Source organism: Rhyacophila brunnea, unplaced genomic scaffold (genome assembly GCF_057557595.1).
Source record: "Rhyacophila brunnea isolate RB1 unplaced genomic scaffold, BYU_Rbru_1.0 scaffold_15, whole genome shotgun sequence".
Taxonomy (NCBI): domain Eukaryota; kingdom Metazoa; phylum Arthropoda; class Insecta; order Trichoptera; family Rhyacophilidae; genus Rhyacophila; species Rhyacophila brunnea.
The window spans coordinates 11,812,916-12,063,448 of record NW_028232806.1 but is presented as its reverse complement, the minus strand read 5'-3'; the positions used below and the strand labels follow the sequence as shown (position 1 = coordinate 12,063,448).

At 33.6% G+C, this 250,533-nt stretch overlaps 3 protein-coding genes and 1 non-coding gene across 12 annotated transcripts; 2 read left to right on the top strand and 2 right to left on the bottom strand.

Moving 5' to 3' along the window:
• Nucleotides 1-62,622: 62,622 nt before the first annotated feature.
• chb (CLIP-associating protein) lies at nucleotides 62,623-144,197 on the bottom strand. Of its 8 annotated transcripts, none has more exons than XM_085942767.1 (35): nucleotides 144,030-144,197; nucleotides 138,344-138,747; nucleotides 129,878-130,091; nucleotides 104,052-104,152; nucleotides 101,182-101,358; nucleotides 99,190-99,314; nucleotides 98,075-98,200; nucleotides 97,654-97,782; nucleotides 95,300-95,407; nucleotides 92,472-92,635; nucleotides 89,456-89,578; nucleotides 88,971-89,090; nucleotides 88,533-88,660; nucleotides 87,318-87,446; nucleotides 86,939-87,117; nucleotides 86,048-86,095; nucleotides 83,908-84,045; nucleotides 81,495-81,611; nucleotides 81,257-81,383; nucleotides 80,178-80,319; nucleotides 79,220-79,357; nucleotides 78,383-78,517; nucleotides 77,067-77,251; nucleotides 76,243-76,359; nucleotides 75,584-75,836; nucleotides 73,387-73,474; nucleotides 72,383-72,511; nucleotides 70,516-70,621; nucleotides 68,900-69,013; nucleotides 68,694-68,782; nucleotides 68,010-68,151; nucleotides 66,829-67,006; nucleotides 66,078-66,284; nucleotides 65,202-65,336; nucleotides 62,623-64,381 (listed from the first exon to the last, which is right to left on the bottom strand). In XM_085942767.1, the coding sequence occupies exons 3-35, from the start codon at nucleotides 130,067-130,069 to the stop codon at nucleotides 64,304-64,306; spliced, it is 4,467 nt and encodes a 1,488-aa protein (XP_085798893.1). In that variant the 5' UTR covers nucleotides 130,070-130,091; nucleotides 138,344-138,747; nucleotides 144,030-144,197; the 3' UTR covers nucleotides 62,623-64,303. The 8 variants fall into 8 exon arrangements, with proteins under 8 accessions (XP_085798893.1, XP_085798892.1, XP_085798894.1 ...); XM_085942766.1 differs by having other exon boundaries at nucleotides 144,018-144,173; XM_085942768.1 differs by having other exon boundaries at nucleotides 95,300-95,398; nucleotides 144,018-144,173.
• Nucleotides 144,198-151,809: 7,612 nt separating this feature from the next.
• Jasper (JIL-1 anchoring and stabilizing protein) lies at nucleotides 151,810-195,528 on the top strand. Of its 2 annotated transcripts, none has more exons than XM_085942942.1 (17): nucleotides 151,810-152,104; nucleotides 153,556-153,611; nucleotides 159,751-160,003; nucleotides 160,424-160,480; nucleotides 161,639-161,747; nucleotides 162,683-162,807; nucleotides 166,644-166,762; nucleotides 167,924-168,134; nucleotides 168,733-168,778; nucleotides 183,002-183,087; nucleotides 183,522-183,612; nucleotides 187,763-187,864; nucleotides 188,578-188,712; nucleotides 190,321-190,496; nucleotides 191,061-191,187; nucleotides 192,493-192,626; nucleotides 193,473-195,528. In XM_085942942.1, exons 1-17 carry the CDS (start codon nucleotides 152,024-152,026, stop codon nucleotides 193,530-193,532), a joined length of 1,968 nt encoding a protein of 655 aa, XP_085799068.1. In that variant the 5' UTR covers nucleotides 151,810-152,023; the 3' UTR covers nucleotides 193,533-195,528. The 2 variants fall into 2 exon arrangements, with proteins under 2 accessions (XP_085799068.1, XP_085799067.1); XM_085942941.1 differs by having other exon boundaries at nucleotides 162,680-162,807.
• LOC147074921 (small Cajal body-specific RNA 14) lies at nucleotides 158,650-158,784 on the top strand. Its single transcript, XR_015070136.1, has one exon.
• Nucleotides 195,529-202,691: 7,163 nt separating the features above from the next.
• Nucleotides 202,692-206,484, bottom strand: LOC147074919 (translation machinery-associated protein 7 homolog). The gene is made up of 3 exons (XM_085942947.1): nucleotides 206,403-206,484; nucleotides 205,801-205,923; nucleotides 202,692-203,324 (listed from the first exon to the last, which is right to left on the bottom strand). The coding sequence occupies exons 2-3, from the start codon at nucleotides 205,921-205,923 to the stop codon at nucleotides 203,253-203,255; spliced, it is 195 nt and encodes a 64-aa protein (XP_085799073.1). The 5' UTR covers nucleotides 206,403-206,484; the 3' UTR covers nucleotides 202,692-203,252.
• Between the last annotated feature and the right edge of the window lie 44,049 nt (nucleotides 206,485-250,533).

Sequence of the window (250,533 nt, the reverse complement as noted above, 5' to 3'; positions counted from 1 at the left end):
ATATTTCCTAATAAAATGCACATGCTTCCAACAACGATTTTTATTTTCCCATATAATTTTAATATTAAGTTGTCCATTCAAATTTATTTAAATTAAATAAACTTATACTTAAACAATATTACCTCGTTTTAATTATATTGTCAGTACATAATCGATGATGTATTTCAATAAAATTTAGATTAACTATGCCATCATAAATAATATGGTTGTACAAAATATTATTTAATTCTACTGTGTTTATAATTTATGATTTTAACAATTAACATTAAAACTCAAATATTCTAAAAAAACCATTGTTAATTTATATTGTAACTGGCCATTAATTTATTTATCCAAATCAAACGTTATAATAAAAAAATAATGCACTTCAATTCAAATTTGGAACCTGAACATTTTTCCGTGACAACGCCGATTGTCTATGATAATTTTTGACCGATATTTCGTTGTGCGAGCGACGCGCGGTGTTGCACTGCGCTTTAGTTGTCGACGCTCGAAGACCTACAGGCCGACTGACCCATACTGGAGGAATGTTTGCCGTGGTTCAATGTCTGCCGACTACTTACACCTCTTCTTACCTCTTTCTCTTGTAATCACGGCGATTCTTTCTTTCTAGTGGTTAGTTTACCCACAGCAGCGACATCGCAGTTGTTAGTACTGCACGCATGGCGGGAATGGTACTCTCGCGCCGTCCGTCAAACCGTGTTGCGCAACATCTTATTAACACCAACACAACATTATTATTAATCAATTACAATATCAAATATGAACTCTAAAAAAATGATGGATAAGAATTAAAATACTATTCATAAAATTGATATCTGTATGTATCCGGTACGCTAAAGGCTAAGTATTTATTGTTTATTGTTAATAGAAAAGATGCGACCATAGTTCTATGTGGGGTATTAGTATCAGTGACATCCCTCGAAATAGCACCACCTTACGCATACTTGCAATGCCAGTAATACCACCCCTTTCTTTTTTAGTACCAAAATACTAATATTAATCCATACCTACACAATATAATATCAAACTATTTCTAATCGGCTAACTTAGGGATCGTTCATATATTAAATCAACCACCAAAAGAGGATCTGACTGAATGTGATGATTTTTAATGATTGGTATAAGGGGGTGAAAATGTGTTAGAAAAAACAACAAAAATATAAACTCATTTACGTATCTATGGGAAGTTAAAATACGTGACGCAATTTAGAGGAGTTTAAAAAAATGACGTGGGGAAGAAGTTGGTAAGGGGGAGGGTAAAAACTATCGAAAATTCTGTGACGCCATATATGAAATAGAAAAATATAAGAAATATATTTAAAATTCTTATATACATATCTACATAGATTTAGAATACCTACTTATCCAAATTGTCTCAGCACCGCATGCGAAATATATTATTGTTTCTATGAAATCTACATTCAAACGATGTACTTGGTATTCTATAGTATTTTCGATTCATATTTTGTCAATCTTTATTTTTAACGATTTTTAAATAGATTTTAGGACTACTTATATATAAAACTCTCCTGCCCTCAGTGTTAAAATTGGATGAGAATGCTGGGCACTTAGTAAATATTATGAGAGAAATATGGTTATATTTGAGACAAGAGTTTGGAAAATAATCTTCGGGGCTATTCAATAAGATGCTATTTAGAGGTCATGGCATAATGAGAAGCTGTACATTCTTTGTAGGGGTGAAAATATCACGTGGCATATGAAAATGTGAGAGACTGCCCTGAATCGGTCAGGTGCATTACCAGAGGAGTTAAAAGGTAAGACAAGGCGGAACATGTAGGCAACCCTTAAGGGTAGGAGAATACCTAAACGGCCGAAACTGAGACGGTTGGATAGCGTCACAAGATATTTAAGCTCGTCCAAAGCAACTGAAGAGTATCTGCTCTGAAGCGACAAGGGTAGAGGAAGTTTTCGAAAAATATAATATGATAATGATGTGTATTTGTATACTTATATTTATTTCTAGCTAATCATTATCAGCTGTAGTAACCTTTCTTTCGTATTTCACTTTTTAAGAACCTACTCCAAGCCTTGATGATTTTATAAAAACCGAAATAACTTTCAACACAAAAATACAAATGTGTAACACTAAAAAACTATTGTAAAATACAATTCTTTCACGTAAATATGCGCCCTGTGACGAGCGGTAGTGTGTCCATTTATGAAGTTTTGAATTTCGAGCTCAAACCCTGGATCTTAGAAATTTACATGTTATATTTCGACGCATGTTTGCATCCAGAGATAAGATTTAACGAGCGGCTAACATCCATCCCGCATCGGATTGTAGAGTTTATAAAAATACCAACATAATATACCATTAATATTAATTAGTATTGCCTGTATCTCGTGACACAAATCTCTCACAGTGGATCAGCACCTTAACAGTTTGCGAATCGCTAAAATGAAGCGACTGCAAACGAAACCGGCTCGCGAGTCAGAATAAGAAATACCCCTCACTACGAGTACCGCAATACTAACTAATAATTTTATGATATGTGGGTCGTGTACACTTTACTCGACGCTTATCACTAGCCAACTAAGATTGAACACATACTCGAGGCGATGCGGCGGTGTTTTTTGAATCGCATATCGTTGCCATGGATACGCTTATCAAGAAAATATAGGACAGGGAGAAATGGATAACTATAATATATCGTGGGGCTACTGCCAAAAGTTGGTAAGTCTCGAAATCATTTTATGGAGTAATTGCAATTTGAAATTTGACGTACCCTTTAAAATCATATGCTAATTTTCTTTGTGGTTTATATACCTACATGTTCTATAATATATCGGATGAACTTGAATTTTCTTCTAGTATATATTGACACATAATCCGTTGTTAACTATAAATACCTAAATTATCGACTTACCAACTTTTCACCAGTTTCGCCATTTTCTCCTCCAGGCGGAAAATTCTCAGTTTATTTGTAATATGTATGTTGTAAATGAACCTCCATATTTTTCTTATTAAGTGTACGTTTAAATCGTTGATAATTTGTAGTGTTACTATTTTGTTTAATTCGCTCTACCATATATTTAGAATCCTGGCCTCCTTACGACGAGGTTGCTTAATAACAGTTTTGTTTTTACCAGAAGTTAAGCTAGTTTTTAATAATTTCTCAACATAGGCCAAAAAACTGGATAAACAAATGTCCATAGAAGTTATTCGACCCTGCGACCCACAGTTTCACAATCAGACATTTCGCCTATCACCCATCAAATTTACGCGTTAAATCAATTTTCATTATTTGTGACAGTTGCATTATATTATTATGTTCAGCAAATTTATGTATTTATATTATTTTTTAGAATTCAATATAAGCGATATTTTTAACCGTTCAATAACTATTTTCGGGTATTATAATATTATTAGGTTTATATAATTATACAATATAATAACACTGTCAAGGGCAAGTGATTTGATCTCATATGTAGGACTTATAGAGCCTACCCACATTACAGCAGCATTGCTGTAATATGCGTGACCCAGATGTACAGTAGACCTGGTGTGCACAATTATTGCTACGAGTATGATCTGCTTTTGCCGAGGCTTTGTTTTGCCAATACAATACAGCAGAAGGTATAAAGCATAATCCAGAGTGAAACTAAAGCCTCTCCGAATAAAATCATTATTAAATCCATGTTAATCAATGTAAATCAAGCTGGAGAGGGCGAGATCGGCAACACGTCGTTGCACCAGAAGCGAAGATTTGATTTATTTTTCAGCTTTTAAATTAGACAAAGTTTTAGTAAATTGTCAATGTGTAAGTACCTATAGATAATATAACTTACATAATGACAAGCCTTTTTTATAAGGTTATTTAACTATAACTAATTATATGAAAACTGCAAGTGCCATCCGATGGTACAATAAAATTATGTAAGTACATCCACAATTAATAATCTCTAGAATATTACATGTTGGTACATCGTACGTTTGCAATTGCGCTAAAAGATTCCGATCAAAGGCTATCAGAAAATAATTATATAAGCTTACCTTAATATTTTAAATGTTATATAATATGATAAACTATATATGCTGACAGACAAAACTATGTGAAGAGATCTCTATGTCCGCAGTAAGAGCCCCATTTTTTAAAGCAATAAAGGTGGCCTTTGTGGCGACCAAGTTGGTCAGCCCGATGAGCACAACAACTGGTTGAACCGACTTGATCATCTCTTCCCTTTCAGTACATATTTTCAGACATTACAAGAAGATGTGGTTTCTATCCCATCGCTCTTTGCCACATGGGCATGTTGGTTGGGTGACAAATCTATTCTCATAGAGTTTGACAGCTAATCCACCGTGTACAATCAAAGGTAATTTATAATTATAGGTTAGTCAGAATAGCTACATAATGTAGACTGGAGGAAATTCTTTGAGGACTTCCTGAAAGATGCGACACAAATGGTCCTAAAAATTAGGGCCGTTCGACCACACGCGCATGATTACCACTTATGGATGCGACAGTTCGACGCAATTCATAGGTGAGCATATTCTGGTTATAGCTAAAGGCTCAGTATTGAATCAAGTCGTGGATTATCTGACAGGGAATCGTAAAATCAATAATACATAATTATATTACAAATCGATTGTAAAAGATAACGAGTGTCTTTATAGTGTATTATTGAAATGATAGTATTTGTAAATGTAAATAGAAATGCAAATAGGTTGACAAACGTGACTTACTCTGCTCAGGAATAATATCAGTTTTACGTACTATCCTACTTATAGTAACCTCATTTTAGTGTGCAACGGATCGTGACGTAACATGAATGAGTCCCATTGAAGCCACCTTCAGCGTGTAACTCTTACGCTTTGCGGAAAATGACGATTTCAACTTCCGCAGTCGTCCGGCTAATCGTGAGGACTTGTGAATTCGAATGCATAACCTTGGACGTCATCGAATCATCATTCTATTAAGCGGAACATATAACGGATTTTACAATATAAACATTTATATCATGCACACAAACAGACACACGCCGGACAAATGTAACACTTATGGTGCGTAGGTATACGTTATGTGTGCGGTGACCATTATTTGTGTTTCTATATTCTACTCTTTTAACATTCAAAAAAGTGCATCATCATTCCACAGCTCATCAAAAATAACAACGATATTCGTCGTAGAGAAAATTCCTCAATTCATGACTGACAGAACAGGAAACTCAGAAATAATGGGAACTAAAATACATAACGGGTAAGGAGAAGTAGGCAACCGATCTCGAGTGAAGAAGAATACGGGATAAAATTAAACACGTGTCAAGAATACGTCAAACGTCGAATACTGACAACTGCTCTCGGTTTATAAATTGACGCTCATGTAATATTGGTGTATTACACACACTATTGCACGTCTATAATGCGTGGTTCATTTTCGTAGGACACTCACACATTTAAAACCATGTGTCAAAATTTACTGTATTGGTATAATAGCCTATCGGAATTCTATTTTATTATCTGTTCTGTGCTTAAGAACCACCACGATTGATCACTAAGTTAAACTCTATCAAACTGTCCCGTGTATCTGACGCCATTACCATTTTAGTGGCTGAACTTATGCATCTAACACTATTGTAACATTCTTGCTTTCATTCATCCACTCAGTACGGCGGCAGGATGTAGATGACAACGTAAAAATATTCAGTCAACATCGCGCAGTAGAGCCATTATCCATGCCCTGGTAGATTACAGAAAGTTATCAGAAAAGGGTGGTTTTGAGTTATCTGCACTCACAGGTAGAATGTGGATTTAATTCTTACAATATGATGTACGCATATCCGGTCCACAGCGTAAAAAGTTTAAGCTTACAACTAATTTATTTGCGGTGGTGTTGAAGGCCTGGAAGCTCGACTATTGGATATATCACCAGAGGTGTGTTCCAAGCGCCAGATGCATGTCATGCAGAGCGACAAAGTTCTGTAGACTCGTCGTTCCTTTGAAACAGCTTCTCTCCTGCCAAACAGGAAGTTAATTTTAACAGGCGCATGAGCGGAAAGATCATATCAATGTGAATTTGGAAATTACTTAAATTTTAATTTTTAACATTCAGATAAATATTATTTAGATGTGTAGTCTATTTTTTTTAAATATAGTATTTTATAAATATTTAATTTACAAAGTTTTTTATTTGTATGGTAAGCGTCATGGTCACAGCACTATCACACATTCAACATATCATTACAAAGATGATATCGTTAATACACAAACGTTATTAATTCACCAACACCTGTATGGGTTATCTTTATAGATACAAACTAATACTAATAAATCTGTCTACCAGACAAATATTTGGATGTATGCGTGACTTGTTTTAGGGTCACTGTTATAAAAGAAATGTTGTAAAGCAACGTTCACATGAATCGATAAACTGTAATTAAAACATCCTTAGCCTTATATACGATACATTAAATAAATGGGGAATGGGACGACTGGCCTCCGGACAATTGGACGCCGCACTGTCGTAGACACGTGTAGACGAGGTATTTTAATCAGTTTCTATCTACTACTTAGTTGTTTGAATTCATTTTACTCTTAACATAATGTATTCTTTATCGCGGATTGAGAATTACCATGCCTAAGGCTTTATATTAAATAAAAAACTCTTTTTTTGTTGGAACTTAAACATATGCACGATTAAATCATTGTTTACGTCTGCATATTTACATTCTCACCAACTATTACATCATTATTATAATCATTGAAATATAAATAATAATATTGAATTTTTTTTTTCAAAGTACCTATAAGTACCTAACGTCTATTTATTTTCGAATTCCGTGGCGTCCAGTTGTCCGATATAAAATTGTCCTAGACCCAATAAATGTATGTATAATAAATAAAACAAAACCGGTTTGGTAAAAATAACACTTTTATTGAGACCAAAATAATAGAAAGTAAAAGTTTCGTAGTAGATTTTTGGATTTCCACCGTATGTCCATCTTCCTTCTTTCCTCGACGTTTCGGGTTCGTTGCAGAGGCCATTATCAAGAGTGATATAATGGCCTCTGCAACGAGCCCGAAACGTCGAGGAAAGGAGGACACACGGTGTAAACCCAAAAATCTACTACGATAAAAAAAAACAACCGTGAAAGCCTCAAACATTATATTATAGTAAAAGTTTCTATCGTAAGATTTTAAGAGATATACCTACAAATTTGTTCACTATAAAAAGAAATGCAATTTCTATATCAGATCCTGTCATATATTTTGAAATAAAATTTAAATGTTGAACTCATAGTAAATAACACCTTCGTCATAGTTTCATATATCATATTTTATAATGAAATTGTGAATTAATTTGTATATTTATCTGGCAACCAACCGGTAAATTGTAGGTATACAATTTAATATCCAATTTAGAGACGGACTTTAGGATACTTATTATAATTGTAGACCTATATAGCCTTGGTTTACTCCAGCCGGCCCAGTCCCCTACGCTCATTTACCGTACATGGAAAATAAGGATTCTACAAAAGAGTTAGAAAGTATGAAGAAAATAAACGCAAACTAAAAAAGGCGAAGAGTCACACAGCAAACCAAAACCTGCCAAAAAGAAGAAGCAAACGGTGTTAAGTACGACTCATTTCAATTTAAGTAGATAATAATATAATATATTCTCCTTAAATTACGTAATTTGTGTGTAGTATAATATAGGCAATTTGATTAAATAATGAAAATGCTACGAGATTAATAAAGTTAAATATTACAACGTTTTTCTTAGCTCGAATTCTTATTTGTCCGGTGGTTCTTTGTACGGTACAAATCTTGCAATCGATTTTTAACTAACTTCCCGACTAGTTAGACTTAGAATATATCAGAACACGATGCCAATGCATTTTTTTAATACTTTTAGCCATCTTTAAGTAGAATTGAATTCATTTTCAGTTAATTCTGATTTGTATGAAAAGTTATTTCGACACCATTATTGGTTGGTAGGGGTCTGGGGTCCAAGCAACTAAATTATTAATGTATACGTGTGTTACTATGGAAATCAATATAACATCTCAAGTACAATTTTTTTTTTGATCGTTTAAGGTAGTCTAGTCAAGTTTATAAGATTCAACAGATTTTAAAAACGTTGTATATAAAAAGTTCTTTTTATCTTGTCATTATTTTTATAAATAATTCTGAATTCAAAGTTCGTGTGGATGGCGCTTTGTTCGTAACATTTTGCGGTTATTCAAAGCGTCGCACTTTCTCCCAAATGATTCAAGCATTGCTCGACAACAATTGGTTTCTCCAATTATTAATAGTATTCGTTATTATTTCCATATCTAATTTTGAGAATAAAGAAAACCGTATAATTATTCACGGTGTCAATTCATACGAGATCAATCAATCACAATTATTGAATTATCCCTATATTAATCGCTCAGCATGGGTCTCTACTTAGTGCAGTTAAGTATTCTACTATCATGCGGAAACCCCTGGGCTCTATTAACATCTAGGTCAAAAACTCAACAATAACTGACTTTTTTATCGTAATTTGAAAGCTATAGTGGTACTGTTTACCAATTGAGGTTTTTAGATACAAATTCTTTATATGCAAAGTAAATAGGCGGGTCTAATAATATTGTGTATGATCGCTATTGTCTACAGTGTTTATTTCGATTAGATCATGCCTATTGTATAGCCATGACTCACTTGGTATATCTGCCACTCTTTCTTGTTTCTTGACCTAACTATTGCAACTTACTTAAAATATCGATGGATATCTGGAAACCTAAAAATTAGTTTCTTTGCTACTGTTCGGTTATACGGATTACAGCGGAAAACACATTTTGAAAATAGCCGATAAACTGGATTATTTGTTAGGTTAACCTAACCAAACCTAACCTAACCTTACCTAACCTAACCTAACCTAACCTAACCTAAACTAACCCAAACTATAAAATAATCCAGTATATCGGGTATTTTCAAAATGCGTTTTCCGCTGTATTCCGTATAACCGAACAGTACCGTGAAAGACCTGGTGTTGATAAACAAAACAGGATAGTATCAGCAGGGGCCCTATGTTAGAACTTGCGAGTGCCAGCTGCCCGGTCAACATGACGTCATATGACATCATTGTAACGTACTACCGGAGTGATAATAGCGCTCGAGAATATAACGCTACTCCGACAGCGGCGCTATTCATTGTCACCATACACATTTAGGTGTTTCATCGTAATAATATCTACGGTGGGCACTGCGCGCGGGCGGCATGCCTGGAGCGTGTATTGGCTGACGTCACAATTACGTCATGTCGTCTGGTGCCATACGAGTCGATAGTTAGGAAATCGGGGCCCAGGGGACCAAATATCGTGGAGGCGTAAAATTGACGGGATTAAGGCTCGGTTTGGACTGTAGAGTGAAGACGACAAAGAATATATATAGAAGAGATATGATAATAAGTAAATGAAGAAATGTAATCAAACTTCCCAAACAATGTTTGCTCCAGATTATGCAAGTTGTTAATACATGAGATTTAAATTATTATAAGTATTTTCAATTAACTATTTTTTTTTTATTCAACGAATAATTCACAAGATTTAGGAATGTAACATTCTAATTATTGAACATAAGTATATAATTTTGAAAACACTTCTGAGAAAATATATTATAACAAAACCAATAGAAAAAAATATTTTTGAAAAAAGTAAGACAGGAATCGAACCTGCGTCTCTCGGGTATCGCGACCATGCACATATACCACAATGCTAAAGGCCTCATACTTAATTGCGGCAAATTTTAACTAATGGCTTTTAATACTCTCTGAAGCGCTTCCAAATTGAGCTACTATTGGTGATCGGTTTTTTTCTATTTTAAATCAAAGTAGGTATTACTTTAATTACTAACCGACGTCACGGATTACACATATTCAATTAATTAATATCTCCCAAAATAGTGGTCGTTCAATTTTTTTTTCAAATTCATGACTGCTATAATACTGTGGCTGCTGAATAACTGTGACAGAAACTAGACTAATCGTTATATGTATGAGATGTATGAGAAGAAGATTCTACTGAAGATACGGACCTGTGAAGCTACCCACCTTCATAAAACTGATCTGAGTGAACTGGGGAGGGCATATCCAACGAATGCTAGAGACATGAGTGCAGAGGCTTACTCAACCCTACAACTGACGCATTATTATCTATGCTCATTTATATAGCAAAGACAATAATACGAACAGGAAATGACAGTCGCTAAAACAGTTTCATTTTGGCCTTTCTATATATATATATATTCCTATGTCCTTTATTGGTGCCGTGTTTATCCAAACTTTATATCTACAATATAAAACCAAGAAAATACCATCACTGTGTATTATTCATCACTGCCCGATTTAGCATATCACGCACACTTCTACCTTCTAAATAAGATAATCTTAACATCGGGGCTACATCTGCATCTTCAATAACCCCCGATAAGTGGTGACGAAAGTATGTTTGTTATGAATACAATAGGATGAAGGGCACATGTTAAAAGTGTTGCAAGGATGTTGTTCATCGTCAATGACTGGAGACGAGGAGGTCAAGGCTCTAGTTAAACTGTAACGCCTTCGAGAGAAGAATCCTCATAAAAGTATTACATGATTTGGCACCCATATGCCTCATCTGAGAGCAGGTATCGATAGAAAAGTAGACCACCTTAATGGTTAATCATCTCAATAAAACTGTTCAAGCTAAATTACATTACTTCCATTTCCAATCGTTTCGAACTCCCGTAAATAATCGAAGTAGGTTGCAACACTATACACCTGTGTCCGCTCTTCCACCTCTCTCGCACGCATGCAATACTCTTTATATTCCATCTCTTTCCGTCCCACATATATCTTCTGCTTCCAATTAACAACTTCAGTATCGAGTATAATAATAGATACAGATTTACGATGTTCTGTGACAGTTTGCCGCCAATTTTTGACACATCGAATAAAACATAGCGGCCATATTGGAAGAAAATTATTTTGTATTTCGACCATTGATTCAAAACTGCTGAATTGCTGATGTTTTATTCCCTTATCAATAGAGGCTAATCTTAACTATCACAATATCAATTGTATAATTCTTTCAATGGTACATGCAGACCTCCCCAAGGCCTCGTCGACATCTCCATCAATAATAATTTATTGTAATGGCGATTCGGACCGACATTCATCAAATCGTATTGCACTAACATAACTAATGTAACAATTATTTACAATCCTCCTTGTCGTTTGTAATCTTATAATTCTATCAAAAGAATTCAATTAAAATTTAAACGGTTACGTTGCATACAATACTCAACCTCATTTATTAACGCTTTCGCTGCTGAATAGATAATGAGATTTTAATTGCCCCCTTTAAAATGCACGTTAATTACATCGATCGGCCGCCTGGTCATTACGCACCGTGTGCGTCTTCCGCGTCCAAAGTATTAATTGATTATTTTTTGCGCGAGATGCTGTTTATTGCGCGGTTGTCTTTTTTAAATATCATCTACATTGATGCTTATTTCATCATCATTATCAGCCTGAATCTATCCACTACTAGATGGAGGCCTCTCCAAGCTGATTCCACTTCTCTCGGTCCTATGCGTTGCGCTGCCACATACTTCCGCAGAACTTAACCATTTCATCGATCCAGCGACCTCTAGGTCTTTGCGGACGTTTTTTACCTCTTAGGTACCACTGAATGACTACATTTGTCCAGCGATTGACCCTTCTTCGACCTGAGTCCAGCCCATTCCCATTTGAAGTTTTTAGCGAACTCTAATAAATCGCACACCCTTGTCTATTTTATTATCCAATCATTCCGCTTTTGTCCTTTCGAGTTTTGCCCAGCATGCACCTCTCCATATCACGCTGTGCTACTCTGAGTTTCTGGATCTCACTGTTACTTAGGGTCCATGTCTCTCACGCATATGTGATTACGGGAAGATATTTAAATAATATAAATTACAATATTAGACAACAATTTTAATTGTATGCACTGAGGACGCCATACGATATAAAATTATAACACTGAGGTGGGCTGGGGGGCACGTTTCCAGATTAATTCAAAGACTTTGGCTGTGAGAATAGTTGTTGTTGCCATACAGGTAGAGTTCATTTTTAATCACATATATTATTATGTATTTTTACAATAAACGTCTAACGATATCTGTAAAATACAAACATATTGATAGAATGAAACAATACTAAAAATGCAGATAGATTCATTTTCTAATTACTTTCATTAAATTTATATTTTTATGAAATAATAAAATTGCAATGAGATGACTCCGCCAGGTATGAGGCACAGTGCCTTTTTATTATTCACAATGTTCGTATATTTAATACGTCAATTAATATTGTTTATTGCGTAGACTTTGTATCGTCTCTAATTGTATGCCAAATATTCACCTAACGCTAACCAATAATTAGGACAAATCGGTTTTTTTTTTAATTTTCAATCAAAGATAATCAATTTTATCTTAATCGTCCACATTTTAACTTGCATTTTTTTAAACCCTACCTATAGCTCCTGTCAGTACATGTCCATAGATTTACTGACAACAATATTGTGTAAATTAAACTGTCGCGATAATAACTGTTTAAATGTAAAAGCGCTTCCAGTCTCGCCAATATCATCATGCATAAGCGAGACGTTAAGTCGTTATCATTGTTAGGTATTATTTGTCAGGTTGCGAAAATTGTTTAACGTAAAATTCTCTGCACGGTGTAGTTCGTATTTTTTCCGGCAGATTCACCACTATCGTTATACTGCGCAGATAGCTGTCACGTGAAATTTCAGAAGCTGCACATGCAACAATTCTTACAACTTGTACGATAATACGTGTTGACACATGCATTTTCTTGTCATGCGCAATAATAATATGTACTGTCAGCAGTAAATAAATCCATGTACATGTAAACGAGGTATCCTATACTTAGATACTTGTTAATAAATTAGTAACCGCGCAAGTAATAAATTTATTTGTGTAATTAATTGATAGATGAACATACATTTTTATGATTTTACATCGTTGTAATTCTTATTAACTAAATACCAATATTAACATTCAAACAATTTTATTATTATATACATATTTCAATTGATTTATGATGTTTTAAAACACGTTTTCGGCAGGCAGTTATAATTTACAACACATAGACAGTGTCATGTAATACATAATTATTTATTGTTATCATTATCATATTATTTACTATTACTAGTTTATTCTACATTACTACATTTGATCATTGCATTTATTATGCTTTAGCACCCTATAACAGAAATTAAATTAAGATTTTTTTTAATGTACTGTTTATTCACGTGATCAAAAAACTCTAAATAACAATATAAACAATTTATTACTAGAATTCCGCTAAAATAACGTATATTTTAATATTCTTATAACTCATGAAATAAGAATGTCACATTATTTATGATATGATACTAAAATAATACACTCGTTCATAATTCGTCGGCTATTAACGTATGCCTGACAAGTATGTTCTTTTTCTCAGATCTCCACAGCCTACCTCTTTCCAAAAGTCACCCTTCGCCACTGCCTTACTATACTATTATAGTATTGGATTATACCTACTTTTCGTCTCGCTTGCATTTGTATGCTCGTAAAAATACTGCGTGTAAATGTACCTATATCGTGTATGGATGGCTATAATTTGTATAATATGGTCCAAACGAAATAATTGACGCTTATTATAGCATTTCTACGAAACTATTATTCTCTTGTATACTGTTCAAACAGATTCAAAGTAGTATGGTTATAACCACAGAACAGATAATAACTAGAAAACCGATTTGCTATATTCAATACGCCGCATGTTGATGCAGTGTTTTGAATGTGTGAGTGTCCTACGAAAAATGAAGCACGCATTATGCACGTGCAATAGTGTGTGTAATACACCAACATTAAATGAGCGTAAATACATAAACCGAGAGCAGTTTTCAGTATTCGACGTAAAACGTATTCTTGACACGTGTGTAAGTTTAACCCGGGTTCTTCCTTACTCGAGTCGGTTACCTGCTATCACCTTACCCGTTATTTATTTCAGTTCCCATTATTTCTGAGTTCCCTGGTTATAACTTATAACGCAGGCGATCGAGCCAGATGATCGACAGAGATTGAGTCGCTTTGTGTAATTTTTCCATTATGATAGTTACCATTACTCTGAATCCTCCCCTTGATACGGCCCTGTGTAATATTCAGACTTCATTTATAATAAGTATACATAACACCATTAGTAAATATTTCATTATAGTATTGTTATTATATTATAATAAGTAATATAATACATTGCGACTGACGGCTACTTTTTTGCTTAAATTTTTTCGCTAAGTGTGTCATCTCACCGTACCAGAATGTTGCTAGGCAACTTTTTGACTGCTACATAATCAGATCTCTTATAAAACCTCTCATAATTCAATCGAGCAACGCAAATATGTATGTTTTAATATCAATAAGTGTACATCGATTAACATTGCGTTATGTTATGATGCTTGCATGATGAATATTTTAATAAACAAATCTCTAAACGAGTAGCTGATATGATAGTATACCCAGTCAGTAATTTAATAAGAAAAACACAAACACAATGCCAATAGAACCCCGCGATCAAAGTTGGATAAAAACATTAGCAATAAAAAAATACGTTTGTATCATTGTGTTGTTTCAGTGTTCGAAATGACCGAAGCGCACCGTAACGCAGTTCCGATTCGTAAAATCCGCGAAATTATCGCTCCGTCTCGTGGAAAAATTAATTATTGCATTCCGGTTCATGAGTTATTAAAAAGCGATTAATCCATTTACTTTATAATATATTATACATATTTAATGTTCAATACGAAACTTGTCGGGCTCATGGTAAAAAATAATATTTATTACGTGTCATAAACCCTGTTTTTCGCCAGCAGCGCTGACAACTTTTGCATGCCACAAGTTTAAAGACTGTTACTCCTTTTGACCATCTGAGCTAGGTAAGTATATAACAAAGAGATCTAAACCATTTATTTGTAAATAATATACACAATATTACATATATATATTAATATTATCCGAAAATTATCGAGCGCTCCGGTTCGTAAAATTTTCCATGAATTGTATACATTTTACAAGAATAAAAGCATCACAGGGCAAATCTCGATTGGACGACTTCTGTAGTCAGGACACGTATACCATATTGATAACGATGAATTGTGAAAGTGGGTGGTTTTCGAAATTCGTGAATAGGAGTTGAACGTCCGATGTTGATTGACCGATCGATATCCAGAATTGATTTTTTTTTAATTGAGGACCATAGAGCTTGGAATTGTCTCTGGGCTATTGGGCCAAAGATAATAATGATAGTTTTTTTTTAATATTATATTCTTACAAAGGCTTTCCACGATGAATTGGCAGTTAACATCGTTAAAGTAAATAAATTATTGCACTTAAGCTTATGGCTTGTTATAACGGTCGATGGCCATACATACCAACTATATATTTGTATTTATAAAACGTTTCGCAGTAGTTCCGCATTATTTTTCAGTTCAAGTGTTAAAATCAAATCACTATAAAAACGCACCAGCCTAATTCTAGACTACAAGAGTGAGATCATTCGTTGAGTGCTGCCTACTTACCTATCATATAAAATCTTTATTAAAACATCGTCGGCAATGCAGGAAACTGCCGCCAACATAGTCATTATAGATCGTAACATTAATGATGGCCGATGACATAGATGTCATTTTTTTAAACCTTTTTATTCGCCACTACATTAAAGACGTGGTGCCCCGGTTGTGGTCGGCTCCCATTCGCGATTTAAACTTTCAACGAATGATTGGAAGGTATTAATTTATAATATTTGCCATTTTCTATGTCTTGAAAAAATTCTAAGGTATTATTAAGCTAATGGATTATCTAATTGGATTGTGTTCCAATTCTCACAGTACATTTTCATACATTTATCGAGTTCGTTGTTTAAAATTTGCATTATTACCTAGTTAGATAAGTATCTAGTAAAAAAAATGTAATTTAATTTGCAAACTATTTTTCTTTCTCAGGTTAATATCACATACCTACATAAAGCAATCTGGAACAACCCGTGATACTTGGATAACGAATATCCGGATAATCAAAGGTAACTATCAATAAGCTGTATTTAATTGTCTGGGTTGTAGACGTAGGTACTATTTAACTGCACCACGGTTTGTTTATGATTATCATCTGTACCTACCTAGTAGGTACTCACCTCAATCATGATTAATGTAGGTACCTACTCAATTGATGATGTGTGGTGTTAAAAGCGATTGTTGAGGTTGTCATTCTAACTTGCTGTAAAGGTAAAATATATTTTTTTAAACTATGATTAGTTATCACTAGGGATTCCAATCCCGGGATCCCGAGCTATTTTCGATACCTATGAATCCCGGGATTGATAAACATAAACCCGAAACTTTGGAAAATAAAATATAACAGAAAAAATACTTTTAATAACAAATAACTACATTAGAAATAAACCGAGTTTGATTTATACCCATGTGTAAGTTGCCGATTCATTTTATTTTTTCACCTAAATTAATAAAAATGAGAAAGATTGGAAAAAAACAATGCTTCGCACTATTAACAAATTAATTCCACCATGATCTCATATGTTTTACGACAGTTTCATATTTGGCTGACTAATTAGATTTATGAAGCGGAAAGGCCATAAGTACCTACACCGTGATTTGCTTTACTATTTTAAATCTCTCTAACCCATTCATTAAGTCTTTACTATCATAAACTGCAATCTCATATTAAATTCACATTATTATTTATATTACAATACTATTTACTCCATTAAACTTATGTATTTCCAAGATTGAACGTATACAATTTTAACAATAAATATCTAAATAGTATAAATTATATACTAGATTTATTTTTGACTTATTTTATCAATGTTATTTGTAAATATAAAAATGTTATATTAACAATGGAAAAAAAATGCCAATCCCGGGATCAGAATTTTGACTCGGGATTGGATTCCCTAGTTATCACAAATATCTTTCTTCAGCATACTTTGTCATATTTATCAATCGACTTAAGTCTTTGTCTGGGATTCTAATCTGCTATGATAACATATTTTGATTGAAACATCAAAGTCTACCTACCTTACCTTAAAACTAATAAATCGCCCTTACAACTATAACTTATATAACATAATGTCTCCAGTCCATACTGCATGAAATAAAAAAGAAAGATTAGTTCTCCATAATATAGACATAACATATTATGTTGTCATAAGTAAGATCTACGGCTATGAGGTGCAATACCCATATTATGACAGTTTAGACAGGCTTTTTATGTATGGAAACATCGAGTGTTATCGTGGAAGAGAAAAATCCTTAACGTAATACTTAATCTTAAACGTTAACACAGCTAAGATAGGTGCTTTTAAAACATAGCACTTATTGTAAAAAGTACAACCAACTTATTATCATAATTATAATACCTCAATACATACATATGATAAACTACCCTCGATAGCCGCCGATAGCAGTCTTGTGTATAGAATAGATGCACAGGAAACATAAAATGAATGAGAAATCGATTGTGTTATGGGTGGAGCTGTAACAAGGTAGAAGGAATGTGGGATAAACGTAAACACGTGTTATGTTATTTTCAATAGTTACGTCTGTATGGACACTCGTTTTCTACATTGGTAATATTTGAGAACATCCAGGCGGGCTTTGTGTTTCTTGGTATGTGAGGTTATATTACATTTATATCTGTAGGGGTCTCAATACCTACATATGCCATGCAGCAACATGCAAGTCACAAATGCAGTCACAATTTTTAACAATTGGAAGGCGACATGGCATTCAGTTCATAGAATTTTGTAATAAGTCACAAATTAATATGTACAACGAAATGGAAATGATAAAATAATCGTGTTTTAAAGAAGAACCAACATATTAATATCTTATAGTTGGTATACCTGAAATACCCTGTCATAAGTTTTTCAGTGTTTTTATTCTAATCTCGGATAGTTTAGCCACAATTAGATTAGTTTAACAATCCATCGCTTGAGTTAAGTAGGACTAAGTTATTGAATATCAACTGATAGAAAGCAGTGGCTCTGATTTCATCTGGTCGCCACAACACTGAACACAACAAACTGGTAAGTAAGTAAATTATAAAAATACGCGACTTTAGCTAAAAATGCGATTTCTAATCTCACCGCGTCTCATTTCCATGTCTCGAGTGGTCACCTTGTTTTACCGTTATGACATCAGTGGGGCGCAAACGTGGACAGTGGATCTTTTCTTCGCTAGCGCCTACACCACAGAGAGTGTTTATAGAAACGGTGAAAACAGTCACCACCATAGACTATAGATACATCACATACGGTCACCACCTTTTGCACACAGTACTAATAACATGAATGGTATTATAAAATGTGCTTATAAAAGTTGAGTACAATAATTGTTATAATGCTGGGCATTATTGAATAATCTCGAAAAATTCTCAAGTCATGTAACTGTAGACTGCAGAGGGTTTGGTGCTTGTATAATATTAATTAAAGCACCTGCTAAATAGAGATTACAAGGTTGATTTCAGCCTATTATAATATATTTTAGGGTTGCCACCGTCTTACTTATTTCCTCGGTGCAGTGACTTTTCTCAAAAGAAATATGGGACAAACTTAAACACGTATTAAAGAAAATATTAGTTGTTATATTTGAGGACACTCGGCGCCCTTTGCGTTTCTTGCAATTTATGACATGACTGTTAGGAACTGTAGATATTACTAATACCGGGTGTGGTATAACAGGCTTATATAAACTTAAACGCGTGTAAAAAATATGTTAATTGCAATAGATACGTCTGTATCATAATATGCATTAAGGTTTGTCACGTAAACGAAACGCGCATTGAATATTTGAAGACAGTCGGCGCGCTTTATATTCTTTGGGTTGGGTCATAAAATAACAATAGAGATAGTCCGGCTTAAGAACCTTGGTCCATGGTGACTGGCTTTAACATTTATATCTTATTAATCTGTTCTGATATTGAGTGGGTTATGCTAATGCTAGACATTATGGGTAAATTATCTTAGACTAAAAACGAACAAAATTCCCGCCAACAATATCAAATAATATGCATTGAGCATTGACTGTGAAATTGTAAGACACTTAAAAGACTTCCGTCCGTCAGATGATGCCGTTTCTAAAAAAGGATGATATTCCAGCTATATTTTTTGTAATAATAGTATTTACAATAATAATTGGTACTTTTACTTATTTCTAAAGAGAATTGGAAAGAAAATTATTTCTTTTTAGTTTATTTATCCCGACAGTATTTCATGCTTTACGCGCCACTGCCCATTTCAGTACCGTGCGCCCACTTATTTGAAGTTCTTCCTTCATTAAACACCCGTCGAAATGAGAGAAAGTGTTTAAAGGCGAGGTGACATTGTTGAGATTAGCTATTTACCAAAAAAAAAACACAAAATAACAAAGTGTGACATTATTTTTATTGATTTCCACCAAATTTACCGATAATTTGGCTCGCGCCTCAATGCATCGATGACTTTACGTGTTTTACCACGAAACAAGTAATCGTTCAATAATTGCTTTCGATAATATAACCTTCAACAATTTGTATCGCAGTAGAGTTTTCAATATCTATATAATCCAGTGGCAAGGGGTGGAGGTAGGCTGTCAAGATTCGACATAAATAGTGCACACTAAACATTGTCATTATTTTTATCGACCATATCCGATCCTATTAAGATCATATTATAGGCCTCCACGGGGTGAAGGTTTGTATTAACATATTTTTTTTTACAAGAAATAGATGGCAGCCACTTGCTTGACCTATTACGTCCATACTCTAACTCATACACAAATTATTGGGACCCACGATGTTATAGGCCGACGCTTAAGCCGCGCGGCCATCGTGGGCGTTCACTTGTGTATCATTCCTTGATTGGAAAAACATTGTCAGTCATCCTTATTTGTTTTCATTAAACTAAGAATACAATTTAGAGATGGTGCTAGTTATTTTTTTGAATTCAATAAAACCCTGCCTAAACCAAACCATAATAGTTTAGGTATGCTATGAGCGATCCGACAAAAAGAGTGCACACTATTTCAGTCATGCTTTTCGTAAAATAAGAATACATATTATATTACAGGTAATGGTAGTTAGTTTTTTTAAATTCATTAAGCCCTGCCAAACCAAACCATAATCGATAAAAAATATTCTTCTATTCATAAAATATATAAAATGGTGTATAGTTTAATGGCACAGCTTTGTATATTTTATAGATTAACCAATATTTTTTTACTATGATCTACTATGGCTTGGATTAGGCAGGGTTTTTAATTTATTTTAATTAATTTTAAAAACTAACAAACACTATCTTCAGCTATATACTGTAGTCTTAGTTCAATGAAAAAAATACGTTGGACTGACAAAGTTTAGTGTGCATTATTTATGGCGGATCTTAACAGCCTACCTCCACCCTTCGCCACTTATATAATCAATAATTATTATCAATCAATGACATTTTAAATCAACCGTCATAGCTTAACAAACATTCGGTGAGAGTGCAGCTGCTCTTGGTACAGAAGTGAAGCATAGTTGAATAGTGAATTTAGATAGAATTTAGAAATGTTTTTTTCAGAATAAAATTCTAAAATACATGGTTCGATATCTACGTTTGTGACTATTTTAGATGTATTTTAATTTTATTATTTAATCGATATTTACAAAATACAATATCATTTTACTCTCCCTATGATCTTAGAAATTAAGTTAAATTTATAAAATGTTTATATTACTGGTACTGGATTTAGGTTGCATCAAAAAAAGAGTAAAACTTTAAAGCGTCACTAAGAAAAGGCTAAATTAATTATCTGTTGTAAAAAGGACATAATATTGTCAGCTCTTTCAGTTGCAGTAGTTTCGTATAATTAAAATTACTTAAGAACTTCTGTAGACCCGCTTATCGGGTTTTATATATAATGTATATTACGAGTATCAATAAATAACATAATGGCCAAATACTATAAAAAAATACTTGCGATTTTAAAAGCTCATAAAATACGAGTATATTTATGATTCATGTAAGTTTAACAGCATTATTGGTAAGTACATAATATTATATATTTTGTAATAAATTTTAACTGGTCTGTATATCGAAATATGTTAATAGTAACCAAACGTTAAATTTGATAATATACAATAATTATTGTTGTATTAGGTAACAGGAACACATTGTATTTTTATTGTTTCGTGCGCTAAAATATGGTTTCGCTCCTGAGAGTGCGTGTGTGTAAACAAAAATAATATATGAATAATTTTCTCCAGTCTCTCCAAACTGAGCATACATATATGCAGGAATTGCATGTTTACATGTTTGCATATTTTTACTAAGGCATACTTGTCTGTTGGATATTTGAATTCCTTTTTTTATAATACTACTTCGGTAAAAGGGAGACTTCTACAGAACCTGGTGTTTTTCATCTTTCCACAGAGTGTCCACATCATGATCGCAATGGATTTATCGAATCGCTGACAATCTTCTGACGATCTATAATAATAATATGTGATCGAAGTGAAAATGACGATAATTATACTTATACCCCGTTTACGCGTGCATGGATTTACTGCTGACAGTACGTATTATCACGGCCATAACAAGAAAATGCACAATATGAAAATATGTATTTTCATGCAAGTTGCAAGATTGCATGCATGAATCAAAAAAGTTCGGAAGCTTCTGCATTTTCACGCGACAGTTGAGACTGTTCGATATCTGCGCCTGCGCAGTAGGACGATAGTGGCAAACCTGTCGGTAAAAAAACAAACTACACCGCGCACTCATTTTGAGATTAACCATTTTTCGCAATCTGTAAAATAGTACTATAAAATGACAACATCGCGTCACGCTTACTCTTGAATAATGAGATTGGCGAGACAGTCAGCACTTTTACGTGTAAACAGTTATTATCGCGATATTTTAAAATACACACTATTGCTGCAAGTAAATCCATGGACGTGTATAGGCGCTATTACATTTAATTAAAGTAGTCGCAAAGAAAATTCTATAGATATTTACTGCAGGACAGGTGGGTAGCATTTGCACTAATTTGCAACACAAATGAATAATTATATTTAATTTAGACTTTTTTATAATATTTTCGCTTTTCCACGGAGTGGAGTTTATGATAATAATAATTATATTAATAGACTTTTGAAGAGAAATGATTCTTAGCAATTCACCTGCCACTGGGTCCTTGGACCACCAGTGGATAAACACACATTAAAAGAGAAAACCTGTATTTTTTGCCTACCCGCGCACTTGAACCCACAACCTATTCCTTCAGAGATCTGTCAACTCTATTACCATAAGATTTAACATCACTTTTAAACAAATTTTTAGTTTATGTAAGGTTTTCATGAGAAAATTCATGTTTCTAGTTTCTGTTAAAATGCAATATATTGTATTTATTTTACTAGAATAATATGATTTATAGTTGATTTAGTTTAACAGGATATCGTGAAATATGTCGTTAAAATTAAATAGTGTTATTTATTTGAGTTGTCTGTTAATCCTTTGGTCTCGTGAGGGAAATGCAGACTCGGATGCATTGCGGTACATGCAAGCAAATAATAAATCATGACACTGCAGAACCAAAACGACCAAATCGACACCATTGATAAACAATAATTTCACTTCTCATGCATAGTCACTTTCCTCGACCCAGTCACCCACGGCTGCGAATCTTAAACTTTTGGAAATATGCCTCCATTTTGGTTCGCAAATGTTAATCCAACATTTGTTTTTAATTATTTCTCAATTTCAATAACATCTTCTTTCTTCTATCATGTACATTCTTCTTCGTTGAGATCTCATCATTCAGTATTTCAACCCAAGCTATACCTACATCGTCTAACCTTCAATATTATTATGACGTAGATACTTGTAAGTAGGGAACACAAAATTAATGGGAACTGGCTTGCTAATGCTAATGCATAATTATTATACAGACGTATCAATTGACAATAATTAGGGCTTGCATTACCGGTATTTCATAACTGGTATTCCAGTATTTATCAATACCGAAATACCGGTTTTAATAATCCAAAATACCGGAATTTTCGTTATTAAGAAAGCACGCTCGTTTACGTTTTTGAAAATGAATTATAAGTTATGTGCTGCTAAAATGCAAATATATTGAGTGAATCCAACAAAGGTGAAAAAACAATAAAACAAATTTCATCAAATATATTTATATAAGTGATTGTCGCGATGCATTATCATAATATTATTTCGTAATAGAAAAGATCCGTGACAAAAATGTTCAATTATTCTATAATTATTGATGACTTGTACATGCGTTAAATTTAAGAAGTTTTTTCTGCAGCCGGGACTTATTTGCACTTGATGAACTTTTGAGGGCTTTGGTTAAAATTATCAATATATTCAAATTATTTGTAAATATCACTAGTTCTACAATTATGATCAATACATATTTTTAAATGTCTACATAAAATGTAGGTGTGTAGGTTTTTGCTATAAAATATATATTTTTTTAATTTACTATATTTATTGATAAGTACCTACTTCGGTTTTTTTTAATGTTTAAGAAATACCGGTATTCAATAAGAAATACCGAAAAACCGGTATTGACATTTTCATTCGGTATTGCAATCCCTAACAATAACATATTTATTAACACGTGTTCCAGTTTATCCCATATTTTTCCACACTCGAGAACTGTACCCTGTTATTCCACACCCGATAGGGTAAGCCAGTTCCCATTTATTTTGTGTTCCCTACACGATACAAACTTTATCCTGAATTACACCAGGTTAAAGTTTTGAGTAAAGTAATTGAATGCAAAATCTGGACCACACCCCTACTCCCGCCTCCCGCCTAGTTTACTCACTGGTGCCGTATTTCTACTGATACGGGTCCCAAACAGGGCTCGAAATGAACCGGAGCGCAACTGCGGTACGTGAAATTCTCCGGAATATCGCTCCGTCTCGTGAAAAAATGAGATTGAAATATATTAAATATTTAGAAATAATCTGAAACTAACTGGCTAGTACTAGCGCGTACATCAACGCACGCTAATTTTTGATAGTAAGTACGTTTAGAAAAAAATATATAAGTATTCTAATCATCAGTAAATATTTATGTCTGTAATTGTATTTATACGTCCTAAGATATTTTAACTAAAAAATCGAACACACTTTAATATTTTCTGAAAAATATCGAGCGTTCCGGTTCGTAAAATTATCTATTTCGAACGCTGATCCCAAACAATCCATCCACCATAAAGCCTGGTTCAAAAGCTAATAGACGTAGACGTAGTGAATCACTAAACTCTCGCTTTAAAAACAATATAACGGGTGACAATCCACGCACCCGTGTCCGGAAACTTGTACGTATGCAGTTTGCCGTTTTACACTTCACCGTGAAATGTTGTATCGGAAATATATGGCCGTGTATTAAAGACCGTCCAATTTCTTTGGGTCGTATAGTACTGACATAAAATTCATGTCTAAATAAAATACGGTTTTTGTCGGTTAACACTTTACAGGAAGCCGGCGGCAAACAAATTTTGAATAATTACAAAATAAAAAGAACTTTTTATATACCACGTTTTTTAATTTTCTGTTGAATCATATAAACTTGACAATTCTATGTATTAATAAATACTTTTTTTGTACTTGATAGAAATACTGAATAAATATTATAGAATACTGAAAGGTTATTTTGACATTTCATATTGATTTCCATAGTAACGCACGTATATATTAATAATTTAGTTGCTAGAACCCCCTTAGCAACCGATAATAGTGAGTAGTAAATATTACTATTAACGAATTTTTTCCGAAACATACAAAACAGAATTAACTGAAAATTAATTCAATTCTGCTTATAGATGGCCAAAAGTATTAAAAGAATACATTGTCGTCGTGTTCTGATATATTATAAAAGTTTTAAATGTCTAGCTAGTCGGGAAGTTAGTTTAAAATCTTGGACAAACAAGAAAAAATTTGTACTGCACAAGAAAAATCTGTACCGGACAAACAAGAACACGAGCTAATAAAAACGTGGTAAAATAGCCGATGTACCTACTAAATCATTTGTTAGGTTAGGTTAGTTTAAGTTAGGTTTTCATTCTTAAATTCATTAATTTTCTATTCTATGGAAATTGAATTAATGTTCATATTGAATCTAATAAAATTGTATATAGTATACGGTTATCTCTTTCCGATTAGAAAGCTCACGGCGAACTGTGCCACGGTGAAATGTTTTACGTACAATTTACATGAAACCCCCAAACAATCGATCCACCATCAAGCTAATAGACGTAGTGAATCACTGAACTCTCGCCTTAAAGACAATATAACGGGTGACAATCCACGGACCATCCTTTGAGAGACATTGACCTACAGTAAGGCTACTTGGAGTAGTAACAACCAACAGCCGACAGCCACAGAGCCGGCGTAACGCTAGCCTCAAAAGCCACTTCGAGTTGGTGATGGGGACCCTCCACATACACTTGCGCAAATGCTACGGTAGGTTGCTTCACTACCATATGGCATGGCAGACTTCCTCTGGAGATGCATTCTACGCACATACTGTCACCATGTGGTCATTAATTGAGCACCTACAATTTACATCAGAGTCAAAAAATATTTCAACAAATGCTGTCACTCCGGTGGATCATACCGTAATCAGCGAGCCGGTTGTTAAAATATTATCGTGTAGTCCAAACCTGTTGTTGGTGTCGAAAAATAATGATATCTTGTCTTGACCATGGCTCCCACAAGGGGGGGGGGGCTGACAGGACTCTAACCTGAGGGCCCGGGTTTAAGGGGGCGTGGCGTGGCGGATCTACCAGTTAAGGGGGAGAGGCATAGAAATTCATTATCAAATTAAAGCTTTAAACATATTTTAATCGATAGATACCTATCTAAATACAATGGGAAAAATAAAATATATTTTTTTATTTCAAAGAGAAAGCGACAAATTTGAAAAAACGGCTAAAAATAAGGGCTTTACTAAAATAAATATTTATTGTTCCAAGTAATTTCTTGAAACAAAATTATCGATTTAATGTTGTTTAATAAGTTTTCTTGGAACTAGTGAATCTCTTTTGTCAATTAATTATAGTTTTAATGTTTTTTTTTCAATCTAAAATCAATCGATTTTTACGAAAAATAAAAATGTTCAATTTTCAATAATTGCATCAAGCGAAAACGTGGGCCTGTTCAATATATTTTTCTTACTTTTTAGATATATTTAACGTAATATTTTAATTTATATTTATTATGTTATTTACTAATTTCAAATTAAATACAGTCGTCAAGGACGTGCTGCCTCTAGCGGCAACAACGTGCGATACCGAAATAACTGTCATCTGTATTAGATTCTAGTTCGCATGAATAATAGGTACGAGTACCTACCTCGTATGTAGATACGTGCCGTTAGTAGGCATGCACATGGTAATATATTTTATTACGAATGGTCTGAAACCATTTGAGAAATTTATGTTAGCATTTACATTAAGCCGTCTTCTCATTTGTTTACTTGTATATTGATAAAATAAAGCAAACATTCATCAGTCAATTTTAATACACTGCTAGCAATGTTACCACCTCTAATTTTTCTATTGTGTGTGTGCGTATCATCAACGCATTTGAGCAGTGGCGTAAATAGTGTTGGTGTCACCCGTCAGCCGGTGTGGTAAATTTACACCCCCCCCCCCCCCCCCCACAAACAAACACATAAAATTTTTCATTAAAACTTATATTGTTAAGGTAGGTACCTATTTATTAATTTCAGCGATTTTATATAATAATAAACTAACAACGATAATTTTTGAAGTACCTACTTAATTTAAAAAAATAGGAAATAAAGAGAAAAAAAGTAAAACGCCCGATCTGGTCACACAAAAGCCAATTTGTTGCATTTAGAAAATTTGCGGCGTCATAAACTGTCAACGTGAAGATGTTTTTACTTCGTTAGATAATTCATAATTATCAGCTTTGTATGAGCTACCAAAATTTTTAATTTTGCTTATGTGTTCCTTTCTTTCATGGCCACTCTTGACTAGTCATATAAATTCGGTTAAAGCACACTTGAATGCATGGCAACCTCAGTTTGGGTAACTGCTCCTGAGACATTCTCAGTTATAATGTTCGACCTTACGTAGTAGGTAGGTACAAGTTAGTTTTCCTGAATCATCTTATATGAATAGACATACATATCATGAAAAACTTTGATATATATGCATTGAATTCTATTACCATTTCTTCAAGTGAACGTGAACGCGAATTTTCGCAAATGAATCTAATTATTACACCAATAAGCAGTGGCGCACCCAGGATTTAATATTGGGGGGGGGGGGGGCAAGGAGGAGAATGTAAATTAGTCCCATAGGCTCTTTTTCTTCTTCACAGCCTAATTTATCGTTTATCGGTCTTTTGCACTCGGTGTACCTACACCATGGTCCCCACATCCTGAAACGGGCCCCCAGGCTAGGATATTTGGCGGGCCCCCTACCTACCGCTAAGATTAAAGGCAGTGTGAAACACTACATTAACATTTTTCAAATTGTGTTTTAGTTCAAATTAAGGGTACATATACAGTGAATTATTGGCGATTTTTAATACATCTACTTTAATAACGGAGCTGTCGAGTATCGGCACGTAATAATCAAAAAATATATTGCACAATTATATAAGTAATTGAAAATGTTCATGGCCATGAAGTGTAATATCGACTTTTTTTACTATTAAAGCTACTTTATGATGTGTGTTTATCTCACTTATCTGGTCAACCCGACACGCCGGGCCCCCCACAACCCGGGCCCCCAGACTAGAGCCCTGTCAGCCCTCTCCAGCCATGACCAACACCACTCCTGAATTCAGTTGGACACCGAGAATTTTTTGACAGTTCATTAGGGATTGGGTTTCTAAAATTTTGTTTGTTTTTTTTTCGAAATTTTTGTGTTAGAAATTAAAATCTAAGAAATTTTTCTAAAAAGGGTGCTGAAGAATTATTACAAATCATATTTTTGCAGTGTTTTTATTTTTATAAGCCCAAAGGTATAGTTTATTGGGTTTCAATTGCAATGTTTAAAATCATTGTGAAAATTTTTATGTTTGGGAGGTGCCAGGGCCCCTCGATCCAGGGCATATCGACTTGGACACTAAAGACGTACCTAGTGCGTAACGATTAGGTGGCCAATCGATATAATTAGCGTACTATTTAAATGTGGTAATTAAAAAGCAATTATCTAGTCAGCAGTCAATGTGTTAAGTAATTAACATATCTACTTAATATATATTCATCGAAAATAAAATTGACACAATGTTTGTAAGTAGCTACATAAAAAAAATATTACTAATAAAATATCTGCAAACTAAATAATGTCAAAATTAATTAGTAAAATTAATTTGGGATATACCTATTCAGATTTAAATAATTAGATCAGTCCTTATTTGGTTTTACTTAACCAGTTTTCAATATTTGTATAAGTAATCAGAAGTATTTACCTACCAAAAATAATCTCGACTGGCATATTTATACCTAGTCACAAATTAAAACTGGCGCAACATTGCTTGTTTGGAATGGTCCGGACCACAGAAAAGAAAAAAAAATATTTCTTAGTTCCCTGTCCGCGCCAATTCAGCCAGCATTGATATATTACTAGGTAGGTACCTGCTCGACTGACAGATGCTTTCCAAATAAACCCTGCAGTGTGCCTAGTACATATTATTATTATTACGTTTTGTGAATGCCAAACAAAATAAAAAGTCCCTATGGGTCAATTCTATTCAGATGTTTGGTATATTTTCTTATGATGAGAATAAAATATTATTGTCAATGTTTTGGGTATATTTAATTATTTTCAAATCACCAAACCGGCTGTCATCTTCGGATTGTTCTAATAATGTATTGATAATATTTATATTTTTACTTAGGTAACCTAATCATTATTTTCTAAAAATGTGTTGTAAAATGGCCTAGGACGCCATTTTTATGGAGATCATGTGTATGGTCTAATGATTCCATACCTAATTAATTACCTATCTTCATTACTATGAGAATGTCAATAATTCACAGATTGTTATCACATATAAATATCATTACACAATATTATTATATGTATATATTTTTTTAATATTACTATAAAATCCAAATTCTAATACAATCCAATCCATTCCAATTAAACTCACATATTAAGTAATTATTATAAGGTCGATGGTCCACGTATATTTTTATAATAATCTGACGAAATATAAAAAAAGTCCGATTGAAATAAAATGCAAAAAATATATATACCATTGTTTAAATAATAATTGTAATTATATCATCTGTTTTTAGATTTTTTATTAATATATAATTACAGTGACATCTAGATAAGATGCCTCGAAGATTCATTCAAATTGGATTGTAATTGGAATTAGAATCTGATATAATTTTGACCTATATGCTTTGTAATTCGGGGAATAGATGGCTCTATGAAATCGAAACTTTTGATGACATCCCCCTTAAGTAGAAAAACACCCACCATAAATTTGCTATAATAGTAAAAAAGCTATTTTCCTTAATGTTTATTAACATTTGAAAATATGTGAAATGATGATTGATATAATAAATGATAATTCGCGTGGAATTTTATTTTATAATTACTTATCTTTAATGTGTTTACTTACTTATACAATGGCTATTTATCCAATATGACTTAATTATATTAGTGCTTCATAATAATGATGCTTGTGTCAACAACTCAATAAATAAACCAACTGGATTTATTAATTGAGTTAGCATTTACTTGGTAGAATTCCATTTTACAAGAAATGAAAATATAATTAATATTAAATTCTACAGGTTTTTTTAAAAAGGTTTGTCGATAGCTATTTCGGTTGTAACACCATTATCAAGACTTGATAATGGTGTTACAACCGAAATAGCTATCGACAAACCTTTTTAAAAAAAACCTGTAGAATTTAATATTAATTATATTTTCATTTCTTGCAACTGGATTTATTTAAAAATCACTAAAATTACACGGAATATCCTTAACAATGGGTTTAGGGGAAACCATTTGAGGAACATTGCTGTAAAAAAGCACACCGCCCTTAACCTTAGCGATAGGTAGGGGGGGGCGTCATATATCCTGGCCTGGGGACCCGCTTCAGGATGTGGGGGTCATGGTCTTGACGCAATAATAATTATTAGTGTTTTGCACACCTAGTCAAAATCAGAAGTGTCTACAATATGAATGTCAAACTTAATAACAAAACTCTTTTTTCCATATTATTTATGCACCTCAGTAAAATTTGAATGTGCAATTCAGACATAATAATCATATTTTAATTAATAGAGGCGAATTTCTCGTTTTAGTATCATGCCTAAAACAGTAAATGGTTTAGAGACTAAGAGATCTTGACTTTGAGGTTTCCCATGATAAAAGATAAAATATTTTAAACCATAAATTCTACTACAAACGTATAATGTACCTAGTAAAAATATATAATATAAAGAGGTAGTCTTCGTTAGGATCACACCTGTAAGTGACAATGGTTATAGACCCCTTTGATTTTCGTTTCAGGAATTTTATTATGCTTGTGATATTAATTGCATTCTTATAAGATTTTGGAAATCAATAATTTTATGACTGGTTTGAACTGTTTCGAGAGCCTTTTTATTTTTAATAAACGTTTACGTCATCTACGTCAAATAAAATCACCGCCGCCTAAAAAACCTATCTTTATTTTTGGTCTGCTTTATTCATATCCGCTCTTTAGGTCGAGCAAATGGACTAAAATATATTTAAAATTAATAATACTTAGGTACCAATATGATTTAAAAATATATATTTAACTTTTGACGTGAAATAAATTTTAACAGTAAATCGTGGTCACAATATTAACATCTTTCTCGCTGTCGTGAAATCGTATTTACGTTCAATTTCAAAGTAGGTACGAAAACATTGTTTGCCTATCCTAGACTCGAACCTGATGACCTCGGGTTCAGAAACAGCTGAGCTTTCTAACAAGTAGAAATACATAAATCATTGTTTGTCAAGTTAGAACAAGCTATGGGTGAAACTTTGTCCTAATTATTGCAAACGGCATAACGTACATAAGTATGTATTGTAACGTTTCTTATAAAGTATACTGTAGACCAGCAATATTTTAGTAACGTACTACTGGCAAACTCCTGCAACCAAAGTTTTAATATATAATATTATATAACTTTTAGTTGACAGAAGACTTGTTTATTGACAGCGTGCATGAAAAAGACGATAGAAAACGCTGCCCTCTTAAAATAAATAAAATTTAACGCTATATTGCATATTGGGCGAACTAACCTACCATTGATAATGCCAATTTATTGAGTTCTATTCAAGAGAACAAATATTTTCAACCAAATGATTTCGAATATGCACATCTGTGGGTCTATTCTATACACAAGACGGCTATCGGCAGCTATCGACGGTAGTTTATATTAAATTTATGTATTGAGGTATTACCTACAATTATTGTTACAATAAGTTAGCCGTCTAAACTGTCAAAACTGTCTATCTCGCTTTAAAAGTTAACACGACCAAGAGAGGGGCTGTTAGAACATAGCACTTTTTGATAATTTAGTCGGTTGACTTATTGTAACAATTAACTCTTCAATACGTAAATACGAAAAACTACCATCGATAGCTGCCGATAGCCGCTTTGTGTGTATAATAGACCCACTGGTATGATTTTTGTATCCATATTTAGGGAATATGAATAGGTACTGGTCATTTTCAGTGGATACAATTTTTTCAAGATTATGTAAACTGGCACCCCTATTGATGGCTTAAAAATTGCATTCATTGAACATGTTATTTTACAAAATAGAGATATATTTTATTGGGATATCGTTTAGCTCAATAGTTATCTTCATATAGAAATAAATGAAAAATACGAAATTAATAGGTACAGACCTACAAACGTATCTGTAGTAAGGCCAAAATGGAATTACGAATACCATAGGACGCCATTTTGAAAATATCATTCGAAAGTCAGATTTTGTCCAGTTACGAGTCTTGATTGGGTAGTTTTCGACAGTGACTCCCCCATCCCATTCTTCAGAGTTTGTAGGTCTGTACAATATTCTTGACGAACATTCTCCTCAATTTATTTAAATTTTGACAAGAGTGAAATTCCCGAATATTTTTTTATATTTTGTTTTTATGATACCATGCATTAACTTGACGTGTGTGTTTTATATTATGTAAGTACATGACTGCTGCTTTATTAGTGTAGGTATCTAATTTGAAGTAATCATATTAGATTAGGCCCTAATCTAAGAGAAATTATATAAATATACACTTGAAAGAGAGAATTTATTATCTAAAGAACCCCATTTTTTTCGAAGTTGTAAAATTAAGTTATATTATACTAAACAATTCGATGCATTTTATTAGAAAGTCATCCTAGACATTTCACATAAATAATGAGTAGAAAAAACCATTCGAAGATAAGATAAATTAATTTAAAATATTGTTTTATTTGAAATCTTGATTCAGGTCATAAATTTAAAAGAGAAACTGTTTTTCAAGAAGATAAAAATATAAATAAACTTTGAAGACGGATTATCTACGCCAAATAAAAAGAATCGTCTAAGTTTTACAGAGAAAAACACTTAATCGTCAGCCGGTGTCTGAATTCGACTCGCATAAGTACACTACTCAAGTTTCAGCAGAATAATATTTGACTCTGAATATCACTCATATTGCTACCCCAAAAAAGCTTAATGGCAATAAGAGCATACACAATTCACACGTAAACATCACTTTCACTTCGATATATCCATATTTGCGAGAGCTTTCGATTGGTTAGCACACGTTATTGAAGAAACTAACATATTCAAATGAATTGCCTGTAAACAATCATTTTTTATAATATACAACCGCTTTTATGAATTTGTCAAAAACAATCATTTCAAAGTTAAGTATACATTTCAATACTTTCTGTTTACATATTATTCCACAGAAATATTAGACTAATTTACACTACTTTATTAGGTTTTAATAATAAAAAATAAAAAAAATGTTATTCGTCATAGAATAGACATAATATATCATTTATTTTCGTCATAATATTAATTATGCCGATTCTTTACATTTATGTATGTCATTTATCAATGTATACGTTCTTGATAATAAGGGTTACGTGAGATGAAATCGTCGTTGAAATGATCTAATTTACGGTCGAAATTTATTATCATATTATTAGGTTAGGTTAGATTAGGTATAAATAATCCATTGTTGTTACTTTTAAATACACTTGCCAATAAAACGATGCGTATTTCTCACAACTTGTGTATAACATTATAAATTAACCAAAGCATCACAAAATCTCTGCAACTAACATCAAAAAAGCCTATATTCTATAACATAACCACACAAACTCAATATTGTAAACTAAACTAAGCCACTAATATAATTATATTCCATCACTGTTATGTTAATTAATAATACGATAAAAAAGATAATATAGATTATTATTTTTACTATGTAGGTACGGTGGTAGTTAGAATTTATTTATTTTTATCGTGGAGGTCCTCAAAATCAATCGATTCCTCGAACCTCTAAGACCATAAACAAGTGACTCATAGAATGAATAAATTTCTGTTTAAATACATGGAAATGCAGGCACGGGAATAAGCTTGTAGAGCCCTTCATCCAGCAGTGAATTCACATATTGAAATAAATTTTAATCATCGTCTTATTAGAACTACCGGAATAATAATTAATATTATACTTTTTAATAAATTCTTCAGTTTCTAAGTGAAAATTATGTTTATATGGATAACAGTGGTTTAGACGTGACAAGAGACGTGACCCTTCAGGGTGCGGGCTTCGTGCAGATTTTGCTGATTTGCGGAAAATATTGAAGAGAGAGAGACGTGTTGTTGTTATTAAAAAATAGCTCAAAGCAAACATGTATGGAAAATTTTCACCAGTGTAGTAGTTTCCCTTTTAATCAAATATTTAATATACTCTTGTTCAGACAATGGGTGTGGTTTGGCTAAATGGCTAATTAAATTAGTTAAAAATTGAGCTCGACATAGTATTTCTGGGGTTAATATTATGATGAATAATATTATGGTTACATGAAATTTGTACGTATGCAGTTCTTCGTGGAACACTTATTCGTGTGCAGCAGTACGTGAAACATGAGTTCGTGCAACATTTAATCAAATGACGAGTTCTTCGTTGAACATTTCACCGTGGAATACATTTCACCGTGGAATACGTATTCTACAACATGTGGCGCTAGTTTGCTCTTCCAATTAGATTCAATACGAATTTTATGAGATGTCTTTATTGGTTTTAAATAATTTAATGTTGAAACTACATAAATAATATACCTATACGATGTGATTGTATTTATAATCTACTTACCTACCTATTTTCTAATGTGTGTTTCTTGTATTACGATGGTTTTATTACGTATTTTTAAGTGTTTTATTTAGACATTAATATTGCAACTTACAGAAATAGCAATATTTTGTTGTTTTGGTGTGGACAATGGACTAGTTGATTTGAAACCTTTTGTAAGTATGCATTATTGAAAATAAAAAGATGGCAATACCTACCTTTTTTAATTTAAAAAATAAATGTATATAGGTACATAGGTATATGTAAATGCTGTTGTTTAATTCATTTAGGATATTATTGATTTTTATAGATAAGTACGTAGTACCTACTTTAATTTTAAATATATGTGCCCGAGTTGGGGGAGCGGTCGTTTATGAAGAGTGGGTTAGTTCGATCCCGCGGATGTACAAAAATACACGTTGTTTTTTTAAATGTGTCTATTGTGTAACTTTTTTGTAAATGGATATTATAGAAAATACGAACGTGTTAATAGCTGCATACTTTAATTTAAAAATAAATGTACCTACTTATATAGATGACTGCATTTATTGAATTCATTTTGGATATGATTGATCTTTGCAACTTTAAAGATAGGTACTACTACGTAGGTACTTTAACTTTTGCATATCCTGATAATACAGCCATGGCATCCGACTTGGCAGAGCGGTTCCATATAGAAAGTGGGTTCAATCCTGTGACTGAATAAAAAATACATGTTGTTGTTTAAATGTGTGTTAATCCAACGTGAGACCAAGATTGGCTAACAAGTAACAACCGTTATTCGTAAAAAGGTTTTTAATATAATCTCCATTCTATGGAGCCAATTTATGTTCCGGATTGCAGAAAAAATATTAATTACCTATTCTACACTCGTATAATACACTCCGTTTCATTATAGGTTATTTTTGTTATAGTAAGGTAGGTACGTAATAATGTTGGCTTTTTATTAATACTTATTAATTTTAAGATTTGATCAGAACTCCGGATATTAGGTATCTATGTTACAGTGGCCAAATGTTTTTTGTGCACTAGAAGCACGTGAAAGTTAAAGGACCTACCTACACAATAAACTGCAAAATACAACGGATTTGTAATTGATTTATTTCAAGATTTTTTAATTATATTTAGGATATGTTGGTAGGTACTGCGTACTTTATACATATATGTATAAATATAAAAACCTTTTTATTTCTTACAAACAAAAAAAGTAAATGACAGTGAATTGACTATATCTAATGTATAGCCTATGATTATATTATCTATGATTGTATTATCTACTTATTATCTACTTTATATAATATTAATTAAGTATTATTATTTTTATATTTTTTGTATAATACATAAATATATATTAAGATACTTAAGTACTTACTTTATATATTATAAAGATCAATAATATCATAAATGAATTAAATCTATATACCTAGGTAAAAACATTTATTTTTTAAATAAATTAGGTATTGCCATCTTTGTATTTTCAATAATACCTACTTACAATAAGTTTTAATTCAATTAGTCCACTCAGATTATAATAATCTTATTAAAACATTTGAAAGCATTGTGTGTTAATACAGCGTAAAGACCCAATGGGTTGGGCGAATGGCTAACAAGTGACAACATTCTTCGTAAAAAGTTTATTTGGTACTGTTCGGTTATTCGGAATACAGCGGAAAACGCATTTTGAAAATAGCCGATAAACTGGATTATTTGTTAGTTTGGGTTAGTTTAGGTTAGGTTAGGTTGGGTTAGGTTAGGTTAGGTTAGGTTAGGTTTGGTTAGGTTAACCTAACAAATAATCCAGTTTATCGGCTATTTTCAAAATGCGTTTTCCGCTGTACTCCGTATAACCGAATAGTACCAGCCAGGTACATACTGTATTCTGTTTACTAAGTATTCACACATACATGATTTATAAATAATATGTAATGTTTAATACGCTTACGTTATAGGTTACTTTTGTTACAGTTGCATAATAGTGCATTTTAAATATCTATAGGTCATACCACAGAACTGATTACTAAGATAGAAATGCTAAAGCCAGTCACCATCGACCCAGAATTTGAAGCCAGCAACGCAAGAAATACTAAGCCCGTTTAGTGTCTTCGAATATTGCCAATATTGAATGCGCGTTTCATTTATGTTAGAAACTTTAATGCATATTATGATATTGTTGTTTTAATTTAATAAAACGCATTTTTTGTAGTAGTTATTCCACTTTTAATTAGGACCTGTTTCGTCCGCCTCAGAGGGACATTTTCAACTGAGTACATTTTTTTAAAACAATATTTATCAAACAAATTCCAAAGCGACAGAAATAATATAATAACAATGCAGTTCCACCATGAATTGACAGTTAACAAATTAAAACATATTATGATACTTACGTAATGTAAATAACATATTCTTTATCACGTGGTAAATAGCTATAAGAACATTGTAGTCAATTTCAAAAATGTATGTTTTGAAACACACGTTGGTTCCGTAGCCATGACAATCTTTATCTATCTACACTTCTGATGCCTTCTTAATTTCCTGCATTATTATGGAGTACGCAAGTTAAGTTATTATAAAAATAATATAAAATGTACGTTCATAGATAAAACGGAAATAGATTTAAATTAGCATTAGGTATATTTGTAATTTCAGTTAACTTATCTGTACATATATATATATACCTGTCTAAATTGTGAAATAAATATTAGGTACTTACCTAAATAGTATTGTTGTGTTATAGGTATTTAAATTAATGATATACTTACTTAATATTTTCTTATCAATACTAAACTTGATAGTTAATACCATTAATGTGCATTACGTAGGTATTACCATAGACAAATATACTATGTATATGGTTATTACTTATAAATAGCTCCCATTATCAATACAAAATACCAATAAACATAGTAACATAATATAATATTATTTATTTACAATATATAATGAAATTTTAAATATTCATGTAAAAATATAATACTTACTTAAAAGTACGTAATAAAACCATTATAATACAAGGGACACAGCAGAAAATAGGTAGATAAGTATATTATAATTACAACCATATCGTACGTAATAATGTTTTTTTTTTAATAATATTAATTTCTAAAACGGTCTTTTTTGTGCACACAATAATGAACAAGGGAACTCTCGAGAAAGGGCCAAGTTATAGTCTAAGGGCCAACCCAATAAATTGACCATAATACAAAAAAAATTTACCATCTGGACACATTTGTCTTGAATGAATGTATTGTTTAGTTTAGACTTTAGTCAGTGTCACTTACTAGATTCCACCAAAATAAAACGGATTTGTAATTAGGTAATGCATCATTTCAAAACACTTACTACATTTCGTTATTGGTTTTTTAATTATATTTAGGACATGTTTCCCACAGTAAACTGAATGTATTATTAAATAAATACATAGGTATTATAAAAATTATAATAAACCATTTTTTTTTCAACCAATAAGACCCTAGATTTGAGAATGTAACATTCTATATATTGATTGACACACTAGAAATAATCACTTGACACGACACCAGTGGCGCACCCAGGATTTAATATTGGGGGGGGGGGCAAGGCGGAAAATGTAAATTAGTCCCATAGGATCTATTTCTTCTTCACAGCCTAATTTCTCGTTTATCGGTCTTTTGTCTATTGCGCTCGGTGTACCTACACCATGGTCCCCACATCCTGAAACGGGCCCTCAGGCTACGATATTAGATTAAAGGCAGTGTGAAATACTACATTAACGTTCTTCAAATTGTGTTTCAGTTCAAATTAAGGGTACTTATACAGTGAATTATTGGCGATTTTTAATACACCTACTTTAATGGAGCTGTCTCGACAGTATCGAGTATCAACACATTATAATCAAAAACTATATTGCACAATTATATAAATAATTGAAAATGTTCATGACCATGAAGTATATAAGCGCCGCAGGCGACTTTTTTTACTATTAACGCTAATTTATGATGTGTGTTTATCTCACTTATCTGGTCAACCCGACACGCCGGGCCCCCCACAGCCCGGGCCCTCAGGCTAGAGCTCTGTCAGCCCTCCCCAGCCATGACCGACACTACTCCGGAATTCGGGTGGACATCGAGAATTTTTGACATTTCCATTAGGGATTGTGTTTCTAAAAAAACTTGACATTAGTGTTTCAAAATTTTTGTGTTAAAAATTAAAATCTAAGAAATTTTTCTAAAAAGGGTGCTGGAGAATTATTACAAATCATTTTTTTGCCGTGTCTTTATTTGTCTAAGCCCAAAGGTATAGTTTATTGGCTTTCAATTTCAATGTTTAAAATCATTCTGATAATTTTCATTTTTGGGGGGTGCCAGGGCCCCTTGCCCCCCCCCCCTGGTTGCGCCACTGCACGACACATTGGGTCTTTACGCTGGATTGATCGATCCCACTTCTTGATAGACGACCACTTTACCAACTCAGCCACCATGGGTGTATTAATAGTTTTACTTATTACTTATAAGTACAATACATAATAAACGGTACTGAAATGATACCAATATCTCAGGATTATAGGTTAACCTATAATATCCATGTGTGAATTGTGGAATAAACACTAACTACTTATTTTTGTGTTTTATTTTAATTAACTACCTAATAAAATGTTTTCCTAATTCCAACCAATAAATAGCTGTTTTTATAGTTACCATTAAGTGCACTTCATAATATTAAGTACTTAATACTTACACGATAATATCTATATTACACAAGGAATTATAAATCTGGATCTTGGTAAAATAAGTGTCAATATCAAAATTTGCCAATACTAAGTTAAGTGTTGAAAAGTTCTTAAAAATGTTCAAAAATTGCTTTATTTTTTAGTCTTTTCCAAATTATTTACTTGTATTAAAAACAACATAAAAATCTATCGTGCATATTATTATTTAAATTATCAATTAATGACTTTGAAAGGCATTAAAGAATCGTTTGTACTGGAAAAAATGACATATCGACATAACCACTTCTTTTACGAAGGTAAAGAAATATAATATTATTTACTTACAATTTTGAAGTAAATAATGCTATTTTGGTAACATATAATAATCATGTAAAATTATAACACTTAAACCATCGGAGTATATGGGAAAGACGGAAGAAAATAAGTAGGTAACTAAATTAGAAATAGTTTCATATTGTAATTATATGTATGTAGTTTCAACATTAAATTATTTAAAACCAATAAAGACATCTCATAAAATTCGTATTGAATCTAATTGGAACTGCAAACCAGCGCCACATGTTGTAGAATACGCATTCCACGGTGAAATGTATTCCACGGTGAAATGTTCAACGAAGAACTCGTCATTTGATTAAATGTTGCACGAACTCATGTTTCACGTACTGCGGCACACGAATAAGTGTTCTACGTTGAACTGTTTACGTACAAATTTCCGGATACGTAATATTATAACACTCGCACTAAAATCGCAAAAAAACGAATTGTACTTATGCGATTCTAATTTTCAATCGATTGTCTCTAGAAGGGTTCTATCATGTTGTAAAATTCTAAATTAGGCTGTGAAATAGACGATATCCAGGCCTGGTCTTCGGACGATTGAACCAGGCCCTATGTGACTTCGGCCAACGCAAATAAAACATGAAACTATAAGAGAACCCCAGAACCTCAATGTAATCAAATAATATGTAGTAGAATCACGTACACCCTGAAAAATTCGAAGGTGGGTATTATTCAAGAATATTTTTCATGTCTTTCCAATAAATTTGTTTGAGAAAATATATATAAAAATGGCACATTAGCATCATGTAAGATACAGTACAAAACAATATTGTTGGGCGAATAAAAGCGGCCTAATATTTTGCTGTATGCTATTCTATATTGCAATGGTTTCCAAACTTTATGTTACTACGCCTCCCTTTAAAAAAATCTAATCTTGGCGCCTCCCCCCCTTTATTTCATTAAATAATACCTTTTTAAATAGCCAAAATTGTACTAATACAAAAATGAAAGAAAACCTAATTATAAAAATAAACAAGATTTCACTACTATTATATTCATTTTTAAATTAATTTGTTTTTCATGCGATGGATGTGCTTGTTTATTAGCACAAAGTGCTCTTTTTCTACTAAACGGGATTGATATTTGGATTTCATTGCAGCTAATGCAGAAAATCCCGTTTCGCAATAGTGGCAGTAGGTACTTTACTTACAACTTACATCGCTTTTCTTGACAAAGTATTATATTATTCTTCACTTCAATTCAACCAAAATTAAACTAGGGTTATGGTTTCAATGAATTATCACATGATAATTCTATCAATTTTTTTCCTTTTCAATAGTAGTTAATCCAAATTCATCATCGTTCATTGACAAAAATTGTAGTGTTTCCTAAATTATACAAGGGAGTTATCATTTAAATATAGCAATCATCAGAAAGGTATCACATCAAATTGCAACGCACAACCACATATTTAAAATGTTTAATAGGCCTAAAAGAAAATAGCGTCTTTCTTTTTTTAGTTACACTTTTTTTTTAACTATTAGAGTAAATTTGTGATGTGTGTTGTGCCCGAACCCCAGGCTCTTAATAAACTATGCATTTGCAAACTGCAAACTGTAAACCTGTGGCTACATTAATTTGTGTTAAATTTTTCGCGCTCCCTATACAAAGCTCCGCGCCTCTAGTTTAGAAAACCGCTGCCATATTGTGTTAATTGTTACTCAAGTAACTAGGAATCTTTTATTTTATGAATTATGAAATCTCTTAACGATAAAAAGGCAGGAAAAATGATCTCGTAAGTAATTTTGTAATAATTATCAAAATTGTAAATTAATTATTTTACCTACTATAAAAATATCGTTTCGCTCTGATAACTCTCCCCCTGTATCCCTGTTAATCATTTTTTAGGGAAATATAATTTACGCCCCCGTACACAGGGGCCTCGCGTACATTTATTATTCAAATCGAGGCTTGCACTTACTAGTACTGACTCTATAGATACCAGTCATGATTGATATTAGATTATTATATTATTTTATCATTACTATAATAAAGCGTATATATTATTTAGCCTAATTGAATATCACTTGAAAACGTTTAGCATAATGAAAAAAAGACATAATGCTGCCATTGTATTTAAACTACATTTAATGTAGACTTCTTCTTCTTTCTGTGCCATACCTGTGATGGGACGTCGGCAATGAGTTTAGCAATTTCTTCCATGGTTAGTTTAATGTATTCTGATGTATCTATAGTCTAAGTGTATTCTAAACGGGAATGGAGTGCAAAGCACCAATCAATTCTCTGAAATTTTTAAGCCATGACATTGTATCTCAGATTTTAACTGAACCATGCAAATTAAAACAATACACATTATTACAATGTCTAGCTCTCAATTTTAACAACCTATTCATAAACCGTCTCATATTTCGTTTAGAAGAGATTCGAATCAAATAAATGATGCCATAATAATTTTTTAGGTATCGAATCAAACAACCGGCTCTTAAACATGATCTTGTGTTATCAACCTGTTCGCACCGATCAGGTGATTGACACCACTGATGAGTAAGTACATACAGCTATTTGTATGCAAGTCGGGTGTTGCCGAAATATCGTCTCTGAGTTCACACGTGACGAAATTTCTAAGGCATTAGTGTCTCTTTATTTGCAACCGGAATCTAGGTTTAATTTGGTGTTAGCTCTTGCGTTTCTAAAAACTATGTAAATTACCAACCACGGGCATTTATGTAGGCAAGTACATAGAATACGTGACTGCGATTTTTTAATTTTTTTGCAGCCTCTCATCACAAGATAGTGAGATATTGTGATAGTGATGATTACTATAATCTGCTATATTAGCTGGACGAAGGTATGAATATCACTCAATTTGATTCAATCACCTCAATTTAATAAATAATATTTATGTATTTAAATAATAAACAATGTGTAACAAACCATAATTTTTCATGACGTTCACAACATGATATTTAAATAATTAAAAAAAGAACTGCTTATAATCAAGCAAGTTAAATAAAAGTATAAAACGAACATTGCCCTCATAAGAAAGAAAGAAATATTAATAATGATAAACAATAAAATAAATAGATGCCTATGCTTCTAGGGAGCTCACTTATTATTCTCGCATCCCTCGTAAAACCATACAAAAATGCATCTAGAACACAAGTGATCTACGAACTTCAAGAGGGAGAAAAGCGAACACTCCTAAAAGAAATGTAGTCGGAAAATAACATTTACCGGCAGACATCATTAACATCGGCACATTGGCATTTCGGCCCAGTCCATTCATCTACCGCATTTTTTTCTTCCGGAACATCGATGAGGAGCTTCTTGCGAAGTTGGTTATCTTCATTCCTTGATACTTGTGACTAAGTCTGCTCAATGGAGACGTTCCACTCTACAGTTCTTGATTGCACCTACCTTCTTCACCATGTGTCATCTTCGAAAACTCATGTCAGTAATGTCACTTTCGAAAATATCACTATCTACACAAATACGTACTTTACATACCCACAACAAGAAGTATCTTAGTTTATGATATACCAACATATTAGATAGTATGTTTATGAGGTAAAAGAATACACTTTCCCATTTCTCAGCGTTATGATGTAAAATTAAGAACAAAATATTAACTAATTAAAAAAAAAACTACGTTGTAATGTGCAAGGCCTCATTTTCATTTTCATTGTAATGGATATCTAGTAAATATATTTCGAAACCAAATACAATGCTTTAGCTAACTTTTAATGATATTTCATTTCAATTTGCTTTAATGTTGTTATTTATTATTTTATAAGTTTATTTTTTTAAATACCAATTGTTTTTTTGACCATGTCCGATCCTAATAAGATTATATACGAGAAATGGATGTCCACCACTTGCTCAATCTATTAGGTCCATACTCTGACTCATACGCAAATTGAAAAACAATATGTGCACTCGCCAGACCCAGGATTCGAACCTGGGACCCATGACGCTATAGGCCGACGCATAACGGCCTACATGCGCGACGTAGGTCAAAATGGAGATTTTATGGTATTTTCAGAGCCTGGACATTCCTTAAACGTTGTAGATAATCTATTTATATAATTTTGAAGCCGTATCATCCTTTAGGTATATTTATTTTAAACATTTGATGACTGCATAAAGTATTTTTATTACATAAAATAGTATTATTTTAAACCTCTCGATCTAATGTTTAGAATATAGTCATATTTCAGTACATCCACGTGCAGTGGTGTTAAGATTTTTTAGATTTATTAATTTTTAAACGCATTTATAAAACCATTAGTATAATTGATTACTATTTAAATAATATAAATATTTACGATACAAAATTATATTTTATAATCTCTGTGATCCCAAATTCGACAAGAATTAGGCATTTTATTATTCAAAAAATGGGCACGATTACCTCATTTGAAGATAATTCTAAAGATTCTAAGCTATGTCTTTGACCATTCAAACGTGATAAAACATCCTACGAATAATGATTGTTTTATAATAACTATTGACCTTACTGAAAAACGATTTTTTTCCGGTTCGGCACATGTTCAAACAGGCGCGTTAACATTATCTTACTCCCTACTTCAATTATCGTTTGTCTATTTATGGCTACGGCCGTATGTTGTAGCTTAACCACTGGGAAATGTTAATAGAAATGGCGTATTTAAAAAAATACTACCATATTCTTAGTTGTATCACGGAAAGACAAAGCTGGACCACGATATTGTTTCAATATGTATAATGCCTAGTCGAGTAACGAGGGGTCGGCGAATACTTCATATGAATAATTACTTGTTGAAGACATTTAATAAATAAGTGATACTACTAATCAATTGCAAACAAGGATTTCCTAACTGAGTTACAATTACCGTACGGTTCGGTTGCAAACCAACAAACTACGATTGTTGAGAATAGATGCATCAATAGACAAAGTGGCTGCTGTTCAACTATCTAGCTAGAGGAACCGGAAGAATGAGATGATTAAATAGATACATAGTAAACAATTATATGCATAATTTTGACAGGCTTCATGGTGATTACAGATTCCGATAAGCTAAGGTCATCGGTTCAATCCAATCTAGCGCAGCAGCTTTTCATTTCTCCGGTGCACATACTGTATCGCGAATTAAATTACCATTAGTTGTTTAAAATACGAGAAAGTTTTAACGTATTTATTTGCGATATAATTAATAATGCTATATTTGCTATTGACATTGTAATGCAAATAGTGAGGAACGGAGGAAAGTTGTTCACCCAATTATGCGTTTGCCACTTTACAGTTCACACTCGACCAATTGGTGATTTGAATGCAAAAATTGTATTGACCTTGTAGACGTGTTTGGCATTTTTTAAATCTCTGAAATTTTTGTGAAACGTGACTGTATGACAGAGGTTTTAAAGCGTTTTGGGTATATAGTACACATCGTATCTCCCAGCCCCGTATACAACTCGTATTGTAACTAATCTTATGATTTCTGATCATGGAGTGAGCGTATATATTTAATCATTTAAGGTATATAAACCGATACATTCAGACACTTCAATACGTAGGTACTTAGTAAAAATATATTTGCATGAACAGAAATTATAAGTTTAGATGGCACACGGCTCAAAATCACATGTGGTTTAGTCTATGAGCACGATGCAGAACCATACTTAGGCGCGTACGCCCCTAAGATACGCATCTATCTAATTTACTCCTTTTCAACTGAAATTTTCTTTTACGCAGATGACACAATCGATTCGTCAGTGATTAAAATGGGGCCTCGAAACAGTTCAAACAAGTCATACGATTGTAAAATTATACCAAATTCATAAAAAGATGCGAAATTCTCATTAAATGGGTTGGTACATACAATTGTACCCGAAGCATAACAAAATATCCTGCAGCTAACATCAAAAGAGCCCATAACATAACCACTCAAACAGATACGTATTTGGCACACACAAAATAAACCTTTAATATTATTATGTGTCATCACAGCCATCTTCAATAATAATTGGATAGGGAAATATACATTGTTATTTTGAGTTGGTAGATGGAATTTATGGTTAATATTCTACTTTTTTATCGTCGGAGGCCCCGAAATCAATTAGTGCCTCAGACTTATAAATCCCTTAAATCGCCACTGTTTATTCTCTGAAATACTTACTGGACAGTAGTTAATCTTGACTCTTGAAAAAAACTCAGTAGAATGTGTAGATATTTTACGTTTCAATGGTATGTTTTTTGTGCCTGATCATTTCATTCATTTCCAGACTGAGGTGGAATAGTAATCCAAATTATATCATTAAAATGAAACATTAATAATTCCGACACGTTCAAGAGCATTATTAATAACGTAAATAACATAATAACATAATTTGATAGATTTTTTGCGGTCGAGCAGAAAGGGGGCCAAGAAAACTGTACCACGGATAAGGCATGCTTTCAAATCTCGTAATTTTTTTCACTCTGCACTTTCTTTCTGTTTCGATCTTATTATTATTTTAATGAAAAAGTTATTATTTTTAACTCTTGTGATATAAATGCGGATTTGTAACCAATTGGATTGGATTCCGCAGACATCTAACCAGTGACGTCCCGTGGGGGTAGGCAGATTGAGCGTCGCTTGGGGGCGGCAGTTACTCGAAGGGCGGCAAATTGAGGAGAATCGCTAGGTATATACGATACTCATATTATAGAAATAGCTTCCTAAACTCAGTAGTTACGGAAATATCTTTCCATTACAAAATTCATCTCACTGGTTGGAAACAAAATGTATTAATTAACATGTAGAGCTTAACGGGACTAATTTTCTAAATGAATCTGAAATCATGTACTCGCAATATTGTCTATTAAAGCAAAGATGACATTTAAATTAGATTTGGCTGACATAGTTACTGACTGCAAGAAAAGGGACCTGGAAAGTTTTTTCATTTTAATGGTCGAGTGTTGAAACTATTAATTAATAGTGTATTTATGATTAAAAGTAGGTGTACATTAAATAAATACTAAGAAAAATTATCTTGTTCACTTGTACAATAATAGCATAGTAAAATGGTGTGAAAATAATAAATCTGTGTATTGCTAAATTGTACAAACCAAAATGTATCAGACATATCAACCAAATTAAGACCTCAAATTCTGGTGATTTGGGTAAGTATCTAAGTTAAATTATATTTATTCACTTTTTATATCTAAATTTAATTTTGTATGTTTTAGTGGTACCTATACATTTTGTTAGTAATGTATCTATACAACACATTTTTTATATTATACTAGCTGAAGTACCCGGCTTCGCACAGGGTCGCTTCGTGGTTATATTTATCTTAGATATTTGAAAAATAATAAGAGGTAATTATTTTTTTAATATTAAAATATCTGTGTAATACAATATGGCAATATGAAAATAATTCTAATAGGAGTAAAGGTCAAACATAAGAACACTAAATTAAAATCGAATCCAAAATATGAAAACGTTATTAATGTTATTAATATATTGTAGTAAAAAAAAAATCAAAATTAAATGGAACAAACAAACCTTGTATTTTATATAATAATAATTTAGAAACCTTCGCAGGTGTGCGCACAACAACTGACAAAAGTTTCATCGCAATCGGATGAATGATATAGGAACGCATACGGATGGTAGAAGAAGATGATTTTCTAATTCAAAAATCTTCGTGGGCATGCGCATGACAACTCTCCAAAGTTTCATTGCAATCGGATGAATGGTGTAGGTACGCATTCGAATATAAGGAGAAGATGATGGTTTTACTAATTCAGAAACCTTCGCAGGCGTGCGCACGACAACTCACCAAAGTTTCATTTCAATCGGATTAATGGTATAGGAACGCATACGAATAGAAGAAGAAGAAGATGGTTGTACTAATTCAAAAACCTTCGCGGGCGTGCGCACAACAACTGGTCAAAATTTCATCACAATCGGATGAATGGCATAAGAACGCATACAAATAAAAGAAGAAAAAGATGGTTGCAGTAATTCAGAAACCTTTGCGGGCGTGCGCACAACAACTGGTCAAAATTTCATCACAATCGGATGAATTGCATAAGAACGCATACAAATAGAAGAAGAAAAAGATGATTGTACTAATTCAGAAACCTTTGCGGGCAAGGGCACGACACTTGATCAAAATGTCATTGCAATCAGATGAATGGTATAAGAACGCATACAAATAGAAGTAAAAGATGATTCAGAAATCTTCGTGAGCATGCGCACGACAACTCACCAAAGTTTCATTGCAATCGGATGAATGGTGTAGGTACGCATTCGAATATAAGGAGAAGATGATGGTTTTACTAATTCAGAAACCTTCGCAGGCGTGCGCACGACAACTCACCAAAGTTTCATTGCAATCGGATGGATGGTATAGGTACGCATACGAATAGAAGAAGAAGAAGATGGTTGTACTAATTCAGAAACCTCTGCGGGCTTGCGCACAACAACTGGTCAAAATTTCATCACAATTATTGGATGAATGGTATAAGAACGCATACAAATAGAAGAACATAGAATAGAAGAATAAGAAGAAGAGAATGGTTGTATCGATTCAGAAACCTTTGCGGGCGTGAATACAACACTTGATCAAATTTTAATTGCAATCGGATGAATGGTATAGGAACGCATACGAATAGAAGAAGAAGATGGTTGTACTACTTCAGAAACCTTCGCGGGTGTTGGCACAATTACTGACGAAAATTTTATTGCAATTGAATGAATGGAATAGAAACGTATACGAATAGAAGAAGAAGATAGTTGTACTAATTCAAAAACCATTGCGGGTGTTACCACAATAACTGACGAAGGTTTCATTGCAATCGGATGAATGGTATAGGGACCATACGAATAAAAGAAGATAGAATGAAGAAGGAGATGGTTGTACTATTTCAGAAACCTTTGCGGGTGTTAACACAACAACTGATGAAGGTTTCATCGCAATCGGATGAATGGTATAGGAACGCATACGAATAGAAGAAGAAGAAGATGGTTGTACTTATTCAGAACCCTTTGCGGGCTTGCGCACAACAACTGGTCAAAATTTCATCGCAATCGGATGAATGGTATAAGAACGCATACAAATAGAATAACATAGAATAGAAGAAAAAGAAAATAGTTGTATCAATTCAGAAACCTTTGCAGCGTGAGCACAACACTTGATCAAAATTTTATTGCAATCGGATGAATGGTATAGGAACGCATACGAATAGAAGAAGAAGATGGTTGTACTAATTCAGAAACCTTCGCGGGTGTTGGCACAATTACTGACAAAAATTTTATTGCAATTGAATGAATGGAATAGAAACGTATACGAATAGAAGAAGAAGAAGATAGTTGTACTAATTCAAAAACCATTGCGGGTGTTACCACTACAACTGACGAAGGTTTCATTGCAATCGGATGAATGGTATAGGGACCATACGAATAAAAGAAGATAGAATGAAGAAGAAGAAATAGAAGATGGTTGTAAAAATTCAGAAACCTTCGCGGGTGTTGGCACAATTACTGACAAAAATTTTATTGCAATCGGATGAATGGAATAGGAACGCATACGAATAGAAGAATATAGAATAAAAAAAGAAGATGTTGTACTAATTCAAAAACCATTGCGGGTGTTACCACAACAACTGACGAAGGTTTCATTGCAATCGGATGAATGGTATAGGGACCATACGAATAAAAGAAGATAGAATGAAGAAGAAGAAGATGGTTGTACTATTTCAGAAACCTTTGCGGGTGTTAACACAATAACTGACGAAGGTTTCATCGCAATCGGATGAATGGTATAGGAACCATACGAATAAAAGAAGATAGAATGAAGAAGAAAAAAATATAGATTTTTCTAATTCAGAAACCTTCATGGGTGTGCATATAACCGCTTACCAAAATTTCATTGCAATCGAATAAATGGTATAGGAACCATACGAATAAAAGAAAATAGAATGAAGAAGAAGAAGAATATGATGATTTTTTTAAATTCAGAAACCTTCATGGGTGTGCATACAACCACTTACCAAAATTTCATCGCAATCAGATGAATGGTATAGGAACACATACGGGACAGACACACAGATAGACAGACAGACAGACATTCATTTTTATATATTAGTATAGCCTATACTCTTCGCGCAAGTGCAAGCAATAAGTTTACAAAGTTTTATCGCAATCGGATGAACGGTATGGCTGCGCATTTAATACGAACAAACAAACACACAAATATTAATTTTTATATATTAGATTAGTCATGAAAGGATAATAAAAAATACTGTATAGAAATGGAGCGGCATTTTGTTTAGGGACGTCACTGCATCTAACTGAAGAGATCTTTTCGATTCTCTAGAATCATAATAGGTTCCTACTTATATAAGTCGTCGTAGTCCAATGCGCAAAGCACCGTCCAGAGTTCGATTCCCGACAAGGCCACAATAATTAAAGGTTGTAATCGAGAAATGTCGTCTCGATAATTCTCGAGAAATAATCAGAAAAGGCCAATATTGAATCTCAAGGAATTCATTATTCAATTTTTGAGAAATTATCAATGAGATTCTCGAGAAATTGTCACGAGGCTAAGCTGCCGACTTCTTGATTGTACGGAAAGAATTATTGTACTTTGCTATTGCATTAATTAACTTTCTAACCGGAAAAAACCTAACAAAAATCATAATATAACGATTTGTCGAGAAATCAAAAAACCAATCTTGATTTCTCGAGAAACAAACATTATTGATTTAGAGAATTATTGATTCTAAAGCAATAAAAAAAATTACAAGCCGTAGTCACAGTACATTAGTAACGTATGACTACTAAATGCTGTAAATGCAGAGCCAGGGACGTAGCAAGATGTTAAAACGTCCGGAAAAAATGCGCCACTTCACATTATACAACACTTTTAATTCGTACTACATAATTGTGTAGGTATACTAGGCACCGAATCTATAAAGTTCACCTGTTTTCGGTTACCACTAACAGATTTACATAATATGAATGAACATATTGTACGGCCCCCAAAAACTGAACAACTTCTATCAATAAAAAACTTCAAGGATCTCGATTCTTCTTTGTTAATTTTTGTTGTTAAAGAAGACGATATCCGAAGTGGTTTTCTCGGGAGATTATTAGAGACATTAGAGTCAAACACTACTATCATACAGCCTGGAAGGCTAAGCATGGTCTCAGCATGACTATGAAATGTTTGGCCTTTATCGTATGAGAGTGAGACAAGCTGTTCGGCTGGCCTATCGAACATATTATAATATGGAATCGGTAAAGGATTGCATTCGCGAAAATCCTAAATCGTTTTGGGATCAGCGCTCGAAATGGAAAAGTTTACGAACCGGTGCGCTCGATTTACATAGTCATCAAATCGTACGAGTATTCTAGCTCAGACGGTCAACATATTTTTTCCACGAGACGGAGCGATGATTTTACAAATTTCACGAGCCGGAACGGCGCTCCGGTGCGTTCCGTTCCATTTCGAGCCCTGTTTGGGATTATATAAAATCATTAAATCATTAAGAAAGGATGGTGGATTTGCCAATTCGATGACTTGGAAGGGCGAAGAGGTGACTGGACATAGAATGGCAGAAGCATTTGCTGGTCATTGCAGGTCCGTCTACGCAAGTAGTATTCCGAATCTGGATGTCGCCTCAACGTCAAGAAAACGATCGTGCGGTGCCCAATCCGTTGACATCTTCCCAATTGATAAAGGTGACGTGTTTAGATTAAGGCCATCCTCCCACGGCGCAACTTATGTCAGTCGGAACTGAAACTAAAATTCCAGCCAGTATCTAGCTAATGTATTTCAATGGCGGCTCGCTGACGGCGAGACTGGAATCTCTCAGCTTCAAAACGGTCGCGAAGAGATGCGACATGCTAGTCGCGCGGTCTCTGAAGTTTCCAGTCACCGTAAAACAGTGGTACCAACATCATTAGATTTCGGTGAAAAATCATATTTTCTTACCAAAATTGGTTAAATGTTAATTGGAAAATCAAAATAACCTTATGTAAACGCTGCAGCGCGCGTGTTGTCAGTTTTTGTACAACACGGTTGATAGTTGAGTTTGACAGTTTGAGGTTATGTGATTATTATTTCAACTGGGTTTCAGAAGCGCCGTGTGCGAAGCATCACATTGGTCAGTTTATGAGTTCCTTCATAAACCAGTTCCATCAGATTTCAGTTGCGCCGTGGGAGGATGGCCTTATTAAACAACTTAAGAATACGCGCTCTTTGGGACCGGATAACGTCCCTACATTTTTTTTAAAGGGGTGTGTTGATTTTGTCAAAGGCCCACTTGCATATATATATAGGTACCTAATCTTACAGTGGAGACAGGTATCTTTCCGGAAATATGGAAGATGACGAAGGTGACTCCAATTCATAAGAGTGGTACAGAGTCGTCAGTAGAAAACTACAGGCCGGTAGCTGTTCTCTCTGCACCAGCAAAAGTTCTGGAAATGATCATGCACAGCATGATTTCTCCAAAAATTGAGTCATTTATAATGAATTAACAGCATGGATTTAGAGCAGGCCGATCAACGGAAACCAACCTGATGGTATTTACTGATTATGTGTCGTCAGTACTAGATAGAGGCGCCAGGTTGACTGTTCTTACAATGATTTCTCGAAGGCATTTGACAGAGTCGATCACGATATTCTAATGGAAAAACTCCAACTTATTGGATTGTCGGATCGATTTTTGAAGCTATTCGGGAGTCATTTTAGGAACCGTCAACAATACGTTTCGTACGGCCTTTATCAGTCACAGACCTTTTACACATTTTCTGGTGTCCCCCAGGGCTCAAACTTAGGGCCATTGCTGTTCACGATTTTTATAAATGACATAGCATTGGTAATTAAAAATCCTATGTTTTTGTTTGCTGACGACTTGAAACTCTTCATGGAAGTTGTCACCTTGGACGATTGTCGTCAACTCTAACTTGATATAGATATATTAGATTGGGGCAGGCGTAACAAACTTGACTTCAATATTGATAAATGCAATGTTTTGTCGTTTACTAAAGCCTCACGAGTATTGTTTTTCCAGTACTCGATGCATGGAAGAGTTCTCTCGCGAATATCATCTGTAAGAGATCTTGGAATTACGTTTGACGGTAAACTGACGTTTAGTGGTCATATAGATACCATTTATAAAAAGGCGCTAAAGATGTTGGGCTTTGTCTTGCGTACTTCCCGGGTCTTCTCGGATGTTACGGTACTAAAAATTCTCTATAACTCCTTAGTTAGAAGCAGACTTGAGAGTGGGTCTATCGTTTGGGCTCCGCATCAGTTTAATTACGGCCTTATGGTGGAGAGTCCAAAAGAAATTTTTAAACTCCTTTACTTTCGGCTGTATGGATATTATCTGTGGCTATATCAGACTGATTTTCTCTTAGGGATGCTTACATACTGTAGCTTAAAATTTAGAAGGGATCTTTATTTAGCTACATATTTTTTCAGACTTATACGCGGCGTAAGTGTGAACTCTGCCATTCTTGGTGGTGTTGGCTTGTGTGTCTCTGATAATTACCTTAGGAATCGAGGGCATCCGTTGTTTGTTCTCCCACGGTGCAGAACTAACCTGCCATTGGTAACGCCAATTGGGAGGGCAGTAACCATGTTTAATGAAATCGCTTCAGATATTGATATATATTCCACTTACGTGAGGGTGAATTTAGGTGGACGTTGTTTTATAAGTTTTTAAGATAGGGTCTATCAAAGTTCACTCTGTGTGCGTCCATCTACTTTTATTTTGTTACTTATTTTATTACTTATTCTCTGTATTTTTATTTTTAAAAATTATTAACACTTATTTTATGTCATGTCGTGAACGGTTTGAATTTATAATTTGTTATGTTCATTATATCTGTACATGGGAGGTAAACTACACCATGTCGATTTTTGGCAAAATTGAGATTTTTACATATTTTTACATAGCTCGCGATGCTCTTTCCAGTGATATACTCAACTATGTCGTAACCCTGCCAGAAACGAATATAATGAAAGGCATATTACACTATGTTATGTATTATATCCGAGGGATAGAACACCAAGAAGATATGGTGTTCATTACCCCATTGTGCTAAGTGATAAGTGGTTAGAGGGAAACAACACCGAAACGACTTGGTGCAGTTGACCACTGGCCATCAAAGTTTTTTCGTGAAGTTTTTGTTAGAATACTACCGGTTTTCTCATACTATTTGTTATGATCTTTGGTTTAATGATACTTGAGGTGTTTTTCTACAATATTCAAGGAAAATTTAAAAGAAAATGCATTTGATTCTTAAAATAAATGATGTTTAATGTACATAGTGCTGTTTACCTCTAAAAAGTTTTACACATTCAAATTACATGGTGCGGAATTCTCTAAAAAACTTTTACTGCAAACAAAATACCTACCTTTAAGAAAGTGAAAGAACCATTAGATTTGCGTGATATTAATAATTTTCAGTATTAAAAGATAACAAGATATTAATTTTCAAATTTTATTAGGATTATAGTGATAGTAAGTATCTAAGTATGAAAAATGAGACAGCAAATTATAATACACAAAAAATATGATAGGTACATAAAAATATTGATAATAAATTCAATCATCCTCGGGGAAATCTGGAGTCTGGTCTTCTTTTTGCAGCGTCTTATAAAATTCGTGACACTCACTGGGTATAAATGGTAGAAGTGCCATCAAATCGTTGTATTTTGCCGAGGAAATAGGCTTTAAAGTATTTCTACGTGGCCCCAAAGAAGCTGAAAATCTCCCAGACCTTCTTTTTAACGAAATTGTTTAAAATAATTCTTCTTCATTAAAAGACGTTTTATAATGGAGATCTCCTATATTTTCCTGACGAATTTGGAGATGAGTGCACTGAGATAGTAAAAATGCTTTCTTATCATTATTCACTTTCCTGTTAACAAAAGGTGAGTGTGTACCATCAAAGAGAACTTTAAATATTTTAAAATCACTAAATTCTAAATTATGTCCACGGAATTTATTAGAACAGCTCCTCATAAATTGCTGCCAATCACATGGTGTCATTATGGAGAGATTGTTAATTTTCTTTCTTTTTCATTTAATTCTACTGTAATAACAGTAATGAAAAAGCGCCAAGTTGGCGGTTTGGTAGAGGAGGATAAAAGGAGAAAGAAGATAGTACCTTCTAATAAAACTCCCCAAGATGTTATGGAAAACGTACAAACCCACATTTCCAGCTTTCCGGCATACGAGAGCCATTACTGCAGGGAGAGATCTGCAAGGAAATTTTTGTCTTCTGAACTGTTTATTGAAAAGATGCACCAACTTTATTTGGCCTATTGTGAAACAGAAAACATTGATGTATAACACAGAGTAAAGAAGTGGGTTTATGGCGATATTTTCAACAGATATTTCAAGCTTTCGTTTAAGCCTCCACAAAATGATACATGCGATACATGCGACATGTATTTGGCTCAAAAGAAGGACTCTCAATTAGGAGATAATGAAAAAGAAAACATTGAGCACATTCACTCTGCTCATCTCAATGATGCGCAATTAAGATATGAATTAAAAAACACAGACTCTATAATAGCAAAAGGTGACAATAAAAGTATTGTTATAATGATGGATCTGCAAAAATGTCTGCCCACACCTCTTCTCACATGTGGAACAAGTTTCTACAAGAGGAAGCAGTGGACATTCAATTTCACTATATACGATACAACAGGCCCGGCCCACTGTATGATGTGGGATGAAACAAAGGCAGGTCGAGGTGGTGAAGAGATGGCTTCGGCGTTATTGAGATGGGCAGAACATGTAGTACCAACATCTGCCATTGATAATATCACAATATGGTCAGATAATTGTTATGCGCAAAACAAAAACATTATTTTAATATCATGTTTCTTCTGGATCATGCATAAATGGCCGCAGATAAAGAGAATCAACCATAAGTTTTTATTAAAAGGTCACACTCATATGGAGGCTGATACAGTTCATGCCGTAATCGAACGAAAAAGAAAAAAAATAACAATCTCTCCATAATGACACCATGGGATTGGCAGCAATTCATAAGGAGCTGTTCTAATAAATTCCGTGTACATAATTTAGAATTTAGTGATTTTAAAAATTTTAAAGTTCTCTTTGATGGTACACACTCACCTTTTGTTAACAGGAAAGTGAATAATGATAAGAAAGCATTTTTACTATCTCAGTGTACTCATCTCCAAATTCGTCAGGAAAATATAGGAGATCTCCATTATAAAACTTCTTTTAATGAAGAAGAATTATTTTAAACAATTTCGTTAAAAAGAAGGTCTGGGAGATTTCCAGCTTCTTTGGGGCCACGTAGAAATACTTTAAAGCCTATTTCCTCGGCAAAATACAACGATTTGATGGCACTTCTACCATTTATACCCAGTGAGTGTCACGAATTTTATAAGACGCTGCAAAAAGAAGACCAGACTCCAGATTTCCCCGAGGATGATTGAATTTATTATCAATATTTTTATGTACCTATCATATTTTTTGTGTATTATAATTTGCTGTCTAATTTTTCATACTTAGATACTTACTATCACTATAATCCTAATAAAATTTGAAAATTAATATCTTGTTATCTTTTAATACTGAAAATTATTAATATCACGCAAATCGAATGGTTCTTTCACTTTCTTAAAGATAGGTATTTTGATTGCAGTAAAAGTTTTTTAGAGAATTCTGCACCATGTAATTTGAATGTGTAAAACTTTTTAGAGGTAAACAGCACTATGTACATTAAACATCATTTATTTTAAGAATCAAATGCATTTTCTTTTAAATTTTCCTTGAATATTATAGAGAAACACCTCAAGTATCATTAAACCAAAGATCATAACAAATAGTATGAGAAAACCGGTAGTATTCTAACAAAAACTTCACGAAAAAACTTTGAACAGCCATTGTGAAAAAGTGTCTTTTTTGACATAGTGTAGTTTACCTCCCATGTACAGATATGTAAAATAAAAAATAAAACTTCATTTATTTTTTGTTGATAAATGAAAAAAGGTGAATTTTTAACAGAGTATAATAGAAACAGAAAAGCTGCTAAACAATATAGGTAATTGAAAACTATTTTAAATTGATAATAAGCACTAAGAATGTTAACACCGCAGGCAATTCTCTTACAATAAAAATATATATTTTTATCGTAATCATAAGAATATTCATTCTCGCCATAATTGATCATTTCAGGATGAAATTTCCCTTTAAAAGGTGAGGAATGGGAGTCACGACGACTTCCTGGCATGTCACCATGGTTTTTCGTGTATAATATGCTCTCAGTTAAACGAATCACAAAAGAAGCTGCATCCGTCATATTATGTAGATGAATCCGAGGCACACGACCGGTGCCCATCAAGTACCAAGTTACAGAAGTGAGAAATAGGAGCCACGACCACTTCTCGGCCTGGCACGTTGACTTTTCGTGTAAAGTGAACTATGGTCTCAACTAGACGAATCACAAAAGTGCATTTCCGTTTATGATGTATACGGATTTAATAACGGCACCTGGACTAGCATGGTATCTATCATTATATTATGTCAATACAATGTAACATTTTACAGGCGTTGGTGGGATTTTAAGATTAACAGTTTACAAGTTTGATTTGCAGCGAGCTTGAGCTTTGTTCTGATAATGGTAAAGCGTCAATTACATTGAGCTTCTTTACAAGCTGTTTATTGGCGAATTTACAATCTGCCTGTAAAGTCGCCCAGTGTAATCATCGAACAAGCTAATAAGCAGGTTGTAAACACTCTACCGAGAAAAGTTGAAAGCCGGTCAACTTTACACGTTACACGCCGGCGTGTGGACCTACTGCGTCTGCGCAGTAGAGCGCAGTAGCAACCTCCCGGTAAAAAAACGAACTACGTTCTGTCAAAATAGTAGCTGGCTTGTGGCTTCTCAGCGAATGGAAAGTTTTGTGTGTAATCATCAAATGGCAGTAGCTGAATCGCCCGCTTTTAAATTCGCCAAGAAACAGCTCGTAAAGAAGCTCAATGTAATTGACGCTTAATCAATTAAGAAAATACAAGTTATTGAATGAGTGTTGTGAATTCATAATTTAAACTACGTAATTTATGGATGTTACATACGCTAACGATACAATTTTACATAGGTATGTCAAAAGATAGGGACAGCATGATTTAACTATCTGACTTCACATACTGGATAGCACTCCATTTCGGGAAGGGTTATCAATAAAATAAAACGAAATGCTTGGTTTAATAATATTTTTTAATGTTTTAAGCAAAAAATTCACATTTGGCTCACGGGCCGGCGTCACAAACGTGACCTTGCCACGCCACGTTTTGACAAAATTTCTCGTAAAATATTTTAGATTAGATGGCAAAGCTATAATAATAAATTGTAATATATTACATGTAACAATAAAATATCCTCCTTGAAAATCTTATGTCCACCGGTCATAGTGCAGCTCTGATTGGACTAAAAATATTAAAACTTTTCATTGTCTTGAATCGTCATGCTCCCATACACATACGACCATTTATCAATACATACAGTCAGGTTGAAGGCAGAGTGTACCATTTTTCGACCAAGGCCCACTTCATTGGGAGGATATAATATCTTAAGTGCCATTCAGGGATGTTAGGATTTTGTAAACTTGTATCAAATAGTTAAATATTGAAAAAAAAAAATTTTAATTCTTGCCATTGAAAAATAGCTCAAGGGAATCACAGTAAGTATTTAAGAATACATTGTAACTGAAATTCTATAAAAATAATACTTGCATATTTTATCATCATTTTTGCATGATTGCATTTTAATGTAGGTACATATTATTAGTATATCATTGAATTTTGGTTGCAAGTATCCCCCACGCAACAATTAGTGTTAATTAGTCTATGGTAATATAGACCATAAAATATTTACTGTAATGCTTTTAACTGTGCATAAATGTCCAATTCGAGAATATAATGAATTTGCTATTTATACCAAGACTTATCTACCGGTATTTGGATTATTTCAAATTTTTGTTTTAAAACTGAATTGAAGATAGCTTCCCGATTCCTGGATGATTGTTTTTTTTACAACTATTAAAATTTATATTTCATGTATTTATCTATAAGCCCTACATTAGGAATATAATTATGATTTCAATGAAATTTTCAATCCAATCAGAGCAGTCAATACACAAAAAAAAAACTTTTTAAATATATATAATATATATAGTATATACAACAGTAGGCAGAGGATGAGAGAAATACAAATACGAAAGAAATATATTTTTAAGATATAAGACTACGGAGAATTATTAAATAAAACCAATAACAAAATAATTTGTTCATGGGGTATAGAAAACACATCAATTTTGTTACTTTGATATTGAAAAAGAAGTTTTTATTCTGTGGATAAATAATATAAGCCAATACCTTTACCATAAGAATCTTAAAAATATATACCAAACCACAATATGTAATTAGTCAATATTGGTTAAAACTGTTATGGAAATAATTACATATATTCTGACGACAGTGATAATCAAACTGGTCCTGATCAAAATAATTAAGATTATCATTTGAGACATTCATCCAGCAGTGGATTCTAATTGACCAATGCAAATTTTATTATGTAAATTTTACTAATTTAATTATGAAAGCTTCAGCCGCTATTATGCAAGACAAAAAAGTAATTTTTCAACGTTGCCCAATACAATTCAAATGATCATCGGTCAGAAAAATATATTTTTGGATTCTTTTTACAAAATATTTATATTTTTTTATTCAAATAATTTTAAGTCGAATTTTTTTCATTTTTATTGAAATATCTGTAGAATAATTATTTTAAAAATACAATATCTTAAAAACAATAAATACAGCATTCATTTACAAAAAAATACTTATTAACATTAATTGTAAAGATTCTATCATTCGTCGAGTTTATTTCTTACCTGACTTGTAGTAACATGCAAGTATGATTATCTAAATCCGATCTAATAAAAAGTGGAAGATCTTCAGTAAGAATTTTGTTATATTAAATAAAACTTCAATACTCCTCTCTTTAGATTTTTTGAGTATTGAATAATTTGGGAAATATAATATGTCGAAAGAGATCTTTAGTGATTTCCTTTACCGTCTTCCTCATATCATGTGTATGAACAGAATAGTTTAGTTTAAATATGGGATAAGAGACCCCACCCCATACGTTTTGAATTGTCATAATTGAAATCAAAAAGCCACTCATTTTTCATGGGATTTTTATTGGATGAGAATTAGGTATGACAGTTAATTTTATAACAATACAATAATGTAACATAACCTTAAAATATATATGCATAATATATATTAAATTCAAATATTGGGAGAAGCCAAAGTTTAACTATCATAAGTTCACAATACAGATGAGTCTTTGAAAACGAAATATTTTTTGCGGGAGACATCTGTCAATGAATTTACAAAGCAATCGATTGTATATTTTGAGCCATAACATTTAGTATTAAAAACCGAGCACCTCGAGTCGATGGTAAAAAATAAAAAATAGCAAAATGATAAAAATAATTTTGTTAATAAGTTAAATAATACATGATAATATTCACATTCCAATATTAGAACATAAAAATGACAATTTCATTTAATTATTAGTAAAAATGAGATAAACGACGCAAGGTTTTCAAAACTAAAACGATTTAAAGTGCATCAAAAAAACGTTACTTACATCGTTTAACTTTTAAGATCCAGAGTCATTTGATCCATTTTGTACATAAGCAGCGATTTATAAAATTTAATAACATCACATTTACATAATTCCTTCAACGAAACAATCTTCAATTAAATTCACTACAAAATTAATTGGTGAAATCATTAGTCACAACTATTATTGAGAATCAAATCAATCAATTCAGAATATATATGAATAAGATAATATTGATATAAGATAATATAAAGATCAGTTTCGATTATTCAAAATCCGTTTGTTTTAAAAATAAATTATAAAATTTATTTTTAAAACAATGTGTGAATATCGCCTTAAATTAACACAAACGTAGATTGAGCATTTTAACAATATTGAAGCCACGAAAATTCACACATCCCATCAAATATCTTATTCTAATAGATGCAATAACCTTTACGCGATTTAAAAAACCGTGTTATATTCTGCGATTCAGTTAATACAGCTTTGAGAACATACCCGTTTGATAAAGAGACGTCAATTTCAGTAGATAAAATATGAAAACAAGAAAATTACAATATCTTTTTAAAGAAATATTGACACAATACAAAAAGATTATATTCACTGGTAACATTATTTCAAAAAAAAAATGTCTTCCTATATCAGGAATGTTTCTTGTGATGGCCAACGCAGGCAGAAAAAAACCGTGTTATAAAAGATATTACGGTTGATATAAAATTAAATTAATGTACTACACATATAAATGCTTCAATATTACAAGGTTTTACAATGTTTGTTGCTTATTTCGCAGTCAATTTCAAAACTTCACCACAATTTATTGAATAATACTACAATTTAAAAACATAGACATAGGCTTCTATATTTGCAAGAGTGTCAGATAATTTAAAGTATTACATTTATGTATGCTTCGATATACAATATCTTACATATATTTAACACCTTATAACATTAAAATATTACTTGCAACCTTGTAGTATTGAAATAGCGATTTTTAAACTGCTGACAATGTATATATTAACAGAAAAAAGGTATATTTAACAGATTCAAGGAAGCTCGAGTACTTGGCAAACGGGTTTTTAAGGCATCTAATCAATATTAAACACATTTGGAGAGCATTACGCATTTACAGATTAAGTTACGTTTTGATGAAACTAAAATAACTTGTCAGTTGCATAGTTTAAAAAAATATATATGTATGTATATTTCTTAGATAAGTTGAAGGTTTATGCAGGCAAATGGCATTGCATTCATAACTCAAATCAGTTAATCCATAAATGCATAACCAATTATGACTGCAGTGTGACTTTTACATAGTGGATTGATATGTCATTATGGCTAACGAGAAAACTAAAAAAATTCTGTGCTTTCACGCTGCATACAGCGAGCACTCTGACTCGACAGAAGTCCAATTGCTTGATAAAAAATATATAAAATGTCTACTATGCTGTGTCTATTGATTGAGTTTGACAATGCATATTAGGTATTTTTCATTTCACATTGAATTAATAAGAAATCGATGTAATGTCATTATTGGAACAATCTCCATATTAAAAATGACAACGGTGCGTAGACGTGTAAGGAAAATATTAAGTGTAAAAGATATTATTTCTAAAATTTTATTCATGCTCACAAAATTTCCTTTTTTTGGCGGTGGAATAGATTTTCACTTTCGAGTTTTTACGATAACATAGATAACAAGTCGTTTTATATTGATCATTTCAAAGTCACATTTTGTTTGGTATACAATATTATTACATAATTAAATAAATGCAAAAAACAGTGGTCATGTGGTAAACAATATACAAGGATAATAAATTTCACATAATCAAAAAAAAAAACAACCATCAATTTTTTCAATATTAAATTGTCTGAAGATCATACTACAATATTAAATATAAATCAATGAATATAATTATTTTTCAGCTGAAAAAAACATTCAAAGCCAAAATTATTAGTATTAAAAAACAATATTATGTTACCTATTTTTAAAAAAATGTTAGTTTATTTTTTTATACAGATTAACAGTATCTGAGATATTTTTTTAAATTATAAAGATCAATTACATTCAAGGAATAGGATGATTAAAGTAATTAAATAAGTGAAAGGCATTATGAAGGGTAACATATTATTCATATTATTATTTTATTTATGAAACAAATGTATTAAAAAAAACAACCAACACTGCCAATGTGACAAAATTTTCCAAGTATTTCATAATAATAATTATTAATTTTCTACATTACACTGCAATTTTTCTTCCCAATGACAACACTAAAAAACTAGGTTTGAAACCCGACCGTTCGACCTTGGAGGTCATCAATATTGCCGCAGTGCCAAAAAGCCATTACATTCATACTTATCAAGTGACACTATAGATATCCCTGGCAACACAGTCACTTTTTCAGTGTCCAATATTTTTCGCAGCTAACATCGTGAACACGCGTCAAGTTAGTAAATTAGTCCACACACATCCACTCACAGTAACTCGTTGAATGATTATAATTTGATACACAATTCTTTCATAATCGTCAATGCATTTTTTTAATTTCGTATTCAGATCACTTCAGTTCAGTTTAAAAGTTAACTGATGAGATAACATCATCAATTCGGAGGCAATATTGTTCAGTTAATGAGGCATTTTATTGTTATCCTTGTGAATGATGTACGTAACCAGAAATCAATGTGACGACATACAGCCTACAGGTGATTTTGGTGGATACTTTAAAAATTACTAGGTACATCAAAGCAAATAAATTTTCGCATGCACAATATTCAAATGCTGTATCCTGTCATTTTTTCCTCTCAATTCCATATTTGAGTCCTTCCATTATTTATATATTCATCACTGTAATACGTAGTTACTTTTTATGAATTTAATAATCATTGTACATTCAATACAATACAAAATCAAGTGATGGATTAAAAAGAGCAAAATCGTGAAATGCTTCCAAAAATATTGCTATTTTTCATTCTAAGCTCTTCTCAATTCATTTGACAATGCTGATATGTATAAAAAATAATGTGACCCCTATTCAAATAATGAATTTAAAATTTTTACATTATTTACTTCACTGGGGAAATGTCAAAATGACACAATTCAAAAACAATAAAGAAAATTAGCCAAATTGAAAAATGGATGTAAAAATTTACTAGCGAATAAATAATATAAAAATCATAAATAAACACTTCACATAAAAGTTGATTTTCAGAAAAGAGAATATGCACTACAAAAATACATCTTCTTTGGTAAAATTTAAACGATTTTCAAGCGAATTTTATTTAATATTAAAATATTTAATTACGTAAATACGAATAGAAAACATTTGCAGCAAAAATGGAATATTTAAAATAAAAAATGTCTACGAAATGTGCGTCACGAGTGAAAGAAAACACCAAAGGATTTACACCGATTGATTTCCAATATTCAAGCCGCGGTTGCTATGAGAAAGCCACAAACACCAAATAAACCGATCCAAGACTCGAATCAACTAAAAGCAGACAATATTTAATCACGAGGAATGCAAAACCTTTACTCTTCCCATCCTACGATGTTATTCACCAGGTAAAATTATTTTAGTATCAATGCTCCGCGTTAGATGGCACCATTTTATAAACTTTCCAAACGATTTAATGGACACCGCATGATATAACATTGCATTGATATTTTTTTGTCATCTCAAGGAATACTTATAAAGCAATTTTAATTGTTAGGAGACTGCTATTATAAAAATACAGCGATTACATAAAATACATATTACAAAACATCAGACGTTCAATCCACTGCCAGTGAAGTTCTTTCAACTTTTTAGATTGCCATCTTCCACCGATTGATTGTTTAACAATATCATCATCATTTTAGAATTAAAGAAGTTTTCTGTACAAGTGAAATACATAACATAATAAAATTATAGGTTCGTTTCTTCGATACAAAAAACGTAAACAGTAATAATATATAAGCTATAATAATATGAGAATCACGGACTGGCTCTAATTCCATTTTAAATCTCTTCAATAAGTAAATAATCGAGAATTCCGATCGACAATAATATTAAAATATTATAGTTCTCCAAGGTTCGAATCACCTCTACGCGGTTAATAATTATTTATATTATTTATTAAAAGATGTCGCTGACTTATTGCGGTTGTTATAGTAGTGTAGTGTAAAATGTTGTTTGAATAATTCTGAAGCCCTTTAAGGGATTGCCCGCTACACTTTTGTGTCCCCCTGTCGAGGCGTTTTCTGCGGTGTAGTTTGTTGTTCACCTCTCTCTTTCCTAAGGTAGACCTGATGGATGAAATAGAAAACAATATCAGTCAAGAGCTATTTATTATACTGATCATGATTAAATACGCTTAAAATGACCCATTCATTTGTTGGAATATCTTACTTCCAACTGAAGACCCAATCGGCATGTTAGGTGGATTTTTTTCATAAGTAAACTAGTACATCAAGGGCTCACTCAGTTTGTTGTAACAGACAGTATTGCCAGATAGTGATGTGGGAAATTGCCACAATAAATTTTAGTGAACTGATATTTCGCAACCCAATCAATACACTAATCAACCCAATTCTGTATCATGACCAGTGCCGGCTAGTCTAACATCAAACAAGTGCACTGCACTCCTTGCATTCTATGAAATATCACTTAAGGCTATACCTCAGCTGAGGCATGGTCTAAAAAGATCGTGACTAGGCGATGCGCGGATTGCGGGTCGTGGGTGCAAATGACGCGAACCAAACGAAATATAATTTGTCATAAAAATTCAACATGCGTCCTTTTAATGTTAAGTTTATTATTATATTCGTAATAATAATAGTATATTCATTGACATGTTTTCTTTTTCAAGTACATGCGGAACGTTTTTAAGTCATCTTTACACGATTTAAGAATATATTCATCCGACTCCATCACAAAAGAAATTGAAGTGCGAATAGGTCGACTATCCCTCTCCGAATGGCAACGCGCCTCAACGCGGCCGAAATTTCATTCCACATAGTGTTGAAAATTATTTGCTGTTTCACTTATGTACGCTCTTAACATAGTGTACCTATCACTCTTTATAACATGAATTATGTATTTTTTACTAGTGTTTATTGCAGTTACCTGTAGTAGCCTAATCTTAGAGGCAGTCAAATGCTGCAAATGTGGCCGCATTCGAATCTCGCCCGTGGCCAATTGCAATTGCACCATACAGAAGACTGCAGCCTTCCGAACCGAACTGTTCTCATGGTCAGCCAACTGGAAAAAATATATATTATTTTACTTGTTACATTTGTTAAATATGTTACAAAAATGATTGTCAATAAATAACCATAATCAAAGGAAGCACAACAACCCGGGGTGGGTCCCAGCTTCTTCTAACAATTATCTCCACCTGTCCTCATTCAAAGTCGCCACTTTCCAATTGAGCGCCTACTCCAAGTATACAACAGTCATCTTCAGTGCTCTTATCGGATTGGTCGACATTAATCTCTTTGCCGACCCATTGTCGCTCTTACAGTACACATCACTTAGCCAGCACAGTCTCTTAATCTTACTCGATTGAACTGCAATATTTTTACAGTCTATAGAGCTCAGCTTTGTACCTCTCCTCCAATTGTTGCTGTCCATGATTGACCCGTAAATACAACGGAGAATTCAATACATGATTTACCATGTTTATTTTTCAATTACTTTATTCAGGTTTCAACAATAGATTTTTCCTTGCAGCACTCTTTTTGGGGGCTTTCTTAACTACTAAAAATGATTCCATGTAAACATAGTTGAGGACTAATAATATATGGGCTGTCTAAGTCAATTTCACATGATGAGTTTTCAATTAATGAATTTAATGTGTATTTTTTATCCCCCTTCATTCCTTTTTTTCCAACATGAGGTCGATCAATCATAGGAATAACTAAAAACAGTAGCTATGGTGAAAAAATGAAAAGTATAATATTATGTAGCTACGCTTTACGCAGGCGAAATATAATGACATACCGCTGCAACACCAGGCATGAGTGCCGCGAGATGCTCATCCGTGATATCCTTGGGCCTCGCCCGGGCAAGTTCTGTGGCCAACTTCAGACCGCACAGATTGTCAGGATACTCGCGAGTGCTGATGATGGGCCGCAGGAAGACGACAGTTTTGTCAGTCGGTAATGCTTTCGCCAAAGACGGCATGCCTCCCTCTATCACGCGAGTTATCTATCAAATGAAAACACAGATTAAGAATCAAATATAGAGACTTGGATTGGCAAGACACTACTAGAATAGCACAACGTTATGTGAGACATCTATTTTCAAAATTCAAAAAGTCACACATAAATATAAATTCTAAATTGTGCCAAAATCATACGAAAAATGTCTTTGAAAACCTAACGATTTATAGAAACCGATTATTTAAAGCAATTGTGGACACGTTAATTCGAAATCGACAGGACCGTTAATCGAAAAAAAAAAATCTAAATACTAAATTAAAAAATGTATGGCAAAAATACTTAGAAATATTTCGATTTACAGCGAATTTAGAATTAACCGTGTTCGTATTAATGAGCTTTTAGTGTATCGATTTTTGTAATTAGATACCTACCGAAAATAATCTAAATCTAAAAAAAACAGAAAATCAATTAATTAAAATGATTCCAATAAATACTGATATGTATGTATGTTCAAATTTATTTTTCTTATACTTATTTCCAATAAAGAGTTGGCTAATAAAAAATAGCACATTACTTTGGATACAACTCACCTCTTTACTTTGCACCTTGTACTTGTCCATAAGTTTGAGAAGAATGAGATCGAAGAACTCCAGCCAAGTGGTCTTCATCTCCTCTCTCCTGCACACCTGCACCAGGATTCGGACCGCACCACCCACACTCGACTCCTCGGGACAGTCCATCAAAGCCAAAACAGTGCGCATTATACTCCTGTAAAATCAACAAAAAAATATAACATATAAACGACTCTTTGCTGCCTTATGAATAAATTTCATACATAAATAATGTTACATTTATTTATAATTAGTTTAGATAAGCATGGTAAACCAAAGAGGTAATGGCGCCACTCTTCTGGGTACACTTGGTGCCCTAAGGGGATTAGAGGATATATTCGACTAATCGGGGTATAACTGGAATAATGTCATAAAATTTCAAAAGCTTTTCGATTTAGTGTTGTTGCTCTTTTTGTTACTATTATATTATGTGAATAATTATTTGGCACTCGTTAAATAGCCCAGCACAAAGCGAAGCGACTTTAAGCGAATAGCTGTAATAATATACGAATCGCGTATGTGCTGTAATGTATAGTTATCGCGCCTCGCTTAATTTGAACCACCAAAATCTGTCACAACAAACGAATAAGAACCTACCTGGTAGATTGTGTTAGATTTTGTACAGAACTTAGGTTTCAAATAAGCTTTCAGTTTTAACAGATCATGGGCTGCGCCCATAGGAAATGGGTGGATAATATCAAGACGAATGCAGACTGATTGTGATAGACTGGAGAGAAAGAACTCGGGATAGAGATCCTGGATGATATAGACCTGAATGGTCCGTAGTGCCAGTTTAACAATCTACGTTAGCATGCATGAGCAAGATCGAGTCTGTTACATGTACTTTTACAGTGGAAAAAATGAACTGAGCTTCTTAAGGCTGAAAAAAAACCTATTCTAGAAATCGTGATCTAAAACTTTCATGTTTATTTTAATAAAAATAATAAAATTAGTTCCACGTTATGAAATACTTAAATCCTGAAAAAATAATACATTAGTATTTTTCATTTATACATGTCACTACTTACTGTACTGACAAACACAAAATGTATCAACTCTCATAATGATGTAATTATCTGATACAATGATGATATTTTTAAAATAGCTTCGCAAATAGCTATGACATCAATGCAAGTGGAAAAAATTGTATGTAAACCGACCTGAATTGTTCCTGTGGTTTCTTGCAATTGCCATACTTGAGGACCTCGTGCATGGAAGCCATCACCGCCAATTTGACCGACTCATCTTCGGGCCCTTTCAGAACCGCAAACTGCTCCAATACTTGTTGCTCAGTCAAACCATCTGAAGAAGAAACGATTCACACATAAATCATTCGCATTACACCAATAATGTATTATGGACAGATAAGATACGATAAGATGTTACATATTAGTAGGTACATATTAGGGAAAGTAATCCTGCGATTCTGCTCAAATTTTTGAATCCAAAACTTTCGAGTGAAAATGTTAAAATTCCGAAAAGATAAGTTTTATATAAAAAAAAATGTATTGATATCTTAAATACCATTACTCTGTTTAAATGAAATTATTGATCAAGAAAGTGTTACTAGATGAATCCATTAGATTAAATTTTAAATATAATATAATTATATTGATACCAGAAAGTAAAAAAAAAATCGGCAAAATTTCAAGTGTTTGTACATATTGTAAAACCACTAATCCTGTAATCCTGTTATTCAAAAATCTGTCCAGGATTGCAATCCTTAATTGGTAAATATGTCACACATGTTGTTCAAAGTAAAAGTCACATGGTTGCTACAGAGCAAATATTCTATATATATATAAACACTCATCTTTGGCTATTAAGAGTATTTGTGGACTTACCTCTGGTAATAATGAACCCGTCTTTGTCAAATTCGTGGGTCTTAACTCGATCCCTTGAACATCTCTCCCTTTCTTCACTAGAACCATCCCTGAAAATTTTAACAAAATATAAATTGGGCTCGATATATAAACGCATGGTTAAGCATATAAACGACATTATAACACGATAGGAAATAATAGGTGACCACATATGTGATTTTACAAACCTGTGATAATAATTGATAAAGTGTGTAGTATTTTGTGGAGTTGGTGAAGAATCTTTAGTGCTACCGGCTTCTGAACTCTCTGCAGAAAGAGGTTTACTGTCGCACATGTCAAGACTGAAAACAAAAACAACAATCTATTATAGTGTGAATTTGCTAAAACAAAATTGACATGAACCGAACAATGACAATGTTTTCACTCAGCCGGTATTTGAATCAGCCTTCTACATAATAGTAGGTAGTCTGATGTCAGACGACTTTATCTGATGACCGATGATAACTGCACTAAAATTCTGTTTTCAATAAATACTTTCTCTCTTAAACGCCAAATGGGGAAAAGAGATATGGGAAATAATACGAGTGAATTCATTCACACTGCAACTAATGATATAATAATTGAGGTGATGAGGATTGAGCGAATACAAGTGCATTAATGACCAAGTTAAGTAAATCAACTACAAAGTTTAATATGAGAATGTAAATTCTAGATAACTATTTATAGCAGTGGTTTCCAAACTTTATGTTACTACGCCTCCCTTTTAAAAAAATTTAATCTTGGTGCCTCCCCCCCTTTATTTCATTAAATAATACAGACACCTTTTTAAATAGCCAAAAATGTACTAGGACTTAATACAACAAAGAAAAAAAACTTAATTACGTAAGTATAAAAATAAACAAGATTTTACTTTTTTTAAAGTATTTTTATTATATTCATTTTTAAATTAATTTGTTTTTCATGCGATGTATGTGCTTGTATTTTAGCAGAAAATCCCGTTTCGCATAAAAATATGCTACGAATGGTATACCAGTACCTACTTTACTTACAACTTGCATTGCTTTTCTTGACAAAGTATTATATATTTCTTCACTTCGATTCAATCAAAATTGAACTATGGTTTTTGTTTCAATGAATTATCGCATGATAATTCCATAATTTTTTTCCTTTTCAATAGTAGTCAATCCAAATTCATCATCGTTTATTGACAAATGGATTCTATCATGGGCCCCACATCCTGAAGCGGGCCCACCTACCTATCGCTGAGGTTAAGGGCAGTGTGGTGCTCTAAAGTAGTGTTTCCTAAATTATACATGGGAGTTATCATTTAAGTACCTATAGTAATCATCACATAGGTATCACATTAAATTGCAATGCACAACTACATATTTAAAATATTTAATAGTTTTGAAACAAAGTAGCGCCAGGTGACTTTTTTTAATCTATTAGGCTAAATTTGTGATGTCTGTTATGCCCGGGCCCCAGGCTCTTTATAAACTATGCATTTGCAAACTGCAAATCTATGGCTACATTTGTGTTAAACTTTTCTCGCCTCCCTTTGCAACACTCCGCGCCTCCCAGTTTGGAAATCGCTGATTTATAGTGTTTGAAGGAGACAGGCCAAATGATTAAAATTATCCACGTTGCTAAGAAAATAATACCAGTTTATACAAAGGAATTCATGGAATTAGAAATAAAATGGTGATAACTTTTTATACAAATTGGTTACATGTTTGAATCCTGTTTGAAAACTGCACCTAACTCATTTTTAAATTAAATATCTTTATTCGTGTAATCCTGAGTCAAGTTTTTAATACAAAAATAAAAAATAATATATATTGACCTATGATGTCCATTGATCCCATTGATAGGTCTAGTGGTTGCAGCGTCAGACATTTGACTGATGCCGGAATCCTTTGAAGCAGTGTCCCCAACCACATCGGTCATACCTACAAAATATGGAAATTGATATTATTCGTCAAAAATGACATAAAATTAAAATATATATTTATTACTCAACAACAAAAACAAATTACTAAGTTTGACTATAACAAGAGAAAGCCGGAGCCACCTTATGAAATTTTAAACGTATTAAAACACTTGTTGAACTACGATTGTTTCTCTATAGCTGTCCCCTTTGATTTTTCTATACGAATGGCATAAACATTTGACATATTTGTGATTATTCATCTAAGTATATTGGCATTATCTGCACATGTCCTGCCAAATCCGTGAACCCACCTATTACAATTTAATTCCATTTGAGAAATCATCTGACGGTTCATCTGTTACCCAATCATTTCATTTCAAGCCTGTCATATAATGCTATTTAAAATTAAAACTATATGGATTCATCTTTATATGATTGCGGATTAATATCTAAAATTATATTGAAATACTTGCAGTCTTTGACAGACGCGGATGAAAATAATGAAGTTTGCTACAAATGAATCCACAATGAGAAACGATTAGAGATAATTGAAACAGTAGTCCATGAGTCCTTTATTTTCAGCTGCATTTTCATATAACTATTTAAGCTCTTTGCAATTACTCAATAGAAGAAATGTGATACTATTATATTCCTCCAACAGTATGTTTTAAATAAAAAAGACTATGGGCCGTATGTATGAGATTCCCAAATTCTTTATAAGCTATTTAACCGATTTTCCATCGAATAGCTAATAACACTCTTTGTGACGTAAGCGATCTGACGTCACGCGCCATTAAAAATGGCTGCCTCAGCTGTCACTTTCAAATGTCATTTTAATTTTGCATTCATTGCAAAAACATTTGGTTTAGGCCCTTATTCGTTTTGTAGATTCTGTAAAACATTTGCGAACTTTAAAAACAGTTCCTAGTCGTGCTGTTTACAAAATACGTATAATTTTGATCCCTAGTCTTATAATCTAGATAGTAGGTAATTGATAAAATGCCTCGCTTATTTCGCTTGCAATATTTCTCATGGAGACATAAGATGGACTTACGTAAGATTACGATAAAATATCTCCGCTAAACCACCGCAAAAATATGTATCTACTGCTGTATCTGGCATTAAAATATACAATTGTAAGCATTCTGCGTTCTTCAAAATATTACGGTACCACCTACCTACCTAGTTAATCATTGTAAGATAACTGTAATAAACAAGGCACAACTCTCAAATACACTGGAAACATCAATAGTATCATACGGTGATTGGTATAAATGATAATATTATACAGAGATCATTACATATTATTGTCTTAAATCATTTGCATTTTCTGTCATTTATTCTTATTCTCTTTTGACATCTCAATAATTGAAGTGAAGTTAGTCATAATAATATTCAGTATTGCCACCAAATGTATTCAGTGTTGCCACCAAATGGAAAAGTTTACTGGCAATACAACCTTTCGTACAGTAGAATAATTATAAAATACATGTGATAAAATAGCTGATAAATTATTTAAAGTACATAATAATTATTCATGTATAATTATTAAATTTATATGGTGCCGTTCGCACACTTTCAGACACATTTACAATTTCAAAATTTTGAATTATTTATCGGGGAATGAAATTTTATAATACGAACACCATGACACATGATATGTCACATTCGTGACGTCACTTAACAGCTAATTACGTGTTTACTCATGCATACAAACGTGCAGTATATAGCCTATAAGGTTTTTGGGAATCTCATGCATACGACAGAAAGTATCCTATACCGTGTGATTGCAAATGAGTATAGTTCTGAATCTCTGCCGTCGTTCTTCGTAAGCTTCGCATGACTTCTTCTGAACATGCTGTAGGCGATCGGTTCGTCGATTGCCCTCGGCTCGGACTTTCTCCTCCAGCTAAAAATATGCACAAATCTTATTGATACCGAACGAGAGATTGACACACTTCGGGATAGAGGAGTTAGAACAACTACCAAAAGAAATCATTTAAGGCAAAACATGCTTCACGATCAATTCTATGACAGTTGGAAGTTACGGTTATGAGTTATCTGTTCGCTAGGCCTCTAGTTTTTCGTTGTCTTTCATACATTTTCAACTCGATCAATTATGTTTGTAATAATCCATAGTCTATTGAGATTAGATAGATGACACTGTACATAATTTAAATGTGCTAACAATTAAATGTTGATTTACATTATATCTAGCATTGAACAATTTTTTAAAATTCAATGAAACATTAAATAATAGTCACCCTTTTGAGGTCAATTCAACATGAGTCCATTTAATGCTATGTTTATTGTTATTTAAGTAATAATAATATATTCATTGACATGTTTTGTTTTTCGAATACGTAACGTTTTCTAGTCATCGTTACACGATTTAAGAATTAATTCCTTACCTTTGTTAAATTATATTTTTTTTTAAAAAATTAATGAAATTTGGCGTATTAGATTCCGTAGTTGGAATGTTTATAATAATATTTAGTTCAGCACATCAATTACTACGGGTGTACCATTGGTTATCAAATATTCTTAATTTCGTAGACACGGATCATAATCTCTGAGACTGAACACCTTCAATAAGATATAACAGTGGTATTTCTAGAAAGTAGAAAATAAAAATACAAAATATACTTCCATAGAAAGAAATATTAATAAGAAATCTACGACTATGCTTCCGTTCTTTACACTACATATAGTGATATGACAATACAGACACAATATAGAAGTCTGACTGTAACAATTCAAAGGTAAAATAGCTGGTGTACTCACATGCGCTATTTTTTCGTATGTGTGATTGGATAGTATTCCACGCGACTTGTTGGTATTCCGAAGGTAACTCAGAAAGTATTGCAGTTGTCTGGAAATAGGAAAAATGTTAAATTATTAATTTGGCTTAAAGGAACAACTACTTCAAGTAAATAATATATTGACTAAAAATTGTGTGTGCAGGAGTATTAAAGTGAAATGTCATACTCAACTAATATATATATGTCGATATTATGGGATATTATATTTGCACAGGATTGCACTTATGGCAAATTCTGACGATTTTTAACGATCAACTTGAATCGGACACGTTTCAAGAACTATCAAAAAGACATAAATAAAATGGCACGAAATGCAGTCATTCGTGCGGACATACTTTGTTTGAGCTGTTAAATGAAGAAATAAAAAAAAAGCATAATGTAACAAAAATGCGTTTAGTTTATAAATAGGTTTGGAGAAACTACGCAGTGGAGATATAAAAGGAAATAGAAATCATTTAAGAATATCTAAACAAAAATTATGTATTTGATCCAGCAGATGGACCCATTGAATTGGGGGAAAGACCAACAAATATTCCTCGTAAATCAAATCAAATCAAATTTATTTATTTTACATATAATGAAGATAACAAATTATAAATGCAAAGCATTCACGACATGATATAAAATAAGTGTTAACAATTTTTAAAATAAAAATACAGAGAAATGTGAGTTAATAATACAATAAGTAATAGAATAAGTAATAAAATAATAAATAAAATAAGAAAAGAAATAAAATAAAATAATAAAAATAAAAGTAGATGGAAGCACACAGAGTGAACTTTGATAGACCCTATCTTAAAAACTTATAAAACAACGTCCACCTAAATTCACCCTCACGTAAGTGGAATATATCAATATCCGAGGCGATTTCATTAAACATGGTTATTGCCCTCCCAATTGGCATTACTAATGGCAGGTTAGTTCTGCACCTTGGGATAACAAACAACGGATGCCCTCGATTCCTAAGGTGATTATCAGAGACACACAAGCCAACACCACCAAGAATGGCAGAGTTCACATTTACGCCACGTATAAGTCTGAAAAAATACATAGCTAAATAAAGATCCCTTCTAAATTTAAGTTACAGTATGTAAGCATACCTAAGTGTACGTCCTGAGTGGCAGCGTTCGGCGCAGCGTTGAGTGTTTTGCGCAACTCAAACGTATAACCGTGTGTGAAAATGTTCGTAGACAATGTCTTTTTTTGGTTATACATTTACACGGTTATACGTTTAAGTTGCGCAAAACGCCGAACGCTGGCACTGAGGCCTCACACTAAGAGAAAGTCAGTCGGATAGAGCCACGGATAATATCCATACAGCCGAAAGTAAAGGAGTCTCAAAAATTTCTTTTGGACTCTCCACCATAAGGCCGTACTTCAACTGATCTGGGGCCCAAACGATAGACCCACTCTCAAGTCTGCTTCTAACTAAGGAGTTATAGAGAATTTTTAGTACCGTAACATCCGAAAAGACCCGGGAAGTATGCAAGACAAAGCCCAACATCTTTAGCGCCTTGTTACAAATGGTAACTATATGACCACTAAACGTCAGTCTACTGTCAAACGTAATGCCAAGATCTCTCACAGATGATATTCGCAAGAGAACTCGGGCATGCATCGAATACTGGAAAAACAATACTCGTGAGGCTTTAGTAAACGATAAAACATTGCATTTATCAATATTGAAGTGCAGTTTGTTACGCCTGCCCCAATCTAATATATTATCTATATCAAGTTGGAGTTGACGACAATCGTCCAAGGTAACAACTTCCATGAAGAGTTTCAAGTAAGGTCAATGCAACCACTACTCTGTGAAGGTCCATCAAACGTTTCACTTGAGATCAAACTTATTTTTTTCTCTCCTTCAAACATGTTCTCTTTTTGAGGTCTTAATTTTTTTGGTTTTTGAAATATTTAAAAATGTCTGGTTATTACTTTTTGCTTTGTGAACAGTGAATTGAAATATTAGTGAGTGGGGGAGTTATGATTACCGCTGTGTTACTTAGGTTTGAATTTGTGTGTCAAATAAATATTACGAAGACATCTGCTAATAATCTGACAGAAAATTTTATGGAAAGAGAAGGCAGAATAATGGATGATGAAGGATAAAAAGCCCGAATCGTAATTAGTATATGACAACAATATCAGTGATGGCTCACATTAGAGGGATCCCTCTCAAAGAGTTTGTTGAGTGCTTTCTTGGAGACGTATCTGAGTTCAGCGTTGCGGTTCTCGTGCGTGGTCATGAAGATGATCTTCTGCACGGCGCGCGTGGCTGAGTTGCCGGCGCCTCCGATGGAGTATGCGCTGCCTCCGCTGGGCTGCCAATGGTTCTCCACCAGCTCTATCAAAAACGTCACCGTGGCTTGCTTCGTTTTCGATGTGGGTTTCTGCACTTGGTCAGCTAGGAATCTGAAATATGAAAAAAAAACATACATCACTACACAAAAGGACAAATATCTTCTTATAGGCTGAATATTTTCAGAAAGAAATCATGTAAGGAACTAAATTGACAGAAATGTAACTTGTATGAAAAATACAGTTAATTCAATTGTAAAAAATCGATGAACGGTCATTGAGAACTATTGAGAAGAAACATACTAAATTGAGCCTGTCTGAATGCTGCAACAAAACAGCTTAATTGTGGTATCCTGAGGATAAAACTACAAGTGACGATAAGTCAACTCGAGTCACCGGTGCACTTGCATTCTATCAATTGCTCATCAATTATCAACTAATAACTTTTGGGATGCAATTTTTCAACCAAAAAAACCCCGCTTTTTATATCCAGTGGGAATTGAATGAGCATGACACTGACCTGAGCACACAGTGCATTTGAAGTTCCGGAGGGAAGGATTCGTGTATGAGACTCAACACTCTCTGAATTTTTCCAGCGACCGATCCGAGCAGATCTCCTCCACATTTATTTAAAAGTCTGAAATGAAAAAATGTTTTAAATAAACAATACTTCACCAACATCGAACATTGTTTTAAACAAAAAATTGTGGCTAAAACTAGAAGGACCTTGAGAGTGTGTCTATTGCTTGGACCCCGCATCAGCTGAAGTACACATACCTTTCTTCTCTCACCGTCAATCTTTGAGACACTTTTACTTGAGGCTGTATGGATACTACCCATGACTTTATCCAACTGACTTTCTCTTAGGTATGCTTGCTTACATACTGTACGCCAAACGCTAGCAGCGTCACATATTTTTTTTGCAACTTATACGCGGTGTAAATGAAAACTCTGCCAATCCTGGTAGTATTGACCTGTGTGTCCCTGATAACTATTTTAGAAATTGGGAGCATCAAGGTACAGAAATAACTTGCCAATTGGGAAAAGTCAATATTATTTATTGAAACCGAGAAATATGAATATTATCCTCGGTTCCATTATTGGCAGCAACTTGAGTATTACCGGACGATTATAATTCTGAAGACGTCCATAAAATTCTTTCGAGTCACCGCCATACAATACTTTTGCATGTAGCATTAGATACTGTATAATTACGACCATTCTGTTTTGCCATTTGATTTCATGTTTGTGACTGTGTTTATGTTTGAATATCTCTATGCAGTCATGTATACCCTGCTGCCATTCGAGTGAATATGTAATTCATTTGGTGTAGGTAATACTTGCCTTGTTAATAAAATATAGAGCCAGTCGTGTATTTGCTCCGAGTGTCCCTGTATCAATTCCATGACAGCATCGAGGAAGACGCCAAACACTTTAGTATGTGAGTCCACAAACATTCGAGAGAATACTTCAGTCACCTGACGAAGTTCTGACGATGTCAGCAGATGACCGCGGCTCATGTAGTCAACCTACGAGCGGAAAAAATATGTTGCTCATTGATTGAAGATTTATTTTGTTTGAATTTGTTTTTATTTGATTTATTATGACAAGTAGCATAATAACAAGATTTATAAGACAAATAGGTATAAGTGACAAGTTGTAACTTTTGAAAAGAGCAAATTGATATAATTTTTTTATTACTTACATATATTTTTCACTAACCTACCAAAAAAATTGTTGTAACAACATCACACTTCCTGTGGGTCTAATTCTATACACAAGGCGGCTATCGACGGTAGTTTATCATATTTATATATTGAGGTATTATAATTGTTAGTATAAGTTCCGTATAAACTGTCAAAACTGTCTATCTCGCTCTAAAAGTTGACACAGACAAGAGAGGGGCTGTTAAAACTATCACTTTTTGACAGTTCAGACAGTATTGTAACAATTAACTGCCGCAATACATACGATACAATGTAAACTCATAACTAATTTTTGGCAAAATGTCCCTACTTACTTACTTACTTACTTACTGTTGGCTCAGTAACCACATATACAAAATAGGCATGTAAATTACTATGCACAAAAAGATGTTCATACAGCAAGTAGACTACAAAAATCTGCAAATACGTGACAATACCCCTATATGAAATTAAGGCGATACTATAGGCGCGATGAAATTTTGGACTCGCTGGTAATCGGAGAGCGAACGTCGAGGTGTGAATACGTCAATTTGTTTCGTGGTGGCGACGGGGGTATTAATTCTTAAATCGTGTAAAGATGACTAAAAACGTTACCCATTTACTTGAAAAAGAAAACATGTCAATGAATATATTATTATTGTTACTAATAGAATAATAAGCAGAACATTAAATGGACGCATGTTGGATTTTTATGACAAATTATATTTCATTCGGCAAGCGTCATTTGCACCCGCGACCCGCGCATCGCCTAGCCAAGATCTTTTTAGACCATGCCTCAACTGAGGTATAACCTTAATGACAAGGCCATGTCAATAGTCCAGTGTTTCTCAACCTTTCCAATATAAAACTTTTGCAGCACAATGATAAATGTTTACATAGTTTTTTTAAACGCATACATTAACATCTGTTAAATTAATGCTCTGATCAGAATAATTAATTATATCAATAGATTACCAGTTGATTGAGTCCCTCCTTCCGATCAGACCAGAGAGTGGAGGCGCAGTGAGAGATTATTTCTTGAACAGAAATCTCCCCATTCGAGTCCAAACGACCAATCAATCTGCTTTGGCTGCCGCTCCATGACATTGCCTGCAATCACAACACAATAACTCATATATAAACGTGTTACCAAGAATTCTATCAACGCTATAGATCTCGAAAAAAATAGTAAAGATACCTACATTTTGGTGTATAATGTATATTGATTTATTAAAGAACAGGAACTGAATCCTAGAACCACGGTTCCTAATTTTCTGAACCCAATTCAATATTTCCAGTGTAACCGAATTATTAAAAAAATTGGGGGTTCTAACAGCTCTGCATTTAACTATGTAATACAAAACACTATATTTTGATGTTAATGTATGCCATAATAGCCTACTTTAATCGAATGACTAAAATACACAGTATCTGATATTAATAAGGTATTAATTCTATACTTCTACAATAGATGAGTGAATGTGCATATTTTGTTAAAACCCAACCCTTTGTTAAAAGTTAATACCAATTATGTATGTGGTCCCAGAATAATTAATAAGATCTTTCATATTTGAAATGAACAATGTGTCCATTTCCAATGTCCATCGATACAGTACAGATTGAATTTATTAATACATACACAGTGATGAAGAAATCAAAACTAAGTGTATTAAAATTCAATGGACTGAAATACATAAGTAAACTATAGACAGATAATACATAATAGTAGATATATTTATACCAAATCTTAATTCTGAGCGTTAAATTAGCATTACATGATGTTATCATTGTTTTGTTACTTGCTTCACTCACCTCGTTTCTCCTGTATGTTGATTCGTAGCTACGCTCAGAGCAGATACTCGAAGCTTCTGAATCATTGTCAACATCTCGGCCGATTCTAAAACGTGCCAAGTCAGACGTGATGTCGCCCAAGCTCGGATCTTCCGGACTCTGTCAGAGAGAGACAAGCAGAAAGGTTTTTGCCAATGTTGCCATAGTTTTGTTAGGATTTTATTTATATAGCTGCATAGTTTGGTTATCGGTGGTGCACTTTTTTAAAGCGTAATTTAGATTTATATAATCAAATATATGGGATTATGCCGAGTATATATTATGTAGCCCCTAAAAAGTATATAATTGTCAACACTCCTCAGTGATAAATTACAAATATTATTTATCTCAGATATATCCACTAACAGTCAAAGCAAATGTGCAAATATGATAGCATATTTTTATTAATTTCATTAGGAATAAACATTATTGAAAATCAGCTAGAAATCCACTCTACAATGTTACGTTGCATTAGTGATAGGTAATGTGCTCCAATATAATTCAGGTGCCAGAGAAATTATTCAATTATGGTTAATTATAATATAAAAACTTAATATGTTATATAGCCCTAATTCTAGCCGTAAAAAACAAGAATGGTCTATGATTCACAACTATAAATCTTATGGGAAAAATTAATGGGTTTTAGACCAAATGCCATACATAATCATCAAATTGTAAATGTTAAAGAAAGAACCAACTTCCTGATTTGAAAATACGATAGACAATTTGATATAGATTTAAGCAACCATCTTTCAATAATGACAATAATAAAAACTTTCATAAAAAATTTAAATCACAGAAGACTTTAAATATTTCACAATATCAATGTCATAGACTAAAACGTGTGAAATTTGCCAGTTTATACATTTTTATTTATAAGAATCAAGACAATTGCATCAAAAATTCTCTTTTTGGTAATTAATATTTCTCTTGCACTTACAAGAGTGTGTTCGGCATCTCTGGACTGTTGGAGGAGTCGGTGCATGTTGATTCGAGGGGGAGGCGGAGGTCTTTCAGAAGAATAGCGTCGACCCGACAGAGTGGACACACCGCGACCCAATGTACTCTTCGTCGCCGAAGTCCTGAAACAAGTCACCAAGTTTTTGCCACAACTATAATAATCGAACCCCTCCAAATTTATTAGTATAATAATTGGCGCATTGCTTGATAATGACCAAAGTCGAAATCACTTGTTCACATAGCTGCAAATAAATTTACTTTATTTTAAAAATTTTCTACATTGTAGCATTTCAAAAATATGGTTGCAAGATGTGAGACTTCTACAAGATACAGGTATTAAGGTAATAATTGTACCAATGGTCGACATCGTCCCAGTTATTGACACTTTGTTCTATAAAGGTATTTTAAAAATGGCAATATAATAGGTATAAAAATAAGAATTATTGTAATAAAAAGTAGGGACAATTATAATTTAGGGATGCTTTACCAGTAATAGGGGAACACTTTACCAGTAATAGGCTCCTATATACCATTGTTTATGCTGTGACGAGTTGTGACGATTTGTAATGATTTTAGGGAAGGGAGTGTTCAAATAGATTGTATTCTAGCTCGGCATTGTGAACACTAAACGTAACTTTATTTGTTTTTGTTGATTCGTAACAATATTTAGAGATGATTTCAATATTTATTTTGGTAATATGTAATAGTTTTAAAACCTCAAATTCAAACATGTCGAATACTGGAACTGACATACATTTTAAAATCCCAGTGACTGACACACTGTCGACTATGTAGAATTTTTCATTTTTCCTATGATTACATATGCACATATCGCCACAATGAACACAAATTCAAACACGTTTTTCAATATGGATTAAAAGCAGAGATATTCCTATAAAGTCTCGATAACCGGGACATTTACCTTATTTACGACTGGGTAGAATATCTCCTTTATATCAGATCTCACTTCGAAAATTCTCATGTTATGAATATTAACATAGTCGCTTTGGATCATATTATGCCACAATATAACTAAAAACTTGATAATATGCTAATTACCTGACAGGAGATGTTTCTCTGGAGTTGGCCAGTGAGCGTGGAATGCCAGAAGATCTTCGGGTAGGTCGAGGGATCGCTCCTCCAGACGAAGGGATCCGGGAGGTCGGTGAACTCGATCGGGAAGATGCTGACGAATAATAAAATATATATAAATATTTTATAAGGTATGAATGTTCTGGTATGCACTATATAAATAATAGCTTACACAATTTTCGCATAAAAAAAATGAAATACTAACGTTGTGATTGTGATACTCTGGGTCGAGATCGGGTGGCGGCCGATGACTCTGGACTGCGAGGAGTCTGCATCATCAGACTGTGTCCTTGAGAAGTGACAGGGTTCTTTTTCGCCCGAGCTGTATTCACAAATAATCAAATTAATTATATTTGTACATTACACTAATTATTATTAATGTACAATAGAATGCAATCCATTTGCAATCACTCGAACATCTTCTAAAATTTAGCTAATACTACAAATCAATATCGATTTCAAATTACAGAGATTAGTCAAACTGAATTAGATTTGAGGTAAAAAAAAACAATAGTTAAAAATTCAGTTTGGATTCCAAGATTTTTTTAAATTGATTAAGTATCTATAACTTTATAATATGAAGCTTTCTCCTCAATGGCAACAATATGAAAATAATCCAAATCAATATCTCAAGATATTAGAGATACCACTGGAACATAGAAAATAAAATATAGCCAATACTGTAAAACGTGTAACTATGAGATACATGAATTAATCTAAGAAACAGTGGATAAAATAAACTTAAGGTCTACAGCTAACAATCAAAAATAATATAGACATGTACAGATTTAAAAACAATCATAGACTATTGAATTTTAATCTACAAACAAGAATCGTGAAATGAAAGACTCAAAGAGTTATATTCTACATAATTAAAAATCCTTGTTGCCGTAATGTAACAAAAAATCGACATAAAGAAACAATTATCAGGGATAAAATGTGTTTTATTATGGGGTGGTGCAGTAGTTCAAAATATAAAGTTTCACTATAAAAATAAATCAAGAATTCAGGCGCTTCTGAAACTGAAAGTTCTAAAGTTTCTAAAAAACATTTGATGGAAAAACAAAAGCCAAAAAAAGATGGACATTGAACAAATCTATCGTGTATTGTTTTCTTTACCTTGCTGGGCTGCTTCACCCTCTAGAGGTGGCATTAAAATGGCAAACATTCATCAATGTTTAATAGTTTAAAACTATACACTAGTCAACTAAGAAATTTCTATTGGCTAAAAGCTTTATGAACTGAACTAAATTAAACAGTGAAATAGTCCCCATGAAACTAAATTATTATGATTAACAATAGAAATGCTTACAGCAAAAATTACATGAGTCTTTAATCCGGAACAAGGACCCAATGAGTTGAGTGAACGGGTATCAACCATTCCCCAAAATTAAGACGTTTATTATAACCCACAATCTGTGGGAACCCCTATGTTCTACTTAGTAAGCTAAAATGGTGGTTTACTTTTATTTTAGTTACAATTCACAGTTAGCAAGGAGTTTTTGTGACATAATTAATATAAATTATATTTAAGTTTCATAACCTTCTTAAGCCACAACCTAGATTAGATTAGGGTAATAGTTTCGTTTTAGTGACTCAAAAAAATTCCATCTAAAATTAAAGACAACCATTTTTTACTTTCTTTCTAAGGATTTGTAAAATTATGTTTGTACATTTGTAACATATCGTTTGCTATTTCTCTCTTCTGAAAATATTTTGCAACCCACTAGGTATATTCCAATCAACCCAATTTTAGGTCACGACCCATAAGTTTTAAAAAAAACCATCATTCATATAACATAACTTGTAATAAAAATATCAATGGCTGATTTAGGTAGTTCATCATATTGACAATGTTCCGACGAAAATTATTCCATTTTGTCAAAAACACAATATTTATGAGTACATACATTTCATAAAAACCATCTAGTTTACCTAGTTAGATATTTCTCTATGAGTTTAATCTACTCATAAATATAAAATAATAATAATCACCTATATTATTCTATCAATAGTGGAAATATAAATACATAATATACAATAAATAATACATTTTTCATAACATAACCAATGCATTATACAACAAAAATGTATCATAACAAAAATAATACATATAATTATTATGTACATTCAATAACAATACTAATTAAGACTAATTAAAGTTAATACTATTGACCTACGATACTTGATGAAAATTTAATTTTAATTCTATTTGAATTGATAGTGTCAATAATAATTAATTATAATTGACGAGTTTTATCCAAAGGAATTGGTTCACGCGACATAGGTTTCGCATTTAGCTGTTTTCGGGGTCTATGTACGACACACCATAGTTCAGTGGCGAATGGTGGAGGTAGGCTGTGGAGGTCTGACATAAATAGTGCACACTGAACTTTGTCATATCAATAAGAATTTGATCAAAGTTAGAATATATAAATTACAGGAGCTTTTAATAAATCTCCAAAATAGTGAAGAAAAAAATGTCCGTCTTACTGTCTCACTTTTTCTTAACTTAACGAGATTCAAAGATCACACTGCGATCGTCCAATCAAGATGGAAATGTAATTAACTTCATATTGTACATATTATATTTATTCCAGCAAAAAATGTATACTTACGTAGACTAGCGGTTCCTGAGGCGGGTCGATGTCTAGCGAGCGAGTAGGTGGTGTTCCTCGCTTTGGCTCTCTGCGCGGCCGCTGTATCCACGGCTGACACGCTGCGACCGCCAAACGACTGGCCGGCCATTGCACGGTCTGGAACAGCGCACAACGAACATAAAGCAAACCAACCATCATACGCCAAATCTATTTCATGACTACTCATACATTTGAACGACATAATTATAATGGCTTACCATTGGTTGATGAAATCTTCTCGATTGTTTTTTTGAGAGATAATATATTGAACATATGACCACCTTAAATTTGCCTTACCAGATCAAAGTATTTTTTTCTTTTCATTTCATAATTGAAGAGGTGAATAGCACAGCAAGAACAATTGAAAATTTATAAAATGAGTTAGGTTCTGTTTTTAAATAATAATAATATGCAGTGGTTTTCAAACTATTCCATTCCACTGCACCTTTAGTTTATCAAGATTCCTTTACTGCGCCCTAAAAATGTGTTGAATTCAGTTAGCAAATTGAAAGTTTCCTTATTAAAATCAGACGTAAGAAGTTGTTTTCTTCGTATTAACCTATGCTATATATTTTATAGGTATTGATGGTTACAGTATCAATAAGGATTGAGTCGTTTACAATTTGTTATCGCCTGAAGACAACAGCAACTGAAACATACGAACTTATCATTATAGTCAATTTACGATTGTCTGGAGTTATTATTTTTTTTAAACTGTCTGTGGCGAACCGAGGATTTGTTCCGGGACACAGTTTGAAAACCACTGAATAAATGTGTGATTATCATAAATTTATTGTAGGTAATCGCTCTTTTCTATTTTATAGTAATTTGCTAGATCGGTGAAATGAAGGAAGAGGTGATGAAGCTGCTAGGTGTGCAGGACTAATCGGAAAACGCTAGAGACCAAGGAGAACTGAGGAAGCCAATGCTCGATTTTGGATTCTATTGGAAGAAGTAATTTTCTTTCACATTAGAATGACTGTATAGAAACAAAAGAAAGGTTCTCTTTTGCTGAGGTATGCTAAAAATACTCATGTAGTTGTAATTTAAAATGTTATGGATATTTCACCCACAATGGCCTATAATGTCAAGAGTCCCAGGTTTGGCAAATTCACATGTTGTTTTTCAATGTGTGTATGGACCCAGAGTATGGACCTAATAAGTTGAATAAGTGACTTAACATCCATTTCTCATTAAAAAAAAAAAATATCTGTTAATACAATCTCCACACTGTCATATATTATGATCTTAGGATTGTACGTGGTTAAACTAATATTTTATTGAAACAAAAATTTGTTCAATCAAATAATAATTGTGCGGACTCTACATACATTCTCCAAAGAATCATATTTCAAAAAGTCACAATCTTGTTTTTTTTTTAATTTCTTTCTTATCATTTATACCTCTGTTCGGAACGGGTATATTGGTCCTGTCATGTGACAATCTCCGTCTGGGTGAACCCGGGGTTCTCCGCAAGGAACCGGCTCGAGTGAAACCCGAGCCCCCTCCGCCGCCTGAGTAATTACTACTACTACTTGTATTCACTAGTGAAAGATTCTCCGCCGATGCTATGGGTTTCAATTGACAGTTGAACCGAGAGATATATAAGAACGGGTAGTCAACATTCAATCAATAATAACCAATTTATAACATGAATATAATATAATTTATTAATTTATTTGGCAATAGTTTTTGTAGTAATGGAATTAATTTCAGAGCAATGGTAAATATGTACAGGGTGCAAATTATATTGATTGAAAATAATTTCACGGGCATATGTTCATATTCCACAGACAATAATTATTCATCATCAATTTAAAATGCACACATTTTTATTTTCATCAAGTAGTGTTGAAAATAAACAAATTAAAAATGAGATGAATAAAAATGATGGTAAGAAAATTTTGTGAACGAAGTCAGCGTGTAGGTATACGTTACCGATCCATTAGGATTTAGCGGGAAACAAAGAAAAATATATAGATTAAGATACTTATTCTGTAGGTATATATTCATATCCATATCTAATATAAAATATAGTATTTTAGTTTTTCATTATTTTTAACATTACTGTCTCATTATTTTCTAATGAGTTTGAATAAAATCAAGAGTTTCAACTGACCTGTGACACTTGTCGACGGACTTCTAGTACTAGTCATCATTTTTCTATCTGCAATTACAAAAAATCGCCAATTAATTATTGAAATAATTGATACAACATATCAAATACATAATAGAGAAATTTTGGAACACCACAGAAACAAAGTCATTAGAAAAAATCTTAAAAAAACATAAGTGCTGGGCGGTACTCAACCCGCATCCATCCGATTCCGGCCAATGTGCTTTACCAATTTACCCACAATAATTTTTCAAGATTTTTTCTGATTGGTATATGTATGTTCAATAAAGAATGTTAACATTCTTAAATCTTCTGGATTATCCATTGAAATAAAAATAATGCATTTTTTTATGATTTTTTTTTTTACACACTTTACCTACTGCGCAAAATCACGCAAAGAAGATATGTGTCGGTGAGTTTCAAAACACGCTATAACACTTTTTTGAAATAATTAATATATATATCGTTGAATTCGTTACTAAAATCTCTACATGAAAATTTTATCGCCTCTTTCAAAAGCTGCTACGATTAACTGTCATTTATGAAACAAAATCAATATGTCTATCAAATCCCGCTATAACACTACTGAAACAACATTCAAAAACCTTTTTAGTTCAAAAAGTTTTGTTGATTTTCTCAACATAATGAAAAAGTGTTATAGCGGGTTTTGAAACTCAGCGACACATATGCCATACTGGAAATATTTGATCAAAATCATTCTAATTTCAAATGCTAAATTAAAAATTACGTGTATAACTTTTGAACCAAATTTTCAGAAAATATTCAACACCCATCAATGCGTTCCAATGTTTATCACTCCGGGCTTAATGGCAAAGAAAAAAATCTTCATCAATGAAAATAATAATCAGCAATGATTGTGTCTATTGTACGTACCATACATAGGTCTAGGAGTGGCAGAAAGAGGCTGAGCGACGGCCTGATGAAGGGAGTCACTACTACCATGGCGGGAAGAGGATCCATCCCGCTCCACAGCTCGCTGTGCAGCGTTGTCCAGGGAGGTGAAAAGGGCTTCGCCAGCTGTCGGGAAGTGCTTTTTGAATATCCAGAACGCCCTGTTCGAACACAAATGTAAATAAATAAAAAAAAAGAAAGAAAATCATCAATACAAAAAGTCCAAAGATCACTACAAAATACCATATTGAATCAAGGTATTTTATTTTATATAAAAGTTTCTTTCAAACCACAATTATCAGTATGAAATAGGTTTAGTTTGCATTTTTGTACAATGTAAATACAGGAGAGTGGTACTGACCTTCTACAATTACTTCTGGCAGTGTTGTCGGCGTCTGAGCATCCTTTCTTGATGGCCTCTTTTATTACGGATTGCTGTCTCTCCAGCACTGATACAGGCCAAGTTTCTAACATTGTGCAAAGGATATCACTGAAACCAAAATGAAACAAATTTGTATGGAATAGCTTTAGAAAAAATAATGATCTGAAATCTTAGGAGCTTCATGGTCACTCTGATTTTCCTAACCTTTCTCTAACTTTACTTTGCTAACAAACTCCGTGCCCTCCTGTGTTGTCACATTGCATTACCGTATGATTTTCACAATATTACAGCATTTTAAAAGGGAAAAACCTCAAATTTTTGTATCATATATTATGTAGCATCATCTCCATTTATTCTCCCAGTCAATAAGATGACTGGTCCAAAACACACTGCAAGGTAGTGAGTAGCCAGTAGAGTTGGTGTGAATGTACGTTCTGACATGACCTCAATAATAACACTTCTTAGATTCATAACTATCACTCTCCCTCTCTTTCGTATATACTGTTAATATCCACCTCTTTTATTTTTGCTGGAAAGTGATTCTCTGCCTGCAGCATACAAATGATTTATAAAAAGTACAGAAAATCTGATGAACTTCTATTTATCTTAAGGAGAATGTCATTGATTTGGTGAGCAAGAAGAAATTTTATTAGATAGGTATTATCTTGATAATTATTTTATCAGAAAGAGCACATGAGTCGCTTAGTCGCCAAACGCGCTCAGGGCGATTTTTCAATAAAATTAGTTTTGAATGCACATATGTGCTATATCGACAGGTCTACCAGTCTATCCAGGTGTGAGTTTTAAATTCTGCCATTTCACCAAAAAATCAAAATAAATATTGAGTTGAGTCGCCCAACCCGCTAGGATAAATAACAGGTTCCTAAATCCGCTCTACGTAGCCAACCAATCAGGCATTGCGATTCAAACCATGATTTTTAGCATACGTTTAAATCGCTATACAAACGTCACCATTACTAGTATCAACATTATCGTAAATGCACAAAACAGTTTTTCGTGATTTACTCGAAACTCAAAAAAACCTCCAGAGCGGCTTAGTGACTAAATGACTCATATTACAACTGATATATTAAATATTTAAGAACCTGCGTAACGTAACTTGACGGTTAACTCCGGATTATAAGTGTTTTCAAACAATATTACATTAGAGAGGAAAGCAAACATTGTTCTTACCTTAAAGTAGCTCTGATTTCTTTAGCTTTGGAAGTGATCAAGATCTGCGTTAAAACGGGAATGATTCGAGGTGCGTGCACATAGCGTACTACGTAGCGGATTGTGATTATTCCAGCTGAGGATATCACCTGCAATTAAACGCCCATAATTCATTAGGAACTAAAGTGAAAAAAAATCAATTTATGCCAACACTGATAAAATGGAAAATCTTCTACTGTGGTGCTATAGCCCGGAGTGGACGTTAGTTTCCTAAAGTAGTTCAGAGAGAGCAGGACTCATCTGCCGGCCCATCGTGGCTCATAATTATAGCGATGCTGCCAGATGCCATCCTCATTGATTGTGGGGCCAAAGAAATTCGCAAGATCCTACGTTCAAACACCTGTAGGTTCTCGCAATCACCGACTATTAATAAAACTGATAGATGTAAATATATCTTACCTTGGCTGAATTAGGAATGAGATTAATAAGTTCTGTAATGATATACATTGAGAAAACGTCTAATTTTGTCTTGAGTGTCTTCGCCATGTATGCTATCGTGATACAGGCTTCTCGAACAACCTGGAAAATCAAATAAGATAATATAACAATTAAATTAAAATAAATTTTAGAAATATAATAAAAATAAAAAATATAATTTTTTTTTGCATAATTATTTATATAGGTGGAAAAGATTTTCTGACAATGTGTGACCGTGTGGAGGGAGGTCTAAAAATACCAAGAAGTTTGATAGTTTTGACAGAAAATATGACATAAAGCGATGCCAAGTGAGAGGAAACGATGCAATAGGCTTCATGTAGGAGCAATTCGGAAATAATAAGGGTAGCAATAAACAAAATTACCCTATGTAATTAGTGCACAGTAGAAGAAATCTGCGCAATTTCAAGGTTAAGTTGTTCCACTATATACTGAATTTTTTTCCATACCTGACTTCTCAGCTCCTTTATTACAACTAAGAAAGGCACGGAGAGTTCTTTTAATTGTGCTGCAAACTCTACGGGATAAATCGAATGGGCATTCGCCACCAGAAGTGCCCTCACTTTCTTCAACTGGAATATAGAAAAGGATGACATTCAATATTAACACTATCGACTAAAGATACTTGATGGAATTTGAATTTAAATGGATTTAAGTTTTGTACTACATATTCCATTCGAGTCGTTTTTTTGCAACCCGGGTTTCGCCCTTCGGCATCTTCAGGCACTATGTGCACTCACCAAAAGGTAAATACACCCTGACAACAATGACATTAATATGGACGAAGCATCTAGAAAATAAAATGACACTCACTTTGTGTCGGGTCTGCCGGATGGCGAAATTCATATTTTAATATCGGTATCCTACGCTCAAATGAACATTCTGCTTGCAAGCGGTCTGGCGACACCGCTGGGTCTGCCCATACAAAATTTCTGACTGTCAGGTTTCGACTCCACCGTATTTATTGTGTTACAAAATGCCAATGTGCCTAGTTAAAAATTGTAAAAAAATCTACTTAACACTCCAAGAAAGATGGGATATCACTTTGCATGTGTTAGTATTATTTATTATTTATAAAATGCCATTTTAAGATATTGATGAATGTTTATTCAATGCAATTGAATGACATGAACCATTGGACAGTCAGTCGCCTGTGATTCGCTGGGCTCACTTGCGTCTAATCTCCGAGAAGTCGTAAGTAACCGAGAATCTGTTTCTAACGCAATGAGTCATGACACTAATACGCCATTACAATAAAGGTTATATTACTATAAATTCTCGAAGCTTGTATCGCATAATGGAAACGGATACGTCAATGGTCACGTGACATCTACCTATACATCTGTGAATGACTTTCATACACAATTTCTCGTGCGCGCCGGGTATGAAGTGAGTCGTCCATTTAATATGTCATTGCCTGACAACGAATAGAATTAATTCTAACTTATATAATATATTAAAACAAAAAAGTAGGTAAAAACTTTATCACCCACCTATTAAGTCAACAAATTATGAATAGTTTAAGTGTTTGTAAAAAACCTCTATCACTAATAATACAATCAATAGGTGTATACATCATCAAACCCTAATAATAGATCATTAAATAATAATCATTAAATACTACATTCAAGAGGTCTAAAATCGTCAATACTAGTAATTTAATGAAGTTAACTAATGAGATATATCAATAATACCTATCAGTCTTTAAAAAGTTATATTAATGGAATTTAATGGAGTTAACTTATGATATATGACACATTTCAAAATATTTAAATGTAATTACTACATGCATTATGAGACGGTTAAGAGCCGAGCCACACCGGGCGACTCTGGTCTCAAGACCAGTCGCGCGACTGGTCTTCCTGGGCGATTTACTCGGGCGACTTGCAGGCGACCAAAGAGAGCAGCTAATAAATAATAATAATAATGAATGTACGTATCTACGCAAGTATGCAAAAAATACGTTCTCTCCGCGCGTGGCAACCGGGAGGCAGCCAATAATCCGCTCACCAGTGTTGCCATGTCTACTGAAATTTCAGTAGATCTACTGATATTTTTTGCCAATATACTGAATTTTTTATTTTTTTTGAAATTCAAGAAATCAACTGATATTTGTGTTTCTCCATAATTCGAGGGCTTAGTGTCAAACAACACTATCTACAAAAGTGCAACTTTACATGAGAGCCAAAAATCGTTATTTTAGATTCTTGTAACTCAACAAGGGAAATGTTTATTTAAAACCTAATGTTAATATTTTATAATTTATTGTGTATTGTACATTTATCTTGCTTATGATGGTGTTAAAATTTATAGGGTTAGTTTTTAAAAAATATGAAAACAAGGGTAACTTATGTAGTTAGCGTTAAACTTTACTGACGATTTAATAAGAAATTAGAAAAGATTGACATAACGTTGTTTGACTATCATGTATCCGTAAATGTTAAATAACGCTATCTCAAAAAAAAAAAAAACACTTTTTTGTAGATAACGTTGTCTGACTTTAAGCACTCGAATTGTAAGTTTACTGATGATTATTTTAATAATAAACTTGAAATGATTTACGCACAATCTTTTTTGATGTGTTACACTTCTAAATTGACAAAGAAAGCATTGTAACTCTACCCAAGAGCGCCATTTTACCCATTAATATCATTGTTTACAATAAATTAATATTATTAGTTATTTTCATCATTATTAGTCTTATTATATCTAATATACTACATTTTCCAAAATCTACTGATATTTTATGAAATCTACTGAATTTTTAGTCAAAATCTACAGAAATTTTAAATTTTGACTTGGCAACACTGCCGCTCACTTTTGCTGTATTTGCGACATAAAAGATTCTTGGAAAAGATGAAGAAAAAAAGGATCTGGACTCATCCTTTCGTCGCAGCTCGCTTTCTGTCTGGAGTGTTTATCACGTTGTACGATGATTTAAGAAAATACCCTGGCAAATTCTTCAACTACGTTAGAATGTCGATATCATCATTTGATTAATTATTGACTCTGTGCAAGAATGACCTAACCAAACAAGATACTATCCTACGGAAGTCTATACGTCCCGTTTGTATCTCTATAATGAACATATCCGTATCGAACGCCATGGCTGATAATGAATGTACACACAAGTTATGCAAAAAATACGTCCTCTCCGCGGCGTAGCTGCTCGCGACTAATCGCCCAGTGTGGCAGCACTCAATACATAGCTATATGTTTTTATACATCGCTACCGGTCGCCCGACCAGAGAGACTGAGAGACCAGACCGAGCGCAGGAACGTGATTTTACTGATCGGCCGACTTTATTGCTTGCGCGACTACTGGGCGACCAGGTGTGGCATGGTTCATATAACTGCATGTATCAGTCTGGTCTCGGCGACTGGTCTGGCGACCAGAGTCGCCCGGTGTGGCTCGGCTCTAAGTGTTTTCTTTTGTAAATGGCTAAAAGTACAAAAAAGTCTTACAGCGTCGATTCTCTTCTCCCAATCGGCCGCCTTGTCCCCGACGACACTAGCAGCCAGCTTGCAGATATCCTCCAGGTCTCTGGCGCTGTACATGGCCACAGCCGGCACTGCATAGAACTGCGCCTCAAACGCCTCTGATGTCACAGCACCCGCCGCAGCATCAACTGAACAAACAGCCATCATATTTAACACATTTAACAATTGATTACTGCATCTAGTTCCAAAAATTATATAACACTACATTATTTGTTTTTATGACATATTTTATCTACATGACATAAGTACCAGGGTACAAAACAATGAATAATAACCATTATAGCAATGTGAGTAGAGTTAATTTTTTGACTACACTGTGTTTTTCTATTTATTAAAGAGTGAAATTTAAATCACCCACATTTCTAGATATTGAGGGCGTTACCAATGCCTTTTTTATTTTTCACATGCAGCGTCCATTGGTAAATAAATGAACAAAACAGACATGTTTTCATCAACAAAAGATGTGTATGTAAAATCCATTGCCTCTAGTACCTACCTATATGAATATAAAATATATTGAAATCTTAGAAAAATACCATTCATCTCCCAACTTACACGAGATTACGGGATCAGAAATAACATGCATAATCTGCACTAATATCGGTTATAAGTCAAAAACTACTTGACCATATTGATAGGCACAGGTGAAGAATTGCGCGCTTTGGACAATTATCATTAATATGAATCAATCTAAATCTTCATTGTATATAATTTATCTGTATACTTTTTCTTTCCATATTTCACACAAGCGAAGTCGTTGGCCAGTTATAAATGAAGAACATAAATCACCAAACACGAGTGAGATTTCTAATGTTTTTTTAAGACGCATGTTTTTTTAAATTTTGGTGTCTCTAAATTCAAGGTGCGTCTTATAATCGAGGAAATTCAGAATAACCGAACAAAAACCAAGCCTACACAATTATTTTTGAAACTCTTCCTGATGAATCCTTGAAAACATAAAAATATTTTAAAAAAAAAATATCAATGTCGACTGAGAGACATGCTAGAGATTGCAATTCAATTTCAGAATTTAATAAAAAATTCACGCAGCAGATGGTCCTAATCTCTGGTATCGCGTCAGAAGTAGCACCAAAACAATCTTTTTGGAAAAATTTCACATGCTTTTGTTTAATCCCGGACTCCGAAACACAATTGATATAAAAAATAAATTATTATTATGCATTAATCACGAACCAAATAAACACCGAAATTATTGGAAAGAAAATTTGAAATTTTTAAAAAGTAAGAAAAACATTTGGACAAAATTAATCTTTTACCCCTGGCAATCTCAAATTTTGTAATAATTTATATTAATTTATGACTAGGACAAGATGTTTGCTGATGAACTACAGGACTACAGTCAAATTCCTATCACCACAAAATAATACATACATAATATACATTTATTAGTCAATCCCAATAACTACAATTTTGTTAAAAAAACATGTAAAAACACCTACCTTAAAATATCATACTTACATTAGATTAAACAGTGCGGACGAAGCGCTTATTTTCAGATGATAGGATAATGATTACAACATTCATAACTGGTTCTAATGTGCTCTTAGCAAGACACCAAAGCATCGTGCTTTACACACACGAGTTTTAGTTATCATTCCTAGGCGTAGTAAAGTTGTAATAAAGCCCATGAAGAGAAAGCGATAAGCCAAAAATAATATATTATGTACATTGCGTGCAAGTAAAAAATAGTTTTATATTTTTGATTTAGCTGGGAATCGAACCCAGTAAGGGTACCCTCTACACGGTAGTACGATGCATTATCAAAGTAGCGCCAGGAACAGAGTTGCTTTTAACTAATACTACAAACTAAAAACAAAACTACTTGCAGTGAATGTGCAAAACCAACACAAAAAAACATGTAAAAAAATAATAAATATTATAAAAATGGAACGCTGAGTGCGCACAATCTGTGATAACGCTGAATTCGTAAAATTGTAACATCCTATACCAGAGTAATAAGAAAATTTAATGGGATAGGTACGTTAAGTCATTTATTTTGTATCAATTGCCATTTTCGCACCAAAATGGAGCATATGATACTGTATATAGCAAATGTTATCTCAACAGACTATTTTCATGTGGAATGCTTCTCAGTCATTTGCTCAACCCATAGGGCCCTTGCTCTGGATCAAACACATTAAAAAAACAACATGTGAATTTTCAATTTACACATTTATAGGCGGACATTCTCTCCATAAAGAATTATAAACGACAAAGCATTTATATTAAAAATACAAAATACATCATTTTGAAAATCCTGTTAAAAAAATCTTCACGAAATGGGACTCGAACTCACATCTTTCACTTTCCGGATGAGTGCCCTATCCTTTACGCTATCAATCTATCTATGATTCATGAGAATTACTTTCTGTGGTTCTTCAAACTGATATATATTTTTGATAGGTATTTTCTAATATTATTAAATTGTACAACTCTTTCCTTAATTAATGCAGAAAAAAGCTCAACATAACCTCATTATAAATTTCATTAATACTCTGGTCGGAGAATGATCGTCCGGGGTGATAGGAGTCTAGTCTGTGGTGGTCACGATCATCGACAATAAGGATAAGCTACTCCGAAGAAGTTGAATACATATAATGTTAAAATTTCACAAACAGCATAACATATACAATCATCATTGTTTCTCCCGATGCACCCGGTGACTATGAATGTTTACATACCATCATAATAAAATTATTGTACAGTGCACAAAATAACTACACTTATACTGAACAAAAATTTACTTAATAAAAGGGGGGCTAAGAACTGACCACTGGGCAGTCGAGGGGGGGGCGCAGGGCGTCTGGGCATGCCGGAATTGGATCCACACAACGCTGTCGTCGCTCTTCTGTTTATCGACTGCTCCATCACTGAGGAACCTATGGTTTAGTAGGCACGACACACACACAAAACTGAATGAAGAGTACAATGGAATTATTATTAAATGGACGAATATGAAATCGTGCACAAGAAATAAGTGTATAAAATGCGGTATTGAGTATTTATAAGAGGGCCCATGAAGTTGCAGACGTATAAGCCGAACATCGAATATTAAGAGCATCGAATATTAAGAGCATCGAAGACTAAGAGCAACATGTAGTAACTTTGTGTTCAAAAGAAAAAAGGAGATCAGTCTAAAAACATCACTTTTCAGGATAGTGAAAAGAAAATAGAGTTTTGGACAATGTATATCTTCTACGTTTTTATGTGAAATCTATTAATTCAGAGGTGTTAGATTTGAATCGCCCTATATCTTATTTGTGCATTATGATTAATTTCGCATATTTTTCAGACTCATTACCCTTTTCCTTACACACACAATTTTTAGCACCAATTCCAATGTTGCATTGAACAGATCGATCATGTTTAAACTTCCCCTTATAATTGGATCAATACCAGCACATTTACACATGTCATATAGAAATATTACACCCAAAAAGAACCACGCAGAGACTATTGCAAAGTTTCACATTTCCTCCAAATTATAGTAGTATGACATAATTTGTTAATTATTATATTGTGATAATCTCTTTCCATGAAGGATTAATAATAAACAATATTATCACAAACAACCTAAAATAATTGTTAAATTAAATCAATCATTGCAGTCTTTTCATTTCATCAGTGTAATAGTTCAGATGCAACATTTTAACTCTCATGATGTGATTACTATGAATGTATAAATCAGGCAAAACATCTTTATTGGATTATTGTTAACATAATATGTTGAAAACCCAATGTCAATCATTAATAATGAACCAATGTTGATTATACTATCGATATTTTATTAATATTATTGCAAATTAAAAAGTAAAAAAATATTGAATCAAATGACTTGTTAAATATATTTCAAACGTAATGTTTAAAATTGTTATCTTATCTCCCTAATTCGGAAACGAGACAAGTAAACACTTGTTTTTTATTCCCCAAACATAATACATTGCACGTTTAATACATACCACAGAAATAGAAGCTACTCACAAAATCCAAAATTCAACCATTATTGCAAAACTAATTAACATGAAATGGAGAAATTTTATACATATTCGACAACCAATATGTCATGGCTGCTATTTCATGGTATGCATATTATTATGTATGTGTTGGACGGAAGCGGGAAGTTGCCCAGATGGCGCTTTAACGTCCATGCACCTATGATAATAGTCTACAGTTACTTCTTCCCTGACTGAAAGATTAACAAACTAAAAAAAACTTGAAAATCTTTTTCAATGCTGAATTTATATAAGTCAATTAATTCCGAATTAGAATGACGAATTTACCCGTATCATAACCTATCTTAGTAGTTAGTATAAATTATTGTTGATGTTATTACCCCACCAATTAATTGGAAAAATCGTAATAATACGCTACTAAACTCAGACGAAACACAACATTATAAAAGGACAAAACAATATTCTAACAAAAAAGTCAGCTAAGCATGAATAATCTATGTGTGGAAATATTTTGTAACAGTAAAAGACGGGTAGAAAAAGTCAAAACTTAACTTGAGCTTCCTTGAATCCTTTGGATAAATATTTAAAACAAAAGTTTGGGATTTATAACTAAAATAACGCAAGCATCAAGCACATTTTCAGGTCTTTTATAGAATAATAGGCTTTTACAATAGAGTCCCGATTATCCAACCTTTGATTATTCAACATTCCAGATTATCCATCCATAGACGAAATTAAAACAGTTTAAATCCTGCAATCGCAATGTTCAATAATTAAGATACATACTCGAAAATACGAGAAAATATATTAAATTTGTGTTTAGTAGGCAAACGTTTTAGAAATATAGTTTCACATCTCATTCATGGTTAACAGGCCCTTCTGTAATCCTATTTGGGTTGGATAATCCGGACTCTACTGAAGAAAGATTTATAAGAACATAGACTTTGTAATTAGAGGCATTCAACAAATCCCTTTTGAATAAGAAAAGAAGAAAGGGATTCTTTTAATGAAGAATTACACCGATGATAAATAGCCAAACTCGACATTCAGAATGATTATGATTCGTTGGAGCCTTGGAGCTATCACAATGGATTATGTAGACAGTAATCCTCCAAGTTCTAACATGATGCGTTACAAAAATGAAATAGCTCCTATGATAGCACACCACCAACCTGAATTTGAAGAACCTGTCAAATCAGCAGATTTTTTGGCTGCAGTTGGAATGCTGTAGGTCCGTTTGACTGGTTTCGCTGGCTTCGCCATCATCAAGTTGTCAGTTTCGTCAACATTGCTTGCTGTGCCTTAAAAATCAGATACAAGCATTATTGACACAAATAGTTTTTTTTTACATTCTGGCTATACAATCCATTGAGGATATTGGCCGCCTCGCCAGCAAAAATGCTTGCACTCATTTTTTTTAATAACAAAACAATATTCCAGTTTCCGAGATGCGGGATTTCAACCTGCAACCCATGGCTTCAGAAGTGGACACTATCCCAGCGGCCCATTGTGAACACGGCCATAACGATAGCGCCTAGTTGTAAACAGTGTTAACCTAGGATAAATAATTAAATCCATAAAACAAATACTCACTTATAAATGCAGACGGATAAAGCTGATTATCATCCCTCGCCTCGTCAAACCTGCCTTCCAAGGCACTCAGTTTATTTCCGGTGAATTCAGACTTCTGTTTACGGAGATCCATTCTTAATTTATCACCTAAAATTAGCAACACCAAAGACAATTTATTGAGACATGCATTATTTATTTTACGATTTAGAAAAAATTCAAAGTTTTTAAAAATACTTTTTTTTTAAATATTTTTATTATTGAATACTGAAAATAGGTACACAAGATTTAAGAATGTTAAATTTTTTATTACAGAAAATACATAATTTTGTAAAACCTCAGAAATATACCAATTAGAAGAAAATCTAGAAGAAAAAGTTAGACCGAGTAGGACTCAAACTCACCTGTAAAGTAAAAAATGTGAGTTTGAATCCCACTTGGTCTTACTTGTTTTCCCAGGATTTTTTCAAAAGCATTTATAGAAGTAGGTACCATATTTGTCCTCAATATAACACAACCTATATATATTTTGGACGAAAATTGAAGAAAAAAAACAATAAAATTTTAAAACAATTGGGAGACAAAATCATTGCTCGAGGAGTTTAATCCATGTAATATTCCTCTACCCATAAAATGTCATGCTCACTACCATACACATGGTTAGCAATGGCCTATTTCTTAAATTTATCTTTGAAATACACTGAACTAATTTTCTACCATGTAATTAGGATTCACTCCCTTAAAACTGGCATTGATGGTTTTTTATATTCCCTTCAGGCGTCAACGGATGATTTCAAGCGAAAAGGTAATTCCAGCAGCTGTTGTAAATGACAAAAGACGAATCTTATGACACCTAATTTGTTTCTGAAGCTTACAATATATTCATTTTTTTCAATTCTCTAATGACCATCACTTGGAAGTTTGCGTCGAAATTTCTTCCTTCTTTCCTTCTCCCTTTTTTCTCAACATATCAAACATAATGAAAAATATGATTTTTACAAAAAAACTATTTTAGAGTAAAAAAAAATATATAGGTAAGTACAATATATATTTGGGACGACACACCACTGATGTCAAAAATATATAATTATATACAAAAAACCAAAGTGGATGAGATGTTATTTGAAAAGTCCACTCACCAACATGCTTATACATATCCACCATGGTGGTGCCTGCCTGGTCTCTCACTTGCGAGTTAGGATCACTGAGCAGTCCAACAATGGCGGGCGTAACAGTTTTTAACTGCAGGTCTTGGGTCCCCAGTCTAAAAAACCAAATCATGTTTAGGAAGGAATCAACGCCACAAGAACAATTATTGAGACAGCTATATACATCTATAAATCAAGTGACTTTTTAAACTTTTATCGTTTCTCAACATAAATGCAATCAGCGTCGTTCATAACTATCTCACAGTAACATAGATTATTATTTTTGCATGTTTCATACACCATGTGGATGTGTGGCATCTGAATGAAAGAGAAATGAAGCTGAGTTTCGAAAATATTATGCAATATGTGAAGCGTTGGAACATTATTTCACCATAAAATCATTGTCATCATACAATAGATCTCAATTATCCAGATTTCTATATCCACCATCACTTTTATATCATATTAAAAACAGATACAATTTAAAAAACAAAAATAATAAAACCAAAATTTTCAAAAAATGCCAACACAAAAGTTTATTCCGGAAGTAAAATAGATTTATTATCGTTTCGATTATATCATTATCCAGGCAAACTTTATTTCCAATTGCAATAAAGTGCATTAATGCTGTACTGACGCACTAAGTGTTGCCATACCTGCTAATCATACACCCCGTTTACACGTGCATGGATTTACTGTTGACAGTAAGTATTATCATGGCCATAACAAAAAAACGTATGGGTAAACATGTATTATCCTGCAGTTGCAAGCTTGCATGCATGAATCAAAAAAGTTTGAAGCTTCTGAATTTTCATGCAACAGAAAGGATTTTTTAGAACTGCACCTGCGCAGTAGAATGATAGTCGCAAACCTGCCAGCAAAAAACCAACTATTGTGAGGTTAACAAATTTTCAATACCTGTCAAAAAGCACCATAAAATGACAACATCTCATCTCGCTTACTCTTAAAGAATGAGATTGTAGACAGTCAGCACTTTTACGTGTAAATAGTAGTCATTGTCATGATAATTTAAAATACGCTACTATTGCTGCCAGTAAATTCACGCACGTGTACAGGCGCTATTACTCTCACATAATTTTGTTTATAGCTCACGTTTTAGATATCCGCATGATGCGATTCAATTACTATGCCCTCTAATTTCACTCCCATAAGTCAGTGATATTCAAAGTGTAGTCAACCCACACCTAGGGGTGCCGTGCCGGAGGCTTTTAAAGAAATAAAAATTCCAGAAATTTTGATTCAATGCACAATCACAATGATAGGTTTATATGGTTTGGTAGGTGTTTTTGTAGGTGATAAAAAAATGTATACCAACGTATATATCAATTTTTACTTGTCTTCAAATTTTTTTATTATAGCACTGTGTCCTTTGGATTTATTTAGCTTTCAAAAACCCATCTTGAAAAATGGAAAGTATAGGTCCATACTAAAAAATACTGCACAGACTGAGAGGGACAACAATTTCTCTTACGTCCGATTGTGAAAGGTACATTTTCAACCACAGCTCAGGAAAGCTAAAAGCGTCGACTGTGATTCCGAATGGAACATTTTACAATAATTGTCAACTCACGAAAGCTAAAAACAGCTTCAAGAAAGCAAAAGTGTACCAAAAATTCACTTCAGAATTAATTAACAATTTAAGACACAGTGAAAGAATTTTTTAACACACTGAGAAAGCTATGAAACAATAAAGTTTGAAAACTATAATTATAACTATAATATAATTAAAACAATTTCGTCCTTCCGCTCTCTAGATAAGCCTAGATATCATAGACATTACAGATTATTAATTCAAGACAATCACAATGTTAAGATATCTTATTAATATATTAAAAAGGGGTAAAAAAAATCATATAAGTATACAGTGCGTAGGAATAATGCAAAAAACTATGAGAAGTAACCTGCCTGTATCCACTTCATATCATTACAAAGTTATCCTTACATCAAAACATTATCACTCACTTGTATATGACTTCAGAAAGGGATTTCAAAGCTTCCTCCCTCATGTTGGCATTCTTGTGCTTAAAGGCAACAGACATCTTGGCCAGCAGCTGCGGCATGGACAGAGATCCACTGACGCATAGTTCTGTGATGGCGGCGCGGGCCGAATTTCGTACAGAGTCCTTCGAATCGCCCAATCTAGAATTCAATAAATAAACAGTTTGAATATAATAAACATATTAATTAAATATATTATAAGTAATTGGGTAATAAAGAGAATGGAAAAAGAAATAATGAACCTGCTGTTTATATACTAAATGTTTGAATGAATATAAATGTTGATGCTTGATGCATTTTATAAAAATGGTAATTTGATTCCATAATGATAAAATTATAGCAAATAAATCTGATAATTTTCATGAATCAATAACAGGAAATCAACCAAAAATATTCACAGGTTTACAGTGGTGACTTTAAAGTAATTTATGAATTAATTATTATTCAAATATAAACAAACTAGTCATTTGCATTGACATTAAAAAAATATATGAATGACTTTCAAATGCATCTGTAATGTGATGGCAAAATGATTATAGATGCAGGATTCTCTCAAGGAATGTATCTAATTGTATATTCTTTGATGTGGTAAAAGCATACAGCTACAACTGTTATCTTTACAGAGCTGAGGAAAGTTGTATTTATATGTACCATTTAACAACACAATATCATTTATCTTGTGAACCTCATAAATAAGAAAGACTTTTTCAAGAAACCGTAAAAACCATATATTCTTCTTTTTAAATGGAGTTTCGAAAAAATGAACACACTCTCTATACAAAAATACTTTTGCAGAGTTATGAGGTTTGGAAAGTTTTCCAAACCTAGTACACTGATTTTTTAAATGATTAGACGTGTTATGGGAACAAGAATCTTACACAGAGGTAGATATTCGGTAATCCTAACTTGTTCAATATCTTATTCAAAATTGGATTTATGTTTAATGTTTAAAAAAAATACAAATAATGAAATCATTAATATACTTATTTGAAAAAAGTAAATACATTAAAAAAGGAAGGTAATCATTCTTATTTTAACATAAGTTATTTTCTAAATTCATGTCTCTTCTGTAGAATATAAATTCTATACAATCGTTTGCTAATAGATTCTGTACAATATTATGCTTCCAGAATATTGGAAAAAAAGATTTATTTCAAAAATCTAATGAAAATATAAAATAATAACAATTAGCAGAGAAAATTGAAAACAGTTGGTTCACATTAAGAGAACAATATTTTGACGTTTGTCATTCCACATTATAATAATTACCACAGAAACTAAAACAACCAGTGGGACATCTCAGGCCACACTTACATAAATGCAGAACCTTGTAATGTAACATTATGGTGATGTTTTCTATTATCTGCATATACCTAATATATTGTACTGTTTCTTTTCTCAAGTGTGTAAAATAATCACTGATTTTTATGTTTTTGTAAAATTGCTTATACAACCAATTTCATATTTTTATATTACATGCAGTTGTATGATATTTATTTATTTAAGAAAACAAAACATTGTGGACATAACAAATCTAAATTCAAGTGTACACAACATGAGATTTACATTATAACAAATATTACCCTAACAAGAGAGAAGAGAATATATAAAATAATAAGAATAATAATAATAAATAAAATTAAAATAAAAACATAGTGAAGTACAATTTTATACAGAAAAATAAAAAAAATTGAATACAAAAAACATAGAATTTTATACAGAAAAATAACTGAAAAAATATATGTCTTTGGGGAGCGCATTGACTAGTCTCGCACTCCTCGCTAATGGTGCCTGATAGGCTTGACACGAGGAAACGGTTCCGATCCAGAAAAAATCATGGCTGCGACGACGTAAGTAATTGACAGGCGCATATAAATTCAAATTCATTAGGACACCAGGATTGGAAACCATCCCTCGCGATAACAGGCAAAAGTGCTTCAAGAGCAGAAGAGACCTACGAGATTCAAGAGAGTGAAAAGTAAGCATACCTTGTAGAAAGGCAGTCGGAAAATAATCATTTGATGAATTATCGAAAGGAAAATAGCGGTGTACTGGTCATGAGCCGTAAAAACACAACATATATTACTGAATTAAATAAATAAATTGAATGAATATTAGAATTAATTTTAATTAAACAATAACACATTTATGTGTAATTTATTTAAACTAAAAGATTTCTTGTATTCCAATCCATCACAATGCCTCGTAAATAGTTCGATCAATGTCTACGTATGGACCCTGACAGCCGGCCGAGTACACAAAGTGACAGTTTCATGGCAAGAAATAGAATAATCAACATTACTATAATATCATTGTGGAGCATGATCAGAAATGATGATATCCATTGGTAAACACAACGTACAGACACCATTCATCGCGTAACAGGACTTGACTGGCAGTGGGCCAGTTAAATCAGTAAAGGGGATAACCAGTGGGAAAGATTCAAGAATGGAAGCACCAAATGGTATTGGAATACTCGCTACTAGATAAATACAGAAGAGCCACCAGACTGTGATGGATGCGAAAGACACAGGACCGAATGAAATGGACAGAAATGGGAGAAATTCATGTCCAGCAGTGAAGCCGCCGTTGTCTAATGCATAAGGCGTTGGCTTCTCATCCAGGGGCTCCCGGTTTGATTCCTGGTGTGCTCACAATACATCCATCTAATTTTTTCAAACCCTGGGCTTTTCTGTTTCACTACTGTCATTGGGTTGCATGGCCCATTGTAGTGTTAAAAAACATAACACGCACAATTGCCAGCATACATTAATGAAATATACTACACTTTGGAAGATAGCATTTATTATTGAAAGAATCACAAGTATACTAACCTGTCAATGACATGTGGAAGCACCGTTTGCGTGTAGCTGCAGAAGTCAGAGCCCATGCGGTTGATAAGGGCGGTCAGCACGTCGAGCCCATTCTGAGATACCTGAAATAATGGAGAAAATACGTTAATAACAATATTCACTAAAAAAAAAATCATTAACACGTAGGTACGATTCTGGGAAAGACATCATTAGACATTAGACATTAGACATTAACGTCTTGAAAACATACAGTTTTCTCTCTCAATGACATTTTAATTACGTAGTCAAAATGCAAAGATCAAAACCTGATACAATATTATTATAATGAATGAAATCCCGACTACAGGTAAACAAAGATAAATCAGGTAGTATAAATATTGAGGTGAGATCAAGGTCCTGCCTGTTCTACAGTGGCACGATCCATGAACTACAAGAGTTCAGATTAGACCTTTACGTAAGTGTTTCCCAAACTTGCCCAATACTCTTTAGAAACATAAATTTTATTGGCATAATCACTTATGGTGAGTAATTTATTATGAGTCTGTTGTTTTTCAGTGTTCAGCACCAACCAATTGAAAGTATTTTTTAGCTTTTCTAAGCCGCCATTGATTTTTTTTAAAATTCAACCATATACTTTCAAGGAACGCATACCACAGCCGACAGTAATTCATTACTTTTTTTAAGGTGTGTTCAATCCAGACGGAGGAGGTTTACTGACAACTTTACTTACTATTCTTCGAAAAAAAATGTTACGTACCATAACCTCCAATCTGTGGCAAACCATTTGCTCAGCTTTGGAATTAAAATGGTAGTTTACAGCTTACATATGACACGTCTTTCGGCCTATAAACCCATTCTCGGAACGGTCAACGATAACTATATTAATAATATTAGTATGTCAATAAATCAATAACAACTATAATTTAGCAAATATATTAAATCATTGGCTCTATAGTCCTGTAACAATTCAGTCTTCTCCAATGAGGAGAATCCTTATTCTTAGGTATTCTAATGCCTAGTCCTGACCAAGATACATTTGTTTGGGAAAAAGTTATACAAATGTCTGTAAACATTTGTCCCGACACAAATGTTCGTAACAATGTAGTTCTTGTTTTTTGAAATGTTTGTCAATACATTTGCCTTTTTTTCTTCATCCGCAGCAAATACAAAAAAAAGACGTTTGTATCAAAACATATTTTGAACAATGTTCATTTATTGACGCACAGATGTATCTTGGTCTGAGCAAGGCATTACAAAGATGCGTTATTAGCCATTCACTTAACCTCTTAACGCCTTCTCGAGTTTAAAAGGGGGAGAGGTAGGACAAAATCACATCCACAGATGCCTTCGATGACAATAATTGAGAAAGCAACACATGAAATTTTAATCATTTTTTAAGCTGCTGATGGAGCTCAAGTCTGATATGCTTAACCAAACTAGTCACGCCTATGAATAATAAATAATCCATAGGTATCAACATACAAAAACTTTTTATTAAGAGAGAAAGTTTGACAATGAAGCTGATATGGGTAGAGCAAAAAGTTGATATGGGTCTTACATACAATTTCCCTACAGTCGTGTAAATCTTTTACTCCATAAATTTATTATGTAAATATGTAAGTCACTCTTAGGTTGGTACTCTTTTACTCAATTTTTTTCTGTCATATATCTATACACTTTCAGACCACCACTATATTTTGTAAAGAGGCACGAAGAGAAGTAATTTTGAAAGGAGTGATTACTAACCAACCTCAACCGGTCTTGCAGACAGAATCAGACTATTCAAAATGATAATATTTAGTGATAGAACTCCATTATGGTGGTTTCGAAACAAAGCTTTCATTAATTTTACAATTTTTGAGTTATTAATTTATAGTATATATAATATGATAGTCAAAAGATAATAATGACAGCTCAATCATTGTGTTTGTTAAATACTTATTTTAAATATCACAATATGACAAGACCAGTTTCGTCAATTTCGCCGTTGATAATGCCGGAAGACGAAACCAGTTGTAGTAAATACTTATATCATAAATATTAAAAAATACTATACATTAAAATATTTGTGTACGCGGCTTTATCCAACTGAATTTCTCTAAGGTATCCTTATATATTGTATTCGAAACGCTAGAAGATATCTATATTTGGCCATGTATTTTCTCTCTGCTATTCTTGGTAGTATTGACCTGTATATCCCTGGTAACTATTTTAGAAATCGGGAGCATCTTTTTCCCAAGGTGCAGAACTAACCTGCCATTGGTGTTGCCAATTGGGAGGCCAATAACTGTATTCACCGCTTCGGATATTGATATATTCCACATACGTGAGGATGAGTATAAATAAACAGAGGTTGTTTTATAAATTCTTAACACAGGGCCTACTTAGCAGTTGGCTCAGTCGGCGTATTTCCGTGTACCCACATTATAAGTTTGGAATACTGCTTCTATTTCAATTTCATTTGTTTTATTCATGTGATGTTGTGAACGTCTTGAATGTTTAATTTGTAATGTTCACGAGTTGTAAATAAATAAATTTCATTTAAATATCATGCATATAAAATTGGCGAGCACGTGGTTCAAATACCAAGTCAAGAGCGAGGCTCTGACTTATCGTGTATAGGTAGGTACTGTATAGTTTCGTCACAGATAGACAAATCACAAAAGAAACTACATCTCTCATAGTATGAATACGAAAAGCGTGTCAGCATCCGGTCTATAGGGTGATTTTTCCAACACAAGATTAAAATGCAGCAAAAAAATATTCTTTCTTGTCGTCCAAAGACCACTTTACCAAAACAAAAACATCTCAGCGATAATAATAATGATTCCTACATAATTGTGACGATGTCGCGCAGAGAAACCGTGGGCGAAATAATGGCGTCCAGTGCCCGTTACGGAATTAAGTATGTAGTCGTAAGAATGGTACTGGACATTAAAAAAATGGCGACCAATAAAAAAATAATAAAAAATAACCACCTCGGCAAACCGAGACTTACTAGAGCACAAATTGAGAAGATAAGTAGCCAAAATACGCGTGAGATTAATATACCTAGATTAAACATGACATGACAATACAGTCAAAGATAATGGATTCTGTGAACATTAGATAATCTACTTTCTTACGTATAAGAAACGTCTGACCCGATCTCGCAGGGTTCAATTGGGTACTGTTTAAATATAATTATGTTAGTTAAGAAAGTAGGTAAGTACGTATTTATATTTGGTCGATGCTTCATGAATAAAGATGTTTCTTCGTCTGTGTAAATAACTTACCTATCGTATTAAATAATGTATACTTAAGTGATTCGCAACCTTTTACGTGTGGAGGAAACCCCTTGAAATATTTTGTAAAATCTCGGAGAATGACTATTATTATGTAGTGTTTCTTTTATATAAAAAAAATGTTGAATAGTAACCACCACACGAACATCATCTAACCAAGGTAAACATTAAAACGCTTCATTGATTTATTTAAAGACACGTGAAAACATTTTTTTTAATACATACTTAATTAGGTACATACGAAAAAGTGCACATTTTTCACAATCTTTTGAAAATTTTCACAGAATCCACGGACCTGGTTTGAAATCACTGTAATGTACCATAACCGTTATGGTATCGAAAAATGAACATTTAAAAAACTTTAAAAACTCGCTTGTAAATTATTTAAGACAGCATTTAAGTACTTGATAGAATTCCATTTTCCACTAGTATAATAATAATTACGTACTGATCTTTTTTATTAGCTTTACAATCTGGTGTGGATCTTGGCCGCCCCATGAAGGGGTTTACGATAAATGGATGTTGGCCACTTGCTCAACCTGTTTAGGTCCATGCTCTGGATTCAAACACATATTGAAAAAATATATGTGAATTTTGCCAATTGGGTACTTACCTACCTATATAAAATTCCATAAATAAATTTTGCAGAATTTATTATCAAATATGTCAGATAAGGTCACGTCATGTGGAGGAGATGCTTATGAATCGTACGAGCGAGTAGTTTGATTTCTTGAAGACTGTTAAATACTTTAGTCACATCAGTGGGTCTATTCTATGCTTATCGACCGCTAAAGTGATAAAGTGAAAAATATTATCAAACTTAGGGTAGGTTTGTATCAAAATATTAGCACTTATTGTAACAATTACACGAAGCCGGTTTTTATTGTTCCAATAAGTGCTATATTTTAACAGCACCTATCTTGCTGCTGTTAAAATATCGCACTTATTGCAACAATAAAAACCGGCTTCGTGTAATTGTTACAATAAGTGCTAATATTTTGATACAAACCTACCCTAAGTTTGATACTATTTATCAATTTAGTGTTCGATAAGTATAGAATAGACCCACTGGAAAAACAATATCACCAAGTGTTCAAAAGCTTTAAAAGTCACTCAGTTTTCACACAATGCCATAGATCAGAATTGTGTCTCACAGCCAAGCCATACGCGCTGCAAATTTTGCAACCTGACGATCTTGTCCGAATGCAACAAAGCTGGTACCGGGGCCGGGAACAACTTGCGTAGCGGTACCACAGTATGCGTGCTAGTGGCACGATCTGGCTGCAATGATACGACACCCAACATCCGATATGATAGGAACCAGAATAATAAAATAAGGTTACCGCAATGCGAAAACCAACATACTTTAATACAATTCCAAAATCTTGGTTCAACCGCCCCCACATCCACAGAAAACAACACACAACCATTACTGACGTAAAAAAATATTGACATTTTTACGATAATAATATTATACGTAGGTACATATTTTATTATTACACCTGGTGAAGAATAGGGTTGCCACTTTGCAGTGCGAATATTATCGATAATAATGAGAGTAGGTAACGGATTTGATTTTTCAGAAAACTACGAATATTATCAGACAACGTATGAAACAAAAACCATCTCGAAAGGACCCATCTAAAAGGACATCCGTCAAATCTGTCATCTGACGCAAACATATTTTCCGAAATGTACCCGGCAACGCCTGGCAGTACTAGTAGGAAACCATAGAAAATTTCACTTTCATCTCGCCACTGACGACTAACAAAATCTTCTTTGCGAGTGGATTAATTGCCCAGGAAATCTGTTCTATACAACTTAGTATCTGGTAAATTTAATAACTAAACAGTGTACCAGTGAACACGAGAATGGGGAAATGGGTTGCCTTCTGCGTGAGGTTGTAAGAAGGTATAACTCCAGTGTGGATAAATATGGTATAAACTTAAACACATGTTAAAGAATATGTTATATTCGATCATATTCGATACTTAGATCTGTATCATAATCTGGCTTTCGTATTTATATAAGTATATATAAGGGACTCATCAATGTACATCGGCGTTTATTTCACTCTTGTCTGCAGTAGGCACCATAGATACAAATTAAAATTAATATGGATCCAAAAAATGCACCTTCGGAGAATTCACTTCCCGCGGGCAGGGCTTTGCTGCAGACCCTTTTTGCAAACAATACAGTCGTGAGGAGTGCACATTGAATCTAGTGAATGTACTAAACTAAACTTTGTAGTGATTTTTACAATTGAAATAGGATTATATATTCAGCAGGATTAACGGGACAATAATAAATAATGACTACCCGCATTCAAAGAAAATGGTGATAAAGCTCAGAGCAAAGATACTAAAGAGATGAGGTATTGTCCGGCTATATGAAGTCGTTTTCTTTGCGTATAACGCACAGTATAACCTCATTTTTTTATTATTTACTTACCAATGAAACGTTATACCAACTTCTTGCAACATGCAACACAATTAGACATCTTTTCTACTCAATTAACAAAAAACATTGACCAGTAACTTTATATTTCGCACAAATTCTCGCTAAGTACATAAGTCAAATTCAAGCTATACCGGCTTCACTTTTAGCTTCACTAAATCGAGTATTTATATGTTTTTTATCTTACTGTAACGCATATTGCGGAGATTATACGCGTGTCGAATACTATCTCACTCGCATGTATCGTTAGTTTTTGTTCAGGCCTTGTGATAAAATATATTTTATATCAATCAATCACTCCAACGACCATGTCAAGATGACCTACCACAAAATCCACCACGATGTCCTACTGGACCGGTCAACATAAAAATCACCTGTCCAGTGTATTGTGGCACATTATTACATTGTACCAGGTAAACTAAATCATGAAATCTACATTTATTATGAACTGTATAAAAGATGGTTATTGTTAAGACATGGTTATAGGTAAATAATAGGATGTGGAATCCGTCTTCATTAATCATTGCATTACAATGAATAATGATGTCATTATCGTCTTCACGGGTAATTAATTCTCAAGTCAAATCTAAATCATGAGACGCTCCCCTTCCATTGAACATTTTCGCTCATTGACCCACAATTTACTTGCAATGCGTAGATACTTACTGAAAAAATGCAATAACGTTTCAATACTTACTAGATAAAACTTATCGATAAGGATTTAAAAATCGAACCCAGTACTCCAAATAAATACAATTTCCGGAAAATTATACGTGTGCTGTTAACCGTGAGATGTTGTATCGGAAACCGATGGCCGTCCAGCACTGATATCAAATTCATTTGTAAATAAAATGCATATGTAATAAAACTCACCGAAATGCACGGGAAAGACAGAAGAAAATAATTAAGTAGGTAAGTAAGTAAATTAGAAATACAAAATACTAATAACATTCCACGAATAGTGCACCATTTTTTGATCTCACTGCTACACGGCCATCTCTTCGTGGTACGACAGCTCACGGCGAAATGTAATACGTAAAATTTACATTTAACCTAACCATTAAATTCATTCAACCTACCTCAATAATATCTACGACGTATATCACACAATCACATTCAATTTGTGTACATACTCAAAGTAACAAAAATACTTAGTATTTTTGTCATCGTATAAAAATATGCTTACAATAATCAGTACTGTTGATAAGAGTTATATGTATCTCTAGTCTAAGTTATTAATAATTGTTTATTCTTGCAAAATTATTGAGGATTAGTATAAACTACGCTTTACCATGTGTTCGTAGAACTCTGGCGGTATTTCCAGTACATCTTCATAGTCCGACTCCTCGTCTCCGAACGAGGAACCTTCTTCCCAAGACGTCTCCATAGCACTTAACATCACATAAGCATCATACACCTAACTATTTAATACAATCACTGTATACCCGACGTAAGGCGACAACCCTCACTTCGCAAAAAAAAAAAATAGATCGAATACAATATTATGTAACTGTGTACCTTTCATATCGAGTCGCAAAATAAAGGTATCATAACAAAATACGCGATATTATGTACCTACCTGCGCATGTATCATATATTTAGGATAATGAAAAATATTTTTTAATAATGACTGTTAAGACAAGACTTATTCCGTATAATATTTATTCCTGTTGGATTGCCGAAGTTACTAAAAATTGAAATTAATAATTTAAAAAAAATCAATGAGTTCGAAAGGGGCTGCAAGAGAGCAGGAAATTGTACCTTAACCGAACCCTGGAACCCTAATTTTATTATTTTAGAACCGGAACCCCTTAAAACTATAGGGGTTCATCAGGAAGTTTAAAACGTGTATTATATTTTGTTGTCATTGTTCACTAATGCTGGAACCAGTTATTGTAAACAATAATAATATATATTATTAATCAATATAAGTATGTACACACATAATAATATACTTACATAATATTATTATTATATTATCATTAATATTATAATTTAGATGCAGCTTTTGTATTATTTTTTTTACTAATATACTAACACTTCGCTTCTGTGTTTCAATAGATATTAAAATAAAATATACATAATAATTATAACTACAGCCAGGTAGGTAGGTACCAATCTATATTTTATAAATGGGTAAATATTTTTTTTTAAAGAATGGAGAGAAAACCGCGTTTGATTTTTCCATTTAAAAAAATTAAGAGTCTAAGCCCCAAAACACACGTTGAGTGGCCTGGTGATCTGGCCGTACGTGGCACATGTTAATTATAATTATAAGTAAACTTTGATTAAACATTTTCCAAATTCACGAATAAAATACCGTTGCTATTTTAGATCAAGATACTCAGGTCTTCCGTTCTTTCGGTGTCAAATACGAGGACGCAGCGCGCCCTTATTACTCACGCAGGCTTTGCGGGATTATCCCGAATTCCAACGCAATCCCAGTCGGCTGTGTCCGTCGGGATTACAGAGAAAATTCTAATCGTGTCAACCCTATCATTTGGTAATCTAGATTTTCAACATTTTACAACATACAAAAACATAATATATGTTTATGGAACTGATAATATATTCAAACAAGGTTACAAGAACAAACTTTTTAAAAGAGACAAGTCTTGAAATAAAAAGGAGTTTATTAGTAGATTTGATTGTATTAAACGCAAATCATTGATTTAACACTAAACCACATTTTGTATACGTTATCGTCGCGGCTGAGGGTAGTTTGTTTGCTTAGTTATCTATCCGTTTGAAGCAAAGAATTTGAACTGTAACTTTTTTCAACATATTATTTTAACATATTAGTTTAACGTAATTTAAGATTAGTAACTAGAACATTTTTTTTATTCAAGTATTGCACATTTTTTTTATTTAAATTACTTTATTACAACATTCATGTAGCTAGGAGATGAAAATTAAACGAGTCTAAGTGCAATGTGGATAAATCGACTTTAAAGACAAGTGACTTTAAACGTGTGACTAAAAAATTATGTAAATGGGGTATTGTTCTCAAATGAACCATTAATAATATTATAAAAAAACAATTGATCTATCTATCTAGTTCTTTTTATTTATTAGTGTGTTTGAAGGGATGCAAGTCAGGCAAAAATATTCAAATAAAAAAGGTCGTTAATTAAAAAATTACAACGTTTTACACAGAGGGGTTCATCGTGGTGTGTTATCCAATATTAGAAATATAACTTTTCATACAGATTAGTTACATATTATTTTAATCCCCGTTCACGCATAAATAAATATGTATGTGGCGATTTGAAACCAGCTGATAACTCATTATGTCACGTATTTAATCCTCAGACCCTCATTATTATTAGACAAAATTCTAAAAAAAACAAAACATTATTATCATCTGCATAATAGTTGATATTAGATTGAAGATATCAACTACTCACTGATAGCGATAATGATAAGATAAATTAAAATATTTGAGATGCGTAAAAAACAGAAAAGACTGTACTGTACGATTTTGGTGGCCAAAAACGTTACTATCAGGAAGTCAAAACCTTCGAAGCGATATTACACAATGACGACGTGAATAGGTAGGTACTGATGGAAACACTATAAAACAATATTAGCATCACACTTTTAAAAAATTCAAAAGCGTCTTCTCTCATAGTTAAATTGACCTTTTAATTTGCAACTTTTTTTGCACACTTTTGCAAAGAACTTTTAAAGATGCCTTAACCACTGTTCAATTGTAAATTAATGTAGTATGGGACGGATAATTTTATTGTTTACACAGTCAAATCGGTTTTCTCATTTCATATTTTTAATTATTATTTTGAGACAAAAGGGGATGACGAGCATTAAAAAGGGCTTACTACCTATCAAATAATTTTCACAAACACAATGGAACTCGGAAGCAATTCGCGTCGATATTTTGCAAGGCACCGCGATCGACTGAATACCAATACCCATAATGCAAAATCTCATCCCATCTCCACTCCAGATAGGATATAATAATTCCGATATAAATAGATCATCGCGAGGATGAGACGATCCCATGTTATTTAATAATATGTAAATGCCTCTGTGAGACAATGCAATAATAATGGTGGCACAATGTTAGCCCATATTTCTCGATTGGATGATTATGCTTTGTTTGTTATGATCACCGACTATTATAATGGTAATATCGCACAGAATGATCATAACATGCAATACCCTACTGGTTAACATTTGCCTTTACTAGTCGAATACTTACAAATTTATACGGGAAAGAAAAGGTTATAGGTAGGTACCTACTTTAAAAAGTCAAGTAGATATCTAAAATTTACAATATCAATCTTATCAAATAATTCACGACGACGACGGTTTAGTCATCATAAACCTAGCGCTGTATAATATACATACATTCACATATTATACAAACATAGTCTGAAGGCAACAGTGAGATAAAGTGAAAAGAGTCGATTTTGAGATAAATATACCAATCGTTTACTGAAAGCTATACCTACACAATTCATCACACAAAAGAAAAAAATACTCTGCTGCATTTATTAAAATTGTCTTGTAACTTCAAAAAAATAGTGGGATAACTGAGATAACTCACTGATAATAATGGTATACAAAAATTCTACCATTATCAAGTATTATATAAGAAATACTAATACGTTAACCACTTCGCGTGTCGAAGCTACTCGTAGGTGAGCACCGCACCAGTGGTTACCGCTATGCTCAGATGTTTTATAGCTGGAATCAAAGAGCGGAGTGTCTGGGATGAGGCATAAATCTGAGAAAATGTCCGTTGCTTTGGTTAACTGTGGTTTTCCAAACTACAATCCGCTGATTGTGGTTGACGGTCGCGTCTGCCCGCAGTGTAAGTTCGCCGATATCACTTCTATATTTTAAACAAGAAATCCTTAGTTCCGTATTATTAACCTAATTATACGACATTATCGCTTGAGGACGGACGTTATCATACGCCCGAAACGTCGGAAAGAGGATACCATGCAAGGCGATAACACAAATACCGAAGAATACAAGAAAACACAGTGAAAATCTAAAGTAGTTTAATATAAAAAACCTACTTATTCCAAAATGAACTGACCTTCAGTATACCTCAATAATTACCCTACCACTATAATAATATACATTTTTAAGTAAATTTCAAAAGGTAATTTTTCGTAGTTCAGTATAAAATATTTGTGTTCATTATAATACCTAATGATCAAAATCTTGTTGGGGTTGCTGAGTGAAACGTCCTTCGCCAGAATCAAAGTGGAACATTTTTTGCAGCTGTCGCGTGACAACTACTGCCAGAGCTCAACAATGCATACTTTTCTCCAACATTATAAGATTATTTAAATTTTACTATTGTGAAACATGTAACTCATAATGTGGGTCGAATAAGGGCACCCTGTACCCGTTTGAAAAGGTAAGCAGATAGACGCCTACCTACCCAACTACTTCGCGGATGGATGAACCATAGCGCGCGAATAAGCATGCGGGGATTCAGGTCACTATTTTTGGCAAAAGCCAGAGCTGCAAGAAGGCTCAGTTATTTGGAAGCATGACAGAAAAATTAACGAGATAAAAAAAACAGCAAAACATTTAGTTGTTTTGATAAGTTACGAACGAAATGTCAATACAAACGAGTATGATAAATCAAAAATGCTTTCTGATAATATAATCAGTCTAATTAGCGGGTCCAATCGGGCCTCGTGCTCCACTACGTAAATGAGCCCAAAACAAAAATAAATGAAACGTAAGATAAAAGATGATTTTTCATTTTAAACCACTCGAAATACAAAAAAAAGCCCTCGTGCAGTTGAGACTAGATCATAAAAATCTTAAGGCTATACTTCAGCTGAGGCACGGTCTAAAACGATCCTGACTACGCAACGCGAAGATTGTGCAAATGACGCGTGCAGAACATAACATAATTTGTCATAAAAAGTCAACATGCGTCCATCTAATGTTATGTTTATTAATTGTTCTATTACTAATAATAATAATATATTCATTGACATGTTTTCTTTTTCAAGTAAATGGGTAACGTTTTTTAGTCATCATTACACGATTTAAGAATTAATTCCCCAGTCGCCATCACAAAACAAATTGACGTGTTCACAGCTCCACTTTCGCTCTCCGACTGCCAGTGGTCGAAAATTTCGTCGCACCTACAGTTGAAAATTATTTGCCGTTTCACTGAAGTACCGTCTTAAGGAAATTCGAAATGTATTTGCAATATCTTACAAGATAGATATTTGCAATATTTTACCGATGACCGTTTTCTTTCTCTCTTTTACAAACTTCATTTTTAAAAATATTCTAGTTTCTAGACTTTTTTTAATTTAGAGAAAATCTAGCAGATTTTCTGTCATCTTTTTCCACCACTTTCATGCCATATCTGGCATTTTTGTGGATAGTTGGCACTACTGCAACAGCCTCATCATACCAGACCCAGGGATCAGAGAGCCATACAATTATTGCATTCATCCGAACTATCATTATGGGAGGAAAAAATAATTTTAGCCGTATATTATCTTGCAAGAATGAATGCAGTATGATTAAAAGAAAATGAAATCAGGTGGACAACCTAAGAAATAAGAATCCTTTGTACATAATACAGAATACAAACGTATCTATTCTGCGAACTTTTGTACATACCATCGTAATGTGCCTGCTATTAATTTAATCAATTGGCAATCATTGTATTGGAATCGAATAAAACAATGCTTCCCAAAGAGCTCTTACACACAAAGGTCTTTTAACAGTGCTGACGTCACACTATTTTAGATATCTTTGACCCCACAGAAATGGGTTCTCTGAGTGTTTGACCCCCATCCATATATCGTCATTCTTTGTCATAAAGTCTTTTCCGTCACATTTTAATTCATCCCGTCCGATTCATCAACGTAGCACATAATAGTATTATAATGTTCTCAAGGAATATCAGCTTATAACCAGAAAAAAATGAGTTCATATGTCATGTCACATTATTAATAGGTATCCCTCCTCTATCCCATTCATTATCTTCGACGCAAGTCATCACAATATAGACTCCCTCCCCAGTGGCCCTCCTTTGGACGTAACGTCATATATGGACGACTCATTAAAAAGCACTAGTATACCTACAACGTTCATGTCAGAATAAGTAGGTACCTCGTAATAGTAATACTTAATGCAGCCCTGTCCGAGCACTGGATTAAAAAATAAAATAATTTCAGCAATATTGCAGTTAAGTCAATTATGAAAATTCAACTTAACACACGGACGACTATGTGAGATATAGCATCAGACGTGACATACGGAGCGGTAATCAGCGTCGCAGGCGAACATAATTAGTAATCTACCCTAAACCTACCATTAGCTTCATTATTTTATATATTATGTTATCAGAGATTTTGACTGACTATGGGGCACAACATATAGAATTGTTTAAATAAAACATTCAATTTTATATTGCCCAGTCAAGTTTATAGTGTTTTTTTCTGAAAATCGTGACGCCGTCACATCTCAATTAGTCAGTTATTTTGTAGACAAAAAAGTTAACTGTTCCGTTACGATTACACACTAAGAAGATGATAACATGTGCACCTCCACAAAGCGGACGATGCATTAACATATTGGATTTTAGCCACATGCTCAACCTATTAGGTCCATAAGTTGGAAAACAACATGTAAATTTGCCGATATTTATAATCCGGCGCAGTAACCGCTCGGCAATAGTGGACATTATGCATTATTTAATCTAAAATTATAGCTCCCTTCGAATACATGGTCCTACGATATGACAGGCCAAAAAAACATTTTTATATGCATGTGGTACACGGTACAATATCATGTTGACATCGAATCGAGTCGAAAACGAGGTGTAATCAATGCGTGGGCCGCGACCTAGCTCTCTATACAAGACGACAACAATATTATAAAACGTATAACTACTGCTCGACGTGCACAAGTATTAAGGCAAGACTTCTTTAACAAAACAAAAATCTAACCCGACAGAGCAAATAATATTTATTACAATATAAAAATGTAAGATGTTATCTGGGTAATAATAAATTAATGCAAATGCAAAGGAGAAGCTTTGAGATGAATACATACGTAACCGAAATGTGAACGAGATACCTACATACTGAATTAAATATAATATTATGATATCGTAATAAAATCTCATAATTTAATACAAACTTCCTGAAGTATAATATTGTATTACCTACTAATATTTATTCAAAAATCACCCGTTTTGCATTATACCAAAATCAAATAAAATGTCATCCCACGCGTTCAGGTGAGGTGAGGTCAAACTTTAAATATAAAACATCTGTAGATAACAGCAATTTTTTGTTTAATGTAATTTCAATAATTTTAATTAACGAGTAGGTACATTAATATGTTCCATGTTCATAGTGCCAAACAACTACTATATCCATCAGTGGTGAGGGGTGGAGATAGGCTGTTAAGATTCGATATTATAAAAAATGCACACTAAACTTTGTCAGTCATACTAATTATCTGTTTTCATTGAACTAAGAATACAATTTGCAGATTTTGCCTGCCCTGCCTAAACCAAACCATGATAGTTTACGTATGCTATGGGTGGTCCGACAAAAATAATGCACACTTTTTCAATGATACTTATTTGTTTTCGTTGAATTAAGAATACATAATAATATTACAGACAGTGCTGGTTATTTTGTTTTAAATTCATAAAAACCCTGCCTAACCAAACCATAATCGATAAAAAATATTATTCTTTCTACAAAATATCTAAAATTATGTATGGTTTAGTGGCATAATTTAAATAAACGAATATTTTTTGACTATTATCTACTATGGCTTGGATTAGGCAGGGTTTAATTGAATTTTAAAAACTAACAAACACTATCTACAATTCTACACATTGTAGTCATATTTCAATGAAAACAGATACGTGTGACTGACAAAGTGTGGTTTGCACTATTTATGTCGGATCTTAACAGCCTACCTCCACCCTTCGCCACCGATACCCATACTATTTAAAATGCCATGTCATTTACTGTACCAAGTATGAATCGTTCAGGTAACTTTGGCCTACATTATTTTCTATCCGCCTCTTAATCCGTGAGTCGCGAATTCGAATAACGCGGCTCAATGACATTAATATGGACGAAGCATCTGGAAAATAAAATGACACTCACTTTGTGTCGGGTCTGCCGGATGGCGAAATTCATATTTTAATATCGGTATCCTACGCTCAAATGAACATTCTGCTTGCAAGCGGTCTGGCGACACCGCTGGGTCTGCCCATACAAAATTTCTGACTGTCAGGTTTCGACTCCGCCGTTATTATTGTGTTACAAAATGCCAATGTGCCTAGGTAAAAATTGTAAAAAAAATCTACTTAACACTCCAAGAAAGATGGGATATCACTTTTCATGTGTTAGTATTATTTATTATTGATAAAATACCATTTTAAGATACATATTGATGAATGTTTATTCAATGCAATTGAATGACAGAAACCATTGGACAGACGCCTGTGATGCGCTGGGCTCACTTGCGTCTAATCTCCGAGAAGTCGTAAGTAACCTAGAATCTGTTTCTAACGTAATGAGTAATGACACTAATACACCATTACAATAAAGGTTATATTACTATAAATTCTCGAAGCTTGTATCGCATAATGGAAATGGATACGTCATATGGTCACGTGACGTCTACCTATACATCTGTGAATGACTTTCATGCACAATTTCTCGTGCGCGCCGATATAAAGTGAGATGTCCATTTAATAAGTCATTGACGCGGCTAGACAACATTACCATACTGTTTTTGTTTTCAAATATATTTGAATTCAGAGCATGAAAACAGCGGGTTGAAGGAACGGCTAAAAACCATTCCTTCAATTATGATAACCTCCACTCTGTCGGGCCAGGATTAAAAACCGTTCGGTATTGACCGGGATCGACCCGGAATGAAAGTGCGAAACCAAGGTGAAAGAGTTTTTATTAGATGAATGGCGTATAGGTGGAGTGTAGGTAGATCAACGACCGGAACAGAATGGATGTCAACTTGGTAAAAGTATAATCGCATGTCATCGTGAGTAATACATAATTATTGACAGGTCGAAGAGTGACTTTAGAAGAAATTAACCATCGCCAAAGAACGAGAATAAATGTTTCTGAAAACAAAATACTCACATCTTACATACCTACCATAATGTGTATAATAGTGCTAAATTTATTTTCCAGAATTTGTACACAGAGCTATTGAAACTAGCCAACACGGTAATACGTTTCCGCTATTTTTCTTGATCCAAAATAACACGGATAACACTCGGGCCAATTCCGTATACAATTATTCCAATACAAGGCGGTTATCTACACGAAGTGGTAACACCATGGATAAACGGACACGGCACTGCGTCTAACTAAACTGACAGTTTATACCCCAGGATAATTAACTGTCTGAATACGATACAGCATATCTATCACTTTTTTATTGATTTTGGAGTAAGAAAATATGTTAGAATATTTCTGCTGGTTGGCCAAAAAGTGTAGTTTACCTTTACTACCTTTTGCCATTTCCAGATTGCTAACGACTCCGCTCTTAAAGAAGTTCTTAAAGTTTTCGACAAAAACCAGTTCCGAGAACAGTTGTATGTCCCCATCAGCAGTGAAAGTCTCACCATTCAAGACATTTTTCAAAGAACAAAATAGGCTGATGGTGCGAAAATGTACGATATAACACGATTTATTAAAACTCGATTTTTCGTCTCTGATTTGGCCAATTATGGTCGCTTTCATCCCTCCTACCTCAAATCCCCAGTTATTGTCGCAAGTCCAGGCGACCACCAGTTACGGGTCATCAGTCGACCGGGATTGAATAACAAGTAGTCACCTCAAGACAACGGGCGCGTGTAGACTCGTTACAGCTACGCCGTCGTTTAACGAGTAATTCCAAGCATACAGACTGATTCAAAAATTTAAGTGCATATCACGAGCGTGTCCAGTGAAACCGTAGTGGAAACCATAATTCTATCTAAGTCTCCGAGTAAACTCCGTTAATCGAATGCAAGTACTTATGTATATATTTATAAGTTGTGCTATCGTAACTGCCCTATTATTAACCCAAACGGGTGAAAAGGGTGACCAGATTCAACCTGACTGTGCTAGACGGAACTGAATAATCTGGCAAACCTATATGGTTTTAGTACATCAATTATCAGCTGATGTCTGACCTCAGTGAATTAAAAAACGAAATAGTTATTAAATACTTAGTAAAATAGTATCTACCTATTACGTTATTTACGGTGTAAAAAAAAACATACGTTTGCCACTTCGGTTTATTCAATATTTCTACGTAAACTTTCGATATTTCATTGATCACTAGGATCATTATAAATCTTTGAACATTTAGTTACCAACCACGGAAATAGGCATTATTTACATTTTAAAATTTTTTTTTTTTTTTTTTTAATTTATTAGACGTCTATAAAATGTGAAAAAGTATCTTGTAACCCTACCATTTTTTACGTTCCAGTGAAGCTTCATCTTCAATAAAACACACGTCATCTAATAATATAACACCGAAGAACATATTAGAAAATTATTCAGATAATTGATTCGGGGTTATGGTTACGGCCTCAAGCGAGGACGACAAATGGGCCAAATCAGCATACACCTACCAGTTTACGAATCGAAGAAATTGTGAAGATGTATACGTGTGCAATAAATCAACAAAAATCTTCATCAAACGTCAAAGATCCACTGCACCATGCAAACGTCAACAACAATAAAAGACTACTAATTGAAATTTACGTCGTCATAAAATGCATAGTACGTAGATCTCACATCTTCCCACGCCGAAAGTAGGCAATGCCTTCTGACAATATTCAGACGGTAAAAGCAGGACTACTACTGATTCAAAAACAGCAATTAGCATACCTACTCTGCAGGTAAAAATGCACCTAATCGAAGCAAATAAAAGTTTTGGCACTTCTAGTAAGGATATTCTTACATTACAATAAGTAGGTAATGTTTCATTTTATTTTTAATTTCTTAACATACATATTATTAAAAATTAATAGTACCTATGCAAATTAAACCGTGCAAATGAAAAAGCAAAGAAACATGCGACTTTACAAGTGGACTATTTTAAGTGTGTGCCATTCGCTTCCAACATACACACAGAAAAAATATGTGAATTTGAGTCACCCACGGGATTCGAACTAGCAACCCAATTTCTATGGATGTGGACGTAGAGGGGAATATGTACTCATAAATACCCTAAGCTAGCTAAAGGGGAATCAAAACGAAGGCCGAAATCAACGAATATGGAGTAAAATATTTTTCCCAAAGTCGATTAAATTTGTCTATACATTCAATTAAAAGATAAAAGGTAATTCGTGTTTCTTTTTGGGTATTTCACTAGTGGATTGATATTAGCTATCATTAGCACGTAGGTCTATTAAGTAATCAGAATTTCATCTCTTTAGTTTAGTCAATGTCCGAAGAGTACATAAAATATTTCAGTGCTGCAATACATATTAAATCAGGCATGTCCAACGCGTTGATGGCGGGATGGATTTTGGTCGATTGGACCATATGCTTTGAGTCGTAAAAATATAAAAATAGTGTACCTATTTATATATGTACACATTTTGAAGGGGAAGCATTAACCATTCCCATTTTTATTTCCTTAACCAGCTTACGTAAAAGTTGTTCTAGGAATGAGAAAAAGAAAAAAAGCTGTCGCTTTTACCATCGCGCAGTAGGCTCTTTGCATAGTGGAATAAGAATTTGACGATAAGTGCAATGAGTGTCCAAAAAAGACCAAAACTGCGTATGTCTTTTGTGTTTGTGAACGATAGTGTTGTTATTCCATTTATAACGCCATAATGTGCCTCTAATTCGTTTTAGTTGAAGAATGACAATGAGCACAGCTTTCTTGAAGTTAGACATGCCTGCAATAATTTGGAGTAGAAAACTGTGAGTACTTAAGAATGACGATAGCATCCATAACACTGCCGGCGATATTATATCTGGGATAAATAGCACAATAATTATTAAGAAAAGTGCTTAGCATAGTGTAACTAATGGGAAAATTTTCTTATCACGTTTACAAACTAAATATTACTAGGCAAAGCAGAACATCAATGAAAATACACAAGTTAGTAAGTTGTAAACAATAATATTGCAATAATATTGCAATAATATTGCGTTAATATGTTATCATGACAATAACATTGAATGATATAATAATTATTAATAATAAAACTGGCCAGCAATGTATTGAAAATACTATCAAAAGCCATGAGTAAATAAGACGAACGAGATAAAATGTAATATAAATACTGCACACGTTTATTTTTAGAATGCGTAATACTATTACGGAGAAAGTACATTTCTGATAGCAAGAGCTTGAAACATCCGACGGATATACAGCAGGCCTTGAATAATTATGAAGTAGCGAAGGATCATGTCGGCAATGGACGACAGTTTTAGGTAGTTTAGTTTCAACGAGGGAAAATCTCTCGACTTACAAAAAGTTTGCAGTCTTCGGTAAACGAAAAGAAAGATAATAATATATACCCATCGCGACTCGGCCGTAATATTATGCTAAATCAAAATAGCAATCAAAGAAAATTAATACACTCTGGTGTATAAGTATGTACCTACAACTTTGAAACCAGCGTTTCCAACTTAAGAGTTTTTCTTGCAGATCTAGCATTTTTCCATAGGCCTTGCAAAAATGCATCTAGCTTATGGCGTTTTTATTAGCGTTTTTTGATGCCTTCAACAGCTTTAAATGTGCTGAAAATGAGCTAAACATTTAGTTAAATAATTCATATATTTAATGAAGGTAGATCGGTACTTGACAAATTAAACAATACAATAAAACAATAGGAGCATTTTTGGCGTTATAGTGATATAATGGTATCAGATATTATAATTTAACGTGTGCTTAAGCATATGGCATTGACTTGACGATTATCGGAAATCCATTCTCTGGTATGATCTACCTAATTATTACTTTTCGTCGGTTATTGAAACAGTATTGAAATTTATTTTATTTTCACAAAATCTAGCGTTTTTCCTGTCAAATAGCTTTTTTTCGTACCCCGTCTGGCATGTTTTTGTCAACGACAGTTGGCAACACTGTTTGAAACTAAATGTTCGTTACAAAACAGTGTATATACGCCCGCACAAGAATTGCAAATGTATAATATTTACGAAGAATCAAAACTTCCTTATTAGTCATTTTTTAAGATTACAGTGGATTGACAATCATGGCACAGTTCAACAAGCGATAAAGACAACACTGTCATTATATATTCGAAGTAGAACCAATAACTGGCATTGCGATCAGAACAATTTCGCGCCAAGGCCTGACCATACAGGGCCTTGCAAGCACTCATACACTCCTGGAGTGAAAAGAGGAGAGAGGAAAAGAATTCTAACACCGAAAATATTACTTTGTAGTATCAACTGGTGACAAAATAATTTCATTATAATATGACGTATTTAGATTATTTACATTACAAGTCTGAACTGGACCGAAGGATACGGAATGCTGGAATGCGAGGGTCGCGGTCAAGAACTGTCGCCCCCGCGAGGTACATAATTTAGACACCGTTCCACCGGAGGATTTCGATTACTCACACATTCGCCTATTTATACTCGTACAATATGCAAACCAATTAGACTAATTGAAGGGTGTCGAAATTTTTCAGAAACTAGTTTATCGAAGTATAATATTAATTCTCAATAACCAAATTAGATGGTGTTAGAAACACCACCGGAATCGACGTATAAAACGGACAGTTATCTACTTCTACACCCCGCGGTAACAAACGGTCGCCCAAATATTAAGCAAATATAATAAAATTAACATCAATTAAAGTGCCTGTAATAATACAACAGGTGAGGTGATATGCCACATTGTCAATCGATTGAATACCAACAAAGAAAGAAGACAATAGGACACTATCATATTCATAATAAACGTTGTTAGATACAAAGTAAAAGCTACAATATGAATGGGTTAATTCGATGATCGTAATAGGATTAGTGGAAGACACAAAAGAAAATTAAAACAGGTAGGTAGGTGCATACGGAAGTAAAAATTGCGTACTTAAATACCAAGTAGGTATGTAGCAAAGATTATGTAGGTAGTATATAAATTCATATTATGCCATGCGATAGTTTATTGTACAATCGAGGATGAGAGAACTTAGATAATTTTGAAAACCATGTTTTGAGAAGGGTCCATGGTTAGGAGCATCCTAATAGGACCATATGGGCGGGCCTCCACAGAGTGGAGGTTTGTATTAGCAGATTTTGTTTTAACGAGAAATGGATATCAGCCACTTGCTCAACCTATTAAGGTCCATACTCTGACTCAAACACAAGTTGAAAAACAATATGTGTATTTGCCAGACCCAGAATTCAAACCCGCGACGCTATAGGCCGACGCTTAAACCGCGCGACCATGGTGGGGGTCTCAATAATTTACAATGGCATTAATTACTAATGCACGTACAAGGCCTAGTATAGTCAGGCCTCGACACGAAACTGTAATCATCGATAGCAGTGCTAGTTATTGCTTATACTTCTTAAGCGAAAATCCTCATTTATTGCGACCAGATTACTGCATTGCATTCGAAGATAATCAGAAACTGCCACAACTATTATAATTTGCAATTCAGTGCCACGGCCTGATGCGCGTAGCATACTGTGATGAATAAGAGGTGCTCGTAAACGAGCCTATATTATATAAACATCTGACTATCTGAGTATAGTAAAAAATGAACTCAACCTAAATTACAATAATGGTAAGTATTACACAATCACATTCAAGTCTTTAATTATTGCCATATCCTGCTAAAGATGTATGCTAAAATTTAATACCGCCAAATACACATTACGCATTTATCATCATACTTTTTGTCTCTACTACTCTCGGCAGGCTCCTCCAGAAATTATCTACATCCCGGACAATCTAGTGCGTCCGCTTTATAATTATTATTGGTTTGGTAGAGCATCCTCAAATTCCTCTTGGCGCAGTTCACCTATGTCGTCTCTTGCCATCAGGGAATGCTAAGTAAATCAAAAAATTAAATTACATTTCCATAAATGCGACTATTGCAAACTTTCGTTCATGTCTTCGACTCACTACACCGCTAATGCGTCCACTATAATATTTATTACGATTTTGCATGGTAGCATGTGTCCTGGTCATAGCCCCCACAAAGGGGGGGCTGACAGGGCTGAAGCCTGGGGCCCAGGCTCAACGGACGCCCGGTGTGGCGGATCGATCTGGAATTATTGGAAAAAAGTAGCCTGCGTCGCAATTTCACTTCAAGGACATTAACATTTTTAAATATATAGTTGTGCGATGCAATTTTTATTTTTTATGTTGATACTCAACAACTCCATCCTAGATGTATTAAAAAAACCGCTAAAAATATACTGAATATTTTTAATTTTACCTAGAACACTATTTGAAAAACGCAACTGTTGAGTGTCACACCGCATTTAATCTTAGCAATAGGTAGGCGGTCCGCTTCAGGATGTGGAGGCCATGATCCTGGTATATGCCGATGATCGCTGCACATTTAAAACCAGGACAACTCCGTTGTGCAGGCGATATCCCGAGGATAGTAAACTAAAAGATTCTTCAAAGCTATGAAATCTGGAAAGCTAGTAACAGACAGAAGACAATTGCTAATGTTTTGTCCAGGTAATTACTAAGCACATTGGGTCATACTTCATAATACCTACTGATGATGATTATTAATTTATTTGATCAGCTTTTTTTTCTCTAATAGGAATTTTACAGAGTGCCACATAATCTGTAGGCTCACTGTAATAATTTATTATGCAGCCAACATAACTAGCTATCAGATAACTTTGCATCGTATCAAAATACAGATCGCATATTTGTTTCGATACGGTTCAAAGATCCGAGACAGTTAACGGTTGTTTCACCAACAGCTCTTGAACAAAGCGAATGATGAAGTCTACCCCAACGGAATTCAATAAACAGATCGACCGCGGTAGTTCAGTTGTTGATATAACTTTGTGAGTTAAAATCTGGTTCGCGACAATAGTTTTAACACACCAATCGATTTCAAGAAGACAAGTATACCTATTATTATATGAACATTCATAATTCAGAAACACCTCTATAAAAAAAGACCGGTTTCCGGTCAATTTTGCTTTACCAAAATAGCCACCCGCACCCTACGGAACTACGACGAACTTAACTAATAGTTAAACAGTAAACTTAACTGAAGCATTTCTCAAATATCGCAAATATAGTATTTTACTAATAGGTATGTTTCCGGATTATTTATGTTCAATAGTGAATGTTACATTCTTAAATATTGTGAATTATTCGTTGAAGATAAAAAAAAGTTTAACAAGATATTGATTATGTTTCCCTCAAGCCTGATTATTTTTTATAAAAGATATCCACTAAAAATAATTAACCAACCGACTGTAACTTGCACTCACCACCAACGTGGTGAGAAAGGGGCCTATGAAGAAGCTTTGTCCGTGGGAGGCAAATTCGCCGAATGTGCAAAAAAAATTGACGCACATTATGCTGCACAGTCATATTATCTTGTTTGGTTGACTTTCAAGCTCCTTAATCCTAACTCCCTGGTGAGGTATGCTATTAAACCTGTGCCTATACCAGGCATGTCCAACTTTAATTAGGCTGTGATCTACCACTCTCCCATTGTATTTGTCAACTTGAATAAACGTATTATATTATAATATAATTTGCCTTTGACCATCACAAAGAAATACTCAACTTCCCAATCGTGGCGAAAATTATAGTTTTGGTCTTTTTTGCATTGATTGTCAAACTATTATCCTACTGTACTGCGCAATGGTAAGGGGAAACTAAACCTCAGTATAAAAGATTCAAATCTTCTCTTTCTCTCACGTGTGGCAATACTTGTCTTATTGAGTGATACGACGAAGTCATGCGGGTGTGTGTCCTCGTGGTTAATTTGAAAAAGACTCACGAAATCTGTTTAAGGAAATAAAAATAGGAATTGTGAATATTTCCCTTTCAAAATCACGGAATTATATTATTATATTACAACTGAATGTAGGTACACGCTTTTTACATTTTCACGACTCAGTTCCTATGGGCATATGGTGCGATCTATCCAAATCCATCCCGAGATCGACTGACCTGCACTAATAAAATATATCCTCACATAATTATTATGACGCAAAAGTAAAATGGCGTAGAGCCATTCGAAGTGTAGTATAATATGTTCGGCATCGCCATGAGAAATAGATAATAGTCGTCTTTATAATTCATGTAATTCTCAGAATTAGGTGTGTCACAAGAAAAGTGTAAGTATTTACCCACAGGTCTTTCACAACTACATATTGTAATTTGCAATTTTACGCATGCAATGACGTCATATAAATAGTTTTATAAAATATAACATCGTATCAGAACTCTCGTTGGCAAAGGTACGATATCAAGCAGTGTTTCACTACATCGGCAGTGTGACGGGGGCATCTCTATAAGGCGCTGAGCGAGCCGGACGGCCTCTATAAGGCGCCAGCTGTTTTATTCAGCGCGTACCTACTGAGAAGTGAGGTTCGATTCTCATTTCTCAGTTTTACGAATAATCCGAACGCTCTAATCTTGCGGATGGCGAATAGACGTATGACCGTCCAACCTACCTACTCCTAAAATAATGATTAATAATAGATGCAAATTGATGACAATCAAACGTATCAAAAATATATTCAGAATTACAGACCTGACCTATCCACACACTTTTTATAAGTCGATCCATAAAGAACACTCGAATCGTTGTACTGGCATAAATAATTATGTGTGCAGAAGGAATAACTAGGTAGATAAGTCATAGAAATTGAAAAATGAGTTGAAAATGCGAAACTAAACCAAAATGCGAACTTAGGAAAAGGACGAAGCGAATCAACGCTTCTGAATTAATAAATTTCACAAAGGAACTTAAGAATTCAGATTAGTAATGTTACGAAATTCAATCTATATTTCTTATTTCCTTCAAAGTGATTATAAATGTATCTCCCTTTTTCTTTTGCACATAGAATTAATCGGTCATGAAAACCAATAGACTTTCAGATATTATATTAAGTAAAATAAAAACAAGTTCTTAAAACAAACAATACTTGAACATTAAAATTTAAGAAACAATTATAAGATTGAAAAACTCAATCAATTCGTTTATATTTTAATTTAATAAAAGATCATTGATATCAGGCCTTTTTGATGTCATAGCAAAATGGATTTGCCTTCGGTGTCCAAAAATAATTGATGGCTGTTATTAATTTTCAAGTTCACATAGAGAAGCCTTGTTCACAAAAATATGCTGTTGCAAAGGGCCGCAGAATTTTGGTCGCTTCCAAAGTAGGTATGAAATTTTAAAAGCCTCTACGTTTTGAGTTTTTGACATGCGGAAACATAAGAAATCTGTCTTGTTCTGAAAATTCATGCGTGCCTAACTGATTGTAGTTTTGACCCTTCATTACAACCCAAAAAAAGCATATTTACACCAATTCCTCGACCACTCAAAGTGTTAATTAAGAATTAGCATAGATACAGTAAAGAAGGAAGTCAGAAATAATGGGATCTGAAATACCTAACGGGTGTCGAGTAACAGGCAACCCATCTCGAGTGTTGAAAAATATGGGATAAACTTAAACACGTGTCGAGAATTCGCTTGTCCTTCGTTCTAACAACTGCTCTCGGTTTATTCACTGACGGTTTATTGTATGACGCTAATGCAATATTGGTGTATTTGAAGGTTTCAACACACATTATTGCATGTATATAATGTGTCGTTCATTTTCGTAGGACACTCCCACATTCAAAACCCTGCGTCAAGATGTAGTGTGTATTGGGGTATAGCCTATCGGAATTATATTTATTAACTGTTCTGTGGTAAAAAAAAAAAGCAAGACATGAGTGATGCCTTCGAGATGTGTACCGACTTAGTAACATAATATTACGCAAAGAATAAAAAAAACATTTACAAAGAATCGATAAAAAAAACCTCACCTGCGCCTTTCGTCAGGATTTACATTTTACAGCACTACGGAAAGTCTGTATCGCACAACGGATACAAATGCAAATTCCTACCTTGAAGTTGCCGCCAGATATCCACGGCATCAGGCCGTCGACGAGCAGGCCCATGTCGTCACAGACGAGTTCGTTGGTGGTGTCCTGCAGATGCGCCAGCAAGTGCTCGCCGAGCATCTGACGCGTGCGCGGCTCCGGGCGCGAGAGGAGCGGCACGAAGCCGTCGAGGTTCGCGGGCCGCGAGTACGCCATCGCGGGACCGACCTACGCCACGCTGTGGAACAGGAAACAAAATTAGGGAAAATATCACTATTTGAAAATGCAAAAATTGAGCTGGGAAGGATACAAGTGGATAGGTAATCAAACTGAGTACAACGACATCAAAGAACGATCGGAAATGATCAAGCCACATGACCTTGAGAACCTGTTATTTTGGAATCGGAACCCTTGATTCTGAATCTTAAGATCACCAAACCGGGACTAAAACACCTTAAAAATGTTATTGTAACATTTTTTATCCTATTATTTTGGGTTGGGATTACATCGTTCACTCATTTTTCGGAGTCAGTTAATCGAAAACAAATAGTATGTAATTAAAATATTATTCATTCGACTTAGAAGACCTACCATAATGTTTTACAAACTTATATTTTACTAAGTAATATGGTTGAATAAACTCTACAAATAATGATGTCTATATTATTATGATCGACCAGTTTTGAAAATATGTATAATATATTTGAATACGTGTAAGTATATAAATTGTAAAAACATAAGTAAGTACTTAATTTGAAAACACCTCAGAAATACAAAAATCTTGGAAAAAATACGACGCCGGATAGGGGCTCGAACCTGTACCAATTTAGCTACCTGTCCTACGAAATTTTGAAAAAATTAACTATAGTCCGACAACTTTTGAAGATCGGTTGGGTTCGGCTGGTTTCAGCCCGTATTACACGTAGCAAATCATCAAAATTACTTTCAATATGAATAATTATTAAACTACTGTCCACTACAAGATCTCAGCGATAACAGGAAGTCGCTGTCGCGTGTAGGAGATTTCTATGTTGTCATTTTTTGAGAAAACAAATCCGGCGAAATTAGGTTTTTAATTTATAACAATTCTATTCTCAGTAATTCACGTAGAAGTCGAATTATTATTCGATAATCAACAATAGAAAAATGAATTAAAATAATTTCACCTCTTATTATTATTATTATCCGGTTAAGTGCCCAAAGCGTCTTTGGACGCCCTAATTACACCAATTCTTATGTTAATTACTATCAATTAACTAATTGCGGCATAGAAAGGATTAAGATAGTTATGTTTATTAACACTGGGTAATTATTGAGTTTGGAAGGAAATAAATCATTAACCCATATTAACTGATTATATTGCTGCAGGTTTTTATTAATCAAATGATTAGGAGAACATAAATTATGACTTAAGTAGAAGAAATATATTGATGAACCATTTTTTTTAGATTTAAAAATAATGTCTTTTAATATATATCATTATAATTGTACTGTTTTTTCATCACTTTTAATTAATATTCGATCACATTAAAAACAATAACTTCTCGTGCTTGATTTTGTAAAAGTTTTTTATAAAACCCAGATCACGATGGGGTATTCATTGTTAAACTCTAAATATACTATTGTAACGTGTAAAACTGACTTTTCACACACAGACGCAGCGTTTACACACCTACTAGATATATGCGCACGAAAGTAAATGTGCTTCTGCGCATGTCTGTGCTTAAGTTGTTTAGCTATAGAGATAATGCAATTGAGGCTCTTTACAAAATTCGTTGTATTAAAAAGTATACGTATAGTTTAAGAACCGGGACCGAAGTCCATTCGATTTACTCAATGGATCCGAAACAAGAACCAAAACTTCCAAAGATGTGGGTTCTAACAATTTTGCTTGTGAAAAATCAATGAACCAATACTAATTTCCGAAATAATGTAAGTTCGCAGAAGGCTGAATTACGCAGATTATTCATATTACAGCCAACAAAACAATGTGAAAATGTTTCCAATCGCCTTAGTACCTACTATCAAAATTTCATCATTTTGTCTTCGGTTTAATTAGCTATTTCTGTCAAGTGTTTTTTTTTCCATAACATATATTATATTATGACGAAAATACACAGTAAGTATACTTACATTATGCAAAAATACTCGACAAAAATAAAGACCATTAAAATAAACGGGTGGCTATTAGAAGAAACAGAAACACGAAAAGAAAGAAAGAAAGAAAGAAAAAATATTGCCGAAAAGTAAAATGATAACGCGATGACATAATAGTAAAAGTTGACGCACGCGACGAATAAATTTAATACATTTTTATCGAAAGTTCCCAAGAGAAGTTTCGCAGGCGACCTTCTGAAAATCTATATTACTTATATAAAAAAATGTTAATGTATATATTTTTAATGGATCCGACATCCGAGTCAGTTGAATCAATGCGAAATATTCACCTTTTTAATAACAAAAAATATTTAATATACTTAATATAGTAAACTTGTAAGGGGTATTTTCAGATTATGTAACATAATTTAATTTGGAATGGTTACATATTATAAAGAAACAGTTTATCAGCTCATTTTATAGAAGATTAAAAAAAAAACAAAGGAAGGTCGCAAATACTTACTTTTTTTTCTTTCGACCATGTCCGATCCTAATAGGATCATATGGGCCTCCACAGAGTGGAGGTTTGTATTGACAGATTTTTGTTTTTACGAGAAATGGATGTCAGCCACTTGCTCAACCTATTAGGTCCATACTCTGACTCATACACAAATTGAAAAACAATATGTGTACTATGTGCGCATATACTATCCACTCATTTTATAGAAGATTGAAGACATATTCCATCACTTGCATACAAACTACGTGTATACGACAATTTTATTTATTTTCAAATGTCAGAAAGTGTCATTTTTAAAACGAGTTTTTGTTTATTGATTGCTACGAATTTAAAAACCTATCAAAACAACTTGGGTGCACTGAGATTTTTTTTAAATGTATGAATCATTGCTTATCTATCAAAATTGCACGTGAAGAGGGCAACGTAAACAAAAGCTGCTTAAAAGAAATTAAAATTTACTACACCAGCATATATGCAATTATATCGAAGTGATTGGACCTACCTGCAGGCATGTGATGGTATTATTGGTTCATGATAAAACTTGGGTGCCCTCCGAAAATTTTTAATGTATTTTCTACGTCGACTTTTTTTGGCCAGTGTGTATAGATCTAAGAATTGCCATCATAAAATTACGTGTAAAGTGGGGAAGCCTAACATTAGTAATTTATTTACAAATTATTTTTTAACAGATCTAATGGTATATTATACACCTATCTTCTTTTTCCGTCATGACTTGAGAGTTGGAACTTTCAGTTTTTATAAATTAGTTATCTTAGGATCGTTCTGAAACTAAGATTATAAATAAACCGTAACACCAGTCAACATATCGTCTCTGTTCTGGCAGAACACACTAATACTAGTTTTGAGTAATTTAACTTTGAAGTTGTTAACATGTTTGAAATGGTCTATCATGTGAGTTTATTAAGTAATCATAAAAAGGATGACTTTAAAATAAAGACTGTTTATTTATTAAGGTTTCCAGACGGTAAAGTTTGAAATAAGGAACATTTTGGTATAACTAACTCAATATGACATTTTTTCGAATTAGTGTCTTCTGCCAGAACAGTGACGATATATAACTTAAATTAAAGGATTAACTACATTTTAAGAAACTATGCATCAATACCTGACTATGCATATATATAGGTATATGAAATAGATGAATTCATAAGTAAAGAAATGTGGTTGACACAGTGGAGACAATTTCTCAATTCAGGGGAAATCGACGGGACATAATCATAGCGAGGATTCCACATGACATGGATCAAACGTGTGCTACAATGGAGAAAATTTAAAATTAAATTTCCCGAGTGGGTCGGCCAATGAGAAGACATTGAACCAAAGATGTTAAATTTTCTTCCAGATGTAATCTTACATTGGTTCCCTATCAAATTCACTGAAGCAAGTTCCAATTTATCGTAAGTGACACTCTTATGCAGCAAACAATAAGTTAGCTCACCGCTCCACAGAATTTGTAGAAAATTAGCAGACATGACATCATTCTTTGTTTCGCTTTCAAAAAAACAGTTGGTGTCGCAAAATGTCGCACCGCCATGTGTGCGGAGCTGCTTTTTGATTCATTTATGCTAGCCGCGTGACCTCACTGACCCCGCCATGACCTCGCCTATGCATGGAAGAAGGTTGCAACATTATGCCCAGTTTTGATTTACTAACAGTATTCGTGGATGTAGTCTACGTAGGTAACGGCGCCGCGAGACTGGAGAGACGGGGTGACAGGGAGACAGTCAGTGGCGAAGACTCCATACTAAGAGATTATTTAAAGCCTACCTTCCTAAAAAAAATATTTTTTAATTGCATATTAACGTATTTCAATGATAACTTGAGTGTTTTATATTCCACAATTTAATTTGCCCACGATACTTGTCGTATATGTAGGAATGTATTATAAATCGTCTCTGTTCTGGCAGAACACACTAACTGGAGAATACTAGTTTTGAACAATTTGACTTTGAAGTTGTTAAAATATTTGAAATAATGGTATATCATGTGAGTTTATTAAAGTAATCGTAAAAAGGATGACTTTAAAATAAAGACTGTTTATGTATTAAGAAGGCATGTTTATGTATTAAAAAGGCATGTTCAAACACGCGCGTCAATATCATTTTACTCCCTACTTCAATTATAGTTTGTCAATTTATGGCTACGGCCGTATGTTGTAGCTTAACCACTGGGGAATGACAAAAGAAATGGCTTATTTCAAAAAAACACTACCTTATTCTTAGGTCAATAATTATTATAAAACAATCATTATTCATAAGATGTTTATCACACTTGAATGGTCAAAGACATAGCTTATAATAAATATCTTTAGAATCATCTTCAAATGTGTTAATCTTGCCGATTTTTTGAATAATAAAATGCCTAATTCTTGTCAAATTTGGGATCACAGAGATTATCAATATAATTTTTTATCGTGAATATTTTACAAAAATTATCTCGTAATAAATTATGCTAATGGTTTTATAAATGCGTTTAAAAATTAGTAAATGTAAAAAATCTTAACACCACTGCACAGTTATGTACCGAAATATGACTATATTCTAAAACATTAGAGCGAGAGGTTTAAAAGAATACTATTTTATGTAACAAAAATACTTTATGCAGACATCAAATGTTTAAAATAACTATAAAGGATAATAAGGATTCAAAATTATATAAATAGATTATCTACAACGTTTAAGGAATGTCCAGGATCATGGTTTGAAAATACAATAAAAACTCAATTTTGACCTTCGACGAGCATGTCCCCCCTTAATAAGATAATTTAAAAAATATACATGGCATTTAATTAGTTTGTTTTTAAAAATACATAATATAAACTCATCGCTCAATATAATATAATATATGGTCAGTGAGCTATTAAAATTTCATCGATTTAGAGTGTCAGTAGTAATATCGTATTATTTTCTTATTTCCCGTAAGCACACCTGACATGTGTGCTTTTTTCCCCTATCTCCACAGCCTATCTCTTTCCAAAAGTCACCCTTCACCACTGGGGATAGTAGTAGACTCACCCATGATGCCAGTTGAAACCGGTTGAAAACTCTCAATCCTCTAAAACCTGCGGTGTTAATACCGATTAAGTAATTACTTAAGTATTGTTTTAAATATTTACTTACTCTATATAATTTTGAGAAACACTATTTATATTAATTTATCACGTGAACATGCGATCAAAAAAATAAATACTTAATGATTAAATAATGACATAAGCCGTCTTTCCAAATACACAAAAGAAAGTTCTGCCGGCCGGCGTGGTACCTATCTGCATACAAATAATGGTTAATGCTGTTATACATTTCCTTTTAGTCAGATACATTTAAGTGTAACTTTTTTCTAGGAATAAAAGTCATAATAAGTGGCATACGTTTAGCGACGCTACTACTTTTATAGATAGAAAAATAATAAAGATGACCCCCATAACCATCTGGTTAAATGTATTTCTTTTATATTATTATATTTGTCTTGATGTATCTGTAACGCATGAGAGAAAACATAATATTATTTAAATGTTTGAGAGAGAACGGATACAGGGAGAAGACGTATGGGGTAAGGTGAAAGAAATGATACCTACACGTAAACGGAAATTGTAAATTTAAAAAATAAACTGACACGAAAATAAAGGAATCGTTTATTTTATTTATTAGAATCGAGTCGTGAAATAAAAACAAACCCCAAGATACTCTCATAATAGTTTGACAGATATATTACAGTGCAGTACTATAGCATATGCCCACATCAACTAAATTTAATATATTATACGTAGTTGAGTATAATATTATAGAAAGTATTAAACGACATTACAATAATAATTAATCTGTGACAGATCGATGGGTGATGATGTCTAAATGTGGGTTTAAAATCTAATTTCTGTAGCAGAATCACATCCAAGAATGTTGACATGTGGCACTGCCACCTAGAATTTTTTTCTAGTTTGACAATATTAATGTTGAAACGAGATTGTAATTATTATTAACAACATACTTAAGTACTTTGAGATAATACAAGTAATTAGTGACCGAAGTGTACTAATTATTAATAATAAAAGAAGTATCTATGTCATGGTTTCCGAAACTATGGGTCGCGAGCAAATATTGAGTGGGCCCTCGCCACTGTATACATGAATTAAAAAATAGGAAGTGATAAATAGGATATAGATAGATAGATAACTCATTGATTTATCACAAGATACGTCACTGAAAAATAGTTTTAATCGTAAACAAATAACGAAATTCTGGCTCTCAGTTGCTGATAATTATCCTTGCCTTTTCGATGAAGCTATGAAAGTCCTCCTCCTCTTTACTACCTCATATCTATGTGAGGTCGGATTTTCGGCTATGGTTAACATTAAAACTGAATACCGAAATTAATTGGATATATCAAACTCACTGCAATTAAAAGTAATTAAAGTTGAAGTTGATGCTAAAACTGTAATGAAGAAAAATAAGAAACAAATACAACCTTCCCATTGAAATAACTTTGTAAAAAAAACCTTGAAGGTTTAGGTATTTAAGTAATATTTTTTTTTTATTTAAGTTGACTTTCTTATTTCAACAGTATTTCATTCATATTGGTAACACTCATAAAAAATATTTTTTTTTATTTCAATTAGAACAAATAAGACAGCATTAAGTAGTTCCACGACTCGCCACTAGGTAATCTGAGCATTACCAATATTTATGCTCTCTTTTCTCTAAGACAGCTAAGAGGTGGGTCCCAAGATTGGAAATTTTTGTTAGATGGGTCGGAGCCCAGTCAACTTTGGGAACCATTGATCTATGTTATTAGTAATTACTATAATATAAAGACTAATTATATTATTTGAGTCATTAAAATTACATTCTAACGGTTAGATTAGATGATTAAAATGTAATTTTAATGACATATTATTATGTAGGTTCCAGCTAAAAAGGTCCCTTCTCAGACGATGCTTGATTAGTAAGCATAGTACCTAAGTACGCACGGAGTGGGGTAGAGATGTCAAAAAAGAATCCATACATTAAAAGCAGTGTTTCCCAACTTCACTAGTGTGTCGCAAAATAAATCGAATACTAGGTAAGTACATATATAATAATTCTTAAGTGCAAATGTGTTAGTATTTCAAGCAAAGCTTTTTTATTTAACAATTTTGGTGTCGCGGAATCACAAATAATTTAAAAGTGTGTCGCTAAAATCAATCGCGAAATGTTGAAAAACACTGCTTTAAAATATCGATACGATAGTTTACGATTCAAAAAAGGAAGTCTCGCGGACAATCATCATAATATTATGATATCGATATCAGTATGGATACTTTTTCTTTTGATATGACATCTCTAGAGTGGGAACTTGGCAAACATTCACAGGGAAAGCGCATGCAGCACAAACACAATAAATTATTATAAAGTCAGAAGCAGCAATGGTAATCGTCGAGCCCCTTCCTTTGCTACTGCATACGAATCACCATCACCGCATTGTCTGGACAGGCATTTGAATCATTTATAATCTCGTAAATATATATTACTAAGTACATATTATTATGATACTTAGCTATTATAAACAATAAATGTGTGTATGCAGAAATAACCATCCACCGGGCTAGAAAGACTCTGATGGACAAGCCGAAATTATCCAACCGCTAAGGAGTAGATTATCATAAATAATATATCAAGTGATAAGTGGTTGTCTGATATTTTAGTCAATATGCCAGTACACCCAAGACAACCGACTGGCGGAGACTGGTGATAAATAGAGAAGAATGGAGAATATGATTCGTGGAGACGATAAGGATCCAACCTGGGTGATGACGATGACTTATGATGGTACATGATACACATACAGTATTAAAGTAAATTGATATGGACTATACTTACAAAAAAGATCCTAGTGTCCCGTCCCCGGCAGTTATGTATCCAATCGTTTTAGAAAAGATGGTTTGAGCAGTTTAAGAAAAACCCCCTTTGAAACCAAACGTCTCATCTCTCCATACGATTAAATCAATAATTTACAAAAATCACTTTCTAGATGTAAAACAAATAAAATCGTCACATTACTGTTAAAAACAAAAATAATAAATTAATATCGCGTAAGTCGACGACGATTTAGCACACACTACTTCTGCGGGGGCAATCGATTTAAATTATATTTGCACAGCACTATTTTTTGGTCATTCCACAAAGAATCACTTTTTAAATAAAGAATTTCACAGCACTTTTTAACGTTATAAATAATCATAAATGACTATGGTCACATGTTTTCAAGGTAGTTTTTGTTACACCTATAAAAATCACATAGGTATTCTTATTAAATTTAATATATAATCATAATAATAATAATATAGAGTATCCCAACATAGCTAAATTAGTTTCATACTATGTAGATAGGTACATACGCCATATAAACCCTTGCAACCCATGTTTTCCATTCTCAGATTTGGCGCAAGGGCGCGAAGGTTGAAATGAATTGCATAAAAGTGAAGACTTGCATCCAGCAGTGGACCGAATACGGATGAAGAAGATAATATAGCATATTGAACAACTGGTAACCTGACATTAACTACCATGCCCCCCCCCCATCCTGTGGCGGGCCACCAAGCCAGAATCTTTGGCAGGCCCCCCTACCTATCATTTAGATTACAGGCAGTATGCCGCTCTACGGTAACGTTTTCCAAATGGTGTTTGAGGTAAAATTAAGAGGATTTAGTGTATTTTTTAGCGATTTTTAGTATCCTTAACACATCCAACTTGAATATTTGAATTGTCAAGTATTGACACACATCAAAAATTGCATCACATGACCACATTTTGTAAACGATAACCAACGTTAATATTTGAACTGAATTAGCGGCGCAGGCGACTTTTATACTATCAGGGTCAATTTGTGATGTTTGTTTATTTTACTAATCTTCCCTTCCCTTCTCTTTCCCGTGAAAAGATCGTAAACACCTTAACGGAAGGCACACAAAAAGAGAAAGAATCAAAATTTGCATAATCAAATAATATTAAGTTAATATCAAATATCATTGGTCATCATCTACAATTCTACAAGAAAATTTAATATTACTGACAAAATAGCCTCTAATCCTAATCCACATCTCTAGCTAGAACTAGGCCCTAATACTCATGAAATGAAAGTAAATTCAGGACATATCTCTTAACTCTTTATTTTTAAGTCTGTATGTACCTTGAGACCCAGATCTCAATACACCGTTAACGTCGGATTATACAGATTGGTATCGGTTATGCGGTCTCCTGTGAGATAACAGGTCATTGGTTACAGCCGTACTTAGTTAATTACGAAATAAATTGTTCAAAATATGAAATACTTATCTATTTACTTACATATGTACACAATCTATTGTTTTATAGCATAATAATATAGAAACAACATACGGCCTCAATAAATCTATAAACACATACCTAAGTATATAAATAGTAAATTTTATATTACCTAATAGATAAGATAAGTTTTAAAAACATGCACATATTGTCTGATTCCTTTAACAAAATAGCTAATCTGAAAAAAATGGGCCACAAAAACAAATAAACAAAATAATAATTACACATCAAAGAGGTTAGCTGTACTATTTGGAAAAAATATAGGTACCCAACCGAGAATAAATTTAAGATTAACAAAAATCAAGTTGTGAAAGGCATTAGACATTAGATTATTGAGGAAAAAAGTGTTTACTTTATAGGTAGGTATAGTTTTCAGGATAACTTTCGGCCGTCAATACTATCCCTATCCGTCCTTTATTTAGGATGACAATCCATGATTTGAGCACGGTGCCTTTTAAAATGAGTGTATTATTAAAACCCCAGTTTTGTCTATAATTTTTAAAATCGTACTTTATATTTTTTGAACCCGAGAACACATGTGGGATCTTATAGATTGGCATCTTCGGGGAGAAATGGTTGGCAAAAAAAAAGAAAATGTACTTTTTCTATAGGGAAAATCTTAGGAAACGAACGGCAAAAAATTGAAAGTGGACTTTGGGCGAAAAAATCGATCGTATTGAGGAAAAACTAAAGAAAACAAAAGGCTCTCGACGAACAGATTTGTTTGTAAAGAAAATTTACAACAGTTTAAAAAATGAGGTAAGTACAAAAGAAACTAATTTGTCCCCTATATACCTACGCCAATGAAATATCACCATGTCTAAATATCACGAAATGTGAGCATAATGGTCGCCGTAGCCATCCACCGACCTGATGAAAATTGATTGGCATGGATCTCTAGAATCTATCGGCACCTCTGGTGATAACTGTTTTGGTTTTGTGTTGGTGACTGCGGTTTTGTTTCCGCGGATAATTCTATGACTACACCCGGTCGCCATACGAGTGAATGAATGAGTCTGTGGAGCTGGAGATACGAAGGGTATGGTCGAGTGTACATATTTTCTGGTAACCTGTATGAAGTTCCCATACTATTATGAACGTCCATAATGTCTTGCCAAGATATTATTCTCAGTTACAAGACGAAACGACCATTGGACTTCTTAGTTCTTGACCGGAAACGGTAATTTTGCTCCGAGCTCTGTATATAAAATCTGCAACTCGCGTATGTGGCAGAACGCCGATTACATCCACTGGGAGTGTCCCCATATGTCGGTTGAAATGGAAGTGCTTCACAAGTCGGACCCTCAATTAGACCGATCGGCTATCTATTATATGAGGGAAAATTTCTCAGGTTTCAAAAAAACTACGGGATTTTACGGCGAGCGAGGTCATTTCTCATTGAAGATGGATCTACCTAGGTTCCCACCGCCACCCGTCATGTATGTACAGCCGTGGATATGCACGGCCGCCTTCCACTACGCTATAAACGTGTCTGAAAGAAGTGATTTTAAGTGTTCATTCCGTCCCGAGACGGATCCGCACGGGACTGATGCTGCAACCATGCACCGTAGTGCTTAAAGAAGGAAGTTAAGAAAATAAAGGGGGAAAAAAGATGGATCGTAATACATTAAGACACTCCAATGCACGCAAACCAAGGTCTTGGGAAATTGATCATGTTTTTTTTTTTCGACCATGTCCGATCCTAATAGGATCATATGGGCCTCCACAGAGTAGAGGTTTGTATTAACAAATTTTGTTTTTCTACGAGAAATGGATGTCAGCCACTTGCTCAACCTATTAGGTCCATACCCTGACTCACACACAAATTGAAAAACAATATGTGTACTTGCCACCCAGGATTCGAACACGGCGTGATAGTCCAACGCTTATGCCGCGCGGCCACCGTGGGTGTGGTCATGTGGCACTCACAATAATATAACGAAGGTCGCTTAACGTTAGTTACGACACGGTATAACGAGTGTGGAGACGTGGCGGGTGTTGGAGGGGAAAAACAAACGTTACAAAACTTCCTCCCTGATATTTTTTTAAAAACTGCATCACTGCACCGATTAGACTTAATTACTAATGAATGTCAAAATACGCAGAGTTATCATTTTATCACACAAATACTGACATACCCCACAATACATCCACATATTATTAAACAATCTTCAGCTACTAAGTAGTCACGCGTCCTGACTGCAAAACTATGAGTAACCATTTTGTTATCTTGCCTCATTTACCGAATTCCTACTTCATACCTACGTTAAATTTAATTTGTTCAACCGGTAGGTATTGATCATTGTCTTTACGTGCCTTTTTTGTATGTTTACTTTTATTTAATATTATTTCACAATCATACAGTGTTCGAACAGCATAATTAAACTAAATTGCAGTAGAAATTGTAGTTTTGTAGAAATGGGGTAACGATTTGCTTATTATTATGTAAGTAGTATGATGATAACATTTCGATAAAAAGTTTTTAATTCGGTACTTAGTGGCACTGTTTATTCAGGACCAGAGAATCTGGAGAGACTGAAACTTCTTAGTTATGGGCAGTTTGAAAATACAAAATAAATGTGGATTGATGATGTGAAAGAAATCGCGAATACACAAAAAATGGTACCAACAGATCTGATGCAGTCCTGTCTTCCGGAATAGTACCTACGGATTCTCGATTACGAGGCAGACCCAGGGAACTCAGAAATTATGGGATTATGCAATTAGTTTATATCAATGATTGGACCTACCTGCAGGTACGTGATGGTATTATTGGTAAAAACTTGGGTGACCTCCGAAATTTTTTAATGTATTTTCTCCAGGGAAATCAGAAATAATGGGAACTGAAATACCTAATGGGTAAGGAGAAACAGGCAACCGATCTCGAGTAAGGAAGAATAAGGGATAATTAATTTTAACACGTGTCAAGCATACGTCATACGTCGAATACTGACAACTGTTCTCGGTTTATGCATTGACGCTCGTTTAATATTGGTGTATTACACACACTATTGCACGTCTATAATGTTTGGTTCACTTTCGTAGGACACTCACACATTCAAAACCCTGCATCAAAATCTGTCAAATAATTGTATTGGTATATATACCTATAGCCTATCGGAATTCTATTTATTAACTGTTCTATGAGGCAGACCACTAAAAAAACTAATCTTTTTTTGCCTTAACAATAAATTAAATAAAAACACCATTGCAAGTCAATGTGTTTTTATTTCAAGGTTTACCATAATATTGTGTCACAGATATTATAATATAATAATAACTACCTACATAACTAAACATGCATGACATTTAATATCAGATACGAAAGAAAGTAAGTGGCTACCTAATACATATTATAACCAAATTATGCATGTTTGTAGTTATTAGTTGGTAGACCAATAAAATATGAGTGTATATAAATACGTCAAATTAATTTAGTATACCTATTTATACGGGTATTTAAGAATATATTGATTCTTTGAAAATAGATTTCAAAATAAGTCTTGACACGTGATATTATATTTTATGAGCGACTATTTGAAGGCTGCTGAAAATTTGCCGTCAGGTAGGTTAAGTACTTGGAATTTGTTTACTGGCGTATCAATTTCAGACATTACCTATTTAACCCTCCCAAAAGGCAGCAGTGATAACGTAAAGAGTGTTTAGTTATAGGTAGATATAATATTAACAAAATAAAAGACTTGTCCAAAGGCGAAATTTCTGCATTAGCATAAATGACATCAGAGATTGATCAAACAAAATAAATTGGTGAATTTATTTTTTAAGCAAAAACAAATTGTCTTCGATTTGGTTCCAGAAGCGTTGTATTGTTGATACAATTCACATTTCAGATATTGTTTCAAGTGTTAATATGTTGTTTTTAAAAACAACGGGATATCAAGGTGAAAAAAGAAGGTTTTTGCACCGGGCGAAGAATTACGTCAATCGCATTGGCAATGAACAACTGTCAAAATAGGAGTCTAGAAATGATATACATCAAGGACAAACTACCGAATAATAGGTAAATATTGGACCCTCCAAGTCAATACAACGCAGAAACATAATCTTGCGTAATGTGTTGAACGGAATTAGGTCGAAGATTTAACAACATAACAAGGATTTAGCACAAAAGTCGTTAAAAGGAAAACATTCGTCAGTAAAAGTGGGCAGGAACTTCCATTTTGAGCAGCGCCCGTTCTATAATATTTACCACTTTATTAACCTATGTTAACGATCAATCGCAGATAAATCACTTTTACAATGGTTCACTTTTAATGTATTAGCGCGAAATAAACCGGAATTTTGCGAAAAATGTCGTTTCACAATTACACACAATGATGTTAGCAAGACCGTGGGCCTTCATTTTGAAAATTTGACGACGAGAGCGCATGCGCAAATAAAAATTAGTCACGTGACATGAACATGAACAATCGTTCATTATTGCTATTAGAAAAAAACATAAAACTTCCAATTTTGTATCAAATAGATTGAAGACCGTCCAATCTCTTTGGTTTGTATGTTATTTCGGGGTCTCAGTTTAATTAGGTACCTACCTACATAAATGATTGTATTATACATAATTTATACACGTTATGCCGGCGATCCATTGGCACGCAAGTCAAACAATTTACAGTATTTGGACTTTTTTTTCGCGTGGAGCACCCATCTGCGGACTTTTCAATCCGTAGACCATGCTCGTGGATTTCAAACATGTTTGATTCCGAGTTGCTAGACTTCGTCCGTCGATCACTATGCAAATTCGATTTGACAATAGGCGATCATTCGGACAGAAAAAATCTGTAATTGTTTTAAACATTTTCACTGATTAATTAGTTAATTTAGGTACACATTAGAAAATGAGAGATTTATTAACTATTTTTTTTATTTATACCTATTTATTAAATTCATGAAAGAAAACGTAAAACTTGTGTTGTTTTTACTGGTATATTATTTTATGCAAGTCTACATATAAATAACACAAAATTATCGGATTATCGGAAGACATTACGATAATCGCAATTTTTGACTTTGACTTTTTTTGCTTTTGACAGCTCGACTTTTATATTCGTTCGTTGATCAGTAGCAGAGCATAGACAAATCGGACGATTTATTGTCCTCGGACTTTTGGCTCGCCAATGGAGCGCTGGCATTAGGGTCAGCCCACACGACGGTGCGTGTGTATGTCGGGTCCTACAAAAACACACCATATATACGATTGATAAAAAATTTTGCAACCACACGATCGTAAGTTAGGAGACTTTCTTGAATTCAGCGGTTGCTAAAAACGAACTGACGTCATTTATACACAAGTTAAATGAAAGGATCGTGCCCTTGGCCTTAGAGACAATCATCCAGGCGATCATTAAGCGAAAGATGTTCAGATAAGAAAGAGCACGAGTGTTAATCAATTCGGATAAATTTAAATCTATATACGTACAGGTACAGGACAATTAAAATGGCAAAACGATTATTTTATATTTATGATACGATATATTTATTATCCTTGGACTTTTGGCTCGCCAATGGAGCGCTGGTATTATGCAGGCGATCCAAAAGTCCGAGGCACAGAACAGATAATAAATAGAATACCGATAGGCTATATTCAATACGCCGCACGTTGAAGCAGGGTTTTTGAATGTGTGAGTGTCCTACGAAAATGAAGCACGCATTATGCACGTGCAATAGTGTGTGTAATACACCAACATTAAATGAGCGTAAATGCATAAACCGAGAGCAGTTTTCAGTATTAGACGTACACCGTATTCTTGACACGTGTGTAAGTTTAACCCAGGTTCTTCCTTACTCGAGACGGTTTCCTGATATCGCCTTACCCGTTGGGTATTTCAGTTCCCATTATTTCTGAGTTCCCTGGTCCGAGGATAATAAATTATTAAATTTGTCTATGCTCAAATAATGTTTGAGGCTTTCACGGTTGTTTTTTTTATCGTAGTAGATTTTTGGGTTTCCACCGTGTACGTACTTCTTCCTTCTTTACTCGACGTTTCTGGCTTGTTGCAGAGACCATTATCAAGACTGATTTACTGATAGTGCCGGAAGCCATGACGTTTTTAACCGTAATCCATCATCCCTATTAATATTTTCAGGGTATCTATGGATTTCTATGCTCTGCTACTGACCAACGGATAATCAACGAACGAGTAAACTCGACTTGTCAAACAATAAAAATTGTAATTAGGTATCAGAATGTTTTGTCCCGGATAGGGCTCTAGCCTGGGGGCCCGGGCTCAGGAAAGGCCCGGCGTGGCAAATCGACCAGATAAGTGATTTAAACACACATCACAAATTCTCGCGAACAGTAAAAAAGTCGCCTGCGGCGCTATTTATCTTCAACATTATTATTATTTGAAATTATGTGGTTGTAACAATTTTTGATTGTGTTTCAATACTCGACAATTCCATAATTCAAATATACAGAAAAACACTATAATTATTATATACACATTAATTTTACCGCGTACACCATTTGGAGCTACTGTAGAGCGTCACACTGCCTTTATCTTTAGCGATAGGTAGGGGGCCCGCTTCAGGATGTGGGGGCCATGATCCTGACACAAGTTTTACGTTTTCTTTTAAGAACTTCATAAATTCAAATACTTACCTATACCTATTATAAACTTTGCTAAATCTTTCATTTTCATGTAAATTAACAAAATAATCAATAAAAAAGGTTTAACTCATTGCGGTATTTTTTTATTGTTCGGTAAAACTACTTACCTACCTACCTATATTATATTTTACTTAGTAGGTAGGTACCATATTTAGTACAGCTATGGTAAATAAAGACCCACAAACTTATCTGGATAATGGCCAAAAATAGAACTACGTACTACCATAGGACGCCATATTGAAAAACGTTATTCTAATGTCAATTTTGCCTATATCGAGTCGTGATTGGGTAGTTTTCGACAGTGGCTCCATCATCTCATTCTCTAAATAAGTTTGTAGGTCTGTAGGTACCTAAACCCATTATAGAGGTTTTGAAACAAAATAAATTTTGATAATTAATCTCCTTTAATAATCGTAATTATATGTTAACGGTTTATTGTGGGATACATAATAATATTGTAAATTAATTTCTTTTGACGTAGGTAGGTACTTGTATTTTGTATTAGGTAGAAATAGTTTGAGTATCATTATGATTTTTATTGTCTATGTTCAACATTATCGCATCTTTTCCAATTTCAGCCTTCAGCGCAGTGTTGCCAACCGTACTATAATTATAGTATTTGTACTATAATTTTGGTCCGTGGGTTCTATATTACGACCGTACACCCTAGATCAGGGGAGGGCAAACTTTTTGGATGGAGGGCCAAATTCAAGAATTCAAAATGAGCGGCGGGCCGCAAGTAAAATACCATTTTTAGATATACACTATTTATTATCACGAAAAATAAACATTACAAAAAATTTAATGAGAAGAATGAAATTGTTGTACATTTTTTTAAATTCAGGTGTTAATTTTGTAGTTGATATTCTCAAAACTGCTTGTAAATGGGCATCGGAGATATTTGACCGTAAAGAATTTTTATTGAGGTTCATGATCGAAAATGTTTGTTCACATATATAGGTTGATCCAAAAACAACGAATATTTTTCTTGCATAATCTTTAAGTTGGTCGAATTTGTTTGAATTAATGGCATTATAAAATTTGGAGATTTCTTCACGACGATGCAATTCTCTTAAATCAGTGTCACACTGCAGATCAATAATCTCAAGTTGTAGCTCTGTCGGTACACTATCAATATCTATTGAAATCGATATTCAACGTAGAAAATAGTGGTTACATAGTGTAAGACGAGACGCAAGGAAAACGTATTGAGATAATACATTTACGAAACAATAAATTCTTCAAATTTTTATCTATTTCAATATTTTTTAAAAAATTATAAAAAAGTTATTCGTAATCAGAAGTACAATATTAATGATGGCGGGCCGCAAAAAAATACCCGGCGGGCCACATGCGGCCCGCGGGCCGCAGTTTGCCCTCCCCTGCCCTAGATAAACGTCAGATTTCTTTTTTCAATACTTGAAAGCATCTAAGCAAGATTTTTTGAGCATAGACAATCATGGAAAAAAACCGCAATTATATGGCGAAAACGCTATTATAAGCGTAGACAATAAGTACAAATATAAAAATCATTTACAATGTAAGTATAAAATTCAAACATTTTAAATTAATAAAATTCGCCGTTTTCAAAAATCAGTATAGCATAATAGAGTTCGCCAATGCATTTCATAAAATTTAAATAATTATAAAGTAACCTAAGACATTCGTGCACACACCAAAGCAAATTATTCGCCAATCATGCTCGTATTGGCTTACGGGAAAGAGCACGCGACGTTCAGATTTCGGAAGGGAATTGAGTTATTTTCTTACAAATTTCAATATGGAGCGCTGCGATTGTTTGACATTTCGGTATCGAGCATTCAAATAATATATCAATAATTTTAGGCCTACCGCGCATGGACGTTACATAACCGGCCGGTAGCATTCGGACAATCGTTGGTTTGCTCGCGCATGATCCAAATTATTACCGGCCAGTATGTTTGAGCGCGCATGGCGTGATTTAGATCGGAGGCAATGCGCGCGCACTGAAGATATGCTTCCGCACCGAAAAATGGCGGACGCAATATAAGAAACGTCAAAATGGATTTTGTAGAGCTTATATTATATAATATATAGAGGTTTTGTATAGATTATCAAACTGTTTTAAAATGTGGGTGTATATATTATTAATTTATGAAGAAATAAACTGAAAAAATGGGACTGGTACGCGCATGCAAAGCCAATAGGTACGCATCGATGAACTGTCAAGTCAAATGTGGCGGTTCGATGTATGCGTGCGCTACATACGACCGCGTCACTTGTGCGTGCATGTATGAGTGCACTCTCGGCTGGCCACAGTGTTGCCATATTTTGAAAGTGGAATTATAGTACAGAGCCTCCAAAATTATAGTATTTGGGGATAAAATATAGTACGCGTTGTCATCTCTTGAAAATGAAAATTTTCCCAATTTTTCATAGTCGGCTCGTTTTTTTTAGAAAAAATATTTCTTCGCGGGCCGCAGGTTCCCAAATTTTCATGGTCGGCTTGTTTTTTTTAGGAAAAATATTTCGCCGCGGGCCGCACGTTCCCAAATTTTCATGGTCGGCTTGTTTTTTTTAGGAAAAATATTTCGTCGCGGGCCGCAGGTTCCCGATTTTTCGTGGTCGGCTTGTTTTTTTTAGGAAAAAAGGAAAAATATTTCGCCGCGGGCCGCAGATTTCCAAATTTTCGAAGACCACTCGATTGCGAAATGGCAAATGCAGAATTATAGTACTTTTATATAAAATTATAGTACGATTTTCAAAATTATAGTATTTTGGCCGTACTATACCTATTTTATATCGTACATAGTACGCGGACCAAAATTATAGTACAAATACTATAATTATAGTACGGTTGGCAACACTGGCTGGCCATGACTTCTCATGTGCGGGCTCTCATTTAAAAGCATTGCCAATGTGACCCCGGCCGGTTCGAATCGGTGTAAAATTTTGTGTCTGAACACAGATTTTCAATTCGGCCGTTCGCTCGATCGTCCATGCGCGGGGTTGCATTGCAATACGATGGTTACAACTCCTCGATTGTTGACCGTACGATAGGAAATCGTTCATGCGCGGTAGGCCTTATATAATCATTGATACAATAATTTGCTCCGACACTGCCATCCATTCGCATTTACCCCGTCAAAATAACCCGAAAAAAGCACCCGCATCGATATGGAAGGTCCGGTCAAAAGAGTCTCAAAAAATATCCAAATATATGACAAATTGATGGCTTTCATTGTATCTTTTGGTCCCCTGCATAATTAAATGTTACGTTTGTTCATTAACAACAGGTAAGTAGGGAGAATTACAGCGGCATTGGGTTTTTTTGAGACTCTTTTGGCCGGACCTTCTGTACCGATGGCGGGTGCTTTTTTTGGGATATTTTGACGGGGTACTTGGTTATGAAGCGCTGCGATTGTTTGACGTTTCGGTATCGAGCATTCAAATAATATATCAATAATTTTATATTATCAAAATTTTATGAAATGCATTGGCGAACTCTAATATGCTATACTGATTTTTGAAAACGGCGAATTTTATTCATTGTAAAAGATTTTTATATTTGTACCTATTGTCTACGCTTATAATAGCGATTAAGCCATATAATAGCAATTTTTCAATGATTGTCTATGCTCAAAAAGTGGCGCTTAGATGCTTTCAAGTACTGATAAAAAAATCTGACGTTTCTCTGCGGTGTACTCTCGGTTAATTGAGCCGGTCCGTGTACTATGTACGATATAAAACAGGTATAGTACGCCCAAAATACTATAATTTTGAATATCGGAAAAAATATGTAAAAAGTACTTATATTTCGATATTTTCTTTCGATAAATTGGTGCAAACTACTATAATTTCGCAATATAAGAAGATTTGGAGAACTTGGAAAAAAAAATGTAGGAAAAAGCGTAAAAAAATCCCTTGACTTTGGTTTAAAATGAAATTTCTTGAATTCTACGGTAATCATTTTTGGTGGCAAGAGGTACCTAAATAAAAAGGGATCTCGGAGTTTCTCAAATTCTCCGTTATTTTTTCTGAGAAACAAAAAACCTATACATTTCAACAGATGACAACGCGTACTATATTTTATCCCCAAATACTATAATTTTGGAGGCTCTGTACTATAATTCCACTTTGAAAAGATGGCAACACTGCTTCAGCGCAGTGTTGCCAACCGTACTATAATTATAGTATTTGTACTATAATTTTGGTCCGCGTACTATGTACGATATAAAATAGGTATAGTACGCCCAAAATACTCTAATTTTGAAAATCGTACTATAATTTTACATAAAAGTACTATAATTTTGCACTTGCCATTTCGCAATCGAGTGGTCTTCGGAAATTTGGAAATTTGCGGCCCGCGGCGAAATATTTTTCCTAAAAAAAACAAGCCGACTATGAAAAATTGGGAACCTGCGGCCCGCGACGAAATATTTCACCTAATAAAAACGAGTCGACTGTAAAAAATTGGGAAAATTTTCATTTTCAACAGATGACAACGCGTACTATATTTTATCCCCAAATACTATAATTTTGGAGGCTTTGTACTATAATTCCACTTTCAAAATATGGCAACACTGTTTCAGCGTTAAGCAGTGTTGCCATATTTTTCTATGCTGATTATAGTACAAAAGCATAAAAATTATAATATTTCTGAAAAATATATAGTACAGGAACATTTTTCATCTTGAACCCTTTAAAATTATAGTATTTTGGTATATTTGGCGTAAAATTATAGTATTTTACATTTTTCGCGAAATCAAAATTATAGTATTGTACTATAATTATAGTACGGTTGGTATCACTGGCGTTAAGCATTGTTTATTACACCTAATACCAGTGTTGCCAACCGTACTATAATTATAGTATTTGTACTATAATTTTGGTCCGCGTACTATGTACGATACGATATAAAATATGTATAGTACGCCCAAAATACTATAATTTTGAAAATCGTACTATAATTTCATATAAAAGTACTATAATTTTGCATTTGCCATTTCGCAATCGAGTGGTCTTCGAAAATTTGGAAATCTGCGGCCCGCGACGAAATATCTTTCCTAAAAAAAACGAGCCGACCATGAAAAATTGGGAACCTGCGGCCCGCGAAGAAATATTTTTCCTAAAAAAACAAGCCGACCATGAAAAATTGGGAACCTGCGGCCCGCGACGAAATATTTTTCCTAAAAAAAACAAGCCGACTATGAAAAATCGGGAACCTGCGGCCCGCGAAGAAATATTTTTTCTAAAAAAAACGAGCCGACCATGAAAAATTGGGAAAATTTTCATTTTCAACAGATGACAACGCGTACTATATTTTATCCCCAAATACTATAATTTTGGAGGCTCTGTACTATAATTCCACTTTCAAAATATGGCAACACTGCCTAATACCAACACCAGCCTCTCTATGCCGGAAGAGTTGATGTGGTATTTTTGATCAATTTTTATTAAACAAACAGTGAATTATTAAATTCATTTTGTGATCAACGTTCCTTTAGACGCAAAGTTAGAGAATGTGCTTTCATTGATTGCAAATTCAATAGTAATTTTGTTTCGTAAACCTGATTAAATTCTAACGGCGGCAACTGCACTTAGCTAAAATGGTTAAAAAAGCCAAAGTTTTTAAACCTGGCGATTATGTATTTGCCAAAGTTAAAGGGTACCCAGCGTGGCCTGCCAAGGTAATATTCGTGTTTTATCAATCCGTTCGGTTGTTTAATTAACCTATACGTTTTTAACGGCACTGTATTTCGTAAAAAAGCACCAAGCTAACCCTAAAGTGTGCTTGACGTATGGACTGTTTCAATGTCAGAATGCTAGTTAGTGTTTACTTATTTTCATTGAATTGAAACAAATAATAGTAAATATGCTCCGCACTACTATTTTTAAATATAAGAAGCTCAATATTGTCACCCAAAGAAGATATCAACAAACACTTAGTATGGCACTATTGTAGTGTACATTCATTTCAACCAATGCAACCATGTATCAATATTGTATTCTTTAATATAACTTACTTATGCTAAGAACTGGTTGACTTCTAGGATTTCAACGTATAGCAGGACACAAGAAAGCTATATCTATGTTTATACGTTGGGTAGTTAAACCTTACGATTGATTAAATCCACATGTTTTTCGATGCTAGTTTGGGTCCAAAGAATTATGAAGCGAATGCGTATTCGACAATTATGGAAGATGTCTATTAAGGAACTTTGGTAGGATACTGCCAATATCACTATTTATTATTAATTTATTATAAGCGCCCACGATGGTCTAGTGGCAAAATATCCGCTTTTGAAGCTGGGAATTACGGGTTTGAATACTGTGTCTGGTTAATTCACATACTGTCTTAAGACTGTGGGCTTAGATCCAGATCATGACTAATGAGTTAGCTTAGGTTAAGTTAAGTTTTCATTCTTGAATTCATGAATTTTGCCAAAATGGGCTATGACAATTAGTGCGGTTCCCGCCTGGCTTCACCATAACCAACTTGTACAAAACTTTTTGAAAAACTACTTCAGCGCATCTTTTTATACACAAGACTGCTATCGGCGGCTATCGAGGGAAGCTTAACATAGTTTTGTATTGAGGTATTATAATTGTTACAATGAGTTAGCCGTCTAAACAGTCAAAGCTGTCTATCTCGCTCTAAAAGTTAGCACATCCAAGAGGGCACTTATTGTAACAATTACAACTAACTTATTGTAAAAATTATAATATCTCAATACAAAAATATGAAAAATACCGTTGATTGCCGCCGATAGCAGTTTTGTATAGGAGGCAGCAAATATCTGCACCAGATTGTAGATCAAATTATTTGTTTTATTTTTATTATGCCTACATTACTCAACATGTTCGATCCTACGAGGATCACATGGGCCTCCATGGTGTGGAGGTTGTATTAACAGATTTTTGTTTTACGAGAAATGGATGTTGGCCCCTTGCTCAACCTGTTAGGTCGACGCTCTGACTCTAAACATACGGAAAAACAACATTTGAATTAAGTCAAGTCCGGAACACAACATTATAAGCTGTCACGTTACCGCTTGGCCATCGTAGGTGTTATAACAAGGTAAATAAAAAATTAAGAATTCTAAGAAACCTGATTATACCGTTTAATTTATGTTTTCAGGTTGTGACGTTGAATGGAAAAAAGTACAATATACATTTTTTCGGCACCGGCGAAACGTAAGATTTTTATTGAACATTATTTTATGTAATAATATTGTACTATGTAGGTAGTACTAAGTAATGTATTGATACACCCCTGTTACAGGCGGGCTTCTCCCGGTGTAAAATAATCATTTAGTAGCTTAAGTCGAAACGTAACCCTGACCTCTAGAAACGGCTTCATAAAACATCTAATCTGATTCCTTGCTCAACCACGTAAGTATTTCTTTTTAATTTAAAAAGTAAAAATGATGATGGATGAAAGAGATAATTTTAAGACTAAATATAAGGATTTAAATATAATAAATTTTGCCGCGCATTGTGCGTGAAATCCTCGCGCGCCGGCGCCAGGGTCAGGCTCGTGATTCGCCGAATCAAAGATCACGCGATAAAATTTGGCCAATCACGAGAGTCCTTTTTTTTGCTGGATGGCGTCGGTACGAGGAATTTAAAAAGAAAGAAAGAAAAAAGATGTTAGTAAGCGTCCCCTTTCCGATAGGTACGGACCTGACGACTACAACTGTAAAAATCCCAAATATAATTTGTAAAACTAAAAATTAAGAAAATGTAAAATATAAACAATATCACGTTACGAGCACGAAGGACTGTGTTTTATTTACACTCCGACCGTTTGAGAATTTCTTTTTTTTGTGAATCCGGGGTTCGATGGACACCTGAGCTAGCCGCTGGAACCCCGGGAGTCTCAATGGCGCCCTTGGCAACGTGAAGCTCGAAGAATCGCATGGATTCTTCCGAACCCGCAAAAAAAAAAAAAATTTACGCCCGCGAACGCTAAATAAAAGTTTATGATCCAGGAGCCGGAACAACCAAGAAATGGTTAACTAAGAAGTGGACTCCGACGTAACCCTTATCGAAGAAGAAGTGCTGTCTCCAACATCAAACCGGGAGAGCCCTCTGGTGTTCGAAGACAGTCCACATACGGAGCTGACCGCGCCTAGCGTCGTGCTGGAGACCGTAGCTCCAGCGCGTCTCCAGTACGACGAATGGCTGCACAAATCCCACCTATGGAGACCAGACACATCATCGACGGTATCCAGCGAGGAGGGCTCGTAGAGGCCACGGCCCACTCACGACGAAAAACGGCGAGCAAAATGCCGATTTTCCTAGGGTATCACTAACATGTCGTGTACCCTAGTCGACCACGGGATGTTCGGTGAGGAGAGAAAAAGGAAACGCGAGGCTAGAGAGCCTCACAAGAGGGCTGAGAAGGCGCGCAAGCTGAGATGAATCGAAGAAGCTGTACGGGCGCAGGCTCGACCACGAGGAGATGAAGCAGGACCAGTCGCCAACCCTCTAGTCAAGGGTGAACGCCGAGTTGCTGTTGGAAGTTTCAGTGTAAACAGTGTTGTTAAAAGTGAAGATAATAATCGTAAATATCCGGAAATTCTTCTAATTACGGATAAAAAGTTAATTAAGGACCCACTTTCTGAGCCCTATAATCTTAAGTTCGTTAGTAAGAAAAATGTACATTCTAGTTCTAAAAATAACGCTTCGCAAAGTGACGCCAATTCTTTCCGTTCAAATAAAGTAAATATGAATGAATTCGAAAACATTAACATTGAAAATCGCAAACAATTTTATAAACGGGAAAGAGGATATTCTACAGTAGCGCGAAACCTGTTTCAAAGTTACGCCGTGTTAATAATTTGAATCCAAAGAGAAACGAAGAAAATAGTATACGACCGTCACTATTATTTCTTTACAAATTACCAATCGTAAATTTAACACAGCGAAAACGGAACGGGAATAATAAGGCGTCACTCGACAAAGTGTTAGTTGTTATGTTAAATTTTAATAATAAGTTAAAATTAGGTATAAAAGGATGAAAGTAGAGATTGTATGCTTGTGATAAAAAAAAAAAAAAAAAATGAGTCAATAAGCCGTAAATTTCTCAACGGGGGTTTCAATAATAAAAAAAAAATAATAATAATAAAACGTGAGAGGCACCGTAAATCGGCGCGGCGCGCCTTTGGAACAGGATGTCGGGCGCGTAAAACGAAACAACAATTTTTTTTTAAATAAAATGGGTTTCACTAAAAATAAAGTTAATTACACAGTTTTAAGTGTACTGATTCAGAAATAAATATAATGAGAGGGTGGAATATTTCAATTTTTAATATCAATGTGATTTATACAGTCAATACAATGTTGCAAAATAATTATGGGTATTAGGGTAAAATATTAAATGTGATAGTAAGTACCATAAGTACAATGGGAAGATTTTATATAAAATTAGTAGCTATTTAATGTATGGGGTAGGAGTAATTAATAAAGTAAATTCGAATAAATTTAAAGTACAGGAAGTCTAATGAACGAATAAATTACTAAAGAAAGAAAAAGAATAAATACAGATGAAGACAATTTGGAAGCACAAAGGGAGCCACCTCTCGAAGTAAGCGCATCCAAAGGCAGCGTAGCCGAAAATTCATGATACCAAAGCTTGATGGTGTGGAGAGTGCGCACTCTCCTTTCTCGCGCAGGTTCATGGAGAGACTAGGGACGTGACGCCTGAAAGATATCGTGAAACAACAAGAGGTACTTCCGAAGTGTAACCATCTATAAAAAAAAAAAGAAAGGGAAAAGGATACTTATTGTAAACATCCATCCTATTACCTGTGGGAGAGCCGTGCCGCCGTCAACGAGCCTGGCCGTTGTACCGCTATACGATGCCTTGCCCGCAGTAATAGGAACAGATGGAGACACAGTACCTGTCCATCTATGAGGTGATACTCCAGAGACCAGCAGATCAGTGGAAAACTTTCCACAGGAAGATATCCGCTGCTCGGAACGAGCCTGGCTCAATAGTAACGCCACTACCACGCCCTGGTTGCAAAGGCAGACGACGCCAAACGAGGTACGCTCCTATTGCACCAGAAGAAGAAAAACATAACACGAAATAATAATTCCGAACGAGGGCCAAACGTCTACAAATGTAGCCCCTAGGAATGCAAAAGAAAGATTGGAAAGCGCGAGAGTCAAAGACTGCAGCTTCGCGACCCCTCCGCTGACTAATAAAAACGAATAAAATAACAAGAAAACCTAATTAAAACAAAGTAACACAAAATAAATGTACTACACTGAAATTAAATCAAACTCTGACCTATTCAAAGGTATCGCGAAAGCATTGCTTTGAGCTGAAAATAATAATCCAAAATAAATATAGAAAATAATAAAAATAGAGCTAAAGTATAGAGTTTTATGTTAGAATAGTTAGATTGTAGTTGAATTCTTTTATAAACTGTTTATCATGCCATGTACTTAACGGATGAACAAGGAATTGGATGGGTGGCCGATGAGATCAGGGCGTACCTTTCGACTTTAATCCAGATGGGGCGAATTGATACACCCCTGTTACAGGCGGGCTTCTCCCGGTGTAAAATAATCATTTAGTAGCTTAAGTCGAAACGTAACCCTGACCTCTAGAAACGGCTTCATAAAACATCTAATCTGATTCCTTGCTCAACCACGTAAGTATTTCTTTTTAATTTAAAAAGTAAAAATGATGATGGATGAAAGAGATAATTTTAAGACTAAATATAAGGATTTAAATATAATAAATTTTGCCGCGCATTGTGCGTGAAATCCTCGCGCGCCGGCGCCAGGGTCAGGCTCGTGATTCGCCGAATCAAAGATCACGCGATAAAATTTGGCCAATCACGAGAGTCCTTTTTTTTGCTGGATGGCGTCGGTACGAGGAATTTAAAAAGAAAGAAAGAAAAAAGATGTTAGTAAGCGTCCCCTTTCCGATAGGTACGGACCTGACGACTACAACTGTAAAAATCCCAAATATAATTTGTAAAACTAAAAATTAAGAAAATGTAAAATATAAACAATATCACGTTACGAGCACGAAGGACTGTGTTTTATTTACACTCCAACCGTTTGAGAATTTCTTTTTTTTGTGAATCCGGGGTTCGATGGACACCTGAGCTAGCCGCTGGAACCCCGGGAGTCTCAGTATGATCTATGATTTCCTTAGGATCTGACAAGATCAATTTTTTTTTTATTCATTTAGGAAAATAATTGTTCAGCAGTCATATGATTACCCAAATATGGACAAAATAGCAATATTAACATTTTGCAAGAATATTGGTTTTTTATCCACTACATATTGCTAAAGTACATCCAGTGAGGTCCCTAGACAAAATGCCGCTCCTGGGCAGCACCATAATGCCGCCCCATTTTTGTATAAAATATTTTTTATCATCCGTATTCGTGTGGTTTCTGGTCACCAAGGACGTCGAAAGGAAACGGAAGTAAACTAGACATCACGAACCCGACAAAAAAATACAGCCCTGTTAAACGTTTTATGTTAATTAATGCATTTTGTTTCCAACCAGTGAGCTGATTTTTTTGAATGAAAGATATTTTCGTTATTTAGTACTCAGTTTAGGTAGCTATTTCTATATATCGCTCATGAGAAAACAATACCTCGTATGCCACAAAACACGAGATGATGAAAACTCTTTTTAGTCACTATCAAGGCATAAAAATTCTTCATTTTTTGTATATCACTATTAAGATTAATAGTAGAATACGAAAAATACGTGATAAATTTGATGGAATCATAGAGAATATAGATATTTTTTCATATCATCCACAAAAAGTGTCATGTGGCATACGAGGTATTGCTTTCTCATGAGCGATATACCAAAAAATTCTCCTCGATTTGCCTCCCTTCGAGTAACTGCCGCCCCCAAGCGACCCTCGATCTGCCTACTCCCACGGGACGTCACTGAGTACATCGATAAAATTTGTTATTCAATATGTCGCGTAGTTTGTTTGAACGCCGGTTAACAAGCCAATATTGCCAGATTAGATAATTTTTTTTAAATCAGTAGATTTTAGATAAATTACGTATGAAAAAATTACTAAACTTTGCATGATTGCTCGCCCATAAATGCTCTGCAGAGTCATTAAGTGACACGTGTCATTTGTTTTCCATCCCTGATACAGACCATGGGCCCAGCGGACTGAATGAGCTCTTTTTGTAAAAATAATAATGACCAATCTTTGTAAATAGAAATATTTTGATGGCCAGTGTATTTAAAAAAGAAACAATATTATGAAGTAGTTGTATTGTTCCTTATACTTGGCCACAGAGTAAAACTAAGTTATGCCGACAGTATATTTCAAGTTATAAATATGCCGTGCGATTTCACTTGACATTTTTCTATTGGAGATGTAAATGAATGGAGGACTGGGTTGAAATTGTTTTTCTAAATCTATCTGAATTGCAGACTTGAATCTCGTGATGGGATCAAATTCACACATTTTTTTTTTACCAATTTACTACCAATTTCTTAATGATAAACCATTTCTTTTATTCAACGAATAATTCACAAGATTTAAGAATGTAACATTCCATATATTGAACATACATAACTTGTAAACATCTCAGATATATACCCACCAGATATATTATCTGTATATATCTGAGGTGTTTTCAAATTATGTATGTTCAATATATGGAAAGTCACATTCTCAAATCTTGTGATTTATTCGTTAAATAAAAGAAATAGTTTATTAAAAATTGTTAGCAAGTTCAAATAGATGTTATAACTAATTATTTGGTGAGGGCCGGACGTCGGTTAGTAATTACGGTAATTAATATTCCTTGATTTAAAACACATAAACCGATAGTCAATAATAACGCAATTTGATAAGCATTTCATGTAGGACCTACTAGTTAAATTATCGCAATTAGGTATGAGGCTCGTAGCTTAATTGGTTAAAGAATATTGGCGCGATAACAGTGGATATAGGGATTCAAACCCCGTCGAGAATTGTATTTTTTTCAAATGTGATTTTTTCTGGTAGGTATATATCTGAGGTGTTTTCAAGTTATGTATGTTCAATTTATTAATGTTCGGCCCTATTTTTGTCTCCAGCACATATTCTCACTTATCTTCCAAAAATTACTTGTTAAGACCGGTCAGTTGATAATATGAGCGCATATTGGTATTTATATCAATTTATTGCATTTTGTGAGTTTATTTGTATAACCAACAGTTTCTCAAAATTTTCTTCTGCTAACTTTTTGCATGTACATATTTAAGGAAAAAGTTACAACCTTCAGATGTCAGATGCCAAGCATTTTTGAACACTATCAATAATCCTCTGCATTTCGATATAGCGGCAACCTTCCTGCAAATGACCTGTTCGATTACTTCGAATACAAGGCGCAGTTCATGGCCAAGGCCATAAAGCGGCGTGACTTCAATGACGGCATGGCCGAGATTGACGGAGAGATCACCGAGAATGGCCGGACTTCCAACTTGTCACCCGATAAAGAGGGAGGTACTGAAGTTGCAGAGGGAGATACCTCGGTTGTATCCATCACCAACCAGTCTTCTGCCATGGACACGTCTGCTGAAATGGATTCAGTGGTATGCAATAATAAGCTTTGCTATTGAACCCAATCATAATATGATAAAAAAAGACGATTCAAAATGCCGAGTTACGTTCAATCGTAGTAACTACATAATGCCGTGCATACAGTGGCAGCTCTAGCATCTTTCAGATGGTGGGGACAGATAGAAATATCTAAATGTTTATTTTTATTAATATTTTGATTATAACAATACCTACAAGCAGTTCATTCCCAATGAATGGCCAGCAATCCATCCTCACAAAGAGGTCTAGGTCAAATAGGTCCACACTGCCGATGTTTGCACGCTCTATTTTGAACCCAGCTGGTTTTGAAATTTATTTATAAATAATATATATTGTATTGTATGGCTACATCATGTTTCTATACCCTGTATTACTTTATTGCATGATAACTTATTTTTGATGTATATTTGTAGAATGAGACAACAGCAGGTGAAAGCCAAGCCGATGTTTCAAAATCAACTCAAATCAAGGTAGTTTTTAATTATTCTGTTAACTAGATTTATAATATACAGTGAACCCCTGATTTTACATGCCCAGAGTTCGTGTTTTCCCGCAATACTAATTCTCAGTTTTACATTTTTGTTTCCTGCAATTAAAATTTTAGCAATAATTCAAAATTAAATTGACACTACGTATTAAATTCAATTTCTTTTGAGACATCCAATTAAATGTATAAGACGCACGTGTGGGTCTTTATTTCTAGATACATTTGCAGTGCTCAATGTCAAGGTTACATAGCGGGATTGGCGGGCGATCTTTTATTTTAATAAATTACTGGTGGTTATTCTTGTGTCGTTGTGTGTTTCGGCTTGAATTTTTTGGTTCTTTATTACTGAAATCTTTCGTTTTATATTCATTTTTACATTTTATTTGTTCAATTTCTTGTTATTTCGTGTTGTTTTTGGTTATACTTCTTATGGCGCGTTTGGGAAATCAAATCAGAGTGTATTTTTGGCGTGTGACATGTAACACATAATTTATTTTTTCCACACGAAAAAAAACGCACTCGATTGGATTCGAACCACCGATTGTTCGGTTATCAGCCGAACGCACTACCTTTACGCCACAGTATGATACTGCAATCGTGACGATTATACAGTATAATATTATAGTTTAGAATTGTTCCGTTGCCTAGGCAGCGAATTTATTATTGTCGGCCATTTGCAATTCCTTACGTAAACAAACGATTAAACGTCAGTTAGTAATATAAGTTTAAGTGTACAGAAATAAACCAACAGCGTTCCAATAAGCGGTCCTTTTACTTGAGTGTGTAATTTAACAAGATAATTAAGAGTTAATCAAAGAATCTAGTTTATCACAAGTTTTGTTTTTGTTTTGTTACGCCAAAGAAGTATAACTTCTAACGCGCATACATAAGTACACACACCAATTTTTTTTTTTGTTCATTTTGTTCAAAAGGGGATCATTTTCGAATAGGCCAAACAATTTGTATGATTTTTTATTAAAAAGTAAATTAAATTTTTTAATATCCTCAATTTATTTTATTTTTCAATTTACATTTTTTTGTCAGCCAGGGTTTCACTTTATATTATAATATATTACTTCTGCTATCAACTTACTAATATTATAAATAATTAAAAGTTAAACATTTAATCTTGTTCAAATAGACAATCGAATCACAACCAGATAAAGAGAATGAAGATGTTAAAATGGCTCCCGTTGCACCTTTGCTAACCTCGTCTACTGAAGATTCTGCTGGGGAAAGTCCGCAAAAAGGTTATTCAATATTTTATTATTGTTGATCAACAATATTTTTAAGTTGTTGAGTGAGTGGCAACTCATTACTGACGTAGTTCAGCGGCGGTGAATCAATGTCATGCGTGTAACCTGTCGCTTATGTGAAAAAACTGCTGATACAGTAGAACCTCAATTATCTGGACTGATTAGGGGTGAAGATGGTCCAGGTACTCAACGATAAATCCGGATAATCGAAAATTCCCAATACTACCTATCTTGTCACCCATTTTTATTAGCTCGTATTTTTGTTTGTCCAGTACTAATTTTTTCTTGTGTCTCCAGTACATTTTTTTCTTGTTTGTCCAAGATTTGTATTGGACGATTTAAGATTTTTAACTAACTTCCCGACTAGCTAGACATTTGAAACTTTTAGAATATATCAGAACACGACGACAATGCATTCTTTTAATACTTTTAGCCATCTTTAAGTAGAATTGAATTCATTTTCAGTTTATTCTGTTTTGTATGTTCCGTAAAAAAAATCGTAAATAGTAAAACACTATTATTGGCTGCTAAGGGGGTCCTTAGCAACTAAATTATTAATATATACGTGCGTTACTATGAAAATCAATATGAAATGTCAAAATGACATTTCAGTATTCTATATTTATTCAGTATTTCTATCACGTACAATATTTTAATAAATAGAATTGTCAAGTTAATATGATTCAACAGAAAATTTAAAAATATGGTGTATAAAAAGTTCTTTTTATCTTGTAATTTTTACATATTTTATTTATTTTTATGGCATACAAGCATAATAAGGTTCGCCATCGTTGGTTTAGTTCATTTATTGCTAGCTACTGTAGTTATATTTTCCATAACAGTGTACCCATCTGGATGGAGGTTGATCATAGAATTAGATTATATCAATCAGTAGGGCCATTTAAAATTTGTCATTTCTTCAACAGCAGTCACCGAAGACACTGCCATGGCAGAAGAAACGGAGCCACTTGATACATCGGCCGGCAAAGTTGCAACTGCGGCGCAAGGCAAAGGAAAGAAGACTCCCACCACCGCAAAGACTCCTCAACCAATGGTAATATTGCCATTAATCAATTTTGCGTTTACTCATTCCAAATAAATGTATTGATTATCCATTTTTTCTAATGTATAAACACATGCAATTTTAGGTTAGGTTAGTGTCTTTGTTTTCAGTAGATGATAATAATATTACATTGGAAGTATTTTAAAAATAGTTTCTGTGAATCGGGTGTACATACAGTTGAACTCGGTTATAACGTATATCGGTTATATCTCCGACATAGCGAGATCTCGGATGTAATGAGGAATCATTCGTTGACATTTTAGTTAATGATTTTCTCCATACATTTATTCACTGTTATAACGAGCAACTTATCAGATATACCGAGCTACAATATCGTTAAAAATTTTCTTTCGCCGATGTCACACACCTTGTACAAATCGGCCAAATTCGCAATGCGCATGTGTATAAATCGATGCCACCGCGTCCATATTTATCATACGGGACTGATTTTTTCACGTAAATTTGGCCTAATTTGTCCTTCTCCTGCCACCTATGACATATTTTAAAAGCATTGGTTCTAAATATAAAATAATCACCAAAGTTTCGAACCAATTCGTACGGCCAAGTTTTGCCGGTCGACAGAAATCAGTTTGAACTGCGCGCCGCGACTGCGCAGTATACGACAGACTTTCAACCGAGCGGGCCATTGCGCGGGATTGTATTTATCGCATACAAGTTGAATATTTACCGCAATCGTTGATAAATACTTTTTTTGCTGTCTGGTGTACTTATCACATTAAAACTGGCATGATTAACTATTGAACGTATGATTTTATTTTATCGCGATTTTTAAAATACTTTTTGTACTGTCTACCGTATCCCATTTTAGTGAATGTGAAAATTAATACTGATATCAATAACTATGGTGTGTGAGTTTAATGGTTTCTGTGATTTGGCGTTTCTTAATACTGTAGTTAAACATTTTAAAAACATTTCATAGTTTTATAGTGCGTAAATATGGAGGAAGAAAATGTGCGTACTAATGAGGAATTGGACTCAGATTATGACATGTCGGAAGAGGAATTGGAACAACATGAGACTGATCATGATGTTGACGATACGGACTCTGACGAGCCAATTGAATTTTTGCGGTCATGGAGAACTGGTCCGTATATTCCAATAGTTCACGAATTCAATGATTGTCGATCTGGCGTGACATCGAACGACTTGGACGAATCCTCTCCCGAATGTCTTATCTTTGAACATTTTTTGAATAAAAATATAATGTCGGAAATAGTGAACCAAACGAATACATTTTTTAACCATTCGTACAGTGCGGGAGACCTCGGACCGAAATCGCGGTCACACAATTGGACAGACACGTCAGTGCCGGAGTTGTATACATTTTTTGCCGTATCAATGCTGATGACTCGAAATAAGCACACGTCGATAGAGGAACATTGGAGTACCGATCCTTACCTGCATGCAGACATTTTTGGGAAAATAATGGCTAGAAATCGATACCAACTTATTTTACAAATGCTTCATTTTTCTGATCCTAGTGTGACCGCCTCAAATGATAGACTAGCTAAAATTAGATTACTGTTAGAACACACAAGAACAATTTTTAGGGAAACGATGATACCGTATCAGAATCTTTGCATAGATGAGAGCATAATCGTGTTTAAGGGTAGATTAATTTTTAAACAATTCATTCCTTCCAAAAGACATCGATTTGGAATAAAAATGTTTGTGATGTGTGACGTAATGACAGGATATATTATTGACTTTATAATTTATTGTGGGGAAGGGACTGACATACAAGACAATGAAAATCTCGGTATTTCCGGTGCGGTAGTGACAACGCTAATGAAAGACTATATCGGGAAAGGTCACACCTTATGGTGTGATAACTGGTATTCGAGTCCGGCGCTCTTTAAATACCTTCACTCTCACAAAACGAATGCTTGCGGTACAGTGAGAAAAAATCGTAAAGATATGCCAGAGTTCAGCAAACTGAAAAAGGGAGATACCGAGGCTAAGTACAATAGTCCACTTTTGGCTCTGAAATGGCACGATAGGAGGGATGTTCACATGCTATCCACCCTCCACGATGCATCATTTGGACCAACGGGAAAAGTGAACTATAGAACTGGCGAAAACATTGAAAAACCAAAATGTGTTATAGATTATAACAAAAATATGGGTACGGTAGATAAGTCCGACATGATGCTTAGCAACTTGTCGTGTATGAGAAAATCGATCAAGTGGTATAAAAAGGTCGCATTCCACATGATTGACTTATATTTATTAAATGATTTTTATTTATATAAATTTATTAAATCTGACAAAAAAACATTGGGCGATTTTCAACTCTGTGTAATAAAACAACTAGTGGACAAATATTGTGTGAGAATTTCAAATGCACCCCTGCCTAAGCCGACAGCGTCAACTAGCGATAATCCCGTACGATTATTGGCCAAAAGTGCAACGGGACATTTGCCAGAATACATTTTACCGACACAAAATACCGATAAGCCTAGAAGAAGATGTTTCGTATGCGGGAATTCTAAAAAAAATCCGAAAAAAACAAAACTCTCTCACTATATGTGCCCAACGTGTGATGTTGCGTTATGTCTGTCACCTTGCTTTAAAATATATCACACATCTAAAGAATTTTAAAATAGGTTTATTATTGTATTTGTTTTTTTTTTAATATGTGAGTTCATGTTAATTTATCAATAATATTCAATAAGTGAAGTGTTTGTGTAGTTTAAATATATTAAAAGGGTCCCCTTTATATTTGTTTACGACTCAACCCGAAGACATTAATATGTGATTTATCGATATGCACTTGAAAATTAGTAACGCTCGATTCGTGGGAACGTATGCACAAGTGTCGAAATATTACACACCGCGCAGAGCTCTAACTATTTGCTACAAAATGGCGACTTGCGGTAAGTTCTTTCAAATTTGGATAGCATTCGTTTGTTCGAGTGTTTCTGATATTATAACTGATTTATTACGGTTTTTTAGTGTGTCGAAATTATCTTAATGGCTTTGGGTTCTCGACTGGAGCTGTGACATATTTTTTATTGCTTTTTTTAGTATAGAACAAAGACGATAATGAAATTCATGCGTAGTTATGGTGCGTCATACGATTTTTGAGGCAGGTGCCGGGTTAAAACTGTTAATGTGTCGATCGTTTAAAAACATTTTGACCTTAAGCAATAAAGTCCGATTGGATAGGATGCCGCCGGGGTCGGATTACGTTTATGACACTAGTTAAGTGTCTAAGTACCTACCTAATTGGTGTTTTCGCCGACAATAATGAAAAAGTATCCACGCGTATGGTTGAAAAATCTGAGGTTTGTGAAGTCCATAGGTACCTACCAGTGTTCATTATAATAAACAACATCTTTTGTAGTTCATGAATGCCATGCTTGTTTCGGGGATTTTTATGATGGTTTTCAGATTTTTTATTTTCGAGTTTTTTCGACTTTCGTGTTATGTGACCACTCATTTAAAAATACCTATTCTCTGATAATATAACGAGTAACGCTTATAACGAGCAAATTCAGTCGGTCCCATCTTCATCGTAATAACCAAGTTCGACTGTATGATGTATCTTATTTCGTGCCATAAAACGCATCTGTTTAATCTTTGATTGAATCCAATTATCACACTCATATGCACCTGCTATGTGACTTTACAAGTTAAAAAGTTAACACGTTACCTGTCCTGCAATATGACTTATTATTTTAAGAAATATGCATTCTGAAATATCATCCTCCTATATTAAAGGAATACACAATTTATAATTCTACAAAGAAGTCTTCATGCTTTGTACTTAACGACTGAATATTATTTGTGGGATCTGTCTCCAGAAAACTCCTCGAAGGGCAGCGAAACAGGAAGCGTCGCCAGCCAAGGTTGTGGAAGCCAAGACCCCCACTCCCGTTGCAGACGGTGTCAGCAGAAGTGGAAGAAAAATCAAACCCAAACGGTATTAGCGTTATATTATCATCATAAATTTTATAAGTCGTGGTGTGTAGTAGAGGTGTCAAACTGGTCGATTTTGAAGACTAAGTATACTTACTAGCAGTATAAAATATACTTGGTATCAAAACTTGTTCCAAAATACTTACTAATATTTGACATATCGGCTTTAATAGAATCGCTATAAATACACTGAGCTCTGCTTTTCGAAATGTCCCATTTTAAATTTATGAGTTGATTTTATGTTAGGTTATAATATTCTTGTTAACATAAAATGAATAATGTACAATGATTTTTTTTTTAATTTAATAAATTAAAATATACTTGTATTCAAGTGCTATCTCGCTCGCGCGCATTTAATGTCAATAGTATTGAAAGTCTTCCAATTAGCGAGCGACTCGCGATGATATCATCGCATGCGTTCGAACAAATTTATTAGGCAAGACGTACTGAGTATGGGTAGTTGCATCCGAGACGTGAGTACACAAACTGGTGAAAGTATTTCCAACTCACCTCTAGTGTGTAGCCACGTTCCCTCTAATATTTCTATTGTGCGTGTGCAGGTCATAAACTCATCTGAGCAGTAATTTTGTACAAAAAAATATATATTTGCAAGTATTCAACATTTTTGGGTAGATAAATGAACTCATTAAATTAATATATAGTAATGCCCCGGAGTTACGCGATAGGTGGGTCTGACGAAAATCCTACAGGCCCGCAATCCTAATGGCACTATAAGTGCTGTTGATGCCTCCCGCATCACGCATGTATCACACAACCACTCGCAGTATGTTTTGGGCCTTAGGATCCAATGTGGTGATATAAAATAATTGGTTGCTGTCAATTGTCAGGTTTTTAAACATTTTTTCATGTGATTTTGGCACACTTCAGTTATAGATCAATATTTTGTGAAATTGCACGTATAATAATATAGAATAGATATTTTTTGTACTATACTTATTGTGACATCAGTTTTTGTTAATAGACAACTCATATAATGATAATAGAGTGAGACAGCATTCCACAAAAAGAATTTTGTAAAACTGATATACATAAACTCCAGTGAACTCAAGACAATTCACCATAAATGTTTGTCTATCCATGCTTAGGAATGAAGATGCTGATTGTTCTCTTTATCAAAATAGTAAAACTCATTGATCTTTCAAAGATATCTTGATGACGAAACTGAAGATTCATCAGCTCTCGGAACTCCGACAGTGGTACCTAAGCGAGCCAAAATGGCTTCCCAGTCGGTTGATGATGAGGGGATTGCGAGTACTCCGGCTGCTCCAGCCCCTGCTTCCAAGGCAGTGCCACCCAGCAAGACTTTGAATGGAGATATGAGAAAAATCGGAGGAAGATTTAGATACATTAACCAGGTCTGTATAACTATATGCACTCTCCAATTTTTTTTTATTTGCTGTTCTATAAAATATTATCAAACCGTCATCATTTATATTTATTTGGCCCATATGATAGAATGCCTGTCTTTGAAACTGTTGGTCGGATCCTGCATCTATCATAAATTACATGTGTTGGGCAAATGGTTAACAATTTCCTGAAACACATCGATACATTGGAGACAATCAGCGTACATTTGGCGCCCCTTGTCCTTGGTATAAATGGTTTCAATTAATATTTTTATATATTTATTAAAATCCTATAAATTTGCCTACACCTTTAAGAAGAGAAGTATTAATTGAAATGTTTCAATTTGTACACGAGTTTTTAAAAAAAATAAAATTAAACATAATTCAGTTTTGTAGCAGTTTTAATAAACTTATGTCAAATTAACTAAAAAATATTATCTAGCTGTTTCACTTTTTTCTCCTTTTAAATATGTCTTCAATGGGTTAATGTATCTCATACCCATATGCTCCACTCGAGTTCCGAAAATGTTAATTTCCCATTTAAATATAAATTTCCTTATTGTGTAGCTAAGTAAACTTGTATAAAAACAACCATTTATTTTTCCAGAGTGAACTGGATCATATACAAGAACCTTTTACACGTGATGGTACTGGTGAGTTCTCCTAATATGTAATAAATAATATTTCGTCGCTGTATATTATATCTCCTATGTGGTTTGAGCAATGACATTAATATGGACGAAGCATCTGGAAAATAAAATGACACTCACTTTGTGTCGGGTCTGTCGGATGGCAAAATTCATAATTTAATATCGGTATCCTACGCTCAAATGAACATTCTGCTTGCAAGCGGTCTGACGATACCGCTGGGTCTGCCCATACAAAATTTCTGACTGTCAGGTTTCGACTCCGCCGTTATTATTGTGTTACAAAATGCCAATGTGCCTAGTTAAAAATTGTAAAAAAAATCTACTAACCACTCCAAGAAAGATGGGATATCACTTTTCATGTGTTAGTATTATTTATTATTGATAAAATGCCATTTTAAGATATTGATGAATGTTTATTCAATGCAATTGAATGACAGAAACCATTGGACAGACACCTGTATGCGCTGGGCTCACTTGCGTCTAATCTCCGAGAAGTCGTAAGTAACCGAGAATCTGTTTCTAACGCAATAACACTAATACGCCATTACAATAAAGGTTATATTACTATAAATTCTCGAAGTTTGTATCGCATAATAGAAATGGATACGTCTATGGTCACATAACGTCTACCTATACATCTGTGAATGACTTTGATGTACAATTTCTCGTGCGCGCCGATATGAAGTGAGTTGTCCATTTAATATGTCATTGGGTTTGAGTCATATTCTGAGATAATCGAAAAAAACTGTTTGTTCGAAAAAAAATTATCGTAAATGATATATTTATGTTTTAACATTTTTTGTAGATCCTAATACGTAATAAATTAAAATTGGATAATCATATTTTTTTATAATACAGTACTCTCTCAGTAATCCGCCGCTCGATTATCCGACAACTAGGCACTATAATCTGCCGTTATTTTTACTAGTTAAAATCACAAAATCAAGCTCTATAATTCGCCAGTATTCGTATGTAAAATTCAATAGTCCGCCGCATGCCTATATCAGCTGTCCGCCATTGTATTTAACGTAGTTGAGGCATGGAACAACATTTGAAGAATTAATTCACTGAAAACTCAGAGCTAATGAAACCGGATAACCGCGGGTTCCTGAACTAACCGAAAACCGGGTATTTTACGCGGTTATTAGTAGATACCTAAAGTATATGAACCGAATTACTAAAGAGACAAACAGCCAAAATAGTATGTGAAAGCTTTTTCAAAAACGTCATGACGTAACAAAAAATCATTTGTCTTACACCAATAGTAATAAAATCGCCTGCCTAAATTACTTTATTACCTACTTACCTATCCTTTAAATGGCTTACTTATTGTTATTGATGTTGTGAGTCAAATTTCCTAGAATAAAATAGCGCGGCGGCATGCACCTGACGAACTGTTTCACTGTCAATCTGTTATAGAGAGCTGTGGGATAATATCCACACTCCCTTGGGTTTTTTGCTTAATCCCCCAAATTGAGTCTTGTTCAAAAATAATTTGGCTTTTATAAAAATATATGGTAAATATTTAAATGTCATTGACAAACGTCAAGGTACATAAATGGTAACATATTAAGTAGGTATATTTGTTACCATGCCGTATTATGTTACCGTGTCGTAGCAAAAATATTGTTTTGATTTATACTTGTTTCAAAAGTGTCAATTATTATTTATTTTATTTCTATTATTGAATGATTGCAAAATCAAATAATATACCCTCAATATGCTTATTTTAATCACTGCACTGTTGTAAGTAGGTGATAAGATTCATGTTGTCATTGTAAGTGCCTATACGCACTTGCGGCAGGCCGCATCTCGTTTTTTGTATGCGCACACGTTTTTTACGCACTTTTACGATTAGTCTGCGGCTGACCTCATGAGTGATTACACGTACCTACCTAGTGTTTTGTTCACTGCAGATCCACGTGACAGCGCGATCGCCCGCCTTGATATTGTCGTTTTATTAATCCTTGCTCTAAACTTTATCGTACCACACTTCTTTTTATTCCTATTGCAACTTCTTTCACTGTGACAAATTATGAATTTCGATACGGAAAAATTTATAAATGATATTGAAAAACGGCCTTGCATATGGAATATGAAATGTGCCGAATATGCCAACAGACAGTTAAAAATTCGGAGTTGGGAAGAACTGGTTATTATTTATGGAGGTGAAGAGATTTCAGACGAAGAAAAGAAAAAGATGGGTAAGTGAAAATATTTTTTTATTACTTCAACATATCTGTTCTGCCATTCAACTTGTCCATCGGTTACAAAATATTGAGCAAACAAATCGCGGTATTGCCTTGCACTTCTGTTGTTTCTTATTTCACCGACTAAATCCAGATTTACATTCATTGGCCGGTGGAATATACGCCATTTATTGGCAAGAATTCCAAAAGTGCATTCCACATAACGGCGAGCTCTGCATTGCCTGTAATTAAATATCCTTTTTGTTGCTGTTAAATGATTTTTTGTGTATGGCCGCATTAAATTTTTAGATAAAGCAAATGCTTCGTCGCCGACTAAAACGTATGGCATCGGTGTAGTGTTGTTTTGCGATATAGGGGCTGGTTGTGGAATATTCAGAGAATTGTCGTTCATTTTTTTGTAAAAAAATAGAATTTTTGAAGATTGAAGAATCACCAAATTTTCCATACGCGCCAACGTCTACCGTTATAAATTTGTAATTAGTGTCACATACTTCTAATAAAACTACCGAAAAATAGTTTTTATAATTATAAAATATAGATCCACTGTCTTCTGGTTTTACTATACGTATGTGCTTCCCATCTATTGCTCCTATGCAATTGGGGAAATTAGCTCGCATATGAAAACCTTTAGCTACATTCAGCCATTGTTCCGTAGTTGGTTCTGGTAGACTACTTTCTTTCAGGATGAGCCATATTACTGAGCAGACTTCTCTAACTATTTCTGCGATGGTACTAATTCCCAATCTAAATGAGAAATGTAGATCTGCAAACGTACATCCAGTTGCAAGGTATCTGTAATGAAAAAATATTTTTATTACAGGTGAGACTCTCCAAAAAAAATGGAAGAATGTTAAAGATAACTTCATGAAAGAATTGAAGAATTCGAAAACTTCTCGAAGTGGTTCTGCTGCAAAACGAAAAAGCCAATACATATATTTTAATCAATTGATGTTCCTGAAAGACATTGCAACAATTAATATAACGGAAACCAACATCAACGAAGACCAGGCACATAATGAACCCAATGGCCCTTATGGAGCACCAGCAAAGCCGCCGAAGAGGACCAAGAAGGGAAATGATGATGAAGTAGGGAAAGAGCTAATCGGAATTTTAAACAAAAATTTGGAAAATCATAATCTCGAGCAGGATGAAGTCCGGTTATTTTTTTTATCGCTGGTTAAGGATTTTAAGAAAATACCGGAACACCTGCAGTTGGACACCAAGTTTGAGATCATGAAAGTAATAAAAAATGCTCAATACCCTACTGCGTTCTCACAAACACCGTATTATTATCAGGTAGATCAGAGAATAAATATTCCTTCGAGATATTCCACAAACCCGCATACAACTCAAATGGAACCTCAGTCGTCTATACCAGTCCAGTCTCCCGTACCTGTACAATCTCCTAGTTCAGTACATTCTTTTATTACTATAGAATCACCCTCCCAAATGTCGGAGCAATCAGATGTTTTGGAACTTTTTGAATAAATTAACAACCATGTAATCTGTGTTTTATTTTTCTCACTGTAATTTCTTTTGCGTTTGTGATTTAATAAAAATGTAATACATATAATTTACTGACCTTAGGGCTACCACTAGTTTTTCCTCTGGTGAAATACAAGGACGAAATTTTGTCTCTGTTCCACGTAGTGAATCGCCCAACGTCATTAATAATTCTTCAAATGATTTATTGCTCATTCTTAAAAACCGGAAAAACTTGTCGTCATATTTTTTCAATTCAGCAAAAAATGTAACGAATAGTCCGTTGTTGTAGCGAGTTTGTAGTAATGGATGCACCCAATATAGTTTTTTTTTTTTTTTTTTTTTTCAACCGAGAATACAAATAAACAACAGTAGCGACTGCCTCGACGTTCATTTTGAAACTGACTGCGGCTAGCCGCAACGTAACCGCTCTCCCGCGGTCAGCCGCATTGCGGATAACCGCGAATACAACCGTGACTCGCGATTAGCCGCTGCGGCCTGCCACAAGTGCGTATAGGCACTTAGGGTTTTCCAAAAATATCGAAGCTATGAAATTCTAAAAAGAGATTACAAATTAATTACTTAATTGACGAGCTACTTAAGGGCGGACGTGCTCAGCGTGGGTCAAAATGGAGCTTTTATTCTATTTTCAAAGCATGATCCTGGACATTCCTTAAACGTTGTACATAATCTATTTATATAATTTTGAAGCCTTATTATCCTTTATATTTATTTTAAACATTTGATGACTGCATAAAATATTTTTATTACATAAAATAGTATTCTTTTAAACCTCTCGCTCTAATGTTTTAGAATATAGTCATATTTCAGTACATGCATGTGCAGTGGTGTTAAGATTTTTTACATTCATTAATTTTTAAACGCATTTATAAAACCATCAGTATAATTTATGTCGACATTATTATAGTGTAATATTTACGATAAAAAATTATATTGATAATCTCTGTGATCCCAAATTTGACAAGAATTAGGCATTTTATTATTCAAAAAATGGGCAAGATTAACACATTTGAAGATAATTATAAAGATACTAATTATAAGCTATGTCTTTGACCATTCAAGTGTGATAAACATCCTACGAATAATGATTGCTTTATAATAATTATTGACCTAAGAATAAGGTAGTGTTTTTTTTAAATACGCCATTTCTTTTGGCATTCCCCAGTGGTTAAGCTACAACATACGGCCGTAGCCATAAATTGACAAACTAAAACTGAAGTAGGGAGTAAGATCATGATAACGCGCGTGTTTGAACATGTACTGTTTAAAAAAAAAGATTTTTTTTTCGGTTAGTCGGCAACACGTCTTATATCATCCCAGTTCCTCAATTTCCCATTCATCATGAAAATGGTGACATTGGTCTTCTTTTGGGCAATCATTGTCAAACATTATTAGAGTTCCACCTATTTATAAGTTTTAGGCACCAAATGCTATCAAAAACAAAATGTCAAAAATAATACTCACTTCAATCATTCAAAACTTATCGTAACTTAAAACTTAACTTATTATGTCTTATCAATATTATATGTAGGTCTACAACAATTAATATTAATAAAATGATCTTTTTCAATAATATGTGTTTGGATCCAAAGCATGGACATGGGGGTAGTAGGTTCAGCAAGTGGATAACATTATGTAATATCTCATTAATCGGGAGGTGGCTAAAATCCACGTCTAATTGTAGAGTCAAAGAGAAAATATGTGCAAAAAATAATATCGAAAATACTTAAAAATTCATTTTTTAAGTACGACAGTTATAACCGGTTACCCGGTTAGTTATTCGCAAAATAACTGCTAACCGGGTAGTATTTTTCCTCCGATTAATTGGAAGCCCTAGGTATGCGCTACTTCCGACTGATGACGAGCTCGTAAATACATCAAGAGGCTTGGATTCTAAGGGTGAAGGCAATAATTGTCAATCGAACACAGCTCATACAGTCAAATCAGAAGATGCACTAGCCGGGACTGACGCGTTCCCATTAAATGGGCAGAGGAAAATAATGCAACTGTCAACACAATCATCATGTTGCATAAATTATGAGATGACACAATCTTCCAACAATATTCAGAAAAAAACAAACACTGAACAAGTGGTAGTGTTAAGTGATTTACTGTTTAATATGTATGTAGTTAATAAACGTAGTTTATAATTAATATGTATAATTTAATACATACCTAATTGATTTTGATCATAAAAAAACCGTAAGTTCCTAGTACAAATTTCTCAATAAAAACTATTTTTACAAAATACTCTTAATTTTTACAATATTATTGTATTTATGCACTATAATCTGCCGTTTTCACTAATTGGACATCACTTGTTGGTTTTTGGGGTGGCGGATTACTGAGAGAGTACTGTATATCTATTATTTAATAGAAAAATTTTAGTTTTTTCCATGTTTTTATCACATAGGATTAATTCTATAGGCACCATGTTGAATACGTTGAGTCATATGTAACCATGCTGTGTTCACATAAGATTATTTTAATACTGATCTATTGCGGTGGATGCTCACATAGGATTAATTACGGTGCATGATTTGGATGGTGTCACATAGTATTAATTTAATATCGATTTTATTTGGAATCACCACACAGGAGGTATATTTAATATACAGTGACGATAATACAGATTGTAGAGAAAAAAAATGCACATCACATGGTATCAATAACTCATTTTCGTCAAAATCATCACATAGGCGGTATTTAATATACAGCGACGATTTTCGATTATAAATTAAAATAATTTGTTATTTCAAATTGTATAACAGTTCGATGAAATATATTAATCCTTTCACAAGTATGACAAGATGTAGTTCAATCGATGTTGGCAGTGAAATTGATGTTTGTCTATTACTAAGCTCGCTTTAGAATCAGATCGCAACATTCGACAGATGATTGATTTTGTATTATTTCATCAGAAAAATCTGGATGATTTTTTAAAAAATATAACATTTTAGAAGATAAAATATACCTAAGTATATGAAATGTTGAGAACCACTGTTTGAGAATTTTTCGTACTATAGTTTACCATCCAAGCAATAGTATTATATGTAATAATAAATAGAAAAAGTGCGAAATGAATGAAAAATATATTTTTATGAAATGTTGGGAGCCACTGACCTTATTTTTACTATTATGCTATGTGTCGCGACACACTGGTTAGGAAACACTGCTATAATGTATTGTGTAATGAAAATAGTAATATTAACAAAAAAAATATTTGAAAAAACTTAAAAATTAACTCAATAAACTTAAATAACTGAAAACAAAAAAATTAGCTCACCAAATGGTTAAAATAAGTTTAAGTATCCCTTGATGCCTCATTCCCATAATATGACATCCCTCAATTTGTTCCATTTTCAAATTTAATAAAAAAATGAATTGGTATCACTTATTTACTAGTAAATTATTTAGCCATGGCTTCATTTCTAATGTTCCATTTTCAAAAAAGGTGAATACTATAAAAGGAAAATTGGTTGGTAGACCTGTAGAGATTTTTCCATTATTTTGTCAGTTCCCTCCATTTTCTGTCTCTGTCATGTTGAATGTATTAAATTCGCTCATATTTGATCGGAAAGTGTGTTTTGGTGTTTATTACTAGTTTTGATTTATGATTGAAAATGAGGAAATATAAATCAGGTAGTGTTGTGAAAAAGAAAGTCAAAAATCCACCCACCCTGATCCATATTGGAGAATATTGCTTGGTAGTAACTAACTCTAATGAAAACTCCGAGGATGCGCAGTCTCCAGCTATGTTACCTTCTCCATCACATGAAAAGAATAAAATGACTACTCGTGGAGCGAGAAAAAATCATGTCGGCAATGTTAATTTGACAGAATCGGAAAATAGGTGTCCAAGAAGGGCTACTAATAAAAAAATTGAAGGCAATGCAAACATTTGTCATGTTCTTTTAGGAGATTATTATTTAAATCACCATAAGATTGATAAGGGTGATCGTGCTCATGTTATGAAACATTGCAATACTAATGTACCGGAGAACATGTCTGAAATGAAGAATAGAGAAATGTCAAATAACATTATTTCAATAAAGAATGTGAATGGAATCTGTTGTGTTGATGAAATTAACAGAATATGCATTGCCAATTGCTCCAATATACCAAAGGATGTTTATTTAAGTAAAGTTAGTGTTAGCAAAGAAGAACAAGTGAGCACCATGTATATTTATATTCGAGACATTTTTCTCGATATGATTGATGAAAAATTGTTCAATTTAAACACTGATTATTTTAAATATGACCCTGAAAAATACAAAGATAAAAGTGTGTTAAATGTCATTACAGAACCCAAAGTTGATATTAAAATAAAGTATAATTTAAGCAATGTGAACATATTGAATTATTATAGAATGCCTTTGAGGCCGTCGAAAGCTGTTGATCAATTACTTGAGAACCATGAGAGTGTATTTGTGAAAAACATGCCGAAAATTATAAAGTTTGATAATATTTTGAAGAACGAACGCGAGCTTCAATTTAAATTAAACATTGAAAATACAATTCAGAGTGATACTGCAACATTGGAAAATGGCTACGAGGAAGATGATTCGGGGCTTCGCCCAGCAATAGACAATAGTTTGATACCTAAACGGGGGTTTTCTGAAATCCATTGCGAATCGTGGGTGAAAAATTATTATGAAGACATTATAAATTCAAAGAACGATCCTGGGAAAAGTCTTTCTTATTTACATATGAATGAAAAATTTTGTGACGAAATTCCGCAGAATATTTTGGAAATTAAAAATAAATTTGACGGTATTATCAGTGGCGTATGTAACGACACACAGAAAAGTAATAAGTCATTGATAAATAATGACGCATTTTCATGTGGAAATATTGGAAATGCTGTGGATTTGTCTAACTTGTTTGATGATTTTTTGCATTATTTCAAACATAATGCCATCAGCCATGATCTGCAACATTATTATGGTTTGAAGGAAGCATTTGAGAAACACTTCGATTTTTACGGCTTCCAAAAGGATTTTGAAATCATAAGCAATGGAAAAGTAACCGCTAATTTTGGAATAGATTCAAAAAATTCTAATTCACATTTGTCTATGAAAATTGTGCCTCTTGGAAATTCGATTTGGGTTCTTAATTCTAAATTGAAAATTGATCCTGCCAATGTTTCAAAAAAACTGGATAATTCTTCCCAATTGAGTAAAACATATAATAATTGTACAAGACTGCAAGATATTTCATCAAAGTGTACCGGGAAAGTGAATTCTAATAAAAGAGAAGTGTCATGTAAGGCTGCGAGTGATACAGTAATTATTGATTCTACAGAAGTTGCTTTAATAGATAAAGAAGACAGGAATCACTTTGCTGTGAATTCACGTGGAGAGTCCCTCTCAGTTGAAAATGGTTTACTCGAACGTCAGACGAAATGTCTCAGCGTTAATGAGAATATTGATTGTCTGTATGATGATGAAGAGTTGCAGAATAAGATGATAGAAATTTTTTCGAAAGAAATTATCGAATTACCTGTAGATCCAGAATTCAACAAGTTCATGCTGGACAATTTAAATGAAGTAAATAAATTGCCGTTGATAAAATCATTATTGGCTGATGAAATTGAAATTGATTGTATGGCAATGGATGACTGTGAAACTAATATTGCAACCGAAGAGTCTTGTTTATATGGCGACACTGTTTTGAAGGAAAAAGAGATGTGGGGACATGCACAAATGAATTCTAACATAAGTATTGTGGATACGATTGAACTGTCAAAAAAACTTATGGGAGATCAAAATATGGATTTGGTATTAAATACAAATCCATCGCAGAGTTTTTCAGATATGCAAAGAAACGGGTACGATTATAGAGTACCGATGGTTGAAAACTATGAAAAGATCAATGTAGGTGGAAATGGTGAAATTTTTCGAAAGCCATTCCACAGTGTGCCATGGCGAAATGCTTCTCATAATAACCTCCGATCTTTAGAAACTGCGCAAGAATCAGTAAACGTTAATTTTGGTTATTCAGACGAAAGAAGTTTTCAATATCTGGCAGAAAATAACTTATCGAAAACTATTCAAAACAATGACGATAAAACACCCAGTCAACACAATTTTTGTTATTTTAATTATCGACTATGCAGTAATACAACTTACAATAGAGAAAATTTGCCGAATCTCATCGACGGTGTAAATGATTTCCTTTTCGATGAAAACAAATGCGATGGAGGTGCCGATGACGGTAATTTAGGTGATATTTTAAGGTCATCGTGGAATGTACTCAGCCAAAAAAGTATTGAAACTTGCCCGCAAAATGATGAAGAAATTCCCCAGGCAGAAAATATAATTCAGTATTCAAATACTTTCAACTCTTCTGTTAATAATGAATATTCAAATCATTATTATGAAACAAGATACACTCAGATGAATAATACGGTTGATAATGTGATAAATTATAACTATCAAAGTCAAATTAATCAACCGCATTCTTTTTATACTGACGGCAATGATGCTGATCTAAATTTCTCGTGTCACGAATCCCGGGCGTTTACCGAAAAGTCATCAAGTCTCAGTCTGGACAGTGTGGTGTCAGGAGATTTCGATTTCGTCACTGAAGGCGAGACGAAAACTGACGATTCGAAAAAAATCCAAAGAAAGAAACGCACGAGACAAGGGGAGCGTCTCTTTAAAATTATCACAGATGAATCAGGTCGTTTTGCCATGAACAAAAATGATATAGACACACAGTTATTGCTCTTTGAGAAAACTGATAAAGTCATCATTGATAGTTCACCCAAGTATCAAATTAAAGTCAGTAATGTGGCAGATTTTCTAAATGGAAAGTATAAAAAGTATATCATGGAGGTATTGAAGCAGGTCACGCATGCGGGAGCCGATTTAAAAATGATGCGAAATTATCCAATCCGTCGAGATTGTAACAAGAATTCGGATGTGAAAAAAAAATTATATTTTAATAAATACGATTCTCGCGCATGGATGTTGAGACACGGTATAAAAGCAGACGTAATAGAAATCACAGATATTGATAATAAGCTGTACGAAAAAGCGAGGGAGATTATTTTGAATGACTTTCCGAAAAAAAACTGTCTTTATAGAAGAATGAAAAAAATTGCCGAGACTAGGAATAGTGGTTTTTGTGGAGTTCTGTCTTCGGATAGTTCAGACGAATTGGATGAACCGGAATTTGTCGACAGTCATAAATATTGCTACTACGTTAGCTCACATGTCAATACTGAATTGAGCTCAGATGAGAGTGGAATATTCAACGGACCGTTTTATGCCATCAGAAAAGATTATAAACAAAATATTATGGCGGAGATAAAGAAAAATATTACCGCTTATAATGAAGCTAAACTAGATGGTACAAATATTACCACAAATATTGAAACGGTACCTGAGGATGTCGATTTTCTCTTTGACGATGGCGATATTATACAAGGTCGAAGCCCTGGGCGATGTGAGAATAAAATGGAACAAACATCAGTTGCTGTTGGCGAAGAAAGTTTTACAAAAAATTCTAACATGGATTGTTTGATATCTAAAAGTAAAGCTATTGAATTGAATATTATTGAGAATAATGATAAGGTAAATGAAGAAGAGCAACGGCGAAGAGATTTTGTCATATACATGGCCATGGAAGTCCCGTGGTACCGAATCCCTGACGATATGTATATTAATTTACTGAAAATAATCACCTTTGATGCGTGCCAAAATGGAGTTGAAGAAACAGCGGTTAAAAAATCCAAACTCATGCTGAAAAAGCAAGATATTAAATTACCAATATTTGAATTGAACAATATCAAAGAAAACAACTTCAAGAAGAGAGGACATAAGCGGCGTCGTGTCGATCGATGCCGTGGATTTTTAAAGTCGTTGACGAAAGACAAGAAGAAGAATGCCGCTTATAAAACTAAAACGTTCGCTACGTCTGCTAGGATGAGTTCCAAAAGAAGGTGCGCAGAAAAAGCTGAAGTCACCATTAAGTCATTGATGGGCGAGTTGTCTGACGACGATTTCGACAAGTGGGGCGAGTCTTCGCACAGTGACGCCAGCGATAACTTTCAGCTCAGCGATTTCGAAAGTGGCTCTAGCGAATGTAGCTCTCATTTGAATAGAACTGATAAGGTCTGCTCTGAAGCGGAGATGTCTCTTGACGATGTATCAGAGTGCAGTGATGTTAGCATCCGAGATGATTTAGACGCTTTCGAAGTTGTGCCCAAAGCTTCCTTAAAAGGTTACCCCATCCTTAGCTTACTCGTCCTTATCATAGGAAATAATTCCATAATAATAATAAATAAACTGTTAGATTGACACCTCCTATGTATAAGGCCGGAACTGCAAAATGGTACTTTTCTGTAGTACTATTTTAATAAATTTTAATGACACCACAACATTAATTTTTAATGCTGAAATTGTAATTTTTCAGTTGATTGATTGAAATGTTGATTTAATTGTTGATTTTTTGATCATCGTTGTATTTTCAAATTATTTAATAAAAGGTAATCAAGTCAAAATAGCCAAAAACGCAGTTACGCAGAAGGTGTCAAGATAATTCATGTTTTTTCTTTTGCAACTGAGCAATAATCACACCTTTTTTCATACATTTTTTTTACATTTGAATATTTAAAAATAATGTTTTTCCATCAATCTGTATTGCATAAATGAAAAAAGATTTTTCACTCTCATGAAGTAGGATATAATGGCAACACTATCTGCCATTGAAAATAATCACTACCGATTGCTCTTATTACGTGTATTTAATTATTTACGGCTGAATCGATAAAGATATTTTCATTAGAAAAACTAAGATTATAATATCGCATTTGCAACTACATATCATATTGGCAATTTTTTTTTGCTGTTTATGTATGTATTTTCACTTGCTCTCACCATTAAGTACTAAGCACACAGGAAGTGGAGAGCGGATGATGTACACGGATGGTTCAATTGCTGGATGCTTGGTTAAAATAGTTGTGCCGTCCATCCCACTCGCATATCTTTTTTGTCAGTCAATTTTTCGTGGTCGGTTGCGGTTCTCATTTAGAAAAGAAAAGAATATATTTCGACAATCCAGTTGGTCCAAGTAAATGACAGGCAAACATTTCACTACTGCGTGGGCTGTGTGTTTGATTCCACACCTTACCTTCCTGTGGGGTTTCTCACCAATACTGTGACTTGCATAAAAATTTTCTCAACTTCAATCATGAAACCGTTTCGAGTCGCACGTGACTTGTTGCAAATAGGTTGGATCTCTAAGAGAGCGTCACATAGATATACTTATTTTACTGTTTCACATTGTCAAATAGAGGTCGAGGGTTACACTTGTGTCGCTAAGTTTCAAAACCTGCTATAACACTTTTTCATTTTTTTGAGAAAATCAATAAAAACTTCTCAGTTTATGGATAATGGGATTATTGATTTTCTTTCTTTTTTTGCCCGCCCAATAGATCATTATTGGAAATATGTTGCATACCTATTTATATTGTATTCTAATCTACTGATTAAATAAAAGACTTAAATGTTTGGTTATAGCAGCTTTTGTAAGTTACATAGTGTTATAACGGTTTTTGAAATACGCATTGAAGGTTATAGCGTATTTTGTCAGGGAATATGTTGACAGCTTAATGTCGGAATGTTCCATTGGTGGCGCGTGGTGGGATGAATTAGAATTATTTTTATTTAAACTTGTTGCTACAAAAATGCTGTTTTCTCAACACCAAAATATATTCATATCTGAAATGAAAGAGTTAATTAGTTAAAATTTGCATAGTACGCATTTAGTAACTTTTTATATTAATTTATCTGCTGGGTATCATTATTTAGCATACGCAAAATATTATGACATATTGTGACAATTTATTATGTGTAAAAAAATATATTGAAAAGAACAGTTTTAACAACTCTTAATTAAATTACACACCACTGGAAATTCAGGTTCAGGTGTCAAATTTAACTTACTGTTTTTGGCGCATTTGGTTGACTTTCCAAGATTTTGGTTGGCTCAACATCTTCCTTGCTTTATTAATTGGACATTTAACCATATTCACTAGTTCGTCACACATTTTAAGACTACAAATAGTTAAATTATCAAATCAACAAAATAACACTCTTCTCGCAAGTCACAACATAAATGTACTGGCGGCCATGTTGTTTTTAGTCTGATTCTCGCTTTTTATTGGTCAGTTGTGTTAAAGCGGTTTTTGAATGTTACACATAGTGTTATAGCGAGAATTGATAGACGCATTGATTTTGTTTCATAAATGACAGTCAATCGTAGCAGATTTTGAAAGAGACAATAATGTTTTCATGTAGAGATTTTAATTACAAATCCATTGATATATATATATATCTTCATTATTTCAAAAAGGTGTTAAAGCAAGTTTTGAAATTTAGCGACACACTTGGATTTCCTGTCTAAAAAGTGATACAAGACAGCTTTTTTTCTCATTAATAGGTATCTTTATTTAAATTAGGTATTGGATAATTTTTGTGGACTATAATTAAAAATTCCTTTACAGATTCCTCATTAGGCCAGCAACAGAAAGAAAACATTCTCATTGTGTTCCTTCCTAATGGCAAACCTGCTGGAATCAAATTGTTTATGGTGAGTTAAATCTGAAGTATTCTTTTCACGATTGTCAATAAAACAATATCAATACATTTTATTAGAAAAAGATGTTCATTCGTAACTATTATATTTTATTGTGCGAGATTTACGAATGGGATGAAATGCGCCCATATCCATATTGTATTCTCCTAAAATCAGTAATCTGTTTGAATCTCAGATGTCAATGGTGTAAAGCAGTGATGCATAATCCGCGTGTGGCCCTCTATGCTATCTATTGCAGCCCACCTACTAAATAAGTATTAACCCAGAGCGCCTTCAAATGTGTGTGTAGATGTGTATCTGACCTGTTATTCTATTCTATTCTATAATACAGTTCTGTCAATGTTCATCTCTTAATTGAAAACAGAGTTGCCATATGATTATGTATGTAATAATATGTAGAAAGATTCTATTTAGTTTTTCTATTTCAGGACCGTCCCGAGTCTTTTGCAACACCCGCCATCCGGTTGCAATGGGAAAATAAAGCTGCCAAAAATTATATCAAGCTGAAGCAGCAGCTAGGTACGTTACATCTCACAATATCCTTTCACGGACATAACACGCAATATATTAATATTCTTAATTTTAAAACTGACAGTCAGAGCCGTCAACCGAATCACCGGTCATACTGAAAAGACGGTTGTGTATACAAACAGAAATTTACGTGTACCGATTTTTCATTTTTTTTTCGTGGAATGCTGTCTCACTATTATTTCACACAAAAACTTCGAAAGCATGCCGGAATCATACATTTTTTTTAAACCAACGATTTACAGGAACCAAATAGTTATATACTTAAATTAATGTTGATTCTGTTAAATTTTATTTTTCATATATATATGGCGAAAAGTGGTTTATCATATTATCAACTAATAGAAATGGGCAGCGTTTGAAATGGAATATTCTACTAACTGAGCGCTGAACAATTTTCTGAAATTACAAACATATTTTTCTAATTTTATGTATATTTTATATATAAATAAGTGTTAGATTATTTGTTATATGGCATACCTAGCTCAGGTGGTCAACTTAATTTTCCATGAGATGGAGCGATAATATTGAGGATTTCATGAACCGGAACTGTGCTCCTGTCATTCCGAGGCCTGGAAATGGGCAGATTATTCTACTTTGGAAATAACGTATTATAGAAAAAAGAAACAACATTAAAACCAACTTCGTAATATTGAATATGTAGTAGACTTTTCCGTTTTCGTGATCAGTAGGGAGCGGATTTATATGCAACTAAAAGCATGATTATAGCATGCATGTATGCACTTAAAATCAATAAAATATGCACTAAAATCGAAGAAATATGCAGTTAAAATATACTGATATTACTGATATTCAACGTAATACGATATCAGAACAAAAAAACACAAACAATGTACCTATATAAAATTAATCAATTACAATTTTTTTCACAAGTACAAATAATTGAATAATAAATGCAATGTAAACCAAACATAGCTTAAAAAACAAAAACGACACTTAACTATTCCTAAATACTATTTTCTGTTTTTTGCCCGAAAAAAAAATTACAATATTTTTTTCAATATGCTCTGGCATTAAATTTTTCCACATAGGTATCTGTCAGTATTTAGTTTATATGCAGAAAACGACCTCTCAACGTTCACAGAGGTGATTGGGCAAATTTTAAATAAAAGTGCCCGAGTTCACTTCACTTTTTCTGATATATCCACACCTCGGAGATGACATTAAAAATGCAAGTGCATCTAAACTATCTACCTTTCTAACTTGTTATATTTCGAATAATTAAAAAAAAACTAAAATTATAAATTCAAAAGCTTTAAAATACCTATGCATTTATTTATGAAATATGCACTAATGTCTCAAATATGCTCTAATGTCTCAAATATGCATTTATATGCACAATAAAATTTAATTTTTGGATTCTGTGTCTTTCAAAACAGATTTCTGTGCAACTATCATAGCTGTGCATACACCCTAACAAAACATGCACTAGCATATAAATCTGGGCCCTAGTGATCAGACACCTCTTTCTTTAATAAATCAATTCATTCATTTATAATAAGAATCGCACCCATAGTGGCCCTGGTTGGTAGAGCAGGCACCTGCGAAGCCGTGGGTCGCGGGTTTGATCCAGCGTCTGGCAGAGATACATGTTGTTTTTTCAATGTGCGTCGGATCCAATGCAAGATTCTAATAGTATGACTAACAAACATTCCTCGTAAAACAGGATTTTTCGCCCTGTACTTTGCCGCCGCCTAGCAGATTTTTAATAAAAATGGCGATTGTAGCGATCTGACAAATCCCATTTTTTTTGCTAAATATGATTCCTAATCTAGAAGTTCGATAGAAAGTGAAAGATCTTGTTGTTATAAAAAGTGTCTTTCAAACCTCAAATTCTGAACTGTCTGTCAACTCGTTTGCTTATAATGTCGTGGGGAAAATACACGTCATATTGTTTTTCAATTTGTGTTTGAAGTCTAGAGTATGGGCCTAATAGGTTGAGTAAGTGGCTTACATCCATTTCTTGAAAAAATAAAAATCTGATAATACAAATCTCCACTCAGTGGAGACTAGGGAATCCAATCCCGAGCCAAAATTCTGATCCCGGGATTTCGGGATTACAATTTGACAATCCCGGGACTGGTCCCGGGATTGGCATTTTTTTCCATTGTTAATATAAAATTTTTATATTTACACATAATATTGATAAAATCGGTCAAAAATAAATCTAGTATAATTTATACTATTTAAGATATTTATTGTTAATATTGTATATCTACGTTCAATCTTGGAAATACATGGTATTTTTTCTGTTATATTTTTGCTTTTATTTTGTATTCCATAAAAATTGATAAAAAAAATCAATCCCGAAATCCCGGGATTAAGTTTATCAATCCCGGGATTCATAGGTATCGAAAATAGCTCGGGATCCCGGGATTCGGGATCCCGGGATTGGAATCCCTAGTGGAGACCCATATGCAAAAATGAAAAAAAGTCAAAAGAAAAGAATTAAATGCATATTATGTGGTGTCATGTGGGAATGGGACGATTCGGCACCGCGAACTGGCCTCCGCCGGATGGCCTCCGGTAATTGACCGCCGGTAAAATCGGACGCCGGCCCAATTGGACGCCGGCCCAATTGGACGCCGACCCAATTGGACGCCGACCCAATTGGCCTCCGGGAGGATTGGACGCCGCACAGTTGAATTAAATGCGCAAAGGAATAGACGTACGTTACGATTTGTTGGAGTAAATAAGCAAGTCAGTTTAATATGATTCTATCTTCTCAGTAGTTGTACCTTATACATTTCGCGCTTGACACATTTTTAATATAGATTGAGAATAATTATTATGCCTTATGATGTTTATTAAAAGAAAATAATTCTTCCCTCGCTAAAACTTAAAGATGTGCATAATCAATTAATTTATTGTCTATACATGGGTACATATTTATATTTACAACAAATATTAAAAATAATGTTAGATGTCAGAATGAAAATTACATTATATTTCAGCGTTTTATCGACTTAATATTATAATAAAGCTTAAACATGTATATTATTATGCATAAATGTGTATTTTAAGATAGTATGAAATTACAAACAAAATATTAAGTAAGTTATCTGCTAAGTATAAATGTTTCAGTAGTTTGATTGATAAACTACTTAGGTACTGGGTGCCGGACGAAATCCCGAAGGCCGAAATCCCGAATGCTGAAATCCCGAAAGCCGAAATCCCGAATAGCAAAAATTGCGCAATTATTGGTGTTTGTATTTTACATTTTTTTATATTTCCACAAAAAATGGGATTTTGTGTCTCTTGCAAAAATTGCGCAATTATTAATGTTTGTATTTTTTTTATTTTTCGGGATTTCGGCCTTCGGGATTCCGGCCATTCGGGATTTCAGCGTTCGGGATTTCGGTATTCGGGATTTCGGCTTTCGGGATTTCAGCATTCGGGATTTCGGCCTTCGGGATTTCGGCCTTCGGGATTTCGTCCGGCACCCAGTACCTAAGTAGTTTATCAATCAAACTACTGAAACATTTATACTTAGCAGATAACTTACTTAATATTTTGTTTGTAATTTCATACTATCTTAAAATACGCATTTATGCATAATAATATACATGTTTAAGCTTATTATAATATTAAGTCGATAAAACGCTGAAATATAATGTTATTTTCACTCTAACATCTAACATTATTTTTAATATTTGTTGTAAATATAAATATGTACCCATGTATAGACAATAAATTAATTGATTATGCACATCTTTAAGTTTCAACGAGGAAAGAATTATTTTCTTTTAATAAACATCATAAGGCATAATAATTATTCTCAATCTATATTAAAAATGTGTCAAGCGCGAAATGTATAAGGTACAACTACTGAGAAGATAGAAGCATATTAAGCTGACTTGCTTATTTACTCCAACAAATCGTAACGTACGTCTATTCCTTTGCGCATTTAATTCAACTGTGCGGCGTCCAATCCTCCCGGAGGTCAATTGGGTCGGCGTCCGATTGTACCGGCGGCCAATTACCGGAGGCCAGTTCGCGGTGCCAAATCGTCCTAGACCCGTGTCATGTCATGTGGGAAATTCTGATCATCTTAAAACAGAGTTGAGTTTCAGGAAATAAAATAGTTTTATTTTTTAAGATGATTTATTAATTGTTACAGAAAGTGGTGAAGTAAAACCGGAATCCCTGTTGAACCAGTTGGTGCCTGATCTCAAGTTGACTGATGATGAAATTTCCATGCTTAAAAAGGAGAGGGACCTAGGTAATTTGACGGATTGTTATTTTTATAGTCACACATAGAATATCTCAATGTTGACATGTTATAAAATTAAAATTTTGTTCTTTCTACCAAACGTTTATGAAAGTGAAACTGAAAAAAGTAATCATAGTCTGCTGTTTAAATAAATAATTTATTTATGTCAACACGCGGCAGCAGCACGTGCTACTCAAATGTATAACACGAAATGTCCGAAGATAATGCGCAGGCACGGAGCGTTCCGTGGGTTGTCTTGTGTGGGTAGCTTGAAGCTGGCACGATCGTACATGCGGCGTGCTCTTACCTTGGCGCATGCATACAGATATCTGCACTGAATGCGCGGACGCCGGCGCTATTTATAAAGTTACTTAATCTATAATGTGATTGATGGTGATGAAAATCGAAACGGAAAATGGCTTTTCAGTATGGAATTGAATCGTAATTTTTCACGTATTCAATGAACAATTACAAATATGTCACATCCGTTTGTCAATCGTATCGAAAAAGTGAAAACAGTTGGGGGGTTATAAACGAAACCGACATAATTCAATTCCAATTTGATAACGGGCAAAATATTAATTTTGCTCTGGCAACCAAATTTACCACACTAAAACGTTCCAGAATAATTAATGCCTTCAAGTTTTAATTACTAAAATTTCATAAGGGTTTGTATAGTCCAACTTTTTGGCCTCAACTAATCATTGTGCAATTTATTTTAGATGTCCAGAGGAACCAGTTGAATTTCCTGCGAGTGGAAGCGAAACTGCTGGAACTGGAGAATCAGATGAGATCTGCACTCGGCTTCTCCAGTCCTGATACCGCAACGGGTATCAAGTGTTTGCAAGAAATAAACGGTATGAAATACCTCATAAATTATTTTTTATGATAATAGGACCAACAGGGTTAGACTAGAACCGATAGCTTTCATTGTCTGAAGATTTTATACAAAAAGCCTTCACAGAAATGGAAGGTGAAAAAAGGGTGACTGAGTGAGGCTAATGATTAAATTAGCTGCAAGTCATTTTGCATTACAGATTAATTTGAGGCACGCGTTACACCTGTGCTGAGATTTATTTGTTATGGTCACACATAGATGAAGAATACCTTGCATTCCTGTTTAAACCTAAATGAGGTGTTTTCATACAATGAGTCATTATTTAGATATACTTTCCACTTACGATTTTCACTTCTAAGCGAGTCATATAGGCCATCACAGAATGGAGGTGATATTAACGGATTTTACTACGAGGAGTGGTTTTTAGCCATTTGCTCAAACCAATTATTCATTTGACTGGAGCAAACCAAACATATTGAAAAACATCATGCAAATTTTGACTAACCGCACAATCAAACCCTAAACCACTACTCCAGGGACGGTTGCTCTACCAACTAGGCCATTGTGCGTGTAATGGGTGGTTTAGATAAACAATCATTTATAATTTCATATAAAAATTCTTTCGTAAATGATTAATGTGCAAGAAGCCAACAGCGGGCTGCCATTTTCTTTTTATCGTATGAACAATGAATGTGGAAAATACTAATATTTTTATAGTTATAGATCTGTAGCAATCATACCACTCAACATTACAAGGGTGACACACTTCAATACTTATGTTTTGTTGTCTAAACAAAACAATGTAGCGGAAGCGATTGTAAGCATTTCCGCAATCATAACCTAGATCAATAGTCTATTATGATTTGTTTTATTGCGACACTGTCTCTTGTAATATAAGGATTGCATTTGTATAAATAGAAAGGACGATCCATAACTTGTCACTCACCCCGAGTCCATCACTCGGCTCACTACTCATCTCCGGTTGAGTCCGGTCCGGTATAAGTTGTCCACTGAGTTAGGGCGCCACATGCTAACATTTGTCATATCATTCAATACTTTTTTATACTGTGATGAGCTTAGTTCTAAATTCGAACACCGGGCGATGTATGATGAAGGATTCTGTATTGCTATCTGTGTAGTTATTGTATGTAATACAACAAGCTCATATTAATTCTATTATTATAATATGTAAGTCAATCCCTGTTGAGTTTGTTGCCTTTGCTACTTTCAAATCATATGCTCGTTAATCTAAAGATATTAATTTTATTTGAAAATAGTCTAATTTTATTTTTTATTATTTTATTGTCACAGACTGCACACCAAAATATCCATGACGGCTAACGGGAAGCAATTGTTGTTTGCTTTGACTTGTTGATTTTACCTTCCAGTGGGTCTCTCACCTTCCAGTGGCACCTCTCTTGCTGCTGTTAAAATTTAGCACTTATTGCAACAATTACAAACATCTTATTGTAATTGTTACAATAAGTGCTAATACTTTGATACAAACCTACCCTACGTTTGATAATATTCTCACTGTATCACTTTAGCGGTCGATAAGTATAGAATAGACCCAGAAGCATATTTATGGTTTAATATTTTAATTTATATTTAATATTTAATATTTCAGCACTAGAAATTCGTCCACTAATGCTGTTGAAACATCCGAGCACACTGGAGACAATCAAGCGGACACGCTATTATATCGGCAAAGGTGATATCCTCGAAGAAGAGCTGAAAGATCAATTCAATATCCAAACGCATGAGATCAGAAAACTCTCCGATCAGTGCTACAATTCCTTCAAGGTACAATCTACTATGCTTTTTGAGAGATTTTCATAATACCAATGTTTAATAAATTTTGGTAAGTAAGAAAAATTTTACTATACTTATGTTGTGGTAGTTGTACCATCATCTTAAAAAGAAATTATAAATCATCACCGATTTATCTAGGGGAATGGCGTCGCTAATAATAGACAGAAAATGAAGAATTGCCGTTCAATAGGGTTTATAGCCTGAGGAATGTGTATACAGTTGAACTCAGTTATTACGATCACGGATATAGCAAGATCTCGGATGTAATGAGGAAACATTCGTTGGCATTTTAGTTTATGATTTTCTCCATACATTTATTCACTGTTTAACGAGCAAGTTATCGGATATACCGAGCTAAAATATCAACGTCAAAGTGTCATCAAAGTGTCAACGTGGCTTAAGATATAGTTTAATGTCACATGATTGTCCATTAGTGTTTGAATCTTCTAGAGCGCTGACTACTAGACGAGCTACTAGCTACTACACAAGCTACCAGCCTCCTTAAATAAATAGTTAAATATGGTATTATAATAATTAAAATTTATTTTATTTCAGCTCATGTTCAAAGTGGATGAAGGAAAGTCATTTTTGGAAATGTTTTCGTTACAAGTGTTCCGTTTCAAGAACTGTATAAAGAATATGACTGAATTGGAAATCATGGAGATGTACGAAGAACCACGAGGTAATTAATAATCTAACATTATTCATAAATGTGATTAATTATTTTTTATTTTTGAAAATTGTAATTGAAAAAGATGTCTTGTATGTGACTTGAAAAAAGGACAAACGGAACGGACTCACAATTAAATTAGCTTTAAGCTATTTCAGATTCATACATAGAGTGCGAAAAGTTTAAGTTGATGTGCGGTGGCTTGAAGAACTAGAATCCCCTCCTCTCGCGTTTCGGTATTCATTCCTCTCACCTTGAAGTTTCTTGTCATTTAGACGTGAAAATAATGGCAAAAGTTTTGAAAAGTGACAGCAGGAAGATTATAAGTCATCTTACCTCCTACTGTGAAGAAGAAAAACGACAAAATAAGCTCATTCGGCTCTTCAACAACGTTATCAAAAGAGTTGCCGTGATGACAGCCACAAAACATACTTGAAATTTTAATGTTGCCATATAAAATTTATCTTAAGTTGGGAAAAATTGTATATCATTGTATTTGCGAAATTTGCGAAAATATATACCTGTTTAAGGAAGTGGGAAATAATATCTTTTAATCCTGGCAATACTCTCACAATACGAGCGCTGCCGCCAGGCCTCATGTTAAACTTTTCGGTCTCTTGCAAACTTCACAATTATTATCACCTGCTGTCCTGAAATGATTGCGTAAGAGATGATAATATTATCAAATGTTGCGGGACTCAGCAGAATATGTGCAGATGTAGTCAAGATATTTAGATGAACAATCACGAATATGTCAAACACGTATGTCATCCGTATCGAAAAGCCAGAACATCGACCATATTTCAATTTCAATCTGCCAGTTTTGTACATATATTGTCGTACAAGAACTTCTTGTCCACGTGTGACTGTGTGAAAACTGTGAACTAACAATCCCCTCTAGTGCAGCTAATCGCAATTCCGTTTTGAAATGAGGTATGCCTCCAAATTTTATTTATCATTTCATTTTACGCTTCCGTGTTGTACGGATATATAAAATTACGTAATTTGAAGCTTTTTATATTAAAAATATGTCTAAAACAGTCAGGAATGATGTTAGAATTATTATTAGTAAACTTTTGGTTTATTGCGAAGAAGAAAAAGAGTCACATCTAAAAGGAGAGCCGATACATTATTTAAACACGCTTCTAGCACATGTTACTGCCACGACAGGTACGTCACTGAGAAGTCTTCTATATGCGACTACAGCGACTTCCTGTTATCGCTGATCTCTTGTTGTCGGACAGTAGTCATCAATGTGAAGATCTGTAGTCGTAACCCAAATCGAATTCATGATAATTTATGTGTTGTAAATTACAGAGTTGTCACAGCTCAATGCGAGTTCGCTGACCCTCGATGAGCTTGAAGAATCGGGAGACAAAGGCAAAGAAAAGGGTGGAACTCCCGAACGAATACTGTCCCCCACGCAAGATAACACTTCGTCTCAAAAGACCGTAAGTTGAAATCTTTATTTATTATTGAATTGTGTGCGCCGTACCACAATATTTTGGGTTAAGAGAAGCAACACCTGAAATGATTCCATTTTAGTAGCCATGAAACAGCAAACGGCATAATATCGCACATTTTTTGTTAAAATGATGATTCTGTGTTGGAGTGGTTGTTTTGCGTTGACACTGGGTATCTATTTTCGTGGAATGGCGATGTCCCTTGGTTCCGAAGGCGTCTGTGAAATTGCAATTATATGAGGTGCTGAGGAATTAAAATTAATTAAATTAAAATTTGAGTTAGTAGTAGTCACATAGTTTCAAATAAAAAAGAATTGATCTCTCTGGCTCAACCTGTATTTGACAAGTAGGTAGACAACAATCAATAAACAAAATAAGAACAATCCAACTAAGCTTTGAGACAAAATCATAATGTGCTCTCCCTATTTGGAAAAAGGTAACGGAAATTACCATGTTTACTCCTAAGCGGAGCATATGGACCTCCGTAAAATCGAGTTTATAATTTTTTTCCCATGTTCGATCCTAAGAAGATAACGTGGCCCTGCACACTAAGCAGAGCATATGGACCTCCGCAGAATCGAGGTTATAATTTTTTTCCCATGTCCGATCCTTAGAAGATCACATGGCCCTGTACAGTGTGTAGGTTGTATTAACAGTTTTTTGTATTTACTTATTAGAATATTTACATCATTTTCATCTTCAGCCGTAGTGCAAAGTTATGAAATGGCAACTCTACTTAATAGTTAGGTAACATTTCTTTTGAATCTTTTGTAAAGGTAATATAAATATTTAATTACTGTATCTCATATTTCTTTAATGTTTCTTTATTTCTAGCCCACGAAGAAGGTTGTCGAGTCATCAAGCAAATTGCCTAAAAAAGACAAAGTTAAATAAATGTTTACTACACATCATTATCATTTTTACTAATCAAATCAAATCATAGATCGTAATCTTAGATTAATATTATTGTTTATTCCAGTAAAAAATCTCATCTGTATATCATTGTGAAAAATAATAATTATGATCAGTGATTATTATTGACAAATAATGTTTATTTTTACACTGACTGCAAAAAGTATGATTTTGTGTGGATGCAGAGTATTAAATTGTTTGAACTAACAATTTAAATTACCAGTTAATTTGATGCATTTGGCCCGATGCATAGAATCGATGTTATGTATAACCAACTAGTTATGAACGATATGCATATATGAAAGCAGAATGACAACAAAAAACAGTGACTAACATTACAACATCCTTCCCGCTATTAGAAGTGTTTTTATTATAATGTAATTGTTTGAATTGTGGATAATGCATTCTCACCAATGTTTTTATTTAATATAGAAATGGCAACAAACATTAATAGTACTTACAGAAATCTTCATCGATTAAATTTGTTGCAAATTATTTATTCCTTTTTGATTGGTGTTTGCGTAGATAATCGGTACTCGATACAATTTGGCTTTGTCCAAAACTATTTTTGTTACAAACCGTAAATATTTGACAGTGGCTTCCAGCTTTGTTGTAATGTTTTGCCACCTGTTTATAGTTATGCTTAAGGCTATACCTCAGTTGAGGCACGGTCTAAAAAGATCGTGGCTAAGCGATACGCGGATTGCGGGTCGCGGGTGCAAATGACGCATGTCAAACGAAATATAATTTGTCATATAAATCCAACATGTGTCCATTTAATGTTCTGTTTATTGTTCTATCAGTAACAATAATAATATATTCATGGGTAACGTTTTTAGTCATCTTTACACGATTTAAGAATTAATACGCCCGTCGCCATCGCGAAACAAATTGACGTGTTCTCTCCAAATGGCAGCGAGTCCAAAATTTCGTCGCGCCTATAGTTAAAAATTATTTGCCGTTTCACTGATGTATCACCTTAAGTACTTCTCGGTTCTTATTTATCTGAAAATCGGCTGACTGTTCATAAGTCAATTTATTTAAATAAGTATTACTGTGCCCTATTATGCTATTATTTTTGATGCCGAAATCGGAAATAAGTTTGTTATTGCAAAGATATCATGTAGACTATTTTTCATGATGTTCTTAAACTCTCAATTAACAAAACATAATATCTGAGAGGTTAATGTGAGATTGTGTCATACTGGCTTATAGCGATGCGTTAATTCTTGCTAAGGGTCTTAACACTTATAACTGAAGTATGTTTAATGTCAGATGCAGAGACATTGCTGATATGTGAACATTATTTAAATATGCTTGCTACATATTAAATTATTTTTAATAAGTTAACCTAAAGTTTAATTTCATCTTTCATATGAATACTTTTTCTAAAGAAACTGGCACATCCTGATTGCTAATGCGTTCTGCAAATTGTACAATATCAGAAGAGTCAATACATTCTGAATGTCACTCGAAAAAAAGAAACTCTTATCTAATACTATTTGCTCTATCTCCATGTAGGTACATATGTAGAATACTTTTTCATATGGATAATTTATCAATTCTGTCGCAAAATGTGGTAAACCCGACTTAATACTTGAATCTACCTTAAGATAAGCAACTGTTCCATAAATATGTTTCTGCATCTTTCCCTTAGTGTACTGTTGCACAATACCATTTTGTCAGTCAATTTGTCCAAAGTCAGCGCAATTAGAATCATGGATAAACTGTATTTTATGGAAGATTTAATTCCTATTTTTAATTGTTAATAATTCTGGATGATTGTCATTATTTCATTCAATTCATTCATTTTTCGTGAGGGACTCTCGTCTATTGGCGTTAAGTAAGGTTTAGTTTTAAGATTTACACTTCATCTAGATTTAGAATAAAGCCATTCATAAAATAACATGTGACAAATTCATTTCCAATTTGAGTTATGCAAATACTACACGTACATTAAATAAATTTATGATCGAAACTTTGTTTTATTTCTCTTTATTATATCATATATTTCATTATACTTTTATTTCTATGACAGTTGGCTTCGATGGATACCAAATAAAAACATATACTACCAACACACCTATTCCTTCCAACATTGTAACTCAATCAAACCATTTCGTTATATTTCTGAGATAACCCCAATATGTTACGGATATATTCTGTGAAAAACGGTTATCTAAAGGTTGAATCTTTGAGTTGGTACCTGTCGCCCTTCATTTGAATTCGTGCTTGCGTAGTGGGTTGTCACCAGAATAAATGATACCTTGATAATTAGCTTGTCTAATAGTGGTCTGTTAAGTGTTATTTTTGTTGTTTCATACTAAATGCATTGAATATATTATAGCATTTTGGAGTTGTGTTATATAATTTATGAAGTGGCTTCAAGGAGGCTCTTCCATCCATCATCTTTTTGAGTATTTGTAACATGTTTTTTTACGGGGTAGGATTGTTGGCCCTATGCCTAACCCCCATTTCAGAAGGTGATCTCTCTGTTGATCCTGACTGCACTCAACATCGATCAATCTTGAGTGGAGTTACTCAGGGCTTTAGGGTCTACACATGTAAAGGTAAAGATAGAAATTGGGTAGGAGAGACCATACTATGGTAATGTGTATGCACTACTGCATATAGAATTGATTCTACTTACTACTAAATTAATATCTGATAATAGTCAATTTGACATGCTTCATTCATGTCTGACTGACTTAAAACAAGTGAGTTACAAGCCGTGTGTAAGTCAATAATACACTATCTTGAAAGCGAATATGTCATAATTGAACAGCTATAGCTAAACAACTTAAAAAACTGACCTGCGCAGAAGCACATTTACTTTTGTGCGTATATTTGCATGAGCGGTGTGTGAAAAGTCTGTTTTATACGATACAATAGTATATTTACAGTTTTACAATGAATACCCCGAATAGAATAGAACAATTATTGTTATAAATTAAAGACCTAATTTCGCCGGATTGGTTTTCTCAAAAAATATTCTACACGCGACTTTTTGTTATCACCGAGATCTTGGTGTGGACAGTAGTTTAATAGTTTATTCATATTGAAAGTAATTTTGATGATTTTCTACGTGTAATATGGGCTGTTTCCTTTTCTTCCGTTGTCGGACTATATGACAACCATTCAACCTGCATTCTTTATAAACGATTTGAAGAATAACGCGAGTCAGACAGACAGACAGTCACATGTAGGGATTCCAATCCCGGGATCCCAAGCTATTTTCGGTACCTATGAATCCCGGGATTGATAAACATAATCCCGAAACTTTCGGGATTGATTTTTTATCAATTTTTATGGAAAATATAATAGAAAAAATACTTTTAATAACAAATAACTACATTATAAATAAACTGAGTTTGATTTATACCCATGTGTGAGTTGCCGATTCATTTTATTTTTTCACATAAATTAATAAAAATGAGAAAGATTGGAAAAAACAATGCTTCGCACTGAACAAAGTAATTTCACCATGATCTCATACTTTTTACGGCAGTTTCATATTTGGCTGTCTAATTAGATTTATGAAGCGGAAAGGCCATAAGTACACCATGATTTGCTTTACTATTTTAAATCTCGCTAACCCATTAACCCAAGTCTTTACTATCAGAAACAGCAATCTCATATTAAATTCACATTATTATTTATATTACAATATTATTTACTCCATTAAACTATGTATTTCCAACATTGAACGTATACAATATTAACAATAAATGTCTTAAATAGTATAAATTATACTAGATTTATTTTTGACCGATTTTATCAATGTTACTTGTAAATATAAAAATTTTATATTAACAACGGAAAAAAATGCCAATCCCGGGATTGTCAAATTGTAATCCCGGGATCAGAATTTTGGCTCGGGATTGGATTCCCTAGTCACAGGTAATGGGGTGATTAGTTAGTTGGAGGCCAGTACTTAATTATTCCGCTGGGTTTTTTCATTTATACTATTGATATTATTGAATGTGTTATTGTTATTCTAAATAAATATTAATGCTTTGTACCAACAAAAAGCATTTTATTTTTAAGACGAGTACATACCTACTACTATTTTAAAAAAATATTACATACCAATATAACAGCTAAATATGTAGGTGCAATGCGAAAATTATACAGCTGCCAGTAGGTAAGAATGACTACAAAATATTTTCTAGACAAAGTAAATTCGAAAATATATTACATAATTAAAATAAATATGGACCACTACTGAACTATCATCTCCTGTCGACAATGTACCTCTGTGCACCAAACACCGCTCTTTTTAAAAATTTCCGCGTCGAACGCCGCTGTCAGGTAGCGACTGATAAAGACCACTCTTGGGATAATTAAAATACATTTATTTGAATAAATACGGCTTATACATTGGATTTGACATTTTATTATACTTTGCCGTATGTAACGGAAGAAATATAACATCTAAAATTACATTTAAATCATATGCCCAAAACAGTTTTTCGTGATTAACTCAAAAAAGTCTCTAGAGCGGGTTTAGTAACTCTACGCCTCATGTATGTTTACCAAACACCAAAATTTTACTCAATCCTACTTATTGTTGGTTGATTTAAAATTATAAAAAAGTGAGTATATTTTCCTTCCTATCTTTGTTTTATCCTCTCATATTGAGGACGGGTTCATAACTCTTAAAAAAATTGTTACCAGGCCATTGATAAGTCACTTGAAAATGTGATGATTACTACATCACATGCAAATATAATATTAAAGTGAGAGAAGATTTATGATTAATAATTAACCGGTAATGCCACGAATAAGCATTTACCACATTTAAGTGACTCACTTTGCGGGCTGTATAATACAGATAAGCGAAAATTTTACGCTGATGGGCGGCGGCTTGGAGAACTAGATCCGCTCCTCTCGCGTTTGAGTATTCATTCCCCTCACCTTGAACGCATTTGACGTTTCTTATAATTGCGTGCTTTCAGTCATTTAGATGTGTTGATAATGGCAAAAGTTTTGAAAAGTGACAGCAGGAAGATTATAAGTCATTTTATCTCCTACTGTGAAGAAAAAAAATAACAAAATAAGTTCATTCGGGTCGTCAACGTTATCGAAAGAGTTGCCGCGATGACAGCTACAAAACACACTAGACATTTTAATGCCATATAAAATATATCCTAAGTTATTGGGAAAAAATGTATATCATTGTATTTACAATTACCTATTTAAGGTGATGTCTCTATGTAAAGTTGTTATCGAAAAATAGCTAGAAAAGTTTATTAATCGGTAAATATATATTCAAAAGTAATGAGAAAAATAAAATAAAAAATTAAGATGTATCGTGGAGTTCTATATACCAAAAATACGTGTCAAATTCGGTACATTTCTATCGGGTGGTAAGAATGAATGACATAAGATTTATTATCAAAATTACGATAAAAATGTACGTAAATCTATTACCTAGGGAAACGCTAAACGTTAATTGGAATTTATTATATCCTTATATCTTTTTTTTCAAATTTAAAAAACATCGATTTAGAGGTTAGAAAGCATGCAATTAAAATCGAAACATCTCGGTTCAGACATAATTTATCGCAAAAAACGCTTAGCGTTTCTATTAAAAATATTATTTATTAATTTTTAGGCTAGTTATTTAAATTTAATCTTGTATTTTTGTATATTAACGAATCGATTGTAAATAAAATGAATATTTGACAAGACTTTATCGACATATGCTGCTAACGCGGAAATAAATCGAACTATTTTTGAAACAGTACTTGCATAGATTAAAAAATACATACACACACACATACATTGAAAATAAAGGTTCGCCAGGTACGAAGACAAAAACTGTGTTAATTCTGCTGTCAATAATTTTTGTTTGCGATATTGGAGCATATGTCAATGGACTACATATATCAACCTCCACTTTCTGAAATAGTGTTGTGTAATTATTTCAGATATTTATTACTGTTTTGACGTACCTACCTTTTATAAAGCGATTTTAAAATAAATATAGTTTCATAATAATATAAAGAAAGCATACGAGCGAAAATGCCTAAGATACTTCTGACACACATCAAATTTAATCTTTGTCTAGTAACTGTACAATTTATCCATATTTATGTTAAGTGTTTAAAATGTTATAAGTTAAAAAAAAATCGTCTATTCACGTGGTAATCGCGAAAATTATGAACAATATACAATGTTAAAAATAATAAGAATTGTTAAAATTTCTAGTCACAATATTATTCAAAGACAAATTAACCCGATCAAAACAGCCTCGACAAACTTCCACTTCACTAACTTTTGTTCTATATGTTTATCCTGGATACAGCGGCAAACACATTTTGAAAATAGCCGATATACTGGATTATTTGTTAGTTTGGGTTAGTTTAAGTTAGATTAGGTAATCCTAACAAATAATCCAGTATATAGGCTATTTTCAAAATGTCTTTGCCGCTGTATCCAGGATAACCGACTTGTACCCTAACTTTAATTACATACATACTATTGTACTATATTTGGGCCATCAAACGTTCATTCCTGTCTACGGCCTTAAAATTATTATCTACGTGCCTATATAACTGTATGCCGTCCTGTCAAAAAGTGGAGGTTGATAATTTAGTATGTAGAAAATAGAAGTTATTATTATTCTCCATAAAATATAGGGTAAACAATTCAGTGAATGAACACATAAGAGGTGAATTTGAAAATAAATTAAATTAAAAACGATTAAATGAACTAAGAAAATTATAACAATAGGTAGGTACAATAAATTGTGTATAACCGTGGTATTACTAATTTTATGCCGTGATGCTTTGATAGTTCAACTTTTCATAATATTTGGATCACTATTTAGTTGCTCATTTATCTGCTACATCATAAAGTCGTAAATATTGTTTTTTTATGAAGCAATCATAAATACAAAAAATTAAGATCTACTTTTCAATCATAGTAGATACCTAGGAATATGGTATAGGTGTTGATAATTTTTAATTATTTATTCGAGATCTTCAGGGAATTACCTAGAAATCACTGGGCCAATAAGGTTTCTTTTTATATCTCCAAATCCATTTCACTTACACATTTATAGGTAAAATAAATAAAACTATCTTTTATTTTATCTTGCACTGTTCTTTAAAATCGACATTAGATTTTTTCAAAGAAATAACGTTCTGTCTTTTTCTTAGAATATTATGTAATCAGTGGTGCACTTACTTCAAATTCTAAATTTTTTTCTTACGTTATACAATTTTTTTTTTAATTTGTCACTTATTTTGTCCTTGGGTTTGCTTATCAAGATTTGTTCGCATGTTTATTTACGTTTTTTCTTACCTCCAACTTTTTTTTTATTCAATTCGTTGCGTGTCTTACTTTATTCTTATCTCAGATATAGTTAGTTAGTTAATACAAACCGTCCACTCTGTGGAGGCCCATATGAACCCATTAGGATCGGACATGGTTGAAACGAAATGAATTGGGATGTCTATATAATATCGACATTGTCATAATTATAACTACAGTCGAACTCGGTTATTACAATCTCGGACATAGCGAGATCTCGGATGTAATGAGGAAACAGTCGTTGACATTATTTGGTATATGATTTTCTCCATACATTTTTATTCACTGTTATAACGAGATACTTATCGGATATACCGAGCTAAAATACTGGTAATGTGTTGATCGTTTAAAGACATTTAAACCCTAAGCAATAAAATCCGATCGGACAGGATGCCGCCGGGGACAGATTACGTTTATGACACTAGTTAAGTGTCTAATTGTTGTTTTCGCCGACAATAAAAATACCTATTCTCTGATATAACGAGTACCGCTTATAACGAGCAAATTCAGCCGGTCCAACCTTCCTAGTAATAACCAAGTACAACTGTATATTCCTTATTTTGTTTAATAATAATTCGAATGGCATTTGTTTTGCTATTCATTTCATATCATTCTTTTATTCCACCTCTAGTAGAAATTCGATGTAATTGTCAATTGTACAAGATTAAACTCAATCTTATAAACATTTGTACTTAAATGTTCATTTACTACTATAAATGAATTTTACTGTAGAAAAATATTTATATTAATTCGTATTGACAACGTAAAAAAATCTGGTTCATTGACTGGACAGGATACCCTTGTATTGCCACTGTAAAAATAACTACGGTAAACAAAATGTAAAAATCATAAACACTTTAAATCAAATCGACATGTTAGAATTGTAAATATTTTATGGGGAAATATTAATTGTAAATATTTTTACATAGGTAAGTAAATATATAATAAATTTAAATGCATTTTTATCAAACTTATGATTTTTAATATGTGGCGACACACAATATTTTATTTTATATTTTATTGCCATCTGGTTGCGATCGACGAAAGTTTTTAGTAACACATTTTTAGAAATTCATGGTAGATGCCTGTAGATGCCTTTAGATGGCGTTGAAGTCACATTCGATCGTAAATTGAGGCAAAGAATTCGCCTTAAGGAAGCGAGAAATATCTTCCAATCCTGACAATACTTCAAAATCGAAAACCATAGATGAGATACAACACGAGCGCTGCCGCGAGGCCTCACTTTTCAGTCTCTAGTACCTACAGTAATTACTATGGTAAGTATGAAATCTCAGCATTCCCAATGGAGACTGTCAGAATATTGGCTTTTGAAATCGTGGGTTGCAGGTCTGTATTCCATGTCTAGCAAATTCACAAAGTTCTTAACATTTATGTAAGTTTGGATACAGAGCACAGAACTGATATGAGACTTCTGCAACAACACTATATCGATTTTAACAAAAAATGGGGAAATGAAAAAAACATTTTTATTTTTTCGATTATTTTTGGTGGTCTACATACAAAATAGATATGTATTCCTGCAATAACATTGTATATTCACCCCAGTGGTCAAAACCTTGTACATTATTTCTATGAAAAAAAAGGCAGCAACTTAAAAATTGATTTAAATAATGTTTTTAATTATTATAATGGGTTGTTCAATACATCATTCGATGCCCGTGGAGATGTACAACATTGTGGCATTCAGAACTGCCCAAAATCGGTATACAGTGTTGTTGCAGGGGAGGTCTCATATGTTGAATGTTGAACTGACGATTTTCTCAAAAAAAATATAAGAAAATTTATTAAGACATAATTATTATTAATTGAAAAAATATTTTTTTGTGTTTTCATATTTTATTTGTGAATAAGAAGAACGTACATGTATTCTGTAGAATTACACAAGATGAAATATTTAAACCAGCCTTAAATGAGTAAATATTTGGAAAGAAACAATGTAAAATTTGAATTAACTTTTAAATGGTGAACAAATAAATTAAAAATGGTAAAAGCAAATTAAAAATTACTATTTTATATATAAATAATTATGGAACAGATAAATTTGTTATTCTTGAACACACACTGTCTGAAGAATTCTTTTTTTATTTAAATTACTGTCAACGATACAAAAATATAAAAAAGTTCACATTGGTCTATTACCATTTTGAATATAAAAATTATTTCACCATCTAAATACATGCTATCAGTTTAAAAAAAGTCTTCTTAATCATTGATTAACAATATTGGCCTTCCAAACTTTCAATTCAAATTTACATGTATAGTAATATATAATTATACAGTCTCAGCAAATATACTGAAATGAGTTAGTCATGTAATAGTACCTATAACGAAATAATTAAAAAATTAGGGACGGAGTAGGTACTACTTCTTCCCAGATTTCTTTATTCCTCCGGTTACGAGGGGTCCTTTTTGTGCGGCTTTGGTCTTGGCATCCTGTAATAAAAAAAAAAATATAATTATTTTCATTATTTTTGGATCTTTGCTAGTCTGGATGAGTCTCTTCGAGATGATTCCATTCATCTCGGCACGGTTGTGATGGCACGTGCTTCATGGAACCAGGGGCCTCTACGTCAACCGCCTCATGGTATTATTTGTTCGTGCCTGCTCAATTCCATTTTAGGTTTTTAGCAAACTACATACATACTTATTATATTTGTAGTAAGATAGCAAAATGTGATATGTCCGTTTTTCTAAATTGTTCAGGAGAGCAATTTTAAACTTCGAAAGAAATTCAAACAATAGATAATATATATCACATATTGACACAATTTCTCACAACCTATAAGACCTAGACTTCCATATTTTGATATTTTTATCTAACAGCTAACCATCTATTTATAGACACTTTGTTGTGGCAAATAGGCATGCTTCTACAGTATCTATTATACTGTAAATATACATATTATGTACTTAATGTTATTGAATATTTTAGTTTTAATTATGGCATAAATATAAATCAGGTTAATCCAACATATTATATTTTTTTCAAGAGTAACCTGTTGTGTCTAATTCAGTTGTTCAACGAATGTTGCCATCGGTAAGTTATATAAATACTGTCAGTTCCCACACACATAAAAAAATTCAATACAAGAGAACTGCTAGGCATTGCCTGACAGGCATGGAAAGCAGATTAGAGGACAAAAATGTGTGATAATCATATCACACGTGTCCTAAGATGGTTGAAATGCCAACAGGAAAACATATCGCTCAGGAGGCTGCGATTGATGCTGGTTGGAAACAATATTTACAATATTTTTCTTTGGTAATTTTAATTGTCAATTCTTAGAAAGAGTATTAGATAAAACAATAATACATACATAGTACTTATTCCACATAATTTAACGATAACAATACACTTCTACCTCACTATACGGGTCTTCGCTATACGGGTATTTTAAAAATTACGACGCAACTTGGATTTATAGCCAAAAAATACTTTTCAATATATTTTCAACATCAGGAAAAAATATTGTATTTATATAAGGGTATATGTTTTGGACACGGTTGCGATAGGCGAAATTTGACGATCAACAAGGGATTTGAGGAACAAATCAATTTGAAAACACTTTATTAATAAACTAAACAAAAAAAAAGGTCATACAAAAAATAAAAGTAACATAACTTCGCAATAAACTGAAAAAATAACACTCATTTTATGTCACGGTCAAATAATCTGATCATACATGTGTGATTTTAAACATTATGACGATTAATGGCATGCGGACATGTCAAGATAAGTATGGTATAAATAAAAAAATCACAAAGAAATAATTATTGGATATAGAAATATTTGTTTCACATGCAGCACAAAATAAAGTTTTGAATAACTGCATCATAAAATTTGGCAAATGACTCTTAAAGAACTACTTGGCTGATAGTTAACCTTGAAGGTTTTCATATTTCATTAATTCAGTTCCGAAGAAAGCAATTATTTTTGTAGGTAATGGAAATATGATTTGTAAATAAATAAAATGTGATTTCTAAGAAACATAAGATTTAAGTACTTGCCTACTATGTTTTTGTTAAATTGTAACTCAATTCAAATTTCAAGGAATATGTCTCAGCCATACGGTGAGGTATTAGTGTATAAAGTAGTGTAACTAGTATACTACTATAATAAATAAATAAATAAATAAATAATCAGATATTGCATCGCACAACCACATTGTTAAAATATGTTAATACTTTTCAAGTAAATACGTTATTTCTACAGAATTTGTTGTATGTTTATCTCACTTATCTGGGCAACCTGCCACGCTGGCCACCAGTCTAGAGCCCATCAGTCCCAGACTTGTGGGGGTCATGGCACCTGTATACGTGCATAGATTTACTGGCAACAATAGTGTGCTAATTAAACTATTGCGATAATAACTGTTTACACACTTGAGTGCTGAATGTCTCGCCAATCACAATCTTCAAGCGTAAACGACACGCGTCATTGTCATTGTATGATGCTATTTGACAGGATGTGAAAATTGGTAAACATCAAAGTGCTCTGCGCGGTGTAGTTCGTATTTTTTCTGACAGGTTGGCCATTATTATTGTTCTACTGTGCATGCGCATACGTCGGCAAAATTCAGAAACCGCTAAACTTTTTTGATCCTTGCATGCAGTCTCGCAACATGCACGATAATACGTGTTTGTTTACATTAAATTTGCATTTTATCGTTATGGTTGCGATAATACGAATTGCTACCAGTAAATCTATGCACGCGTAAACGGGTTATTAGAGATAGTGCTGTTTTTTTTTTAGATATGTGTATAGATGGATGACTGTGTTAGTGCAGTAACACCGTAATCTACACAAAAACAATATAAGAGTTTAGTGTAGTTACTATAATAGTAGGTACACACCCTGATTTGGCAATAAAATCATAAAGTGTAGATTTCCCTTATAATCAACGCTTACCGAGAGAGCTTTCTGCTGATCCTTTAGTTTTTGCTTGTGCGCCACATCGTCATCGTCCAAGTCCTTGTCTCCTTTCTTTGGCGCCTTCAACGGCTTCTTTTTACCTCCTTCCCTTCCAGACATCTGCAATTTTATATGAAATGATAACATTAGCAAAGAAACGTGTTTTTATTTCACGATCATTATAACATCCAGTCCATTTAAATATAACAGAAAAAGAAAACCAATGGTCCTCTGTTCATAAGCCGTCACGCAACAAACAAAAAGAGATCAATATAACATGACTACTTATTCTGTCATATTTTAAGGTTATGCAGTTTTAAATGAAAATGTTCTCCATCGCGATTCTCATTTAATCTAATTACTCTGCATAACATATCAATAATATGTTACTGTTAATATTATTAGAAAAATTACCAATTATATTCAATAACAGTAAGAAATAGATAAGCAAAATTTTTTTCGCAAATGTCAGTGCGTTAAAAACATAATAGTAAGCGACAGGAGTCGTGCTTAGGAGCTCTAACAGATACCAGTATTTTATGATATGATTGTGGAAATCAATTCAATAATTATTCTACAAATAGATAGTATGATAATACCTTATTTTTATTATAAAACAGGAATTTTAACTTGCAAGATCTCGTGGTAGGTACGTCGTTCCACAAATTGTTTCAATTGTTTGCCAGTTTAGCCAACTCAACAATAATTTTAATTGCATTCACAAAACCTTTCTTGAACGAATAAAATAATTCTACTATTTATTTTATTTATTACTGATTACAAAAGTGATCATGTAAATTAACATATTATAAACATAGTTTTACACACTTGCGTAGATTTTTTTTTGTGTGAGTTTAAAAACAACTTTAATAGCAAAGAGATTGGGTCCAATCTATAGTATAAGGGTCCAAACTAAATAATTATTATGCTGGGAATTATTATGCGAATTATGCGACCAAGACTTTCCACCCCTTCGATCCTCTGCTTCTCTCATGGCATGGCGAAGGCTGCCCCCAGTAAGTTCCTTTACTTGGTCACTCCAGCGTACCGATGCTCTTCTTCTGAATCGCCATCCCTGGAGCCTACCAAACACCACCAGTCTTCAGGTTATTATTTGGTCCGCGTCGAAAATATGTCATAAAAACTGTTTAAAAAAAACGATTTTTTTCGGTTAGGTACATATTCAAACACGCGCGTTAACATGATCTTACTCCCTACTTCATTTATCGTTTATAGATTTATGGCTACGCCCGTATGTTGTAGCTTAACCACTGGGGAATGCCAAAAGAAATGGCGTATTTCAAAAAAACACTACCTTATTCTTAGGTCAATAATTATTATAAAGCAATCATTATTTGTAGGATGTTTATCACAATTGAATGGTCAAAGACATAGCTTATAACGAGTATCTTTAGAATTATCTTCAAATGTGTTAATCTTGCCCATTTTTTGAATAATAAAATGCCTAATTCTTGTCAAATTTGGGATCACAGAGATTATAAATATAATTTTGTATCGTAAATATTTCACCAATTTTACTAATGGTTTTATAAATATGTTTAAAAATTAATAAATAATGTAAAAAATCTTAACACCACTGCACATGGATGTACTGAAATATGACTATATTCTAAAACATTAGATCGAGAGGTTTAAAAAAATACCATTTTATGTAATAAAAATACTTTATGCAGTCATTAAATGTTTAAAATAAATATAAAGGATAATAAGGCTTTAAAAATATATAAATAGATTATCTACAACGTTTAAGGAATGTCTAGAACTATGCTCTGAAAATACCATAAAAGCTCCATTTTGACCTACGTGGCCCACGTGGGCCCTTAACTGAAATACGCCAAACTACTTGCATAATAAATTTATTAAAAATTTAATTTTAATTAGTATTTTTCATTACGACTTTTCTTCGCTTAAGAACCATTGATATAATGTCGGCGATATGAAACTTCCACCTTTGAGGGGCAGGGGGGCGTTTTAATTATCAATTATTAATTTTGTACGGTAACTCTGCTTGCATGAGCGTAATAATATAACGTTCAGCATTATCTGAAATTTTGTAAACCTCAATATCTACCGTTTTCAGCGACCGTGTTTCGCCATAATTTTATTTTTATAGCTACAATCCATGTGCATGCTTTAGAATAGCGAAAGGCGAAACTAGAATTATGATAAATGATAAACAAGTAAGTAGGTAATTAAAATAAAATTTTAAATAAATTTAAATATGAATTCAATTTTCTTCAAGTCGCTGGTGCTTATTTTATACACATCATTCCACAAAAGGCTGAGTTATTTTCCGTGTGCGAAACCATATATGTATGTAATTAGTAGGTATCGAAGTACCTACCTAATTTCTAATATATACCTAAACATAATATAAATCTTCTATATCCATAGGTAGATAGGTACCTAGTCATACATTTGAGACCCGGAAAATGAGAATGGTTAGTATTTTCAGTTATGTTTACTATATGGAGTGGAGACGTGAACACTCTCAGAAACAACGATCAAACTCGAAGCTTTCGAAATCTGGATGTACAGATGCATGCTCCGTGTCAGCGCGGAAAAGGTTACGAATGTCGAGAATGAAAAAGACCAATGAAACAAAAACCAGAAAGTTGACATCTTTGGCCACATCATGCCGCATCCCGCACATTTCACTGTAGGTATATTAGTTTTTGTTTTTTTTTAGAATTACTAATAACCATGTTCTTGCTTTTTCGTACAAGGTGGCTGTTAGTAATTTTGAACAATCACAAATACCCAGGCTTTGAGAAAAACACAAAAATGTTTTTGTCATGACCGGGAATCGAACCCAGAACTCTCGGGTGAAATGCCATCGCCTTACCCACTGCATTAAAGGTATATTAGGTTACACTCTGATGATAGCTGGGTCCATAATATACCATTGACGTGAAATGCCGAGTTGAGAAAGTCAGGAATGTTTTTGCTCGACTGTGGAAAATAGTATGTGGCCACGACCTAAACCTGGGACTTAGAATGAAAATGGTTAGATGCTATGTCTTTTCAGTCCAATTGTATGGGTTTGAGGCATGTGAACACTCACAGACACAATGCTCAGTAAACGTAAACTTGAAACTTTTGAATCATTGGTTTATATATTATGCATGCTCCGTATCAGCTGAAAATACAAAGTTACAAATTTAATGTTAAAATAATGTCGAGAATTAAAAAGTCGTAAGAAATTATCAGAGAAATAAAAATATGAAAAATGGCACAATTTAGCCATATCATGCGGGCATCCCAAGAGATATCAACTTATACAGCTTATCATTCAAGGGAAGATCTCTGGTGAACGAGGTCGTAGTAGAATAAGAACATTCTGTCTCAAGAATCTCATAGGGCGATTTGAGTTCAGCATTCCATCCCCATTTAGAGGAGCAATGGCCAGGGAGTAAATGGCTGAACTAAAGTAGGAGTAAATAGCTGATCGTAGACGTCTGATAACGGATATGGCGCAGAAGAAGAAAAAGGTAGGTAAGTATATTTTGTAAGAATATTTACCCAATCATTCACTAGTCATTATCAAAATATAAAAAAATAAACAAGATGATCGTGCCGTATACGCATAGAGAAAATATTAGTTACTATTAAAATATTTTATTATACTTATTATAAGCTACAACAGATTATTTGCTTTACTCTGAGATATGGGTTAGTTGACCGAGTTGCCATTTTTATGATATGGTGAACTTGCGCGTGTACAGTCGTTTAGAATAATTATTCTCCTTAATAAGTTAATAATTAAAAATAATTATATTTATTATTAGTAGTGCATGATCCCATAGACTTTTCGTATACATAATTTATGCGGAACGCATTCTGACAATTGGAATAGGTTTTTGGGGTCACAAAGATATATAATGTCGATGTTGCTAGGCGATATTAGTGGTCAATTTTTTTTATTGAGGTTTTAATTTTTTTTCTTATAATACACCAAAAATTGTTCTGAGTTCTTCAATAAAACCAAGACCGAATCAGGGATTGAATGAAAATGCAATAATTGTACCATGCCATCGGCATGGTCGTAGAACGGTTCGTCCCATTTGAAAAAATAAAAATAGCGGGTAGTGCAATGTGTTCAAAATTATCGATTCTTAGGATCCTCCTTGGCTTAAATTATTTTATTTAGTAATAATTTTGTATAGAATCACCCAGATTGGTTTCTTTACCATATATATGCATATGACATTAGTTTTAGTATAATGGTCAATCCAGAAACAGTGTAAGTTGCACATATAGGTAGGTGAATAAATTAAATAACGATAACCACTAACCACACTAAGTGCACTTTATTAAAAAAAAGAAACAAGTTAAGTGTTCAAACTGCTTTAAATATCATGATCACAGTTTTTACAAACACTACTTACATATTTGCACAATGATATAGATGTCAAAGCCGATTTCTTATAATTACATGATAATGTACGGCAGTTAGAATTACATTTGCATGGTTTAACTAAATAATTTGGTAGAGGTTCATTCGTCATTTTTGTCTTGGATACAAATTATTTTATTGTAACTCATAGCCAAGTTGTAGGAAATCAACTGGCTCAAATAGTGGATCAGATGAGCTTTTCCATAAATAAACTTGTGCTGAAGCCCTTAAACAATGTAAATACTTATATTTAAATTCTTAATAATATGTAAGCCTTGGAGATTGTCCCTTAGATGTGGTGGATTAATTGCAAAGATTCTTTTGTGAGCCCTCAAAATAAATTACAGCTTGTTGAATTTATTTGCAAAAATGCTCCCACATTTGCAAAAATCAACGAAGTAAGTGAGCTGTACATTTCTGGTGGATTTGACGACCCCACACAACGGTTTTAATTAAAGGGATCAATTTTCACTGACGCCATTGATTGAAAATCAAAATCATTTAGAAGCAGACTCTAGATTCTAGAATGTTCTATCATATATTTCATGCTGTAAAAATGCAAAATTTGGAGATTATCACAGTACCGATACAGATGTTTTAATCTTAGGCATTTATTTCTGGAATAAACTTGAAACGATTGGTTGCCGTGGATTATGGTTTGAGGGATCTCAAAAGAAATCCCGTGTTTTAGGATGCCATTTTTTGGCAGCTGAATCTCTTGGCGAAAATATTTGTAATGTTTTGCCAACATTACATTCTTTAACCAGCTGCGACACCACTCGTCGCATAGGTACAAAAAAACAAGCTTTAACCATCTCGTCAATGAGTTTTGTTTAGGATGCACTTTCAGCTTTAGTTAATGTATTGTTGGAGACCACAGTAGTTTCAAGACCTGGAAAAAGTTTGCACTTACTTATTATGTAAGTAAACAAAAAACAACAGCGAATGAACTTCGATATAAATTTATTTCCCAAAATATTGGATTTAGTTAAAATTTGTCAAGAGTGATATGAACATATGATTCATTGTATTTACACTGTTTAAAGGCTTCAGCACAAGTTTATTTATGGTAAAGCTCATCTAATCCACTATTTGAGCCCATTGATTTCCTACAACTTGGCTATGAGTTACGAGAAAATAATTTGTATCCAAGACAAATGACGAATGAACCTCTACCAAATCATTTAGTTAAACCATACAAATGTAATTCTAACTGCCGTACATTATCATGTAATTATAAGAAATCGGCTTTGACATCTATATCATTGTGCAAATCTGTAAGTAGTGTTTGTAAAAACTGTGATCATGATACTTAAAGCAGTTTGAACACTTGACTTGTTTCTTTTTTTTTAATAAAGTGCACTTAGTGTGGTTAGTGGTTATCGTTATTTCATTTATTCACCTACCTATATGTGCAACCTACACTGTTTCTGGATTGACCATTATACTAAAACTAATGTCATATGCATATATATGGTAAAGAAACCAATCTGGGTGATTCTATACAAAAATGTCATTGAATGGGACGAACCGTTCTACGACCATGCCGATGGCATGGTACAATTATTGCATTTTCAATCAATCCCTGATTCGGTCTTGGTTTTATTGAAGAACTCAGAACAATTTTTGGTGGATTATAAGAAAAAAAATTAAAACCCCCAATAAAAAAAAAAACCACTAATATCGCCTAGCAACATCGACATTATATATCTTTGTGACCCCTAGAACCTATTCCAATTGTCAGAATGCGTTCCGCATATTATGTATACGAAAAGTCTATGGGATCCTGCGACCTGCACTATAGGAAATATATCATTTCAATAGACTCTATTTTATACAATAACAAGCCAACAAAAATGGTTTTTTTTGGTAACATGTAATTTAGCGTACTTACCTATTTGACGAAAATTCATACGGCCTTGATTTTCAATTCACAGCCCTTCACAGATGGCACATATATTATTATAAGGCAATACAAGCATTATATTTTGGCATAAACAATAACCTAAAACCTTGTCATATTGTAAAATAATATTTTATAATAATTATTGCTATATAAAAAAAAACGTTTCAGTGGATCCTTTAATTTTACACGTAAATATATTAAGCTAGGCTAGGATATTGTAACTAGTTAAAAATATAATTACTTACCTAACTTATTATATTATGAATCATAAAAATACGTCATGCACTGGGATAAGTAATTGAAATAACTTTTACAATAAATAAAATTCGAAATGATACACAATTACAGTACTTACCTAATTATTTACTTACTTCGTTTTTGTAGGTATAAAGATTAAAAAAAAAACAATTATTAGCTGATTATGTCTATAATAATTTTAGTCGTACTATGAAAAAGTTTGTGACGCACTTATGTATAATATATTCTTACATATATATTTTTATAACACAACAACAAGCCATGTAGCCCAATGGCAGTAGTGTAGTTAAACAGTAGTGCATTTAGCAATAGAAGAGAAACGGGAAGGTAGGACGGTAGGGAAGGGAAGGGAAATGGGTACTTCAAGATCTTAATAAATAATTGAATGGTTCTTCCAATGTTTTTAGAAGACACCATATACCAGTATACTATAAATATATTGAGTAGGTACTATATAATTATATACGAGATATATTAAGTGTAAGTATTTTATTTTCGCTGAAGTATCTCAAATTCTGTGTATAAATAGACAAATACAACGACTGATGCAGTTTATCCAAATTGACCGTCGGAAAAGTTACAATAATAATTGTAAAGTATTAAGGCAGTTTGTAGGCACAGATGGTTCGCTGTAGTCGTAGATCTAAACGGAGAACAGCGGCATCTGTGAATTATTTATTTCATTTCCGAACAAAGTTAACGGGAATATCAGCCGAGACTCGAACCAATGCATTGGCGTCCCATAAATTCCAACACTGTTATATTAAAATAAATTATATACTTGGAAAAGTCTTGTAAAAGTCAGTACCTACATAATTATTTACATGCCTAATGTCGGATTCCATGAGTAAACAGAACAGTTGCAAAACAGGACACCGATAAACAGAACTACATTTCAGGAAAAATATAACATTTAATATTGAAATTGTCGTATGTCAAAAATATGTTGTATGTAACACAGGTTTTCAATACGTCGTAAAAAATCAAGTTATATAATTTCTGCATTTCTAATCGATGGAAAGCCTCAATTAAACGGGACTCAACTCGGTGTTGCCAGCAAGCTAGGCATATGTATCTCGTCTTAATAAATCTAATATGTTCAAAATGCGCGGGTGACTAGGTACAACGAAATAATGAGTTTAATAATTATTAATTATGGCCGAATGGCCAGCATGCGGTGATTATACGAGTATAACATATGAAATATTTATATATATATTTCTTTTATAAACTTAAGTTTTATAAGTATTTAATTGATAAATAGATACGACAAATATAAATATTTTATTTTTCCACTTGCTGTTCTGTTCTTTGTGTTCTGTTTTGTCTGGTTACCGGACGAAATACGCATCTTTTTTAGATTTAGGTAAGTATAATTTATTAACTTTATGAATGGTTTGAACTGTTTGGAGGCTCTTTCTAAATTTTATGACGAATCCGTTGCGTCATTTGCGTCAAATAAAATCGCCCCTACCTGTTTCGCGTTGTCATGTGCGCGTGGTCTTCGATCGCGCCTGTTGTCTCACTGGGCGCCCCATCCGACCCTATGTTTCCTTTCTTTCTTTGTTGATCCGGATTGTAGAAGTATCGGTAGATTATTTTATTATGATATTCAATAAAACTGTTCGAAGCCTTTGTCAGTACGCCACTGCTAAACGTCTCTTGTCCTGTCGGCCTGTCTGGGTACTTTCTACGTCAATCTAGGATAATTCTAGACTCCAAAATCTAGCTATGCATTGCACAGACACCATTTTATGTAGGACTATATTTTTGTAACATAGTATATCTGGAGTTTACTGCGAAAATACTATTCACATAAGTGTATCATGTTTATTTTATTTAAATTGTCCACATCTCGATATAACGGACATAACATTATGTGGCTCAGCGCTCGAAATGGAAAATTTTGCGAAAATATTAACATAGTTATCTAACTTTATGTGTATTTCCAAAAAATGTGTGTTTGAGTTTTTGTGATGTGCCCTATCTAGCTCAAACGGTCAAATTAATTTTTCCACGAGACGGAGCGATAATTGTGGGTATTTTATTAACCGGAAATGCGCTCCGACGCGCTCCAGTCGATTTGGAGTCCTGATGTGGGCTAGATAATAAACTGGATTATGTACCTTTTAAGGTTTTCCTGAGATTATTGAACTATATTGGATACATAATCTCTAGGGGAATAGTGTTGTTGAGTATGAGCGCACCGGGTTGGTGTCCCGGGTTTTTTTACATTTATTCAAATAGTTCTCATCATTATTATATTACTCGAAATATTTTTGAATCATGTAAACATTGTAAACATAAAAAATTGTATCGATATTATTATTAACTTGGGTTACTATCGTTTAGCATATAAGGATAATAAAACTAAGAATAAAAATACACATACTAAAAAAATAAATAGGGTGACGAATAGTGTATGTATAAATTGTGATACCAGGGTTCGAATTGAACATTGTCTGAGCTAGACCGGAACCCTGGATTTATCATGTTAGACGTTACTACCATTGACTAGACAAGTCGCAACTCAGTTGCTAATTTGAGGGACGGTTTTGAAATAAGGATTTAATGCCGGAACATGCGGGTGTCATTCCAGCAGAGAAGGGATAGTGGACCACACCACGTATAGTAGGTATACAACATAAAATGATCGTTGCCATTCTGATGGAGACATCATTAAGCAGATTAAATAGCGATGGCCTCGACACGTCGTTCGAGGTGTGGAAAACCGGTGTACAAATTGCGTCATCCAGTGGAACCCAATGTGCACTAAACGAACACAGGAACGCCCTAAAGCTTCCTGGCACTCATGCATTTCATTAAAAGGGAAGCCTTCATCCAGTAGTGGATCGACCCTGGCTGAAGATGATGATGATAATGACACCACTGATGTTGGGGTTCAGAAAATAACCTTTATTTACATAAGTAAATGTCTAAACATGTCCATATATTACATGTTTAAAAATTAGAATCGTTACAGAATAGAGATACCTATCCAAAATATGAATCAATTAAATCATTGATGTTTGGTAGAAAGGGTTTAGTTTTTTTTTAGTTTGATTTTAGCCTTTAGTATAATTTCACTTTTTTCTCGTTAAAATAAGTAGCTGCTTACCTACTAGTGTTGAAGAGTGGAGGTAGGCTGTTAAGATTTTACATACATTATGCACACTAAACTTTGTCAGTCACATTTATTTGTTTACATAGAACCAAGAATATAATTTTCAGATGGTGGTGGTTAGCTTTAAAATTCAATTAAACCCTGCCTGAACCAAACCATAATAGTTTAGGTAGGTATGCTACGGGCGATCCGACAGAAATAGTGCAAACTATTTCAGTACCTATTTATATCTCTATTTACTATTATTTGTTTTTGTTGAATTAAGAATACATAATATTACAGATGGTGTTTAGTTATTTTTTAAAAATTCATTAAGCCCTGCCTAAACCAAACCATAATCGATAAAAAATATTTTATAGATAAACGAATAATTTTTACTATTATCTGCTATGGCTTGGATTGGATACGGTTTAATTGAATTTTTAAAACCAACAAACACTATCCACACATTGTAGTCTTCGTTCAATGAAAATAAATACGTTTGACCGACAAAGTTTAATAGGTATGCACTATTATGTCGGAGCCTGACAGCCTGCGTCCACCATTCGCCACTGCTACAGACATAGTTTTTATTGTCTGATATTTTGTGAAATACTGTCTTTTTTAATAGGTACTGGTTTCGAAGTTATCTCCGCCATTTTCCATTCACTCTGCTGTCTTCACTCCTATCGGTCCTTCGTTATTGTTACTACATATTTCCGTTAAACTTGGTTATCTCATATTCTCATCAATCCAGTGGGTTCTCGGTCGCCTATTAGGTTTTTTAATATCTCATGGTTACAACCGGACGATGTGATTTCTTTCAGTTCTTGAAATATCACAATATTGTTATCTTTATCACCGTTTCACATCCACCGTGTTATTTATTTTATTGTATGTTGACTGAAACTCGGAAATGTGTTGATTGTTTGAAGTGTCTGGTTATGATTGGCAGATGAAGAACACCCTCACGATGGACCGACTAACACAAGAATACGACAAGATCTTCATAGATTGGTAACCCGTTCAGCTGAGTCCAGGTACAACCGAAGAAGACTCGAGAAGGAAATAAGAACTGCACATGAAGAAGACGACCAATTAACTTAATATGCACATAGGGAATTCAATTCCAGATGCTACAGTGTGCGGTCTAGAACAGTGGCGAATGGAGGTAGGCAGTTAACCCTTATCATATAAATAGTGCATAGTAAACTTTTTCAGTCAAACTATTTGTTTTCATTGAACTAAGACTAAAATGTGTAGATAGTATCTGTTTGTTTTTAAAATTCATCGTTATAATAATTTTAGATACTCGTATTTAATAGATAGAAGACTATTTTTTATCGATTATGGTTTGGTTAGGCGGGGCTTAATGAATTTAAAAAAAACTAACCAACATTATCAGTAATATGTATGCTTAATTCAATGAAAACAAAAAAACATGACTGAAAAAGTGTGCACTATTTTTGTCGGATCGCCTATAGCATACATATCTAAACTATTATGGTTTGGCTAAGACAGAGTTTAATTGAATTTTAAAAACTAACCAGCACCATCTGCAAAATTGTATTCTTACTTAAACGAAAACAAATAAGTATGACTGAAAAAGTTTAGTGTGCACTATGTATATCGAATCTTACAGCCTACCTCCACCCCTCGCCACTGGTATGTAGTAATGAATCAATAAAGGTGATACCTTCACCAAAGAGATCTCCAACGACAGCTTGTTGAAGTCTGATATAACGAAATGAAAAAAAATAGTTGTAATATAACAACATGTATGATGAAGTAAATAATATTATCCAGCGAAATTTATTTTATTATTATTTAAAAAATAACTGTTATATTTTTTATTTCGAACGATTTTAGCCTGTGAATATTTTTATTCGACAGATGGCCGATTGTCTATGATTAAGCATGGCGTGACATATTTCAAAGACAAAAGACCGATCTTGAATATCGAACCACCCGAGTCAATGGGGCAGTTTTCATAGACTTTTTATATTTGACTTACTTTACACATTCAAAACCATGTACTGTACCATTGCCGACTATTAATCTAAAGATGGCGGTGACTGTACTGAAAAAATAATGCATTGTAATACGTATGTACTGATATTTTATGTAATTAATATAAACCTATTATATGTAAACATGCATAAAATAACACAATTTTCAATTCAAGTTTCGAATTATAAATTTAAATAACAAACATTCTTGAGTTTTTGAATACCTACTTAATTACATTTTGGATTCATTATAGTGCTTGAATTACAGTTCTGCAAGCAACCTCATTCAACAACCTAATGCATTATTACACCCTCGCCGAGACCACCGCAGTGCGAGCGTGTAGTAGCGCGCTCGGCCCCCTTCGTGTACCAAATATTAATCCACCAGTATGAGTAAGTTGTCAGTTTAGTGAGGGCGCCACATACTTAGCCATAATTTTTATACTGTAATTAACTTAGTTCTAAATTCGAACACCGGATTTACGGTATATCTATAGTAAGTAGTAGAGAAAGTCTCACCGAATGGGTCGGCGAGAATGTGACACAAAATAATGTTAATTGTAGTTCTAAAAATCTATTTAAATATTTAACATCTTATCATGGCATAACTATGTATTTATATGAAAAAGCGTTTGTGGTTTGGAGTCATCCTATTAAAAGACCAGCTACATCACTTCAACATAACTTGATAAACTATCGATCCGGATGGCTTAGGATCCAATCACGCCGGGGGCTAATTATTAATCTACATGTATTTTTTAAAACAAATAAGTCTTTCTTGATTCAGGTAATGGGTAATTTTAATGTTCTAATTTTACTTCGACCAAATCTCGCACCCTTGACAGAGGATGCGAGAATTTTTTAATATGTACTAAGCGCTCTAAATGGAAAAGTTTACGAACCGGAGCGCTCGGCAGTTTTCTGAAGATATTTACAGTTATCAAATTTTATGTAGATTTCATAAAAATAAGTGTGTTAGATTTTCTATTATATGGGCTATCTAGCTCAGACGGTCAAATTATTTGTTCCACGAGACGGAGCGATAATTTTACCGATTTCACGAACAGGAACGGCGCTCCGGTGCGCTCCGGTCCATTTCAAGCCCTGTATGTACTAATCCTCTTAAAACAGTTACAGTTAAGTCACCCCTAACATTGTAGGGGATCCATATGGTCATCTGTCGTGGTGCTGCGTCTGGAGATGATGAGAAGGTGTCCGCCGAAAGGGGTCTATATGCAAAAACAAAATTGTTCAGGAGAGGAAAAAAACGTTGTATTCGATCATGCGGACTTTTGGAGTATATCTGTGATAATAATTATGTTCATGAAAGCACTCTTTATGATTGACAATTTTTTTTATTTTGGATAATAAAATAATCATATATACCCCTCTTCTACGGTAAGCATTTTAGTATTGCTAATATCTCAAAAACTGTGGCAGATAAAATAATAAAACTTTCCAATTGTAACGTGAGCAATGCTATATAGACCCGTTTTAGTCAATAAAATCACTTTTTGTCATGATGTATTATATAGACCCCTTTTCGGGGGACGCCTTCATATATAGATATTACTTACTTTCTAGGATAACTAGTATTTAGGATCAGTCCCGCGGTGGACGAATGGCAAAATGTTCATTTCTGAAATCGTGGTTCGCGGTTCGAACTTTTGTATCGGTATATCTGGTAACTTCACATTTTTTTAATGCGTATTTGGGTCCAAACTCATTCAAAGCACAGACATAACAAGTTGTGCGAATGAGTAAGAACTATTTACTTGTTTAAAAAATCTCTTTAGGATACGGCAAATGTTGAAAAACTAGTAATACTTATAAAATCATTAGGAAGTCCGATCCCGAACATGTTCGATTACTGAAATCTAAATGTCTTTTTTCGCGCCCTTTTTTCCCAGATGAAAAGACTTTTCAATCCGGAGTTGATGATATAAAAACCATAAAATGCCACTCGAGCCGCTGATTGGTCGACACCCTTTTGTTTTCCGATTGCTTTTGTTTAACGGCTGTGCCGGTGACGCCCTCTTTTATCATCATTGTTATTAATTAATTGTTGATATAAATTATGTTGGCTGCCCTGCCCCAGTCATCTAGGGGCGGCCATCTTGTTTAATAGCTCTCTTCTATAAATACCTATCTATGAAAGTGAACTTTTCATCCCATTTTCATGCCGATAGGTCGAATATATTAATAATAAAAACGAAAAAAGAAAATAATTATAAAGTAGGTACTTATTGCATAAAGATGAATCATAGGATCAGATAATAGCCACACACTATTCTTATTTTAGAATGTAATTTATTTAAATAAAAATAGTATTAAGTAAATTATAGATTTTTGATAATCTCGCCACCATTACGCAACATTTGGTCACCTTGAGCAAAAAAATGAAGCACGAAAATATTATGATAAGCAAAATAAAGGGCTATTTTCTTTGACGCAGATGACGCAATCGAATCGTCCAATTATTTAAAAAGACGGCTAGAAACAGTTCGCACCATACCATACAATTGGTAATTTATATCAAAATCTTTAAAATATGTATGTGTAATTCTCACAAATTGAATAGGTATAAAATATTGCACAAAGCATCAAAAAATCCCTGCAACTAACATTAAAAGGGCCTATAATATAATATAAATAACGTTAAATTTTAGTTATATAATATGTGCTTTTTGGAAAGATATATTAATAATTTTACTAAATACGTTGGTAGTTGGAATTTACAGACTTTATTATTTACCGTTGGGGGGGAGGGGCGGCACAAAGTCAGTCAGTGCCCAAGTCCTTAAATCCACCACTGAGCAAACCAGAGTTTCCTAAATGAGTCTTCCATGAGGAACCCTGGAATAAATCAATCCCAGCGCTGTGCAAAAGGATCGTGTATTATTTTTTTGAAATCATTTTTTTTAATAGAATCCTTTCCTTAGAAATTAACTAAACTAAGTGTATGTTGTCAGATAGGCTACATTTCCTTTAAAATGAATGTTTCTTCGTGTTGCTTATGTAAGCACAAGTCTCGACGACCAGACGTTAACGCGCGTAATAATTAATTTGATCGGTCGCTCGAGGCTGGGTCAAATTTAAATGTTTCTTTTTCAATAAGTATGTTTTAAACATTGATGCGGAATCTGAATAATAAAGAATACAATTAAACAACCCTACTCAAAGACATCTGGATCTACGGTTTCTGTTCTAGATACCTTTATGGATACTTCGCATTTACTATCAAAATTCTTTAAGGACTTTGGCACGCAAACTACTCTACTTGATGCGAAGTCAAAGGAAATTTGTGCCGGCTGAGAAAAATGCCTTATTGAAAACAATTCTTCTACCCGCTTCGGGTATTGCTATTTTGACTTGCGTAAATAGATAATTAATTAATAGTAGGTATTATGAATGTGTTTGAAAATAATGAACTTACTTACATTACAATAAGGTTGTCTTAACAGCATTGTTATCCTATTTTTCTAATAATATGTACAATGTACAATATAATGAATTGAAAAATTAATTCTGCCTACATTGTAATAATTGTACTTACATATTTTAAACTAGCGTTCATTTATTTGACTTATTCTGCCAATGTATTCGGTGCTTATGTATCTCAGGCAGTGTTCATAATATTATATACGTCGATGGTTTGAAACAAGGGAACTCAGAAATAATGGGAACTGAAATACCTGACGGGTAAGGAGAAGCAGGCAACCGTCTCGAGTAAGGAAGAATACGGGATACATTTAAATACGTGTCAAGAATTCGTCCAATACTGATGCTCATTTAATATCGATGTATAAACACACACTATTGCACCTCAATAATGCGTGGTTCATTTTCGTAGGACACTCACACATTCAAAACCATGCGTCAAATTTTACTGAATAATTGATATATAGATATATATATATAGATAGGGGGGGGGGGGGGTAGCTACCTAACTAAGATTTGAACCGTGTGCCATATTAAACTTGTGATTTCTGTACATGGAAATATGTTTTCAATGTTATGGAGACGGAGACGGTAAAAAAAAGTATATTGTTTTCACGTAATCATCTACCTATTCTAGCGTTGTAATAGACATCACGGTGATATGTAAATTCCCTTCCTATTTTCGCACTATAATTGATTTAGCAATGTCAACAGCTGACATATGGTCCATTAAGCCGTCATCAGGTGAGAATTGAAATTCAGAATCAATAGACAACACACAAAATTATTTCCCCATATTTGCGTCCCGGACGACAGCTGATGTCAATGTGGATTAGGGTAGAAATGTTGGCAGGCGTGTTTCGAATTGACCGCCAAAATTTTCCAAACCAAATACAGCTAAAGGACGCCACATATTATAGTGATGTACTTAACGACGTGAATGCCCGAGACACTGACTGATTTTGAGGCCCCCCCAAAAAAATATGAACCATAAATTCTAACTATCAACGTTCCTATCTGATTATCAATGCATCTGTTTTTTAGTATCACATGAGTGGTTTTGTTAAAGGCCATTTTGAAGTCAATAGCAGGGATTTTGTTGTCGGTTGACTAATACTTTATTTGTGTGAAATGCGTATTTTAAAGATTGTGGTATAATTTAATAATTGAATGAGTGATTTAAACTATTTCATCCCCCATTTAAATATTCTGACGAATCGATTGCGTCATCTGCGTAAAAAATCTCCGCTGACTACGTACCTATTTCACATGCGACAGGATTCAAAACAATAATAATTGTAACGCTTTAAATACAATTTTCCTAACATTGAAGTATATCCCATGGATATGGTGTACATTCTACAGAGTGTAATTATATCTTCACTCGTCCTTCTTCATACACTAAAATATCAATAAACATAAATAAATATCAACATTTTTCATAGAATAGTAATAAAAGATCAGTTGAAAATAAGACATCATTTCCAAGATATTGAAAACAACTTTAAAGAATTTACAATAGCATATTATATTTAATTTTTAAATAGATTTACTCAACTTGGTCATGTAAAAACATTTTGCGTTTTCTTCTTTTCGGAAAATTCCCGTTTCTTGCATTGCGATAGTTTTATTTATTATACATTGTTAAAATTCTCAAAACAATCAAATAATATATATTCCTAAAAGAAACTAAGCTAGTAACAATCCGATTTTTTTTCAATCGAACGTGGTTCAATTTAGTTTATTTTTGCTTGTATAATAGTAAAATAATTGTTATTTTGAAATTTAAGACTTTCATTGTTGAAATTGTTGCTCACATTTGAATGAAAATTACTTAGCAGAATCTGGTCATATTTCTGTCAATGGCGAAGGTAAGTAGATGTAAATCGTTGCTAGAGGAATAAGGGGTTGAATTTTAGATAAGCAAGTAAGATAATATATAGTGGTAGGTTACCCATGGAAAATCAAAATTTAATTTTTCTAATTTAAGATAAAACAATATAGATTTTTAATTACATTTTTTTTGAATACATCGATTATATAGGTGCCATATGAAATTCATATGATTCACATAATATTATATAGTGATGTATAGTGGGTTCCATAATGATTTTATGGAGGACCTTTCGAAAACAAAAAAATTAGGTCTTTTCATTTTCTTACTTTTTCCACAAGCTAGTTGATGTGAAATTCATCAAAATGTACTGTTTTCAGTGCACCGGATAAATGGTAAATAATATGAGTTACAATCAGAGGATTGGAGCGGACCCTTTTTTGAGTTGATCCGCTCCGGGACCTATTGCGCCAGCGCTGCTCCAGGGTCTGCTCCGCTCCGGGTAAAATATATATTATGTGCATACAAATGTTAAAAAAATAGTTTTAAAACAAGGTTTATTATTTGTCACTTTCATTATTAATTCTATTAAACAAAATTTCCGACAACAATCTTTCATTATCTGCCTCTTCTCACTTAGAATTATTTTTAGTACCCACTGAAGATAAACTCACGACAATCGCTTGGGTAGTGGGCATACTGGAAGCGACTCGACTTGCCGCTTGTAGTGTCAAATATAATATTTGCATTGGATTTTAGGACGAAAATTTAATAATAATAAAAAAAACATACAAAGCAGTGGAGCACTACAAATTTTCGGTGCTCCGGGTAAAATCCCATTGCTCCACTGCTCTGAGCTGCGCTCCAACGCTCTGATTACAATAACGCATCTCAATGAAAAAACAAGATTGATGTGGCGTCAAAAAACTGGGTTTTGATGAATCGCTATGACAGTCGCTAAGGTCAGAGAATAATTTAGATTCCATCTTGACCAGACGAAAACTCACTCGGGCCTGCATGATGATGAAGAATGAAGCGATCACTCTGGATGTTTCGATATATTAAAATGAATCAATAATTAAAAATATTTTCTGAACTTTATGCAGGTTTAACTTGAACTATTTCAGACACATTGAGTATTACCTATGTAAAATAACATCAAATTGTCTATAATAACAGGTATTATCACTGGACGTATTTCTGAATGACGAGTCATGTATTTTTTTTAGTTCGGGTGGGTAATAAAATTTTCCGATTATAGATTTGTATACTATTTTTATATATTATTATATAGCATTTTTTAATCATTACTTATTGTGTACCTATAACCGACTTATAATCGACACTCATAACATAATAATTATTGCATGTTGCATGCCAATTCAAGTGGCGTTATTAGCTAGGTACTTATTATGTTATATTTTCATGAAAACGTATATATGTAATACAGACTTTCCTTCGCATTTCAGATGTTTTTATATATGTTTTAAATTTCAAACTTTAACGTACTATAACTATGATGTGTAAGCCCCTTGATTTTTTAAACATCCTCGTAAAATCAAAAACCGCTAAACAAGATTTACCTGTAAGAAAAAACAGGGTAAATTTCCCGAAGGGTTCTTGGATATGATACGGGTGTATTGCGCTGGTATTTTTTTTAAATGTCTATTAGTGTGCGTTTGTATTGATAACGGCCCGGAAAAGTGTCGTAAAATATAATTACTGGTAAAACAGTTTTGTACATTTTAATATATCTAGTAGTTTTTTCGTGTTCGGTACAATATAAACAATCAATTAGTAATATCTATTATTTTATTTCATTATTAAGCATTTATTTATTTAAAAAAAAACATATTGAGTACCTACATAACAAATTACAAATTCAAGACGTTATAATATTATAGCAAAAATAAAATAAAACAAAAAACAACAATAATTCAATAAAAATACAAATTAAACAATAAAATTAATTAATATTTTTTTAAAACACGTATTTTACACTATCTTATTTATTTATATAACTATCTGCCAACTGATTATACAAATTATTACGTACATTACAGTAATTAGCAGTGGCGTGCGGTCCATAGATGTAGAATATGCAGCTTATCCCTCAATTTTATTGTACCATATTATGTATATTTAATAAGTCCATAAATAAGAATTTTAGCAGGTATTTCTCATTTGATAAGTGAACTAAATGTAATATGGACACTACTACTACAAAACTCCTGGAAATGTCCTGACAAATAAGTGGTAGTAGTAAGTAGTAATGTAGGTGTCAGGGTATGGACGTAATAGGTTGAGCAAGTGGCTGACATCCATTTCTCGTAAAAACAAAATCTGTTAATACAAACCTCTACCTTGTGGAGGCCCATATGATCTTATTAGGAACGGACATGGTCGAAAAAAAAATCATTAGAATCAGTCAAAGTTCACTTGAGAGCGTGGCTGACCAAGACTTGGGTATCTCCTTCTGAAACCATTGCAGAAAATTGCTGATACTTCACACCAAACGAAGGATCTCGTGATACGCTTGATTGAGACCGAGTGTGGTGCGAGGCGGGTTGGTTTGGGGGATCTTCTTTAAAAACTAATCGTAGCTGGATAAATTACATTCAAACCGAATCAGTCTATTTATTCACCTATAAATATATCTATCTACTTTTTCTTTCCGTATTTCATGTGGACGATGTCGCGGGCGATCGCCAGTAAACGATTTTCTTAACCTCTATGAAATAGTCTGTCGAATGTTATGTTATAAAATAGTTGTCTTTTGCACGTTTTGTCATAATATAATAATAATATACTTACCACACATGAGGATACATAGTGATATTGCAGTAAAATTAAATGTAATAATTAATTCAAAAGAGAAAAAAAAGTCACGATCTTTTGGCGGTAAATTTAAAAAATCATTTTTTTTAATAGGTGTGTGTACAATAATATGTGTTATAAAGGGGGGGGGTTGGGGGCTGTACTTTAAAGGGGAGGGGGTCGTTATACGCTCGAGTGTGACATAGGGCGCGAAAGTGCGTTGGCATTTCATTGAACGGGGGTGACTGCAATCAACAAGGAAAAATCTGACGTCAGAATTGAATATTTAATTCACTGGCATTATGTTACTATATTAAATTTTGAGATTAGTCCAAACCACCCATAAATTACTAATTTGAAAGTGCGTGTAAAAGAGATAAATCGGACGGTTTGTAGGTAAGCAAATTAACCCAAACTCGTGGCTACTTTTCCCGATGGGTCAAGTTAATGTTAAGGTTGTTAAATGTTAACAAGGTTAACATCAATAACATTTTTATTTGGTTAATGCACAGTTGTCGCGATACCAGTGGTTATACGGGTTCAAATCCCGTCGAGCATCGTGATTTTTTCAAATATGATTTTTTCTAGGTATATATCTGAGGTGTTTTCAAGTTATGTATGTTCAATATATGGAATGTTACATTCTCAAAGTCTTGTAAATTATTCGTTGAATAAAAGAAATGGTTTATTAAAAATTGTTAGCAAGTTCAAGTAGTCGTTATAAATAAAATATTTGGCTAGAGCCGGGCGTCGGTTAGTAATTAAGGTAAATAATATTTCTTGATTTAATACACAAAAACCGATAGTCAATAATAACGCAATTTGATAAGCATTTCATGTATGCCATGGTAGTTTAAATTAACGTAATTAGATAGGAGGCTCGTAGCATAATTGGTTAATGCACAGTTGGCGCAATACCAGTAGTTATATGAGTTCAAATCCCGTCGAGCATAGTAATTTTTTTTAAATATGATATTTTCTAGTAGGTATATATATATCTGAGGTGTTTTCAAGTTATTTATGTTCAATAATTTTACTATTGAAGTTTGCTAATATAATTTTCTCTAAGGCCAGTGGGTATCGCGGAAAAGGAAGCAAATATGTTATGGTCTATGCATTTTTGTTGAGAACCCTCCCTTTGTATGACGTGTAGACTATATTATAATAACTTGTTTGAAGCGGCCATTATTCACCTTAGGCTGTGGTACCAGAGAATAAGAATAAGTATTTAATACACATATATAGTTTTCTTCAGTATGCGCTCAAGACATTGATATACTACTGGATGAATCATATGCTTCTTAAAATGACGCCCGATTTTCAGCGAGTCGGCCTTTGTTAAAACTTACTGAGTAAGCCCGGTCTAGCTTGCATCTTACTCTAACTAATAGTCAGCGCATGACGACTTGCTCTGTCTGTTTTGCGTTGCAGCCACCCTTAGGTTCACTATTCCAAGAACGCAAATTTAGTTTTACAGCCAGGGCAATACGAGTGAAAATTCGGGAATCCATGTTAACGGTCTTAACGCATTATACCTACAAGGAAATATTATAAGACGATATTCGTTATATCTTTTGTGGTACATTTTTAAAATGACACTAATATGGGAACTGCTCATCTAGTAGTATATCAATGGCTCAAGAGCACAACAGAAAGTAAGCCCCACGGGTAATTACAAGTACAGTATTTTTTTACCAAATTGGAGATATTGCTGTTTAAACTATTACAATGTGTTGAATTTATTACAAATTTAGTTTAATTTGGATTTTTTCATTATGGTCACCACATACGCGTCGCACAAAAAACACTGGAGTACAATGCACGGTGCGTCAATGGGTTTTCATCTACCTATCATCTGCGATCTCGCTCGCTCTCCACATCGCGACATACAGGTGTCTCGCTCTCTCTTATCCCTTTCTGTGCCAAGGTACTCACTATACCTGCACGTGCGTATTGCTTGGAGAGATTTTTAATACGCCGCGCTGATTTTTTTAAGTGGTGGATGATTAATTAGAAAGAGGAAATGATTTTTTTTTCATTTTAAACCTACATTATTTGTGTCTGTTTTATATTTATGGCGTTAATTAGTCGATTAGATATTAAAACGCAGTGGAAATAACGTGAGGTGCAATATTATACAGATAATGGATTCGTAATTACTGATTTTTATAACAATAATTAACAGAATCGAAAATATAAAAAATAAATTACCACGACAATGATAAAATTGTTAATTGATTTTAAATGTTCTTTTTTTCTTTTGACCATGTCCGGTCTTAATAGGATCACATGGGCCTCCACAGAGTAGAGGTTTGTATTGACAGTTTTTTTTTTTTTTTTTACGAGAAATGGATGTCAGCCACTTGCTCAACCTATTAGGTCCATACCCTGACTCACACACAAATTGAAAAAACAATATGTGTACTTGCCAGACCCAGGATTCGAACCTGAGACCCACGGCGTTATAGTCCAACGCTTAAGCCGCGCGGCCACCGTGGCCGTTTTAATGTTACATTCACATAAAATTGTCTACTTAATTTGTTATACATGATTATAAATTACAAATAAATATTACTTATACGCCTTTACCTGAAATCGGCATAAATACGTTTAGGCATGTATCATTATCCCCCAAAATATTGAGTTAAGTGTAGAGGAATTAGTTAATAATTTAAAACTACTTATTATTTAAATACAATATATAACGTAATCTTTGCATTGCGATTTTTATATTATGCGATTGTATAATGTGTAGAAATAAATTTATTTAGTTTTACATCACTTGGGGGTGGACTATAGCTAGTTGAACTGACTGTTCGGTGACACGTGTTTTATATGTTAATATAACTGTAAATGTTCCACAACCACTGCTGAGCTGTTATTTAATTTTTAATTACCACATTTAAATAGCATGTTAATTATATCTAATGGCCAGGTAACGGAAACGCGCTAGTCGCGGTGTCAGCAATAAATTAGGTTTAATATAATGGTTTTAGAAACAAGGCTTTTTTGTTAATTCTACGATCGCTTGTAGTTCAAAATATCATCAAAAAATCCATGTTTTAAAACAGCTATAATGGAGTTCTTTTACGTGAACGACAATTTAATTATATATTATATAATCAAACTGGCACATGGTCAAGTTACACGTCCATTTTAGGCCTTCTGCGATTGTTTATTAATTATCACGATTGACGATCTGCCACAGAGAGACTGATTGTGTAATTTGAAAAAAGCGAAGCATGTTTTAAATATTGCATTTTTTACGTTTTTTCGCAGAGACAGTATCTAAACATTGGAACTAATATTCAAACTAAAAATCCTACACAGTACACGCCATTAACAATTAGGGTATTAGGAAGTTCTTCCTGATACACCCTCACCAATACTTTGAAGCGCTTATCGTTGTTTAAGTCATGGTATACGGCAGAGAGGATATTGAGATAAAACGACTGGTAGAGGGAAAGTATTTATGATTTTTTTTAATCCATATTTATTGGCGGTACGTGAGATAATACCCTCATACACCCCTGGTAATAATATTAATGCGTGCAGAAGTCTTTCAAAACGGGGTGTCCATTTACATCCATCTTTCGTCGCACTCACACATTTACACCCTTCTCCTCTCACATCTACTACCACCAATTCACGCCTCATACACATTATGAATTTTCACCACTACCCCACTGTATTATACTCCCGTCGACTGGAGATGATTTCACGATTGACCTTCCTCTGGCGCCTCTCGTAATGGACATTGGATAATTTATACTCTTGCTAGTTGCGTTTCATAACCTGACGAATTGGACGTTGTGACGATACCGGACCATAATCGCTGACTCTTGTAATTCTCCATAAAATAATAATATGTAAGTTCTTATAGAGATACTGAAACACATAAGCCTAGGACCCACGGACGTTTTTGCTCGACAGTTTCGCTCGATCGAACTTGGGAGCATGCTCGTCGTTGCGTCCACACGTTTGAGCTCGACACAAGACGCTCAGTCAAAGCGTACACATTGAGTCATGCTCATGAGAATTTCTGTCGAGCATCGAGAAGAATTAATTACGGACGTTCGATTCGCATCGAGCCGTTTGCTCGATATCGAACATAAAAGCATCGAGCGAGATGGTAAACACATTGAGACATGTTCGAATGAGCGTAAAACCATCGAGCAAGAACGTGCGTATGTACTTAGCAATACATACAACATATAATACTAATTAAAATATATTAATCCATGAGCCTCCACTGGCTTTAAGTTTAAGCCAACTCACACATGAAAAATCGTCTCCACTGGGACATGGCCATAAATCATAACTACCGTAAATGCTGCAACTCAGAGACCATACCGAGACAGTAGCATCACGCGGTAAGCCGAATCGAATGAAAAACAGAATCTGCGCATGCGCCGGTGCAACATTTTGCTATTCTACCCACGGCCGACGTCGAGTGAAATTTGTTGTGATATGAGATAAGCAGATGTATTTTCTTCTATCAAAAATATTGCACCGACCTATGTGCGATTGTACATACATTCAATTATATGCATAGAATAAATTGATAAATAGATTTTCGATACGCTATATCCCAATGCACACCATTTTGAAGCAGGGTTTTGAATGTGAGAGTGTCCTACGAAAATGAACCACGATATTATATTATATTATAGATTATAGACGTCCAATCGTGTGTGTTGCAACCTTCAAATATACCATTATTGAATGAGCATCAGTGCATAAACCGATAGCAGTTGTCAAAACGAAGGAATGACGTATTCTTGACAAGTGTCTAAGTTTATCCCATATTCTTCCACAATTGAGATCGGTTGCCTGTTACTCCACACCCGTTAGGTATTTCAGTTCCCATTAATTCTATGTTCACTGGTTACATGTGTTTTGTTAATGATACGAAATTTACAAATCTTTCGATAGCGATAGGTATAAGTCACGATTGATATGATGTCTTAGAAATTAAACCGCATGTTTTTTTTTTAATGAAAAGATTTATTGTCAGATATATCTTTTTTTAAAGGACGAAATCTTGTTTGATGACTAAATTTGCTTTTGCGAAACTTGAATTACCTACATATAGTCACATTAATACTACAACTAGATAACTCTTGATTTTCACTGTTTTTGAGATAGCTACTGAATATGATTTCACATTTCCTTCTCTACAAAATAATAAAATTAGGTAAGTCAGAAGTTAATGGCAACTGTATTAATTTTGTGTTTGAAAATGTTAGATAACTTAAAAACTATAAATGCATTAAATAAGTAATATAATATATCTACAATATTTTTTTTCATATTTCATGTTCCCAATTTTCCATTTCTATTTTAAATAATAATTATAGCGTAAGTTTAAATTTCATTTTCCCAACAATGACCAAATCAGAGTTATCTAGTTATAGTATTGAGGTGACGATATTATGTAAAAACATTATTTTCGGCAAAATGAATATTATATTCTTATGTCCAATTAGGAAAATAATTGATGAAAGATGTATCTGTGTGTATTAATAAAAGGTACATAATTAATGAAAATCAAAATAAAAGATGACGGTTCATTAATTTCGGACACATCGCAAAAGAAATGCGTAATTTCTGATTAGTCATTGATTTCGTTTCACCTCTGTCAATTAATCAAAGCTTACAAAAGTTAGTAGACCAGTTCGGGTGTCAAACCTATCAATCCATCGCTTTTTCAGAGTAGGTTTTGTGGAAATGCTTTAATTCTCAGTATCTGTTTTTATGAATATAGCCGAAAATAAATAATAAGATAGATAAGTAGGTAACCTAACGAATTTTCAGACAATTTGAAATAAAAAATGAACGGGGACGTCGTTCTAAATCTGATTAAGGGTGGCACTTTGCTTAGGGACGTCAATGCTTCCGGCATTATAATGTAGCAATTATACCAGTCAGCATTACATGGTTGACACACATTAATATATATGTTTTGTTGTTAAAACAAAACAATGGAGCGAAAAGGATTGTCAGAATTTCTTCAATCATAACTATATCAGTAGGGCGTCTATTATCGACGCACCACTCTCACATTAAGTCTGGTCACTCGACATAGTTAACCGTCATTCCACTCGAGTCCAGTCGCTCAGTTCATTAATATAATCAATCTCTCTATCACATCGATTTCACCAGTATATCCGTACCCGTAATTATAACCTCACGCTGTCATTTTTATTATTATATTTATTTATTCTTGTAACGATAAATTAACTCTCCCATAGCAACATCCAAGCAACGACGACTTCATCTCCTCCACCTCATCAACCGCCAAAATGCAGTCATTCTAGTAATTCTAGTCGCTAGCGCGTTCTTAGCATTTTTACATGAATGCAAATGTCATTTTAAACGGCTTAATGATTCATTTCAGGACAAGATATCTACCTTTTTATCATTCTGTATTATGTGTCCATCACTCCTGTGACTCAAATATGAATAGTAGGCACTGGGCGCGGGATAATCTCATAATGATGTATTCATTTTCTCCAAGAGCTTTGTTCTTCAGAAGCTTTTGGAGACCAAAACAGCACTCGTCAGCGAGTTTGATTCGGCGGCAAATTACATAAACAATAATTATCATTTTTTATTGAAAAATAATATTCAACATCATTAATATGTATGTACATAAACATCTGATGTATGATAGCATCTTCGCTTTTAAGTCATGTCATCCTTAACCGTGATCCAGGTAAAATGCATAAAATCCATCAAAGTAAAATTAGGGAAATATGGAACTATGCATTACTGATTTTGCGACGGTGAAAGCGTTACAGTGCGTATGTATGTGTCAAGGGTTAGTTGTGTGCATCTATGCACGTAGATAGGTGCATAGACTATTTTTTCTCTGCACGTGCATATCATATTTTCCACTTTACTTGTCTTTCAACATAGAACATGTTGGGTTAGGTTAGGAAAACTTGTTCAAAGTTTATCGCATGTCGATAAAATAGGCAGCTACGTCTTTATATAAGGAACGTATAAAGTATACCCATATAATAATTATTATTGTGTCTGAATTGGCAAGGAAAGATATGATTTATAAGACGTTATAAAAGGACAGTTAGACCTTTTATCTACTGCAGATCAGAATATGCATGTATATCGAAATTTAATTTTTCGAATAATCGATATTAGATGGCTATAGAGTTTTGTATTTTCTATATAAATAATAATATGTACCTTTCAGCTATGCCAGAACTCGCAATTAGAAATTATTTGGAATGCAAAAGAAGAATGAGTTTTATTCATGATCGTTTACAATATAATATAATATAATATTTTTTTTTTTCGACCATGTCCGATCCTGATAGGATCATATGGGCCTCCACAGAGTGAAGGTTTGTATTGACAGATTTTGTTTTTTACGAGAAATGGATGTCAGCCACTTGCTCAACCTATTAGGTCCATACCCTGACACACAAATTGAAAAACAATTTTTGTACTTGCCAGACTCAGGATTCGAACCTGGGACCCACGGCTTTGTAGTCCAACGCTTATGCCGCGTATAATGTAATGTAATGTAATGTAATGTAATGTAATGTAATGTAATGTAATGTAATGTAATGTAATGTAATGTAATGTAATGTAATGTAATGTAATGTAATGTAATGTAATGTTTTGTAATGTAATGTACAGTACAGTACAGTACAGTACATTACAGTACAGTACAGTACAGTACAGTACACAGCACAGCACAGCACAGCACAGCACAGCACAGCACAGCACAGCACAGCACAGCACAGCACAGCACAGCACAGCACAGCACAGCACAGCACAGCACAGCACAGCACAGCACAGCACAGCACAGCACAGCACAGCACAGCACAGCACAGCACAGCACAGCACAGCACAGCACAGCACAGCACAGCACAGCACAGCACAGCACAGCACACAGCACAGCATAGCACAGCACACTACACAGCACAGCACAGACAGAAGAATGAGTTTTATTCATGATCGTTTACAATATAATATAATATAATATAATATAATATAATATAATATAATATAATATAATATAATATAATATAATATAATATAATATAATATAATATAATATAATATAATATAATATAATATAATATAATATAATATAATATAATATAATATAATATAATATAATATAATATAATATAATATAATATAATATAATATAATATAATATAATATAATATAATATAATATAATATAATATAATATAATATAATATAATATAATATAATATAATATAATATAATATAATATAATATAATATAATATAATATAATATAATATAATATAATATAATATAATATAATATAATATAATATAATATAATATAATATAATATAATATAATATAATATAATATAATATAATATAATATAATATAATATAATATAATATAATATAATATAATATAATATAATATAATATAATATAATATAATATAATATAATATAATATAATATAATATAATAAAATATAATATAATATAATATAATATAATATAATATAATATAATATAATATAATATAATATAATATAATATAATATAATATAATATAATATAATATAATATAATATAATATAATATAATATAATATAATATAATATAATATAATATAATATAATATAATATAATATAATATAATGTAATGTATTGTAATGTAATGTAATGCAATGTACAGTACACAGCACTGCACAGTACACAGCACAATGCACAGTACACAGCACAGTACAGTATAGTATAGTATAGTGTAGTGTAGTGTAGTGTAGTGTAGTGTAGTGTAGTGTAGTGTAGTGTAGTGTAGTGTAGTGTAGTGTAGTGTAGTGTAGTGTAGTGTAGTGTAGTGTAGTGTAGTGTAGTGTAGTGTAGTGTAGTGTAGTGTAGTGTAGTGTAGTGTAGTGTAGTGTAGTGTAGTGTAGTGTAGTGTAGTGTAGTGTAGTGTAGTGTAGTGTAGTGTAGTGTAGTGTAGTGTAGTGTAGTGTAGTGTAGTGTAGTGTAGTGTAGTGTAGTGTAGTGTAGTGTAGTGTAGTGTAGTGTAGTGTAGTGTAGTGTAGTGTAGTGTAGTGTAGTGTAGTGTAGTGTAGTGTAGTGTAGTGTAGTGTAGTGTAGTGTAGTGTAGTGTAGTGTAGTGTAGTGTAGTGTAGTGTAGTGTAGTGTAGTGTAGTGTAGTGTAGTGTAGTGTAGTGTAGTGTAGTGTAGTGTAGTGTAGTGTAGTGTAGTGTAGTGTAGTGTAGTGTAGTGTAGTGTAGTGTAGTGTAGTGTAGTGTAGTGTAGTGTAGTGTAGTGTAGTGTAGTGTAGTGTAGTGTAGTGTAGTGTAGTGTAGTGTAGTGTAGTGTAGTGTAGTGTAGTGTAGTGTAGTGTAGTGTAGTGTAGTGTAGTGTAGTGTAGTGTAGTGTAGTGTAGTGTAGTGTAGTGTAGTGTAGTGTAGTGTAGTGTAGTGTAGTGTAGTGTAGTGTAGTGTAGTGTAGTGTAGTGTAGTGTAGTGTAGTGTAGTGTAGTGTAGTGTAGTGTAGTGTAGTGTAGTGTAGTGTAGTGTAGTGTAGTGTAGTATAGTATAGTATAGTATAGTATAGTATAGTATATTATTAATATTAATAAAAGGTAATTTATTTTTCTAGGGTAGTTTGAAAAGTTCGTTAATATTCAATGAGATTAAGCCACACTTATTATTCACAAAGTAAAATCACTGTTGGCGAGCAGCATTCTCCAAATGACTTCTGTCAGTTTCCGGTAGGTAACCATCTGAATCATACACTTTCGCATTTGCTGCGCCAATGGAAAAAACTACTTCTGTGCAGTCGGTGGCGATTTTTGTCGAGCATTGCGTGTCCAAAAAGCGACGAGTGAAAATAATCCGACGTAGCAAAGTAAAGATTCGAAAATTGCACCCCAAAATACATACAAATGGAAATTATTAAAACTACCAAATGCCTGGACTAATTATATGTATAATATTGTACATATTGAAATCGTTATGGTTTTTGACAGATGCATCGTTTTATCTCGCTCGGCGTCGCACTAACTATATCATACTTTCTGTCAAAACTATCGAACTTCACGCTTATGTAATTTCTTAATACAAATAATTATTACTATGCAATATAAAATGATTTGTAGCTGATTTTATTATTAGTATTATGTAATATCTATACCTGTATACCTAAGAATACGGTACATGTTCAAACACGTACCTTATTCTTAGGTCAATAATTATTATAAAGCAATCATTATTCGTAGGATGTTTATCACACTTGAATGGTCAAAGTCATAGCTTATAATTAGTATCTTTAGAATTATCTTCAAATGTGTTAATCTTGCCCATTTTTTGAATAATAAAATGCCTAATTCTTGTCAAATTTGGGATCACAGAGATTATCAATATAATTTTTTATCGTAAATATTTTACTAAAATTATCTCGTCATAAATTATACTAATGGTTTTATAAATACGTTTAAAAATTAATAAATGTAAAAAATCTTAACACCACTGCACACTTATGAACTGAAATATGACTATATTCTAAAACATTAGAGAGAGAGGTTTAAAAGAATACTATTTTATGTAATAAAAATACTTTATGCAGTCATCAAATGTTTAAAATAAATATAAAGGATAATAAGGCTTCAAAATTAGGTATGTCCAGGATCATGCTTTGAAAATAGATAAAAATATCCATTTTGACCCACGCTGAGCACGTCCGCCCTTAAAAATCGATCTATGCTTTTATATTTTGTTATTATCGAAGTTATTCGCTTAACCTAGGTAAAACACATATATTTTTGATATGTTTAGTTATGGCTTGAATGTAGGTAATCTATATAAAACCTTATATAGAAAAAAATGCATATCATATCAAATAATTTCTACTGGATTACATTTGGTGCCTTCGTAAAATACCTTACGGTCCATAAATATTTTTTTTGTGAATCTTTTGTTTAAAAAAATATCCAGCCTAAATTATTTATTTATAAAGCATGTCACTCGCGTCATATATTCGCATCTTGTGCGTCAACTCGAATCACCTCATTTAAAGTTATGGCTCGTACGATTCCACACTTTTTCAAACATTGTTTATTTTTTCTTTAGGGATACTTAAAATATCTATATACTTACTTAAGTATATAGTATATAAATAGGTACTGATCAATTTTACCGTCGCATTGATTTGGCGGTAACAGATAAATAGATAGGTAGATAATAAATATGTATAGATTTTCATGTCGCTTGAGCTTAAAAGCAGTGGCATCTTAAACTATTAGCAAACTAGGCAGTGGCCAAGTACCCCATAATTCTACGGGTACTATGCTGTCATATTACTGATGAGAACTCTCTTGGCAGAGTGGATAGTTAATTACATATTCGCTTTAACGCTATGTAATTAAAATCTGTACAAAGCCTTATTATTTTTTAAAACAATAACGAATATTGCCCTGGTCATAAATGACAAAAAAAAATCAGTCTGCTTGCTTAAAAAATCTTATAAAATTGTGGAAACTTATCATTACTTGTTTCCTTTGATAGATGGCCAATAAACGCAATTTTTATTAGTTTAAAAAGTATTGCATTGTCATTTGGATATTCTTATATATGTTACGCCAAATGTGCGAAATCGACTATGACATGAAATGGGCAAAATTTAGCCTAAATCATGAAAAATGCAAGCTCTTTGCCTTTATCTTTAATTAGGCAAAATATCTGCCAAGTGCGTGAATTCGGCTGTAATTTTTCTGCCTAGTTCATGCATTGGACAAATTAGATAGTAGCGCTACGGTGGTGTTTTTGCAACTATACCAAATGTGTCAAATGCTCATGCATTGGTCAAAATATACCAATCAATAACTACAATGACGTTTATATCCATTTATTATGCCCAAAAAAAAAATCTAAAACTATAATATGATAACGGAAGAATTTTATTAAACGGTATTTTCGAGATTTGATTCGTGCTTGGGTATCAATCGTGCAATGGTCGATTGTTTGTTTATGGTAGTATGGGTTGATAGTTTGTTGACACTTGTTAGCTAACCTCAAAATGGACATTCAGTTGAATTCAGAATTACAAAACCTAACCTAACCTAACCTAATAATAATAATATTATATTATGTCCAATTGTAACTAATTATACCATCCGTATTAAATTTACTTTTTCTACTGTCATATTGACAGTTTAAGAATTCCATACCCTGGTGAATTCACGCATTCAGCAGATAATTTACCTAATTCATGAATAAGGCAACGGGCTTGACTATTACATGAATTAGGCAAAATTTTGCCCATTTCATGTAATAGTCTATTTCGCAAATTCGGCGTAACATGTAGAAACTGAATTTATTTACTAATCAGGCAGGTTGTAAAGGTTTTTTATGAATCCTATCGACAATGCATAATATAAGGACACTAATTCTTTAATTAATTCAACATGTGCAGGCGCTTTCCGTCATGCGAGTTTACAACATGGAATATCCAATATATTATATTACTATGTAAGTAAACTGCCGGTTGAATCACTTCAGATAGAATATGTCATCAAGTTTTGACAGCAACTCAAAGGAGGCAAGAAAGACAAAAGAAGAAAAGTTCGATAGAAATTTATTTTCATCAGTGGTAACAAAATGGGTCAAGATAATTAGCAATTTATCTAGATCTCAATTACTGCTGGATAATTTTGTTATTGTCCTGCATGCCAAGATAAGTTGGGCAAATTCAATATTAATTATTTGTTTCGAATATTATATTATGCATGTAATTATAATTAATTAATAGAAAAATTGCGCTTACTACTTTTTACAGAATGATGTTAATCAAACACGATGCGTCTTGAATTTTTTTTAAAGATGTTGATTTTTTTGCATCGTTGCTTCATCAACATGACAATTTTAGAAAATTTCTAATTTATTTTATTTACAGTCAGTAAATACATGACAACTTGAGCTTATGTTATAATATTATCGATTCTTGTAAACTGTTAGCTGACTGATTAAAATAATGTTTTTTTTTCTGGGAGTTCCCACAGTTTGAGCGTCTCATGCCTCTTGCAAGAGATGAAAAGGCCTCATTGCGTGTTTTGTAGGGCGTAAAAGATTCTCAAAGTGTTTTCAAGACATTCTGAGATCCCTTTGACTTGGGTTCACAAGCACCCACTCTTTTAAGACATCGCACATACATAAACTGAAAAATTCATTTTTTTCAGTCTCTCACTTGATGAATACTTTCTGGGAATTACTTTAAAGTTGTAGAAATGTCTTTTCTTTATTACATAAATTATTGTAAAGATATAAATTCGGGGAAAATAGATTAACTTACGAGAAAATGTTTTTTGAATATTAAAAACAAAATAAATGCTTAGTCTCAAGGTTAAAAGTGTGGGATATTTAAAAAATGGTTCTTATTCAACGACAAATTGCTGGATGTAATTTTTTTTTTTAATAATTGTTATCAACTACGCTTTGTCACAATATACCAACGGGTCTAGGACGATTTGGCGCCGGGCAACTGGACGCTACGCAATTCGAAATTAAATAGACGTTAGGTAGGTACTTACAGGTACTTAAAAAAAAAATAATATTATTATATTATGATGTAATAGTTGGTGAGAATTTAAATATGCACACGTAAATAATGATTTAATCGTGCACATGTTTAAGTTTCAACGAAAAAAGAGTTTTTTATTTTATATAAAGCCTTAGGCATGGTATTTCTTAATCCTCAATAATAAAAAGCATTATGTTAAGAGTAAAATGAATTAAAACTACTAAGTAGTATATAGAAACTGATTAAAATTCCTCGTCTACGTTCTGTATACGTGTCTACGACGGTGCGGCGTCTAATTGTCCTGGCGTCCAGTTGTCCCATTCCCAATATCAACTGCCTTTATATTAGGATGGATCGGAGATCTTTCGGATGGAATTCGTCCACTGTCCTAGTGGCTTTTCAAAGTGGATGACAGAAATTATAATTGTTTTATAAAAGAGTTTTGAAAATAGGCGTAGGTTTACAAATTATATCATTATAGTATTGGGACATTATTTCACTGAGAGAAATGTGGTGTGGATATAATAAATTTAGTATAGTTGAAATTTTAATTTTGGTTTTTCCTTTATATTTATTATCATAATTACTATGCTGTGAACAAACTAATAGTAATATTTACCTTGCCCACTTTAATTTAGTGACTAGTAAGTGATACAAATTACAGTAATTAATGCTACATTAATTTAAAAATTGGAGTTAAACACAAAGTCCCTCCCCCCACGTTTTTAATATAGGTAAACGATTAGTTGTTTACGATTGATAAAAATAAAATACACAGTGAAGTGAGGACTGAGGAAACATTCCGAGAACCATGGGTCAGTCAAATTTAAAGTCTTAAATCTAAATTGAGATATAATTTAAAGGAATCTGTTTCAAAATATCATTTTTCGCATAGCAATACTCTGAAATGGCAAATGGGGATACACTCATATTAGCACATAGGTTAGTAAAGATTACTAGAATAATTTAATTAGAATGTGGAAACAGTAGTTTTTCGCTTTGTACGGTATACTGCAACCAGCACTAGCTTTGATTAAACTAGTACTGTATTAATTAAATATGTAGCAATCATATCACTCAACATTAAATGAGTGACTCACTTTAATATGTATATTTTGTTATTGTAAGCATTTCCTTTACGCAACTAGATCATTAAGGTCTATTATGATTGGTAATTGCGACAATATCTCGTGTAATATATGTACTGCACTTGTATAAGTTGGATGCAATGCAGGAATCCTAACTCAATTCATCGAGTCCGTCACGAGACGGACTAATACTGTCACGAGTCCTTCACTCGACATAGTCAACGTCATTCCACTCGAATCAAGTCTCTCAGTTCATTAATATCATCAATACAAACAGATCTCGATCACATCTCTTACCAGTATAACTCTATGTACTCTGCATCAAGACAATAAACATCTACATTCGTCTATTGTGGTGACCCCGACGTGAAATGAAAATAAATTTAGTTTATGTGACAACACGCTTAATTACAATACAAATAAAAGCATGCTACCGTGGCGTAACAAACAACTTCGCAAATAACTATGGCACAACATAGCTATAAAACTGTATGTAGGTATGCCAATCGGTTCTTGTAGTTCATGAATCGTATTATCCTGGTTTCAACCAAAAAAATACTTAATCTATAAATATATATATATGTATAAATAGCGAAGAGGGGTCGAACTGGATGCATATGACAAACATTGTTCATATATAATTATTATTATGTACCCATGTATTATTGTTCTCGTCGGATTGTTCTGTGCACCCCACAGTGCAGACAATACGACGACAACTTGACCACTGGCTGCAGCTTTTGTATGGGAATCGACCGGTGGCTTATAAATTATTAAGATCATCACCACTCTGCATTGTGTGCTGTGGGATGTTTATTGAATACTAGATCAGTGCATATCCCTCTTTCAATAATTCATACATTTTTTTGTTTATATAATAAATGACTAAAATCAAAAATAGATTTGATATTTGATTCTTTCAAAATTAAATATAACTGCAACATCTAGTGGCGGGTTGAGGGATGTGTATGTCTAATACTCTGACTGATTTTGTGCCCCCCCCCCCATGATACAAAATAAATTCCAACTGCCAGTGGATTTAGTGAATATATTCATGTATCGTGATATAAAAATATCTATAATCATATCTTGTGGCTATAAATAATTAACCCAATGCTTACGGGCCGCACAAAATTGTGTTTTTGCTAATTGATTTTCAAATGCAAATTAACATGTTAATTAAAAAAATAATTAAAATGGCCCGTAAGCATTGTGGTTTATTTTGTTGAGTACAAGTACGTAGGTTTCTGTCCGAGTGTTTATGGTATATTTTATACACAATTTGCGAGAAATACGCATATTTTAAAGATTTGATATAATTTTGTAGTTGTATGATTGGTTTGAACTGTTTCGAGGCCCCCTTTTAAATATTCCGACGAATCGATTGCCTCTTTGATTCGAGTTGTGATATTTTATACACAGTTTGCGAGAAATACGCATATTTTAAGATTTGGTATAATATTTATAATTGTATGATTGGTTAGAACTCCCCTTTTAAATCTTCTGACGAATATATTGAGTCATCAACGTCAATGAAAATTGCCGCTGGCAAAAAAATATATCATAATATTAATTAGTCCACACTTACGCAATGATAAAAAAATGTCTGTTTACGATGAATTTATCGTAATTTTAATTTACCTTATTCTTAATATTTTAACTTACTGATTGTTTTTATATCAAAAAAATATGATTTGATTTTTTTTAATATATACGAAATAAATTGTGAATGCATTGAATGGGTTCCTATAAGAACGAAGAAGGTGTGATATATTATAATATATTTTCTCGGCAGGTAGTTCAAAAAGCTCTAAGTTAAAACATTTTTTTTGTAAGTTTTATAACCAAAATACTAAAGACGTTATAGCTATATGTTGTGGTGAAACGCACACTGTACACTTTCTCGCCCTCAAGAAGACGACTTGACCGGTGCCCGTTAACGGCCTTTGACGGGAATCGACCCTACGGCATTAATTATTCACAACTCCTCTTCACAGCCCATAGTGCGTCCTGCGTCGTGTCAACAGTGGTGAGTTGGTCATGTCATACAGTGCCATATAATAATATATAATATTATATATTCCGAAACCAAAAGACGGCATATCATATAAAAAAACATTATAGTATATAGAATGTAAGCGTGTACGGAAACTTAAGTATGCAGTTCGCCGTATCACACTTCACCGTGAAATGTTGTATCGGAAATATATGGCCATATAATAAAGACCGTCCAATCTCTTTGGGTCGTATAGTACCTACTGACATAAAATCCATATCTAAATAAAACACGGTTCTTGTCGGTTTACACTTTACAGGAAGCCAGCAGCAAATAAATTTTGAAAATAGCCATACTGGATTATTTGTTAGGTTAGGTTGGGTTGGGTTAGGTTAGATTAGGTTTTCATTCTTGAATTCATGAATTAAGAAAGTTTACGGCTGACTGTGCCACGGTGAAATGTTTTACGTACAATTTACATGTAATACGTAAGCACCAACCAAACATATAGTGCAGAAACTCTTCTTCTACAGACAGTGATGTCCCGTGAGAGTATGTTATGTATGTCATGCGTTGATTAGGGGCGGCAATTTATGAAGGAACAATTATAAATATTATAACTTTCGAGAGCAGTGATTGGTGGTTTACAATGAAGCAGACGATGCGGTCGAAAGTGCCAGCATCTCAGTTAAAAAAAACTATTTTTGTACTGTAATACTCTTTGGCGATTTATCGTAAAGGCAACATTTTTACAAAGGGGCCTCCAAATTTGTCAGCGTCTAGCCAGCAAAAATAATTAAAATATAGTTAGTTACGTAGGTACCTAATTGCATACAATTTAAGACTAAAAATGAAAGGGTGGTCTCTGTGGTGATCAATCACTTTATTATACGATTTTAGGCTCCAGCGTTTTTATAGTTTGACAAAGGGTGATCTTAGATGATGGGTTGTTAACCATTCTCTCGAGTCTTATTCAATTACCGTAAACCAGAAGCCTAAAAAAATAACGATAAATTATACATTCCGGCAGGATTTGATTTGGTCAGTACCTAATTGATTTAATTAATTTTAAAATAATTGTTTATTATTAATTTATTATTATTTACATTACTGGCAACTCTTGGCGTAAATACATTAGTTATATCACTTAACGTTTTGAAAAAAATATGAAAAAGAGAAACATACGTAGAGGTAGGAAGACGATGTAAGACTGGCGACCTACAGGGATTATTACTATGGACTAAGAAGAAGAAATTAGATTATAAGTTTTGTTTAAATTATTAAGTATTAATTACACAATAATATTACTTTATCGCGAATATTACGAAGCATTTTCCGTCATTTTGGTGAATATATTTTTCTTAAAAGCTATAGTATGTAGGTCTCTTAAAATAAGTAAAAGATTTGCTGAAAAATTACACCTTTTTTAATGGCTTTTTTATGTAAGTAAGTTGGTGATTACTTACATTTTCTCATCCCTTAGTGTCACCAACGTAAATCCGTGGATACGAAATAGAGATAAAAAAATCTGCAAATTAATTCATCATTACAAAAAACGTTCATTTATTAAATCTGGCTTCTAGAGATAAGGCGAATTAAATGTAAACCAACTTTTTTCTGCGGAGAAAGAAAATAAATTAATTTCAATATTTTAAACAATTTGTGTTTTAATATTTTTACCACTACATCCGGTGGCTGCAGGTCCGATTCCTGGCGAAGTCACAACTCACAACACATCTATGTGATGTTCTCAAAGTCTGGGTGTTTCAGTTTTTGTTTTACTGCTACTACCACTATTTCACTACTACCACACTACTGTAATTGGGCGTTGTGTATCAGCATTAATCGATTAGGACTTAGGTCATACGGTAAGTCATCGTCACACTATCGTCACACGCCTCTCTCTCTGTTCTACGATATGCATAAGTCCCATAATTAAAATATTTTTTAAAGCTTTATTTATATTATATATATATATTTTTCTAGATGCCTTTATGGATACCTCGCATTTACTATCTAGGTTTCTTAAGGACTTTGGCACGCAAACTACTCTACTTGATGCTAGTCAAATGAAAATTGTGCCGGCTGAGAGAATATGCCTTATTGAAAACTATTCTTCTACCCGCATCGGGTATTGCTAATTTGAATTCGGTCAGGGCCTATGAAACCGCCTTGCAAAAACCCTGGAAAATTCTTTGTAGCGCAAGGCGGTGGTGATTCTGATGAATATTTTGTCGTATTCATTGGGAACTGAGGACTGCGATTTGTAGCCGATTTTTTCCCGTGGTAAAAGAAATGTCGCATAAGACTGATATTCTGAGCATATACTTATCCTATCTTATATGACTGCAGTCACTGGATCTATTTATATTATATTATGATTAATACGTTCACGGAATTACATGAACAAATACAATAAAATATTCGGATATTAGGCTGGAACCGGCTTCTGGCGGTCGCATGATTAGAAGTAAGCTTAAATTTAGTTAAGGTTAGTAATTAGTTCACCTGCCTTGTTTTGACTGGCCAAATTCCAAGAAGGCAGCCGAAAGTACCAAGCCGTCGGCTAATATAAAATAAAGTAAGAAGGAACGACGTTCGACAAGACGGATGATAATATACACATCGTTACTCTCGACCCATCGATATATACAACATTCAGATCGCCAAGGACATTAGGATTTCTCTGCTGGATCTGAACTAACTGTACTTAAAAATAAAAACCGTTCTCCGTCGTAATTTTGATTACTGGACCGGCTCTACACTGAAATCAGATGAAACACAGACGCCGGTTCAGGACTTTTCATCCCACAGAGAGCTTACTTTATTTATATAATGTTAACATATAACTAGGTACGGTTATTATAACAAATAAAAAATCTAATGAAATTAACAATGTGATATAATATATAAATATATGCATATTGAAGGTGGCATATCTTCAACATAGCGTTCCATCTCTGCTTTCGACTCGAAACCAGCTCGATACACCAAAAATATGGAGATCCTTTTCTACTCCGTCTATGGATAAAAGCATATTAAAAGAATAACATGTAATTTTTGCTAGACGAAGGGATTTGAACCAGCACCGAAAGAGTCTCGTGCGCTCTATCAATTATTATTCTACTGCGAGGCTATAATTATATTAAAATCAAGCTCATGTCATATTTTACGGTGAAATATATACATCCCTAGTTGTATTTTTCTCCCGGAAATAGGCGGAGTGTTTTTTTCTAGGGGTTGGAATGACGTCCGCAACATCGCTTGCAGTTTTTAGAAAACAAATCGATTTTCTTATTACTTACGCAAAAGCGGGCGAGTATCGCTTTCACTCTGTCCATTTAATTATTTAAAAAGTCTATTTTTCTTAAAAGGTTTCCAAAACACGCACATCTATGCTTCGGTAATTTCTTATTCATGGGATTCATTGATTTTGTACGTCCAACATGCAAAATGGCTTCCTTCGCATGTTTTGTCCTTTTTTTTTAAATAGACAATTTCCTCATATTATCACTAAGTACCTACCTACTTATTCATGGTTCACTCACATACTAATTTTTTTTGAAACAAAAAATCACTTATATTATGGCAGTGGCGTAGACTAAATAAAATAGTGTTCCATGTTTAAAAAAAATCTAAATCAGCCATCCCTCCATTATATTACACATTTTCAATATCTCGATGGCTACCTACGTAAAAACATAAACAGAATTACAATGTGATTGATCGGGAAAAAGTAACATTACACCTAAGTGATAAGTAATATATTTTTTTTTAATTTCTCATAAAAATTTCCATACTAGGTACATATTTTTCAACTGCCAAAACTCTGGATGTGCGAGTTAGTGGGTCTATAACTGGCCAATGGTTTATAGATCAGAATTCACGCTAGGAAAAAAAATGAATAAAATTTTCGATAATCACTTGGACAAAGAATTGGACTGACTAAACATTTCTCTTGCATTTTTCGCTCAGTTATTGACTATGTGACTAGGGATATACTTATTTAAGTTCTCGATTGTTCACAATAACAACGAATTAATTTTCTATATTCACGTGATTAATGTGCATAACATTGAGCAGCGCACACTGGCCTGAAAAAAAGTCCCGGGCCGTCGAACCGGCGCGCTTCGTCTAGCTGGACTAAACTACACCACTAGTTATAGGTATATCCAGTGATTGTATTTTGTCTGGATTTATTTACCCATTCACTGCGGACCTTTTAATTCATATTTAATTACCACATTTAAATAACATGCTAATTATATCTAATGGCCACCTGATGGGCAATGCACTAGTTGCGTTGGACGCAGTAAATATTATGGTGTTAAGCCAAGGTCTTCTTTTGTTCACTATTTTCCCCATGATGACTAGTTTTATTGCAATAGTAATAAATCCAAAGGTTTTGAGTATTCGTTTTCTCACGAATAAAATGCCTACTATAGTCAGGCCATGACATGAAACTGTAAACTTCGATGGTAGTGCTGGCTATTGTTCATAATTATTCGAATGCAATATGGTAAATTATTTGTATATAATGACGATTGCCGATGACGGTCGTCTTTTTCTAGTCAATATCAAACCTCCGTAAGAAGTCAGATATGTGGCACCCCGATAAAACCGCCCGGTCATTGCCGCCCAGACATTGCCGCCAAACCTAATGCGCCCAATGACATTATTAATGGACGACGCACTCAATACAGTAGCTAGCAAGCAAATTCGCGCATTCGCATGTATAGGTAGACGTCACGCAATTTTATTATGCGATATCATGCATCGGGAATTTATAGCAATATGACCTTTATTGTAATGGCGTTAGAGCAGTGTTTCTAATGTCAATGTTCATTTGAGCGAACCCGTTCGAACCGAATCATTCGGCAGATCCAACGAAAAGCATCAGGAATTTATAGCAATATCACCTTTATTGTAATGGCGTTAGAGCAGATTAGGCCATTCGGCAGACCCGACAATAAAGTGAGTGTCATTTTCTTTTCCAGATGATTCGTCCATATTAATGTCATTGAATGCGCCCATACCAGTGATCATCAAATCCGCCTAGACAAAACCGCCTGCAAAAAAAACAAGTCCTTTTTTGGTTTTTCGAATTGCGTATCGATAGAAATTTACATACTTACAATAATCAATGTAATTTGAGATTTAATCCGTTGCAGTTCTTAGTAGAGTAATAACTTAAAATCAACTGCTTTTAATACTTAGTAGTAAATCCAATTAAACGAAAGACTGCAAGAGTTAATGCCTTTGTATGTAGTATTTCTAATTTAGAATATTTAAAGTTCACAAAAGTTCACAAAGAACACACAATTTTGAATTTTAATTTTAAATCATTGATATTTTTTATATCTTTATTCGTATTTGTATATCTAAAATAAATAAAAGTAGTATCATTTTCTAAATTGTTTAGGCGGCAATGTCCTGGCGGTTTTGTAGGGACCCCGTACTTTCCAACTATATCTCATCCCAATGCCTCCCTTACTCAAAATGTTAACATAACTGTTTGTGTGTTAAGATATCAATATAATATAATATTATTGATGGATACATACCTACTATTATTTTACCTGACGAAATTTACGAATTACAATAGTAACTATCCATACAAGTGAATCAGACAATATTTTTATCGGTACGTATGTAATTAATTTAATAGAGTGTAGTTTCTCGGAATCGAACCCGGGATATAGTGGCATAGCTATGTGAAGAGGACGACGTGTGAGGCAGAGGCGCGAGTGTTTGGAGTACCTATGTACTAGTTGTACTACCAACTTAACGACTAACTACTCTCGGCTGAGAGCAGTCCGGAAAGTACATTACACAATATTGCGTAGTTATACCACTGGTTCTCAACTCAAAGATCATTGGAAATAGTTGAAAAATATGATCAGTCACCCAACATGTACAGCATTCTTGAATATGGGTTATCTGGTGTCCTTATGAGGTTTCCTATAAACGTTTTTTAGAACGCGTCCAGAAGAAATTTCTTCGATGTCTTTATTTTAAGACATATACCTAACTATTTTCCTTTCGATAATTCGTCACATGATTATTTATTTCTACAAGGCATGCTTACTTTTCACTCTATTGAATCTCGTATATCTATTCTGCTCTTGAAACACTTTTGCCTGTTATCGCGAGGGATGGTTTCCAATCCTGGTGTCCTAATGAATTTGAATTTACATACGCCTGTCAATTACCTACGTGATCGCAGCCATGATTTAATCTGGATTGGAACCGTTTCCTCGTGTCAAGCCTATCAGGCACCGTTAGCGAGGGGTGCAAGACTAGTAAATGCGCTTTCCAAACACGTATACATCTTTGGTGACATGCTATGTATTTTGTATTCGAAATTTAATTTTTCTGTAAGTATAAAATTGTACTGAAGTATGTTCTTTTTTATTATTTTATATATTGTCTTCTCTCTCTTGTGAGGGTAATATTTGTTATAATGTAAATCTCATGTTGTGAATGTCTTGAATTTAGATTTGTTATGTCCATAATGGTTTGTTTTCTTAAATAAATAAATAAATATGTCTTTCTTATTCCTGTCACACAAGTGTGCTTCATATAGGCATTTAAAGGCTATGAATCCCGTCGGGTAGATACGATTCATATTATGTTTCTTTTCAATTAATAAAAATAGTTTTATCTGTGTTATAAAGATCGAACTGATAACTAATATGCATTCATACCAAAGTTGTTGAAGAAAAACTTTTTCCATGGATTCTGATAGAGCTTTTAAATATTATATTATAGTACCTACTTATATGGTGAAATTGAAAAGATATAAAATTAGCAGCAATAAATTTTGCTTTGCAGGATCATTTGTAGCAAGCTTCACATTTATTTGTCTTGTTAGGGTTTCACCTTATTGTTAGTTTATTATGGTAGGTTGTGGAAAAGTTATTATAAATATAAAATGTTTAACAAATACAAATACAACAACAATAGTTGTGTAAAAAAAAGGCATCAACATCTGGCTACCATTTTTTTTGTTCACAAATAATTTACAAGTAGTCTTGGTAGGAAGGTAGCCACCGGTGGCATCTAAGGAAAAAGGACGTTCGCCTTTCAGAAGACAATGATTGAATTAAACGGATCAGAACACCATCGCTCGAGACAAAAAGAGATTGTTATTACCATCCTCAGTACTGACAACTTAGGCCAGGGATATCAGGAAATGTTTACCAATTAAGCTACCGATTCAAGTAGTCACTTGGTGGTTATATAATATTTTTTTGTATAAGTATATGTTTATTTGTCCTTAATTATCGCATGAGAGAAAACAAACGAAAGTGTATAAGAGAGAGCGAGACACGACAAGTCGTAATAAACACGTCGTAATAAACAAGTCGTAATATACACGGAAATTCTAAATTTGAAAAATCGGAGGAATCGTATATTATAAAGTAAAATGATAGTTCCATAATAGTTTGACAGATGCTTACAGTGCGGTAATAATTAATAATATATCGAGTGATTGGAGTATCGTGAAATTAGTGTGTTAACCAAGAAATTAAATGATCCAGTCAGCGATGCCGTGATCGGAAAAAAACAGGAGTCAGACGGCTAGGCTGATGCAACAGCTCACAGACAAATAGAGTTTGGAACAATATAACAAATACAGACAGAACATACACGTTTTTTATAAATTCTTTTATCACTTTGACTAACATTCATATTTTATTTTCAATGACATGCACGTTTCCGCTGATCAATAATTATTGCAGAGAAATATAAAAGAAAATGTAAATAATATTTTAGGAACTGTGGTATCCCGCTTTATGCGTACAGTGTCGTCGCTGGCGGTGGGCCTAATGAGAAGGGTTGAATAGTCACTACTCAATACCGCTACCTTCGTCAGGTGGGTTCAATCAAAAATTTACTCAACGTTTATTAGGAAAGCATATCACTATTATCAACATCTTGCGACAGTTCTTACCATACCGCATTTGCCAGAAGAAAAGCTATATTAATCCATCTGCATACGTAACGCACTAAACTATCTGAATCGCATTGTTTGTTTCGATGAATTATATAATGCCAAACTTTACTCAATGAGAGAAAATAATTTACCTCATTGCCAGTAGTGGTTTAAAATGAGATAAGAAAGAGGTAGGCACCTTGGTAAAAAAATTACGGTATTCGGCTATTTTCAAAATGTGTTTTCCGCTGTATTCCTGATAACCGAACAGTACCGTTTATCTTTAAACCTAATTAAAAAATATTTTTCTTTTTAATGTTTTCAGATACATATTTATTAATTAATACAGTTGAAATTGTAAATTATCCTCA

Excerpts from the sequence above, each read along its gene's own strand:
- chb (XM_085942767.1), bottom strand. The coding sequence starts at position 130,069 with ATGGCGTACTCGCGGCCCGCGAACCTCGACGGCTTCGTGCCGCTCCTC. Across the intron at positions 75,837-76,242 it reads CAAATGCACTGTGTGCTCAG|ATTCCTAGCTGACCAAGTGC; the intron begins GTCAGTGTCATG and ends TTCATATTTCAG. Across the intron at positions 64,382-65,201 it reads CTAAGATTAGGCTACTACAG|GTCTACCTTAGGAAAGAGAG; the intron begins GTAACTGCAATA and ends TTCATCCATCAG.
- Jasper (XM_085942941.1), top strand. The coding sequence starts at position 152,024 with ATGGTTAAAAAAGCCAAAGTTTTTAAACCTGGCGATTATGTATTTGCC. Across the intron at positions 152,105-153,555 it reads ACCCAGCGTGGCCTGCCAAG|GTTGTGACGTTGAATGGAAA; the intron begins GTAATATTCGTG and ends TTATGTTTTCAG. Across the intron at positions 187,865-188,577 it reads TAAAAAGGAGAGGGACCTAG|ATGTCCAGAGGAACCAGTTG; the intron begins GTAATTTGACGG and ends AATTTATTTTAG.
- LOC147074919 (XM_085942947.1), bottom strand. The coding sequence starts at position 205,923 with ATGTCTGGAAGGGAAGGAGGTAAAAAGAAGCCGTTGAAGGCGCCAAAG. Across the intron at positions 203,325-205,800 it reads ATCAGCAGAAAGCTCTCTCG|GATGCCAAGACCAAAGCCGC; the intron begins GTAAGCGTTGAT and ends TTTTTATTACAG.